The 285991-nt window shown below is 33.5% G+C and overlaps 29 protein-coding genes, 4 long non-coding RNA genes and 2 other non-coding genes across 42 annotated transcripts in view; 20 read left to right on the top strand and 15 right to left on the bottom strand.

Annotated features, from left to right (window-relative positions):
* LOC145635661 (CRM-domain containing factor CFM2, chloroplastic-like) overlaps positions 1–2175 on the bottom strand; it is a 10861-nt gene extending 8686 nt beyond the window's left edge. For both annotated transcript variants that reach the window (XM_081686983.1, XM_081686984.1), the window contains exons 1-2: positions 1438–2175; positions 63–582 (exon numbers count right to left, since the gene is read on the bottom strand). In XM_081686983.1, coding sequence (XP_081543109.1) covers positions 63–582; positions 1438–2136 — 1219 coding nt within the window. In that variant the 5' untranslated portion in view covers positions 2137–2175. The remainder of the gene's footprint in view (positions 1–62; positions 583–1437) is intronic.
* A 5969-nt stretch (positions 2176–8144) lies between these two features.
* LOC145634372 (histone H2B-like) lies at positions 8145–8766 on the top strand. The gene has a single exon (XM_081685790.1). It carries the CDS (start codon positions 8222–8224, stop codon positions 8645–8647), a length of 426 nt encoding a protein of 141 aa, XP_081541916.1. The 5' UTR covers positions 8145–8221; the 3' UTR covers positions 8648–8766.
* Positions 8767–12128: 3362 nt separating this feature from the next.
* Positions 12129–18683, top strand: LOC145635659 (26S proteasome regulatory subunit 10B homolog A). Its single transcript, XM_081686980.1, has 10 exons — positions 12129–12428; positions 14569–14688; positions 15159–15295; positions 16862–17023; positions 17153–17239; positions 17332–17418; positions 17509–17646; positions 17763–17954; positions 18044–18142; positions 18398–18683. Exons 1-10 carry the CDS (start codon positions 12332–12334, stop codon positions 18470–18472), a joined length of 1194 nt encoding a protein of 397 aa, XP_081543106.1. The 5' UTR covers positions 12129–12331; the 3' UTR covers positions 18473–18683.
* Positions 18684–20315: 1632 nt separating this feature from the next.
* Positions 20316–21925, bottom strand: LOC145635660 (uncharacterized). Its single transcript, XM_081686981.1, has 3 exons — positions 21313–21925; positions 20845–21017; positions 20316–20745 (listed from the first exon to the last, which is right to left on the bottom strand). The coding sequence occupies exons 1-3, from the start codon at positions 21835–21837 to the stop codon at positions 20598–20600; spliced, it is 846 nt and encodes a 281-aa protein (XP_081543107.1). The 5' UTR covers positions 21838–21925; the 3' UTR covers positions 20316–20597.
* Positions 21926–33296: 11371 nt separating this feature from the next.
* On the bottom strand, positions 33297–34327 carry LOC145634371 (uncharacterized). Its single transcript, XR_014113407.1, has 2 exons — positions 33973–34327; positions 33297–33494 (listed from the first exon to the last, which is right to left on the bottom strand). It is a non-coding gene; the product is annotated as an uncharacterized LOC145634371 (long non-coding RNA).
* Positions 34328–38039: 3712 nt separating this feature from the next.
* LOC145635658 (protein transport protein SEC24 C-like) lies at positions 38040–58294 on the bottom strand. The gene is made up of 25 exons (XM_081686979.1): positions 58162–58294; positions 56145–57092; positions 55520–55732; positions 54751–54825; positions 54556–54654; positions 53862–53973; positions 52197–52324; positions 50164–50283; positions 49126–49206; positions 48514–48591; positions 48323–48415; positions 47943–47997; positions 45619–45695; positions 44246–44317; positions 44042–44125; positions 42439–42558; positions 42198–42266; positions 40869–40946; positions 40615–40753; positions 40135–40305; positions 39798–39943; positions 39468–39647; positions 39082–39170; positions 38946–38977; positions 38040–38377 (listed from the first exon to the last, which is right to left on the bottom strand). The coding sequence occupies exons 2-25, from the start codon at positions 57018–57020 to the stop codon at positions 38271–38273; spliced, it is 3294 nt and encodes a 1097-aa protein (XP_081543105.1). The 5' UTR covers positions 57021–57092; positions 58162–58294; the 3' UTR covers positions 38040–38270.
* A 3755-nt stretch (positions 58295–62049) lies between these two features.
* Positions 62050–72897, top strand: LOC145634369 (CBL-interacting serine/threonine-protein kinase 24-like). 2 transcript variants are annotated; one of them, XM_081685788.1, is made up of 15 exons: positions 62050–62602; positions 63830–63892; positions 63981–64052; positions 64246–64353; positions 64526–64600; positions 64680–64733; positions 66022–66147; positions 67765–67854; positions 68893–69015; positions 69516–69635; positions 69971–70087; positions 71678–71734; positions 71870–71944; positions 72226–72280; positions 72420–72897. In XM_081685788.1, exons 1-15 carry the CDS (start codon positions 62441–62443, stop codon positions 72485–72487), a joined length of 1365 nt encoding a protein of 454 aa, XP_081541914.1. In that variant the 5' UTR covers positions 62050–62440; the 3' UTR covers positions 72488–72897. The 2 variants fall into 2 exon arrangements, with proteins under 2 accessions (XP_081541914.1, XP_081541915.1); XM_081685789.1 differs by lacking the exon at positions 67765–67854.
* A 5525-nt stretch (positions 72898–78422) lies between these two features.
* Positions 78423–81754, bottom strand: LOC145635656 (EIN3-binding F-box protein 1-like). The gene is made up of 2 exons (XM_081686978.1): positions 81319–81754; positions 78423–80747 (listed from the first exon to the last, which is right to left on the bottom strand). The coding sequence occupies exons 1-2, from the start codon at positions 81341–81343 to the stop codon at positions 78889–78891; spliced, it is 1884 nt and encodes a 627-aa protein (XP_081543104.1). The 5' UTR covers positions 81344–81754; the 3' UTR covers positions 78423–78888.
* Positions 81755–94799: 13045 nt separating this feature from the next.
* Positions 94800–98546, bottom strand: LOC145635655 (uncharacterized). Of its 2 annotated transcripts, none has more exons than XM_081686976.1 (5): positions 98175–98546; positions 96033–96289; positions 95754–95841; positions 95201–95267; positions 94800–95114 (listed from the first exon to the last, which is right to left on the bottom strand). In XM_081686976.1, exons 1-5 carry the CDS (start codon positions 98228–98230, stop codon positions 95061–95063), a joined length of 522 nt encoding a protein of 173 aa, XP_081543102.1. In that variant the 5' UTR covers positions 98231–98546; the 3' UTR covers positions 94800–95060. The 2 variants fall into 2 exon arrangements, with proteins under 2 accessions (XP_081543102.1, XP_081543103.1); XM_081686977.1 differs by having other exon boundaries at positions 95201–95246.
* Positions 98547–100041: 1495 nt separating this feature from the next.
* On the bottom strand, positions 100042–103810 carry LOC145634368 (uncharacterized). Its single transcript, XR_014113406.1, has 3 exons — positions 103655–103810; positions 100876–101032; positions 100042–100430 (listed from the first exon to the last, which is right to left on the bottom strand). It is a non-coding gene; the product is annotated as an uncharacterized LOC145634368 (long non-coding RNA).
* A 1518-nt stretch (positions 103811–105328) lies between these two features.
* Positions 105329–106327, top strand: LOC145636551 (uncharacterized). The gene has a single exon (XM_081688130.1). It carries the CDS (start codon positions 105329–105331, stop codon positions 106325–106327), a length of 999 nt encoding a protein of 332 aa, XP_081544256.1.
* Positions 106328–115519: 9192 nt separating this feature from the next.
* On the bottom strand, positions 115520–116474 carry LOC145634367 (uncharacterized). The gene is made up of 2 exons (XR_014113405.1): positions 115977–116474; positions 115520–115846 (listed from the first exon to the last, which is right to left on the bottom strand). It is a non-coding gene; the product is annotated as an uncharacterized LOC145634367 (long non-coding RNA).
* A 4683-nt stretch (positions 116475–121157) lies between these two features.
* On the bottom strand, positions 121158–125547 carry LOC145635654 (phospholipase D alpha 1-like). Its single transcript, XM_081686975.1, has 4 exons — positions 125233–125547; positions 125035–125142; positions 122055–123945; positions 121158–121826 (listed from the first exon to the last, which is right to left on the bottom strand). The coding sequence occupies exons 2-4, from the start codon at positions 125125–125127 to the stop codon at positions 121393–121395; spliced, it is 2418 nt and encodes an 805-aa protein (XP_081543101.1). The 5' UTR covers positions 125128–125142; positions 125233–125547; the 3' UTR covers positions 121158–121392.
* A 1991-nt stretch (positions 125548–127538) lies between these two features.
* Positions 127539–132621, bottom strand: LOC145634366 (uncharacterized). 3 transcript variants are annotated; one of them, XM_081685785.1, is made up of 9 exons: positions 132170–132621; positions 131721–131813; positions 130816–130923; positions 130569–130703; positions 130395–130484; positions 130130–130258; positions 128879–129061; positions 128615–128731; positions 127541–128215 (listed from the first exon to the last, which is right to left on the bottom strand). In XM_081685785.1, the coding sequence occupies exons 1-9, from the start codon at positions 132443–132445 to the stop codon at positions 128033–128035; spliced, it is 1314 nt and encodes a 437-aa protein (XP_081541911.1). In that variant the 5' UTR covers positions 132446–132621; the 3' UTR covers positions 127541–128032. The 3 variants fall into 3 exon arrangements, with proteins under 3 accessions (XP_081541913.1, XP_081541911.1, XP_081541912.1); XM_081685786.1 differs by having other exon boundaries at positions 127543–128215; positions 130816–130920; XM_081685787.1 differs by lacking the exon at positions 130130–130258 and having other exon boundaries at positions 127539–128215.
* Positions 132622–135436: 2815 nt separating this feature from the next.
* On the top strand, positions 135437–136878 carry LOC145634365 (ethylene-responsive transcription factor WIN1-like). Its single transcript, XM_081685784.1, has 2 exons — positions 135437–135604; positions 136196–136878. Exons 1-2 carry the CDS (start codon positions 135525–135527, stop codon positions 136785–136787), a joined length of 672 nt encoding a protein of 223 aa, XP_081541910.1. The 5' UTR covers positions 135437–135524; the 3' UTR covers positions 136788–136878.
* Positions 136879–145884: 9006 nt separating this feature from the next.
* On the top strand, positions 145885–150383 carry LOC145635653 (SPX domain-containing protein 1-like). The gene is made up of 3 exons (XM_081686974.1): positions 145885–146434; positions 147062–147191; positions 149698–150383. Exons 1-3 carry the CDS (start codon positions 146117–146119, stop codon positions 150141–150143), a joined length of 894 nt encoding a protein of 297 aa, XP_081543100.1. The 5' UTR covers positions 145885–146116; the 3' UTR covers positions 150144–150383.
* A 2154-nt stretch (positions 150384–152537) lies between these two features.
* Positions 152538–154873, top strand: LOC145635652 (peroxidase 25-like). The gene is made up of 4 exons (XM_081686973.1): positions 152538–152856; positions 153121–153300; positions 153451–153613; positions 154337–154873. Exons 1-4 carry the CDS (start codon positions 152650–152652, stop codon positions 154756–154758), a joined length of 972 nt encoding a protein of 323 aa, XP_081543099.1. The 5' UTR covers positions 152538–152649; the 3' UTR covers positions 154759–154873.
* Positions 154874–156830: 1957 nt separating this feature from the next.
* LOC145635650 (carbonic anhydrase, chloroplastic) lies at positions 156831–160719 on the top strand. Its single transcript, XM_081686970.1, has 9 exons — positions 156831–157161; positions 157698–157750; positions 158366–158512; positions 158612–158660; positions 158750–158866; positions 159139–159278; positions 159468–159573; positions 160029–160187; positions 160505–160719. The coding sequence occupies exons 1-9, from the start codon at positions 156967–156969 to the stop codon at positions 160544–160546; spliced, it is 1008 nt and encodes a 335-aa protein (XP_081543096.1). The 5' UTR covers positions 156831–156966; the 3' UTR covers positions 160547–160719.
* Positions 160720–163013: 2294 nt separating this feature from the next.
* Positions 163014–167509, top strand: LOC145635651 (heme oxygenase 1, chloroplastic-like). The gene is made up of 4 exons (XM_081686972.1): positions 163014–163996; positions 165786–166009; positions 166846–166953; positions 167240–167509. Exons 1-4 carry the CDS (start codon positions 163579–163581, stop codon positions 167330–167332), a joined length of 843 nt encoding a protein of 280 aa, XP_081543098.1. The 5' UTR covers positions 163014–163578; the 3' UTR covers positions 167333–167509.
* Positions 167510–169070: 1561 nt separating this feature from the next.
* Positions 169071–172406, top strand: LOC145635649 (embryo-specific protein ATS3A-like). The gene is made up of 4 exons (XM_081686969.1): positions 169071–169339; positions 169501–169611; positions 170043–170283; positions 172043–172406. The coding sequence occupies exons 1-4, from the start codon at positions 169214–169216 to the stop codon at positions 172135–172137; spliced, it is 573 nt and encodes a 190-aa protein (XP_081543095.1). The 5' UTR covers positions 169071–169213; the 3' UTR covers positions 172138–172406.
* Positions 172407–172926: 520 nt separating this feature from the next.
* Positions 172927–172999, top strand: TRNAR-CCU (transfer RNA arginine (anticodon CCU)). The gene has a single exon. It is a non-coding gene; the product is annotated as a tRNA-Arg (tRNA).
* An 89-nt stretch (positions 173000–173088) lies between these two features.
* On the top strand, positions 173089–173161 carry TRNAR-CCU (transfer RNA arginine (anticodon CCU)). Its single transcript has one exon. It is a non-coding gene; the product is annotated as a tRNA-Arg (tRNA).
* A 252-nt stretch (positions 173162–173413) lies between these two features.
* LOC145635648 (protein BUNDLE SHEATH DEFECTIVE 2, chloroplastic-like) lies at positions 173414–175836 on the bottom strand. Its single transcript, XM_081686968.1, has 5 exons — positions 175648–175836; positions 175462–175550; positions 174528–174606; positions 173809–173905; positions 173414–173704 (listed from the first exon to the last, which is right to left on the bottom strand). Exons 1-5 carry the CDS (start codon positions 175706–175708, stop codon positions 173617–173619), a joined length of 414 nt encoding a protein of 137 aa, XP_081543094.1. The 5' UTR covers positions 175709–175836; the 3' UTR covers positions 173414–173616.
* A 2165-nt stretch (positions 175837–178001) lies between these two features.
* LOC145634364 (uncharacterized) lies at positions 178002–180807 on the top strand. Of its 2 annotated transcripts, XM_081685783.1 has the most exons (9): positions 178002–178136; positions 178453–178586; positions 178862–178943; positions 179179–179261; positions 179449–179487; positions 179583–179653; positions 179723–179837; positions 180082–180173; positions 180497–180807. In XM_081685783.1, the coding sequence occupies exons 1-8, from the start codon at positions 178088–178090 to the stop codon at positions 180154–180156; spliced, it is 648 nt and encodes a 215-aa protein (XP_081541909.1). In that variant the 5' UTR covers positions 178002–178087; the 3' UTR covers positions 180157–180173; positions 180497–180807. The 2 variants fall into 2 exon arrangements, with proteins under 2 accessions (XP_081541909.1, XP_081541908.1); XM_081685782.1 differs by lacking the exon at positions 180497–180807 and having other exon boundaries at positions 180082–180458.
* Positions 180808–183572: 2765 nt separating this feature from the next.
* LOC145634363 (uncharacterized) lies at positions 183573–186216 on the bottom strand. Its single transcript, XM_081685781.1, has 2 exons — positions 185464–186216; positions 183573–184443 (listed from the first exon to the last, which is right to left on the bottom strand). The coding sequence occupies exons 1-2, from the start codon at positions 186073–186075 to the stop codon at positions 184081–184083; spliced, it is 975 nt and encodes a 324-aa protein (XP_081541907.1). The 5' UTR covers positions 186076–186216; the 3' UTR covers positions 183573–184080.
* Positions 186217–202250: 16034 nt separating this feature from the next.
* On the top strand, positions 202251–209929 carry LOC145636550 (uncharacterized). The gene is made up of 13 exons (XM_081688129.1): positions 202251–202317; positions 202405–203286; positions 203401–206624; positions 206707–206731; positions 207213–207283; positions 207371–207538; positions 208301–208453; positions 208839–209100; positions 209186–209285; positions 209386–209513; positions 209588–209666; positions 209744–209855; positions 209909–209929. Exons 1-13 carry the CDS (start codon positions 202251–202253, stop codon positions 209927–209929), a joined length of 5292 nt encoding a protein of 1763 aa, XP_081544255.1.
* A 53-nt stretch (positions 209930–209982) lies between these two features.
* On the top strand, positions 209983–210766 carry LOC145634362 (uncharacterized). The gene is made up of 3 exons (XR_014113404.1): positions 209983–210115; positions 210187–210307; positions 210415–210766. It is a non-coding gene; the product is annotated as an uncharacterized LOC145634362 (long non-coding RNA).
* A 4622-nt stretch (positions 210767–215388) lies between these two features.
* LOC145634361 (uncharacterized) lies at positions 215389–217515 on the bottom strand. The gene is made up of 5 exons (XM_081685780.1): positions 217280–217515; positions 216416–216487; positions 216156–216330; positions 215791–216013; positions 215389–215714 (listed from the first exon to the last, which is right to left on the bottom strand). The coding sequence occupies exons 1-5, from the start codon at positions 217408–217410 to the stop codon at positions 215605–215607; spliced, it is 711 nt and encodes a 236-aa protein (XP_081541906.1). The 5' UTR covers positions 217411–217515; the 3' UTR covers positions 215389–215604.
* An 878-nt stretch (positions 217516–218393) lies between these two features.
* Positions 218394–245373, bottom strand: LOC145635646 (nuclear pore complex protein NUP205-like). The gene is made up of 45 exons (XM_081686967.1): positions 245213–245373; positions 245023–245118; positions 244248–244322; positions 244023–244127; positions 243789–243899; positions 243353–243512; positions 240074–240159; positions 239772–239894; positions 239456–239683; positions 239297–239386; positions 238504–238665; positions 237216–237332; positions 236914–237120; positions 236549–236650; positions 236317–236460; positions 233048–233178; positions 232816–232935; positions 231600–231723; positions 230917–231114; positions 230113–230231; positions 229764–229914; positions 229562–229674; positions 229390–229471; positions 229067–229153; positions 228893–228970; positions 228276–228479; positions 227115–227207; positions 226911–227021; positions 226631–226777; positions 226259–226314; positions 226108–226180; positions 225786–225976; positions 225570–225696; positions 225394–225471; positions 223402–223566; positions 222512–222682; positions 222282–222419; positions 221450–221593; positions 220596–220718; positions 220373–220468; positions 220089–220226; positions 219889–219989; positions 219324–219443; positions 219110–219242; positions 218394–218725 (listed from the first exon to the last, which is right to left on the bottom strand). Exons 1-45 carry the CDS (start codon positions 245351–245353, stop codon positions 218642–218644), a joined length of 5643 nt encoding a protein of 1880 aa, XP_081543093.1. The 5' UTR covers positions 245354–245373; the 3' UTR covers positions 218394–218641.
* Positions 245374–247649: 2276 nt separating this feature from the next.
* LOC145635645 (2-alkenal reductase (NADP(+)-dependent)-like) lies at positions 247650–252316 on the top strand. The gene is made up of 5 exons (XM_081686966.1): positions 247650–247965; positions 248892–249069; positions 251169–251335; positions 251451–251533; positions 251788–252316. Exons 1-5 carry the CDS (start codon positions 247723–247725, stop codon positions 252182–252184), a joined length of 1068 nt encoding a protein of 355 aa, XP_081543092.1. The 5' UTR covers positions 247650–247722; the 3' UTR covers positions 252185–252316.
* A 4740-nt stretch (positions 252317–257056) lies between these two features.
* On the top strand, positions 257057–259481 carry LOC145634360 (2-alkenal reductase (NADP(+)-dependent)-like). The gene is made up of 5 exons (XM_081685779.1): positions 257057–257431; positions 257988–258165; positions 258366–258532; positions 258638–258720; positions 258946–259481. Exons 1-5 carry the CDS (start codon positions 257189–257191, stop codon positions 259340–259342), a joined length of 1068 nt encoding a protein of 355 aa, XP_081541905.1. The 5' UTR covers positions 257057–257188; the 3' UTR covers positions 259343–259481.
* A 414-nt stretch (positions 259482–259895) lies between these two features.
* Positions 259896–262721, top strand: LOC145634359 (2-alkenal reductase (NADP(+)-dependent)-like). The gene is made up of 5 exons (XM_081685778.1): positions 259896–260246; positions 260723–260903; positions 261190–261356; positions 261591–261673; positions 262081–262721. Exons 1-5 carry the CDS (start codon positions 259992–259994, stop codon positions 262466–262468), a joined length of 1074 nt encoding a protein of 357 aa, XP_081541904.1. The 5' UTR covers positions 259896–259991; the 3' UTR covers positions 262469–262721.
* Positions 262722–263837: 1116 nt separating this feature from the next.
* LOC145634358 (beta-glucuronosyltransferase GlcAT14B-like) lies at positions 263838–267519 on the top strand. The gene is made up of 4 exons (XM_081685777.1): positions 263838–264731; positions 265936–266011; positions 266094–266209; positions 266349–267519. The coding sequence occupies exons 1-4, from the start codon at positions 264176–264178 to the stop codon at positions 266876–266878; spliced, it is 1278 nt and encodes a 425-aa protein (XP_081541903.1). The 5' UTR covers positions 263838–264175; the 3' UTR covers positions 266879–267519.
* A 2742-nt stretch (positions 267520–270261) lies between these two features.
* Positions 270262–271992, top strand: LOC145635644 (putative sugar phosphate/phosphate translocator At2g25520). Its single transcript, XM_081686965.1, has one exon. The coding sequence runs from the start codon at positions 270499–270501 to the stop codon at positions 271552–271554; it is 1056 nt and encodes a 351-aa protein (XP_081543091.1). The 5' UTR covers positions 270262–270498; the 3' UTR covers positions 271555–271992.
* Positions 271993–279582: 7590 nt separating this feature from the next.
* LOC145635643 (protein NRT1/ PTR FAMILY 6.2-like) lies at positions 279583–284322 on the bottom strand. 2 transcript variants are annotated; one of them, XM_081686964.1, is made up of 6 exons: positions 284167–284322; positions 283914–284016; positions 283274–283491; positions 282625–283166; positions 281651–282003; positions 279583–280318 (listed from the first exon to the last, which is right to left on the bottom strand). In XM_081686964.1, exons 1-6 carry the CDS (start codon positions 284167–284169, stop codon positions 279783–279785), a joined length of 1755 nt encoding a protein of 584 aa, XP_081543090.1. In that variant the 5' UTR covers positions 284170–284322; the 3' UTR covers positions 279583–279782. The 2 variants fall into 2 exon arrangements, with proteins under 2 accessions (XP_081543090.1, XP_081543089.1); XM_081686963.1 differs by lacking the exon at positions 284167–284322 and having other exon boundaries at positions 283914–284025.
* Positions 284323–285991: the final 1669 nt, after the last annotated feature.

Raw genomic sequence — 285991 nt, 5'->3', positions numbered from 1 at the left:
AAGCATACAAATTCAGAAAGCAGGACAAGGGAAAGTCAAGGGGAGGAAATTATTAATCTCACCTAAAGCAAAATGGCAAGGAAGTGGTCGTCCCAGTCTCTTGAGTATCGTCATCTCATCATTAGTTAATTGAGGCTTCACTCCATATGGAAGAAGGCGAAAGGGTCTCTTGTACCCAGGAACAACAGCTGGAAGAAGGTCTGCATCAATAGGCAACGGCTCATAACCCCACCAATCTGTAAATCGAGGACCCAATCCATCTAACAAACGATCAGCCTCCTCCACAAGTTGGCTTTCACCAGGCAAAAGGAATCGCACCCTGCCTGGACTGCCAACACCTGGTACCAAGGAAGACTCGCCCAGATTTCTTGTTGAACTTTGTCCAGTAAATCTCTCATCAAGCATCTCAGATGACGTCTCTTCTTCTCCGGCTTCCATCCCATCATCTACTTTAACTGCATTTTCAGAACTGTTATAGCCAGATACTTCATCCAGTGAGAAGTATGGATACTTGTAATTGACACCTCTATACAAAACAATTTTGCTTCCAGTCCTCCAAACAACTATGCCTCCAGTTTTTTTCTAGGGACATCAAATTAAGATAAAACAATCAGCAAACTTAATATGCAGGGATAAAAAATGAGGGGAGCGGATAAAGGGGAGGAGGGCAATTGATTAAAAACAACAAAAAAAAAACATACACCAAATTTAGGTTTCATGGGATTTACTGTACACAGCAACCTTTTTAACCCATATTCACATTATTTGATCTTACCACAAGTCCACAACTAAATATCACCCATATGTGCCGCCTTGGAGCATTCGTGTTTATCTAAATTAATCATCATCTAAGATTTGGTAGCTCAACAATGTCAAATCAGTAACCTATTGACAAGCGTCTTGATGTCCCCAAAATAGCAGCAATACCTCATAATCAAAAGGAACCCAGACTCCTTGTTCATAATTTCATTGCTCAGTTTTGCTACAAATAGCTACACCATCTTAGACAAACTAAAACCATACTTTGGATGCTACCCTCGTACTACTAAAAGCTTTCTATCTATTATTTCATTGATAGCCAATGAGAAAACAGCAGAAGAAATCCAGTAATAACGAAGTCACAGAATAGAACTTACATAGTTTCCTCAAATCAACCCCCTTTTTGTTAAATTTGCACTCATCTTAAACCAGCTTAAAACCATGTATATACTGTCCTCAACCTATAAATTTCGAAAACCGTGCTATTAATCTCACAAGCTACAATTTCATAATACTAACATTACTATGACTATCATAAGATTCATAACAACAATCCACCAAACAACCACCAAAATCACATTAAAATAAATCATAGTAATCCACATTATGCTAATATTGCAATTAAAATGCACAAAATTTAATCACATTAATCAATTAGTAACTTGATCATATCATTACCTCTAACAAATCATGGGTCCTCTTCATATTAAGCCTACATATATCCTCACAAACAATTTTAACCACCTCACTACTTCTCCACCTCTCATGAATTCCATTCAAAACCCCTTCTGTAATCCCTGCTTTCCCCAACTTCATCTTCTGCTTCATCCGAATCCCAATCGTCGTCAACCTCCGAATCTCCGACCGCGACAATGTCAGCTCCGCCAAGCTCGGCTCTTTCTCCTCCTCCCTCTTTTCTCTCTCCTCCTTTCTCTCCTTCGTAACCACCCTTTTCAACCCATTTATCTTAACAATGGCGCCCCCCGAACCCGGGTCCGGAACCGGGTTCTGGGGCGATGACCAACTAGAATCAAGAGTATGCCCAACTCGAAAATTAGGGATTTGGCGGGAATTAGGGATGAAAATTTTCCCAATTTCAGCATCATTCTGATCTTCTGGCAAATGGGTATCTCTTTTTCTTTCTTCCTCGAATCCTAGGGTTCGTAATTTCTCTGCAATTCGTTGAATTGCTGATTTTGGGAGGGGTTTTTCGTTGTTGCCGGCACTTGGTCGGAGCTGAGAAATTAGGGTTCTTCGAGGGTATTTGATGAATGGGTGTTTATTGGGGAAGCGAAGAGAGAGAAGGTGTTGGTGATGGTGGTGAAATGAGGTTTCAGAGGAGAGAGAAAAATGGTGGAAAGATAAGAGAAGTGACATTTTTGTTTGGAGGGAAGCTATTCTTCCTTAGGAAAGCGGGAAAGGATAACGGTGATTTTAAAGATCATCATTGAAGGCCCAATTTGCAAAGAGTGAGCATGGGTCAGGTAATACGAACTTTGGGTACCTGGATTTTCAAATCGGGTAGTTATTATGGTATCCCGTATCATTCAACACTGATTAACCATATTAGTGTATCATCTCAACTAAATCAATACGAGTAATGAGGTAATCATGTAATTGTAAAACAACTACAGTAGTCCTTTAGTCTAGCTCGTGCAACGCACAAGCTTGTGTTTTTTGGTCATATGTTATTTATACTATGTATTCAACAAATAAAGAGTTTGAAAAGGAGAGGAAGGGATGATTTGAGCTTAGATTATTTTTGTAAAAGAAATTAGGTTAGAGTTAAAATGAAATAAATAAAATTGAATACATGTAATGAATTACTACTTCTGATCTTTTTTTTTAAGTGTCATGTTAGAACTTACCACACATGTCGATGTAAAATTTTGACCGATAATATCTTTAATAATAGGAAAAATATAGTTTAATAATCTCAACTTTGCCCAATTTACTTTATATAATCCCAACTTTCGATTATTCTGCAATGATCCCAACTTTCATATGTGTTTTCTTTCTTCAATTAGTGACCATCACGTGGGAAAATTGTGAGAAAATTTGGGAAAGAAAAGGGTCATTAAGTGTCACGTGATGGTCACATGACTAAGTCAACGCCGGAGAATTTTGGTCAAACTCCTTCATAATTTGGCGTAAGGTAGTAAATTACAACATTTTTAAAAAATTAGGTAGTCAATTACAACATTTTTTTTAATCAGTAGTTTCTCGCAAATTTTGGACTATAATAGGTAGTTTTTCACAAAATTTCCTAAATCTAATTATATTTCTTTATTTTTATTTTTTTACAGTTGTTAATACTCCTATTACTCCTACTCAACTTTTAGGGTCTGTTATGTTTACCTAATTTTCATTTTATTTATAGGGGTGAAAGTAATTCGGATTAAAACCGAACCGAACCAAAAACCAAACTAAATTAGTAATTCAGTTTGATTTTTTTTTTTTCTAATTTGGATTGGATTGGTTTGGAAAAATTAAAATATATGGATTACGGATTGGATTCGGTTTAGGGTTTAAAAAAATCGAAATCCGAATTACAAACCGAATTTTGACTCGTTAATTTAAGCCCAATTTTCTTTCTAAAGTATCCAATTAACTGTAACACCCCAATAATTCTCTCTTTAAACTTGTGAGGACCCTGAACAACATTCAAGAGAATTACTGGCGTGCTACCGCCACGTGTTCAAACGTTAAGGCTTTATCAGAAAATAACAGCGGAAAAACTAAATCAGTTATAAATAAGTTTCAAAACCAACGAATGAAACCAAATTAAGTCATACAACTTGGAACCATTAAGGCCCTTATTCAAAACCCAATAAAAGTAGTAAGTGATTCATTCCAGTGTTCGAATAAATTCAAACCCAAAAGAATTAGTGTCAAATAAAATCGAATTAAAATAAATTCAAACTTGCAAAAGAAATAAAATGCAAACAATCAACTCTCTACTCAAGATCCCACAACCCTGATGAATGCTGCATGTGTAAGAACCTGTGGTAATTCTGCTCCCCAATATTACAAGTGTAAAAATTGGATCGTCACAGGGTCATTGAAAGGCGAAGGCCATGACCAAAGAAAGACACACAAAGCACACAATCAGCAAAGCTAAGTACATACAAGCTGCAAAATAAATTAAGAAATCCATAACATGCTACTAATAATCAATCATCATGCATCATTAAATTATAGACTCAACACACGACTCAACTATTTATATTACTAAGACTCCATTAATTAATAATAGGTAAATCATTATTTTTATTCATTGGATTACGCAATAGACAAGGTTGTCCAACCCATGCTCCATTTGGAACATCAATAAAAGAAAAACCCCATGCCTCCTTTCGGAAACATCAATATACATCCAACGACCACGGGTGCGACTCCGTGTTCGTAGTTAGTATGAGATCTCACCTAACTCCTAGTTTTGAAAAATATTTGAAATAAGAGACTCGTAGATCAGACGACCTCGAGAAAAGTACACGGCTAATACCCCATGTACCCCAACCTCTGATTGTCATTACTCCAGAAGTGCACCAATCCAGAGTTTTATTGCTCATCCATCTTGCACTTTACGTGATTTACAGGTTTAGACTTGGTGATGACTCATATGCATAACAATACAATCAATCCAATATCAATTCAATCAAGTAAAACAACTTTTCAATTTCAATTCTTGATTTATTAGTGGCAAGCAACATTTATTATTTATTCCTTTACTACCTCGGTGTATAAACACCTTGAGTGCATAAGGCACCCCAAAACCTTAACCTCGTCTTAGAATACTTAAATTCTTCCTTTACTCATCCTGCTTGCATAATCATGAATGAGTAATAAATTAATCATTACACCAATAATATACCTTTGCCTCTAAGCGCACCTTGCATAACTAGAGCACAAATAATACTTGCAATATAAAATAGTGCACGTTATACGAAATTCACAATGTATAACCAAACAATTTAACTCAGTCATCCCTATACATGATACTAAGTTCTCGATCCGTCGTCCTTAAACATGCACCTAAAAGAAAGGTTTCGTAACTTGTACGTACCTTGAGCAAACGAATTGGTATGCCACTTTACTAACTAGAAATCACCTTCAATAAACTCCTCTCCTAAGCCAAATAATAACATCTCAATCAATACCCAATCAATCAAATTTACAGCAATACTAACTTACTTTAAAACCTTCAAAATCCAAATCAAACAACACTTTAAAACCTTCCCTTTAGTTAAAATTAAAGGCTTATATATAGTTCTTTAAATTTTCTTCATAAAAACCTTAAAATACACTCTTATACATGAAATTACAGCAAGTTCAAAGTCTAATAAAAATCTGAAAATTATATAAAAACCCCTAAAAATCTCCCTTTTTAATGGGTGATTAAACCCTCTTTATAAAACATTAAAAGTAGTACTTAGAAACTATTTCCAACACTTAAAACTTCAATAAAAACATATATTTATGTTTAATTAACTTTAAACACAATTAATTTTATTAATCAAACTCAAGGATAATATTTTAAGTAAAAAAAAACTTCGTTAAAATCAAAAACTGTCCGAAAATCATATTTAGAGGCTGAATTTGGCCACGAGAGGGTGGTACTCACTACCAAAGGTAGTGATTTTTTCTTAAAACGTTGTTTCCACATGGAAAACACTATTTTTTCATCAAAATCGGATGAGTTCAGAATCTGATCGGGATTAAAACGGGATTAATATTAACGAACGAAAATCTAAAAACTAAAACACGAATTTACATGTTCAAAATAATCTGGAATTAAGTTAAACTAATAATTAGTTATAATCACCAAAATTTCAAAACATCATTACTATAAAAGCCCTAAATCAATTGTTCATAAAAACCCTAAAATCATGATTTTCAATAATTAAAAACCCTAGGTTATAAAATTTACAAAATCTGAAAATTATGATACTTATAAAATCTGAAATTATAAAGTTTAGTCATCAAAATACAACTTGATACTAATTAAATTACTTTCAAACAATAAAATCAAAATCCATAAATCAATAATTATAATTATACAAATTAATAAAACAAAGGAGAGAGAAAATAAGACTAACCTTTTGGTGTGGGAAATTTTTGGGGATTAATGGGGTATTTATAGGAGAGAATGTTGTAGGGTAAGTAAGAAGATTGAGCCTCATAAAACTATTGGGCCAATTAGGTAAATGAAATGGACTAGGCTTTGTTTGTATGATCATGAATTGTAGAACATAGGTTCATAAAATAGTTTGTGCTAAAATAATTTTTGACCAATATTAATAATTTGAAACTTTTGTAATTAAATTCCGGAAAAGTACAAATAAATATTATAAATAAAATAAAATTTCATTTATAAAATATTTAAAAATACGGGGGATTACATTAACCACTTTCCCCTTTCATATATAAACAAAAAAGAAAAACCCTAATTCTCAATTTTCCTTTCTCAATATCTTAGTCTCTCACAAAGAATGTAGTTAACAAGAAAATGTTGAGTGATTGTAGGAATTTTTTGGGTGAAGTTCGGGTTTCGGGTTTAAATGTTGCAACAGAAGAGAACAAATTTCGGTTTGGATTGGACTCTAATTTGAAAAACCGAATTAATTTGGTTTGGTTTGGATTGGATTGAATCTTAAATCGGTTTAGATTTGAATTGAGAATTTTGAAACCAAATTAATCCGATTTGAATTCGATTTTGGCTATAATCCAAACCGCAAACCAAACTTTTACCCCTACTTATTTCAGGTTTAATAAGTTCAGACAAGTTCAGTTCAGAAAAAATAAGTTTAGATCATTTCAGTTTAATAAAATAAGTTATGATAAGGGTAACCCAAGTTCAAATTACAACAAAAATAAGTTAACTTAAGTTCATATAAGTTCAGTTAAGTTAAATTCAAATAATTTTATTTCAAAAAAAGAAAAATTAAAATAATTCCAATTAAGTGAAAATCAGATGAATAGATTACACCGTTATTCTATGTATAAAATTTATTAAAACACCAAGGAAATACCGAAATATCCTGAAAATTCGATAAGAATGATTTTTTTTTTTTTTTTGAAACGAATAATTATAATTTGTTTAAAAAAGTACTCCGTAGATACAGTCATACAACTATACAAGTACTACAAAATTATTATTTTTTTCTCGTCAAAAAAAAAAAAAAAACAAAAATTATCCTTTTTTCAAAAAAATAAAAAAATAAATTATTTATAGAAATCTTTTTAGGGTACTAAAAGCAAGCAACTGAGGCCATAAAACTTTTGTTTTATAAGAAAGATAATAAAACCTAAAAAATAGGTTGAACGCTAGTTTTTTTTTTTTTTTTTTTTTTTTTTTTTTTTTCAACGCTATCTTTTATTAACAGCTACTTAAAAGCTACCTCCACCTCTAACGGGCGTGTTCGGAAAAATATAGCTGTGAAGGTAGCTGTAGCTGTGGAGGTAACTGTTAGCTGTGTAGGTAGCTGTTAGCTGTGAAGATAAATAATTTAGATATGAGTGTTCGGTAAAGTAGTGGTTGACTAGTTGTTACATATAAAAATCAATATTTTATTTTTAAAACTATAGATTAAATTTTCAACAACTATTTGAAAAGCTACCTCTAATTTCAAAAACTAATATTTCTAACTTTTCACAAAAGCTACCTCCACCACTAAAAGCTACCCTAACCACTACTTTGCCAAACACTCACATTTTTTGTTGAGTAGTGGTTTGACCAAGTCAAACCACTAAAAGCTATCTAAAAGCTACTCAAAAGCTAACGCCGAACACGCCCAACATCTACTTAAATTACTACTTCACCAAACAATAATAATTTTTATAGGTAGTGTTTGGAATAAGTTCAAAAGCTAACAGCTACCTTAAAAGCTACCGCCGAACAGACCCTTAGATGTGTCTGATGCACGGTTTTTTTTATTTTTTTATAATAAATATCAAACATTTTATATGTTGATTTTATTTAGCTTATTTCTTGAATTATATAAAATAGATTTTTTTTTTTAAGCAAAGATAATACGAGTAGATTTATTTATTGTAAAGTTCAAAATGTTTTTATTAGCCTGTTCAATTAAAAATGTGGCGCCTCATCCTTCCCGCTAACTCTCAATCAAATAAAAATTTAAGAGCCCAAATCTGTCTTACATCCATGTCATCAATCCTAAGAAAAGCTAAACAACCAATCAAACATCGCCACGTCCTTAAAACTCCTTCTAATTTCATCCGTCAGATCAAAATTCATAACAAACAAAAATCAACGCATTTAAAAAAGCCACATCAGCAATCCGTGTCTTCCCACCTCCTCCAATAAAATCAAACCATTCTTCCCTATAAATAGAAATCACAATTCCAACCATTTCTTCATCACTCCACAAATATATCTCTTTCTCTCTCTAAAAATTAATCAAATCCAAAAAACTTCAAAGCTTTCTCTCTCATCTCATCAATGGCGCCCAAAGCTGAGAAGAAGCCCGCCGAGAAGGCCGCCGCCGCCGAGAAAGCTCCGGCAGAGAAGAAGCCAAAAGCCGGGAAGAAGCTTCCAAAGGAGGCCGGAGCAGCCGCCGGAGACAAGAAGAAGAAGCGACACAAGAAGAGCGTCGAAACCTACAAGATCTACATCTTCAAGGTTCTGAAGCAAGTTCATCCTGATATCGGAATCTCGAGCAAGGCGATGAGCATCATGAACAGCTTCATCAATGATATCTTCGAGAAGCTTGCTCAGGAATCTGCTAGACTTGCAAGGTACAATAAGAAGCCGACGATTACTTCTCGCGAGATTCAGACTGCTGTGAGACTTGTTCTTCCTGGTGAATTGGCTAAGCATGCTGTTTCTGAGGGTACTAAGGCTGTTACCAAGTTTACTAGCTCTTAATTTTAGGTTTTAATTGTTGTTTTTTAGAAATTAGGGTTTGGTTATTGAAATTTGGAATTGAATTATGGTGGTTATTATGTAACTAAATCTTACAAATTAATGGAAATGCTTTTGTGAAATATCTGTGTTATTTGATTTTTTTTCGTTTTTGGTGTTTCAATTTCTAATAATTTGTATTGAATTGTTTGATATTGTTTTGATTTATTCTGCAATTTCTTTTGTGAATCACTTTAGTGATTGTTTTTATCTGAATTTAACATTGATGTGTTATTTCAGTGTTGATAACCATTATTTAAATTTTTTTGTGCTTTGAATGTTTTTGGACCTGTTGAATTATCACTAACCAATTTCTATTAAGACATTATGATTATTGTGGATTTCAAGTATGTCTGAGATCAGTATTATCAAGTCTTTGTATTTGATCCCAATTGCTTCTTTTTCCAAGGATGTATTCTTTCCAATGTAAAACTATTTTTGAAGGTTTAATGCGGCAGATTTGGATGTCATTGTATGTTTTGATAGCCCTGTTTCTGTTCCTAATGGTGTAGTCTGTGGCATGATACTCCTCTGTTGTTCTTTGCTTTAGAATGTATTCTGAAGTTAAGAATGTACTCTCCATGATTCATTGATTTGTATGTTGATAATCCACTTATCGGGTTAATTGCTTGCTTATTTTGTTCTAAGAACTCGGTTTATTGTATGCTGAAAATCTAGATTTTAGGCTTGTTCATCTTAAATACATCTACTATCTTTTGTTTGATAGAAAATTTACATGTGAAGCACTGAAACTATCATTTGCAACTGAGATAAAAGTTGAATCGATTGTATCATGTACGTACAGTGAAGATAAGATGTAGTTCAATTAACAGCTGATATGGGGGCATCCTAATCCTTTCTGCTGATAGTTGAGCAATGATGCATATTTCAAAATCATTGTTCTTTTTTTGTTTGTTTATTTTGGGTATAAATTCATCTGCTTTTCATGAGCAATGCTTACTGATCTTACTAGAAATAGCACAAGAAAAAGAAGTTATTGAAGCGGCATGTACAATTTATGAACTTGTTTGGATTTAAGGTTATGGGATCCAAGAATCCAAGCGTACACGTTCCATCGGGGAGCCTTTTAAGTCTTGGAGCCAAGGGCTTCATGTTCACCTTAGGCGTAGGCCCTTACTCCCCTCAAGGCAATAGCGACTAGCGTGCCAACAAAAAAAAAAAAAAAAAATCCGTTTTAAGTGGCAATTACAATACTAACATGATGTTATGCCTCTTACGGAGTACTAATCTTAGAAGTGCTTAAGGCTATTGTGACTAGCAAGCAAAAAAATCATTGAATTGAGATTTTTTTTTTTTTTTAAAAAAAAAAAAAAACATGTTGAGTGCATAATCCAATAATAGTTTTTATAGAAAAAACTTGTATTCAAGAAACTTGCAAAGATATCTGCTTAGGAAATGTGATTATGTGAAAGTAGACCCGATCAAAGTTGGCCTAGCTCAAGGACTAGCTTGTGGAGCTAGAGAGTCTTCTATGTTTTGAAGAAAAGGATTGTGGAGCTAGCTGCTCTCATTGCTCTTTCTCGTGGGTTAGACGGACAGCGAATCCAGTGACTCATCTGGCTCATCATATGGTGCTTTTGAGTAGGGTTTTAATGATTTTCGCGTTTGGCTTTATCTGATGCAATTCAGGCTTATGTAAACTTTGATAACGCTAATTAATTTTATGCTTGCTTTTCCCTTCAAAAAAAAAAAAAAAAAAAAAAAAACTTGAAAAATGATGGGTTTTGGCAAAATTTTGGGCCCGCAACCCACAACTCAATTTGGATTCTGGCTAACGCAAAATTACAATTTAGTTAAACATTAGGCCCAAATTGATTTTCGTTCGAACAGAAAGCCTAAAATGGCCCCTTTGTTTTTTGGTGGCCCTTTTGTTTTTTGGTTAAAAGCGCGGCCCAACCTATGATCTCATCTATGTGAGAAGCTTACTTTGTTTTTCACTCTTTAATTTTGAGGATAGTGTTTTGTCTAGGATATCAAAATTTTATCTTGTTTAAATATGAGGAAAATATATATAAAAAAAAAACTCATATTTAAAAAAAAAAAAAAAAAAAAAAAGCTAATAAATGTGTTTGAGAAGTTGAATAAAAAATAGGAACATTAATGCTCCATATCATATCTTTTTTTTTTTGAACGGGAAGAATAATATCATTAAATAAAAGCCATACGGCATCCACAATAATAAGGATCTGTAAACCACAGATTTAGAGAAAATATCATAACTTTTACAATCAAAATCATAACTAATTTGCATATTTGGCATAGCTCATACTCCACCGCTTCAAGCTTGACACGAGCAATGATTTTCGATGTCTTTGCATCTTTCCAAGCTGAGATCTCTGCAATCTGCGTTGATGTTTTGATCGACCGGTTGATGACAAATCCCATACCCATAGGAATCCAAATCACCTTCCCAATTATTATAACAACCCTAAAAATAAAATTCTCATCCATAGATGAGAATCAAAATCCCATAAAATTGGGAAAAACTCTCACAGATGGAGAGAACAAAACAAAACAAATAAACCAAAACGTAAAACAAAAAAAAAAAAAAAAACTAAATTGAATTAAAGAAAAAGGTTCGAAAATAGTCTAATTTCCGAAGAAATTAGACTATTTCCGGCCTAAACGACAAAGAAAATTAAAACCCTAGAAGAGAGAGGAGAGAGAAAAAGGGGTGGCCAATTGTGTTCAAATCACCTAATTATTTCCCCCATATTATATCTAATCATATAACTAATATATAAAACTAAACTTTTAGCCAGGCGATGAGACAACGACACTTGGCGTTCCAACTTTTCGCCAAGTGTCGCGCCAGGTAGGATAGAGTTATGTAGAATTCAATTTGTAGGATAAAAAATTTAATTTAGAATTCTATTTTCAATCAAATTTAGATAGAATTTTAGGATGAAATTGTTAATTTAGAGTTTTATTTTCGATAAAGTACCAATATTTCATATGTAAAAATTAAATTATAATTTTATTAAAAAAAATTATAACTCTCATAAATTATCATATAAATTTATTTTTTGTATCATAGTATTTTTTTTGGGGCGAAGGAATTAGCTCAAATGCACCACATCCATTATTTATAATATATTCTAATCAATTAAAACAATATACTTTACAATCTAATATAATTTTATTACTATGCGTAGACCTGTCAATCGGGTCGGGTCACAAGGGACATATGCCAATTTCTTATTAAAAATTTTCTCGCCTAAACTATTTTTGACATCATATATTTTTTTTTCCTAATTCCTATATTCTAAAACTAAATAAATACGGTACTTCTTTTAAAATTAATTAATGAGATTATGATTTTTTTTTTAATATAAATTTGCCAACTATTTATACAAATAATGGCTACTTAATCGTTTAATCGTGCAACGCATAGAACTAAATTAGTTGAGAAATGTTTCAAAGGGTTATCCAAAGCCCCAAAAATTCGTGTTTGTTAGTTGTGAATCTTTTGATCGAGTAACTTTCTCAATTTAGAGCTCTCATTATAAAAACCACTTGTTACTCTTTCACTTTGGAGGTTCTCAATTTCTTTCTCTGCAAGTCTTAAAAAATATTCATCTCCTTCACTCTCTCTCTCATCGGAAATCTCCTGCAGAACTCTCTCTAATGTCGACCGAAGAAGAGGTTAAACGTAAGGCCGCCATTGCCGAGTACAATAAGAAGCTCCTTCAACATCGGGAGCTTGAATCTCGCAGCAGGAAAGGTTTTACATTCTAAATCCCTAATTTTGCTCAATTAATTTCTACTTTTATCAATTTTAGGGTTTTGAATTTGTTCCTAGTTTTTCGTTCTTTTTCTGTGTTTGTTTTGCATTTACGACAGCGAAATTGTATGAATTTATATCTAATTTGGCATCGAAGCAGTAAAATTGGATGAATTTGTTGTCGTATTTGTTAGATTATGCGGTGAGAATGCATTATCTAGTTAAATCGAAGTGGAATTTGACTGATTTGAGTTTAATTTTCGATCTTAGGTTTGAATTTGTGGAATGTTATATAGTTATGTGATTCCTGGCAATTTTTTCCTTTTATAATCAAGATTCTAGTGTAAGTGACAGAGATTGTTCGTTTTAGGAGAAATTTAAGTGAATTTCTGTATTTTATTAGTTAATGTAAGGCTTACTTCTGGCTGAATAAGAAAATTTAGCTAATGCTAGGGCTTGAATCTTTAATAGTACCTCCGATTCATATTATTTGCAACGATTTGACGTAAAGTAAAGAGGAAAAATGTCTAATTATTGCAAATACTATGAAATGGAGGTAGTATATATAATATGAATTTGTGCTGCGAATCTGCAATAAGAACCTGCCTAGCAAGAAGGCTGTTTTTCTAAGTTTAAGTCTAAGCTAAGCTGTTTGCATGAATGCCTGGTCAGCACTTTAACTAGCCTCTAGAGAATAATCTTGGTTCTACTTGAAGCACTTTATCTCCATCTATAATTCCATACGAGTGAAGTTGTTTATGACGTGTTATGTATACTGAAAAGTTTCAGAGTTTTCAGCACTAGGGGATGCACTTAAGGGCCGTAAAAGGTTTTATGGAACCATATAAGTCCACTAGTTAGTCATATAAAGGGTTAGGATGTCCTTGAGTCAATGATGGGAGATGTGTTTGAAAAACCGATTAAATTGATGGCTAAGAGGTGAAATAGATGGTTTCAACCACCCAAGTGGCCTCCTTTGGTGTCATGGGGTCTATGGAAAACTCCTTGACCTCTAACCTTTTTGAGTCTAAAGAGCCCAAAATTCTCCAAGAATAAAGGTTATAATACACGCTTTTTGTACAATTTTGAGAAATTTTTCCGGAAGTCAGGTGAAGGTCTCCCGGGGTCATAAATGTTGGTTTGGAAGAATTGGAACAATTCACAACCTGTTAGTTGGGTTTAAACTCTCGAGAATGAGTTTTGTTCTAATGGCGTGGTTATTTAATTGGTTTCATTGGAAGTCAAGAATTGATTTCAATCTTCAACAATGACTCGTGAAGGTATTGAGAATTCTTATGTGGCTTTATTACACCTTGTTCTTGGTTGATGTCAATTCACATTTGTGTTGTTACACCACTTTCTTCATTGGCCTCTTCTTTGAAGCTGTAGTGAATCCTTGGGATGCCATAGACCATGGTCACTTAACCTTGTTAAGTTTGTTGGCATTTCAAAATTGCTTCATAAATTGTATGAAACTAGTCTTTTGACCAAGTTACATAAATTCATGAATGGGGGGCTGCAGTAAGCTTTAAGTGAACAACCAATTTGTTCTAGTTGCTTTCACCTTTTTTTTTTTGGTTCTTGTTTTGGTGGGACTGTGGGATTTTGTTCAGTGTAAACTGCATGCCTTTGGCATTCTAAAAAACAAAAAATACAAATGCTTTATTTGTAGTGCCAATAGTGCTGGTTTTATAAAATTGCCCTTTAGGTTTTATGCTGGAAACTTATAATTTTAACCCTTGCTTTTTAAAATAAGTAAATAACTGAAGCTACTGAACAAGTGTAATGTGAAAAAAACAAAAGTTTCGTCTTTTTTTTTTTTTTTTTTTTTTTTTTTTTTTTACAGTTGTTTATAAAATGTAAAATGCCCAGAGAACTTTTTCAAAACTTCAATTAGTGGCTTTGAGTCTTAGTTTTCACTACGAAAAATTCCAGCTTACAGTGAGCCTGTAAGGAGGTTTCAAAGAGGTCAGAGGAGGTTGAGTTGTGTGTACCTTTTCATATAGAAAGGTTGCTTGGGATTTTTATTCATGTTAATATTTTGCTGTATCTTACTGCAGATCAATTGTGCTGTCATTTTGTTTTGTTATGTTCCTGGGTTTTTGGCTGTTGCTAACACATTGGAAATCTATATTCTCAGTGAAGGAGGAGCTGCGAAGTGCAAAAAAGGAGTACACGAAAACGGAGGATGATCTAAAGTCGCTTCAGAGTGTTGGACAGATCATTGGAGAAGTCCTTAGACCTCTTGACAATGAAAGATGTAATTAATCTCTTTATCTCTTCTTGTCTGTTTTACCACCAATTCTGGTTGTGTTTAATGGTTTATAGTTTTATTGTTTATTGCCTTATGGCACCTAGGGTGTGTTGTTTTTCTGCCTATTTCTTGATAAGTTAAGTAAGAATTTCTTCCATTATTAGCAGGATTAGAGTTGTGTTAATTCCACTGAGTTGTCCATGTGTTTTGTATGCTTAGTAGAAGGCTTTTTGATTTTATATATTTCATTTAGTTATTTTTTTTTTCAAGGATTGTTAGTGAAGAAAATGCTTTTGTTCTGTTCAGTCTTCTTTTTGCACCATATTTTTCTATTTACCCAACTGTTGTAACTTGTAAGTGTACATATAATGTCAAATTGTCAACCACCTTTTTGCCAGATCACTTTTTCTTTCATCACCTAGTACCGAACATATTCAATCTTATAGGTAACTGAGCAATGTGTTTATGTGTGCCAGTAATTGTGAAAGCTAGCAGTGGACCAAGGTATGTGGTTGGTTGTCGTAGCAAAGTGGACAAGGAAAAGCTAACTTCTGGAACACGAGTGGTACTTGACATGACTACCCTCACCATTATGCGTGCTCTTCCGCGTGAAGTAAGTTTCACTTCTCTTATGCTGTCTCTTTTATTCTACTTGCATCTGAATCCGAGTCAGTGTTGTTTTCTTAATTATGTTTAAGCTTATGCATTAGAGACAAATTTTAATGTCTTTGCCAGCTAAGTTAGGCAGGGATTTGCATTTATCTGTATTGGAATTGGTTTATTATATCTTTTATGGTAGGTCAAACCATAAATCAAGAATAGTGATTAGTGAAAGATTTTAGCTTATCAGAAGTTAAATGATTCCTTCAGGAAGGTTTTTTCCCATTCGATAAACTGAGTGTCGTGAACCTGTGATTAAAATGGCAGTGTTGCAGACATCTTGAGTAAGTGACTAGTCTTAGCATATTCAACGAGTTTCTGCAAAGGTCTCTAAAATTACTGGTCTTGCCTCTTGATGTGAGCACTCAGCAGCATCCTCTGCAGATGTACATGTATGGTTGATTGGTTGGGGATTAGGTAGGAAGTGTGTGCAAGATGTCTCTGACTCCTTGCAACTTTAGGGGGTGCATGTGCTATACTTAATGGATTCACCTTTTTATTTCATTTGGATTATGTACATTAGTAGTTATTGTGTAAGCACAAACCCAAAATGTCAAAGACAGGAACCTATATGAATGTACTCACATGCCCATTTGGGATTTTATGTTTCTGGCTTTATATCAGTGAGAATTATTGGTGTATCAGTTGGAGCTACTGAAGGAAAATATTTGAGATCTTCTATGGGGATTCTCAACTAGCATCACTAATAATTATGCTAAATCATCCATTCCTTCAGGATGCTTTTCTGAAGCTTGCGTATTACAGAAAGATTTATTCTTTTGGATGCTTCTTTATGTCTTTCAGTCTTTGTCTGCGTTAGGGCACTTTTCTTATTAAGCTATGTATTTCATGGAGTTGAACACATAAGTAGCTTAGTTCAATATACTAGTATATTTTACTCAGACTTAACCAGAGAACACTAAATCTTACCCAAATTATATGACACAGAGTAGCTTTATCATCTGTGCCCTCTCCCAAATATGGCTTTGTTTCAAATAGTACATGTATAGACTTAAATGTGGCTATCCCAACAGTTTAATCGGATCCAAAGAAGGTGCTTTAGTTTGCAAAGCATTATTCAATTGTGTAATGCTTGTACTTGTAAAGTGAGAATGCAGTATTGTAGCTTTAAAAGATGGTAGACTCAGTGTTTGAAAAAGCGCGCCTAAGGCGCACCTAGGCGCAAGGTGATAGGGGGTAAGAGCTTTTTTGGGTCTGGGCGAGGCGTTTTCAATTAGGCGCACCAAAAGCGCACGAGGCGCACTTGAGGCGCACCTGAAGCAATTTTCTGCCAGTTTTTTTAACTGTTTATACAGTGCGCCTCACTTCAAAGAGGCCCGGGCGCACCTAGGCGCTGCAAAACCCTTATCGCCTTAGTGCGCCTTGAGCTTTTTTATACATTGGGTAGACTGCAGTATTCTTACCCTAGTCCATGGAACATAGGCTGTGAAATACCATAGTTCTGCTTGCCATGTCACTTTGTGGAATTGTATTATGTTCTCATATCTTTCATTTACAGGTTGATCCAGTTGTATATAATATGCTTCATGAAGATCCTGGGAATATAAGCTATTCTGCTGTAGGAGGGTTGTCTGATCAAATCCGGGAACTGAGGGAATCTATTGAGCTCCCATTAATGAATCCCGAGCTTTTCATTCGGGTGGGAATTAAACCTCCAAAGGTACGGACATTTGTGTGGGACTCTACTTTGTTAATTTTTGTCCTTTTTATGCGTTTTTCATGTTTTGGTTCCGTTTGTTGCTATGTGCTGGGTTGAAACAAATTTTTTTGTTTACACTTTCCTGTACAGGGTGTTCTTCTCTATGGACCTCCAGGAACTGGCAAGACATTGTTAGCTCGAGCTATAGCTAGTAATATAGATGCAAATTTCCTAAAGGTATCAAAGAATATGCCATTCATCCTCAAAACCTTAATTCATTTGTAAGATGCTAACGTGTTAATAACTGTTATTTCTTCTTTATTTTACAGGTGGTATCGAGTGCTATCATAGATAAGTACATTGGTGAAAGTGCAAGACTGATCCGTGAAATGTTTAATTATGCTAGAGAACACCAGGTGGGATAAACCGATAAACAGCATTTAATGTATTAATCACTATTTAGGATACTGGTTAAATGGTTTCTTATAGTTTGTTTCTGTCCTCAGCCCTGCATCATCTTCATGGACGAGATTGATGCCATAGGAGGTCGTCGATTCAGTGAGGGCACAAGTGCTGACCGTGAAATTCAGAGAACCCTCATGGAATTGCTAAATCAACTAGATGGATTTGATCAACTGGGCAAGGTATTCTGACTGAAACAAAATTGTGGAGTAATCTTGTTATGTTGGTACATTGTAGTTTATCGATTTATTTGGGAGTTAGGGACCTCTTTGACCACATTTGTAAATTGTAACTGCAGGTGAAAATGATCATGGCAACAAACAGGCCAGACGTGCTTGACCCAGCACTTCTCCGTCCTGGGCGTCTGGATAGGAAGATAGAGATTCCATTGCCAAATGAACAGTCGAGAATGGAAATTCTCAAAATTCATGCTGCTGGCATTGCCAAACATGGTGAGATCGACTATGAAGCAGTCGTCAAGCTAGCAGAGGTGATCTTCTAATTCGTAGAGATTTGCATATCTTTCTTTGATACCACACCTGAATCTAAGTGTTAAATATGCTCGTTTTTTTTTTTCAGGGATTTAATGGGGCTGATCTACGGAACGTTTGTACTGAAGCTGGCATGTCAGCTATACGCGCTGAGAGAGATTATGTGATTCATGAAGACTTCATGAAGGTAAAGTTTTCACTTATGGAGCATTAAATATCAGAGCTCACCTTTGAGTATATACACCCAAGTACAGAAGAGAGGAGTGATAAGCAAGCACAATAAATTTGAACTCACTTTCGTTATGCACTCTCCACTAAGCTGTCAATCTCGTGATGTGGCTAAAATGATGAAATCAGTAAAATAATTTCGTTGCAATATGACCTTTAACGTGGAATTGTGAAGGTATTTTGATATTGAATTACTTATATGTTTGTTCTGCAGGCCGTGAGAAAGCTAAATGAAGCAAAAAAACTAGAGTCCAGTGCTACCTATTCTGCAGATTTTGGAAAGGATTAGTGAAATTTCTTATATTTCTTTGTTGTATCATGGATTATTCAAGTTGCAACTACGGATTTTTTTTCAATGAACAATCGTTAGCTATACAACAAATCAACAATCGCTTGATTTGCTTCAACTCAAGTTCCTTTGTTATTTTTGTTAGGTTCGGATTTCTTTTAAATATTTTCAAGTCTTCAATTATTAATGCTTATAAAATTATAATCCTTTCTGTCTTAGATTCGATCATCGTCCCTGGCAAACATTCAAATCACTAGAGCCACTAAAAAGCCTGTTTGTATTGTAAAAGCTTCTATTCCTACAATATTTTCTAATGTTACATATTAACTATGTAATGATATGTCCCATACTCATATAGTCTATACAGTCAAAAACACCAATCTTTTATTCCTACAAATTTCAGATTCACTCCCTTTTAAAAACTTCTGCTTACTTGCAGTGGCTGTTTGTGAAAGTCGAAGGTGCTTTTTGTTATGTCTAATTGTCTATGATGTACAATGTAATATTTGAGGCAGGATAGACGGGAATTTCTATATATTGTAATACTCCTATAAATTTGTAATATGGTCCTCAAACAGCCTAATGCTGCTGTAATATGCCAACAGTTACAATTTTCCGGTATTATTTGACATAATACTTGGTAGGATTCTTGGTACTCAGATGCAATGCCTACTATATTTCGTTATTTTACTTGATAGAATAGGATTCTTGGTCCTTTGATGCAATGCTCAAAACCGAAGACTGCTTATGAAGTCTTTTCCTTTGTGTGCCCAGTTGGACAGTTTCCAAATGATAATTGATTCAATGAGCAAGGCTCGCATATATTTACTAGACTAGCATGTATCTGCTGTTAAATTTGGCAGAACTTAGTTTTTCCTCTGCAGTCAAATTCGTTGCAAGCTTGCAATGGCTCTTTTGCAGACCTCTTTGATCTTGAAAATGTTGAATCACTTCAGTCAGTTTAAACTTGCTTTTTTTAAATCTCTAGAAGAAGGCAGCTTGGCTTTCATTGAGAATTTCTCCAACATAGCTTAGCTTAGAGTATCTGATAAAATCAAGTGATTAACCAGGGCTGTGAGTGAGGTAAATTGGATAGTGTGCTCGGCAATGTTCAAGCTGGAGCCTCAAGTAGAATCGAACGAGCCTTTGTCTGAATCTCATAGTGCCAACATAATAGATAGATCTTGCTAGTCAGCCAACTAATTAGTGTTCAAATATGTGGTAAACAGGTGCTCCTAAGCTGGTGTGGTCTCTGTATAATCCCCTGTTTAAGTGATGCCACTCTCTGTGCTTCACCCTCAAGAAAATGCTGCCTCTTATCAGTAACTGTTCCTGGTGCTCTGTACTCACTTAAGAATATCATATGCATCCGAGTCATCGTAAAAATTCTACCAAATTGCTTTGTTAGTTGTGTTCCTTATTGGGTATAATTTAGTTAAGACTGATATACTCATCCCTGAAGGTCTGTTTCCTGCTACTGACGGCGAAAAAAATCTCCCACAGCCAGCAACATAATGTCCGTGATGGTAGAAGTCTAGGTAGTGGTGGCGTTCATGATTGATCAAATTTGGTTCAGTTTTGTCCACTCCTGAGGGCCAAAATATCATTTCCTAGCAGCTCAGGTAAGTAAGGTCCGTGATGGTCGAAGTCTAGGTAGTGGTGCCGTGGTGGCAATCCCCCGAAGATTCATCCGCTACTAGAGTTCCCGAGCAACATAGAGACGGTCCATAATGGTGTATTGATATAGCATTAGGGTCATTGTGGCGATTCCCGAAGATTCATCCGCTACTACTGAAGAGTGTTCTAATTAAGACAGAACAGAAGTGAAACAACAATTACAATGTACACAAATCATAGAGAGCGTTTTTATTACTGATCATACATACCATCATATGATATAGAATATCACAAGAAATTACATAAAATTTAGTTAGTACCAAGAAAGGAGCAGCCAAAAACTATGGGTTATAAATCTGATGATAGACTATAAATGGTAGTAATTATTTTTATGTTAGCAAAAAAGGGTTATAGAACAAAAGACTTAAAACTAGAGTTACATTAGGTCATTAATATTGTACTATGATTATACATGAGAAAGTTGAGGAAGGAAAGTTCAAATCTTTCTTTAAGAAGCAGCAGCTAAAGGTGGTGGTAGAGGAGGAACTCCTTGGAAATGCGTCAATGGTATCGATGTGCTCGATTCGTTTGATTCCTCCTCGTCTTCCTCTTCCTCCGCATCCCAAAGGAAGTGCGCATACGATGCAAGAACATAACTGCAAGACGAAACAAATTCAATGACATAATATTAGGTTCAAATAAACAAATAATAGTCACGTTGATAGTGTAATTTAAACGCGCAAAGGATTACTCACCAGTCATCAGGGGCTGCTTTGACAGCTTGATCAAAGTAACTCTCGGCCCTTGAAGAGTCTTTGTGAGTTTGCCAAATTAAATCAGCATAAAGTGATAGAACACTCCCATCGCTTGGATTTGCTAGTATTGCTCTTCCACAATATTCTTCTGCTTTTGCATAATCACCTTTTACCTGTTTCCAATCACAATTTCACAAATTAGCAAACACCACCACTAACAAACTTATCACTTTTAACTTTAAAGGTTGATTTCGGGTTTTGTTACATTACTAAGTCGATAAAAATCTTGTATGACACGATCTCACAATAACATAACGACTCTCACACTAGATCTACATACTAGTAATACCATTTTTCATTTTTACTTAAGACAACACTTAATAAGCCGATTTAGATATATGAGACGGTTTTATAATAATTTATCGACTCTAAAACTAGATCTCTTTTAACAATATAAAAATAAATTACCTCTTTTAGAAATCTAGCATAATTTCCCAAAATTAGTGAGTTTCCAGGATTAGCCTGAATCATAGTCTGATAATACAAATCAGTATTCTCTCCACTACCATGATTCGAATCCCAATTTCCAAACCCGAACCCGAACCCGAACCCAAACCCATTTCCACGGTCGGATCCTCCACCATTTCCCAACCCACTTCCATCACAATCTCTCTCCTCCACGTCATCATCTTCTTCTTCTTCAACCACTCTCTCTCTTAAACCCAACCCACTATTCATCAACAACCTCGAACCAGAACCCGGACCAGACTCCGACCCAATACCCGACCCAAACGGGTTAGGCTTGGGTGAAACGGCAGTGAGATGACGTAGATCGGACTCGGAAGAAGCTCGGATCATTCTAGAAGAACAAGACGACGTCGTAACGGAGAGGCAAGATTTGGGTTCGGGTGAAGAAGAAGTGGATGACCCGGATGAAGTATGGGTCGGGCCCCATGAATTTAGAAGTGGTGTTGATGAACTTCGTAGTAGCATTTTTATTTTATTTTTTTGGAGAGAAAAATGGAAAGTTGATTTTATTTTTGGAAGTGTGAATTTTTTTTTTAGTTTGGCAATGATAATAAGAAGAGAGAGAAGGAATGATTAAATAGGGAAAACAGGGAAAATCGTGTGCGTTGATTTTATAGGAACGCGGTAGGAAATAATGGACGGAATGAACGGTGGTGAGAGTGATGAGTTCTGACTCGTATTCCTTCCGTCTCAATTTACTTGTCCATTCGCTTTAGAAAAAATTAATGTTATGAAACACCTCTTTAATTTTCATGTGGTGAATTTTTCTCTTCTTTCTTTCTATTTAAAGTAAGGTAAATCTTACGGATAGGGGAGTAATGGAGTATGTAGTAATTTATAATGGATGAAGAAGTTTTTTTAGTTCCGCTTTTTAATCTTTAATTTTCTCATTCCTTATAAATCTCTTACCAAGTGGGAGGAATACTTATTAAGTAACGATGTACGAAGTTTTTATTTTATAGGTATATTTGAGGTCTAAAGATAAATGATTTTATGATTAACGAGTTCTTGTTTTCAATACTTACCAATGTTTTTATATCTGGTAATTCTTTAAATTAAGCATAGATAAAATATCTACAATTTGTGTATTTATATATTTCTTGAGACATTGGACTTGGTAACAAATTAACAAAAAGTCAAACATATTAATTAATTATAAATAAATGGAGTAACATTAAGATTTAAGAAGCCTTTCTCACAAGGAGAATACCTAATGTAAATGTTTTCGTGTGGGGTTTAAACCCTAAAAAAACTCGGTATATTGGAATCCCTATAGGTCGTACAGTAAAAGCACGTGTGTGGTATGGAATGAAGTAAGAAGGTAGATCACCATTTTTGCCTTTTTCTTAGGTAGGGTTGTCTCTATTTGTTGATGAATTAGAATGAAGTATGGCCTAGTATAACAATCCATATTCATAATTCAGTGTAGTACAGCAATTTGTTATTGTTATGTTATGACTAGAAGACCAACACCGCAGAAATTATACACGGCCATAGTTGACGCATTACAACTTTACAAGTGACGTCATTATTCTTTCATTTTGCTATTTTCTCATTTTTATCTTTTTCTCCATATTTTAATTGTACAATTGATTCCTTTTTTTTTTTTTCTTTTTTTTTTGGGGTCTTAGACTCTTAGATGGTCAAAGACCTTATGGCCTCGTAGAGGTAGGGGTAGGGCCACTAACACAAATACACAATACAACAAAGACGTAATTTTAGCTGTCAAATTTACTACTAGTCGTAATTTACGCTCTTAAATTCTTAATTAAAATTTGTACAAATGAAAGTTTTGAGGTTATCAAATCAGTTAGGGGCTATATGGTTGAACTTAATTCATAGTTTTTTTGTTTGGTTAGGCTATTTAAATATGAAATCTCATATTTGGAGGATTCCAGCTCCACCTATTTTCTTCAAATCTCATACTCACCCCCTAAGAATTCATAATCTATTCCATACCTCCTAAGTATGAGAATCCATATTGATCCATTCCAGCTTAGTGAACCAAACAACCCTTAAAATTATGTTGTCGATTTTCTACATCCCAATTATGAAATAAAGCTATTCAATATCAAATAAGTTTAGTTGAGACTTGAGAGGATGTTAGATGTCAATCATATCATTGATAATGTTCCTTTTACCGTTTTGTCCTTAAAATCATTTTTTTTTTCGCGATCCTATAAAACAATTTTTTTAATACTCCAATTACTCTACTTATCTTTTATTTTATTTAAGTCAATTAAATTGTCTAAAAATATGTGACGGTCAAAGTGTTAACACTTGATAAAACACGAAAGGAATAATTATCAATATACCTATACTAAAGGCGAAACCAGAAATGACACTTGTCATAACCTGGTTAAAAAGTTTCCCTCCAAAAGGGTTTTTTTTTTTTTTTTTTTTTTTTTTTTTTGTCAAAGCTTCTTAGAGAAGTATTTAATTTAATACTTACTTTACAATAATATTTCTTTTCTATTTGGCAAGTATATTCATTTTTACACATTCAACAAAGATTTATATATTTATTTATTTTATGACGGGAACAAATTCATGGAATACAATAATCAATAATGTAATATTATTTATAACTTTGTAATGTAATCCATAGTTATTTTTATTAGTCGTGCATGCATTTCTTCCTCTGTTTTCTTTAAAGATTCAAAAAAAATTGTAATTACAAAACTTTCATCCTATTTTGCAATTTAATATTATTTTTTACAGTAAAATAATTGTATTAAACTAATGATAAATATTAAAATTACCGTGCATGGCATGGGATCTAACCTAGTATATTATATTAGTAAAAAATACAGAGTATAAAATTGATATTTTGATATATACGTTCATTTATAGAAATACTTTCCTTCGCCTTTCTAAGTGAATCACTTTGACCAACACATATGTTAATGCACAACTATTTTATGAGCCATTAGTAAAAAGAATACTATGAAAATATGTATTGTGAGTTTGTGACTAAGGCTCCGTTCTCTTCACCTTATTTTTGCTGAACCGAAATTATCAGTACTGAAACAAATTTATATTTGTTGAACTTAAATTTTTTTTACTGAACTTAAATTAATTTTACTGAACTGAAATTAATTTTGCTAAACTGATTTTTTTTTTATTACTGATTTTCTATCATAATTCTTATTTAAGAAAACTTAATTTTTACTGAACTGAAATTATTTTTACTCAATATATTTTTTTAAGGTGAAGTGAACATTGTCTAATTCAAAAATATTTTATATAATAAAAAAAAACATTTATATATTATTAATAACACTTTATCAAAATTAGTACAAATATATAAAAAGTGTAAAAGTCAAAATAATTCTCGAGCAGTATCTATTTTTCTATTCTCCCCGATCCTCAATTAGATTCCTACTTCTCTCTGTTATGCGGGGAGTACTAACTAAAAAAAAATCACCCAATAGTGTAGTCCATATCAAATTCCTTACAATTATTGGCACATTTAAGTGTTGCAAGTGTCAAAGATAAAATGCCAAAAGTTATGGAATGGTCTATATTTTCTAGGTCATGGCCCCTCCATTATTTATGAACTTTTTTTTTCACGTGAATTGAAAATCTTGACCGTACGATAAGCTTTATTGTTGCTCTTTAACGTGCAAGATTTTAGCATGCTAAGTGAAAAAATCCTATCAAACGGCCCATATCTAATTATATCATGTCATTTGTATCTTTCCCAATTTAAATTCACCAAACTAAAAATAAATTATGAAAGCTGCTTTCAATCTTCCTTCATAACTTCATAGCAACTTCTCTAATTGGCTTTGGTCCCTCACCAACTATCCTTTCTCATGATTCCCCATACCCATTTTTCTTACAAGTATATATATATTTTTAAACATATTTTTTATTTTACATTTATCAATTCATAATTTCAACGATTTATACATTTAATTATTAATAGTTATAAACAAGTAAAATTAAATTCTTTTTTGAAGCTGAATCTAATAAAATTTCACGTGATTATACTTTATACTAATAATTATAAATCACAAAAAATTAATCATAATGGAGTTTATCATTTGTGCTATCTAAACTCTAGAGTTGCAATGGAAACTTCACAACTTTAAATGGATGAAATTCTATAAGATATGTACGTTTAGAATTTTTGATGAAATGTTGCTTGACCTAGTTTAATACGGAGTACATAGAACTCATCACAATTACTACTTTAAATCGAGGTATTGCTGAATTATTTTAAACGACTATGTTCACTCTATATTACTCTTCATGAAAATAATTTTGGTAAACCTACAAATTGAGATTTTTATTCCATAACATTCAATTTTTGTCGTTATATATCTCAATAAATTATGCACACTCCCGATTAAATATTTAAACTCAATTGACTTTCAAAACAAAAACGAAGGGAGTATAACAACATTTCTCTACCGTAAATAGATGGGAAAATTAATATTTGACATTTAGTAAGATTTTAATTGACGGTTGAATATTGATTATCATGATTATAAAAAGACAAATCAATTCATCAATCACTTTCACTTTACATAAACATTGCTGGCGACTTGTATTTAGGTGCGAGAAAAAGATGGGCGATTTTCTCAAAATGTCAAAGTACTAAAATACCCTTAAAATTTATCATAAATTACGAATCTTACCAATGATTCTATTTCAGTGGCTCTCTGTAACCGTTGATTTTTCAGTAAAGATTTTTTAATTTAATGAAAAATTTTAGTTTGTGGGCCCACATAGCATATAGTACAGCTGGAAATCACATTATGGGGGCCCACAGTGATATCAGTTGCACGGTGATCATCAGCCCAAAATCAAATGATTGGCTTCTATTTAATATAATATTCAGTTTTATTCAGTCCGTATTATACGAAATAACAAAAGTACTGTATTAATGTGTATTCATCACTTTTGTACGGACAATATACGCAGAATTTTTTATAGTAGAAGTATAATTTAATTACTTCGTATTAGTAAACCATACTATATTTGGATGCTTGTGACTTTGTAAGTCTTCTGAGTTCTGACCATGTCTGTAATGTACTACAGTGAGCTGTAACGATATTATTTTAGATTTTCCACCATTTTTTTTTGTCTCAAATCTAGAGAAGTTTTACAAAGTGGTTCGTCTAGGGGTTTGTTTTCTTCGGCTTAATTTCAGTTCAACTCCAATCACTTCGCTTCAGTTTCTAATTTCCTTCTCTCGTAAACAATTCAACAATGCGGGTTCATCCTCTTATAATGATGGATAAACAATACACATGGATTTAAAGTCTATTATATTCATCTTATTTTCACTTATACTATCAGGTTTGATAAGTTCTGTTCAAGAATTTAATAACTTCTAACAAGGGTTGCTCAAAACTTAATTACAACTAATAAAATAAGTTTTAATTAAGTTTAGAAAAGTTCAGTTCAATTCAGATAAATAAAAATTAGGTAAATAGAACAATCGCTAATTAGTTAAGCAATGAAAATGTAACAAGTTTTGTGATAAGTTATAGCTTGTGACCTTTACTTACATAGCAAATATGTAGATCATATAGCATAAACGTACTTGTATTGATTCATTATTATAGATGATGTGATGAGAAAAATTATCTTCAAAGACTCCAAATTTTTTTTCTTTTTTTGAGTAGTATTTGTATTATAATTACTTGCTTCTTTTAAGTCTTGAAACTCTTCAAAAATTCTGTATTAATATCCATTAACATCAAAATACAATAAACTTTTTAGTATACAAAGATTACGTACATTTAAGATCATAGTTTAGTCAAATAAGACAATCAAATCATATAAGATAAGCTTAGATTAAATAAGAGCAGATCAGATAATAAAAAATTGAGGTGAAATAACAAGCCCTAAGTAGCAATCGATGATCGTAGCACACTTGTCAGTTGTCACCCACTCAAAATTGCCAAGTGTATTTTCCCATAGTAAGTATAGTACTCGGAGTATACTTCAATGCAGCTATGCAAGTGTTGCAATGCAATATATCAATTCGGTAAATCAAATCATCACGTGATTGACGTCGTAGTCACATGCTTTGCATTCAACAGTGACAATACCAAAAATGGAATATTATAACAATTTAAATAACTAATTATTCATTTGGCCCTTAAAACTTGAAAGTGTATGGACCGTATGCCACTAACCATAAGGAGCCAAGGCTTAATGACCAGATTTTAGAATTGATTCCTTCAAATTTAAAAGAAAAAAAAGGATGTAATGATTTTTTTTTTGTGTCGAATTTGAAGGGGAAAAATATGGTTACTAATAAGTGATTACAGAGTATTTTAAATGAAACTTAAGAAATTATAATGAAACTTAAGAAATTATAAGTACTTCATTATAATTCAATTTATATTTTACTCTTAATTTTCTCTTCCTTTTTGATGATGTGTCAAATTTCTAATGGTGTTGTATGTAGGGAAAACATACAATGGTTATATGTGTATCAACTCTCTTATTATTCACTCTATAACTATGTTCTCAATTGCGGGAAAAATTGTTCAACAATTTTGTTTTATTTTTTTTTATTATTATATTTTTTTTATCGTTCTTTTAATTTGTTTCTACTTCTAACATATAATGAATGTCTCATGAACTTGTAGTTTGGACTAGGGGTGTTCATAAATCGGTCCGGACCGAAAATGGACCGGACCACCCCAGACCGAACCGGACCGAATTAATCGGTCCGGTCTTCGGGTCTTGAAATTCATTTTTCCGGTCTTTGGTCCGCTCCATTCCAAAACCCTATAAAAACCGGTTTTGGACCGGATCGATTTTTTTTATTAAAAATATGTGTGAAACCTTAAATAATGATTAAAATTATCCTTAATAAGCTTAGTAAACTTTAACTTTATAAGCTTTTTTGCACTAAACATACAAAAAAACAGACGTAAAAATGACGTTACAATATAGTTTTTCCTAGGGCTGAACAAAACTACCCGAAAATCCGAAAACCCGAAAAATCGATCCGTAACCGTTCCGAAAATTACGGTACCCGATCCGATAACCATAACGGTTCGGGTACCCGTTTCGATAATTTGTTATCGGGTATGGTTATGGGTATTATTTTAAAATTAACGGTTCCCCAATCCGATCCGATAAGCATTTTTTTTGCTTTAATTCCCTACTTAAATCTATTAATATAAATCTAAACTTTTACTTTGCATCATAATTACTATATAATATCAATGATTAGTAATATTATTAATAATTTGGTCAAGATCATATGGTATTGTTGTTAATTAGTTGTAAATTATATCATAATAACTACATAATTAAGTTTAATTATCATTATTGGATATCTTATTGGGTACCCGATAACCGACCCGAAAATTCGGGTACCCGAAGTCCGGGTACCCGAACTTATCGGTTCCGGTTATAGGTATCACTTTTAGTGATTTTGGTTATTGGGTACCCATACGGGTACCCGTCCCATGCTCACCCCTAGTTTTTCCAATACTTTTTTTTGTGTTTTTTTTTTAACTTTATTAAAATTTTAGTATTCTTTTTTAAAAAAATCCTTAAATCGGTCCAAAGCGGTCCGGTCCAGGTTTTGGACCGATTCTTTCGGTCCGGTCTGGGTTCGGTCCTAACTTAATCGGCCCGGTTTTCGGTTCTTAAAATTTTAATTTTCGGTCTTCAGTCCAATCTGGGTCGGTCCGGTCTTGGACCGATGAACAGCCCTAGTTTGGACTATATGAATTTAAGTGCTTTAATTCATCAAAACGTGGGGAATATGGTTATGAGATAAATAACAAGGCTTGTGATAAAAATTCTACTTCCCTTTATCGCCTTGTTAATTTATTGGGGATGTGATGCAATTCAAGAGTTTCGTATATTTTCCTTTTAAAAACTTTAAGATGCCTAACAAAAATTTGGAGGGAGAGTTTTGTTTAGCAAACGTCTTCTAAAGTGTTAAATATATACATCGTACTTCTTAAGCATGTACAGAGTAACATATTTTTCTTAAAAAGTTGAACCATTGCATTATATTTACCTAAAGCTATTTGTCACACTGTTCAAGTTTTAATATTATGAATTTATGACTACTTTTTAAAGTCACTAAATAAATTATGAGTATTAGTTTCGTAGAAAATTACTCACATAAAATAATTTTAACATTTAGGGTTGTTCCATTCACAAAAATGTCAAAATGTATATTTTTGGGCCCTGGTGTAACACTAAAGTTTTAAACTGAAGAATATTATTTGCAAAGTAGCCCAAAACAACTTGTATACTGCATCCCCAAATAATATTCCTTGGCAATAATTCATTACATTGGTAAGTCTAAAATTCCAAAATTTTAGGATAATATCCACGCTTTTTGAGAAAATTTTGAGGTTTCGAAACCCGGTGTCGAAAAGCTTTTTTTATTTTAGGGGATACATCTCGGGGTCATATAATACTATTTTAAACCATAAATGATCATTATATGTTGTCATAAATGTTCGTGGGAGGCTTGAGTTAATGAAATCGGTGCAAGTTGTAAACTGGTAAATTCACCATTTAAAGGCAAATTGGATGGTTCCACCTACCAAATTGGACTCCCGGAGGATATTAGGAAGCATGGTAAACATTTCGGCAATTTTTATTTACAGTCGAAAAAAAAGTAAAAAAATTCCAAAATTTAAGGCTAATATCCACGTTTTTTGAGAAATTTTGGAGGTTTCGAGGCCAGTGTCGAAAATCCTTGAGATTTTAGTGGGTACATCTCGGGGTCATATAATGTCGTTTGGAACCATATATGATCATTATATGTTGTCATAAATGTTCGTGGTAGGCTCGAGTTACTGAAATCGATACACGTTGTAAACCGGTAAATTGGCCGTTTAAAGGCAAATTGGATGGTTTCACCCATCCAATTGGACTCTCGTAGGGTGTTAGGAACCATGGTAAACATTTCGGCAATTTTTAATTAAGGGCGAAAAAAAGTCAAAATTTCCAAAACTGAAGGCTAATATCTATGTTTTTTGAGAAATTTTGGAGGTTTCGGGACCCGGTGTCGAAGAGACTTGAGATTTTAGGGAGGAATGTCGTTAGGAACCATTTATGATCATTATTTCTCGTCATAAATGTTCGTGGTATGCTTGAGTTAATGAAATCAGTGCAAGTTGTAAATCGGTAAATTGGTCGTTTAAAAGCAAATTGGATGGTTCCACCTACCCAATTGGACTCCAGGAGGGTAATATGAACCATGGTAAACATTTCGCCAATTATTATTTCCGGGCGAAAAAAGTCAAAAAATTCAAAAATTGAAGGCGAATATCCACGCTTTTGGAGAAATTTGCAGTATTCGGGGCCCGGTGTTGAAAAGTCTTGAAATTCTATGGAATACATCTCGGGGTCATATAATGTCGTTTGGAACCATATATAATCATTATTTGTTGTCAAGTAATACCTTCTGGGCGTCCAATTGGGTGGGTGGAACTATCCAATTTGCCTTTAAACGGGCAATTTACCGGTTTACAAATCGCACTGTTTTCATTAACTCAAGCCTACCACGAACATTTATGGCAACATATAATGATCATATATGGTTCCAAACGGCACTATATGACCCCGAGATGTATTACCTAAAATTTCAATACCTTTTGACACCAGGCCTCGAAACCTCCAAAATTTCGCAAAATGCGTAGATATTAGATTTCAATTTTGGACTTTTTTGACTTTTATTCGTCCGGAAATAAAAATTTCCGTAATATTTACAATGGTCCCTAATACTCTTCAGGAGTACACCTGGCTGGATGGAACCATCTAATTTGCCTTTAAACAACCGATTTACCAGTTTACAACTTGCACTGATTTCATTAACTCAAGCCTACCACGTACATTTATGACAACAAATAGTGATCATATATGGTTCCAAACGACATTATATGACCCCCAAAATGTATTCTTAAGACTTTTCGACATCGGACACCGAAATCTCCAAAATTTCTCAAAAAACGTGGATATTAGACTTCAATTTTGGAAAATTTTAAATTATTTTGCACGGAAATAAAAATTGCTGAAATGTTTACCATGGTCACTAATACGCTCCGAGAGTCCAATTGGATGGGTGAAACCATCCAATTTACCTTTAAACGACCAATTTACCGGTTTACAACTTGCACTAATTTCATTAATTCAAGCCTACCACAAACATTTATGACAACATATAATGATCATATATGGTAGCAAATGGCATTATATCACCTCGAGATGCATTCCCTAGAATTTCAATACTTTTCGACACCGGGACCCGAAACCTCCAAAATTTCGCGAAATGCGTAGATATTATACTACAATTTTGGAATTTTTTGACTTTTATTCACCCGGAAAAAAAAATTTCCGTAATGTTTACAATGGTCCCTAATACCTTCCAGGAGTACACCTGGCTGGGTGGAACCATCCAATTTGCCTTTAAACAGCCGATTTACCGGTTTACTACTTGCACCGATTTCATTAACTCAAGCCTACCACGTACATTTTTGACAACAAACAATGATCATGTATGGTTCCAAACGACATTATATGACCCTGAAATGTATTCCCTAAAATTTCAAGACTTTTCGACACCGGACACCGAAACCACGAATATTTCTCAAAAAGCGTGGATATTGGAATTCAATTTTGGATTTTTTTAACTTTTTTTTTGCCCGGAAATAAAAATTACTGAAATGTTTACCAAGGTCACTAATACGCTTTGGGAGTCCAATTGGATGGGTGGAACCATTCAATTTGCCTTTAAACGGCCAATTTACCGATTCACAACTTGCACCGATTTCATTGACTCAAGCCTACCACGAACATTTATGACAACATCTAATGATCATATATGGTTCCAATCGGCATTATATGACCCCGAGATGTATTCCTTAAAATCTCAAGGTTTTTCGACACCTTACCCAACCTCAAAAAATTCTCAAAATGCGTGGATATAAGCCTTTAATTTTGGAATTTTTTGACTTTTTTTCGCTCGGAAATAAAAATTGCCGACATTTTTACCATGGTCCCTAATACCCTTCGGGAGTCCAATTGGGTGGGTGTATCCATCCAATTTGCCTTTAAGTGGCCAATTTACCGGTTTACAACTTACACCGATTTCATTAAATCAAGCGTACCACGAACATTTATGACAACACATAATGATCATTAATGGTTCCAAACGGCATTATATGACCCCAAGATGTATCCCCTAATTTTTAGGCTTTTCGACACCGGGCCTCGAAACCTCCAAAATTGCTCAAAAAGTGTGGATATTAGCCTTCAATTTTGGAATTTTTTAACTTTTTTTCGCTCGAAAATAAAAATTGCAGAAATGTTTACCATGGTCTCTAATACCCTCCGGGAGTCCAATTGGGTGGGTGGAACCATCCAATTTGCCTTTAAACGGCCAATTCACCGGTTTACAACTTGCACTGATTTCATTAAATCAAACCTACCACTAACATCTATGACATCATGTTATGATCATATATGGTTCCAAACGGCATTATATGAACCCCAGATGTATTACCTAAATTCTCAAGTCTTTGCAACATCGGGACTCGAAACCTCTAAAATTTCTCAAAAAGCATGGACATTAGCCCTCAACCACTAGTAGAATAAAGCAATTGGCCACCGGTTCAAAACCCCCCTATGCCACCGGTTTTGAACCGGTGGGCATTTGGGGGGTGGCAATAGTCTAATGCAAAGCCACCGGTTCAAAACCGGTGGCAAAAACAAGTATTGCCACCGGTTAACCGGTGGCAATTATGCTTCCCGCTTTTTTTTTTATTATTATGATATTAGTATATTACATATAAATGCCACCGGTTAACCGGTGGCAATAACATACTTTTTTTTTTTTTTTCGGCTATTTGCTACAATAATAATAATAATTAAAAAAAAACACTCGGTAAAATATAAGGCAAATAACATCACAATCAATATAAGAGCGCAATGAAATATACTCACATTTATATTCAAATAATAGATTGTTATTGTACAATAAAAAAAAAAAATTACAATGAAGTATTAAGTACAAAAAAAAAATTACAATGAATTATACAGTACAAAAAAAAAAATTACAACATTAAAAAATAACAATATTCCAAAATGAAAGTCTTGAATCCAGCATCAATTAACACCTGCATCAATTAAAACCCAGAAATTAATAAAACTCAAAAAAAAAAAAAAATGTGAAAAAAACCCAAAAACTCATGCATGTATACGGTCACCCGTAAAGGATGAAACAGAAAGAGAAAAGGCTTCAAAAAAAAAAAAAAACAGAAAGAGAAAAGGATGAAAACCCAAAATTTTCGCTCAGTGAAACCCAGTAAATTCGAAAATCAAATAACCCAAAAATTTCGAAAATTAAATAAACCCAATAATTTCGATTATCAATTAAAAACAGAAAATTTTCGAAATAAAAAACCCAAAATTAAAACAGAAAAATTTTGAAATCAAAAACCCAAAACCCAAAAAACAAAAAAATCAATTTCGAATTCCACCAAAAATAACAAAAACCCACCCACCATAACCACAACCACCACCAAACACCACAACCCATGAACTCCACCAAAAATAACAAAAAACAAAATAAAAGTAAGAAAAAAGAGAAATTACCTCGAATTTCAGCAAAAACCCCCGAAATTATCTTGAATTTGTGTTATAAAGGTCTAATTCGACCATGAAAACTCTAGATCTAGAGTTTTCATGGTCGAATTAGACCAGAAAACCCATATTTTCATCACGAGGAGAGAGTAAGTGCGACAATAAGCTTGATGGTTAATGGCGGTGGTTGTTGATGCGGCGGTGGTTGTTGTTGCGGCGGTGGACGAGCCGGACGAAGGAGAGAGGAAGATACCGCGAGAGAGGGAGAAGATTAGGGTTAAGGAGAGAGAAAGAGAAGAGAGATCAGGAGAGAGGAGGAGGTCGACGAGAGAGATTCAGGGTAGAGAGAGAGAGAACATAGAGGGGGAGTAAGAACGAAGGAGATAGAGAGAAGGAGGAGAGCAGGAGGAGAGGTGATAGAGGAGAGAGAAGATTAGGGTTAGGTATATAAAGGAAGGGGAAAAAGAATGGTGGTTTTTTTTATTTTTATTATTTGATTATTGCCACCGGTTCAAAACCGGTGGCCTTTATCATTTATGCCACCGGTTTGGTTTGAACCGGTGGCAATGTACATATGCCTAATCCCGCCCATTTTTTAAGCCACCGGTTTTCAAAAACCGGTGGCCATTGAGCGGTGCCTTTTTCAATTTTTCTACTAGTGAACTTTGGAAATTTTTGACTTTTTTTCGCCAGAAAATAAAAATTGCCGAAATGTTTTCCATGATCCCTAATAACCTCCGGTAGTCCAATTGGGTTGGTGGAACCATCCAATTCGCCTTTAAACGACCAATTTACCAATTTACAACTTGCACCGATTTCATTAACTCAAGCCTACCACAAACATTTATGACAACAAATAGTGATCATATATGGCTCCAAACGATATTATATGACCCCGAGATGTATTCCTTAGAATCTCAAAGCTTTTCGATACCGGGCCCTAAAACCTCCAAAATTTCTCAAAAAGCGTGGATATTAGCCTTTAATTTTGGAATTTTAAGAATTTTTTTCGTCTGGAAATAATAATTGCCGAAATGTATACCATGGTCCCTAATACCCTTCGGAAATCCAATTGGGTGGGTGGAACCATCCAATTTGCCTTTAAACAGCCTATTTATCGGTTTATAACTTGCACCTATTTCATTGACTCAAGCTTACCACGAACATTTATGACAACAAATAATGATAATATATGGTACCAAACGGCATTAAATGACCCCGAGATGTATCCCCGAGAATTTCAAGACTTTTCGACACCGGGCCATAAATCCTCTAAAATTTCTCAAAAGGCGTGGATATTAGCCTTCAATTTTGAAAATTTTGACTTTTTTTTTTCGCCCGAAATAAAAATTGCCAAAATGTTTACCATGGTCCCTAATACCGTCCGGGAGTCCCATTGGGTGGGTGGAACCATCTAATTTGCCTTTAAACGACCAATTTACCGGTTTACAACTTGCAACGATTTCATTAACTCAAGCCTACCGCGAACATTTATGACAACAAATAATGATCATATATGGTTCCAAACAGCATTATATGACCCCGAGATGTATCTCCTAAAATTTCAAGACTTTTTGACACCGGGCCCCGAAACCTCCAAAATTTCTCAAAAAGTGTGAATATTAGTCTTCAAATTTGGAATTTTTTGACTTTTTTTCTCCAGGAAATAAAAATTGTTGAAATGTTTACCATGGTCCCTAATACCCTCCGGGAGTCTTATTGGGCTGGTGGAACCATCCTATTTGCCTTTAAACGACCAATTTAATTACCGGTTTACAACTTGCACGAATTTCATTAACTCAAACCTACTACGAACATTTATGACAACATATAATGATCATATATGGTTCCAAACGGCATTATATGACCCTGAGATGTATCCCCCTAAAATGTTAATACTTTTCTACACTGGGCCCCGAAACCTCCAAAATTTCTCAAAAAGCGTGGATATTAGACTTTAATTTTGAATTTTTTTGATTTTTTTTTGCCCGGAAATAAAAATTGACGAAATTTTTACCATCGTCCCTAATACCCTCCGAGAGTCCAATTGGCTTAGTGGAACCATCCAATTTGCCTTTAAACGACCAATTTACCAGTTTACAACTTGCACTGATTTCATTAATTTAAGCATACTACGAACATTTATGACAACAAATAATGATCATCTATAGTTTCAAACGGCATTATATGACCCCGAGATGTATCCCATAGAATTTCGAGACTTTTTGATACCGAATCCCTAAACCTCCAAATTTTCTCAAAAAGCGTGGATATAGCCTTCAATTTTGGAATTTTTTGATTTTTTTTTTTCGCCCGGAAATAAAAATTGTTGAAATGTTTACCATGGTCCCTACTACCCTCCGAGAGTCTAATCGGGTGTGTGGAACCATTCAATTTACTTTTAAACGACCAATTTACCGGTTTACAACTTGCACCGATTTACTGGTTTACAACTGCCAATTTAAGTAACTTGCACATAACCCGACCCGAAATTAACCCGACTTAATATTGACCTGACCCAAATTCAACCCGACTTGTTATTGACCCAACCCAAATTTTACCATACCTATTACTTACCCAACCCAAAAATTCAACCCAATCAGTTACTAACCCGACTCAAAATTAACACGACTTATTATTGACCCGACCTGAATTCAACCCAAATTGTTCCTGACCGGATTTCAAATCACCTTAAATGCAATTTAGACCAAATTATTATTGTTGATCAAAGCATTTTGTCTTGGGAGACCAAGTCAGTCTAGGCCAGCAAAAGAAAGGAGCATCATCCTCAAATTTAAAAGTTAAGTATAGTAGATATTTGTTGTATGGTCAAAGGAGATAATTATCTTCCTAAATTATTGACTATAGTTTCTTAGTATATTGCCATATATATTATAGTCAAAGAAAATAATTAGCTTGATAAAAATGATAATTATCTATTTATACTTAGTTGAACCTGAATATGACTTGACTTGGAAATGACCCGACCTGATTGTAACCTGCAAATTAATAAATTATTGACTTGAATATAACCCGACTTGAATTCGAGAATGACCCGACTTGGAAATGACCCAACCTGATTATAACCCGCAAATTATTGACTTGAACCGAACCCGAGAAATACCCTAACCCATTTTAACCCGTGAAAACCTAAATTAAACCCGATCTATTGTTAACCCGACTTGAATGTAACCCGACCCAAATCTGATAAGATGTATAACCTGACGTGACCTGACTCAAGCATGACCCAACCCAAACCCGACCTGCATAGGTTATGGAATTTATCTGAATTGACCAACCCGAGTTGACCTGACCCACTCTTACCCGACCTGTTTACCCGAATTGACAGCTCTAAACAAAACCTAAAATTTTAAACTTTGATGGATATCAAAGTACAAAAAAAAAAAAAAAAAAAAAAAAAAAACGGGTACGAAAAATCTACATGGTCCATTTTTAAGGTACCAAAATTTAAATTTTCCTAAAATTACCTGTAGCATTATTAAAAAAATATATACTACCTCTGTTTTTTTTTAGTTGATACGTTTTGGCTTTAACAATATTCACACACTGCTCTTTGACCGTATTTTGTGTTTTATACTTAATGAAAAATATAGTCATGTGGGATTTTGTTAGATTTGTCAAAATACATATTTTCAAATTATCAACTTTTCATAATTTTTTGCTTATTGGTAATTAAAGCTATGAATGGTTGAAGTTGTGCATTGGCAAATGTGATTAAAAAAACGTGTCAAGTAAAAAGAAACGGAGGAAATACCATCAAGCTAGCCAAAAAAAGTTCCATTTTTTAAAACACCGTTGATAATATCATAATGGAAAATCTACTTCTAAAGCACACAAATAATAATAAATAAAATGTAGCAAAATTAAAAATTAGAACTTGAATTAATATAAAACCAGATAATTTTGCTCAACTACATTATATAAATTATAATATATGTAGTATTACAGCATAATAATAATTCTAGATACCAAGTATAAAATTTATATCATGAAAAATGAAGTGTAGGGATAAAATGAGAACATAAAAAGGCTTTGAATGTTACAATTCTCACTAAATCTGAAAAACAAATCGATCTAATAATATAGCTATAATACGTTAATAAAAGGATCACTTATAAATTCTGATCTCAAAAAATTCTTTCAATTCAAAATCCTCATAAAGAGGAAGAAAGAAAAGGTATAGCCGTATAGGCCGCTTGATTTAAAGCCATAATTTACTCTCTATAATCAATTATATCCACAGTGACTAGCTACATCTCTATGTTCGAGAAATGAAGAATGTGTTGAACTTAAGCCATTTTACCTTGGATCTGCCGATGAATATGCACCAGAAACTCCACATAAGAGAGACCAGTTGGAGTTTTATCTTCTACCATATACGAGAAGAATAACATTCCTGGACGATAAAGAAAGCAGACTCATCAAACTCTAAAAATTGACCTCTGAAGTTCTCAGTTAGTCAGTTTATGAATTTCTTTTAGGGGCCATTTGTACAAGAAGGATGCAAAAACCATGGTAAGAAAAATCATAAATTCATAAAGCAAGGCATTGTTCTCTTTATCAGGCTTTCACAGAAACACGGCTAGGATAGCCTGTGCAGCAACTGTGATATTTGACCTGTTCTAGGCTCCACAAATTAAGTTTACTTACACTCCCCAACAGCATACAGACAAGGGCATATTGATACTTAACTCTGCTTACCCTCACTTTCTCCTCAAATACATTAATCCAAACAAGTTGTAAAGCTTTCAAAGTTATATAATGAACAACACTAAATTGATCAATCGATTGACTCTCCAAACTACAACAGGAGAATCCAAGGTAGTGCTAATTCTTCATGTAGGATAAAATAGAATTTCTTCTGATGCAATCAGTAATAGGAAATTTCAAAAAAAAAAAAAAAAATCATAAAAAAAGTTTCAAAATGAAATTATAAGCTTCAATAGGGAATTCAAGGAGTTTACCTAAAGCATCCCCTTTCTTGCACAACTTGAAGCTGCACAAACAAAAGGATCAAAAATAAATCTTCAAAACATACACATCTATCTTAAAGATTACATATAATATTCAAAATGATTACAAAATTTCAAACAGACATACCGGAGGTAGGAACACCTCTGCCGTCTTATCTCATTGATAACCTCATTGAATTTCTTAGACAGTGGATTGTCATATTGCTGCAATACAAACTGATAGATAGGAAGAGCATAAGTTCAAAGAGATACACTGGTAATAGGCATTACAAACTTTTTATTTAAAGATAAATATAATAGATCATCAAAATTCATAAAAAGGTTCAATCATTAGAGAAAAATTAGATTGTTACTATAGCTAAATAAGTAACCAAGCACTAAGAAATTTTAAGGATGCCACAATCTCTTTTCCATTTACTCTTATGCTCGCATCAGTGGCAGAGTTCCAAGCAGACAATAAATGGAAAAGATACAGCTGATCAATTATCATGTAAAAGTATACAGTAAAATTACCTGAGTTGGAACTTCATCAACTGAGGTTGTACCAAACAGAGATTGTATAATACTGGGATCCACAGAGGTCCCGACATAGACTAAGGCATCCTCCCCATTCTCAAGAAGATAAATTCCTTCATCACTCACATGTTCACTAGAAAGCGGGATGACTGGAGGAATTGCGGATCCATCCATCTCCTACAGACAAATTTATATGAGAATGAGTTTGATCACATAAAAATGTCACTGAGAATGAGTTTTATTGCATAAAAAAGGTCACTCTGAATGAGTTTGATTGCATCAAAAATGTCATCAAAACAAAAATCTATCAGAAGACATCATTCATACCTTGGTTTCAAGGTCATAAACAGAAAACATCCTAGGATACACCAGTGGAACTGCCAATGGAGTAGTCAAAGAAGAGACGTACGTTGTCCAGAAGGAGCGATCATCTGTTCGCCCATCAGTCCGCAGTCCAATGCTTTTTATTAATGCTGCAAAATAAAATATTTAGATACAACATCATACACACTGATTTCACTCCTACACATTATTTACATTTACAAGTTGATGGTGTAGGCACCAAAAAAGTGGAGGGGAGTTTTTTTTTTTTTTTTTTTTTTTTTGGTAAATGTGGAGGGGAGTTTATAATTTCTGGCAGCCAGCTCAAATCAGTAATTTTTACCAAGGGTGTACAGAGGCAATAGCTTGAGGGCCTCAGGAAGAATGAGCTGTCCAGCTGATGATACAGATAAATTTGCGCAAAATTTTCGGTAGGAATGCAGAATGTTGACACAGTGGTTTGTCACCTGTTCCCTGACTTGCAAGAGTGGAGTGGTCGGAACACCAATGGCAGCTTAAAGGAACATCCAAAATAAAAGGTAAAATTAGCATTCTTGACAAAAAATCAAGTCAAAATTATGAGCACTGAGCAGAAAATTAGTCAATAAAAACTGAGTTCTATAATGAACCATGATGTGTATAGTATTCGTATTATCAGGAAATCAATGAGATTCCAGCAGATTTTAAGTTAGAGAGATATAAATATCAATTCCAAATAATAGTGCAAGGACAACCATGATTAAGATTTAAGAAGTCCTAGGTAGTACTAGTACAAAGTTCAACCATTATTAAGAATTTCATTATGTTTACAATAGTAAGATACCTTGCTTCATAAAACAAGCAAATTGAGTATCCAAGTCAGCTGAGCGGAACAAGTTACTCAGAACACTTGTGCATGTAAGAGAAAGGGTGCTAACACGAATTCTCCGTTGTCCATAAACAGTAGTGTATAGCAGCGCACACTGCATTGTCAAGGAGATAAATGTTAGGCATTGGTATACACATCAGGTGATTAGACTAATGAAAAAAAAAATCATATTGGGAATTAATCAACGATATTCTCTGTCGCCATCTGACCTGGAAAGAGCATTCAGCACCATCTTGTAGTTTATCATCATGTTTTAGAGAGACCATGAGAGCCTTGTCACAATCAATCTGCATCAAGAAAGATGTTCCGGTGAATAACTGTAGGAAAGGGGGGGGGGGGGGGGGGACTGTAGAGATAATAGCCAAAGCTAATTCACAGAAAATGTCACCATCTTTCTTCTTTTATCCCACAATATCTATGATTTTTTTTCACTCTCTCTTACTTAATAGTTTATACACCTTAATTCTTAAACTCACCCATCTATTTCCTTCTCTCTGAATTTATCCTTTTTTTTCTTCTAAAACCCACCAACTCACCTAGAAACAACCATCTACTGTGAGTAGAACAAAAAAACGGAAGGAGTATGTAACACAAAATACACAACATTCCCCTTGATAATGTAACACTGCCAGAATTTGGTGAACGGATCTTTATTCAACCTATCATCAATTAGGAAGTATAAAAGACCCAGTTGTACAAATTTGGAACAAAAAGGAATATAATCATGAAAACTCAATATTTTATTGTCACAAAGGACAAGTGTAACCTACAGCATTATGCAACATAAGAAAATGTTGTTCTTGTTAAGAAAGTAGCCAACAGCATATTGTATTGATTGATACACTCAATATAGCAATATGACGGTTAGCATATTGTATTGATAGATACGCTCAATCTATAGAAGTGTTAGGTAAGTCATAATGATTAGCAGTTTAGATTTGTACTAATAAGATAAATAAGCACATGAGTTCATTTTGCTTCAACTACTAGTGTCAAAAGAAAATTAATTGATATTTTACGAGGGTAATTTAGCATTTAAACCAAAATACTCTTCAAGGAACTCCTATTAGTAAATTGAGTATAGTGGGCTAAACCTATATACTACCTTCCAATCTACCATACAACAGCAGTAGACTGACTAGTCAAAACAGTTAATTAAGGACCAATTGACTCTTTATCCAACCACTCAAAACATCCTCAACTTCTTGAAATACCTATTTGTTCAATATATGCCTAGAGTGAGAACATAGCTATATAGGTCAGCAGAATTAAGTACAAAGATTTCCCACTATGTTCTCCCCCTAACCAGATTAGAGCAACAATATCGTTAACTGTGCCACCATGTCTAGCAGTTCTAATATAAGGAGTCATGGTCACAGAATTAATCTCCCACATATTAAATCTTCATCAACCATGATATTACTAATACTTCTTTCCTAAAGAAAGCCACATCGTGCCTCATATCTATATTCAATATAAGAAACTATTCACATTATCTCTACCTCTAAAAAAAAAATATTCAAGAAGAGTATACATACCGCAGGGAGATCAACATCGGTCGGTATACGTTTGCAAAAGTTTCCTGAGTATTCTTGGACTTGAAGACCCTACAAGAATTTTAATAACAGAGAAAGAAACAATCAACGAATGCTAAAGCTTGTAAGTTGTAAGTTTGTACCATAGACATTGACCTCAAGGCAGATATGAAAAAAGATTCAGAGAACAGCCCAAGGAGAAAGAAGAGTAAAACAAGCACTAAATGCAGACAAGTGAACATACCTGGCTGCACCTTACACGCATAACTGCTTCAAAACCTTGCGGTCTAGTCACATTCCATCGAAGATCATTGTAAAGCTTGGCAGTATCAGAGACAGCCGAGAAGGGATGATAGTAATAAACCTGAAAATGGAGTATTGTAGGGAGAAAATTATCATATATATATACTAAAAAAATCCATCAGTGAGAAAGTGAAAAATCAGTCAAAACACCACTAAAAAAATACAATAGTTAGCTGTGCGCAGGTGATACTTAGGAAAAAATCACAAATAAGTATGTGCTAAATAAAAATTCTAAACTACAAATTTCACAATTGTGCGCATGGACGATCATTGAAATGCGAACAAACCAAGTAAATTTATCTTGAATCTAGTTAAAGTTAAGACGTGCCATTTTACAATATAGAAGTTTGGAAAATTCATGGGAGGCGAGAAACTAGGGAAAGAGAGACTCGAGAGACTATAATTGCAACCTAAGCACAACAGGTGCCTAATGCAATTCCCCTTGGCTTAGAGAGAATGGTTATACTTCTATTTCTATAAGAATCAAGGGAATTAATGGGATAACAAGAGAGGGAAGTGAATAAAGTTGATTCTTGTATATAGCAAGGTATAGTGGTGGAAAATTGTAAGAAAAAAAATAATAAAACAAGGGGTGGGCAAACTTTTTGAAAGTAATGATGTGGGCCATATATCCCAAAATAGAAAAAGGGTAAGTATAATCAATACTATGAAACGGCCAATCTAGGAAATTGTAACCATTATTTTGAAACTGATAGAGCAGTTTGGTATAGACAAATAGGCAATGATCTATTTAAGGATTCAACTTAACAGTTGGAAATAATTATTTTTTATTACTAAATTAATACATTCAACAATTGAACCTGGTTTAAAAACATGAAGATTTGCACAGATAATGAGAGTGCATAAGCAAATAAAAGAACAAAGTAATATTTAGGTCATCTGACTCATCTCCAATCATACTGAAAAAATGTAAGGAAAAACATAGTGGATCATCTACAACGTATGCCTATTCTCCATAGAGGGAAGCCGTAGAATCCGTTCACACATAGAATAACCCAAAGTGACAAAGTTTTCCTGATATAGTCAAGTGCTATATGGCCGAGTCACCAGAGAATAAACATGACAAGGCACTGACACTGCTTTATCCTCTCAAAATCAGCACATCAAGCTGCAGATACTCCAAAAGAAAAAGGGCAAACATGCCTTCACATTAAAAACATAGTTAAATCCAATGTATAAATTGGAACCTAAAATACAGGAAGAGATGATCCCTGTTTCCACTATGTGAGAGCACATACAAACTAAAATCTTAAGAATGGTCAAGACATGAAAAAGGTAACATAAACAAACTACAATCACAACACCTAACGCAAATATCAAATTACTTTTACCAAAAACACATACAACCATCAGATTCTTGGTATCTGAAGTAAAAAGGTAGAAATGAACAGCATCACTAAGAAGTTGGAAACAGTATAAAGCAGAGTACTTGGAAGAACATCCATTAATCCAGATATGATTTTAAAAACAAATGAAAGGTGAACAAGAAAAAGAAAAGAAAAAAAAAGTCAATCAATAGCTACCTGTCCTCCAGTAGTCTTTGGGATGACTGATGTGGAAGCAATGTCTACATAGGACTGGGTGGTGATAAAAAAATCCACACAAACCTGACCAATTAATTTAAGAATCAAACAGTGAGTAAACGGAAGTTACATAAGAGCTCTAGCAATCGTAAAAATAATCTCATGCAATTTATAAGTCTAAAAAATGAGAAGACTTAAAAATACCTGGAACTCGGCAAATTCAATAGCCATTTCTTTCAATGTCTTATCAGCAGGCTGGAGCAATCTATGGGCTTCCTGGAATGAAAGAACCAGGAAATTTTTTGCTCAGATCTCCCACAATACGTCACATACATACTAGATCCAAAAAAGAAATGAATCCAATGGAACAAAGGTTGAAAAGACAAAAGTGCATATGTTGGGCCATAAAATATCGAAGGAGACGTCACTAACTCATGCATTAGCTCAGCAGACAAATCATGCTACAATAAAATTCAATGACTGCATCCATTAGTAAGCATACCCAGTAAATGACCAAGAAAAACCAACAATTTCGTGAATTGTCAACACTAAGATTCGGAGATAGCAACCAACTAGAGGTACAGGAGCCTACAGCTACACTACTCTAGACTCATTGAACAAGAACCAAACCCTAGCCCTAGCATCAAAGGACAATATTTTAAACTCTTCCTATTCTTAATCTGCTACATCCAAAATTCCTATTATAATTGTTATGCATCTTAAAGCAGTGGAGTTGATATTACTGAACATATGAGCCTCTAATTATGCTATACAGTTTGTTAGTTAGCTAAGATGTTCCATACAATACTACAGCTAAAACTGCCGAGCATGAATTCCAGTGTTGATGCAGATCTGGGGAGAAATCAAGAGAGTAGAGAGCCTGTTCCTAGATGAAACACTGAGTCCTATACTACACTAGTTGACTTTAACATATAGTCTAGCTTATCATCTCACCCAACATCCTATTCCCACCGTATGATAGACTGCCTGATGTAGGTGTGTCAATAGAAAAGCCCAAGCTAATCTATGAAAATCACTTTTTTTTTTTTTTTTTTTTGACAAGTAATAAAGGAAGATATCGGAGAGACGCCAAAGGTGTCCCCCACTATCTCCCACTAAGCCATATGCAAAAGGAGGTCTAAGGACAAAAGGTACATTCCCCTTGGGTTGTTGAGAGTTGTGACTTAAATAGAAAGGCTTTAACTTCCGTGTATAATTGGAAAGTTTCAAAGCAGGATTTAAGAAAGTGAGTTTCCCGGACCATAAGAACCATTACAAGGATCCCACCTCCTCCTTATAATCCCCACTATACAGAGCAGCTTCTTCATTATCAAATTATTAAATTACTATTATATTCATCACAAGTTAGATGAATCCATTTTGTGAGGACACTGATGCTACAGAGTATATATTTAACTCAAATAAAACAGTAATACTTAAAGGTGAGAAGAATCTTTTTTTTTTATTTTTTTTTTTGGGGGGGGGGGGGGGGGGAGGCGGGGGGCATTGGCAAAATAGAATTCAGTTTTAACTTTTAACATCAAAGTTGCTATCAAAACATCCCACTAAGAAATTACCTTCTCACCCGCAGATGTATTAGTCCGGCCTTCTGCCTCCCTAGCAGAAAGTGCACCAATGCCAACTGATGGCAACACTGCACAACCACTCTAGAAACATTACATGCTAATAAAAATAAAGTTACAACGAAAATTTGTAACAAGGTTACGCATATAAAAGAAATCCTATTGATAGCATATATAACCATCAATATAGACAAATAAGGCCATGCTTAGTTCACCTTATCTCAAAAAAAAAAAAGTTCAGATTAAAATTTAAGTATCAGAAAAATTAAGTTCTGAACATGCTTTATTGATTTATGTGCAATTTTGTATCGTTAAATATCTTTAATTTCGTAATAAAAAAAATTATGAAAATTACATATTAATAAATATACACATTATTACAAATCTAACAAACCACACTTGATATGTTTTTCTTTATAGATTAGCTTACATATAACGTCAAAGTTTGGTCAAATAAGATCAGATTAGAAAAAATAAGTTCAGATCAGATAAGCAAAAATAAGGTGAACTAAACAGACATTATAATCTTATTCCTGATATATATATTGTAAATTATGGGATATAGTGTAGCTAGGATTGTTAAAAAAAAGTTGGGAAATTCTACATTATAACCCGCTACTTTTTGAAATTCTACGCTGTGCCCCTACTTTTTGAAACTTCTACAATGTAACCCCAAGGTATAGTAAGTAACTTTGTTGTACCCTTGATGCTAAATCACCGTTAATATAGTTCCGTTAGACATAAAAATTTTATTTAATTAAATAAATAAATAAATGAAATATATAAAAAAAAATCAAAACACCAAAACCACCCCATGGTCAGCCCGCTGCCACCGCCGACCCACCACCCTTCCCCCGGAGCGTCGGCCGCCTAGATTTCTTCCCCTCCCCCGACGTTCGCGTTGCCCCGACCACCTCCCCTTTCCCCTTTGAATCACCCACCACGAAGTTCAACAAAATCTCTCAAATTCCAACCCCCAAATCCCAAACCCTAACCATAACTTTCAATTTCTGGCAGTAGGAGGCTAGAGCGGAGAGAGAGAAAAGGAACAACAGCGGAGGCTACGGCTGCGGTGAAGGGAGATGGCGGATCGTTGATTTCCGGCGATTGGAGGTTATTTAAGGTGTTTTTTCGAGGGGGAGGGGGAGGGGGAGGGGTTACGAGTGGTTTTACGGGGAAAGGGGAGGGTCATCGGGGCTGTGCAGTCACCGAGGGAGGGAAAGGGGGTCTGAGAGGCGTCCGACGTTCGAGGGGACGGGGGTAGGGCTGGCCGTGGGTTGCAGTGGCTGGTTGTGGGTGGTTGAATTGGTGATTTTGGTTTTCTTTTTTCTTTTTAATTTTTTTTAATTTTTTTGGGATAACGGAACTTTATTAACGGACACTTAACGACAAGGGTACAACAAAGTTACCAATGAGACCTTAGGGTTACAGTGTAGAAGTTTCAAAAATCAGGGGCACAGCGTAGAATTTCAAAAAGTAGCGGGTTATAATGTAGAATTTCCCAAAAAAGTTTAAGTGAGCAGGGCCACATTCAAATCTATTGTTCAAGAAGTCATGATTGCATTGATGCCCAGTAATTGTCAGAAGATCAATTTCAGACGGTTCTGGCCAGCCCTAGAATAGAGAATTTAGAGTAGTCTCAAACTAGTCGAAGGATAAACAGAGAATGAAGCATAACCACTAACCATTAGAAGATAACTAGAGTCTAGCCACAATAGCATTTATCAACTTTCAAAATATGCCTAGGGACAAAACAACTACATTATGCTTGCCTAATTATCAGATTAGATTAGAAAAAATAAATAAGATCAGATTAGAAAAAATAAATCACCTCAGATAAGAAAAAATAAGTTCAAATCAGATCAGATTTAATAAATTTAGATCAGATGAGATAAGCAAAAAAAAGTTTAGATCAGATTAGATAAGCAAAAATAAGGCGAACTAAACAGGGCCTAATTATGGGATATAATATAGGATTGTTAAAAAAAAAAAAAAAAGTTATGTGAGCAGGGCTACATTCAAGTCTATTGCTCCTGAAGTCATGATTGCATTGATGCCAGTAATTGTAAGGTGATCAATTTCAGACAGTCCTGGCCAGCCCTAGAATAGAGTTTTTAGAGTAGTCTCAAACTAGTAGAAGGATAAACAGAGAATGAAGCATAGCCACTAATCATTAGAAGATAACTAGTACTTTAGAGTCTAGCCACAATAGCATTTATCAACATTCAAAATATGCCTAGGGACAAAACAACTACATAATGCTTGCATGGACAAAAGCAAAACTTAATCTAAATGCATGGATGTGACTGGAGACTTGCCTGACTGAAAGACCAAAAGTTTTCCTCCTGTGCTCTTCATTGCCAAAAATGCAGCCTGAAACAAAAAAAGAGATGCAACTAAGTGAGCTAACAATTTGTTTATCTCAGATAAGAGCTACTTGTAACTTATAGTTGATCATATTGGAGGCTAACATAGATGCAATTTATAAAACAAAGCTCCAGCCTTGATTGAAAAAGCATGTGCCAAGAACCTTAAATGATTTGATAATGCTAATAGAACCAAGGAAAAAAAAAGAGAATAGGAGGGGGGGGGGGGGGGGGGGGGGGGGGGGGGGGATTCATATATAAGCATTGAATCCTCCCATGAATAAGAAAAATTTCCAATTCCAATTCCAACACACCAATCATACACGTCCTACCTTAATCGCTGCACCAAGAGCTGAATCTGCAGTCATGTTACTTTGAAACATAGTTGGGATGCTTTCCAGCAATAACTCTATGTGCTGACGGCACTGATATCAACAAGGCAACGTGAGGTTTAGGTTCAAAAAGTTACATATACACAAAGAAAAGTTACACTAAATTTCACTGAATTATACAAAAAGCCTACCTCTGAAAGCCGGACTATCACATCAGATTCAAGAGGAGTATAAACATCTTGTACATCAGGAACTATGAGCATCAATGGCTGCACAAGTTTTTAAAAGAGGCAGTGTCCAAAATATATAAGTTGCAGACTAAAAAATTTGCATTTCAAGTAAGATCACAAACTTTGAATACATAAATCTCTTCTCTTCTCTAATCGAAACTTTACAAGATGAGCAAACAATGCAAATAGAAATTTCAAGGCTGATTCAGCAACTGTACAATCTACGTCTTCCCTACAATTAGAAAATCACTTTATGCCTCCCCAGTATTGCCCCTGACCCTGGCTTCAAGCACCAAGGGAAAAAAAAAAAAGAATAACAAGGCAGGAAGAAATGGGGGAAGAGAGGAGGGGAAGAGAGAGATAAGGATGGCCTAATCAAGAAGCTAAAGTTTTCAGTGATCAACAAGATAAAAGCCCTGAAAAGAAAGTTCCTTAATAAAAAATTTACCAGAGCCAAAAGCAACTAAGCACTTAGCAGAAAATCTAAGTCAGACAAAAATTAGCAAATACTTCAAATTGGAAGACACCTTTATTATCACACAACATTAGAAGATATAGCAGTGGTAAGCAAACCTGTTGTGATGCACGCTTCAGATTGTAAAAATGTATTGTTGAATCAAATGTTGCAATACCCACCATAGTCCTTGGACCTTCCTGTAACAATAATCAATGCATACAGTCACCACAAACTGAAGTCACAATGCACTTGTGTTAGTGGGGCTATGCACAAGCATTGAACAAATAAATAAACCTGAAGAGAATCAAATACAACACATAAATTCCATAATCAATTTAAAACGTCTAAAAACTCTAAAAGTTCTTGCCATGTGATCCTTTACAAACGCTTTGTAAAGGATAATGAAGCTAAACCAGAGCACAAAGAAACATTTAGAAATAGGAAAATATATTGTAGCCTTTTAGGAAAAGGGACATCAATATTCAAGGAGGAGAGAAACAAATCCTCAACCTAGAGTCCTACACTACTAGAAACAGAATGATATAAAAAGCAATGGCAATTAGATCAAGTTTGAGATTATTTTACAGAAACAGTCTTGTAATTATATTATCAAAGTCTGGAGATATTTAGTATCCATTTCATTCTGAAGACTGAAAGTATGCAACAGAAGCATCATATGAGAGCATCTTGAAGGTTCTAGAGGTGAAGAATGACAATGTCCACAAATTTCTGATCCAAAGGCAGAGAACCTCTTACGCTAGCTGCTCCTTCAACAGCGAAAGGTTTCTCACAGTGGACAAGCGACAGGGTATGATAGACCTTACAAAATGCTAACACACAAAAGTTATAGCTTGCACCACTAGCTTATTATCATCATAACAGAAGTAAGATATTCTGTTTCAGCAAGGAGCAACTTCAAATCATGAAAAATAAAACTAAAGGGCTGCTAAATCATCAAACATGCCTTAAATATTTTGTAACCCCCCTTTGTAATCTGTGTTACAAGACTTACAACCAAATTCTGCTGTATTATGGCACAAACCGAAGAAACAGCTACTAATGAGGTCTAATAAAATGCAAATCCTCATAGGGGATTTCCAGAAAGATGAAAGCCATTAAATGTTCAGATAGGCGTAATTCAAGAATGAACTTACAGGGAGGTCAGCTATAACTTGATTGATAGCACTACAAGTTGCTGCAGTTGCACCAGTCTGTAATGCATTCATTGACACATCAATGAGAAAGAAAAAGACTGCAGGCATTGGCTCACGCACCTGAACAAACAAGGATACATCAAAAATATTTGTCAGTTGGAACTCTTGGAAGTTGAATGAACAGGCAAGTAAACAAAACATATATAGACAAAGTAGAAGGTAACTCAAGACATTGGGATTCCAATATAGCATGACCAACTTAATGGAGTCATCCTTTCTGCAGCAGCAATAATCAATCAACCTCCAATTTTTCCACAATAAATTCCTACTCTAATACTCATAGGATATACTTCTCAAAACACTTGAATTTTAAAATCATCTTTGAAGTACACTATTTTTTTTTTTTTTTAATAAGATCCAACACCAATAAGCCCAATATATGCCAATCACCCAAGTATGCTACTTGATAAATCTATGATTGGAATCTCAAACAGTAACCTGTATCAATCACCCATTATAGAACAAAATCCTGACAAATTCCAATGTAGTAAGTAATAGACAAATGCTTTAGAGCTGGAAAAAGTGGTTTTTACCCCTCTCCACAGAACCAAAGGCAACCAGGGACCTACACCATCTATTTCTGACCCCCATTAGTAATACACTAGAACAAGTAGTCTTTGTAGCCAGCTGTTACTGACTACAGCCTAATGTCTTATTCTCAGCAGGTGAGATTAAAGAATAGGAGTTTTAAGTTAATTACTTCTATGGTGCTTACTTGCTCTTTGCACTTCAATAAGATTTTTATATAGTAGGAAAGATAATCTTATAAACAAGAATAAATAAACAATAAGAAAAAAGAGGGCCAGAACTCTAGGAGTTTAGTAAAGAAGTAACCAAAGTACTGAGCAGTAGCGTGTGCCATTCGCAAAAAGAGTATTTCTTAATAGTCCCCAGAAGAAAAGATTCAAAAAGATGCCAATAGGACACTCCTATGGCCCAAAAAGATCTATCTTAGACCTTAAAAGGCTAAATATTCTCATTGCACCATTCATCGTAATCTTACAGGACCCAGCGAATTGCCAAATGCGATTCTATGAACAATCAAATCACAGTTCCCTTCCTAAGGATGTAACATTTTTTATATGCAGTGATCCCAATGATAATCATTGTTCAAAGTTCAGAAAGAGTCCAAAGCATACCTTTCACCTCAAGAAAACTTGCATTAGAGAAAGGCTGGTACCAGCCTACCAAGAAATGCAAAAATATATGTTTCCTCATCTAACCACCAGTATAACACATAACACATACATCTGACAAGATTATATTTTTTAAGAAAATCTGAACTATATTATATTATCACGAGTGTTGTAAATACTCAAAACTGCAATACCAACAGGCATTTATTCTCTTACAATAGTATAACTTTCAGCAAGAAACTGTAAAAATGTATGAGAAGATGTTCTTGTATAAAATGAAACTACAAAATAAGACTCCTCTACATTCCAGCATAATCATCCGTCAGGATTATGGAGGAACACACCCAAAGTCATACTAGATATGCATGACCAAATGAGAGCAACTTAGCAACTCTATTCCCCTACCAAAAAAAGCTTGCCTCATTCATCAAACTAACATCTATTGAACAGTAAGAACCCCAACGGGTCTCATTTCATGCTTTTATAAATTTGTCCATTAAACTTCCTTTAACTTCTACAACAATCATCTACTGTAAGAAACCACATAAACTACATCCTCATAGAGTTCATAGAGTATGAATGAGGCAAAATTCCATGAAAAGTAGCTAAGAAAAGAAGAGGGTGAGCTCCATATCGATCATGGACACAAAACCCTAAGTTTAGCCTTAAAAACTTTCAAAAGATGGATCTACACTCCCAAGGTGTTGGGCAAATGTTAGAAAACTTTCAGCATATCCTAGCATAAGAATCACCAAATGATAACCCATTACAAAAAATGAGAACGGCTGAGGGAACTATTAATATATTATCAGATAATATGGTAAATTGGTAGCTAACCATATACTCTTTAGTAGCAATAAACTCAACAGTCCCTTTACACAGCTCAGGCCTATCATCAGCATCTCTACGCCTCCCATCAGGCCCCAAATTGCAATGGTAATCACGAGGAGTTTCATCAGTAACACCTGAACAATGAACCAAAAAAGTCAAACATTTTTAAACAGTTATAAAGTTCTTCATGCCAAATTCAACCTCCAACCTTTTCAATTTACTCATTTTGACTTTTCACACTTGCCAACACAAAACTTTGCAAATATGTAACTATGAATTAGTGAAAATCTATGTTACATTGACACGGGTACGGGTATCCGATATTGGTACGGATCCGAGTGTCCGATACGTCATTTTCAAAAATTTAGGACGCGGGGACACCGGCTTAACTTTGGACTCAGGTAAGGATACGGCAATGAATTTTTTAAGAGAAAAATAATAATGATAGTACAACAAAATTAAACATATTCATTAAAATTGATTACATAAACTAATAAATACACCGTATCTTTTAACTAAGTTCAAAATGTTGGGGAAGCTTGTATAGGAAGCCAAACCAAAATAACAATTACGGAGTAAAACAAAAACATATGAGTACACAAAGCTTATATATTGTTTAAAAAAAAGCCTTTCACCATCTTTGTTATGTTGTACAGTAGAAAAAAGTTTACCTTGGAAAACCACAAAGTTTTTTTTTAAAAAAAATGTACAGTACTCTTGGGAAACCACAAAACTTATTAAATAAAGATAAAAGAATAAAAAACAAATCCTTCATCTTCCTCCAACAGCTTCAACCAGTGCTTTCAAGGTCTCCTTGCCATGAAAAACCTTTTCACGACAACCTTGCCGTACCCGAGAGCAAAGCGACGTGTCCGGAACGGATTTCATACCCGGATCCGTGTTGGGTCGTACCGGGTATGATGGCAAAAATGCTGTGTCCGAGTAACACAGGTGAAAATTATAAAAATTTGATGTTTGGAAACCAAACATTGAGACAATTCTAACAGGATTCCACATGACTTTTTTCTTATGAATGAATCACAAACATTGGTCAAATTGAAATTGAAATGTAAGTGAATAGTTAATCAAAATGGGTATCCGAGGAAGATTAAACAGGACTCATGCAAAAAATAAATAAACTGAATAAACCATCCATAAATCATTTTTTTTTAATAATATTATCCCTATCCAACCACATTAAAATTATGCACTCAACTACTGAAGATCCAACCTTTAAGAGGCAAAATATCCACAAGTCACATTCATAAATTTAGTATTTCTTAAAAGTGAGATTTTAAAAGAAAGCTCTTAGAGATAGATAAAATATAATTTGACTTTCCAGAAATGAGATCTGCCTAGAAGATCAAACATGAGAGACAATTAGTATACCAGCTTCCTATCATACTAAAAAACCTGATTTAAAAAGATAATTATAAGTTAGAAACAGAACAGAAATGATATAAAAATGTTCAATTATTCAGCAATAAATATGTACTTCAAGCCTAATTCATTAACACCACATACTACTATCCTAGAATACAAATGCTGAGAAAGCAAGATGCTGCAATAGCCAAGGTTTATTTATTATTATTATTATTAATTAAACCTTAGAGCCGCTTTTCTTTCCATGAAATAATTTAAAATAAAAGAACATGATCATCTTTGACTCACCACATAAATTACATATAAATTTCCTTCCTTGATCAATAAATTTAACAAAGGGATTTATGTAGGCTTTGCAGCGAGAACACCGGACAGGACCACCTTCTCCAAAATCAACCACCTGCAACTCCAGTAAATATATATATGAAGAAGATAAACAAAAGTTCGCAGCTCTAGAACTTCTGTAGGAACAAAATTGCATGTGATTGTGTGCAAGAGAGAATATGATGCAGTGATAGTAAGAAAAGTTGGAAAAGAGATTAGGGATTAGGGACATATCCAATCACATATTTTGACTATAGGCACAGCTAATGCTTCCTAACTACTCTTGTATCATAACCAACACGCCACCAAAATATCATTCATTTCAATTTCACTGCCTTTACTGTTTCTTTCACCTTCATAATCACAGAAATTTATTATTATACAGAAGAAAAGCATCCGAACCACCACATTTTTTCAATCAATTTACCAGGATCAACCATGATAAAGAGAAAAGAAACAAAATCCTTGCTATGTCAGAGCAATACTCAGGTACATGTTAGGAAAAAAAAATCCCTCATTATTAGAGCTCCTCCAAGGAAATTGAGGGCAATTTGATAGAAAGTGGTACAATCAGTTTATATGAAAATCGGTTCTCTTCAGGAAAGTCAACCCAGGTAATCAAATGAAATTACTGAACAAGTAAATCATCCCACATTACCTGAATAGGCTCCTCAGATGGATGAGGAAGTGCGAATGGCTGGACCAACAAAGCTAGTTGCATCCCAGATGTTACAAGAAGGTCAGCAGTACAAGGGATCTGTGGATACAAGAGAAAGTAACTATATCAAATTCCAGAACACTTTGCTTAATAAGAAGGGCTATCACTATCCCTCTCCAGATAAAGACTAATCACCTGATTGATTGTACACCTCATGTAACGAGGACTGCAATTTCCAGTATCCTTGACAATGTACTCACTGGTAGCAGGCTTCAACAAAACAATTCGACAGAAATGAGCAGAAAAAAAAAAAAAAAAAAAAAAAAAAAAAAAAAAAAAAAAAAAAAAAATCAACCATGTACTTTTAAGGATTTAATTTTCATCTTATATAAAACGAACACTAATAGGAAAATTTCACGTTATAAAAATATATATGGCCTAACCAGATATTTCTATGAATTTAATCAACAGCAGAGTACAATGGCAACACCCTGATTGCAACTGCAGGGCTAAGGTAGATGTTCAAATCAAATGGAAAAATGTCTATGTAAAACAAAGTTGGATCTGAGAAGGGTTAGCATAAGAAAAAAAAAACATACAGTGTTGCCTAGAATGGAAATTATCAAACGCCTAAATCCTTGACTAATTCCTGAAAATTGCTTGAGCATTGAGTTGCTTTTAAAAGCTGGGCTCGTCTCACACATAACCTCAGAACAGTTAAAAGAACTCCCAGCTCAAGCTAGAAGGCTTGTCAGAGGCATTGGTTTGGATAATGGACTTTTAAAGCGCAAAAAAAAAGGTCTTTAATATACGATTGTATTAAATAAATAAATAAATAATTAAGGCTGCTAAGAGAGTAAATGGAAGAAACGGCCAAAAGCACAATAATGTACATTGATTAATCCATATAAAGCACCATCGTTTCAAAAAGGGCAGTTCTAGAGAGTAACAGCATAAAGTATACCGGAGGAAGGTTAGCCTGATTGCCAACACGAGTTTCGTGCACGACCATTGATGAATTCGGAAGGGGACGTGGAATTTGATTGGGATCAATCTTTGATGGCCCAGTCTGACTCATACCAGGCATATTGGCCATAGTTTGAGATGGTCCTGATGGTGGCATGCCATACATCCTTGGTGGCTGCACAGAACCTGACATTGATGGAGGTGGAGTCACCTGAAAATTTATGAAGCCACAGATATAACAGAACAGAAAAGGCTACTAGTAAACTGGTATAAAGGCATGGAATAGACTCAAAGAGAAACATCTATAATTAACACATGCCAAAGTAGAATACAAATTAACAACAACAAAAAGAAAATCCACCACTTCCTTATTCAGCAAAGTACAGCTATATCTTTTCACGTGGCCTATATCATGTCCTTATGATATCAAATTGTTTGGGGTAGTAAATAATTTTGACAAAGGCGTATGTGTGAAGTAAAAGAAAGGTATTCTGTTAGCCATATCAATATTCATATCTAATATTAAAATCATGTGAGCAGATGAACAGCAATCAATATAATCTCAAGTGGAGAAATCCCCAAACAAAAAGAATTTTGTAAGCAAATACAACATTAACTCTTACCTGCCGTAATTGAGGAGGCTGCATACCATATGGAGACCCCAAAGGAGGTGGTGCACCCTGTACCTGAGGTGGACCTGAGAAAGGAGAAGATGACTGAGATAAAGGAGATGCATGATCAGTAGACGAACCAGCAGGCCCAGTTCCGGGAAAAGAGCGCATAGGTGGGGCCCTAACTGAGGAAGCAGACATTGGAGGAGGACCAACTGGTGGCTGCTGTGGACCTCCGGGAGAAGAAAAGCGAGGTCCACCGGACAAATTCCCAGTCTGGAACATAGGAGGTCCATTACTAATAGCACCTGGAGGAGCAGTTGGCGGAGCAACTTGACCGGTAGTCATTGGAGGAGATCCAAAGCCGCTAGGACGAGACATCAAAGGTGGAGCCACTGGTTGAGATCTGGCAGGAATTGCAGTAGGTGCCCCAGGTGGAGGGACAGCTGGACCACCTACAGAGAAGGGCCCCTGAGAAGGAGGTCTAGAAGCAAAGGCCTGAGGTTGAACACCTGGTGGAGGAATAGAGGGTCTACCAGGTATCATACTTGGTGACGCCATAGGACCCGCAGGAGCTGCTGCAGCTCTCGGGACTACACCAGGTGGTGGAGGGCCAGGCCTGGAAACAGGTGAGGGTCCTAGAAAGGAAGTGGGAGGACCAGCAGCAGATGGAGGAAAACGAGGAGCCTGCCCAAAAGGTGGAGGCCTGACAGAACCAGCTGAAGACGGTGGTGGAGCATTTGGTGTCTGATTGATATGCAAGTTTTGAAAATTTTGAGATAAGGATGAATCAGGAGTCCGGTTCATATTTGGGACATAATTTGGGGGTGGGGGCTGTGATTGTGAGGTGTTCGGTCTAGTTGCCCCTGGAGGTACAGGAGCAGACATTTTATTAAAATCAACAAAGCTCAAATCTTAAGCTCAATTACAATCGCCACCTTCTAGGACTCTGGTATCCACCTATTAATTTGCAGAAAACCAGAAAAAACTTTTATCAAAATCAGAACATGTCAATGAAAATGAAATGTAAGATAGTAAAATGATTATTTTGAGTGTACTAAGAAAACACAAGTACATAAAACTCCATGTTCACACACTTTCTAACATTGATACATTTGCATCCAACTGCCAAAGGATAAACAAAATTTAAGGTCCCATACAGAAATAAAGCAACCTGAAATTCAGTAAATAAACCAAGTTTCTGGCTGAATAATATGGCTAACTAACTAACTTAGCAAATCATCAAAAAGTGAGGAAAAAGCTACAAACTTTGCTCCCAAAATCCCGATTAGAATGTCATACGATGTGTACGAGGGTGCTTTATTCTCCCCCATTCCAAATAATTGCCAATGAACAAGCAGCACTTATTTTATTCTCTATATAGTAACTTCTACCACTACAGTTCCATTGAAATTAACTAACCAAAACCGCAAATGTTTTGTAACAGCGAAAGCATATACCGAGTATATTGAGTATATCGAATGTAAAATTCCCTTTCAATCATAGTCGAACACCATAGTGAAAATTGGATAGCATAGTGGAATATTAACGCAATTGAGACTACGAACCGCAATCTTAATATAAAAAATTATAGAAACATTCATAATTAAACTTAATGCAATGTCACATAGCAATCCAAATTTTCTCATAAAACAAATTACGACTAGAAATTCACGCAATGATGCTAAACTCGATTGAAATTCGTAGAATGCTCAAATCATCAAGGTGTAAGTGTATAATCATAATTTAAAAATTCAAACTTAGCTCTAATTATCTCAAATTAATTGGATCAAACATCAAATATGACAACATTAAAATCAAATCGAAGCTAAATAACACGAAAATTCAACCATATGACAAAAATTAAAAAAATTGAATTCTAGCAAAAAAAAAAAAAAAAAAAAAAAAAAAAAAAAAAAAAAAAAGGTGATGAAATCAGAAATTAAGGAAATCGGAGAAAATTAAGAGAATTCGTAAATTAAAGAACGGAAATTGATAATTGGAGAAGATAAAATTTCATGAAGTTAACCTGAGAAACGCCGGAGATTTTTCCGATTGAAATCGCCGGCGATTAATGTCGCCGGAAAGAGGAGAGAGAGAATAGAGAGAGAAAGTAGAATTAGTTTTGTTTGTGATGGATTGACCGGTGTGCGACGTAAATGGCACCTAAATTACATTTCCGAGTACGGAGTATATTTCTAAAAGGCAAAAGCTAACAAATGTCTAAGAGCGTTGGATAAGTTAGTTAAAAGTAGAAAGATTAAATTCAAATGAACATTAATTACAGTAATCGACGCATTATTTTGTCATGATTTCCCAAATTAATACTCCCATTTTAAGCAATATTTTAAATGTTTATGTTATGCCCCGGAGGCATTCGTTAAGAAGATCCTTTTTAAAAATAAATTAAAAAATTATTATACAGAGTAAAACATTCTGGACATGATGGTGATAGCAATAGGCCCTGTTGAGATTAGGGGCCTATGGCACAAGTTTTTCGTTTTTTTAGTTCTTGAAACCACGTCACAAGTGTGTCTTTAGTACTCGTATTAAATCTTGCTACCGAGGGGTCGGTTTTGACCGAAATTGGAAGCTTGTTTAGGACATACGAAGTATAGACTTTATTTTCAACGGTTGGATTGTTAGTAGATGCTCTCATTTAGGAGTTGTGATGACTTTTTGGAGTAGTGCTTTTTGTGAGGATGATTGGGCATATTATGAGAAGACTTGTGTCACATAACTTGAATTAATTATGAGAGATCAATTCTAAGCTAAAGTCTTGTTCTTTAAAGCTGCTCTGCTCTGCTTTGTCCTGCTCTGCTGTGCACTGCTCTATTCTGCTAAAATATAATCTGCTATGATCTTCTCTACCCTGTTCTGCTGTGCTAAAATCTGCTCTACTCTGCTTTGCAATGTGTGGAAGCTCTGCCCTACTCTGCCGAGAAACTCAAAATAACAGGGCCTAAGTCTTTTATTGATTATGTTTAGTACGTGGTTTGATTTCTAGTAACTCTATTGACAAATATATGACTTGTAATTTTTTTTTTTTTTTTTTTTTGACAAATGAGTGTTAGATAATAAATTTTGATTTTTTCAATAATGTTTTTTATTTTGTTAAAATGATTATTAAAATAAAGGCTTATGTATAATTCATGTTATATAAGTGTGATATTACATGAAATTATTATCTCTTTTCTTGGTTCTTTATTAAAATATCTCCTTGTTGTTACTGTCAGGATCCGACTACCCAACTCTGAGATCCAAAGCTCGAGCCAGATGAGAACCTACACAAATAATAGAGATTAGCTAATCCTGGGGTAGATCCGGGGATAACCACTCTGATGATAAAGTCAGAAAGTGTTTATGAAGGTAAGAAGATAAGAAGAGAGAGAAAGTAAGAGAGAGAGAAAAATAAATGTTGCCTTGATTATGAGATGAAAAATGATTATTTATAGCCCTTCCAAATGATAGGTGGCTGCATGACATGCAATCTATCTTGCTTCAAGTGTCAAATTGTCGTTGCCACGTGCCGATCGATGATAAGCCGATATGTCTTTTTGCATAAATGCCGATATGTCCAGTAGTTGCTGAGGATCCAGACCCGGTTAAGATATCGGCCTTTCACATGTAATCAACCCGTTTTCCATATCTCCCCATACATGTGTGACTCTTCATTGTGCAAAGCAATAAAGCATTATAACCGATGAATGTCCCAACTATTAGATAGCTAATCTATATCTATATCTATACTTAGTATTTAAAAATTATAACCAAGAAACTAAGAAAGACACATGTCCCTAGGGGTGAGCAAAAATTCAGGGTACCCTGATATGGAACCGGAACCTGTTTGGAACCGCAGGTTCTAAACCCGGAACCTGTTGATCAGGTTCAGGTTCCGGTTCCGGGTAATAAAATTAGGAACCTGTTGCAACAGGTTCCGGTTCTGGGTAATAAAATTAGGAACCTGTTGCAACAGGTTCCGGTTCCGGGTAATAAAATTTTGGATTTAGAACTTGTAGGGTACCCTGTTAGTACAAGTTCCCTATAGGGTACATGAAACCGGAACTTATATGGTATTAAAAATTCTAGACAATTAGTGTTGGTTTGTTATATTTGAAGTACTATACTAAAGTTGTAAGCTTTTATTGTGATCATCTATTTTAAAAAAAAATAAATTTGTCACAATTTATCAAGTAACTATTAAATTTACTTTGACAGACAGGGTACCCTGTTTAGGAACCGGAACCTGCAGGTTCCGGTTCCGGGTCCTGATATTTTTACAGGGTACCCTGCTATGCTCACCCCTACATGTCCCCATTCATTCTATTACACTTCTTTTTTATCACACCATTTTTTAAAATTCTTTCATTAAACTTATAATTCATCTTTTATACGCACTTCATCTCTTCATCTTCATCTTTTCCCCTTAATTCAACGTTTTCCTATTCTCTCTTTAATTTTAGCCCTTCCACCTTCTATTTAAGCCTCTTTTTTGATTAAAGTTCCAAAATTTTAATTTCTTTAATTATGTTTCTGATTACATATTATACCCTATAGTGTCTTTATGATATTTCCTCACTTCTCTATCAATACAATTTTATATGAATAACTCGTGCATCGCACGGGCCAGAAAGCTAGTTAGTATATCATTTTTTTTTTTTTTTTTTTTTTTTTTTTTTTTTTTTGAGGCAAGTTAGTATATCATAAATACGCCCATGACACTTTGTGAAATTAGAAATACATGCTCCCAACTCTAGTACTCTACCTAACCAATGAAATGATACTATTTCCTATCTTAGGTGGTAGTATTAATTTATGACAAAATGCCGTCATTTTCTTAATTAATTTAAAGTAAGTTATAGTAATACAACGTAATTGCAAGGAATGCACAGTACCGTTGAGTCGTTGACGAAGGGTCATTGTTAAGCAAAAGACGGTGAGATTTGTCATTTGTGTTCCTATCTTCAATTGATAATGATAATATAGAGTTGCCTATTAATTTAATGAAATAAATAATGCAAACTAAGCTACCATGTTTAATGGATGATACAAAATGCGTAGCAGAAAAGATTACCTTTCATTTTGATGCACACGAATTACAAATATGTAGACTATTACAGATTTCTAATTGTTACGTGCAATGTACTTAACAAAACAATCATACATATTAAAAAAAACCGATGACAAAGTTATAAGGAATAACACAAAAGAATTATGAAAAGTTTGACCCATTTTCTTATCTATTTATACAACTGAGTATATATTAATAAAAAAGAAGTCTACGTGACTACGTGTCATTAATTTCTCCTAATTGTTTCTCATTTCATGTCATCAACTTATATTAAAAAGATTATATTATAACCACCAATTCCAACGTTATATGGTTTACCATCGATATAATTATATTCTCTTTAAAAACAAATTAGTACGAAGTATTGTTGTAAATTATAAGAAGATTGAGTCTGAAATTATATTTTGTAGTACGCTACTCCATAATGTTTAACTCCTTGTAAATTCGTAATGACCAAGTATAAGATTGAGTTAGCTAAGCAAACCTTTAACAAAATAATTCAAGTTTTTTAAATGCAAAGTATAAGTTACAAATACACTTATGACTTATCTACAACTCCAAACCTCTAAAATCCGAGGTACAAGTGCGTCAATATTTTGTTGGTATACTCGTAACTTTCTATAGCTTATATACCTTGAAATACACAAAGATACTCACATAATACTTGTACATTTTGTCACCTTCCAACCTTGAAGTTGGGGGTTCAATTCCCACTAAAACCACTTTGAGATTCTCTCACTCTCAAATGTCTGAATCGCAAATATCGGAAAAAAAAAAAAAAAAAAAAAACTCTTACATTTTGTATACCCAAATGCGTAAGAGAGGTTGTCAACGTGTCAAAGTACGGCTACTGTTTTCATCTAAAAACCCGGAAGAATTAAAATGGAGGATGCTTTGCTGTTAACCCAGTTGTCTCCTCTGATAGACCGTCAGCTATTTGGTCGGAGTTCATCACTCCATTCACAAAAACTCCGATCTCTCAATCTCTCACCATTTATTTTCTCTCTCTTCAATCTTCACTCCCTTCATTTTCCGGCGAATTTCCAATAGAAATTCTCCCCTGTTCATCAACAAATTGCTAATTTGTTGAGTAATTTATTCAAAATAATCCTATAATTCACCTAATTTCTTTTTCAATTGTGAAAAATTAGGGTTCCGATCACCTGGAACTTCGCAAATTTGGGTCGAATTGTTCGTAATTTTTGATGGTGATGAGGTGAGATAGAGGAGAGAGAAAATGGCGACGACGAGGAGAGTAGGGAAGTATGAATTGGGAAAGACGGTTGGAGAAGGGAACTTTGCTAAGGTTAAGTTTGCGATCAATTCAGAAACTGGAGAAAGTGTTGCTGTCAAAATTTTGGCTAAAACTACCATTCTTAAGCATAGGATGGTTGATCAGGTTTTAATCTTCCTCCTTTTTTTGTTCAATTTTAGCTATTAAATTGTTATTACTACGAAGAATTAGTGATTTCCTAGATTTTGGTATTGCTACTTTATCTTTGCTATTGTTAATTCGTTACTTTATCTTTGGTATTGTTTTAAGTAGACATGATAAAACTGACTCGTATCGAAACTGGCCTGGCACGACCCGATAATAATATTAATGAATGTTGACCGTGTTGTGTCATGTGACTCTAGACTTGAATATGACCCAAACCGGCCTAGACGATTCATCCATTGATTAGGACCCGGGGCGATATTGATGTGACCCAAGGACCTTTCAAGTTCAATCCACAAGGGAAGTTGGGAATTTGATGGCCTAGATGAAATGGAGTGTGACAGTGTGTTTATAGTGAATTTCTTTTACGGGCCGGTTTGGTAGATGGTAATAAAGACAGGAAATGTAGTGAGTATATGGGAGAGTAATTTTCCAATGTTTATGGCAATGCAGTTCCATGTGCAAGTTTATGTATTTCTCCATAACTTTCCATTCCTACTTAATGCCACATCTTCAAGTGGTGATGAATGTGAGAGATGATTTAGATAGGATAATATATATCGAGAGTAAAGTTTCATTACCATGGATATTAACGCAGATTCCTCTGACATGCAAATGTATTATCTCGTAATGTCATTTATTACCGCTTACCAAATGGTTAATTAGTGTCTAATGCTCTTGGCTCTTGAGGCTATATGTTAGTTGGGAAAATTGACCTATGCTACCTGAATCATACTCTTTTTTCAGCTTGTAAATTATTTGAAGGTTTATACAATGCTGGCAAAGAATGTGAATAAAATTGTCGGGGTCACCTAAAAACTTTTAAAGAGTGTCTAGAATACTTTGGGGAGCAACATGAGAGAAGATTTCGCAATATGAAGTAAGCTCTTGTTTGTTAGCCATGTGAGTGGGAGGAGCATCATTGATTTTACTTCAAAGTTTCATTGGTTGGCCGAATCCTTTAAGTTGTTCTGGTTATGGCTTGTGGACATCAAGTATATGATGTCTCCTTTTTCGTTTGTTTTTAATTTTTCCCATCAGTTAAACAGCTATCTAGTTGCTGAGTGGAGTTGCACATCTCCTGTCTTAGAACTTGTGTTGAAATTATTTGGGCTTTGTACTTCAGGATCAGCCACGTAGTTGGTGTCTCAATCTGCTGGATTTCAAATATCTTTTATTATTTTGCAGATTAGACGTGAGATATCCATAATGAAGATTGTTCGACATCCTTTCATTGTCAGATTACATGAGGTATGTGCTCATTTAGCTAAAATTTTATATGGTTAGGACTTTTAAGGGATTCTTTGTTCATGCTCTACTGTTCTTTCCACATTTGAAGGTTTTAGCTAGCAAGACAAAAATATACATAATCTTGGAGTTTGTGCCTGGTGGGGAGCTATTTGATAAAATTGTAAGACTCTGCCATTGCTAAAACTTAGAAAGATTAACCCATTTAAATTCTGTGGATGACTTTTTGGTGAAGAATTCTAGAGAAATTCCCACCTAATTATGTTGTTCACCTCACAGTAGCTTCATCATTGTGTATCAATTCTGACTAATTAGTTTGCTGTTATTATTTGTTGCCCTTTGTATTAAGCTTATAGGTTCACAAAGGCAAGTTGTCTGAAATGGAATCTAGGAAATACTTTCAACAGCTTGTCGATGCAATCTCTCATTGTCATAAGAAGGGTGTTTACCACCGAGATTTGAAGGTATATGCATGTTATTGCTTTACATTGATTAATATATATCTTCAAAGAACTTTTTCTGCTGTTTTCCCTAGATCTATGGTGATATCTTTTATTGTTCATATTCTTACAAGTATTTCTACAACTGCATATTTTGATCCTTTTTTTTTTTCAATCCAAACCCTGCAATATCTAGCCAGAAAACCTTCTCCTTGATGCACGTGAAAATTTAAAGGTTTCTGATTTTGGGCTCAGTGCCTTACCACAAAATGTAAGCATCATCAAGTTATCTGCCTTGAATAATTTTTATCTGCCTTGAAGCTTTTACTAATAATTGTGTTACACATCAGGGAGTTAATCTTCTTCATACCACATGTGGCACTCCTAATTATGTTGCACCTGAGGTAATGCATCTGTTACCATTGTAATTATTGTGTCCTTCTCCTGCACATACAATTTTCTCTTTTGGCACCATGTTTAATACTTGTACGTTACTGAAATTCAGTTTTAATGATCAACGATGACTAAAAGAGTTATCCCAACATAAGGGGAGTCAGTTGTTCCATTCTGTTTGTATTATCCTTGTCCTAAACTAAATATATAATAGTAGTAGGATATCTCTTCTTGGCCCAAGCATCTTGCACATTTGTGATTCATTTCAAACTGAATACTTTTGGGCTATAGGTAAATCAAAATGGTGTCCCACTATCCTAGTGATGAGTTGCATTGGTTCCCTCTCGGTGTTGAGAACGAGCAGCTAGATTTGGCAGAATTTTGTAATGATGTGTGATGATACCTTCCTCTATTTTGATTCTATTCAGAGAAACTCAATAAGTTGACTGGTCATACCTTCCTCTTTTGAATGATGAATGACCTTCCTCCTTGAATCTTCTTGGCACAAACAAGGATCCATTCAGCATTTTTCAAACTTAATATGAAGTGCAGTCATATTAGAACTCCCCAGTCCCCACCCCAGTTGTAAACATTAACAACCAAGTAATGACTTGACTGCTTAAAATCACTTCAGAATGCAGTGGACATTCTGCACAGGAAGTTCATCAAGGCTTACTTGCTTGACAATTTCCAATCAATCATATAATTTTTGAACAAAAATCAAGCAGTAATGGTGATCGTTGTCTCCTGGAGATATTACAATTGATTTGTTTGCATTTGCAATTTTGCATTAACTCGTACAATTTTAGGAGGGCTAAAAATATGCCTAAATGTCAATTGAGGAAATTAATTTGGTAATGGAATGGAATTATTAAATATATTTGTTAAATATGTTTAACCATTGAGTACTTTTACACTGATATTGAGGTATTGAATCTAGAATTTACCGTAACAGCCTAAATATACTGAATATTTGTGTTATTTCTGGCATACATATTTTACCTTAACAGCCTAAATATACTACTTATTTGTGTTATTTGTGTTGTAGTTACTAAGATGACAGTTATGTATAGAGGATTGTTTAGCCATGACTAAATATAAAGTAATTGCATGAATCCTGATGCTACTACTACTACTATCGCTTCCTTTTTGTTTATCTCTTTGAACCATTAAAATGAAGCTTTTGAAATATTCTCCTGTAAAAGGCTAGCTTTCCAGTTTATGCTTGCAAGACAATATCATAAACAATTTGATGATTTATTTGTCTGTTATCGTGGTCATTTTCTGCATAAATCATAGGTTCTGAACGGCCAAGGATATGATGGTGCTGCTGCAGATATTTGGTCTTGTGGAGTTGTCCTTTATGTCCTTCTAGCTGGGTATCTCCCTTTCGAAGAAACGGACCTTCCCTCCTTGTACAAAAAGGTGATCAGTTTGTATTGGTTTGCTAATCTAGAACTTCACTTTAAACATTATGGAGTTGATGCTTTTAACAGTGTTATTTCTTATCCCTGGAATATTTTGTCTGTCACGGTAACTGTGCTTGTATTAAGGTTTTTATATATTTATTTTATTATTTATTTGTATTTTTTACTAAAGTAATCGTATATGAGGTCTTATGTTGCTCTGGTTGACTCAGTATCTTTATCCAACCTTCAGAATTATGGTATGGTTGACTTAGTCTTTTTAGAAGCTGCTTTTTGCTTGAGTTTATGCTTCCAGAAGTCGAAGTTTTCTAACTGTTTTGCTGATCCCAATTCCTTTTGTGATGGTATTGAAAATTTCATGAACCTGAAGACTATAGTGAAGCATTCCCCTGTTTTTGTCTTCTATCCCGGTTGACTTTCACTATTAATGTTTAACTGAAGGTTTCTGCTATTGTTCTAGATCAGAATAACGCGGGTTATATAAAAGACTGCTGTTATAATTGTTGACAACATAGATGGATATGATGTGTTTTGGGACAAAAGGAGGCAAAAGGTTGAATTTTGGCTGGAACGATGGTCCGACGGGGGGGTTTGAAGGGGTCTGTACGGGGGTTTGTTGACTGGAGATACTGCATGGTTTGTGGCATGCTCCTCGGATATGTGGAGCTCTACAGCTTGTCCAGGGGCTTTATGGCTTTATACAGTTAGACTCCCTGCTTCATTTCTGGACTTTCCCCTGTCATACAGGGGTCTGGGTATTAGTGCAAGCATATTAAGAATTCTGCTCCTTGTTCTTCATAAAAATAGCTGTTAAGGGGTTTGGGTAATGATCAATCTTAAAAATAGCTGTTAAGAATCAAGTGCAAGCGATAATCTTTGTAGACATTTGATTGATCATTTGTAATGTTGTTCATTGATTAGAAGGAAATAACTTGATCTTTTTCATAGGTATTTCATTCTTAGAGGAATTTTCCTAGTTGAATTCTTGTGTCTTTCTCTGATTTAATTTTCTTGACCTTTTGATTGCCTTCACTGATACCAATATACCGTCAATTTGTAACAGCTGCAATAGTCAAGAACAATCTGTGCCGGTTAGTGCATCATAAATATTTTTCCTATTAGGCTGTTGTAGGGTTTCAAGTGCCTGAAACTTCCCTTGTTCCTTCAATTTGATGTCAGTTACGATTCTTACAACATAAAATTAGCCTTTTCCGAAGATTTATGCTCTTTTCACCAGGCAAGCTTTATCGGTTTGGCTTTGAATATAGAAAAATGGGATTTGATTAGTTTAAGTGAAGCAGCAGATTGAATTAGCTGGACTGACGTGGAGGAGAATGAGATCCTTGACCACTTGGACTTCCATATAGGTGACTAGATGCTCATTCTAGTCTGCATACACTGCCTCTATAATTGACTCTGAACATTGAGAGGTCCTATTGTATATCTGTATGACTTCTGTTATGCATATCTTTCTCTTATGACATTGATTAGCACATTTATAATTCAAATCTATTGGACTATGCTGTTACTATGAACGATTATTGTTTGGATTGACAGTTTTTTCCTTTAATAAATTAGTCATATATATCTTATTATTTCCCTGGTGTACTTGCAGATAAATTCTGCCACATTTACGTGCCCATTCTGGTTCTCACCAGGTGCAAAATCATTGATTGAAAAAATGCTTGACCCTAATCCTAACACTGTAAGTGTATATCACCATCTAGTGATCAAAATTAGATTTCTCTTTTATCTTGTTACACTGCCTGGACCACTATTGTGTTCATAATCAATTTATAGAATAAAAATTGAAACGTCTTTTAAATTTTAATTGTTCTCAGCATACAAGTGCCCCATCCCCCATGCTTAATTGCTTACCATGTCATCCATTGCCGAGCCCAGCTAATTTAAGGAGAAAATGGTAGTTGAAAGAAAATTGTTTATTACGGAGTATTTAAAATTTTATTGTACATATATTTTCACTTTTAGAAGAGAGATTATTATTAATTTTTTTATTTTTTATTTTTTTTTTATTGAAAGCTTTAATTCCTACATCTAACATATTAATATTTCATTTAGACTACAAATCAAATTTATTATGTTGTATTTGTTGATGTACGAAGTATAAGATATAATAATATATAATACTTTTCAAGTCCTTAATTTTCTACGAGTAAATAACAATATTTTTTCCAATAAATTTCAATTATTTAACTATGATAAGGTTAAATTATGATATAAAAAATAAATGGGTTTTTCTAAGCTATACTCCTAAGGTATTCGAGTTTCTAAGGTATACCCATGCTTTTTCAAGTTTCTAAGCTGTGCCCTTCAACTCCTTATCAATACTAAAATGTACCCTTATTAGTTGTTTAAAAGTTATTTGAGAGTATGATTTCGTGGCACCAGTTTTCATTATTAGGGTTGCGGTGGCTAAGATTTCTTTCTCCTACCATTTCCTTATCTTTTTATCATCTTTCTATTAAATTTATAGTTAACTTTAGGTGACATGGAAGTCCCAAGGAGGGTACCATTCAGTAATGGTAGTGAGTTGAGGGGCACAACTTAGAAATTTGAAAATCTTGGGTGCACCTTAGAAACTCGAATACCTTAGGGGTATAGCTTAGAAAAACCCAAAATAAATAGTATGAGTGAGCTGATGTCTGATTTTGAAGCTCGAAATAAGTTGGGCCAATAAACTTGCCTTGCTACTTCATCTTATTCTGTTTCTTTGATGATACAGCGTATTTCAATAGAAGAAATTAGAAATGACCCATGGTTTCCGATGAATTACATTCCTGCTCGACAAGGTGTGGAAGAAGAAGTTAACTTGGATGATATTCGTGCTGCTTTTGATGACATTGAGGTCATAGTCTTGCCCCTGATCTCCTTGTTTCCATTTAATTTCCTAAGACTTCAGTATTTTGGATGAAACACTTCTCTTTTCACGTTTTCTAGTGCATATCTTCAACCATTAATATCTTTAATTATCGATAGGTAAAAAACATTAAAACTATGTATTTCAAAAACATACTTTTAGAATCTAACAGGATCTTACATGACGATTTTTCCTTAAGTATAAATCACCAAAAACAGAGAAAGTAGAGTATGTGAATGGTATAAGATCAAAGTGCACAGAGGAAGTATAACAGTGCATATGTCTGTTGTCTTCCTCGACAAAATGCTTTATTTATCCCTTTGATGAAGCGTATGCCTCATGTCTGCCCCGTATGCTTAAGCTGTTATAAACTGATCAATGCTTGTTACCGCTTTTCTGCTGTAGTTATGATGTTGCAGTTTATTTTTTCTTTGTGGTTAGCTTGATTCTGTAACTTACAATAAGTTTTCTTGGGCATTATTCTGCAGGACCATTTTGTAACTGAGCAAACTAGGCACCTGGAGAGAGGCCCCATGATAATGAATGCATTTGAGATGATTACCTTGTCTCAAGGTCTGAATCTGTCAGCCTTATTCGACAGACGCCAGGTATAGCATCTAAAACTTAACTATATATTGAGTGTTATTTAAAGATGCAGTTGGTAGCAATGATGCACATTTGTTTTTATTTTAGTTTTTTCTATTTTATAGCTGGCTTTTAGTACATTGTGCTACTATACACTGCTAGAGTTAATTCCATGTCATGGTAATAGGTAACTGCTTAGTGCCCGCTTAAAAGTTGGTCCTTAGTTTGCTTACTTCTTGGACATTTTACTCTTGTTTTTTTTAAGGATTATGTGAAGAGGCAAACTCGCTTTGTTTCGAAAGAAAGTTGGTCCTTAGTTTGCTTACTTCTTGGACATTTTACTCTTGTTTTTTTTAAGGATTATGTGAAGAGGCAAACTCGCTTTGTTTCGAAAGAATCTCCAAAGGCCATCATTTCGACAATTGAAACTGTTGCTGAATCAATGGGTCTCAAGGTCCATACACGTAACTACAAGGTGTGCATCTTAATTTCCTGCGTTTATTTTGATGTGTTCTCCATTTAAATTGGGATCATGCTTTGCAGCTTGTATGCTCAGTTTTTTGTTCTTTTGCTTTACCGTGTATACCATTGTTCTTGAATACGGTATTGAAGTCATTTGTTGAGATTTAATAAGCCTAATGATAGTGTCATTGGTGACTATATTCTAGATCGATAGGGAATAGCCTAGAACTTTACTATTGAAACATGTTTATTCTTTTGAAAATTTGGTCATCATTTCTGATATATATAGTAGCTGGAAAGCTTATTATAATTTTTTTTTTAATTTTAAAAATGGAATATTTATAAAGCCTTTTTTCAGACAATTGTCAATTAATCCACAACTTTTAGTTTCTTAGTCTTCATTTCATTTCTTTTTTGTAAAGTTTGGTAAGGGTCAGGCCTCTCAGCTCTTTTCCATCAGATTAACTAGTTTGACAACAGAATTTCTGATTCTGGGGATACTTATTCCTCATATGCTCTCGCCCCTTGTGAGGATGTGGCTTGTTGTGGTTAGGATACGAGGCAACGTTTTACTAAGGATACTCAACTTCTGTTGTTGGAGTCTCTGAGGCATTTCTGCTGATGATTAGGTGAATAATGCTCAAAGGAGTGGTAACCTTGATGAGGATCTAAGTTGTGTAAGTTCTTTCTAAGGGATTATATGTTTCTAAATATTGAGACGAGGACCTATTGTTGGATGTATTAAGGATGAGTGGAAGCAGGGGGAAGGGGAACTGGAGTTTCCCCTTAAGATAAATCGTCTGAGAAAATAAGGATGTGTCCATTTCATGACAGATTCAAGGACCTTCAAAAGGCACCCTTGGACTGAGAATCCTGCACATTATAATAAAGGGGCTGCAGGGAGATGTATTCTTGCATGTTCCCGTGGCTGAGTAGCATTCTCAACAGGTTGCTTTGGCATTTTTCAGCAATAAGGAGGCTGATTGCCATCTTCAGAACCTTTGATGCACGATTCTTCAATTAATCTGTTATACAAGGAAAGATACAAAATCAATATCCAAAGATTTTCCTAGAAAAGGTTGTGGAATAGTTTAAAATTGAACTCTACTTATGTGGAGTGTCTTATAAAAGGTTTCCACGTTGAAGTTTGATCTTTTAGCTTTTTTTAGGTTCTCATATTTTGAGCACTTCATGTCCTTTAATTTATTTTCCTTTTCATCTTTCTAGTATAGACTTTCTTGTCGTTAATGTAAGCTTGGTAACAGTTTGATATATATGCCACTTGCAAACATTCTATGCTGAATTGGAGTGTTGCTTCAGCTGTCTGGTAAGGATTGGAGTGCTTCTCCTTTTAAGCAAATTAATCAACTCGATCTAAGTCCCATGGGAAATTTCCTTCAGCAAATTGGGCACGTGTGTCTTGTGCTATTTATATTCTACCTTATTTATATTGAATTTCTAAGGTCAATTAGCTTAATGGTTCTCTGTCTTTGTTTCTTTTTGTGATCTAGGCATCTAGCCATCTAGGTGTGGTTTAGACTACTGTTAGATTATAACTTGAACTATTTGAGCCCTAACCTTTTCCTTTTGTTGGTTTCTGTAGACAAGACTTGAAGGAATATCGGCTAATAAGGCAGGACAGTTTTCTGTAGTGATAGAGGTAGTTCAATTTTATTTTATTTTTTACAAAAAATAAAAAAAAATTACAATAAAAATAAAAATTTGTGTTGAACACTTGAGCTATGCCCCTTGAAATCCTAATAGTATTTTAAATCTCTCTTTGTCCTTATTTCAGGTCTATGAAGTTGCTCCCTCACTTTTCATGGTTGATGTTCGGAGAGCCGCTGGTGACACTCTTGAATACCACAAGGTTAGCTCCTAACCTCTTTTCTAATTTACAATAGCTGTGGGTAAGACTGCAATGCTGCATACATTGGCAACAAAGTATATGGTGCTTTTTTTGACTTCATAGTTATGTAGCTAATGTTTATTTTTCTTACCTTTTCCAAAAAAAGAAAATAAAAAAATAATGGTTATGAATGAAGGAAATATGGCTGGATTTTAATGGGCGTGCGAGTTTTTTTGAATAATCTCATTTACTACATGACCTTGCAAATTTCTAAGATGTCCTTTTATGTTCTTGGTCTGCAGTTCTACAAGTTCTTTTGTGCTAAACTGGATCACATCATATGGAAACCAAATGATGGTATGACACATTCCAGTCTACTTAAAACCATATCTTTCTGATTTGGTACTAGTGTACTACCATAGGATGGAGGATATTATATGAGCAGGCAATGATTAAAAGAGTTTACCTTATCTAATTTATGTATATTACATTACAGGAATAATAAAAGATGGTTCCCAAAGCGTTGAAAATAAGTTTCATCGAAGAAGTTACTCGAAGCCTTAAAGGAAGTTGTCGTCAACGAGCCAAATGAAATCTGTCAAAGATCGTGAGTTTGTGCAACGTATCTATGTTTATAGCTTCTGTATGTCTAGACCAACCTTGTAAAAATTGTTCAATCTCTCATTTGTATCATTATCCTGTTCTGGATTGCGCTGGGTTATGTACTGATGCATTTTTACTGAGTATCTACATCTACAGCGCATTTCTGGATCTTGGAGGCAACTTTCTTAAGAACTGTATTTAGTTGTCTTCAATTGTTTCTAAATAAAACTAGAACGCGAATCCATTCATATATGTAGCAAAAACATCAAAATATGTGTCACGAGGCATTCAGGTTGATGTAATGCTATTGTTCTATAGAATTATCCACGGCTGAAAATCTGAGCAGACAATTGTTTTTAAGTTTTTATAAATTACTTCGGATTATCCTTATAATTGTTGTTACTCTTGTTAGTATCTGTTTGTAACATCGTTGGTAATTTGATCGCCGAAGTATTTTAGCCTTTTAGGATGTAGCCTGATGGTTTATATGCATGTAACACACAATATAGCGCGGAATATATTAGTTTATGACCATCATCAAGGTTTGAGAGCATTACTTTGTGCACAACGTAGATTAGCTAATCAAGTGGTACTCTTGTATAGTTGTACTCCCTCTGTCTCTAAAACAAAACTTCTTGTTTTGACTCTTTTTGAGATAAGCAAGAATTATTAAAGACGAAAGAGTACTAGCTCATCTTGAGTAGACTTAACATTGATACAGACAAGTCTACTTCAATTATAACATGAATGCATGACAAATTCAGTTATAACATGAATGTCATTCCAAGGCTTTTGACTCATTAAGTTTCCTTTGTTTTTTTCGCCAATTCCAGAAGCAAAACAAAGGACATACATACCAAAATCAATGCATTAATGACTTGAGACCCAAAAAATGGACATCATAATTTGATATACATGTAGTACACTTAAATAATTATGGTATCATCATTCATCAATAAATCAACCTCCTATTGCCAACCTATATGCAAAATCTCTATAGATTAATTCCTAAAGTCGATACATATATAATCTCTGTTCGGATACAGTTGTCACGTTACTAGTTTAAATTACAACATCAACGAATAAACATATCGACTGATCATGGCTGAAAAAGCTTATTCTTACACCTACATTTCCAAGACACAAGATAATAGTTTTCATCTTGTTGGGACGATACTCGGCGTGGAGGAATTACAAGAACAGCCATGCAAGGCCTGCAATTCATGCACCTGTTTGTACACCTTGGTGGTCGAGATCCCAGCACCGATTTTTTGCTCACTGATATTCCTATATTTTAATCCAAAATAAAAATGTAAGTAATTAATAAAATTATTTTACGTCTTCTAATGAACCATGTGATTATGTAAAAGTGTTTATATTATAAAGTTGTGAGTAAAAATTATCATACAAGTAGATACAACAATATATAATATAATCCAATATAAAGTAGCAATGATGTTTGTGAATAACAACTTTTGATCATATTAAACCAAAACTTATCAAAATAATTTATTTTAAAAAAAAAAAAAAAAATTGGTAGAAATAATTGTGTTTTAGCTATAAAAGAACTTAAGAAGTACAAAATTAGAAATCAATAAAGATGTTTATAATGAATAATTTAAAATGTTCAAGTTAAGTAATCCTTGGTTAAAAAACACATACTAAAGTTTATTATTAAGAATTTCCTCAACAAAAAAAATTGTTAATAAAAATTACTAAAGCATTAATAAAAAAAAAAAAAAAGAAAGAAAGATAATTCATAATTGAACCTTACAACTCAATGACAATAATATTGTAATTATGAGTCAAAAAAAAGTGAAACAACAAAAAATGTCAACTAAAAAAGAACGAAGGAAGTAATACGGAGCATATAATTGCATGAGATCGGATTTGAATCCTTACCTGAAATGGAAGGAAGAGAAGAGAAAGAAATGACGCATGCCAAAATGAGAGCGGCCATTTGTAGCCTGAATGATTTATAGTTTGTAGTAACCATTTATATCAATCTATATACTCAATTTTTTGAAGGTAAAATTGAGAGCTTCACTTGTATAAAACTGAAGGTTAATATAATAAAGTGTTGTTCTTTTATTCTTTTTTGCTTCATGTAAATAATACTGAAAAGTAGATAACATATAATATAATACTTCAGTATGTATGTTTTCTGGTTTTTAGAGGTGCACACTATAACTATACTGTACTCAAATGTTTCTTTTTCACGGCACTATGTTTCACTCGTTTTCTTTCACTTTCATCTTATTTTATCACTTTTGTACGTTTACTTTCTTTAACTTATCTTTTTTACCTTTAATTTGATGTTTCTTTATGATATGTTAGCTGAAGTCAAATCAGATCATTTTGAGACGAAGTTTTTGTTGGTGTTGTTGATTACGCGAGTGCATTCTTACTAATGCTTATGGTGAGCATGCCGACCATGTGGCTCTATCTATATGACTTAGTAAGAAATGGTATGATTGTGACACAATACTAAGCTAGGTGTATGTGCATGCAACCACATGCCGTGTGGGGTTTTAGAGACCGTATGTAGCACGAGTATTATTAGGGTTACTATAGTTTGTTAGTACGGCTTGAATCATTTGAATGTTTGATACAAGTTTTTACTACCTACGTCTAATATAGTCAATAAATATCTCACTTTTCATTACCTATAATATTCGAAAATTATGCTTTTTTCATCCCACATTAGATTATGTACGCATAATATTTAGAAGTAGATCAAGCATACAAAAGAATTTGCTTTAATCTTTTGCTATTGGCTCATACTAATACTTCCTATATAAGATTGATGTAATCATCTACTCTTTAACAATAGTAGTTTTGTACCCTCAATTTTTATGATAGAAAATGACCTGAAAACTTGAAAAAGGTTCATTTTTTTAAACAACTTAAACAAAGTGAAATTTGGTCAACATGAAAGATTGGAAGTTAATGAGCCCAATGTTTTTGTTAGTTAGTGGGCCCAATCCTTTGTGTAGTTTTTATTGAAGAGATTTGTTAACACCATGAGAGGAGTCTGTTGGTAGTCTCTGATGAAAGAATCCAAGTGTCTTTGAAAGATAAATAGTCATCACTTGCAATATTTTATAGCAAGGGTTATTCTTTGAATCTATGTATGCTTTAATCCATTAGAAAAGAACTCAAATATTATTGAATAAATTAAATAATTTGGAACTCTAATAATCGAAGTCTAAGTTTTACGGTAAACAAATTCATAACCTGTAAGTGTAAAAATTTAATAAAATTTTGATATACCCTTTTACCACGAAAGTTTAAATCCTTAAATCTTTTACCACAACATATATTTTCGGCTTTTTAAATAATTAAATACAATCAAATTTCTTGTAAACATTTTTTCCTTCCCAATCCAAATCAACTTAGTAAAATTGAACTAAAACAAGCAAAATCAAGTTTAAAAATTAAAACACACTTTTGAATGTTGTTAGATATTTCAATCCATAAATCAATTTTGTTTTTGGATTGTATATGTTGAATGAATGACAGATTATCTTTAGCTAAAGATGAAGTGAACAGTTAAAAGTTTTTTTACAAGAATTTATGTTTGAAAACTAATTCATGTTGTGCTTCAACATACACCTATCTCATGACTTGACCTTCTTCTGCACAAACTTTAGCAATAATTGAAGGTACTAATGCCTTTGTCTCCCACTCCCCACCTTTCAATATTTGGTTGGACATCTCTGATTTTTCACATGAAATTTTACAATTTTAATTCTCCTATACTATTTACTACACAGTAGATTTATACTTATTGCTACAAAAGTGTGAGACATTTCTCATAAATAATTTCATATACTATCCAAAAACAAACACAAAATATTCACATTTTGACTAATCCTTGTAGAGTCCAAGTTCCTGTATTCCAATTATTTGATGTACACATAATTGTGAGTTTGTGATTCATATTGTACGTCGGTATGTATATATGATTTTGTGAATGAGAGACGATAGGTTAATCGTTGAAATTTGTGAATAATTATGTCACATCTCGCTTATCCTAGTGTTATGTTTATGTACATTTAGTTTGATAACATACTAAAGGACCAACTCAATCAAAAGTTTAAGTTAATGGTTGAAGCTCGAGAATATATTTTATAGTCTATCAAATTGTTCTTTTTATTTTTATTTTTATTATCAATTAAGAGTATGTACGTACTAACGAGAAAGAAAAAAAATGACAATTGATATGTATGATAACTCACAAGTTCAAATTCCTTTCTCATTAGTAACTTGTATTACCCTAGTACATCATCAATCGAAAAAAGAAAAATCTATCAAGATTATGTAGTGTTAGATCAAACTAAAGTCTACTCAAAAGGCAAGGTCATTTTAAGCTTTACAAAGATCTTTACACAAACAATAGTTAGGTTTTACCAAATTATTATTCCTACACTTGTGACTTGTTTCCTTACACTTTGAAACATGGTAGAACATTTGCTCGTTCCATACTTCCACGCCCATGCATCTCCATCATGGAGGGAGTATTTGAATGTTATCATACTGCTATCATTGTTAACAAGTACATCTAATTGTTAGGTACTAATTGTCACGTTGCGCCGACTTTTAAGTATCTAATTAACACTAAACGACATTTTATAATAATTGGAACATTTTCCTTATTACTTACTCCATATTTTTCATTTTGAACATAGATTAGGTTAATGATAACGCGTATATAAGATAACTACTCCGTACTCCATACATAATTATCTATATATATCATGGACCAAAGGCATCTAACAACAGTAAATCACTATAGCACCCAAAAAAATAACAGTGTAAGATGAGTATAACATTACAAATTGTACAAAAGGAGGGGATATTATGTCACATCTCCATGTCTAAGGAATCATAAAATGTGTGATGAATGGTTAAAGTTTAATACAGTACAAAGTTATAAAAACAAATAAAGAAGACTTAGACAGTGTGATAATGTGATATGACAACTGAAAATACACCAAAGAAAATTTACATCTATCAAAAGAATTTTTTCTTTGTCCACAATAATTGTATAGTATAGTATTTTTTTTTTTTTCAACAAGTATAGTATAGTATGTTCAAATCGCAGAAAAACATACAGTATTTTGTTTATTTGACTAACTATTAACCTTGATGAATGTTCAAACATAAAGCTTGTTAATTAAGGTCATAGAATCTGATTCGTGTAAATTAGATCTCTTATGTACTAAGAAAGCCGAAATTGTAGGTATTTAGAATTTAGAACGTTGTAAAATTCGTTAAAAGAGTGGATCGAACAACATTATGTAAAACTATGTAGAATGTCATGCATTGCTAATTTGCTATATTTGATGTCTTGGTAATGATATTATTAGTACATAGTACATCACTTCCAATATTTTAGGTTAATATAATTAGGGGTAGAATATTATTCGAGTTAGGAGATGATAAGAAGCCCAAATACTTTGCCTTGGGCTGGAACAAAAAGGTAAGGGCCCAAATATTATTTGGGTTAGGAGATGAGGTGCTATGCGGAGCCCAAACACTTTGCATTAGATTTTTTTTTTTTTTTAAAAAAAAAAAAGAGGCATAAAGGCAGATGATGATAATCGATTTCGGTATTCCCTAAAACTAAGAGGGAAGCTCTAACTATTCCTCACTTTGCATTAGGAATTAGGATGTATAAATGTGTAAGCCACAGGCTTGAGGCTTGTACATAAGGATTCATATAGGGAGCAAGAGGCAAAAATGAAGCAGAAAGCTCCAATTTTTATTTTTTTTTTCTTTTTATTATTTTTTGATTTTTTTTGTGTATTTTTCAAGTTTTTTTTTGTAATGAAAATAAAGTTTTAAACTAAAATAGTTGCCAACTACAGATCAAACTAAATAGGAAGAGCCATACAAAACTAAGACCTTGTACCGAAAAAACAACCTTGAATAGGTTGTCAATGGCAAAATGAGCTTTCAAACTCGTTGCCATCACCAAAGTCTATGACCAAGACTCTTCCTATTATCACCAACAGCAACTACTAACTAGGGGAAGCCAAAGACTCCCAAACATATGAACGGCGACTCTAGCAGAAAGATATTCCTGTCCGCGGCTGCTTGAAAACTCGACTTTACCCATGACTAAGAAGCTTAACATCATCAGGCAGGTATACACTCAAAAGGGTATCAATGGTGCGTAAAAAGGAGGGTCTCCCATCTGCAGGAGACAAAATCTAAACGGGCTGCTTCATCCCGCAAAAATGACCAGGGTAATGCAATTTTTGCCAAAAGATACCCCTGGAAAACAATCGAACCTGAACTGATGTAACTGTCAAGCAACTTATCACGAGCAGAAAAACTAAAGATGGCGGTGATATTCAGCAAAGAATATCACATTTCCACAGATTACCCATGAGCATATCAACACCACTGCTGCTAAGTGAATTGCAGTGTTGGAGGTTCAAACCAACCAGGCTTTTTCCTAACTGGATAAGGTACGGTAAGCTCTTGTTTGATATCCTAGAACAGCCTGATATGGAAAGAATTTGTAGGTTTAGTTGCTCTGAGCATGATAAAGCAGCAATGCCTGAATCTGTTACTGCAGAGTTTGAGACATCGAGATCATTAAGCAATGGGCAGCTATCAGAAATGACCACTAAGCTCATATCAGAAATCTTCCTGCACCCATCAAGATTGAGCTCTTTGATGGTCTCACCATGGAGCCTAGCAACAGCAAGAACAGATTCATCGGACAGGTTTATGCAGCCACTGAGGTTCAACTTAGCTAGCCCCGCCACAGAGCTCTCAAGAAGCGAGATAATACCCTCATCTGACATCCCATAGAGGCCACTCAAGTCTACCTGCCTTAGGCTTGGGCACATCTTACCCAAAATACTCAAGCCAGCACTACCAAAGGCAGGGCAGTTTTTGATGGAAAGACATCGAAGGGATATGCAAGGGTATAGGAGGAGGGAACCTTGGAAGGACACATCCTTAAGACCCATGCACTTGACAAGGGAAAGTGATCTGAACTTAAAGCTGCAACTGGAGAGGGCGGCAACCAAACCAGGTAGAGTAATCCTATTGCAACCTTCCAAATGCATGCTCTCTAGAGCTTCGGCTGATTTCGAGAACGCCAATATACCATTGTCTGACATGAAGCAGCCATTGCGGAGGTAAATCTGTTTGAGGGCGGAGCAGCCCTTGCCAATGGCTTCGATACTGAAATCTGTCACTCCAAAACACGAAGAAATTGACAAGGACACCAAAGCCTTCAAACCTTGGGCATTACCCATCACAGAAAATCCTTTTTCAGTCACATTCTTGAGGTTGCTCAAAGTAAGGCTGGTGATGGACTTCCCATAGTGGCCAATGACAACAAGAGAGAAATCAGAGATGTTTAGGTTCTGAAGCTTCACTTTGGACACAATTGATGTGTTTGATGAAAACAAACTTGCAAGACCTTGATCCCCAACTAAAGGGCAGTCCTTGATGGAGATTGATTCCAGTTTGGGGCAGCCCTGAGCAATTGCTTGCATGCTGTCATTGCCTATTCTAGGACATGATTCAATTGACAAGGTTGTCAAATTCGGGCAATTTTCAGCAATAGCAATTAAACCCTTGTTGGTAATAGAAGGGCACTGGCTGAAGTCAAGCTTTTCCAACATATGGCATTCCTTCGCGACCTCAGAAAGGCCTTCATCACCAATAGAGGAAACATTCCACAGGGACAAAGATTTTAAAGATGGACACCCACGAGCTATAGCTAAGAGACCGGCATTTGTGACACCGTGAGTAGAGTTGCTTCCCCGAATAGAAAGCTTCCCAAGTCCACCTCGAGCAGCAGTTCCAACTGCAATAGCAGCAAGTCGAGTATCTGTAGCTTTCTTCCCTTCCACAGACCTCGTAAGACAGCCATCCACCTCTTTGTCCTCAGACACCATAGCAGTGTCATTGTTGCATATTTCAGCCCTGCGGATTCTGCTCAAAAGAGTAAGCCATTGCTTGGAGACACAAGCAGAGATGCTTCTCTCTTTGCCAGCCATTCGCCTGAAGATCTCAAAGAGGCATTCGTCGGGAAGAACATTGATGGATGATCTCGTCGCTTGCTCAGATTCTTGACCCCAGAGTACAAACGGGGCACTGATGCGTGCACGTTTGCAAGCAGAACCAAACACATCCACATTGACCATTGAGTTAGCACAGAATGCACTCTCATTGCGTAGTTCATCTTTCCCTGAAAAATGGACATGAATAGCATACATAAGCAACAGCAAATCACAAAAACATAGACATTATGCTGAAAATTGTTATCCTTCTCATTTCATATGAATTTCATCCTACCTTAAAAAGCTACAAAATTCCAATTAATCATGAAGCAAGAAAAGTTTTCCAGGTTTACTTAATCTATGGTTAAGTAATATTTCATCCAAATTTCAAAAACCCCAATTGAAATTAAATCATCAGTTATGATCATGATCTAAGCTAATTAAAAACTTTAATCCTATACCACATTTCATTTTCCGCAATTATAAATACCATTTAATTTAAATAGGCATTTGGGCATTATGCAATCTACCTTGATCAATTATTCAAAATTCATACAATAATTTCATATTTAGAAAATAAAGACTTATTGTACTACATTTAGACATGTTATAATCATATTTTCTCAAAATTCACTAAGTTTGATCACATTCAGACAAATTAAACAAAAACCCAATTGAAATTCCAAAATAAGAAATTAACTAGTCTAATAAAAAAAATAAAAACAACTAATTAATCAAGAACAAGATGAGAGAACATACCACTGTAGTTAACAAGAGTCGGCATGACTGAAATTGAAGTTGAAAATCTACAAAAGAATCAAAATTGAAGAGAAACCCAGAAATTATAAACAAAACCCAGAAGAGCTGAACAGGATTAACAGCAAATCCAAAGCACATTACAAAGATTAACAAATTGATCAATCAAGGTGAAAAGAAGAACCCTATAGAGAGAAGTTTATAGGGAAAAAAATGGTTGATGAAAAAAATATGTGAATATGAAATGAAATCATGAAATTGAAACAAGATTTATATGGGTTGGTAAGAGAGAAAAAAAATATGAAATGATCAGATACATTATGAAAGAACCCCCCTAAATGTTTTGCTATAAAATGATAATAGTATGGTCTAATACAATGTATCTAAATGATCCTACAAAAATAAAAAAAAATATTACCGATTCTAACGTTATTCTCCCGCCCCCACCTGACCCCACTTCTCTCTTTCATTCCACTTTTGCCTTCTAAGAAACTTGAAGCCGCTTCCTACTAACCTATGGTTGGAGGTGGTAATCAGGTCGTTTGATTTGATTTACTTTTTACGGGAGGTTATTGGATTGTTTGATATTGATGTACATTTTAGTTAGATTGTTTAAAGTCGATTTATTAAGTGAGTGTTGAATTTATTTAGTTCGGTTATTATGAATTTAGGTGTTATTGTTGTGTTAAGTAGTTTAGTCTCGTTTGTTGTACGAATTAAATAGTTATTTATTTGTCTAAAATAATTGCCATTTTGTTACTCAAGAAAAGTATAATCATAATCTTATTTATAAATTAATTTTCAAAAAGTACAGAGTATTTTTTAATTTAGTCCCGAAATTTAGGATGAGAAAATATAGGGGAAAAATGATGTCAAAAATAATTTAAGCGTGAAAATTTCAATAAAAAATTGACATGTGTCCCTTAATGACAGCATGTTTTGTTTTATTAATACTCCGTAGTTAATTGAATAAATAGGGTCGTTTGGTTTGGTTTATATTTTGAGTCGGAATAATTTAAGTTGTATTATAATTGAATGTAGGATTAATTTAGGCATGGACCATTTGAATGAGTTAGCTTTGAAATATGTTGTTGACTAAAAGGGATTTTTTTTTTTTTTTTTTTTACACTGAGGATTATTATGGAATATATACATAATTATTAGTCATATTTATGTTTAATATCTTTTTCTTTTATTAGTTGAGTGGACAGGTGTCAAGTGATAATGTGGCATGATTTTATGAAGGGGGTTATGCACTAATGCCTTATGCTCGTGTGTTGTGAGTATGTTTTATTAAGTGCATTATTAATGTAATAATGAAGTTATTATTGATATGTTGAATCCAATTTGAATGGACTTATTCACCAAATTCAATCCGGTTAATTTTTTAATTTAATCCAAAATTCGAAATTAAAGAAAATCTGTCATTTTTTGAGCTTTTATTATTGGCCAGTGATTCAAAAAAAGTATAAAAATTATCTAATCAACAAAATTAGCCTTAAAATGATAGTGTTTATATATATATAATGTACGAATTACATACTAGTCATGTTTAATTTCAATATCTTTTCTTTAATTATGTGGGTGGACATGTGTTGTGTGAGAATGTGGCATGATTTTATGAAGTGGTTATACTCGTGTGTTGTGCATGCATTTTATCAAGTGCAACATTACTGTAATAATGAAACTATTATTGATATGTTGATTTTTAATTTAATCAAAATTCCAAATTAAAGTAAACTGTCATTTTTTTGAGCTTTTATTTTTGACTCGTGATTTAAAATAAAAAAAGTGTAAAAATCATTTAATCAACAAAATTAGCCTTAAAATTACCACGAATATTGTATGTCTTGAAAACATAATTTTAAAAGTTAATAGTTGGCTAACAATTAAAATAACAAGGGCATGGTGGCTAACAATTAAAATAACAAGGGTATGTTATATATAAAAAAAATAATAATAATAAAAAAAAAAAAAAAAAAAAAAAAAAAAAAAAAATTAAAAACTTGCTTTATTCACTTTTTTAGCCATCTCAATCCGATTTGAAAAATCTTTTTTTTTTATTTAAAAATAAAGAAAAATTCAACCCAAGTGAATTTAATTTGAAAGAAAATTAACCTGATTAGATTTTATTCAATTTGAATTGAAATTAGATTTTTTTTTTTTTTTTTTTTTCAAATAAGAGACACCTTTAATCACAATTATTTATAAGAGAAATAGATGGATAAATAATTTTAGTCGCCCGAATCAACCGATTTTAATTTGGTTAGGTGTTGGACCTATGCACCAAGGAGTCAATCTCCCCATCTAATTAAAAGAATGGAGAGGAAACTTCTTTACCAATTGATGGGTGTCCTAATCCTTTTGAGGGCCAAGAAACAAAACACAAAAACTTAACAAATTTTACTTTAAAAAAAAAATAAAAATAAAAAATTAGTCAAAATTTGATTTTAAAATATCCATAAATTATCATTTTATATATCAAACATTGCCACCATCCAATAACCATTAAGCCACCTAATAACAAACAGAGATTACATGGATTATAGCTAGAATGGTTTAAGCAAATTTACATCAATTATGTAATAAGGTAAAGACTTGGGCTTAGGAATAAACTTACAAGCTCAAACAATCAACGATTGATGTAAGAATATATGAAAACCCTGCATGTTAAGAAAATAATATTTTATTAATAAAAGAAGGGGAAAACATGAGGAAAAGCAAGATAAAAAAAAATAAAAAAAAAATAAAAAAAAAAAGGAATTAGAGGATTATAATGAACCATTTAACATGAAAAAATGTGCTAAATCATAAACAATGCAACATGAGTAGCTTAAATTAGGACTAATTTTGTAAATCAGAAATTTGATCCTTGAAATCAAATAATAAGAAGAATACTTACAAAATTAATCTCTAGGAATGAAGTAGTATTTTTCAACCAGAAAGATTACTCCACTTATGTTTTATCAAGGGACCTACACTCTATATATATAGGACTTAATTCAAGATTTATTTTGAAAAAATATAATTCTAATACATGCACCTAAATAATTTTAATTTCCTTATAAAAATGAAAAAAGTGACTTAATAATAAAGAGAAGGCATGTTCACATAGCATGGTTCTCTAATACAATGAATTATATATATTACACATGTTGAAATAATGTATCAATCACAATTTTTGTGATATGCTTCTGATTTTATTAGTTAATATGTTGATTTTATTTATACAACATAGATTAAAATGATTTATGCACATTAAGGATTGATTACTTACCTTTTTATTATATGCACACGTCATAGGACTTGTCTGGCAGTTTATAAAAATGACGAGTATCCGAGTCATAAATGTTATTAACGTTATAACTTGAACCACAATAATTTCATTTATATACTTAAAGTAGAGTTTCAATTATTTTTCATCATCAATTAATTCATACAGCGCAATGAATATGTATTATACAATTAAAAATATTTTAATTATATATATATAATCACTATTATTACTACAATAATTATACTTTTAAGTAATTAATATGCATCCATTTAGCTTAGTAATTAATAGTTATTGTTAATTTTTGTAATTTTGATAAAAAAATATTATTAACACAATATTGTTTATCATTTTTTATAATATCAATGTATAATACTAGCCTAATCAATTATCAATATATTTTGTATTAAAAATAAATGTTAATAAAATTATAAAAGTATTAAATTGTTTGTGGATAAATTTAATATATGGTTGTACTTAATTATATAACATATGATCGAGCATATATATATATATATATATATATATATATATATGATCTAGCATTTTCAAATAACAAATACATGCATTTTCTGAAAATTAGTTGTGATTTTTTAAAAGGGATTCATTACTTATTATGTCATATACAAACATGACCCTTTGAAATTAAAGCTAAAATATCATGAATTTTCTAGATTCAATCAAGTTCAATGGATTCATCGATCTACTACATACTTAATATTAATATGTATGGGTCTGTTCACATTTACTGAACTGAGTTGAACTGAACTGAGTTGAACTGAACTGATTGGAGCTGAACTGAATTGAATTGAGCTAAAATAAATATTTTATGAGAGAGGGAAATTGGGAGCTGAACTGAACTGAATTGAACTGAACTGAACTGATTAGAGCTGAACTGAACTGAAATTAAGTAAATGTGAACTGACTAATAATCTAAACTCATGTAGGAAGGAGTCGTAATCCTTCCCAAACTTTGTGTTACATGATACTTCTTCTATTCTCCTAAAACATACCTACTTTATCTTCTTACCCTATTAAATTGAAAATAAAACAAAGATCGGAACAACGAAAGATTCAAAATAAAAAATCAAACCAAGTTTCAATAAAAATAAAATAAAAAACCTAAATCAATATCTAACAAAATCAACAAATTAAAACATATGTATTTAATTTTGTGTATAATAAATTTAAGAAACAACAATCGACCATACTAGATTAGCCCATTTTAATTGACCATTACACTAAGGATGTGTTTTATTCACCTAATTTTTACTTATCTTAAATGAACTTATTTAAACTCATCTAAACGTATTAAGTCATATTAAAATTTGTTTTAGTTTTAATTTGAACTTTAGTTACTGTTGAGCCCATGAACAACCCACATGTGAGCATTCTTCTTGTCCCACACTAAACACTAAAAGGGGGAGTGTAGTGGTAATGAAATCTCACATTGAAAGAATTCAAGAGTTACCACCACAATATAAGGCTAAGGGGCTACTCCCCTTATTGCCATATAGTTTTGAGGTGGAACCTCCTTGGTCTTGTAAAAGTGGTGGACTTGCACACTCTCCCATGACGGGTGCGGCCCAGACCCGTATTTAACATGGTATCAGAGCCAGACCCACGATCTCACGGTTGGGGCCTTAATGGCTAAGGTATACTGGGCCAAAACACTATGGACACTCACATGTGAGGGAGAGTGTTGAGCCCATGAACAACCCACATGTGAGCATTCTTCTTGTCCCACACTAAACACTAAAAGGGGGAGTGTAGTGGTAATGAAATCCCACATTGAAAAAATTCAAGAGTTACCACCACAATATAAGGCTAAGGGGCTACTCCCCTCATTGCCATATGCTTTTGAGGTGGAACCTCCTTGGTCTTGTAAAAGTGGTGGACTTACACACTCTCCCGTAACGGGTGCGGCCCAGACCCGTATTTAACAGTTACCCTAATCGAAACTTTTTTTTCCTGAATTAAATTTACCTAAACTTAAGGTGAACAAAAAAAGGGGTCTTCGAGACTAAAACATGACCTAGCAAGTGAGCATGTACTGATCCATCCGCTAAGTGAACCGGTCCTAGTCATCAACCTAGCCAGATCAACCGCCACTTCTACATACAAATATACAATTCTACCAATTAAGCTAAGGTGAACAAAAAAAGGGGTCTTCGAGACTAAAACATGACCTAGCAAGTGAGCATGTACTGATCCATCCGCTAAGTGAACCGGTCCTAGTCATCAACCTAGCCAGATCAACCGCCACTTCTACATACAAATATACAATTCTACCAATTAAGCTATGCATTATTATTAGAATATATATTAACATTCCGATAATATACCTCAAGCTTCATATATGGAATTAGTTAAACTCACAATTGACGTGAATGTGCAAATGTTGGAAGTTGAGTGTATCAAGCAATTGGTTAAATTATTTGGATGTCTCGGTTCCATGTAGCAAATTTTATATAAATATTTTCATTGAGAACGACATTGTGACAGGAGGAAAGAGTTGTTGGTCAACCAAATAACATAAATAAATCAATAAATATTAATTAATAAAAATATAAAAGTACATACGTAATAAACTTGCCCTTTTTTGGGGAGAAAGCTTACCAATTTCACTACTACACTAGTGACAACAAATAATAAAATAAAATAATTAGACGGTCCAAATATAATAATAGTATATGCAATGAACTTTGGTTAGAGTGTTTTAAGTCCAATGTACAACAAAGCCAAAAAGTGGTAAAGTGTGTTTATTAGACTTTGAGAAGAAGGATTAGAATTGAATCAATGTACGTGTACACATTATTTTTGTATATTTCTTTATATAAAAAGATTTGGGGACTACTTATCATATCAACATTATTATTATTGTCTATTTTGGTGATGATCTTATAGAATAATTATAGAATGAACCCACTGAATTTAAGTGTGCATGTATATGATGCATGCCGTGACTCTTTCTTTCTTTCTTTGATTATTAATTAATTTACAGTACATAGTTTTGGGTTTGTCTTTAATGAAGGTTGTTTGTTTCATGCATAAATTGGGGGAAGGGGAGAGAGTTCCGGAGAGAAGGAACCATTGTATGTTGATACGACATACAATACCATTAGAAATTTAACCCATCATTAAAAGAGGGAAAAAAATTAAAGTCAAATAAAAATTGAATTTAATAGAATTTGGGTCTATTATTCTAGCCAATAAAAAAATGACAAATTAAAGTTGTATGTAGGAATCACATACAACAATTGTATGTGTAGCCTTTACCGGAGAAAAGAGGAGTTTCTTTGCATTGCTTTCACTGCTTTTGAGCCAACGTGTCCGACTAGACGATCCTATGTCGATTAAGGTATAAGTGTTTTCGTATCGTGAGTTGTTATACAACGTTACACGAGTGAACAATACGGATATAATTATTGATAATAACGACCCACACACAAAAAAAATGGTTAATTAACATTGACTACTAAAAATTATAGACTTTCACAATTTTATATGGTATCAAGATAGGATCGGACAAGCGTAACCAGAAGGTCACGAGTTCATAGCTCATAGTACCGATCCTGTTCTTTTGAGCTTCTGGCAGGTAGAGCTGGACAAAGCAGAGCATATTTCAGTAGAGTAGAGCAGAGTAGATTTTAGTAAAGCAGAGCAGGACTAGGCTTCCACACACTACAGAGCAGAGCATAATAGATTTTATCAGAGCAGAGCAGCTCTAAAGAACTGGGCATCAACTGGGCTTTTTTGTTGACTTGGTTTTTTAACGCAATTTATATGCAAGTCAAATACAAGAGCAATCGTAATCCTACGCACTAATTAGTCATACTCTTGGTGTTAGTGTATCTAATTTCAAGAGCCTTTGACTCTTGTAGCATTGTCAAACCTTCAAAGAAGCTCTTAATTGACTCGTTATTTTATTTAATTTAATTTATGAAAAAAAAAACCCAGCTGTGGGGAAGATTGCATGCATATGCTTTTCAACTTGCGGTGCTCATTTTCATTGAAAAGATAAAAGTAATCTTATATTGTATGTTAAGGAAATGCAATGAATTTGGCTGTGTAAAATATATAATAACATGTACGAAGTATATACTACCTCCGTCACACATTATTTATAACGATTAGACATTTTTCCTCTCTACTTTATGTCAAATCGTTGTAAATAATTTGTAACGGATGTAGTATGAAGAATCATACGTTTATAGAATGTTATAATTCTTGAAAACACTACGTACTAAAGTATTAATTGTACTCCCTTAATTAAATTTTGGGTCTATTCACAATTATTGAACTGAACTGAACTCAACTGAACTGAATGGAGCTGAAATGAATATTGTATGAGAGAAAGAAATTAAGAATTAAACTGACGTGGACTGAAATTTAAGCTGAAATGAACGGCCCCTTTGTCCGTCGTCCCTAATTGTTTGTTCCCTTATATTTTACTTTACCACGAGTTTACATTTTTCCGTTGAGCGAAATTTATGATAGTGTTAAATCAATGAGACTTAAATTAAGTTATTTTGTGATACTCTGTCGTAAAGTTATAATCCATACTCCGTAATATGAGACTGAGGAAGTAATAAGTTAATACAGTAGCTAACGACATCATATGTATGTATATAATGGTCAGCAGAAAAGTAGTATAAGGGACGATATAAGGTACACTTAGGAATTTTAGAATCAATGTACTGACATTTGTACCTTTATAGACTTTGATGGCTTTAATTAAAGTTTAAACCTACTTGATATTAACAACTTTTAAGAAGATCAAATGGTATTTGGTAGGGTTAATGACATAATAATTTACTAGTATTAATTTGGGAAGTTTGTTTTTTTAATTAACATAGTGGACTAGTGGCCAATTTTAAAGGATAATTAACTAGCTGTTGCACCTCAATCATCTCCTTAATTGGAGTTTTGCTATTCATATGGGGAACGTAGTTGATCTTATGATCGAACTAAGAATGTCAGAGCTATCCAGTGGATCGTCTGTATGCATATTAATCATATAAAATATAAGATATACGCATATTTATTTAATTACATATACTTGCATTGCATTCGATTTTTAAATTATGTTCATTCAACTATTTAACATAGTTAGAGGTGATCATGGATCGGTTTAGTTAACCGCTTTAATCTTGGGAGTTGGAGGCCAGCCCCTGGTTCAAACAAAATGTTATGCTCGATCTTGCATAACCTAGCTAGCTAACTGATTTTCCACTAGATAAGTTTGGATATATATGTATAGAGAAAGATTTGAGTTAAGTAATATGATGTGTTGAATTTTGATAATGTGTAATGGAGGACCAAGAACTTTTTTTTATGCTAAAGAGAGGCCAAGCCTCGGAAATAGACAAAAATAAAGAACTATGGAGGGACTGATAAACGTGACATGGCCACACCAACAACATGATCATGTAAAATACGACCAATGCAAGAGTTAGGGGGGATTTGAATCAACTCTATTAAGTTGTTTAGAATTACTCATTGATTTGCAAGCCAACTTCGATCCCATCAAAGACGTGCATCTTTTACCCTAATTATTTCTCGTGGTATTAGAGCCTTACACATACCTAGCACGGCACAACATTTTTTTTACTTGTACGGAAGTACAGTGGTCTTCGTAACCCTAGCAATTAATTTGCATGGCAATTCCAACTCCCAATTCGTGGTGTTAATTAGCGTTTTGTTGAATTGAAAGTCGTGGTAAAGATTAACATATCAATCTATTGTCATTATAACTTTATAAAAGAAGTTTAGGCTATTATAATAATGGCAATCTAGCTTGTAAAAATTTAAAGATGCATGATTTTTCATAAAATAACGAGGCGACTAGATAGCTAATTTTTTGGTGCAAGTAGAGAAAGGCAAGTTGCCCCTAAAGATATAAATCGCACACAAACAAAAAACCGAACACACAAAAAGGATAGAACCTACTCCGTAAAAGAAAACAAGTCATTTTATTTAAATTTAAACTAAAACATCATGCTCAAATTTATCTCATTTGCAAAACATGACAAGTTGACTCGAACTTTTAGGTACATAGTACAAGCTTAAAATCAATGTTATTCATTAGATAGCGATAGATTGTACTCGCGCTAACAATAACAACTTGACTATACACCCTAATGAATATTCCAGAGCTATACACCATTTCATAGCCTCATAATCCTATACGTAAACAATCAACCTATCTAGGAGGTACAATGTGCCCATATACATGCATCTCTTTTAATTTTTTTTATCCCAAATTAATTAATTGCAAATATTTCATCATTAAAATTGCCAAAATTAAAGCAACCAAAAATTAGTTGTAATTCCAGGGTCCAGAAATTAGTTACGCAAGTTGATAATCTAATAGCATGGGGAATTAATTGGATTCATTGAAGCTAAAGCTTGATGACAAAATCATTGAAAAAATAAGTTGATAAATTTTGAGTCGTATTAGTAGTAGCCAAGTAGGTCCAGCTACACTTAAATATATAATTATATATCAATTAACTTTATAATATGATTTGACAACTACGTTACAAATCTTACAATATGTAAAAGAAATTGCACAACTAATTCCACACGTACCCAGATAATATCCTTGTTTTTTTTTTATTTAAATACTCACAACTTGTTATAAGAGTAGAACTTTAATGATTCGTTTCATATAATTCACTTGTCAGAAAATATCAAGCTTGAGTAAAAAAAATCGTGGTGAAGAGAACGAAAAATATCAAGCTTTGATTTAAATTTGTCAGAAAACAACTTCTTTTGTTTTATCACTTTTATGCAACTACCATATATTTCAAATGATTGTTTAAATAAAAAAAATAAAAAAAAAAAGGTATATCATTCCCTAAAAAACACCAAAAAAAAAAAAAAAAAAAAAAAAAAAAAAAAAAAAAGAAAAAAGAAAAGAAAAGAAAAGGCGAGTATATCAATCAACATTCCGTCTTGTGTGATCCTGTAAAAGAACAATACTAATCGGTAACCCCTTTAATACTGACCGAACAAACCTTGGTAACACTAACGAAGTATCCCCTGTAATATTGACCATGCAAGTAACCCCTATAACATTAAAAAAGTAACCTTGTGACTAGCCACATATAAGAAATTGTGATCAATTTAAAAATTATCCCTCATTGTAACTGACTAGCGCGCTGTGTGAATAAACCACAAATTCATAAAATAGATTTGTTTCATTGTCTATTGTAAACTTATCATAACTTTATAAGTAGGTAATACTCCTACTTGGAGCATTAAAGAGCCTCTAACTATATTGCATTTGAATTAGAAAGAATGACATGCATGTGGTACAAGTAAATACGCACTTGAACCTTGTTGTATTTTTCAACCCTCTTAGGGAGACTATCACATCAAATGACATTATCATGTATAAATACATTAAATTGCATAAGTATATAGCATAACCGTGTACACTATTCATTGGACTAATCTCACTTTGTAACTAATTAGTTGATATCAACATCAAACCAAACCAAAAACAAATAAATATGAATGGCTGATTAGCAAAACATTCAATGTACTTTGCCTTGATTAAACAATGTAATTAGCCTATAATAAAACAAGATTAGCTTCATAGCCGTATTGGTTGTTGACGCGTGGTCGTTTGTCGGCCTCTCTTAACTATAATAATGATGATTAGCCACTCATTTGATGTAATACTTGCTAATAATGTATGGATTAGGCTTTAAGCTGTTATTTGAGCTTAATTAATTAATTATTAAGTTAAGTATATTGGTGACGACCACAACTTGGATTTGAAAACTTGTGCAATAAATTGTATTGAGAGATGGAGGGATGAGAAAAGCATGCATCTACTATTTGTTTGGTTGGTGGAAATAAATAAAGAGGGTAGATATTGCATGCTTATTTTAAATATATGAGTAATTTTATGAGGATAATTTTTATGTCAGTGTCGATGATAATGCTAATTTTTTCTTAATCAATTCAACCATCACGATAACTCTTGATAATATGTTAGAAGATCGACTAACTGATCAGAAGTTTAAGCTGATAATTGAAATAATCGATTTTTATATTCTAATCAGTATTGTTATGCAACTACTTTGAAAGTGATATTGAGTGTAAGAAATTTATGAAGAAATTGGAAAAATGGTTGTAAGGAGTTTCTTTATGGCCCATATAGATTATTGACAAGTAACTTATCTTGTAAAATTTCATACACTCATCCATTCTATTTACTCAAACGACTTGATATGATATTCTCCTCAATTTTTGATTTGTTTTAGTTTATTAAAATGGATGAATAATATTTTTTTTAAAAATAAGTTGGAGTAATTTATATATAAAAAAATAATCCAAAATAAAGCAAAATTGAGATCGTTTTTTAATTTTTTTTTAATAATATATATTATTAAATAGCTATTAACCATACATTTCCCCCAAATTAATATTGCTTGTGTCTTTCTATGTCATCACCTATAACTCTATAAGGACTATAATGTAATGTGAAATCGTGTATCGGTGTATACAACTATATATTATCTTGCATGATAATTGAGAATGCATACTTATCCCAAGAGTTCATGATGACACCTATTTCAAAATGAAACAACTCCTTTTTTAAAAAAAAGTTTTGGACTTGATTCTATGTGTTGAATACTTGTAATCTAATATCCTCTTTTAGAAAAATTCATAATGTTATCATCTACATCAGCAAAAAGCACAAAATTCTGCATGATGATAGGGTCATTTATTTAGACAACAATGGCCAATGTACATTGAACAAGAAATGAATGTCTGGCATGAATATGGCATGCAAAAATAAAATAAAATATTATATAAAATTAAATAACTAATAAATTAATTAAAATAATAATTAATAAAAAATAAAAATAAAAACTATGATTTTGTGGGGCCCTTTTGTAGGGCATGGACTAAAGAGGAAGAATGGCATGTGATTTGGAAGGATAGAAAGAGAGGAAAACAATTTTAGCCAGGATCACAGAATCTGTGTTATTGACTGACATCTTCATTAAAAAAAATCGTTTAAAACAATATTTTGCATAAATAATTACAAGAAAAAGGAAGATAAAAACTTAAAAATGAAGCCAAATTCATGGAATTTCTTGGGATAAAACAGTAGTTTGAATGGATCACCTACTATTCTAGCTACCTTGATTTATTATGGTTTTATATTAGAATCTCGTAAATGAGGAAAATCATCATTAGATAATATTTATACTTGCAGTGCACAATACGGATCTTTGTTTGTTGAGATCGTTTACAGGACAGGTGTTTAGGATGTAGGTACGTTGCACGGCTACATTTTCCATAAACTAGGGAGGAGTCTATTATGTACGAGTAAAGATACTACCTCCGTTAATTATTATGTGCAACAAAAGAATTTTATACCTCACAAATAATACCTCCTTTGTTACACATAATAATTAACGGAGGTAGTATATCATACAGTGTTGACAAATGTTGAATATTTAAGAACAAACCTTTTATGTTATAAATCAAATTTTGTGTAATTAGGCATAAATATTGGAAATACAGTCGTAAATGTAATTAAAGTTTATCCATAATCTATATAATTATGTGCTTTCAAAAAAAAAAAAAAAAAAAAAAAAAAAAAAAAAAAACAATCTATATAATTACGTATGTATCAATTGTATTATAAAAATTTGTCTACACTAGGTCATATTTTAACTAATTAGGTGTCTCAACAATAATTGGTCACTTTTTAGGTTAAGTGAGTTGAACTTTGAGTATTTTCTTTTATACTTGTATATTCCTTTAATAAAGCCTTTTATAAATAATGGAAGATGGTTGTGATAATTTAACTCAATTCCTATAAAAATGGCTTCCCATTTAATACTATACTACGTATAATTGAGCAATTAGAAGCATATGAGAGCTAACGAAAAAGGGACTAAGCTAAATCAAGAACTAGTTCACCGGTAAATTGTGAAAGGGGGAATAATTTGCGTAATTCCATTTAAAGATGACCGGATCCAAACTAAATTGAATAACTCATCGCCCAAATATAACCCAAAAGGCCAAAATAAATAACATCGGACCAAATCCTATCTAAATGACTCATTGACACATCTACTCAATATTGGTAACGGAGGAGAAATCATTATTTAACAAGATTTTTGGTGTTCTTAGACAAAATATATCATGTAGATGTATGTTCTGAGTAACATCAAAGTATGTTTAATTAATCTTTGTTTGTATTTAAGAGCATAATTGAGAAATACCAGTCCATAATACAACGCAATTTAGCAACAAAACTGGAAATGAACGTTGTGAACTACAGTAGGAAAAACAAAGCATACATGTGTATATAAATTAGCTATGTTAATCAAAATCTATACATTGGTTATAAGGCTTCTTTGCTTACAAATTCTCCTAAGAATCCGCATTTCAAAGTATCGAGAAACTGAAATTTGTTATCTACACTTCATATCTTTCAGTCATACAATCCTTCCTGCTCCCATACATCAACTAGAAAATCTACCATTTCCTGCCACTCCAAAAACAGTATACTGTAAGCACCAAGCTGACAGTCATAGCATGGAAAAAGGCCAATCTTTGTAAGAGTAAGCTTACCGATAAAGGGATGGGCCGCCTGAATCGCTCCCTGGAGCTAAGCAAGCTGTCATACGTAGCATTTAGACTGTGAAACACGTGTTTCTATGATGGTAAGAAAATATATTCCATATTGCTAACGACTTATAAAGTTGCAGCTGAACACTTTGTAGGATCATATGTATGTATTAAGAATGATCAGTTATTCGTTACTCTCTAAGAAACTCAACACCCAACCCTCAACGAGTTACTTAGTGTAAGCTTTGTTCTTTTTCACCAAAGTTTCAGGTTGAGTAAGATCAAATGTGTATCAATAAGTTCAAATAAGGATTTTCAGATGACAATAAACGAAGGCTCACTATGATGTATGCAAAGACAGACTGCTTCTGGTTAGTATACACATTTACTTCTTAACCCTGAGCCCCTATATTTTATTAATTTCATTGCAGTGTATATGTAATGATATTAAAGGAAATATAGCAGCATTTGAAGGGAGTTGGGGTGGGGAGGAACATAATCCAGTAGATTTGTAACATAAGTTACTGATATCATGTGTTTTAGAAAAAATAATAACCTGATTGCCGGTCCTATGGTTTGATGATCTTCATTTGATTTTGTAGCTCCAATCCACTGAAGACGGATTTGAGTCCAGAGAAGAAGACCTGCAGAAAAGAAATCATCAAGAAATCAAAATATTTTTCCCGGAGAAATTCATGATAGTTGTGATTTATAGCCCTTGAAATGATTGTCCTATGACATTACAGCCCACCTAGAGGTGAATGTGGATCACAAGCAAAAAAACTGTGATTTACGGAAGGAGGAGCTTCCAGTAGAGGAAAAAAAAAAAACTTGCCAGGATTTACGAAATCAGTGTGGCAGTGCATGCTTGCTGATCCGATATCAGAAAGAAAACTGACATTTGATGTACTAAGTGAAGACATGCTTCGTTGTGATAGACCCATCGGGTTTTCCAAATCACCTGTGCTGGTACCCCAAAAGTCATCCGAAAGATTTTGTTTCTCCACCACCTGTCCCTGGCATTGTAGTCCTTTTGTCGGATAATCATCTACTGGAGTGTGTGTTGGTTTTGCACAGCCTCCCAAACAGCTACTGCGCTGTCCAAAACAGGTTCATGAATATGTACAAGCACATACTGGATTCAATTTTCACCAAACATATCATACTGGATTCATTTAAGAAACTCAGGAATTACCAAAAAACAAAAGACAAAGCAATCAACATGAACAACAATGTGAGAGTCAAACGGAACCTCAATGGTAGAGCTCCCCCCTTCCAACCAAGGAGTTGGGGATTTGGTTCTTACCTCCCCTTGAGTTGGGAGCTATTGTATACAGAGGTTTGATTCTCCTTAGAACTCTTAACAAAAGAAAAATAGACACAGGTGCTAATCTAGATCTCTGGCATCATAGCAGCCAAAATCTCATGTCTATCCTAGAAAAAGATCCCACCAAACCAAAACTACCAAAGCATCACAAATTCACAATATATGGAAATTCCCAAGGGACTCACGACGTCATACTAAGTTGCTTATCGAAGGTAACACCAGTAGTTATGAACTTAAGACAGTAGTTATGAACAAGTTGCACTTATGATTAGAGTACTTGATTCTAAAGGCGATTTGTCTTCAGTTGATACTGAAACAACTGAACACACAGGAAGCAGATAAAGAGATGACAACTTTTAATAGAAAGAAGATTGTAATCCTGATAGATTTATTTTGATTTGTAGCCCTACGGATGTGATAAATTAATTGATAACATGCCATTCAAACACAGTACAAATTATAGGTTACACTCTAATGCAAAATAATATATATAAGGATTCAAAAAGATTAAGAACCATCAGATTGGAACATTGACCTTAACAGATCATTTAAATAATTAGAACAGCACCACAATTGTTATAGAATACAGAACATGACTACAATGACTAAGCAGATAGCCCCATATGTAAACTGCAGCTGAATTAGAGTACTTCTGACTTGGTGAAAGGCAGGAATGTTCAACTAGCACATACAGGAAGTAATTAGTAAGTGATACAGGCATGCATACAGCCACAACTCCACAAGTGAACACGTTTGATGTTTATATAATAATCAGTGAGTTTGCATAGATGTTTTGGCCTCTTAGGGCTCTAAAGCGCGAATGGAAACCACCATTAAGTTTAAAAAATGAACCTAGGAAGCTTTTCATCAAACATGAAACTAACTGTTAATCCCCTAGGCCAAAACAACCATGACCTATTCCTAATAATCAGTAGTGTTCTTTCTAGTGTTCGTTTTATATAGCTCAAATACACCTATCAACAACAGTCTAGAAAGCTGGAAATCAATTGTTTCGAGATCGGCAATATACGCAAATCGCACATGATCACTGAGTGACACTCTCAGTACTAAATCATAAGCAATTAGCTAGCTGCAGCCTGCAGGGCCAATCTTTTAGCTTAAAGAATCTTTCAAATTGAGAGAGTCACAAGGAAGTATATGGTAAATCACACTTAGTTTGGTTCAAATTGCAAATGAAAGTAGGCACTTGGCAGATTGAATATCAGAAATCTGCTTCCTTTCATACACAACATGCAGCTTAAATTAGCCACCAGTGTTTTCTTAGTCAATAAACTATCTCCATCACCATTAAAAGACATTAACAACTATTAACATTTGCAATTGAGCATTACCAATTCAGCTAAAATATCAACTAATCCAAATTCACAGTCCCAACAGTAAACCTACCCAAAAAAAAAAAAAAAAAAATGAAAACACAAAAAAAAAAAAAAAATTCATATACATGTAAAAAAACAAAAATTATTTAAGCAGACCCATATCCTAAAGTTATCCAAGAGGGGAATAACAGTATAAAATCATGAAATACAGTGCATAAATTAATTACAATTATTAAATAAAATGAATTATTAAAAAAAAAAAAAAAGTTGTGAACTTTGAAATCAGAAAGAAAAATAGAAGAAGGTAGCATACCCTATGCAAGCAAGGAAGCTGTTGATCCAAGAAGTAAACGAGTCATAAACAGTCATTGAAACAAACCCAGAAACCAATCTGTGTAATTGAATGAATAAAGGGTTTAAGAAACCCAGGAAAAAAGAAAAAAAAAATTAATGGAGCTTGTTTTAGTATAGATAATTATATTTTTGGGGGAATTTTTGAAATAATTGAAATTCAGAAAGACAAAATATTTGATGATGACAGAGATTATTGAATCAATTGTAGAAGAGCTGGATGAGATTAATTGGATTATACTATTCTCTGAGTTTTGTTTTGATTGGCCCTTGGCCTTTTGGGTTATTGAGTAGTTCAATTGGGTTGTCGTTTTCTGTCCTATCTTCTTCAAGTCTTCAACAAGCATCATACTGTAAGTAATCCATTTTATTAATTAATTGAAATTATAATAGAGTGTAAATGAACCGAACCGATCAATAAACTACTCGGGTCCGAGCTTAGTTAAAGCTCGTTCATGTTTGTTTATTTAATAAATGAGCCGAGCTTGAACAAATTTTGAAGCTCGTTTAATAAATAAGCTTGAATACGAACATATATATTCTCGTTAAGATAAGTTCATGAAAAACTCATCTATTTATTTTCACGAACTACTCGTTTAATTATGTTCACGGATATTGATTTATTCACATTTGTTAAATTATATATTAAGTTTATAATTAAGATTTAATTATTGTGTTACTTTTGATATTTTCAAATGTCAAAAGTACAAATTTCGTTTATTATCAAGCTCATTCATGAAACACTTGTTTATCAACTCGTTTTATTATAAACGAGTTGTTCATGAACTGTTTGTGGACATATAATGTACTAAAAGAACCGAGTTTGAGCAGATTTTTGAGCTCGCTTGAAAGCTCGGGATCGTTGTCGGACTCACCTGAGTTAAAAAGTCAGAATATGAACAAGGTAGTACTCGGCTCGGCTCAGCTCAACTCATTTACACCCCTAAGTGTGTGTGTTGGTATAGAGAGTTGCAAAGACGGTAATGTATTTGAGATTTTATTTTTGGGTTTTCAGTGTTGGTATTCACCTCCAAAATTACTAAGTTTAGTTGACATTAATCTAGTTAATTTTAGGCCAATGATCTTAATCGATCCTTATCAAGATAGAAAAGGTTGAAAAGAGGACGACCGTAAGTGTGAAATTAAATAGTCTTAGATGTTAATCCAACCTTTATTATTGTACTATAAGACAAAGGGATAAAGATGAAGTAGAAATTTCAATCTTTGACTTTAATTGTGGAAAGAGTCAATGTCTTATAGAGCAAGTTGGGTGTTCAAAGTCTTTGTGTGTTAAACACAAATGAGAAGAAAAAGAAAAGTAAAAGAAAAGGTAAAGAACACTACTTTATCACCTTAACAGAAATAAAAGAAGAAACTCTATCCTCAAGGCTATAGGCTTGTATGTTTCACCTTTATGTTAAAAAATGAACTAATATAATAATAACATTAGATAAATAAATCATAAAAAGTTAATGAGAAAAATATGAATAAATTATCAACCCAATAATAATTACATTAATGACATTTAGGTTTATATATTTGTAGTTAAAAAAATTACGATCAAAATTATACAAGTATATAATAGTTCAATAATTTTGCAACACCTTTCATATACACATGGGTGCACAAAGATAGGTGCATCCAAGAGTGGGCTTACTCATTTGATTTTATTGTGCTCATTTTCATATTTTAAAATGAATTGAAAATATCCTTGGATACACCTTATACCCGAGTATATATAATTATTTTTTTTAAGTAATGATGCGGGACAACATAAAGAAGTTGACAAAATATTGAGAATTGAGGTAGTATTTACTTAACAGCAAGAATATAATAAGCAGAAAATACAAATTTCTCATCAGAATGCTCCAATTTTTGGGAGAAAATGAGTAGTTTAGAGCAAGAGAAGTCAAAGCATAGGACATACAGAGAATAAGCAAATACTAAAAGGTGAAATGCTATGGCTGATACGTACAAAATTGTCATTAGCTAAAAAAAGTTTATGCAATTGTAATAGAAAATTCAGTGTATATAATTCCTTGGGTACTTTTCAAAATTGCTAATTACTTAGTTGCCTTTCTTGAACAGAAGTGAAGCAATAGCATCCCTCCAACCAAACAGTGCAGCAGGCTGATGTACTTTAGGCAAAGCAGACGCCAGACCGATGCGCAAGCTTGGGCTGTTTGAAATCAATGGCTTTGAACTTATATCCGCAGGCCTGAATGTTCAATATGACAAGTTATTAGAGCACCGTTGATGCTTTCAATATGAGAAAGGCAGCTACTTAAACTTACATAAATACTGTCTCGACTTCATGCCAATTGATATTCTCTCTAAAAACAACTTCATTATCATTTGCTACACATTTTTCACTTTTCAGTAATTGCAAGTATTATTCATCAAGTAATACACGTGCTCATTACGTATAAGCTGCAGTATATACACCAAATATGAAACTATGATAAGTATAACTACATGGAGGGGCCAACCTTCCAGCTGACTCAATATTGTTTACTAAGAAGAAATGCCAAGGCAAGTGGTTAGTTACCCAAAGTTACAAAGTCCAAAATACTGATCAGGATTCTCAATTCTCTATGCAAACTTCAGCAGCTGAAAAAAAATATAGACTGAAACAGAGAAAGGAGATGCAGTGGATTACATACGTGTTTATAAGCGGCCCTTCATGTGCAAAAGTTGAGAAGCCTTGTCGCTGCTTGTGCTTGGGTTTGGCACTGCAAAGTACATACACACGACCACGACGTTTGACCACCTTGCAAAACTCACACATCTTCCTTACTGATGACCGCACCTTCATGGTTACTGCATTTGTAATTTTTGTTAGGGAAATTCTTCAAATTAATGGAAGAGATTAGTATTAAGTGTTACCTCCCCCACCCCCCCTCTCTTCTCCCCCTATTGGGGAAAGGGGGAGACGTCTTAATGACACACTGATCTACAAAAGATTTTGTGCTATCCCCCTCCCCAATTTTATCAACAAACGAAAGAGCCCCGGGAGATCTTGGAGGAGGGTTTCCAAAGGCGGACCACAACACGTATTTCAAGATCCATTAAGAAACATCTAATATGGACCTTACACATGGAGGCAGCCTGACAGGTGTTCACATGCCAAATTAGGAATATATTGCACAGTGAACAAAGGTGTTTCATCAGTATAATGAGTTTAGCACAAATCAATCCGCTCTACAAGTCTATTGTCCACAATAATTCCACTATACTTAGTATTATGTAATTGACACGGCACTATATTATGTAATACAATGTAATTGACACGGCACTATGCTTTACAAGCAAATGATGCAATCGGTGAAGGTACTAGAACATCATCTAATCAAGAAAATCTGAATTGAAATTGAAGATTGCAGTGTTACTATGACAAATTTTCTCCAGGCTTCAAAAATCAAAATTTACCGAAGGGCTATAAGTAAGTGTTGAATAAATCCTTTCCCAGTACTTAACTCAATATTTCGCATCCCTGAACCCCGTGATCACCCCCATATCAAGGCCTGAGTGGCTGAGTTAACATATTTGAATATATAACGACTTCATCTCAATCCTTTCTTCCTTTTGTCTCTCAGCCTTGGTCTAATAATTATAGGCATCTCCCTTCTATAAGGGATAGGATCCAGTGCCACTTAACTCCAAACAACTGTTTCCAAAGCCAGAGGACTGCTAGTTCTAAGGTCTCTGCAAAATTTCTAAATTTTACAAAAAAAAAATAAAAAATAAATAAATAAAAAAAAATAAATAAAAATAAAAACCCATTGAGGCTAGACAACTACTCCTAAGACAGACTGACGAACAATGTTTAGGTTAATGCAAGTCAGGTTCTTCAGACTGGAAAATGAGGTAGCACTAACAAAAAAAAAAGACAATTATAGCCATTATAAATTTCAGAGTATAGGGACGCGATGCGATGTAAGGTGTTACAGAGAGTGTTATTATCAGATTGATTAAGAGACTTGACAACAGTGTACATTGTATGCCTTATCAATGTGAGCAGAAACACAGCTGCAGTGCTGCCAGCCAGGTTGCCATACCCAGGGCAAGAAATCTTCTAGTCCTTTCCTCTTAGTTGGCTTTTTCATGTACAGAAATTTTTTTGCTGCCTTTTGTGTTGACATAGAGACGCTCAAGTGATTGACAAATAACTGGGGCTTGGTTACAAAATTTAACCTTAAATCTCAGATGCATGAAGCCCTTCCATTTCACAAATCACAGCCTAGAGATGTTAGGTGCAAATATAACGGATTTTTTAAGCGTTTGAGTTTATCTATGGTCTTTATTGATCACCATGGTATTAACCAAAGTTATCACAATAACACTGTAAACAAGCGTCCCACAACTAAAACATGTCTGTGAGATCTTTACAGAAAATCGCAAATGCAATGTCTCTTCTGCCACTTCAACTAATTCAACACTCCTACTCCTCAAAAAGGATAGATGAAAGCAGAGCTTAAGTGAGCATCATAATCCCAAATTTCCAATATAGACTATGTACATGGTTGTTTCTATATCCCTAACTCCTACTAACCAAAACATTTGCAAATATTTTGATATTTTTCATACCAACCTAATCTAAAACCTCCAAAAAGTAAAGTGTCATGGGACACTAAATGTTCAAGTATTTGGACTTCCCACTCGCACTCCTCCATTAATCAATAGATAGAGCATACTCCATATGCAGGCATTTAGCGATTGACAATCAGTTGCCTCTAACAAAGCACACTAAGACCTTTCAAGTGGAGCTTTACCAGAATTACAACATACTTGAGCAGCTATAACACTCAAGCTTATGAGGTTATACTAATATCAATCCACCCAAATAACCTACAAATCCTCTAATAGCACAACTATTGCACCTATCAAGATCAGTGACAAGCAAGCGCCTCTGTTGAAAGAGGCTTCGAAATCGTAAGTGCATCGTTCATTGAGAAACTTTGCAGCTTAATTCACTTAATTTCTAGTATCCAAACTCAGTCCATTCCATTCCATTCATTTAAATGGGCATATAAAGCATCAAAATTTTAAAATGCACCTTTGAAAAGAATCTCATACAGAAAACAGCAATTGCCAAAATTAAATAATTACTAATAAATTCATCCCAGAACCCTAAAATTGAATTCTAATCAAAGAATTTACAACAGAAAATTTAACATTTCCCAGATTTTACATTTTCATAACATTCCAATCAATCTTTGAATAACCCTTATACCCAGATTATTATCCAAGTAAATTTCCCAAAAGGGTTCAACAAAATAGCATTATAATCGAATTCAACAATTTTATTTTTTACAACCATCAAATTTATTTCACTAATTTGCACAAGTTATTCAGAACCCATTATCTAATTTAAATATAACAATTTAAGAATTCAAGTAATAATATATTGGTAATAAAGCAGATCATGAAAGATGACATTACCTGGTTGATTACAAAGATCAAAGCTCACCTCCTAGAACTTAGCTTCTAATTTCCACGAGCACAGAAAATAGTAGGGTTTTTGCAATTTTTCCAGAATTAGTTAAAATGGAGTTTTTAGACTTTCTAAACAAAAAAAATATGGGCTTCATAACTGTTTATCCTTTCATCTATTCATTTGGGCCATTTGATACATCTAATATTATTTGGGTCATCTTTATTTGTTGCATTTTGTAAAATTTTATGTACTCGTAGACTCGTAGTGTATTGGAAATGTAGATCTGATAGATGATAATGTATCCATAACACGGATTGCTCTATACGTAGTATTATTTTGTCAAAAAAAAAATGTGATAAAGTGTAAGATTTTAATTCTATAACCTAATGAGGTACTTTGGATTGAGAAAGGAAAATGTAAAGACTAAGGGCCTGTTCTGATTTACAAAACTGATCTGAACTGATTGAAGCTCAACTGAATATTTTATGAGAGAAGGAAAATAGGAACTGAACTGAACTGATTGGAGCTGAACTGCACTGAATTGAACTGAAATAAGCTGAAGAGAACATGCCCTAATATCAGACGGATGAGTAATATTCATTTTAAGTGTAAAAGATCGACATGATTCCGATGTGGGTACCTTAATTGATATATATGTAAACGTGAAATAAAAATGTTACAATTACAATTGCTCTTGATGTACGTAGGTTAGCGGGTGCAGAGATTGGCTATTTACCCTTCCTAAAAGGTGGGAAAGTCTCTCTTCGGCCCAATAAATATGTTGGCAATGTTAATTATTCTAAAACCGATAGAAATATTGAGTATTGACCCTTTTACTCTTTTAGGCGTACAACGGTACAACAAGTTCAGGGATTCAAAACGGGTCCTTTACTACCTTTTTTATATACAAATTGATTGGAAAATTGTCAATTTTTCTATATGTTCAGTTCAATTCCCTCCAAGTAATTGACAAACTACTCCCTCCGTCCCTAAATTACATTCCTCCTTTCTATTTTTGGTATTCCAAAATTACATTTCTCCTTTCTATTTTTGGTAAGTTTTTTTTAGTAAATCAACTCTCTTTTTCTGTTTTATATTTAATGCTTTCTCACTCATCCTTACCTAATCTCACTCATAATCCTTGTGCCAAATTACAATGAATATGATTGGTTAAAAAATTTCAATTAGGAGCATGTGATTGATCCTTTTTTTTTTTTTTTTTTTGCAAAGGATTGATGACATGTCATGACTCATGAGTAATAACTAATCTATCTTTGTACTTCCCATTGCATTATCTAATTATTGTTATTTGTCTTATTCTTTCCCCCTTAATTCCCGTGTAAATTTCCAAAGAGAAATGTAATTTAGGGACGGAGGGAGTACCAAGTACCAAAATTGCAATTCTAAAACCAATAATTATGTTAGTGGTCCGGAAAAAATATTTTGGCCGATAGAAATCTATCTATCACGGAGTACATATTACTAAAGGCGAAATTAATATGGATAATTGGCAACATTTTATTAAAAATTTTCCCTCCAATAATACTTGCTAAAAAAATTTATCTTTCACAATAATCCTTGCTTTAAAAATTATAACTTCTGGGGGGAAACGAAGACGATGATGAAATCCTCTAGGGGGAAACGAAGACTGGGGAATATACAGTGAAATCAGGGTACAAATGGCTGGCAAGGCAGGGAATAGGAGAAGACGAGGAAATCATTCGATTCTGGAAAGAGTATTGGAAGCTGAAAGTACCTCCCAGATGGCTAATGCTCGGATGGAAATCTTAAATGACGCTTGTAGTAGTAGAGTAAGGCTCGCGAAGAGGGGTGTAAAGGTGGAGACTTCCTGTGTAGAGTGTGTACTGTGTAGGAAAAGTCAGGAAACGTCTGATCATCTTTTCAGGGACTGCGAAGTCACCAAAAGAGTGTGGCGTTGTGGGATTCTTGGGTTGAGGATCAAGGATGAACTGTTACCAGTTGGGAAATGGGTCAAAAAATTTCTGGCTTATGCTATGAAACAGAACGAGGAAAACCCCCTGCTCGCTGGGGGCATCCTAGCTACTTTGTGGTGTGTGTGGAAGCACAGAAATGACATAATATTTAGAAACGCTTCCAACTCGCCTATTGGGATAATGATCTCGATCAAAGAAGCGATGGGTGTAATAGCGAGGGAAATGGAAAGGGCCGACTCAAGCAAAGAAGGGCAAGCCCCAGTAGATAGCGGGACAGATAGTCTGCCCTTTTGGCATCAAGGTACGCATGAATCAGAAGAGGTAATAATGGTAACAGTGGATGGAGCATGGAAAAAGAGGAAGGGGAAGCTAGATGAGGCGGCAGTAGGATGGGTGCTCTCGAGAGAGGAGGCTGTACTCCAAGAGGGTAATAAAAGAGTGATTGGTAATTCTGCACTGCATTGCGAGCTACTAGCCATTAGGGAGGGAATTTTAAGTGCACAACAAGTGTCTGATCAACTGGAGGCCAGAACGGATAGCAAGCTTAGCGTAGAATATTTGAAGAACCCGCAGAAGGCTCCAAAAGAATTGCAAATCCTGATCGCTGATATCCTTTCCTTATGTTCTAGCCTTAAGTATTTTTGTGTTTCTTATGTCCCTAGGAATGTTACCGCTAGAGCCCATATCCTAGCAACGCAAGCTAGGAGAATGGGGCGAGGGTGACACGGTGTTAGTTTATGTAGCTTGTTACTTTGTTTCCCAGCTGCCAAAAAAAATAAAATAAAAAAATAAAAAAAATTATAACTTCTAAAAAAGGATTGCATTTGCTTTACATAAAAAATAAATCAAACTTTTAAAAATATTTAATGGTTCAAGATAATTTATATGTGGCTTTGTTGAAAAAGTTATATCTGGATATTTATTAAATTGTTAAATATAACTTTATACGTAGCCTAAAAAAATGATGTTTTTAATAATTATTATTGAACAACCGTGCATCTATTGCATGGGGTTTAACCTAGTATTATTCTAAAACTGATAGAAATATTTATTGGTTTGCCTCTCTACCATTTCGATTATCTATTCTATTACATATTACTAAAGGCGAAACTAATTATATGGACACTTGGCAACATTTTATTAAAAATTTTCCCTCCAATAATACTTGCTAAAAAAAATTATCTTCCACAATAATCCTTGCTTTAAAAATTATAACTTCTAAAAAAGGATTGCATTTGCTTTACATAAAAAAAAAAAAAAAAAAAAAAAAAAAAAAAAAAAAAAAAAAAACCATACTTTTAAAAATATTTAATGGTTCAAGATAATTTATATGTGGCTTTGTTGAAAAAGTTATATCTGGATATTTATTAAATTGTTCAATATAACTTTATACGTAGCCTAAAAAAATGATGTTTTTAATAATTATTGAACAACTGTGCATCTATTGCACGAGGTTTAACCTAGTATTATTCAAAAACCGATAGAAATATTTATTGGTTTGCCTTTCTACCATTTCGATTATTAATACAGTAAGTAAGTTTTTTGTTAGAAGGTCCGGAAAAAAATATTTTGGCCGAATCACTTAGATTTTGTTTTTACTTTAACCACCTCTATTTTTAACCTAATTAAGTTTTTGAATCTAAGACACTGTATTTTTTATCCGTCTATGTAAAATCTTACGAGTCTGGGCCGCATCCGCAAATCAAGAGATAAAGTCCACTTCACAAGACCAAAGAAGGTTTCATCCCAAAAATATATGGCAATAGGCGGAGGTTTAGCCCTCTTGGCTCTATAAAGTATTTAACTCTCTCAACTTTTATCAATATGAAACAATTACATGTGTTGTTTGATCGGATATACTTCAACAACAACGTTAAACACTGCGTCGTGGGTAGGCCATGACATAAATGATGCAACCACTATGCAGGACTGCAGGAGTCATAAGATTTCAACAATGCTAGTTAAGGAGTGGTTTGTGGTAGGGTATCCCATAAGAAATTGCCCCGACAATAAACCTCCACAAGTAGAGGAATTGGGTCATTAACTTGCCTTAGACATGCTTGAACTATATAATATGTAAATGGACCCTCATATACTTCATATCTTACCTGTAACATTACTAAATTAAGAATTATTTTTTGTTATTCTTAGAATTCTACATATTAAATTAATAACTATTCAGAAGAAAAATAAACATGAAATTTATAATAAGGGGAAAAAAATTGTGAGTTATGATTTTGTTATAAAATGTGACAAAGGTGTAAAGATATAACCACTTTAAGGTTGGGTTTTGTGGTCAAGTAGTCTCATCACATGGGTTATGTCAGGCTAGGGGGGTGGGGGGGGCAAGTGGATCAATTACATCTTACAAGACAATATTTCATCATCTTAAATCTTGTTCCTCTTTAATTATTATGGGAATGTTTAGTAAAACACACTCTAAATACTCCCTCCGTTTTTAAATACTTACTCCATTTCTCCATGCGCGGAGTTTTAGGAGAAATTGGAGAAAATAATAAAATATTGAGGTAGTGGGGTGGGTAAAAGAATAAAAAATTGTATAAGTTAAAAGTAGTGGAGAGAATTAGATGAGAGATAATATATGTTGGGTCCACTAGGTGAGTGAAATTAATTTAATATTGTAAAAACTTTCCAAATAAAGAAATGGAGCAAGTATTTAAAAACGGCCGGAAAAGGAAAGTGGAGCAAGTATTTAAAAACGTCCGGAAAAGGAAAGTGGAGCAAGTATTTAAAAACGGAGGGAGTAATAATTTACGTCGTATAATTTAGCAAGTATAGATAAGTTTGTTAAGCAAAGTACTTTTGAATAAAACAATTCAATTTTTTTTTTTTTTTTTTTTTTTTTTTTACTTTGACATAAGCTTAAATAGATTACATATAACTATTAAAAGACGAAGGGAAATTCTCAATGGTGCTCTTAAGGTTTCTATTTTTCTCAATGGTAAACACTAAAAATACAAATTATCAATAATAATCTTTAATTAGTAAAACTATTCAGTGGTAACAATAGTTAAATATTTTAAGAAAATATTAACCATGGTTAATGTTTTAAAAGAAAAAAAATCCTAAAATACCCTTTTTGAAAAAAATGATTACACCCACTTCTTCCCCGCCACCCCCTGTTCGCCCAGCCCCAACCCCTTATCCGGCCGGCGCCAGTCACGACCACCCAAATCCCCTCCCCGGCGCCGGGCTGAACTCCCTCCCCTTTGCTGTTGCAAACTTGCAACCTCTAAACCACCCAATCCCTCTTCTTTACCACCGCCATTTTCAAAACCCGACCTCCTTCCACCTCCTCAACCCCACCTGCATTTCACCGAAAATCCCAGAATTACTAAGCCAAAACCCCCATTTTTGAGCCAATCCCATTTTCGAGCAAAAATTGATGGAAACCCCCATAAAGTACCTTGAATCGAGCAAATAACGACTAAAAATTCAAATCAAAGCTGAAAATTTCGCCCCCAAAAACCCTAGAAATTTCAACCAAAAATCGAGGTGGGAAATCAAGCGAATCGAGGATGGGGGGAGGTGGGTTGCCATGTCGGGATTTTCGTCAGTGGTTGATGGAATTTTCTCGTAGATTTTAGTCGCAGGTTTTGTCCCAGGTTTGTTGGTGGTTGATGGAGTTTGTTGGGGATTTGTTGGTGGTGTATTTTGATTTGGGTGGATTGGAAATCGAGGGAAGTGGGAATAAGGGGAAGGAGATGTTGCTGGGCTGGAAATCGAGGGAGGAGAGGGAATCGGCTGCTGCTGGGTCGCGCCGGCACCAGGAGAAGGGAGGGAGGGGGATCACTGCCCGCGGCCGCCGCTGGCAGGGGAGGGTTGCTGGCAGTGGATTGTGGTTGGGGCGGCAAGGGTTTTTTTAAATTTTTTTATTTAATTAATAGGGTTAAATTAGTCATTTTGCCTTTAGCTAACTAGGGTTAGGCTAATAATCATGAATTAATGTCATTAATGTTACCACTAAATTAGTTTTACTAATTGAAGATTACCATTGATAATTTGTTTTTTTAGTGTTTACCATTGAGAAAAAAAGAAACCTTAAGAGTACCATTGAGAATTTCCCAAAGACGAAAGACTATTGCTGGCTATAATAGATAGGTCATGAGCTTTCTGTACCATGTCCCGTTGAACCTTATAGACACAAGACCAATCAATGGAGAGTCCGTGTATATAGTTAATGATGGCAAGAACCTTGCGCAGCCCAATAGAGACCTTGTAGACAGGCATTCATTTCCGCATGCAGAGCCGATTGAGCCAAACCGCTACTAGCTCCCCCCAGTAGTAGCCCTTGATCCCCTTGAACACCATTCTCCATGCACCAGCCCGTCCCAGATCTATGAGTCTGCTTATGCCAAGAACCATCGACCAAAATTACTATAGGCAACACACTCATCCCACTATCACGAAGGACAACTCACATAAACCTTGGCACGCAGGTAGTCTGCAACCATTTTTGATGGGTGTAAAGATCTCATCAGGCTATCCTCAAGTTTCTTGAAGAACATACACTGCTGGTGTAAACCCTCAAAAATTATCGCCGGCACCGAGCCTAATTTAGTAATGAACTAACGGTCTATTGTGCATGTCAGATTGTCAACTAATTTGGTTTAATCTATTTCTGGAGGTTGTTAAAACTTATAATTGAATTTCGTCTACATTTATTATTATTTTTTTATAGGGGGTGTTTGGTTCATCAAATTGGAATGGATTGGTATAGAATCTCAAACTAGAGATGTATATATTCTAAAACTCTTACTAATCCAAAATTGTTTGATTTATTGTGGAAATGAATTATATACTTCATTAGTATGGAATGTGAATCTTAAGGAGGATGGTGGCCGAGTATGGGATTCTACCATTCTAGGGGCCTTGTAGAGTTAAAACCCCTAGGATATGAGACCCCGTTACTAGCTAAGTACTTCAACAACAACAACAACAAGATGGAATGGATTCTAACTCCATTCCTACCTATTTCAAACGATTTAACCTAATGACCCCATAGTTCTTTTGACACCAAAATAATACAGTAATAGATCATACAAATACAAAAAGCATTATTCATATCTAATAATGTTCATTTTAAAAATTCATTTTCATGAGTTGGAAAGGAATGTTTTTATAATACTAAATATATTAGGAACTTTTGATCATAATTAACACCTACATAATGAATAGTGAAAAAGCTAAGTCAAGTCGATGAATCATGTAGTAGGTTCATCTATGTTGAAAATGTAAATAATAATATTGGGTGGTTATTAACATAGTTTACAACCAATAATTATATTTGTTAATGTATATATCATGTCTTTTTGAGTTTGAATCATAGAACATTGTAATAATATACAATATCAAACACGCAAATGCAAGAAGAAAAATGGGAGTTAAAGTTACAAACAAGTGATAGAATCCCATAATTAATGAAGTTTGAAATTGAAAGAATAAAAGACAAAAATATAGTTGAATTTATTTATTTATTTTGTATGTGAGACAATTATATGAAAGCAATTTTTAATAATTATATATACTACCATTACGTATTATGTACACATAATAGAGTGTGACCTCTTAAGTTCGTCTTCTTCTACGTGTTGCATGTTCCTCTTGAGTGATTGTGTCCAACTCCAATTTGCCACGTGTCCTGCTTTTGTACAAAATCAAAGTGGAAGGCATGACAAATTTTCAATTAAAATAAAATAAAATAAGAAAGCACGTAATAGGTTAATTGACTTGTTTTGTACTATAATTTGTTTCCAAAATGAACGTGTATAAATTTAATTAGTGGATTTGATCCAATGCACACTTTCTTAGAAACTACGGGTTAGTTGTTTTTATGCGACACATTTAGAATCATTTGGTAAGCTACTCTTTATTATGGCTTTATTTCTATGAGAAGCTTCATTTCATATTACGCAGTATGTTATTCATTTCATCTACTCCATCTAATTTAGATTTTACGTCAAATAGGTATTTTTAATGAAATTAAGTAAAGTTGATTTAATGAGAAATGAAATTGGGCCTCATCGATTCAATTTAAGGTGTCGACTTAAGTTATGTTCGAGGTGTACGTATTTAAGGGTATTTTTTCACTCATTGAATATTCTTTTTGCTCCTTTTAAAATCTTAAATTAAGCGGAAAAAAAAGGGTTATAGTGCACCACCTATCTCTATATTTGATCTTTGTTTTAGAATTAAAAAAGTATAAGAGATAATATAGTACGTGGACTTCAATTAGGCCATAAGCTTAATTTTTTGATCTGGTTAAGTTGCTCTTTGATATAGTACCAAGAATCAACATGACATGAGGTAGATTGTGGGTTTTGAAGGGATGATGGAATATACTACGTAATTAAAAACAAATCTCGTGTTTTAAGTGATAACCATTTTTTTTTAATGAATTATACTACAGTAAAAAGCTAGACTATAATAATAAAAGATTAAGCAATTAAAATAATCACGAGGGTATCAAGAAAATCAAAAAAGTTAGAAATTACACGGACCTACTTGTGCAAACACATGGATACACATGGGGTCTAATGTACTCGCATAGGGTAATTGTCACCCTTGACATATTTCTTCACATGTAAGTATTTAATCGACCACAATGCAAGTATGCTTCGTATATAATGAAGTCGATCTATAACTAATTAGTACTCTATTGAAAACTATACAATAATAAACATATGAAACTTAATGAATAATGGACTTTTAAGGTGACGCATGTATGATTAAACTATTATTGATTGTAGTTGTCAAAATAACATCTTAGAGGATTGCAATCTAAATTGACTATAATTCATACTACAGTACTTTAATCTAGCTGTATTCAATTCTAGTTGCTTTTGATGCAAATTTTGTTAGAATTAAATCATGTTGGTCATTCTTGAATATAAATCCGCTTTTTAAAGATTACCCTACATACATTCAATTGATTTAACCTAGAATTTGTTATATACACACGAGTATACCGTACAAAAACTCATTTATTGATTGAATGAGCAAATGACCTTAGGTGTATGGTACACCCGGGTGTACATAATTAACTCTCGATTTAACCTGGGATAAGTTGTGCACATAAATTGGCTAACATGTGCATATGAATGAGGAGCATATAAGCGAGAGATCAAGTAGAAAAACTTATCAAATCAAAAGTGATATGAAACAAACTCAATATTGGGACAATCCAAAATAATATAGAGCTGCTATTATTGCGTCTATACAGGGTAATTTTTAATGAACAGAAGAAACATATGTTATAAAATTAGATCTTTGAATCTCTATAGATGTAAGTGCAAAAGCTCAATGATGTTATTTATTAGAGTAAGAATTTCACCCGAACAATGGGAGTTGTGCTGCATGCCTACATCTCCTGCATGTAATAATAAAATTAGTGTGATCTCTTCGTACCATTTATGCAAAAGTTGTGCTGGCCAGGCACATAGTAATCTCTATGATCTTTTAAAAACTCGTGGAATTAAATTAATTCTACATCAATAATCATTTACCAAGTTACATTATGCTTAGTGTAAAGGTGCAATGTAAATTAAATAATTGAAAAGAATGAAATATATAATATTAAAGTACAAAATAGAAAAAAGCAATCAATAATCTCATTGGTCATCACCTAAAAAAGAAGAAGAAAAAAGGGACAAAATCAAAGAAAAGTTCCTCAAACGCACTACACTCTCAAATAAAGTAGGGGATAAGGGTGGTATATATAGATTTTTCCCGACATCTATGATAATTGCCTTAAGATGCAAATAAACTAGATTGGATTTTTTTTTTTTTTTTTTTAATTAAAAAAAACCTCAATTATGCTCTATATTATTTATAAAATAATTTAGACTTTATAGTAATGTTAGATATTAAATCATGTAAGAAATAAGAGATCAAGTACAAGGAAATTATTGTATCTCAAGTCCAGAAATTGTCATATCCAATCCAAAATCTCATTCAGGTTGGTTATAATTATTTATTGGTTGAATTGTTGAGTATTACTTCTTTCGCTCCAAAAAAAATTGCAACACGGATGGAATTATGCATCTGAAATCACATTTTATATGTAATATATCTATAATTGTATATAAGTAAAAATTAAATTGTAAAAAGTTAATATTGTGAAAGTATTTTGTGAGACTAATCTAACGTACAAGATCTCACATAACTATGATTTACTTATTAATGTATTAATCATATTATGTGGTGAATGAACAAGAGTAATGAATAGTGCAAAAGTCTAATTGTTGAAATATTATTAGGACGGAGAAAGTGTGTAAAAAAAGCTATTGTACTTATAAATCAAAATTTTGAAAATTGAAAAAACATGTACGAAATAGTATATAATTTTAGACTAAATTGGATTAAAATCATTAAATTTATACAAGTATTATGTTATAATCAATATAACATTACATACCCTACTATGGAGCATTGTTTATGTTGGCCAACAATAATCGGTCAATCACCATGTGTTTTAGCATTCTCACCAAATAATAATTCAAAAGAATTAGGATAATGAGACATGCCACCAAAGTGTAGGGTTAAAAGAAGTATCTTATATTATTAAATTATCTAAAATGGCCCCAAAAATTACTCCTCTCCAATTTCAATTGTCATAGGAGTAGCATTTTTAATGAAACTTCCCATGTTATATCACGCTAAATAATACTTTTATGATGTTAAATCTAATTATACTGTATGATAATCCAAATCAGCTAAGACTTTTTTATAGGCCAACTCACCTAGCTATTTATTTTTTTATTTTTATTTTTTTTAAAATAAAAGGATTATTAGATGGTTTCAAATTTGAAAGTTAAAATATTGCTTAATGCTTATAGCTCTAATTGTATGAATAATACTCCATATCCCTTCTTTTTATAGAATGAAAATGAATACTCCTATATCCTTAGCTTGTAGGTTGAACGGTACGGAGTACTTCGCACAATTTTCAATTTCATAGGTTCTTTTTCAATTGTAATTTTAAGAGTTTCACATTATTCACACAAACTATGTTATATTATTTAGGGAGTTTTTGAAATGTGTAAATATCCTATTTGAAATAAATTTGACCAATAATTTTATCTAACCTTGGAAACAAATGAAATAAATTTGACCAATAATTTTATCTAACCTTGGAAATAAATGAAATAAATTTGACCAATAATTTTATTTGACCTTGGAAATAAATAGTCACATTAAACAATTCGCCTCTACAGTAAATGAGAAGAAATAATTGTCACGTTACGAGTATATAGCTCACATCTAGTTAATCAGTTGAAATTAGGAAATAATAGTCATGTTGATAATTTTTTTTTTGACAAAATGTTGATACTTTTACGTACACGTTATTCACTTATTCATGGTTTGAATGTGGAGTAAACAGTGTCTAGATTCAAGTTGTGGTAAACTTATTGAAATTACACTCCATCATTATTATAGAGGTTCAGTTAACAAAATACCAGGGAAAATACTATAAAAAGAATGGAAAATAAAATTGAAGAGTGGAGTACAATTTAGACTAGTCAAAACTAACCTACTAAAAATGTCAACTTTTACAATGAAAGGAAAGAAATCATGCAATTTTACCTCATCATCATCATTATTTGATCAATATTATTATTTGCATCAAAAAATAAATAAAAAAACTCATATATACAAAATACATGTATTATACAAACTTCATAAAAGATTCACCCTTTTTAAAATTCTCAATGAACAATTACAAAGAGTAATTAAATAATTACAAATTTGGGAATCAACTCTAACATGTTCATTAGAATTCCAAATCAAAAACTCAAAAACTTGATTAGCAAGTTAATCAAACTCTCCCTCTTTTTCTCACTGTAAAAATCCTAAAAGTGGGTAAAACTTCATACATTTTTTTTTTCCACGATGCACCCACCAAACAAGAAAATAAAAATTTGTACAAATATTTCACAACTAATATTAATTAATTAATTAGACAAAAGTCTAATTAAATTACAATTAATTAATATGAATATGTAACTCGATGAATCACACGATCTCTAATAATTCCTTGGTAAAGAGCAGCTCGATTAGCAGGCATTAATCTCTTATTTTTATCATTATTTTCAACTTTATTAATCTTTCTTAAAATATTATTACTATGTTGCCTTCTAAATTCCTCATTATCTCTTCTTGGATCCACAACATCTTCTGCAAATCTCACCCTTTTTTTCTTCTTTTCGCCCTTTCTTTCACCTGTTTACATAAATTACCACATTCATTTTCCTAAATTCAAACAAATTTAATCTTTAAAAATAAAAAATAAATAAAAACAGGGGAAAACAGAGGAAAAAAACAGAGTATTAAAAAAATTATTAAAAATTACCTGAAGAAAGACAAGGACGAAGAATTGGAATGGAGTTGACTTGAAATTGAGAAGAAGGAGATTTTTGAAGGCGAAAAGCTAAGAGAATAACAGTACCAGCAGCCATGGCAGTAGCCAAGAAAACACCTTGAGAACAGAGGATGGAAGACATTGATGATAAAAATGGAGTCTTTTTAGAGAGAGAAAATGTGGGGAAGAGAGAGAAAGTGAAAAAAAATAAAAAGAGGGTGGAAGAACTCTCAACTAATTCCAAAAGACAGAGTCCTGGAAAATAAGGGTAATAAATTTATATAATAAGGTTGTGTATAATATGAACAAGAAAGAAGAAAGGAGGAAATTTTTTTTTTTTTTTTGTTGGATTAAAATAAAAAGGGGGTCATAAAAGAGAAATTATTGAATTGCATTTTTGGGGGTGGGTGGTAAGTGGTACGAGTAGCTACTAGTCTTTGCTTTGTTATTCTTTCGAGACCTAGTCTAATCTAATGTGGATTATGTAATTAAAAAAAAAAATGATTAGAAATTTAATAAAATTGAGAATATATTTTTAATAATGTTGTCATGTGGATAGGTGTTGGTCAATCTTTTTAAAAGTATATATGTTGGTACTTTTAAATATTTTCATGCTGTTAATTTTTTTATTAGATGAGTGATTACTGATTAAGAGTTATTAAACTACGTCATATTTTAGGTAATACTCGGTTATAATTCTATGCTTATAAAATATAATATGAACTTTTTAAATGCGTCAAAGAGATCTAAAAAGCTTGATTTGTTACCAATTTTGATGATCTACGTATGCGTCACACACTCACACTAATAATATAAAATAGATGTGTTGATTCGAGCCATTGTTCGAGTTCGGTTTAAATGTAATTGAAGTGGATCTTTTTGAGTTTGAGTCATACGAAATTATTATAACCATGCAAGATTAAAGTATGCGTATATTAAGATGAATACGAGAAAATTCTCTTCAAGGTGTGTTATTGGGAGGAACTGACCTCATACATTCAGCTAGGAAGTCAATTTTGTTGGTCAACTTACCCAACTTCAATTCCTATAGTTTGAATGTTACGAGAAGATAAAATTCATATAGTTTGAGTCATACAAAAAAAATTTCTAATCACAAAAAAAATTGAAAATATAATCAACCTCAATTTCCTTTCTTGTTTTGAGTGCTTTCCTCTACTTTCTTTGCAATAAGCTAAATCAACATAATTAATTGATTAGTTGTGTATTGAATTTACAAGGTGTAATAGTATCTGGCAGTTGCGTAATACATAGAATATGCAATGTACTGTGAATTCTAGTTTGACGATGAAAAATATGCATGACTTATTTTTAGTCATATTTTAACAATTTCTACCTAATTAGTGATAGAAAATTAGATATGCATAAATGGATATATCTTTGATGCTAACTACTCGTAGTGAGGAATTCCATCATTAGGCATGCATGCAAATTTAATATTGCAGGTTTTGTTTATTTATTTTAGTAAGAGTACTATTTTTATTTGTATACAATTGCAAGTATTAATATAAATATTTTATACAAAAATACTTCTTTGTTTCAATCATAACACAAAAACATAACTACACAAGACATGTATCATATGATTTATTTCATAACAAAAAAAAAAAAAAAAAAAAAAAAAGAGTATCATATGATTATAATTGATCGAGATGTATGTTAGGGAAACTGAAAAATGATACTTTAAGGAATAGAGGACGCATGTTATGTCCCTTTCTACTAATCTACGGAGTAATACAGTACATTTATACAGTGTAATTTAGGTTCGTATGCACTTTGAGAACACAAACCCCTTATGTCATAAAAGCCGTTGAAATATATTTGCAGTATAAAAAGTAAACAAAAAAAAGTTGAAAGTAACATTAATTTGTACTAGTAAGAATATTCGAAACAATTGCAACTAAATTTTTCTCTTAATGGAAAGAGAAAAAAAAATATTAAAAACTTTAATACAGAGTACGTACTTTGTAAATACTAGTAAGAGAATAGCTAGCTACACTATCTAGCTAGGTGATAAATTGAATGTGAAAGCCACATGACAATTGACAAAGTAATACGAAGTAGATGATGACAATTGAATGTTGATTGGTGAGAAGTGGTAGATTGGTGGTTCGTGAAAGGGGCATATTATTTGTTGAGTTTGGATACGAAAAGTGCAAGTATTTTCTCAACTTTTGGCTGTGCAAGGCAAGAAACGCTCAACTACATACGACGTTTTAGGTGACAATGGTCGATAGACCTATTTTTCGAAACGTTAGGAATCTTATAGGATAACTTAGAGTTATGATCTCTACCGAAAGTAAAAAAAAATCACGTTGATAATGAAATTTGAAAAGATGTATGATAATACTCTAATATTCCTCAAGGTTTATGATTAAAATATTTCAATATTAATGGTGGAGCGTAAATCTCAAATATAATGCCCAATAATATAACTTTTAAGCCAAAGTTAATTGTTTCCAATTGGCCTTTGCCGCATTGTTTAGGCAAACTTAACTAGTCAAACAAATGGGCATTATTGGCCCTATTGTACAATCTCACACTCCCCTTTATCCAATGTATACTATATGTTTCTTTTTATTAAAATCAATTTATTAGGAACAGCTGAATAGGGTATAAAAAGACAGTTATAATTAAATTCAAAATTAAGGGCATGTTTTCATTGACTGAACTGAACTGAACTGAACTGAACTGAACTGAGCTGAGCTGAACTGAACTGAATTAAACTGAACTGAGCTGAACTGAACTGAACTGAAATGAACTGAACTGAAATGAACTGAAATGAAATGAATATTTTATAAGAGAATGAAATTAGGAGCTGAACTGAACTGAACTGAACTAAAAAAGAATATACCCTAAATCAAGTCGAATCAACTAAAAAAAATTATATCAAAAAATTGTAAAGTATTATGCTTGTATTTGAGAAACGATGTATCAGCGTAACCTCTTTCATATCGCTGTTTAATATAATCTTTACGAGTGATTTGATTATTGTTATAGTCCTTGTAGATAGGGGCGGCAAAAGTTAAAAAAAATGATCTTCAATAACAATAATTGATGGTGTAATGGACCATGAATGTCGTTAGTATGTCACTACTCACTAGTCACTACCCGTAAAACAAGTGGTATTGATGAAATATATTTGCCGTTATATTCCGTTATTTGCCTGGTTATCATAGTATCTTAACCATAATTATTGCCGTTAAAATTTCAGAATAGTTGTCGTTATGCACTAGACGACATAATAGTATAATAGGGTACTATTGTAATAGACCTAATAGTACGTCTTTTTCTCTTCAAAATTATATGCTTGTAAATAAAATAAAGTATTCACCTCTAATAATAATTAAATTATTAGTATGAATCATGTATTCATGCTGATATCATATGATTAATATAAAATGATGTTCTAATTGCAATGTCATTACCCACTTTAAGCAAAATTTTAATTTTTAATCACATATAAACTCTAGAAAACTTTTACGCACAAGTTGGGTACTAGTACTACAATCTACAAACTTTAGGAAGAAAGAGATTGGTGGAGTAGATCAAGTTTCCTCCTAATAATTTTCACCTTAGCATTAGGAAAGTCCAAAGTAATACATGCAAGTACTTCGTTTTAAATTTCATTTTGGTGTATTTTAGAGGAGAGTCTTGATGGTATATTCTAGATTCAATCTCAAATCTTGCATATGTATCACGTCACTATCATATCTTAAAACACCAGTAAAATAATTTAACTGACATTCTCAGAATATTTACTACGTAAATTTTAGTATTGATCAATATATAGTGGCACGACCTAATTTTGGCTCAATTAAGCAAAAAATCTCCACGAGAGAAGTAGTTACGTATGTAGTAGCTAATGGAATTGTAAAATTGCTACTTGTAAGCTGTATCTCAAGTAGCTTGTGCTTCAACGTTCCAATCATAGTGTATTGCATGCACATATATACATGCATTATGTTAATAGACCAACTCAATCAAAATTTAAATAACTTATGTTTGTTATGGATGAGACTAAGAGAACCTTTAGGCTTGAAATGTGGATGCATCATGGATCCTCCGAACACCATGCTCGAAATATTTCACTTGAAAGTGGGGGTGGATAAGAATTGAACTTATGACCTTTGTGTCACGTTAGCTTCGATAGAAAAGTTAAAGAGTTAGTCTTTGGGTTCGAATCCCCTTAGACGTACACTTAAAAGTGTAATTGTAATTAAGTTTCATTCTTGCGCAACTAATTGAAGACGACTTTTGAAGCAAAACGTAAGTAAACAAATATAATTGGGGGAAGCAAGATACACATTGTATCAAGATCCTTCCAATTCATACTCTTTTTTTATATTCCTCCTTTCGTCCATCTCTTTTAAAGTATGGGGTAGAAGTCAAATTAGTTTTGAAATTGAAAATTAATTTATAATTTCTGAAAAAGAGCAGATGTTTAAACTTTTGGAAAAGTATAACTTCTATAAGTGGGTGTTTATTTGACTTTCAAGTATGTTTTTATTTGTGCTTTGAGAATGGGAAGGCTATTATTGGTTTGTGTTGATGTTAGTACAGTATTTGAATTTGAAAGTCAATTTACAAAATCACAAGTGCTAGAAATTCAGTTCTCATTAGTCATTTTACTATTTTAGACATCTAAGGAAGACCCATTCAAAGCCCATCTTCTTGTTGGTCCCATTTTTCTATGATGTATGGGTAATTCACTTGATTGGTCCCATTATAATCTTGTATTTTATCGGAGAATTTGTTGAACATTTTTGTAAAAAAATAAATACTTGTATTGATATTGGTTTACTATTATACGTGCAATTTTTTTTTTTCTTTCAATTTTATGGCCTTTTATCTTATTTGTAGATTTAGACTCATTTTGTATCAAATTGTAATGATAATTTCATCAAAGAATTTGAGCATTTATTTTTTTATTATTTATTTATTTATTTTCTTTTGCATCAAATCAAACCTAATACTTTTATTATTTTGAGTTTATATTTTGATACACCAAAAGAGAATATTAATCCAAAGAAAAGAGTAAAATTCAAAGATTCTCAACATTATCCCACCACCTAAAAATCTCAAATGTAAATTACCTCTATGGTCTATACCACAAACAAAGTATTTATTTAAAACAATATAAAGGAGATACAGAAGCAAATGTAATTTTACACAACACAACACTATTCTCATCTGAATAAATTTAGGAGTTCTCCTCGTGAGAAGAGATCCTTACTGTTTCACTTTTTCTTACCTTATTACAAAAATAAAAATTCTCACCAAATATCCACAAATAAACCCTTGTCTAAACTTTACATTGCAACAATAGTATACTGTAAGAAACAAGTAAAACATACTTGGTATTATCATAACTTCATAAGCCTCTTGGTTAAGTGGTGAGGATTGGAGGAAGCTCACCTTTAGCCCCAAGAACTTTAGCTTTTGTATCAGGGAAACACTGCCATCCAGGAAGCTCAACAACCTCTCCTTCTTCGGTTACTGAGATAGGATACCTAAGCAAATGTCCAGGAAGATCATGTTCTAAGGTCTCGGAAGTGTATAGATCCCAATACTTATCCGCGGTCTGGTTCACCTTCCTTACACATTCTACACTCTCTGGCTCGAGGAACACATCATCGAGCTTGCCTAAATGCTCGTACCATAATGACATCCGGAAGCCATGAACTTGACCTCTTGCAGGCTGATTTCTGTGGGCAATATGGTATGGTTGGTAGGCTCCCATGGCTATCTCTGAGTCCCTGGCTCCATTCATTGACCTCTCGTTTATGTTGGCAGAACCAACGATTATGTACTCGTCATCAACTAAAACATGAACACATTCATCATCAGTAGTTATCATATACATCATAGTTACTTGTACATTAAAGCTAAAGTCTCTTGACATTCATCATTATAGCATTATATAAAGAGATTATAATCATGTAATTATCTTCAATGTGGTATAATTTAAGTCTAAGAATTATAGGAGCTTGGTAAGTGTAATACTTAGATGTTTGAGACAGCTATATAAATACTGGAGTAAGGAGTTACCTATCATCATCTTAGCATGAACATAGATCATGAACCTTCTAGCAGCCTGTGCTCGGCTATAATCAGTATCAGGTTCCGGACTCTCTGAAGGCTCGTATTCCCCAGGCTTCTTCACCTCACGATTACCTAGACAAAAGAATGACAGGTATTCCCTGGGGTTAGCTTGGACCCCGTGAGCTCGAAGAGCATGAATCACATCAGTATACATCATTTCCATAGTTCTCCTCTGCCAGTCAAGTATAGCCTGAACAGAACCGCTCTCAGGAAAACCTTCAGGCCACATAGGCAAAACGACGTAAACAGTAAATCTCTCCCCCTTTTCAATCTTACTAACAATCTTTAAGGACAGTTCTTTAGGGATGAGATTCAGGGCTTCAATAGCAGCAGGCGTTATGTCTGTAGCTTTCCAACCAAATGAACTACCTAGGAAGTACTGATTTTCGATGTATATAAACCTCTTTGCCCTTCTTATAGCATTGATATAAGCATCCTGAATGCTTCGATCAATGATGTTGTCTTTTCCACTTATAAGCCCTACTTTTGCAGCATCTTCGGGATTATCAGGGAAGCCAAATGCAGCCCCGCCATCTATGGAACGAAAGACTTGAACATTCCAAGTTTCCGGATCATTAGGGTATGTTACAGGAGATGGAGGAATGAATGTTGAGCTCATTCCTCGGAGGTCAAGTAGAAGATCCTTAGTACCTTGCTTCCTCCATCTTTGCTCAAAATTATAGAGGACATCCCAAGCAGCAGGCCCCTCTAGCTTGCAATGAATGTCATGCCATGGCTCTCGAGGTCCACCTTTATTGATCGAGGCACCATTGAAGTTGGCCTGATGGAAATCATCATGGTGTGCAGTGGCAAGAGTCCTAAAGAGGGAGTGAAATTGAGTGTCATAGCGCCCATCACAAAGATCTATACCTCCAACAAAGCTCATGATTCTTCTCTTATCAGGATTTCCAGTAGGTAATGCAGTATCAACTGCAACAATCTTTTGGTGGTGGGTGAACATGGTGCCAATCTCTATGTTCTGAATGAAACTCCTCCCATTATCAGGGTTTCGAGGGCATAATACACAGTGCACTTCAGTACCTGAGAAAAAGTTTGCTGTCTCTTGATCATGGGTGGCCATCAGACCGTCTTCATTCAACCCTTTTACTGAAGTCCTATCATCCCAAACGAGCATCAAAACTCTCACCCCTTCCATAGCTTTCTTCTTAAGGAGATCGCCTAAGGTCATATCTCCACCAGGTTTTGGCCTCCTAGTATCCCTTATTAAGGTGATCGAAGTGTAAACTGACCACCCTGCTATGTAAATCAAATGCCTGGCATTAGTAATAGCATCAAAGATGTCTTCCCAACAACGATGTGGCTCATAGTAGTTCCCACCCGCGAGAGGGATCCTAGGGACAAAATTGTCAGGAACATGGGCATCCTGATACAGGGTAACCTTGCATTGGTTCCTTTGAGTAAAATAAGTGTAGGGTACCCCAGGGAATTTGGGTGTTTTAATCCCTTTATCCCAATTCAAATCTCTAGTGACATCAAAGAATTGAACCTTAACATGGACTTTAGCCCCTTTGTGTATGGGTTTGCGATTCTTGTCAAGGATATCAAGCCATACGTCAACCTCATCTCCACCTAAGATGTCGGTAACAGGGAGATAAGCTCTTCCAAGAAGGGTTGCTCCTATGGCTTCGTCTTCCTTCAGAGTAAAGACAACATCAGAAGCCATATGCCCACAGTAGATGTGGAATTGTTCGTACCATCGGGGGTTTGGATCATTTTCTATAAGCCTTGTTCGGCCAACTCTTGCTCCTTCTATATCGACTGAGGCATAAAGTCTCCCTGAACCTTTTCCTATCACATTTTCAAGGCCTTCTACCACCTGCAACAATCAATTCACACACAACATGGTTCAGGTTTCATAGAATCTCACCCAAAAAAAATGAAATAGAACAGAAAAGAACCTGTCACATATAAGATACAAAGACTATACATGAAAAAAGTTCTGTTTTAAGAGCTAAGATGTGACTTCTGAGCCATTTTAGAAATTGAAACAGTTTCCAGATTAACTAATCTTGATTGAGTCTATGGGTGAGACGCGCAATAAGTCAACTCAAGTCACGCTTACAGTATATGACATATTAAGTCTCAACAAATAAATATGGAGCATCTCTATCTCATTAGTCACCCCTCAACAATATAAAAGTCGAACCAAGACTAGCTGATCACAGCAAAAGAGCTGTTATGAGACTGATCTCATCATACAACTGTATAATTCTAGCAGCGAAATGCCATTGCCATTTGCTAGAAATTTGTTTGATCACCTCATATGAATGATTCAAACTACAATATTATAAGGGTAGATTATCAAGGATGAGTCAATCAATAGTAAAATTAGTTTCTGCCTAATAGAAATTTAAAGTACATGTGCTTCATTATATATATGCAACAAGTTCTGATCAATCAGATGATCCAGAATTCACAAATAAAGTTATGAAATTATTGTTCTGATCATATTTCTGAATCCCTCTTCATTTTAAAGAATCCACATTTCTGTAACAAATGAACTCTTCTAATTCTCTTTTCCACAATTCAGATCAGATGAACCCTATTCGAATTTCGTACACTTAACAGAATATCAATCATAATCACATGAATGATCCTCAGAAAATAACATAAACTGTACATTAAACTTTATATGTTTACATCATCAAAATATGCATTTATAATATGAATTTTTTTGTATGTCACCGACAAATCTTTTAGATCAAGCAAAGAAAAGACAGCAACAGTCCAAATATCAGCCACAAAATAATAACAGAACTGCTAAAAATCAGCTGAGTTTAATCTGATAAAAAATTCTAACTTCCAAAACTACTTTTATAATTGATCATTTCATAGCTTAATTAAACACGATTAGCACTAATATCAAAAATTATGAAATATATGATTATTCAAGGTATGAACATACCTTGTGGAGAAATCTACCACCACCACCACCAAACAATCGAGTCGCCTCGTAAATGGTAACATGAAGATTACCATGTAATAGTATCTTCGCCATAATATCTCAACCAACCTAAACCATAATTAATCGTATGAAATAAGAAAGCAATAATAACAACATTATGTACAAATTTATATTATACTATAAGATTTTAATTTTTACCTGAAACAAACCAATAGTAATCTCTGAACTTCTGGAAAATGAACAGAATTACAAGAAAGATTTCTGAACTTGAGAATGTTAAGGAAAAAGACTGAATATATTAACCAAAATAATACTATATATATTAAGAGATTAATAAAAGATGAAAGTTGATTATATAATTTATAAAGTATGCATTTTTTTTTTATAAATGAAGAAAAAGTATGGCAGGATAATTGAGGATTAAGGAGTATAGAAGAAGATTAAATAATATCAACTTGGATTATTTATGTGTTTTTGTTTTTGGTTTTTTCAAAATTGGGATTGAATTAATTGATTGAATTATATTATTGGCATATTGAAATATGTAATGATTTGATTGGTTAATTGACTGTATATTTTATGGTATATGCTTGTGGATGAAAACTGGCCAATCAACGTTAAACGCGTGGCCGCGTGGGAACACTTTGGACCCACCATTCGTGAAAAAGATATTTAACCTCATTGTTTAAGTTTTTTTTTTTCTTTGATGTAATGATAATCTGCTCTTTAATGACATTATTTGGGAAATTATAGTTACACTACTTTGAATAAAGTTCATGTTGTTATTCTAGATGAGTTTGAAAAAGGAAAAAGTATAAAGATTACAAGATTAGTTCTAGAAGAAAAGCATATTAGTATAACTAGTTTTTTATTCATCGTATGAAAGAAATGAAGATTGTGTAACAAAAGAGAGAAATGTAGGTCATTTTTGACCTTTAGTTCGTCTTGTGTGTTGCTGGACACACCGTATGATCACTTATTAAAAAAAAAAAAAAAAAACTAAATAACTCCTATAACACTCACTAGGTAACCCTTATAATACTCATCGAGTAAACCCTAAAACATTGACTAAGTAACTCTATAACATTAGCAAAGTATCCCCTTTAACATTGATCAAACAACCCCTATTTTACTAACAAAGTAATCGCCACGATGTGGCCAACCACATATAAGAATTTGTGTTTGACCTTAATATCTACTCTCTTGTCTTATTTGTCGTGAATTTATTGTTTTAAACTTATTATCTCTTATGCTCCTATTTTGTCTAAACTAATCAATTCTTATCTTATACTCGGAATAAATATTATTGAGTTTATCTTGATAGACTTAATGAGCCTTATATAAAATGTTAGGTGAGTACGAGTACATCGGAGTCAAATGAAAACATTGAAATATACGGAGTACTCTAATTTTACAACACACAGATTAATGGATTATGAATAGAGATGATTATATTGATTAGTGTACTATTTACTACGAGTAGTATTAATTGGTACATTAATAGGATGATACTGATGTAATTATTTATCTATTGAAAGTACTCGTAGTAATTACGCCCAACAAAGTGACATAACTAAAATGGATGGGACCCACCAATCCACACTTTAGGAATTAAACAAAGCAAACGTGCTCAAAGTGAAAGAGTATGTTCACTCAATCTGGATTTTCAACCATACAATTAAGACCAAACAGATTTTTTGGAAGACAAAAGGAGTTTCTTGGAGAAAACCAGGGAGGTTTAGGAATCTTATGGCTCTTAATTTTTGTGTCAATTAAGTTACTTGTAACACCTTCATTCTATACAAAATACCAAGTAACATATGAATCATTTGGAGCATATTCTATACTTTCTCCGTTCTTTTTTACTTGACCGGTTTCTTTTATTACGCTTGTCAATGCACAACTTTAATCATCAATAAGTCAATAACTTTAATTCTCCATAAGTAAAATTATAGAAGTTATATATTGTGATAGTATTTATATGGACGATTTTAGCAAAATCTCACGTGAACATGTTTTTCCTTATATAAGGGTCAAAGGTGGAATGGTGAATAATGTAAAAGTCAAAGCGGATCAAATAAAAAAGAACAGAGAAGGTATTACTCAAATAAAGTACTCCATATCAATTTAAAAATGTATGATAAAATTATGTGTTCATTAGTTTAATCAATTACTTTATATGTTGATTTGACTAGAACTAATACTCCGTATCATTTTTCTGATCATATATTTGATCGTCATGAAAGGCGACGAATCAATCAATCAATGAGTGAGCATTGCATCAAGTAACCACTAAGAAAAAATAAAATAAATCCCATCACTTAAGATTCTAACACGTACACATTTGGATACAAAAATAATATTTTTTTTTTTCTTTTTCTTCTTTGGAGATATGTCACTAGGGCAGTTGCAAACTTGCAATACATTGCATTTGGATGTATTACCTTACACCTATGCAGAGAATTAGGAAGAATTGGTTGAGAAAACTTCATTATTGGACTCACTGACTAATGCATTATAAAGAAAGACAAGTTGCAAAGGCCACTAGGACGGTCTAGATGGGTTGAGCCAGGTCACAAGGCAGGTGAGGATGGTGGTTTGAGATTGGGGACCGAACCACGATGCAGCTAGGCTGGCAGGTTATGGATCGATGTGTCTCGTGTGAGCATTAAACAGGCCACTATAATGGTCCACCTATTTCTTTTTGAACGAACTTAGGAAGATTGGGTTAACAGGTGGCGGGCCGGAAGAAATGAGCTCAAGCTACCTCAGGCCAATTACCTCTAATCAGTCTAAGAAAGTAATAAGTGGGCTCAAGCTAACTTAGAATTAAAATGACTAATATCTCTAGGTCTGCCCCTATTACATATATTTACATACAAATTGTATGTATGAGAAAATGAAAGTTTATCATGCATGAGAAATCACTGCTATCTTTAGGAAATGAAAATAGGATTTCAAGCAGCAGCTGAAGCTGTTTATCATGTGTACAAGGTAATTAATCTACAGAAACACGGTGTGTAGAGGTATCAGGAATGATATCTCGCGCTTCCTGAAGAAGTTGTTCGATGTCAACTTTGGGATAGTGTTGTAGAAGATACAAGTTGGTTGCAAAATCGCCTTTTAGCAATATATTCTTCACGTGTATTAGCATTGCACAACATATGCGCAAAAGCATGTCCTGGGTGAAAAGGAAGCAGCATTTTAGTGAGTAGGGTTGCGAGTGACTTGGGAGAGTAAGTATAAAGTACAAACCCATATCAACCCCCACCTCCCCTTTCGATGAATTGGTCTCTCAAATATACCACCAAAACATTTCACCAAATTTAGGTTTATCACACTTCAGTGGCAGCGCTAACACCTAGTGTAGATATAAAGATTTTAATGAACAATCTTCCCCTACTTTTTTGTCAGAGTACGGAAACTAAGGCATCAAGGCGAACAATCAAAATATTTTAGGTAATTTTGATGTTTAAAGGAAGAGCAAATATCTCCAACCAAGGGATACCGGGATGAAAATTAAGATTTGGCATGTATACCACAGTCCTTGAAAATGTACTTAGAAAGAGAGGCTACACACCTGAACACCGGAAGGATGACTTAAAAGTGAGTCCCATATTCTCAAAATGGTATTAAATTGAAATTCCTGAGTCAATAGCAATGTGATCCATCTGAATGCATAAAATTGTGGATTAACCTGCACGATCAAAAGCTAGAATTCACTCTAAAATGTCATATTGGTTACTCTACACAAATATGCACCCAAAATAGGAAAAAATAGCTCAGTATTTCCTCACAGAAAACAAATTCTTACGTCTGTATTACTTGTTATCTATCATACTACCTTGGTCGTAAATTCAAGATGCTGCCAGAGCTCTTCATCATTGACTTTTAGCATCTCTTGGAGTCTTGATAGGGTCGAGTGGATTCCCACAGAGCTATTATTGTCCAGCTGTTGGCAAAAGTGATCCACGGAATCACTCAATAGTCGAACAAAGCAACCAAAACTATCAGCTTCTGCATTGGCCTGCAAAACATGAAATTAACTCAAAAAATGGTTAGCTTCACTGGAAAATCAGAGAAGGCAATGAAGAGGTAAAAGGAAAAAACACATATTCATTCATATAAAGAACTCAAAATGTCCCAAACGGATGTATATCTGTCCTAAAACCTATATACTTATAAAGTCTTTTTTACCTCTTATGGCAAAGAGTGTTTTAGCCCTATCGTATCCAATCTTAACAGAGGAGTAGAGACTTTAGCCAAACCCCTTCTAATGGATACCAGTCTAGTGTCTCACTTTTATGACATTTCAAGTTTCAAATAGTAGTCGACTTACGTCAACTTAGAAAGGTTGAAATGCATATCACTAACAAGGCGGAGATTGTAAGGATGGGGCTACAAAATAATTGTCCCACTCATATAAAAAAAATAGCAGCAAAACCTAGACAATAACAGATCCTAGTCGACTAATCCCAGTACTATGGGGCTACAAAATGATTCACACTTATATCAAGAATTAAACAATAACAGACCCTGGGCAACTAATCCCAGTACCAAAAACCACACACACACACACACACACATATATATATATATATGTTCCCATCTGAACTGTCCACATTTTACTGTCAAGCCCAAAAAGCTAGCTAACACTCATCGGCCAATACTATCCTAATATCTATTTATGGCACACAAATGTTGCATCCCTGATCCCAATGTTTAATTATGGACACTTTCATGGGTACTCCTTTAAACTTGATATGTCAGACCCTGGAAGCAGCTCAGTAGTAGAGGAGAATTCTCTCTACGGCTCTACTTCATTGGGAAATTTGCAGGATGAGTCTCTTAACAATAACTTGAGGAGTTTGTCCAAGGTGGTAGACCAAAAAGTTGGTGTCATACAAGTACTTAATGACTTATGACACTGGTAACCTTAACTAGGCCTTGAAATCTAGAATAGTCATCGAGAGAAGCTAATTACAAGCTCAATGCTTAAAAAGGAAAGCTAATGAAAAGGGCAGAAGGGTCTCCACTTTGCATCAAAAATGTTAACAGTACATGTTTATGTAAAGAAAAGTAAACACGTTCTTACAGCATTTTCCTCGACAGGATCAGTACAAAACACATAGTATATTGGTGCCAAAATCTCATTCATCCCTTGGACATAGAGAGTTGTAGGATTGAGCTTAGCGAATAAAAGAAGTATATTCCTCATTGGCTCCTAGTTAATATAAACAAATTAGCATAAAAGAAGTATTATTGGCACAAATACAACCAAACTTATGTGGTAGTTGCAGTCATGGTTCATGACGTGGTTTTCTAAAACTAAAAGAAAATGAGGAGGGTGTGGCTCATACCTTCTTTTTCTGGCTTGGTGATGTAAAAAACTTCAAATCTGGGTGTGTACGTTGCAGATCACGGTCAATTTGCTCTGCAATCTCTGTGAACTAAAAGCATACAAGTTGTTGAAATCATAAAGTAATACGGCCAAGAATAAGTATAACAGTCTCTAATTTAAGAAGGAAATATACCTCAAAATATTTTTGCCAGGCACTAGTTTCACCAAGGCTTAGTGGATGGTCTTCATCAGATACATCATGCCGTCTAAGTGGCCCATCACCATGCTCACCTGAACTTGAAGTTTCTTCTCTACTTGAAACTTGTAACTGTCTACATAAAACAAAATTGTTAGGTTATTACAACAATGCCACAAAATTAAGCTTCTTGATATAAACTTGCAATATTTAATTTTCAAAAAAGTTAAAATTCTGATCTTACAGGACTGAGCAAATATTCTTCTTTGAGCTTTGAATATTTTACACGATTCTCACTCAACACTTTCTGCCACGAATCTCTGGAGGGAGGTAGATAACCCAAGAGAAGCTGCTAGCAACAGATAACAGTATGAGAGCTATTGAAACTTACATCACAAGAACCACTAACACAAAAAACAGCTCATTACAAAATATTTACAATATGAGAGCTCAGTTTAGGCCAAGGTAAAGAAGTTTTAACAAGAAACTACACATTTTGTCAGTAATAACTTATTCAACCTTATTAAAGACCCAACCAATCAACACCAAATAACACTATTCAGAAATATTCTAGTTGGCTTGTTGCAGATGTCAAAGCATTTAAATGAACACACTTTAAGATAGTTTAAACTATCAAGTACAGTACCAAAACTAAATTTCATTACAACAGCAGTCCACAATGTATGATGCCCTTGACATAGGCCTAACTGCCTAAGGAGTAAAAATGTTACATGTATACAGCCAAACCCCTTGATCTCCCTATCATGAAGTCATAAGTAACAGGAGAAGGTAAATTCGAGTTCTGTCTCGTGATTGACAAGTATGTATCAATGTCTTCAGAACAATTATTAGCAAAATCACATCCCCTGATTTTCTCTTACTAAATGCATTCTCATCTTCCACGACACTATTTGATAGAGAGGTAAGTGAGTTCAAACTTCAAACTACCAATGCTTATTGCTTAAACAAGAACCACCAAAATATGGAACTGCTCAAGCAGCAAACAACATACTTAGAAGTTATGCCCACCATTAAAATAAGAACTTATTTACTTTAAGCTCAATTAGATTAGCCTATCGTGCGAGCACTCAGTAGTCAGCAATAAGTCAATAACAAACAAAAAACAATCAGCATTTCTAAATCACTAACCTTCCAAGTAGTTGCACGAAGGGTTCCACCATCTGGTATCCCAGTACTAGCAATTCTTTGCAATTTTTCCAAATTAATCTCCTTTTGAATCAACTATCCATCAAACACAACGAAAACCTCAATCAATCAACCAAATCAATTAAGAAAAACAAAATACTTCAAGCAAAAACCAAAACCAACCCATTTGAGATTCCAATTACAAATTTAAGTAAGCCTTCAACATCACTCAAATGTTACAAAACCAATCAAGATCATAAATTCACAATCAACCCTTGTGCTCATTAAGAAAGGAAAAAAATTTGATAAAAATTACACATAGAAAAACAACTAAATCAACCCTTCATAACAATTTAAACAACAAATTAAAGCAAATTCCTTCAATATTATTAAAAATTCAACACAAACCAACAAAAAAAATAATCATAAAACCCTAATTGTCATTTCTTTACCTCATACTCAAGATCAGACCTTTTTTCATCATCCTCCACAAAATTCCTCGAATTAGGACAAAACCCATCTTTAGGGACCCGGGTTGGAACCCTAACCACTTCCCATTCCTCCTCAATTGGTTCGATTGAACCTACATTGGACCATCCGACCCCAAGAGGGTGCAATATTTCGAGCTCCTCACCCAAATCTAACCCGGGTTCGGACCCCGAGGTTCCAGGATGGTCTGATGACACATTACGAGGTGACTCGGAGTGGTTAAGCTTTTTTCTAAGCATGGGTTTGGTGGCTCGGTGCACGACTCAGTGGTGGGACTGAGTTGGTGAGCGAGTCCACGAAAATGGAGTTTGTGGGTATGAAAGAGGAGAGAGAAAAATGGGTTCTTGGGCGTTTTTGTAATCCATGACTCGGTTTCTTGACTCAGTGGTTCTCTGAAGAATGGTAGGTTTTTCTGTTATAGGTTTCGTTGAATGGTAGGAGGGGTCAAGAGGTAAACAGAAATGTGTCCTAAAGAGGAAATTAATCTTCCAATAATAAGGGTAATTTAGTCAGTTTAAATCTCAAATATTTTAAATTTTTTTTGGGTGGTAGAGACGGAAAAGAGTTATAAGAGTAATGATGCAAACGGAATTTGATCTAAAGTTTTACACTACATAAATTATTTCTTACTTTAACCAATAAAGCTAGTAGATCATCCACTCCTCGAGTTGTTTTATGGATAATTAGATTTAAAAGTATACGGTAAATGCTTCACGTTATCATTAATTCATTATGTAATCCTAGTATTCTTAATTTCTTATACATAGTGTGTGAACTTGATAATTATTAGCTTATTTATCTTTGTAATTAATTTATTATTATTTCAAACATCCCTCTATTCTTTTTTTTTTTTTTTTACACAAAAATCCCTCTATTCTAAAGAGCCTTTTATATATAAATAAATACAAAGTACTGTGCTTCGTATTATCAATTCGAGTATGATTCTAGATGCATGGAAGAATCAAAAGTAATAACCATTGAAATTAGGGTTGAGGTTCGGATAGGGTCCTTCTTACCGTAGTAGTAAGAAAAAAGGAAAAAAGAAAAAAAATTGTCATTCTTGAAGTGATTTTGTGACTACATGTTTTAATTAATTGTACTCGGTGACATATGTTTTTAAGCTATTGCTAGAGAATGCCTTAAAGAACAATTATTACTTACTTTTTACATAAAGATTTACTTACTTTTTACGTAATTTTACAAAAAAAAAAATCATGTACCAATTCATGAAGATCGAATTGAATAATGTACACATGAATATTGATCATCTTGAAAAAATCATGTACCAATTCATGAAGATCGAATTGAATAATGTACACATGAATATTGATCATCTTGGACATTTTCAGTTATTGCTGATTCTTACTCCACCATCTGTATAAGATGTGGATATAAATCAGAAGAGATATATGTTATATCCAATTTGATTGCGAAATTCATTTCATATTTTGGCATTCACGTGAGATTTACATAAAATATTATTAATGGACACGACACGTACATATATAAGAATTTTTTTCAACCATCTTTTTGCGGTGAGACAAGAATATATGGCTTAAATTGAAAAACGATTGATATATACTGACATATGAACAAGTATGATCCAATCACTATATATTCTAACATAATAACTATCTTTTTCATTAACATTAAATTTGTTTCATGGAATTGTACACTGACATTAATGCTCTAGATATAGGACCATTATTTGCCCTAACAACGCTAATAAGTACCAAGATGGGACATTTGCTCAAATTCATCCATAAAGTTTGCACCTATAATATGTCTGGTTTGTAATGTAACAAATTGGCTTAAAAAATTCTATAATTTCTCTAAGGTATAAGTATTGCCAACGACAACAAATTAATTGGCACTGTATATATTTCATAATTATTGAGAGTATATATAAAAATACTTCGATGAAGTAATATGAGTGTATATATTATTTCTAATTCATGATTGTTACTCTCTTAATCCTAAATATTTGCAATGTATTCGTAGTAGTTGTTTGACAGTATGCTTTTTAATATCAGTGATTATACAAATTTTTGTATGTGGCTGGCCATATGGTGCGACAAGGGTTACTTGTAGAGTGTTACTGGTTTTGTCAGGGGTTACTTGTATTCTAGGGTTACTTGTATGGGTGTTACTGGTTTTGGTCGGGGTTACTTATAGGGTGTTACTGGTTTTGTCAGGGGTTACTTGTAGGTGTTACTTGTATTCTGGGGTTACTTGTATGGGTGTTACTGGTTTTAGTCGGGGTTACTTATACGGTGTTACTGGTTTTGTCAGGTAATACTTGTATTATGGGGTTACTTGTATGGGTGTTACTGGTTTTGGTCGGGGTTACTTGTAGGGTGTTACTGGTTTTGTCATGTGTTACTTGTATGGCTGTTATTGGTTTTAATCAGGGGATACTTATACGGTGTTACTGGTTTGGTATGGGATTTTGGTCTGGAGTTACTCATAATACAAGTAACACATACAAGTAACCTCACGATACAAGTAACCTCATAATACAAGTAACACCCTACAAGTAACCTCAAAATACAAGTAACCCTAAAATACAAGTAACCGTGCCGCACCATGTGGCTTGCCGCACTGAAAAACCTCTGCAGTGATTAAGATATAAAGTAGTGTAAATGGAAGTAAAAAGGACAAGAGCTGGTACTACACAAATTGAAGGTAAAAGGTTTTAAAGTGATTCTATTAAGCAATAAGCATAATGTACACGGTATAATACTAAACACTCGGCTAATCGTACACAATATCATCTAAATAAAATGTTTTTCAAGCCTTACTGGCAAATTAAAGTTAATTACTAACATTATTGAGTTTGTTGCAAATCTTATAATCGTCTTAATATACTAACACTGATCACAAAAACACGTGCTGCAATTATTTAAAGATTGAAATATGTGTACGTACACGTATTATTTTGTCGTATATGTATGTATGTAGCTAGCTACATAAGATTTCATTTAAGGATGTTTAATTTATTTGAGTATCTCCCTTACTAATTACAACTGTGCTACCACTACAACAATTGTTCATCATAATGAATTTTGAGCTGGAAATGAACTTCGTACTATACAACTTAATATGTTTAGGCCCTCTCCAAGTCACAATGGGACAGTCCATAGTGACTCCTTGCACACTTTGTACGCCTCATATTTTATATATATATAGCACGAAAATTAAAACATGTCTATAACATACATTATCTTTACATTTCTTTCTCACTCTCTCTTCTTTATGTATTTCTCTATGAATTTTCTCCATCAAAGTATAGAAAAGAAGTAACAATCGAAAGCAATAATGGTACATTCCAAGAAATTTCGAGGCGTTAGGCAACGACAATGGGGATCTTGGGTGTCTGAGATTCGTCATCCTTTACTGTAAGCCTAATTTTCGTTTTAAGTATATATACTCGTAAAATATTAGGATATCCTGATATCCACCTCACGAAATTATATCATAATTTATTTACAACATACAGAGTATAAGCTAAAAAAACTAGCCTTTGTATATATTTAATGTAAAGTTGCTCATTCATCATGATGGAATTATCGCATGTACATACATTCTAAATTTGTGCAATATTGCTAAAATGCTAGTTAATGGACCTCTCTAATATTAATTCCTTTGTTATGGACATGTTTCCTTTAATTAGGCAGGTTATATTTTTTTAGGGTGACATAAGTATACAAATAAAGTTAGGATTGTCTTCTCGTAAGATTGCATCTTAAATTATTAGAGGAAGAAAATAAGTGATATTGTTGACGGTCTTTAGGTAGGTAGGTAGGTATACATGTCTATTGTTATGGTTGAATCTTTTCAATGTAAATTAATATGCAATTAATACAATTTGTTAATCAGTGGATATGTAGTTTAATTCATCTTTATTGAATTTTGTTACATTATTACAAGCTAGTTGTCAAATAAATTTTTTTTTTCTTGCATGTGTCTTAATATATATTATGATCAAGTAAGAAGAGGGTGTGGCTAGGCACATTTGACACAGCAGAAGCAGCAGCAAAAGCTTATGATCAAGCAGCAATTTTAATGTGTGGAAGAAATGCCAAGACCAATTTTCCACTTTCTCAAAATATTAATGAATTAGAAGAGCTTAATTACAATAATAATAAGCTCAATTACAAGGGTAGTAACCCTAACTCCCTAAAATCATCTTCCTCTAACACACATGAGAAATTATCCCAAGCACTTCATGCCAAGCTTTGCAAGTCCAACAAGGTTCCATCCTCGTCTCTAACCTGCCTAAGGCTCAATACTGAGAACTCCCACATTGGTGTATGGCAAAAGCGAGCTGGTCCAAGCCCTAATTCAAAATGGGTCAAAACGGTCTCATTTGAGGATAATAAAAATATCAAGGTTGGTGATATTGATCATGAAGAGTGTAACAAAGAACAAGAGGGTCAAGAAGAAAGAGTAACTTCTCCTAGTATTGGTACATTTGGTATAGTTCATGATCATGATCATGTTCATGTGTTGGATGAAGAGGAAAAGGTTGCATTGCAAATGATAGAGGAACTTCTTAGTAGAAATTATTGCTCTAACTAAGCTAGTCTTTATGTAATTAGGTTTGGATCTTTTGGTTGTTATTTAGCTTGTTACAATTCAAGATATATGTCATAGTAATATATGATGCTAAGATAGTATATTATGTAAGAAAGTTCTTACTAAGTGTGAACATCTTCTACATGACTATAAATTGAAGGACTAGGGATGCAATATTACTAAAAAATTGAAATACAACAAATAAATAAATAGAGGGTACAATTATTGTACTTACTTGCATAGATAAGGCAAGTTTAAGATCGATTGGTCTTTATCAAAATGGTATGTACTAGGAATTGAAGTAACATACACAATAATAAATATTTATCGAGTACAATATTACATGATTTTGCAGAGTATTGGTTGATAAATATATATATATATTTTTTTTTTCTTATTTTTATGAACGAATATTTTACTGATCCCTTAACTTCACAACATTTACGTAAAAAGTTGTATTCATTCGTTAAAAGGAATATGAATACGAGTATATGATTAGCATGCCTTTAATTTGGGTGTGTTGTTTGGATATCATGAGATTTGAAGAATTTATGCTAATTGTTTATATGAATTACTACCTCCGTTACAGGTTATGTGCAACCATTTAACATAAAGCAGAGAGGAAAAATGTCTAATCGTTGCACATAACCTGTAACAGAGGTAGTATATCACATTGTTAATAATGCAAAATCATCAAGGTTATTGACTCATATATGAATTTATCTTATAGCATCACCCCAAGATTGCTATAAAAGTATCTTTGACAATTTTATTGTACAATCAGCAGTTGCGCAATACACTATGTGCATATTCTTGGATTATGATATTTGTGAATATTATATTCTCATATTTTTGGACCGTGTATTGAAATGTTTATTCTGTTAAGGAGTTGATTAAGAAAGTTCTAAGATCCGTCAAAGTGGTTAAACTTTAGGGAAAGTAATTGGTACAAACTAGTTCATCACAACCCCTACAAATGGTTACTACCTAGCTAGCTAATTCCTACACAAGAAATGTATTTATACTGCATAGTACTAAGTCTACAAACATGCATAAAATGTGAGAATATAGGTTTTAACCATGAGTAAACCTTATACATAAACTAAATATTCTCGAACATTTAACCGTACCTTGCATGTTTTTACCTCAAAAACTTTTACTTTTTAGTCTCATGCACATTTTATTCAATATCCTTTTTCATTAATCAACGTTATGATACATATATAAAACACATACATAGGATAAAATATAAACTTATGACCACCAAAATCATCGTCCAGAGAGCGTGGGATAGCTCAAGTGGTTAGTGTTTCCTTTAAAACTATTGTTCCATCAATCCATCATGAAAGTGAACCATATTGCATATTTATAACAATCCTTGATTAATCAAAACATTGTTTTAAACAATTACATGACCGTCCAAACATGAAATATAACATCATGCACCGCAAAACACCTATGTCATTTAATTTGCTTGATTATAAAATATCTTTTTTTTTTTTTTTTTTTTTTTTTTGCAATTTTATTTCAAGTATAAATACTTTCGAAATAAGGATACCCCTTCAACCATACTAAGAGCCGGTTATGATTACACTTTTTGTGTGCTATTAAAGGTTAAACATGTATGATTTGCTAATCATAAGCTATTGTAATGACAATTTGGATTCATATTGTAATGAAAAGTTTTAAATTCTTATGTATGTCGTTACTCCATTTTAATTTTATCATGTCCAATTTAATTAAGCTTATACATATATTTCATTAAATGAAAAATCTATTATTGTGTCTTCATCTTATGTGAATAATTAAATTATATGTGCTCATGTTAAGTAATGTATAATTTTAGTAATTTTGCTATTAACGGATTTTGATAGGATGACATGCATTTGGATCTTCTAATTCCTATTTCAATGAGATTATAATTGGATTGTACTCTTAAGCATGTCATCATTTTTTCTCCCTTTTGATAAAATTAAAAAAAAAAAAAAATTGAAAGAGTACTTGACTAATTTTATTTTAACATTTGTTCATTATTTCAAATCCTTCCTAACTCATGGCACCAGTATAAAAAAACTTATACTACATATATTCATAAAGTTGACCGTAAATTCTATAATGGTAGAATAACGTAAAAGTTTGATCAAGATTCAATTTAATGATTAATTCAATCACTACTTAAAAATGGAGTACGTACAAACCATACGGTTTTAAATTACTCCCTCTGTTTTTAAATACTTGCTCCACTTTCTTTTTCCGGCCGTTTTTAAATACTTGCTCTATTTCCTTATTTGGAAAGTTTTTACAATATTTAATTCATTTATACTATCTAGTGGACCCAACAAATATCATATTTTATTCATTTCATATTCTCTCACCTTCAATTTCTCCACTACTTATACTTTTTACAATTTTTTATTCTTCCACCAACCCCACTACCTACATATTTTATTACTTTCTCCAATTTCTCCTAAAACTCCGCGCATGGAGAAATGGAGCAAATATCTAAAAACGGAGGTTGTAAGAGCTAAAATAGCTAAACATTTTCTAAATCGACACATAATTTTGTCATATATTCTTAGATGACTAGATCAATATTATGCTTACTTCGTATTTTGAGGTATAAAACTTCATTAAACCAGGCTCACGTCAAAATAATGCTTGCTTGGCTCACCAGGCCCAATATATACACTACTAAATAAATATATCATAGCCCAAGTGTAGGCCAATGTTTATTGTTTTTGCTTCTGAAGTATAGGTTATAGCTAGTGTTAAGTGTTGACAATTTTTATTTTTTCTTAAGTAATTGTGTTGACAAATCTAATATCTTAGAGATTTTAGAGAGTCACGTATGATTTAATTTTCTAGCGCGCCTTGAAGAAGCTGACACGTGTACAATTTGAAAAAAGTAACGATGTCAGCGGTTATTCCTTTAATAATATTTACAGATAATTAATGAAAAAATAATAACTTATATGGACCAAACTTAATTTTGAAATTTAAAATGGAATTGTAATTAATTATTTGAAATGGAAGAAGTATAAAGTATTCCACTATTCTGATTTACATTATGTTCTCATTTATCTACTAAGTACGAAGTATATGATTTTATAAACAGTGTTAGGCTAAAGTTGATGGTTTTACTCCGTATTATATTTGAGTAATTTGACTTATAATTTTGTAATGTCTTGTTGTAACACTAGAAATATTGATTTTCTATCAAAGTACTCCAATATTTTATAAAAAAAATCACCAGTATTTTCCCAAGCTCTGGGCTTGTGGACTGTGGGGCCTGGCCCATATGGGGTTGGAAATATTGGATATTTGGATATGCTTCCGTATATGCTCAAAAAGAAATAATGTGTTCTCTTTTTAATTTAATCTTTTTTTTTTAATTACTTTATTTTATCCTTTGGTCTTATCTTGTTCTTTAATTGGAGTTTTGATGTTGAAACTATTTAGTTTATTTTATCTTTATTGGGGAGGGGGTAGATCAAGGTGTAATAATGTTTAATAGTGTGACATGGCAACCTACATCTTACACACACAAAAAAGGGATAATTTGGATTTGGATATAATTACTTCAATTTATATAATATACTATTGAAATACATATTCACTAGATGAAGCTCGTGTGATGCACGGTTTGTTAGTATTTTTCTTAAAAAATATTTTTCATATTTATGTGATTTTTGTTATTATATTAGCTTTAAAATATTCGATAAAATTCCTAATCTCAAAGATAATACTTTGTATTTAATTAATCTAAACTTTAGTATCTCATTCGTCAAATTTGCTTACATGACATTTGAATTATTTAATTGTAAAAGAAATTAATAATATCTTATTTAATTGGCTACAACTTAAATTTATATTCCTACATGGCGCACTAGGAAAATTAAATCCTACGTGGCTCTCTAAAAACTCCCCTCAAAATATATATATATATATATTAGATTGTATAGAAGATAAAACTTGATACTCGCATGTAGAATATGTCATAACATTCAAATAATTAACTTTCCAAGAAAATAATTAAAATAAGTTGAACGTTGTGTGAAAAAACAAAAATTCAACTCTTATATTAGGACAAAAATTTAGAGTTTGAGTCACAACTCCAACTTTTATAACTAACTATGATAGACTGATAGGTGATGATGTTACTAATTTATAACAAATAAAACCTACTAATCATGTAGTGGGATAATTACGAATGGATCGTGCATAGAAGATGAGTTAAATATTATGGTACGTTAAATTAAAATTAGTTTAGTTTATTAATACTTAATTGAGTAGTCGAGTAGAGTACTTGCTAATAAATAAAATCTATGGGGAAAAAAAAAAAAAAAAAAAATCCTTACCCCTTCAAAGATATATAATAGTGCCCAAGAAGTCAAAAGGAAAGATGCGTCCTTTATAACATAAGTAATTTGGTTGGATCGATATATTAATGGTGTACAGTTCATGACATACAATAATTATATCTATTTCGTGGAATCATTGACATTGCTTCATAACAATGTATTCCACTCTTTTTCCTTAGAGAATTTATGTTTTTATAAAAGTAATCAAAACAATCTAGATCCAAATTTTGTTGATAAAATTATATTAGGCACATTCCAAATCAATACCAATTACGGAGTAACATCTAACATACAGTACGGAGTATTGATTTTAAGCACAATTCAAAAAAATAAGTTAAATTAACTTCAAAAACAATAAACATAATCCTGAATTTTAATAACACTATCTATTTTTAAAAAATTTCCATAAGAACCACATAAAGCTAGTTTACTATTGGGCCAATAACTTTTTTTCATGTTAATGTTATATCTGGTGTGAATTATATATTATATTTAAGTAATATTATACTGAGAGTATTTCATCCCCATCTGTCTCAAATAAATTTTATGACACAATCTTGAATTACAAGTTGGAAAATATTATGTAATTCAAAGTAATAATGCCTCCATATATGCTACAATAATTTTGCTAGTGGAACACAATACCTGCACTGTATTGTTCTAACAAAACAATTTAAGTATCATAAATCAATATCTTAAGCATATAAAATTATGGTGTGATTTATTCCAACTTAAACAATCCATCTTATATATAGTCATGTAATCTAATGATGGTGAAACATTGATTTCATCAACTAGTAGAAGAATTCGTTTCATTATACTGAAAAACATTGAAACATTCTTGTGAAAAAAGCTAAATATTAAAGTATATTCCTCGTCGAATAAATAAATATAAATTCAATTCAGAACGTAGATCTGCATGACACATAGAATCCTCGTACGGAACACATACATACTTAAAAATAATATAACCCTCCACTTTCAATTATTGATGTCACATACCAGATCTTGGGGAAAAAATATCCTTAAAATATTATAAAATTATGATAATAGCAGTCTTATACTCATGATTAAGCTGAACTTGAGCCGAACACTCTCCCATAAAAGTCAACATCCGTTGCCAGAACATATCAAATCGAATTTTGAACAAATCTATCATTCAACCACTCTCAAAATCTTCTCTTCCTTAATCATAGAGACAATTAAAGTTCAAGCTTAGATCTAGAAAATTAAAAAGGGCCAAAAAGCCAAATTTTGAACAAAAAAAATGTGGGTTAAGAGCTCAATAATAAAAGATTCCTTAGTTGATCCAAGAATATACCAAGCAAAAATCCGGACCTTCTTGGGTAAAGTAAAAATGTCCCTTAATAATATGCTCATTGAGTAAAGTATAAACTTTCGTGCCTAAATAATATGCTCTTCAAACTTTCAACATTTGAATTTTTCTTTTTCTTTTTCTTTTTCTTTTTATTCATTTAATTTAATCATTATTTTTCTTCGTTGATGTCACTTCCTTTGAATAAATGCCGATTTTCTTTTTTATTTTATTAATTTTATATAATTCTTTTTATTAGTTGGTGGGGACAAAGTCAGCATATTCTTATGCCCTTAGAATTATACCATACTTATTTAATGAGCAAATGACGGTGTAATTGGCTCGACTCGGCTCGGCTCGAGCCGGTTTGTCCAAGCTAAGCTGCGTTTCTTGACTTTTTTGATTTTATTCTATAGTTCAAGTAACCTAAACATATTTTCCTCTCAATAAATGACAAAAAAATAATAATTTCAATGTTATTGTTTGTACAACTTTTTAAAGTATTGCTTGGATTTGACAATACCTTTACAAGTTAGTTCTTTGTATTCAATGTTGAGTTCTGAAAGCTGAGCTTATATCAGATATAAGCTGGAGTTCTGTACAAATGAGTTGCTCAAAAGATTTATGCATATTTTTTTCTTGGTTATGAATTTTATTCACGTTATTATTATTCTTAGTGTTATTGTATGAGGCTTATTTTCAGTCTAGCTTCGGCTTCAAGCGAAGCCGTTACACGAATAATGGATTTTTATTTTTATTTTGGCAAATATTTGAATAATTAAAATTTAATTTGTTGAATACTAGGTATTATTTTTCGAGTATTTTGATGATAAAAAAAAAAAAATTATAATTCGTATATGTTTTACGAGGGCTTGTAATGTTTTTTTTTTTTTTGTTGCAAAAGTGGGCCAAGCCCTACAAACAAACCGAAATAAAACTAGATAATAAGCCTAGGGGTGGTAACACCAACGACATCCTCCCAAAGAAGGTTCCTTATTTCGATTGGAGGAGCATCGAAATAAGCAATCCTTCCTTCAAGAACGACCCCAATGTTGGCTAACCTTTCCGCAACCTTATTACCTTCCCTAATGTTTTACGAGGGCTTGTAATGTATGATAGTGATATTGATTCAAAATTAGTACTCGTATTAAATACTATGTTTACAAAAAAATTGAGTGAGTTAGATTACGTTCAATATTTATGTTTATCTGTACGTACGAATGAGTAATATGAGTATTCGATTGGAAATTACATGTTATGATATTAAAAGTCATATTTTGACTCAAGTCGGCTTCAACATTGCTGACTTTAATCGAAACAACACTTTTTCTTTTTGAAATTAATACCCACTTAAAATGATACCTCTATTTTATGAGCTACGGAGTAATTTTTACAGATTTTAATTAGTGTCTATCTAGAACATATTATAAAATGCCCTTTCTTAGACATAATTTATAATTTCTCGACTATATTTTAGTTGCAACAATTTTTCACTTACTATTACACATTATCTTTATCTTTAATGATTTGTATTTGAGTAAAAGTATAGTAATGTAGGATTTTGTTAGATTAGCCTTAATGTATACTCCCTCCTAAAACTCCGCGCATGGAGAAATGGAGCAAGTATTTAAAAACGGATGGAGTACCTATAAATTTGTTATAATTTAAATTAATACTTAAAGGTGTGTTTTATTCAAACTTGGGTACTCAACTCTTATCAAAATTTATTTTTCTTGGATTAAAATTATTAGACGTTAGTAAGTAAAAATAAGGCGGGTTTTTAAAAAAAAAGTAAAAATAAGGTGAACGTAACAAACCCTTATGGTTATTAATGACTGAAGCTATGCATTAACAAGAATTGAAATAAAACTATCGTTGTTAAACATAAGTGAAGGAAGTATATGTTAATATTTTGAAGTATTGTACATGTGTGTTTGAATTTAAAGCACGAATCGTGTGTATATAAATCTAGTATATATGGTGTAAAGTATTGCTCAGGCCACCTTAAAATTGAAGTATAGTTTTAAATCAATGTTTCAAAAGGTAAACTTTCATTTACACGCAAATTGAAAATGTGGTGGATAATTGAAATTCATGCTGTTCTTTATTCAAATTCTCCTTTTGTCATTAGAGTTTCATTGTAGTTATTCATTTTTGTATTTTCAATTTGACCTATAATTAAACATTTAAACCTCATCCAAAGCGTGGACCATCGAGTTCTTCTTTTTGAAAATATGTACGTGATTATAGTAAAATTAAAAATGGCTCAAAACAGCAGTATACGTAGGTTTTGGACTAAGTTCATTGTTAAACTCTTATTATCAATAGCTCTAAATGAAATAAATGATTATATCAAGAAATTAATTGTATATATTGCACTGTGAATAAATATAATATGGAGTAGGCGACATTATACGTTCCTCTTTTTATAAATAACGTCATTTAAATCCATCTAAGATCCTTTTATTTTCGTATATAATACATTAATAATTTTTTATATAAATATGACTTTGAATATGCTTTATCGTGTAATTTAACATGTACCCATATAATATATATTTAATCTAAAGGTATCTATAATATATTGTCATCGTACGAAAAGTACAAGTCTTTTGAAGTCATACCTATGTAACTTTTTCAACGGTAGATAGAATATTCTATCAATATGCTAACAACATATTATAACATGGAACATACATATAGCTAGAATAATTATATTAAATTATAGTCCTATTTACTAGTGAAACTATCCATAAACTAAGGACACAAAGAAAGTGCCCATCCATCCATGAGATGTTTGCTTTTTCAAAAGAAGTCCACAAAAGAACACTAAGATTAATATATTTTAATAGTCCTAGCTTAAAAAAAAAATATACGTTACGAGAACAATTGCATGTATACAGCGCGAATATACGTTACGTCCTCTTATTAAATTAATATCAAACGTTACACATTTCAAAGGATATTCTCATCACTATACTGAAACGTCCAGACATACTGCTTACACTGAAGCAACTACAGATCACAAATCCATATTCTCGCATTACTTTTCAATTATAATACACCTTTGCTAAGATTTGAAGACAAGCACCCCCAAATTAAGCAAATCATAACATTTTTTAAAATCATGAAGAGAAGAAGATACCATAAACACCAAAAGCATATTCCACATGGAAACTTCTTGTAACACACAAAAATTATATCACACCACTATTCCAACTAACTAAACTAACCCCTCTTCAAGCCAAACTACACCTTACCTTAAGCCACCTCACAAAAGCCACTCTTCTTATCTCTTTATTATAATTAATTTAATGCCAACCAATTTATATTTTAATTTAAATTGAAAATAGAAAGGAATAAAACCAAGAAATATACTTATAACATAAAAGCATGAAATAAAAAAATAAAGGATATTCGCACGTAACAATTTCGAATATTCTACTCTTTCTTCCCTCCTTTCTTTTCTCTTCATACCGTTTATATGACTCTTACCTCCTCCATTTTTTCTCTCTCCTCTATTACCTTCATCTTCACTTTCCATTTTCTCTCTCCTCCAATAAACCCTAATTTTTCAAATTCGTGATTTTCCGACGTTTTTCGGCGACGATTTTGTGATTTTCCGATTGATTTTTGATTGATTGATTCTTGATCAGATGAAGTTTGGGAAGAGTTTGAGCAATCAGATCGAAGAAACGTTGCCAGAATGGCGAGATAAGTTTTTGTCGTATAAAGATTTGAAGAAACGGTTGAAGTTGATCGTTCCGAAGAATAATGGTGGTAACAATGGCGGCGGAGGTGGCGGCGGCGGTGATGAAAGCTGTAATGACCGTCCGATGAAGAAGCAGAGGATCGACGGTGAGGAAAGTATGACGAAGGAAGAGGTTGATTTCCTCAGATTGTTGGAAGATGAACTTGAGAAATTCAATACTTTTTTCGTAGAGAAAGAGGAAGAATATATCATCAGATTAAAGGTATAAATCAATAATTTTGATTATATTTTCAATTTTTTTGAAGTTTTTGGTTATGTTTTGATGAATTGAGTGAAATTCAGATGAATTTTAGGTTTTGAGTTGTTTATTTTGTGATTAGGTGCTCTGTTGAGCTGTAAAAATGGAGGAAAACGAAGCGTTTAGATGGAAATTTGGCTTTAAACTACGTCGTTTTACTGTTTGATTCTGGATAAACCTACTATAATCTGACTCTTTGCTTAATATGAAGATCTAATTGTGTTAAATTTAGTTGAGTAGTTAATTTTTTTCATGCAATATGTATGTCGTTTCAAGTGCTAGTAAATGTCGTTTTGCAATTTTAGTGACTCTTAGTTGATGCCAAATAGTAGGTCCCACTGCTAGTGGACGGTTATGCCAGTTATGCTATCAATATCCATACTTTAATGGCTTCAAAACTTGCCATCTGTTTACTATTGGTGTTCTGTTGCTAATCTTGGTTAGTTTGATTAATTATGACTGAAATTGCTTAATTAGGATTTAGTCATAATTAGTGTGATTAATAAGCTAGAAGCCTAGAAGTTTGTTAAATAATGTTGAAGTTGATACTTGGATGTTGATTGGTTTTTGTTTGTGTTGGTTTGAGTGTAGGAATTGCAAGACAGAGTTGCAAAGGCAAAGGTTTTTAATTATGAAGAGATGCTCAAAGTTAGGAAAGAGATTGTTGATTTTCATGGGGAGATGGTTTTGTTGGAAAATTACAGTGCCCTCAATTATACAGGTAGTTACCATGTCTGACTTTTACGCTAATGATTTTGTAATTCTTACTTAATCTTTAATGTTGCAATTAATTTGAAATGGATTGAGTACGAGATTGCACGGAAGTAGTGTAATACTAGTTAAGAAAGGTGCATGATAGTTAATAGATGCTTTATTTTGGGATAATATTCCACTCTAGAAGCTATTAATCAACATAATTGGTAAGGTTGCTTAATTGTAGATGTGAAATGATAGTTGATGACCTTGAGGTTGTCGCTTTCTAAGTTGGATATTCCATTAGCATATGGAATATAGTCCTTTGAATATGTTCTCTATGGGTTGACTCAAAGGAGACCTTTCTTGGGTCTCACAATAGGATTTCCCTTGCATTTTACTAGGTAAATATTTGTACTAAGTAGTCACTAAATAGAGATCAATGATGATTGAAGGAAAATAATATTGTTTTTAGATTGTGAATATTTCGTTATGGGTAAAATTGTGTGACACTATCACTTGTCAATGAGTCAACAATAGAATAGAAAAACTGATTATGTTTTCTGGTGTGCTGCTGTCTGTTGACTATGTTTATCTGGTTGACGAGTCTTCCAATATAAAAATATAAATAGAAAAACCTAAGCAAGTGTTATTATTGAATCATGAATATTATAATCGTTTTAATTAACTGACCTTTATAATATAGTGCAATCATAATTTACATTTATATCTTATTCGTGTTTTAAAATTAATATAAAAACACGTGTGTACTGAGGAGTAGACAAGGATCGTTTTAATATTTTGTGATTCGAATTTCAATTTTATTTGAAACTGTCTATTCACTTGTGTTGTGTTTAAAATTGATGCTGGTCAGACCAGGCACTCAGGATATGGTGGTCCCTGCTGTATGTATGTATATTATAAAATTTCTAGTTACTATTCTTGTAGACTAGGTTAATAGTGTATCTTTTAAGCAAAAAATGATGGGAATAGCGAGAGAGTGAAGATGGAATGGAGTGTAGCCTCTACTTATAACATTAGGTTTGATGATCATGCATTCATGCCTATACAACATACAAGTATTTGAAAAAAAATAAAAGCTATATCACAATTCACTGGTGATACTGTGTTTAAAATTGATGCTAGTCAGACCAGGCACTTAAATAGGATATTGTGGTCCCTGTTTTAGTGTTGTGTGTATGATTTATTATTTAAATTCCTAGTTACAATTCTTGTAGACTAGGTTAATAGTATATCTTTAAAGCAAAAATGATGGGAAAGTGAGAGGGTGAAGATGGAATGGAGTGTAGCATTTACTTATAACAATAGGTTTGATGATCATGCCTATACAAGATATTTGAAAAATTAGAAGTAATATATCACTTTTCACAAATGATGTGAATAAGATAAATCTACAATGTTCAATAACAGCCCACATATGCCTTGTAGTCCCAAATATGTTGGGAAAGACATTATTTAAGGATATACAAGACTTGTGGTTGCTAATTTGCTAGTATTGTTGGACTAGATCATGATCAGATTTCTCAGCTGCATCACAACCTGTCTTGATGTGCAATTCAAATGATAGAATAAAAGAAGGGAATCTTAAGGAAAAAATAAAATAATGTACAAAAAATTGAAAATTACTTTTTTCTTTTTTCTTTACAAAATCTTCAAGAAAATAAAGGTTCCTAATACTATTCTTTTTTCCCTTTTAAAAGCATGTAGCGTATTGTTTAGAAAAATTAGATTTCTACTGATTTGAGCTTGGACCATTTTATTTTTGATATCGAGAATCGAGATACATACATTGAAGCTTGTGCCTTGCCTTTGTGTATGAGTTGGACTGGTGGATGTTTCATACTTTCATAGCCGGGGTTAGTGTAAAGTCATGAATCTGCACTTCTGCTTCCCTAACAGAAATATTGGAGATCAAGAGAGTTTCAAGGTTAATAGTCCAAAGACTAGAAATTCTAGAACAAATGCCTTTTCTAATGACCTTATTTGAAGTTATTGGCCTTATGAGGTCACTGTTTTCTATATATTTCCAAGTACCTTGAACTATTCTTTGGACAGGACAATTTACCTAGTTTGCTGCTGAATACTTCCGAGTTCCGACACATGAATTACAATCTTGTTTGCTCACCGGGACATTTTTCTGTGACATGAGCTGATGAAATTTCTTTTTGACATGAGCAATGTTTCATGTCCATATTGCAAATCACGGTGTGTTCCATACTTTCATAGCTAACATAAATACGTAAATGGTCTGTCTTCTTGCTTGTTTCTGTGTGACTGTAGATTGCCTTGACTCTAGATGCTCCAATACAAGGAAGATGATCAAATTGTTCCCTTAAAATCTAATTTCTTACAAAGTCCTGTTGTGACTTTATGTGTGGGTGGCCTCTGCCTTCTGGCTTTATAGTTTGTCAATAACAGGATATGAACTTGCTTCTAGCTTCTTAAGCTGTACAAACTCCCTTTTATTTTCTTATTTAGCATTTTCTCAATCAAATCTGGACTTTCAATTGCAGGTTTGGTGAAAATTCTCAAGAAGTATGACAAAAGAACTGGCGCACTCATTCGCTTACCATTTATTCAGAGGGTCTTGCAGCAGCCTTTCTTCACAACGGACTTAATTTACAAGCTCGTAAAGGAATGTGAAAGAATGCTCGACCTTCTCTTTCCAACTGATGACGAGCCAACCACAGCCTATTCAGCCGATGGTGATGAGAGGTGCGACCCTACAACCAGTTCCACCAGCGAGAGTAATGGTCTGCTCAAATGTCCAAAGGAACTTGCAGAGATCGAGTACATGGAGAGCCTCTATATGAAGAGCACTATCTCGGCACTGAGAGCCTTAAAAGAAATCAGAAGCAAAAGCTCGACTGTGAGCATGTTCTCACTGCCTCCCCTGCAACTCGCTGGTGCAGAGGAGACATGGAAGAAGATACCTATTCTTGAACAAGTAGCCAAGTAGGCAGCACTTGCTTCTAGAGGGGACTAGGGAAGAGACGCTACTCTCGTCTCCTTCATGTATTTTTTTACTGTATTTTTTGTCCCTCGATCTCTTATGTCTGTCTTCATAGAATACTAACACAAAATGTAATACTACAACTTACTTCAACTACCACTAGCAGGTATACTAAGAGCATGAATTGTGCACTGTATGATAAGGTTTGTCTATCAAGTATACTAAGAGCATGAATTATGCGCTGTATGATAAAGATTATGTTACGCACAATGTACAAGTTTCAGAACAAATTACTTGTTGATAACTTGTCCATCCAGCTATAACTGTATTGTTTTAAGTCTAAACTCAAGCTTCTTACGCTAAACATGTCAACATCTAACAAGTCAAAACTCGAAACACCTGTGAGACGTGTTTGAAAGATACAGTAAGCTGTCGTAGGAGATAGGAAACACCACATAGCATAGCCGTGGTAAAATTTATTATAATTATATTTCGAAATGTTTTACGATACTTAGGTAATAGATAATCAAAATGATCATTTACGAATGTATAAGTTGTAAATTATGAGAATGACAACACAAGTTCATATTATATGATATAATCGCTGTCTATTATCTTATAAACATTGTGATTTGTGAGTCATTTTGATCAAGGGGAAAACACATCCACTAGCAAAACAATTTAATGAAATACTATTAGAAAGTAATTGATAAAGAGAAAAAAGACAATTGTATGGATAGAAATTAGAAAAGGGGAGAGAAAAGGAAAGACAAAAGGGAACTTACTAATTATATAAACATTTAATGAAAATTAATAGATGTGATTAAAGAGGGTTAGAGGTTAAAGAAGATTATTAAGAGCTTGGGTAGTGAATGAAGGGTAAAAAAAATTACTTCTTTTATAGAATATACTTTTAAGAAGGAAAAGAAATGAAACTATTCACACTTAACCGTTAAAGTTGAGTTATATATAAAGATGGAGAAGCCACTAAGGTGCATAGGGTGTCAGTTGACACCCAGTTAGAAGAGAATAATAAATTATAATAAATTCTTTTTCTTTCTCTTAAACATATACTTGTATACTGTTTTCAAAATCCTAACTACTACTATGTTATTAGTTATTAGTATTCATAAGTTATTGATAGTCATAATCTCTGGGTCGAAACCTTAAAATTATAGTTGCTCACTCACACATTTATTGCAAACATGAACTCGCAAATAAGAAGGAAAGGCGATAAAACTAAGAGGTGTTAGAGGTCATGTGAACATAAATATGGTACATAATAAAGGCACAAAAAGAACAAAGGGAAGATCAAAAGGATGAAATGATGTGATATTTTCGTAAACGCGTTACATACAAAGAGTTTAAAAAGAATCAAAGAAAAGAAAGAAGATGGCTTGCCTAATTGTCTATAGTATATTACGTCTCCCACTCGGCCACTCACTAATCACTATATATTTATATTCTCCCTTTTCAATTACGCATTACATGCACAATATCAGTCACATTAGGCCAGCTAAAAGCTTGCATTGCACCCATAAATCCATTTGCTGTTTTTAAGCAAACTTAAAATTAAAAAATATAAATAAAAAAAGTCAATAAAAGACATAATCCACCACTACTATATGAATGGCCCTACGCGTCTTCTATTCCTAAAAGTTTAGAGCATGATTAATTCCATAATGTTGTACTTCTAATATACAACTGATAAAACATAAATAATTAAAGGTATAAGTGACGGAGACAGGATTTTAAAAACGTCTTACACCTTTAAGATATATAATTGTAAGAAATAAGTATATATTTTGATAGAATGTCGGCCGACACTTTATTAAATATAGTATCACTGTATTGGTGTATGATTTCGGTTAGAGTATATAAACCGATCATGAGCTTTAATCACCAGTTTAAGTTTTTGGTTGAATTAACTGGTTCTTTAACATGCATATAGTATCTAAAGCCAGCATAACATAAAAAGGTCATTGTTTCAAATCTCATTCACCCCTATTTCAAGTGAAAGTTTTTACGTTGGGTATGAGGGACTATATGTGGTGCCCTTTGAAGAAATTAAATGTAATGATTAAGTCTTTTAAGTGTTTCGGTGATGATTATCTAGAGGTATTCTTATAAAATATAAATATAAATTAGAGACACTCTTAAATTACGAGTTTAACCCATGTAGTAGCTAAAAATGTAATATTTGTTCATTTAAAAGTGATCATTCTCATTCCATAATCAGTGCGTACGACTAGACACTTTTATTGTCAAAATTTTAAACCATGATTAAAAAAATTATTGATGAATTATATGAAAGCAGTCACATCAATAACAAACCATATCATATCCATGCACCATATTTATAAGTAAACACCAGCTATAGTGCATAATTTGTAGTGGAAGCTGAGTAGTTAGTGAAACACACCACGTTTTACAAATTTTGGTACCCAACTTGCTTGAATTGAGACTATAAATCTCTTAGTTTTTTTGTTCATTTGTTAACATATCAACAAAAATGGAAGGTTTTAGAGTTTTATGCTTGTTATTAGTCCTAAGTAAGTTGGTTATTTCTGCTAAATCTCAGTTAAGTACTAACTATTATGCTTCAAGTTGTCCACAAGTAGAAGGTGTAGTAAGATCAACTGTGCAATCTCACTTCAATTCTGATTCTACTATTGCTCCTGGCTTGCTACGAATGCATTTTCACGATTGTTTTGTTCAGGTTTGTAGTGTATTTGTTTTGCTCGTCTTGTTTTAGTAGTCTCGTTAGTGGGTAATTAGGATCAGTGGCGAAACTAGAAATTTTTATCTGAAGTGAAACATGAGTTGACTAGTTGAAGGGAATTAAATAGTAGTCAACTCTTGTTTTACTCCTAACTAAGGTTTAAGGATAGCTTGTTGAATTTATACTACAATAGTTTATGTGATGCATTTTTGTTTGATTTATTTGTTTATGTAACAAGGTTTGTATGTTAAAATTATGTAGGGATGTGATGCTTCAGTGTTAATTTCGGGGCCTTCATCAGAAAGAACTGCCTTTACAAATATCGGATTGAATGGCTTTGATGTGATTGATGATGCAAAATCACAACTCGAGTCATTGTGCCCAGGAGTTGTTTCTTGTGCTGATATCTTAGCTTTAGCTGCTCGTGATTCTGTTGCTTTGGTAATTAATAATCTTGTTTAACTATTACAAATATGAACATGCATGATCATACATATGTATCATGTGGATATGTCTCATGTTATATATCTTTACACGTTAATTTCTACCTTACTAAAATTAATTTTGTTTGACATGAATTTTAATGGTCAGACTGGAGGTCCAAATTGGGGAGTTCCACTAGGGAGATTGGATGGCAAGAGATCTTCAGCATCCGATGCTTTAAACTTGCCATCTCCTTTGGAATCTATTGCTGTCCATAGACAAAAATTTGCTGATAAAGGTCTCAATGATCATGATCTTGTTACACTTGTTGGTATGCCCTCGCCTTTGACTCTTTTTCTAGTATAACGGATGCATCACATATTGGTTTAACCCTTTCACAACCCTTTACAAATAGGGAGTTGAAGTAGATTTTCACATTAGATCTACAATGATTTTACCTAATACTTAGGGCCTGTTCATATTTACTTAATTTCAGTTCAGTTCAGTTCAGTTCAACTCCAATTAGTTTAGTTCAGTTCAGTTCAGCTCCAATCAGTTCAGTTCAGTTCAGCTCCTAATTTCCTACTCTCATAAAATATTTATTTCAGCTCAGTTCAGTTCAGCTCCAATCAGTTCAATTCAGTCCAGTTCAGTAAATGTGAACAAACCCTTAGACGTGACAATTTAATTTATTTATTTACAGTATTTATAATATAACATACGAAGTACTATTTTAAATTAGTATTGACCCTAATTTATGGAAGGTACATATAGGCCAGGTTAGGCCCTTCTAATACAAATTACTAGTATACAATTGTCTAACCCCTCGTATGTGGTTGTGGAAATAATAACACCTTAAATTATCATCTGGATGACCTTTGTTCAACATCATACATAATAAAACTATAACTATACATAATAAAACTATAATTATTTAATTTGAAAGAGCTCACTTTCCTTGTAACATTTGCATTTAAAAAAAAAACAAAAAAAAAAAACAAACCTTGTTACATAAATAGTTTAACTTATGATCTCAATTTTGTGTCCCCTCTAGGTGCACATACCATAGGACAAACCGATTGCAGATTCTTTCAATATAGGCTCTACAATTTCACACCAACAGGCAACTCTGATCCTTCAATCAACTCACCAAATCTAGCCCAACTACAAGCCTTGTGCCCCAAAAATGGCAATGGTTTAACCAAGGTGGCATTGGACAAAGATAGTTGGACTAGATTTGATGTTAATTTCTTCAAGAACATTAGGGATGGTAATGCTGTGCTCGAATCGGACCAACGATTATGGGGTGATGATGCAACTCGTGCAATTGTGCAAAATTATGCAGGAAATATTAGAGGATTGTTTGGTGTTAGGTTCAATTTTGATTTCCCTAAAGCTATGATTAAGATGAGTACCATTGATGTTAAAACTGGTTCTAGTGGTGAGGTTAGAAAGGTGTGTTCAAAGTTTAACTGAATGTAAGTATAGTTATTCTCAATAAATCAATTGTGTCTTTTATCAAATGATAAATTGTAATGTTACACAAGTAAGTTGTGCCGATTTATTGTAATGTCACGATGGGTTTATTTTACTTAAACATCGGTTTCTTTTGGTTCATTAACTTATCCTATTTGCACTTACTTAAATATTTTTTTCACAATCTCTCTTTTCATTTCAAAGTCGGATTTAGAATGCTGTTAAATTGAACTTCTATAAGCTTACGTAAAATAGTAAATTGCTATAAGTATTACTCCCTCCGTTTTTAAATACTTGCTCCACTTTCCTTTTCCGGCCGTTTTTAAATACTTGCTCCATTTCCTTATTTGGAAAGCTTTTACAATATTTAATCAATTTCTCTCACCTAGTGATCCCAATATATATTCTCTCTCCTCCAATTTTCTCCACTACTTTTGTTTTTTATAATTTTTTATTTTTCCACCAACCTCACTACCTCCATATTTTATTATTTTCTCTAAATTCTCCTAAAACTCCGCGCATAGAGATATGGAGCAAGTATTTAAAAACGGATGGAGTATAAAACGGAGGAAGTATAACATTGCATACAATATGGTAGACTTTGTTGCAACGTAGTGGGGTGCTTTGCTGATTTGCCGCCCCATAAGGCCATGATGGCAGATGGACTTGGTCCATGATATAAGTTTCAAGATATCAAAGTTGAGCTCAAGCCCAAGTAAAAGACCAATTAACCCAAAAAGTTATGAACATCCAATTCTTAGTAATTACTTTATTTATTCTAGAATCAAAATAATAAGTATATAAAATTATGAATATTATAAAAGTCAAACTGTCGCAATTAATCTAAAACTAATATATAAGTGGATAAATGTTCAAAGGCAAAAGCTAATGAACGCCCCCGGGGCGTTAGATAAGCTAGCTAAAACTCTAAAAGTAGAAAGATTAAATTACAATGAACATTAATTACATCGATCATGGCGATCAACGCATGATTTTGTCTTGCTTTCCCAAATTAATAGCATTTTAGGCAATATTTTAAATGCTTATCCACACCCCCAGGGTGTTCGTTAGCAAGATCCATGTTCAAATTAGTGTGAATATGTAGTATTATAATATTCCCCCTTTGTCCCTTTTTATTTGTCTTGATATACATAGTTACTTTTTTCTAACAAATAAGGAAAAATTGTGTGTATAGTAAGATAGAATGATGAGAGAAAGGGTGTCAGAGTAAGTGGAGTAGCAAGTTTAAAAATTAACCAGATGAAGAAGCAATTTCAAAGAAACACCCTTAAAACAAATACAGGAAAAATAAAATGAATAGAAAGTGTAATTACTTCATCCGTTTCTTTTTATTTGCATCAAAGGATATTTAATACATTTAACGGGGTAACAAATCATTTCAGTTTGATCACAATCTATTATAAAGAAAAATAGATGTGAATCATATGATGTCCTATGTTTCAAGTATACGTGTCATTTGTTGGCCTCAACTCAATCTACATTCTCATGCCACTAGATTTGGGGGCGAAAGGACATCGTCCACAGACCATACGTACACCTTAGCTTCTTCATGTATTATCCATCATCTTCATCCATGACCATAATCACAAAAAACAAAAAGACAAAAACAAAACACATTTTTTTTTTTATTTGAAATTTACCAAAATTTTAAATTTCAAAAATCCATAGAAAACACACAACCTTCCATAACTCTAAACTTCAAGCATTACAACTCCATGCATATATACACCAATTATCTAATTATCCAATTTATGAGGTTGATGAATTCATAAATATTAAAACTATATAACATGCCAATTTATTTATTTATTTATTTTGTAAATTCAAATATAACAAACAGAATAATTAAGGTCCAACATTATCAAGATGAGTATGTATGTATACCAATAACAATTGAAGGCATAACCTCTAAAAATTATAAGAAGCTCTCATTTAGCTAGATGTCTTTTTCATTATCTACCCTAGGACCCATTTTAGTGGTGATTGTTCAAAATTGATAAATTTTAGATAAAACCCCTTAAATTGAAGGGTAGAAATGTAGGTTCTCTTACATTTATATATCAATATATAATCTTGCACCCCTTACAAAAATTATTGTACAACTAACATTTATAACATTACATTGTATTAAAGTTTTATTATCTTAAATAGAGAGCTCTTCTATTCTCTCTTAACTAACACACGTAAATGTCGACCGCTGCTTCTTCTATTAACGGATGGTGCCTCACCTCCCCTGCTCGTTCTCAATTGAAGAACACACCCACTTTAAGGCCTACTTTCTTTGCTAACAATAGGCTCAACCCTTCTTCTTCTGTCCCCCCTGCCCTTATTCGCAACCAACCCGTTTTTGCTGCCCCCGCCCCTATCATCACCCCTACTTTGGTACGTACATTATGTTTTATCATATGTTTTTTCCTTTCAGTATAGTAGTTCTCGTGTTAGACAGTCATATATGGATAATAAATAAGATAAATCATGTGACATTTTATCAATTATATAGTTGATCGACATTCATCACTAACACGTATTTTCTACAAGTAATACACTTAGAGATGTTACATTAATTGGGAATGAAATATGTACAACTAAAACCTCTAGAATGTACTACTAGTAGTAAAACTAAAATACTTAGCTAATTAAAGTGATATGAGTAAAAGTACTACATTTTAGAAAATTTTAGCATAGTTTGTTTCCATAACATACTTCATTGTTGTACATTCATTTTCTTTACTCCTTTAGGACAAACAATATGTTTGCAAAGCTAACAGAAAAAGTAGGCCATTTTCTTCGTCATATGAGATAAATCACTATTAATAATAGAGTCTAACAACAATTACATTTTACATAATCATATATTTTCATGATCATCTATCCCAAATCCTACAAAACAATAACGTTTCGAAAATTTGTTTGAGCAGAAGGAAGATATGGCATACGAAGAAGCCATTGCCGCCCTTAAGAAGCTCCTAATGTATGTAAATCTTCTTATTTTTGCACTAATTTAAATTAATCATGATTATTTATTGATTTATATGTTAATATATTGATGTATTAATCTAATAAAGTTGGAATTTTTGAAGGAGCATGCCATTTTCTTCAACGAACTAACTTGTAATAAAGTTGCGGTGTTTAGGTTGTGCATGGGTAGGGACGAAATTAATAAATTTTGAAAAGGGGTGGTCTAAATTCAAGCAAATAAAGAAAAAAGAAACAAGGTCTACCACATATTGTACATTAGATTTGCACCAAAAACATAAGTTGTATATTATATTGAATTGACATAGAAATTTCTATTCAAATTTAATTGGATAAGATATCCAAAACCTCCCACTTTATTGGACATACATGAGGGAACAAAAAAGGATATGTAAAATCTACGTCGTTATAGATTAAAGTATGATAAAGGGTTAAATCGATCCATGGAAAATGTAGTAAAAAGGAGCTATAACATATGTCGATTTGTAATCCATATGGTTAAAAATTTTATAGTATAGTGTATGTCGGTTTATGAATGGTTAACAATTACATTTTACATAATCATATACGTCACATTTTACATAAACAAGGACGTGTTAATTGGCTGTAGTGAGAACGGCGAGCTTGAAAATGAAGCCGCATCAAAAGTGGCGCAGATAACAGCTGAGTTAAAAACCGTTGATGGCAAACCATCATCGGATTACCCGGTCGAGAGAATTAAGGAAGGGTTTATCAAATTCAAGAAGGAGAAATACGAGTAAGTTATTTATGGTTTATTCTTATGTCTAAAATTTAAGTAAAAGACATATTCGTTAAAATTAATTAATTGAGTAAATTTTGCACCTATTTATTGTAGGACAAATCCAGCACTCTATGGTGAACTAGCTAAGGGCCAAAGCCCCAAGGTAATTTTCACTTTCAAGTAATTATTCTTATAACCGAACTAATCAGCTAGACAAATCATCTAATTTTTTATTGCGAAAATGGTGTGTAGTTTATGGTGTTCGCGTGCTCAGACTCCCGTGTGTGTCCCTCGCACGTTCTTGATTTCCAGCCTGGTGAGGCTTTCATGGTTCGCAACATCGCCAACATGGTCCCAGCATTTGACAAGGTATATATTGCTCAAATTTTTAGACTTTTTTTATGATAAAATTTTTATGGTTAATTTTATTTATGACATAATGATAGCAAAAAATACATATTAAAAAACTTGGATCTTTTCTACAAATATATTTAAGTTACCTATGATTTATATAATAAAAAATTAATGATTGAACTAAATTATATACTCTATTACGTCTCCTCATATGGTTGAAGATCAGGTTAAATTTCGTATACTCTATCAAAGATATTTTGCTGATGTATTTAATTTATTTTGTGTAGAGCAAATATGCTGGAGTTGGCGCGGCCATTGAATACGCAGTTTTGCACCTTAAGGTTGAGAACATTGTTGTAATTGGACACAGTGCTTGTGGTGGAATCAAGGGGCTTATGTCTTTCCCTGATGAAGGACCAACCTCAACGTAAGTTGATTATACTACTAATTAATTTTGTCAATTGATAGAGTGATGGTTGAAGCCCAAGAATATGTTTTATACTTTGTCATCAATTTTATCTATTTTTGAAGTTTACATAAATAATTGATTAAAGTAATTAATGAGCATGTACATATAAATATTGGACTAATGATGTTTATCACTTTGATTGGCTAGTGACTTCATTGAGGATTGGGTCAAAATCTGCTTGCCTGCCAAGCACAAGGTGTTAGCCGAGAACGCTTCCGCACCTTTCGCTGAACAATGCTACCATTGTGAAAAGGTTAAGCCTCCTTCACTATACTTCCTCTGTTCTCGAATATTTATACATGTCAAACACTCACGAACCACCATCACACACATGTTGTTCTAAATGAACTCGTACCCTAGCTGAAGTAAATACAACATGTACACATTTTTATACGTGTCAAACACTTGTGAACCACCATCACACACATGTTGTTCTAAATGAACTCGTACCCTAGTTGAAGTAAACATAACATGTACACATTTTCGTCATTTTGAATACAAAGTATGTTACACGTTCATTTTTAGTCCAATCAGTTCAATCATAAGTAACATAATGATATATTGTACATTAATATTATGTTTGTGAGATAGCTAATTACTATCCTTAGCTCACCTTAATTATTACGAGTCTTAAATAAACTAATCATACGCGCTTCATATGTACGTGTATTGATGCTTACTTGACTTATTATACATAACCATTTTCAGGAAGCTGTGAATGTATCACTAGGAAACTTGTTGACATACCCCTTTGTAAGAGATGGTTTGGTGAAGAAGACTCTAGCTTTGAAGGGTGGTTACTATGACTTTATCAAAGGATCGTTCGAGCTATGGGGGCTCGAATACGGCCTCTCTCCTTCCCAATCTGTATGAACAACCAACCATTTGACTGCATGCTAATGCACCCATCCTTTTACCTTCATCTGATCTTTTCTTCATGATCTTTCTATTTTCTTTGTATCATGTTGTATGTACTACTCACCTTGTTCGAGCAAATAATATGTTTGTGAATGTTAATGAATATATATATGGAGATAATTAAACGGCTTCTTTGGTTCAATCTCAACATAAATGTTTATAATGTCATCAATTGTTGTTTGAATTGAAGTAATTAAGTGATTAGCTAGATAACTTCATTCACTTCATTGCATTTGCTCTTTTTTTTTTTCCTTAATTATTGATAGGTTAAAGATGTTGCCACGATACTTCATTGGAAGCTCTATTAGCTTACATAGAGAGATGGATTTGCAGCCAAGACGGGGAATGGTTATCTTATCTAGCTACTTTGTTCACATGTCATTCTGATTCTCGTTTTGAGTGGCTCTAAACAACTCGGGATATTCACTCAACCATGTATATGTTACTCCCTTCGTTCATAAAAGATGATGAAGTTTCAAAATTTTGGCCTGTCCTAAAAATTGTCTTTTTTCTTCTTTGACCTTCTAAAGTCATTACCCATCGACTATATACCAACAAAAACTAAGTAAATTATATCATGTTAATCTTTAACCTATCCATCTTTATTATGCAACATATATAATAGTGAAATAGTCACATATATGAATCAGTCTCAGCCTTAAAACTTTACACATCGACTATATACTCAACTAGTATATTATTATAGCAAAAGAGGTCGATGTTCTTTCCATGGACCCATGACATCTCGAAAGATAAATTGGGTGGTTGAACCATTCAATGTGCTTTTAAGCCGTTACACACCTCTCTTAAATAACGAAACTTAAGTCCATCCCACCACATGACCATACACGTATTTCTATCTGACGAGTTATTGGTCAGATATGGTTGGTTCTAAACAACATTATATGACCTCTGAATACATCCTTTACCATTTCGATAATTCTAAACAAACCTCGGGAGAAAGGCCTCTTGGAGTAGTAGCCCAGAGGTCGCCTTGCATCCTTGAGGTGCAAGTTTCGATTCTCATTTGGCACAAATTTCATCCCCTTACCCTATCCGGACATTGCTAGCACTTCCTGTGAATCTGTGATATGAGGCTTTGGATGGTTTAAGTCTTGAGTAAGCAACAAGTTGATGCGGATCGTGGAGGTTCACATAAAGATGAGGTCCATGTGTATAGATTCTTGGACCATTCCAAGATATGCTCAAATTGCTACGCAAGCCCAAGTTCAGGACCACCTCACCTCGTAATATGAACGAGCCCATATAAAAAACGGGCCATATATTAGTATTGTTTTACACAACTATTGTTACTTTCAAAGTTTATGACCCAACTATGTCCATTGCTCTATGCCATTTGGTATTAAAATAATACCAAGTAGAAAATATCTAAAATTTGGACCATAATATGAAGTACAAACAATGTTAAGTGTTTAATATTGAAGAGTTTATTATTACTCTATTAGTCTCTTTTATAAACTTAAAAAAATGTTACAGAAATGCTGATTGAATTGAATAATAAAGAGGAAGAAGAAGAGGAAGGGAAGAAGTATGTGAAGTCAGAATAGGAAACATGGCATGTTGGCAATAACTAGAACAAGAATTTATCTATATTCAGGTCAGCGATTGGGTTCAACTTCAACTCCAGTATTAATCATGTTGCTCAAATGCTAAATTACCCACTAACCTCCTCAATAACAATTTACCCTCACTAACCTTCCAATAATTATATAAATAAAATCATTAATAAAGAAATTTAGCACATTAAAATAACCACTATATGAGGGATATAGACGCCAATTAAAGTCCCTATAAAGATTCGCAATTGAGACCAAGAAGAAAATAGATGAAAAAGAATGAGAGAAAATGTAGAAAAGTTTAGGAAAACTTTTCAAAAACAGTAAAAATAAACCTAGCAATATAGGCCAGAAAAAACCCTTCTAAACGAAATATTATAAAAGGAAACAGAAAAATTCTTCTAGGAGGAAACCATAAAGGAAACCAAAAAATATTATCCCGAACAAGAAAACCTAAAAAAAACTAAAAAAAACTCTCGTAACGAGAAAGAAAAAAACACAAATCCTCCAAAAAAGCAAGTATACGTTAATTTATGGCAAGACTAGTTAAAGTTTTCTTAAATGCATTTAAAGTTACCATTTATACTAAAAAATTACTACAGTACTATTTTTTTTTTTCTTACAATAAATTTATAATGTATTCGTATTAGATTAATTATATTAGTCCTTATAGTATATAATCATAAATCTATAAGAAATTATGTATTAAAGTAAAATTCAAACCAACAACAAATTAAAATATTTTAAAGAGTTAATGTTACCATAAAAGTTAAAGTTACTTACAACTGTTTTACAATTAATGTATACTCGCCTCATGCAAGACTTATTTAAAATTACCCACAATTGTCATACAATAAAATTAACGTATATCCGCTTCACGCAAGATTTAGGGTCTGTTTTCATTGACTGAACTGAATTTATTAGAGCAGAGCTGAACTGAACTAAACTGAACTGAACTGAACTGAATATTTTATGAGAGAAGAAAATTAAGAAGTAAACTAAATTGAACTAAACTAACTTATTAGAAATGAACTAAACTAACTTATTAGAAATAAACTAAACTAATTTATTAGAATTGAACCGAACTAAAGTGAAAATAATCTGATTAAAACAGGATCTTATGGAAAGAAAAAACACCGGATCCAAGCCACTAGATTTTGGGTCGAAGAGACACCGTGTTCATTTTCCCAACTTTTCGCTGTATTCACCCATCATCTTCATCCATTAGCACAGAAAAAGAAAAACAAATAAAAATCCCATTTAAATTAAAAGCAGGAACACAGAACTGAACAACACCATACTATACCTTCCAAACTTTTTTTTACACCTCCATATTCACACCAATTATTCATCTCTTCTTCCCACTAATTAAAGCTTCCATCTTTATACTCAAAATCAAAACTTTCCATCTTTAACCCAACTCTTCTTTCCACTAATAATTGTTTTAATATTTGAGACTAATTCTTTTAGTCTCCTAAATTATTCTCCTTTAATCCTAAATCCCTTTTACAATTTGCTTTATAATAGACTCAATCCTTCTTTTTAGGGTTTATTATAATTCTTTAATCTAGAAACCCTATTCCAATTTATTAAGAAAATCAGAAAAAAATAATCTTTTCAATAAAAATACTTAGCCCCTTTTGTAGTTCCTTGCAAGCAACCTCATTTTTAGTTTTTTTTTTTTTTTAAATTTCTTTAATCTTTCCTAGTCAACTTTCATTTTCATAATCCATATCATATTTTCTTATAAATTCTGAGTTTCAATGGCTTCCTTAGCATCAATTCCTCAAACCCAATTATTTTCCAAAAACCCCAATTTTAATCTCAAGAAAATCAACCCAATTCATAAATTTTCATCAATTTCCTTCATCAGAAGAACCCCAAATCATAACTTTGGATCATTAGATAAAATTACCAAAATGCCCCTGAGAGCTGTTGCTGTAACTGCAGCTGATGCTGAGGTGAAGAAGAGTTTTGTGGATGAAATGAGAACTGTGGCAATGAAGTTGCATACTAAAGAGCAGGCTCCTAGAGAAGGGGAGAAGGTGGCAAAGGGTCCTGAAGAAAGGTCTCCTGCTAAGTGGGACCCAACTATTGAAGGGTATTTGAAGTTTCTTGTTGATAGTAAATTGGTTTATGATACCTTGGAGAGGATTGTTGATGAAGCTCCTGTTTCTTATTGTAAGATTTTCTCTCTTTGTTTACAATACAAATTGTTGATTATTATTGAATTTTCATGATGACTTGATTTGCTTTTGTGGTGAGAAATACACGTGTTGATCGGTGTAATTAATGCTTAATTATTCATAATCTTTCTGTTTTTAGTTTCATTAATCATTTTCTTTTATTTGTTGATTGTGGAATTTGATTGACAAGTTTATAAATAGGGGCCCAAAAGCATGAAGAGATAGAGGCCTTAGTTTAAAGAATTTGTTACTCTATTTAATGATGAGATACTTTTTAATTTTGGTTAAAGTATGATAAGCCTATTGTGTACTTATATGAGGACTTGAGGAGGTGTGCTTACTTGATGAATGAGTATTCTTTGAAGTAATCATGCTTAACCAAAGTGCTTATATTCAATGATTTCAATCTGTTGCAACTCTTTTTAGGTGTAGCTGGTTAAGGCCCTTGTATCGGTACCTGTTCTGTATCTTTCATGTTATCTAGTCTTAGAGTAATATGCTAAGAATGCTATGTAGGGTTAAAATTATTGAATATACCTGCTGTTGTGTGTAAGATCACTTATAGAACAGATCACTAATTTGAGATCAGTACCCAATTCATACTTTTAGTGTTACCGGTTCTCTGAGTCTTGTAGGATTACATTTATTGAATATTCCTGATGTTGTGTGGAAATACTTGTAGAGTAGATCAGGTGTTTGAGATAAGACTATGGAGTTTGGTCTAGGTCGAATTGCCTTTTAGTGAATTGTGTTTTGTGATTTTGAGACTGGTCACTTGTTAGCTGTTAGATTGAGGCTAATTTTCTGGATGATCTAAACTTTATATTATAGGTTGCTAAATGCTAAGTAGGTTTTTCCAGTTAATATATTTTACCTCTGGCATGTATCTTCATCTCTTTCTAAATTTTAGGTTGATCGTCTCAACTCCTTCAAATTATAGTTTCATTCATATTGTAGTCATATCGATGTAATTATCTTGTTCGTTAGTTGCCATTTGATCTTATTTGGCATCAGAAATTTAAGAGCTGCAATATTCAGTTTTTCGTCACTATAAGTCTCCGTTTGAAGTGAAGTCATGTTGAGCAGTCATGTAACTTGTTTATGATGATCCACATCCATTGTTTTTATTATCTCATTGGGTTCTAAGGCTTTAGAGTATGGACCTTGATGTCCATCCTGACAATTCTGTGAAGGTATCACCCTACCAGCACTATATTGGCATAATTGCGGGGTTGCATAAAAAGGAAATTAATCTCCTTTGGCCGTCATTTGAGATATATTTTACAGTTGGTCTCTAGAAATTTATCTTTAGCACATTAGAATAGCTATTTTGATTGCTGTGCCTGGGGCACGAATCTAAATATCAGCTTTTCACTTGTCAAGACTGGCCTTAAGATACTTTGAGATTGTTAATTTTCATTATTGCAAAGATCCTCTCTTCTCATGGACCATATCATCATCAGAGAATTGGCTTTTACTCCGTAAAAGTCAGCTATAAGTTATGTGCTACTGTTGCCAACAATTAGGGAAAAAGACGTGCTTTTCGATTGGTTTTGCTCTGAATGCACGCTCAGATGCATTCTGTTTTCCTCTAGTTCGACAATAGAGATTGTATAATTCTTTGGAATTTCTTACATGATGCTCTAGTCTTCTGGACAAGCCTGCCGCATTTCATGTCTTTGGAGGCTGGTGATAATTAGAATTGCAGTCTAGTTGTAACTTTGTCACTGGTCTCTGGCTGCTGAACTTGCCTGTTATTTTTGACCCGAAACTTCTAATTTCAGATGCTGAGTTTAAGAATACAGGATTGGAACGATCACAGTGTTTGGCTAAAGATCTGGAGTGGTTCAAAGAGCAAGGCCATTCTATTCCTGAGCCTTCCGAGCCTGGTGTTACATATGCTAATTATCTCGAAGAATTAGCTAAGAAGGATCCTCAGGCATTCATTTGCCATTTCTATAATGTATATTTTGCCCACTCTGCTGGGGGCCGCATGATCGGAAGGAAGGTATGCTATTACTTGTTTAGTAAGTCCTAGCTTTGCATTACATATCTATCATGTAGTTGTATATAACTTTCAAATACTGATTCTTGAATCTATTAAGAACTTAAGATTATGTGCTGCTAGATATTGTTTTGGGGCCTGATAGCTCCTCTGCATGTGTCAGTTTTCCTGTTTTCGTCTACATGATTCCTATGCTTGATCTGAGGTGCCATGAAGACTCTCTAAGCAGTCTGATATCTTTGTGCCTAATGTTTAAACTTTAAAGATTATATTACACTTGTGGTTTGGAATCCTCTTTCATTGCTTATACCCTGATCTACAAAAACGATACCTCCTCCATCATTGACCAGGCGTCATAGTTTCTATTCTTAATTTTCTGAAATCCTTGCCCATGGTTATTCTGTACTAGAAAACTTTACTCATGCACCAATTTATATTTACTAACCAACTGTGACTTATCATATGACTAGTAACGTTACTTATGCAACTCTCTTCGGATATTTGTTGTTTTTCTACTTTTCATGTGATACATCTCTCATACTTTTATGCTGTTGTGTGTTTAATCTGTGAAATGTAGAAGTTGTCTGAATGCTGTTGCACCCATAGGTTGTAATAGTGAGACTAATAAGTAAATATTGATGATGTTGCTATCCTTAGAAGATGGCTAGTTGAACACTAAGCAACACTGAGATCACACAGTTGATGTTATTCATTTTGCTACCTAATTTAATGGTGTTAGTCGTCATCAAAAATTCTGGACAAGATACATAAGACGCGGTAGACTTGTCTACTTTTGAGGGTCGCAGTTCCATTTATTTGATCATCCCTTTCTGTAATAGGTTTCGGAGAAGATACTGAACAAAAAGGATTTGGAATTCTACAAGTGGGATGGTGACCTTTCTCAGTTGCTCCAGAATGTGAGGGTGAAGCTAAATAAAGTTGCTGAAGTATGTCTCATTTTCTTACCCTCTATACTTGGAAAACTTTGTTTTCAATTATTTCAGTAACTTTTCCTTTTTTTTTAAAAAAATATCACGTACAACGATTTGGGCAACTTTTGGGATAATCCTATCTTGCTAAGTTAGTTGAGTATTAATCTAGTTAACCCCACCTGCTGGGATGTTTAGTGTATTACTCATAAATTAAGCCGTCTTGGAGAAAAAGAGTTGATATGAAACTTCAACAACCTGAATATAGAAAGCTCTATTAAATTCGTGTTGATTTGTTTTGCAGAGCTGGACAAGAGAAGAAAAGAATCACTGTTTAGAAGAAACTGAGAAGTCATTCATGTACTCAGGGCAAATCTTGCGTCTCATATTCACATGAAACGTGAAGCTACCACATCGCTGGGTTTTCTCGTAGGTCCTTCAATGGTGCACACACATCATCACTTGTTTATATCACTCAACATATGTTTTCTTTGTTGAATTTGTTTTTCCAATATTCTGTATGAAAACTCAGGTTCACAAATGTGCATATATCAAAATTCAAGTTTCAGAAAGCTGTTTTAATATGTTTAGTTGCTTTGGTCTGGTTGAGGTTTTTGCCTATACTCTCGAGTCTCGGCATTAAGTTCTACTTTGAAAGCTTCTAAAGCTAAGCTAACCATTGGTGTAAGTGTAACAACGGCTTCGCATGCAAGCATGCTCAAATATCAGCCCCAAATATAATCCGTTTGTCCAAGCTATTAACTTGTGTTTTAGCTGTAGTATTGCAGTTTTATTGAAACTTTGGATGTATAAACAAATAAGATGCAATTCATTAATCTCTATACCATTCTGACAATGTATTATTATAATTCATAACTCATTAATAGATACAGTAATTAGAAGTAATATTGTAATAATAATACTACCTTTATTACAGATTATGTGCAACGATTAGACATTTTTTCTCTCTGTTTTATGTCAAATTGTTGCACGTAACCTGTAACGGATGTAGTAATATGAAATCACAAACAAATATTAGTATTTTACAAAATTATACAAAATTACTGAAGTTTAAAAACTCTACACCTACCATAGCACTCGGAAAAAATAGTATTGTAGTTGGTGATAAATCTTTGGGATTGATGAAAACAACAATGTTCCTCGTGTAGAAGAGGGAATAAAAATGTTATTTTAAGTAACGTCACGTGAAATCTCTGGAGTGCCACGCGCAACACGAGTTTTTATGATGTGTTAACAAGTGACTACCCTGTAGGCTGTAGCCCAGTAGAGTAAACGAACCAGCTCGAACAAAAGTTTTACCCGAGTACCAGTTATTGTGGTTAGGATTTCAATGAGTCGTTGTGAATAACTCGTAATAAAATTCAAGTTCTCCAAATTTTAAAATTATACTTGTAATAAGTTATGATCATTATTTTATTTTAATATATGAATCATATTATGATGTATATATAATTTCGATATTGATTAAATCTCATAATATCTCTTAATATGTTAAGATGGTACTCCATCCGTCCCTAAATTACATTCCTGTTTTCCTCTATTATGTGAGGAATAAATGCTAGAAACAGGAATATAATTTAGGGACGGAGAGAGTACTCCATATTACAAAAATAATACTCTGGAAAATTCACGTGATTACTTCGAATTATAATGAATAAAAGGGTAATGTTATATGTAGCCCTAAGGGCTATATATAAGTATTAAATACATTCTTGGAAATGATATAAAATTAAGAATTAACAAAACACGCGTAAATCAGTGTAATTAGTGTTCATATTTTTATGATTTCTTAAGTTTTTATGATTTTCAAATGAAAATTTAATGCTTATATGTAGTCTTATGTATAACATTTTCCTGAATAAAATTGTCTATTATATCAATGATTACAACCAACTCCCTATGACTTATGAAAAGTTTGATCATTAGACATTTAGTCATTTTAAAAGATCTTACAAAGAATACAAGTATATGCCATTTTTTTTTTTTTTTGAATTTTTTGTAGTTATATAATTATTCACCCCTTGAAAACTTGATTAATAAAAAAAAAAAAAAAAAAAAATGGTACTTGACTCAGGATTTATGTGGGATTTATTACAAAAACGTGTAGCTGAAGCTGGCTGCTAACATCTGTTATGTTTCTGTATAAATAAGAACTGTCTTCCTGCTTTTAATTCACATTAAAATCCCAGTTTTCTCCCACAAATTTCCTGAAAATTTTGCAAAAAAAAAGTATATTCCTTTTTTTTTCTTTGAAAAAATGGTCAGACTTCACATTTTCTTGGCCATTTTTTCCATCATCTTCATCCACGCTTCATCATCATCACCAATTCCTTCTACTGAATCAACACTCCCTCTTTTTTCTATCAGGATTAAGCCTAATCAGGTGATTAATTACCATCTTTAATTATATTTATCTTTTCATTTTAAGTTTTTTTTTTTTTTTTATTAAAGTATGATCTAATCACTTTTACAAGATTCTAGCTTTTTTGGGTGCATTAATTTTGTGATTAATTATTTGATTGTTCTTTATTATCTAAATTTTAGACTACTGCTTCAACATGCACATTTAGAGTTCGAATTACAACAAGCTGCAGTTCTGTATCATACACTAGAGATCAAATTAGTCTTTCTTTTGGTGATGCTTATGGAAATCAGGTATTTTACTCCAATTTTTTGATGTTACATTTGTTCAATTTTTATGATAAATTGTTGATTTTTATTTGTTTTCTGGATTAAATACCCACCTAATTATGCAAAATTGCAAAGTCAAATTAGGGATGATGGGGTTTTGCCCTTTTAGTTGTTGACTTAATTAGTGATTGGTATTTGGTAATAAATCAGATTGATGTCCTGCAATTGGAAAGAGGAGAAAATCAGATTTTGTTTAGTGGGTATTTTGCAGATTTTATTATGATTGATCAATGATGAATGAATAAGGAATACCTTAAATATGAGAAAATTTGGAGCAGATAAGTAGAATAAGATGAAAACTGAGGAAATCAGATAAACCCATGAAAGAACATTGAAATGTGGTTAGAGGGTATGTTATATGTATTACTGATTGGTACATTCTGGTAAACTAATAGGTGTATGTGCCGAGGATTGATAATCCATCGGCTCGTGCTTTCGAGGCGTGCTCCACGGATACATATGATGTAAGCGGACCATGTACATATGATGTATGCTATGTGTACCTATACCGGAGGGGACGTGATGGCTGGAAGGTACAGAATGTGCAAATTTCCAGCCCTTATATAAGGACTGTGACTTTCAAATACAACACATGGATACCAAACGATGTTTGGTTCGGGTTCAACTATTGCAATGGTGCGTCTGCCTCTTCGTTAATGTAGATCCAGAGATGATGAGTAATTGAGCTGTCATGATATACAATAATACGAAAATCTTGCTTAATTATCTTTCTAGTACTATTATGTTTTTTGACAGTAGTGTATTTGAGATTATTATTCTGCACCTTTGATCAGTGAACATAATGCTGCTCTTAAGATTTTATATATTGTGATATGCTCAGATTGAGATTTCATCTTGGATTTGTTTTGTGTTTTATTTGTTTGTTTACATATTGATCAGTGACTTTTCTGTATTATGCCTAGCTAGCATAATTTGAGGTACTGATGCCACGGACTTCTTATCTCTATGTCGACTCTACCACACAAAGCTTATACTTGTGGTAAAATTAGACTTTGTTAGATGACTTGTAGTTTTCTTGTATATACTCGTGCTAAATGGTGTTGGTTCATGCTAAATTTATTTGGATTACTTTTCCTGTGATATGTGATGGCCAACTTAGCTTCTTTTTTAAGCTTCTTATCTGATCTTTGTTACAGTAATTGATAGCTTCTGTATTCTGCTTTGCTTTAGACCATATCTTTTAGTATTGCCAATAAACATCTATTGTTATCTGTGCTGTTATACGGATTCATTATGGTCTTATTCTTGTGAACTGTGAGGTATTTAATTGGACTAAAGATTATGTGTAGGGATTGCATGAGAAATTATTCTTCTCCCTAGTGTTTTGGTGTTATCATCTCTTTTCTTCTGGAGTGCGAAAAAAAAAAGTAAATCTTGTCTCATCAACTTGCACTGCTAAGGTTTCAAAAATTCTGTTTCTAGTTAGTCAAGAGGTAGGTTGTAAAGATTGGTCTCTGAAGTTCAACGTGTGGTTACTTAGCACTATTTGTTGTTAGAATGAACTATGGTGCCCCACAAAGAAAGCCTTTGAATTGGCATGGCTGGCCTCTGCGGAAAGACCCAAACTTCAAATTCCTCGAGAAGCTATGGTTTTGTTTGCATATAGAGAAAATTGAGCATTAAGGAAGAGGAGAGTAGAGAGGCGACAAAGACAGTGGCCCATGTTTCTGATCCCTCGTATCATGTTATCACTTGAGATTTAGGTTTCACCTGTCTTTAACTGGCCAAAATATCCAAATAGGAGCAAGGAGAGCATCTTACCATTTCCTTCCCTACTATCTTGTCCCTACTACCTCATTGAAATGGAAGGGTTTAAGGAAGAGAGCATTCTTATCATTTTATTTCTCAATTATTTTTATGCTCTCACCTTCCTTTCCAAGGAAATTTCGGGTCAAATTATTGAATAGCAAGAGAAAAGAGAATCCTCTTTCCCCTTTTCTCTCTTAGCTTGTTAGATAGATAAGTAAATTTCTGTATAAAGTAAGAGGAACATTGGTTATGATCCCACCCCCATGAGACAGCCAACAGATTTCAGTTACTGGATTCAGGAATGCCTCATAATGAAGCACATTAGCTACCACATTTCAGTCATTTTCCATGAATATATATGTTCTGATTTGATAACATCAGAGTATAGGTCTTCAGAAGAGAGTACAGCCAAACCTCTTGGCTGAGTGCTTAAACATTTGATGCTTCGAAAATCAAGGCACTCGGATAACATGAGCCAGGCCAATGAGGTTTGGTTATGCTCGTTTTTTATGTCCTTCATGAATCCAGTAATCCCACATTCAGCTTAGCTTACAGTCACCATAATTTGAGCTATAGTTTTACATGATCTGACCCACTAATCCACTATTATTCTTGGTAACTGCAGGATCATCCTCTCGAGGGTATAATAAACCTCAGTTAAGCACCCTTATCATGATCATAGCCCTGCTGTTTTTCGTGCTCGAATGGTGCTTGTTTTGAAACTTTAGAATTGAGTATTAGAGCAGAAGGGCGTTCTTTTATTGCCTTACGCTGCTAGTAATTAAACCACAAAATAGGATAATGTGGTTTGTGCTTTGTATTTATTTTTTCCTTTCACCCTACTAGGTTACAAGTGGTTCTACCCTAGATTTTGACACCTTGTTCTTTCTATATATGTCTACTTTGCTGCTATAAAATTTTGTAAATAATTCTAAGATCTGTCTTGGAGAAGGGTATTTTTGGAGCTTATGTATTTTGTACTTGTTGGACATGTATAATCGGTACTCTATGTGTTAATATCTACAAGTGTAGCAAAATTAGCTTGGCTAATCCTCACTGAACCAAACAATATGTGGACTAAATTTACTAGACTCAAACATCTAGCAATTTCGAACCTTTTCGGATACCAATTGAAACACGAGGATGCTACTATTTGACGACAAATCATAGCTCAAAATGAAAACTTGATCCGCTATCTTAAACTACACATTGACAATGTTGATGTAAATTTGAAGGTGACAAATATCACCACTGACTATAAAGAATGAGATACTGGTAAGTTATGTAGCAGTACTATATCATGTACGTACAATGTACTCCTTCACTAAATAACACGGTGACTCGCGAACTTCCTCAAAACTCATGAAAAATGGTCTTTCAATGATTGTACAATTCCAAAGGTTAGCTAACAACTTAACATTGAGGATTACCTTCATTGGATTAAATGATATCCATAGATTTCCATTTTTTGGGTTCCTATTTTTCAGTTGGTCTATACTAATATCAATAGCGTCTGTAGCTCAGTGGATAGAGCGTCTGTTTCCTAAGCAGAAGGTCGTAGGTTCGACCCCTACCTGACGCGATATAAAATTTTGTTTTTTTTTTTTTTTCCTTTTCTTTTATTTTTATTTAAAATTTTTTTGCTTTCATTTGATTGTTTAATCAACATCAGCGTCTGTAGCTCAGTGGATAGAGCGTCTGTTTCCTAAGCAGAAGGTCGTAGGTTCGACCCCTACCTGACGCGTAAAAGTTTTATTATTTTTTTGCCCCCTTATTTCAACAAAAAAAAAAAAAAAAAAAAAAAAAACCAAAACAAAACCAAGTAACGTTTATGATCAATGATCAAATGAACTTTAATCTTCTTGCATTATTAACAAGCTAAACATTTGTACTTTGCATTAAAGCGCGATACTAGCTTAGTGAAAAAACAACTTTAATCTTCTTGCATTATTAACAAGCTAAACATTTGTACTTTGCATTAAAGCGCGATACTAGCTTAGTGAAAAAACATTAATCAATAACACGATAACAATTTGCAAAACTGTTGTACATTGCTACAACATACAGAGTTACAACGAAATACTAGCTTAGTAAAGAAAAACATCAAGCAACTATCAAATGATATACGATGAAAATACTACTATCTAGGGATCTGTAGTGATTCTATACCCCTGCTTCAAATGTGTAGGCTTAATCCTTTCAAAGACCTCCTTCATCGAAGGTACTCATGAATCCACCGATGAAGCCAGCTCCATTGCAGTCTCCACACAGAATCTCCTTTTTACCTCTGAAAACGAGGAAAGATTTGCTCAAGTTTTTGGGTAAAATGTATTGGTAAGTACTTCAATGCATAAACATGTCTACATATTGTAATATGGGTTGATAGCATACCTGCAAAGCCAGCATAATGCACCGGCCTTAAACTGTCCATTAAAATGATCTTGGGAGTTCACACCAGCTCCTTCACACTGTGAACATACCTTGGCACCTAGCAGTTTAAAGAAAATAATTGATGTTAGAAGGTTATTAGTCCCATCATTTCATCGTATTTTCAAAGGACATGCATTGAATAGAAGCAGGGAACAAAAACGCTGTAGTTTTGATATCTGTCCAAAAATATTAAAACATCACAATGAGCAATGGTTTATCAGCCTTTTTCCCCCCAAATGAACTTATACTTTATATCCTCTATCAGTTCAGGACTAGAGCAACACAGATTTCCGGATTTGACTGCCTATAATGTCTCCGTTCCTAAGGGATCATTAACATTCCCTTGTAGCAAACAGGTCATAGCCAATTTTTAGAACAGAACCTAAAACAATGGGTGGATAATACAAGTCTTGTGTTCCTGTAAAAGACTTCCTAGTGTAGATGCTACTATTGCCAGGAAGGGAGTCTAAGCCTTGTTTCTATCTTTTCTCCGGCCAAAAAACAAAAAGAATAAATTTCGAGATGGGTTGGTGCAAGGAATTCAGAGATTTTAGCTCCTAATCTATACCAAATGATAATCACAATTCACAAAGGAGTGGATGCTACACACAGCCGAAATTTGAAGATATGATCACAAACGAGCAAAATAAGTCCGGTTAGTAAAAATATGTTCAACATACCATTTCCATCACATGCAGCACACACTATGCTATTCACCTTGGTACCTGCACTGCCTCTGTAAGACTTTTGATCTGCTGCCTGTTCAACCCAGAAAATATTGGTTAACACTGTGAAAAACTAAGCATATAATTACAGAAGGAGTATTTATGAGGCGAAAAAGAAACTAAGATCTACCAATCTTTACAAGCTCAACATACATACGATTCTCAAGAGTCAAGACTGCCTAGCTTTTCTAGGAGTAAAGACATTCATTTGGATGAATGAAAGAACAGAACATAAGGCAAAAGTGAAATATTAGTAGATTAATTTCATAAAGTGACTTTCATTATAAATGGCTTCATCTTAGAGTATTGTGCAATAATTAACACATTTTAACAAGATTTTTGGATATGATTAGATAAAGGCTGCTTCAAATTCCCAAATTAAGGAAAAAGATAATCTTTAAACAAAATTGAAGTTTTCTTGTTCATTGGATTTGCGGTTGGCATTCTCTTCATCCAAATTAGAGCTAATTTCATAACCAATTCCACAATTAGCAAAACTTACATATATAATGAAGGTCTTAATCAAACAACTAATATACTATAAACACATTAGTTTTAACTTAATACACAACAAATGTCAAAGAATAATCTTAGGCAATTCCACAATACACAAATACCTAGTATATTGCATACAAGTTATGTCACCCAAATCACATACAATTCAATCCTACGTGAAATTAACATGTTGGATACAATACACCCGTTATATCTAATTAATCACACATAAGTCACTCCGTTGCAACACTAACTTTTAAGTGACACGAGTAATAGAGCATGTTGTATATAATACACCCGTTATATACACGATTTTGCCATATGCCTAGTACTCAAATTGACCCATGACTGAAAATGAAGTGAACATCCAAAATTATTGAAGAGGGTATCTCACCTTAACCTCAAGAGACTGAAATCTCTCAGTACCCAAATGGGGTTGTCCTTTAACAAACGTTACAATACAAGAATTGCCAATCAAAACCCCTGCAACAACAGTGACAAAAGGAAATGTTAATAAAAAGTACTCAACTTTATGACCAAATTCAGCAATTTTAATAAATTTGATAGATGAATTATGAACCTGGTTTAGTTGGTGTGCTGCTAACAGCAGTTAAGGGAGTGAAACATAGAGATTGCGCCATTGAATTGTAGAGAGAGAAAGAAAAAGAGGAAGAGGAAGAGGAAGAGGAAGAGGAAGAGAAAGAGAGTGTGTTGAGTGTAGAGTAGTTTGGTGGTTGCAAGGGAAAATAAAGGAGCTAAGATAAGGTAAGGTGGTATCTGAATTTCAAGATCACCTCAAATATCTAGATATTCACCTTTTTTTTTTTTTTTTTTTTGCCTACTTGCCTTTCTCAAATTTCCTTTTCAAGGGAATAATAGATGCTTAGATACTTGTAGTATTTTCTAAAAAAAAAAAGTTAGATATTATTATGTAGTAAGACTTAAAGTTATGGATAATAAATGATGGTATAGGTTAATGTAACTCCATATTCAAACTTGTATTTTTTAGATTAACTGAGAAATTATAATTTCAAACTTGAGTGGTGATGAAAATCCTTCATCAATGGTAAGAGACTAGTGATCGAATGTAGTCTTGGGTGCCCAGTGTCCCCCAAGCCTTTCAATAGATGTACAATTGTACAAAGTTTCGAGAATAAGGTTGGTGAAAAAATGTGGTTGTTTCTAAATTTTTGTTACATTGGTAGTCAAAAGTTGTAAGAGATGATTCCAATTATCAATTTGTCACCTCGGGATTCTATAATAAGTTTCTGAAAAAAGTACCTCGATATGTCTAACCTTATTATCTTGTCAACTCTAAAAACATTTGGATTACGAAATCAGACCATTTTTAAGGATTTTGAAACCTTGTGTAGAAATCTCAAATGATGGCAGAGAGACGTCACAGTGTTATATAATGTAGGCGCATACGTAATCGATTAAAGTGATAGTTTAAAGGCAAATTGGACAATTCCAACCACCCAAATAATCTATCAAGGCCTCTTGGGGATTATGGGAAGCACCCCAACCTCTTTCCTTATTAGGCCTGAAATAGTATAAAATTATCTAGAATTAAAGGTTATAATCCATGCATGCTTTTGGATCGATTTTGGAATTTTAAAAAAAATAAAATAAAGTGAATGTATGGAGGGTCTCTCAAGGGCATACATTTTTGTGTTTGAACCACAATAGGCCTATTAATAGGTCTATAAAGTCTCATAAATGAGATTGGTTCGAATACGTGGCTGTTTCGAAATTATGTTCTCATGATAGTCGAAAGTTGCAAGAGGGGGTGGTTGCACTCACTAATTTAGTATCATGAGGTTCTATAATAAGGTGTTGGGATTAGGGAAGCACCTTGATGCTTAGCCTCATTGGGTTCGAAAATGTTCTCTCAAGGCAAAATTAAAATGCTATTATTCATAAAATTGGACTGTTAATCAAAAACTCAAGTGATACATATTACATGGTAACATTGGTAAGGTAGTAAGGGAGGCATCTAGGTCACATAATGATTTTTGGAACCGATTATGACCACAATCAATCACATAAAAGCCCGTGGTGGGCTTGAGTTAACGAAAGAAAGTGTGTATATAAATAACTAAATTGATATTTTTTTTAAGGTGTGGATGGTTCTAATCACATAAGTGGTCCTCCAGCCCTTCGAGATCTTATGGACCCGTGGAAAACACCACGACCTCTTTTATTCCTTGCTCAAACTCAAATAAGTAAAAAGTTGTAATCTAAAATTCACGCTTTCATACCAATTTCAAGAATATTTTTGCCGAAGATGAAGTAAACGTGATGGGTATCTTCTAAGGTCATGCAAATTTGTTTAAAATCATAGTAGACCTTTCAATAGATATGTAAAGTCTCAAGAATGAGTCTGGTGAAAATACGTGATTATTTACAATTATGTTACATTAGTAGTCAAGACTATAAGAATAAGGCGTGGTTCAATTCCAGTTATAAACTTGACACATCGAGGTTCTATAGTAATTTACAAGAACGAGAAGCACCTCAATGTCTAAGGTCTAACCTCATCAAGAGGTAATTTCAATCACCAACTTAGCATCCAAGGTTTTGTAATTGTCTAATCTCAGCTCGTTAAGTCTGAAACTGTTCTCCGAGGGTAATATTAGAAGATTATAATTCACAAAATCGAACACGGTGTATTTTGAAAATAGACAATTGGTCAAGAAATGGACAGCTCAACTTTAAGACAAATTACCAAAAAATTCAATTTATTTTACAAACAAAGAGCCTTACCTCAGGTAATGAGGTAAGTTACCTGGGTGTTTATGGAGTTTTACCATAGTAGTGTTCATCAAACATCAGTAATCTGCAAGATTTAATCTTAGCTTTGTTGATATTATGAAGTAACACTGAGGGCAAATTTGTAAATTCCTATCTTTCAAGCTAACTGTTTTTTATCAGGAAAACAGCAACCTTCCATTATATTTTGGGCACAAAAATCAAAGAGTGTAAACCTCAGTTTCATCACAAGCCAAAGAAGAGAGAAAATGGCCAGTGCTCTCTTCTTGGCCACTCCACTTTTCCAACCTTCTCAGAGTATGTCATTTTCCCTTCTTTTCTGTTTATAATACAGAATTTCTTCATTGTTATTATTTAAAAATTTTAATTTATGTTCTATAGTTGTATTATGTTGTTCATTTAGTTGACCCCATCTTTAAAAATGTCATCTTTGTTTAACTCTGTACATGTTTTTATGTAATCAAAATTTGGAATTATGGGTAAAAAAAAAACATTATTTTTTGCTTAATTTCATGTCCCAATTGACAATTTGGAATGACAACAAAACTGGAAATCTTATGACAGCATTTTGACAGTTTAAAATGGGGGTTTGATTATGTGTTGTTTTATGCAGATAAAGAAGTAAGTGGAAGAGCTATATGTAAGTTCAATAGCTCAATTTTTGGGGAATTGGTTAGGCAACCAAGTCTTGTTCACAAAGGAATTAATCAGAGCTACACAAATAAGAGTATCTCCATTAATTCATTGGTACAGAATATATTGTCTTTTCATGTTGATGTATTATTGTGATGCATTTTTTATTCAATTCGACCTGTATAAGTTTAGTGGGCGACTCCTCCTATTGCCAATTGGTTTTACGATGGAAGTTGAGGGGTGCTTCATTTAGGCCATACTAATAGCATCATTAGCCTTATAGGAATGAAATATGAGAGTTGCTTCAGGATAGCTTGATTGGTATATAGAAGAATTTGTGCTTATACAAAAATCAGCCAAGTAATGAAAGTGAGGTGATATTTTTGCAGTTTGGAAGGAAAGTGAAAGCTAAGACCAAGAGGGAAACTGTGGTACCGGAACCAGATTATCGGATACCTATAGCTCTACTTGGTGGGTTATTCTGCATTTTCCTTGCATTTCATTGATGTATTGCTTTGTCTGTGCTCCTATGTACTAATAAGTACTTGTACATTTGATACTGTTGTAGTAGCATTATAACTTTTCCCTTAGTACATTTTGAAGCATATCATATCTTGAGCGTTAGAATTTCATGTTATACATGTATTTTCTGCCTGCCATCATTTGTTTTTGAGTTTCTTTGCTTTTGATTCTTCTGTGGTAACAGGTGCAACAGGTGCTTTAGTTTATACTGACAATCTAGTAGCAGCAGTACCAGTTGGTCTTCTTGGTTTACTTCTCCTTGTTCAGGTATCATAAGGATTATCACATTTCATAGGTGAATATGAAGGCACTGTTGATCATCGATTTTCTTCCTAATGTGTCAGTTTAATTCGGAAGCCTAGTATATCGAATCTTTTTCTTCTTCTGAAAGATTGTGTTGCAATGTTTAACATTGATTTAAGCAGTTAACTGTGTTCAATTCCTCAAATTCCAGGCTACAAGGGTTAGATTTGTCTTTGATGATGAAGCTCTGGTTAGTCTGCACTTAGCTCCTCAAAATATTGTGGTTATCTCCTTCCTTTTTTACAGTGCACTAAACATCAATATTCTACTTTTTCCTGATTGTAGGAGGTGAAAGTGGGTTCTGAGCTTCAAGAGTCTGGAGAAAATGTGTTTGTGGGCGGAAAGAATCGTTGGAAGTAAGTACATCTACACTAACAATCAATGAAATCAACAGCTGACAAGTTAACCACTGAGACATGTTGCAGGTACTCCTCATTCGTAAATTGGGAGTTCTGGTGGCCTAATTTCCCTATCTTGGTGTACTTCAAAGAAACACAAACCAAGCCTGAAGGGCAAATTCACTTCTTCCCTATAATATTTGTAAGTAACAATCTCCAATTTCACTTGGTTTTTCACTATTGACTGATTAGAAAAAAAGTGTGCTGAAGTAAGAAAAGTGACAGGAAGATCTTGTTTTCTGCATATGTTATCTTTCATTTTTATCCCAAGAATCCCTTTCATCCAAGTCATAATAAATGAGAAATTTTCCTTTGTGCAGATCAAATTTAGATGTAAATGTTGATATGTAATTTTTTTTTTTTTTTTCCTTCCTTCTGATGAACAGAACGGAAAACAACTCTATGATGTCATGGTAGAGCGAGCAGGTCCCTCAAAAACCAGTGGCCCAAAATCAACATGAATAATTGAGTTCAGTTTGTGAGTTAACGTTATGAGTAATTAAGTAGAATGGCATAACCACAGAAATTGAGTACTGATATATGACAAGAAATTTATTCATGTACACTGTTACACAATTTTCTGAATGTCACTTGAGAGCATCTCAAAGCTTTGCAAATAATAACTCTGTATCTATTGTTCCTAAACGTCCTACAAGGAAGAACTGATGTATAGACCCCTTTTAAATACGAATATACGATGTTTCAGTTGCAAAGATTTAAAGTTATTTTTCTCGTAAATGTAATCTATAATTCTCTCAGTTTATTTGCTGATAAGCATTTTGGATGGTCTTACCTTTGCAGAAGTGCTGCTGCTGCTTACTGATTGTCATACAGAGAAGCTTCTTCACACAAAAAAAAAGACTATGCCTGATAAGAATGAAAGGATATTTAGTGTTTGGGGGAAAATGGGGGAAGTTAATGATGAAACAGACTTTACTCTATATTAAGTTTAATGAAAATCTTCTTTGGGTATCCTGAGCTGTGAAAAAGTTCCTAGCTTCTCGTGTTCCAGAATTTGGAGTTTCGGCACCATCAACTCTGGGTTTATATCGTTTTCTTCTACCCATTCAGAAACCCTTCAAACCAGTTAATGTTAGTAGTTAGCACCTCTCTCTAGAATGTGTCATTTATCTTTCTTTGGATTACCTTCAAACATATTCCATTACTTACTGCCTAAACTCGAGAATAATCTAATTACATGATTCTATTATTCTTCCAAACTCGATTAATTTTAAGAATAATTGAAACTTTATGCTCATGATGCTTAATGTAAAAGGAATCTTTCGGTAAAAAACTTCAGAAACAAAACTATCATAACCCATAAATTAAAATGGATCTAAACTCAAGAACCTGGTTCTGATCATATATGATGTATAAGTTGGCATTACACAAAATGTAAAACACACTACAGGATATGGATCAAATAATTATCATTAGTACATTAATAAGGTTATTGCTAGCAAATGTAATTTTTTTATTTTAAATTTTTTTATTATAAATGAAGCAAATGATAGAACTAGATTATTGGCAGTCAAGAATACCAAGTTATATATATACATAATGTGAAATTCGTGTGATCGGAGATACATAAAAAAAAATATTTCAAACACATATTTCATAAAAATCCTTTTCGATGCTTCTTTCATGATACAACATATTTTATTTTAATCGGACAACAAATATAATTTCATAAAAGAGATATGTTTAATTTCAATCCGTTTTGGGAATACATGGAAACTGTTTATCCATATTCATACTAACGAAAGAAATACGAATTTTGTAGGAATATAGTGAATATATTTAATATGCTTGTAAACATATTGTAATGTGGTACATTGATTAATGTTACATGCTACATGCACTGCATGCAACATTTTTTTTTTGTTGAAAACATTTCTATTTCTTAATTATTAATTTGTGAAATTTATTTTACTTTATTTGGTTATATACTCTTGTTTATTTTGTTACTAATACTATCAATACACTTATATTTTCTTTAAATAAAAATAATCATTCTTAGAAGAAAATCATAAAGAACTTCTAAATCATCTCAAAAATTAGTTATTAAGTGTTTGAAATTTAACTCAATTTTTTAAAAAATTTGTATGGTTTTTAATAAGTAAAGTGTTTTTTAATGAAAAGATCAAGATATTTGGGGGAAAAAAAAAAAAATAAACCATCAATTTCAGTTATTTATAGCAAGTTTTCGTGGTATATGTAACCCTTTAATATTCTTCAAAAAAAAAAATTGTAACCCTTTAATAAAGGTACCACAAAATCGTACTTGTATTTAGAGATGTTAATTCGGGTATTCGAGTCGGGTTTGGGTCGGGCAAATTAAGTCTCAGGTTAAATCAGGATCAGGTTATGTCGGGTCAATCTAACTTTAGATCAGGTTCAGGTCGAGTCAATTTCAATTCAAGTTACAACGGTTCGTTCACCTTTTCGGATATAGATCGGGTTCAATTCAATTTAAAATCAGATCGGGTTCAATTTCAGGTTCGGGTTGTGTTGAGTCGGGTTTGGATGGGTTAACAAGATGGTACATTCGAGTTCGGGTTAGTGTTGAGTTGGGTTCTGATTCAAGTTCAATTCTAATAAATATAGATGTGGCCAAGTTTAACTATATAATTACGCTTTCCATAATTTAATCAAGCATCATCAGGATTTTATTAAACCTATATACGAGTAATAGAGAACAAAAGTTATATAAGCTGAACAAAAGGTATATAAAATTATACCAGTATATAAGCTGAATAAAAGGTATATAAAATTTTATTAAACCTTCCATGACTCGGGTTCATGTTTTAATTGGGTCGGGTACTAGTTAAGGTTCGGATTGTTTTCGGGTTGGATTAAATCGGTTGACAGTTACTATCAGGTCAGGGCAGGTTCGGGTTAAGGTCATAAAGTTGGATCAAATGGGTTTTCGGTTAAGATCAAGTCAGGTTATATAAGTCACTAGTTTCACACTTTCAACCCATTGTTTGAGTATAGGCTGGGTTCAGATCTTTGTCCGTTAAGGTCGGGTTCTCGAGTCAGGTCAGTTTTTGACAGCTCTAGCTATAATCCACACTTTTTGAGGAAATTTTGAGGTTTTGGGGCCCGGTGGCAAAAGGTGTTGAGACCGTACCTAGGGGATATATCTCGAGGTCATATAATGCCGTTTGAAACCATATATGATCATTATATGTTGTCATAAACGTACGTGGTAGGCTTGAGTTTACGAAATCAATACAGTTGTGAACAGGTAAAATGACCGTTTAAGGGCATATTGGATGGTTCCACTGACCCAATTGGACATCCGGAGGGTATTAGGAATCATGGTAAACATCTCGGCAATTTTTATTTTCGGGTGAAAAAAGGTCAAAAAAAATTACTAAATTGAAGGCTACAATCCAAGCTTATTGAGGAAATTTTGGGGGTTTGGGCCCTGTAGCGAAAAGCAACAAAAAGCTACTAAAATGTAGTGTTATGAGATACATTTCGGGGACATATAATGCCGTTTGAAGCCATATATGATCATTATATGTTGTCATAAACATCCGTGGTAGGCTCGAGATTACGAAATCGGTGCAAGTTGCAAATGGGTAAAATGACCATTTCATGACATATTGGATGGTTCCACCGACCCAATTGGACTCCCAGAGGGTATTAGGGACAATAGTAAACATCTTGGTGATTTTTATTTCCGGACGAAATAGGTAAAAAAATTACAAAATTAAAGGCTATAATCCATGTTTGTTTAGAAAATTTTGAGGTTTAGGGGCCTGTGGCGAAAAGCCTTGAGACCCTAAGGGATACATCAAGGGGTCATATTATGCCGTTTGAAACCATATATGATCATTATATGTTGTCATAAACGTTCGTGGTAGGATTGATTTTATAAAATCTGTGCAAGTTGCGAACGGGTAAATTGACCGTTTAAGGGCATATTGGTTGGTTCCACCGAGCCAATTGGACTCTGTGAGGGTATTGGGTACCATGGCAAACATCTCAGCAATTTTTATTTCCCGGCAAAAAAGGTCAAAAAATTACATTGAAGGTTATAATCCACGCTTTTTTAGCTACCTAGGTCCGCTTTCAAGTTTCAACCTCTAGCTCTTCTTAGATCATGTAGTTGATCGTGTAAAATGCAGACAACAAATTCCCACAACTATAATAATCCCGCCTTGGCTGACCCTCAACAGAGAAACCGCCACAATATCAGTCAGCTAATAAGTTATCTGGTCATCAACATAAAGTTCCTCTGCTGTCTCACAGTTCTCACTTCATGTGTTTGTTCTGAGTCTACTGTAGTGATTCTGTTAGTGTTACAAGTTTCTCACTAGAGTAGACTGGACTCCAATACTTCTGCCCTTCTGGCAAGAAATTTCAGTAATACCTCATTTCTTCTTGGTACAGTGAGCATCAGTACCATGCATTGTGCATTGATCATAACCAACAGTCTCAAGAAAGACCCGGATTTCTTTGGCCGTTGTGTTGCTTGCTTGCAACAAGCGTTCATCTTCCTCATATATCAGATAAGGGGCTTCAGCTCCTTTTCTTGAGAGCAGCTTTTTGGCACCCTTCAAGACATGATATTCCCAACCCTGTACATCAATTTTTAGCAGCAGCACAGGCTCAGAGTCTGGGATAACTTCATCAAGAGGAATGGTCTTTACTTCAACCGCTATCTCTTCATTTGATTTGAATGCCAACTTTGCACCAGCAGCAGAAACAGCACTATTATCTAACCGGCCAACTAACTGTCAATCACAAGGAATATCAATATAAGGATCAAGAATACATAATTGTATACAGTGATTAGGAAACACTGGAAAATTGCTATAAATACTTGTGGCTTCATTATCTTTCATAACCCAGAGGGTCAAGCAACATAATGTATAACAGTGAAACTGAACAAGCTCTTGGATTTTGACTTATACTAGTACGTTTGGTTGGTGCAGCAAAAAACTCAGGCCATTGAGGGCAATATATTGATTCGCAGCACACTAGAAAGTTTTTGAGAGAGGATTTACATATCAATAAATGAAGCTGTTCCAAACAAATGAAGACCTGATGTTTCAATCCCTGTCAGTTTAAAGGCATGTACTCTAGTCTTTTGACATATCTGGCAACTCCTTCCTAATAATCAGATATCTAACTCAGCAACCATCTTATGTCCTACCCGAGTTGAAAATTTTCGAGTATTCTCAGAGGAATCAATTCTACATTGCACAACAAAATTACACTCTAACAGTCTATAACACAAATTAGAATCCAAATATGTGCACCTTCATGTTTTATCAATCACTCACAGGATATAGCAAATTGCTCTTGCTAGAATGTAACATTCTACAAGGCAAGAACATACTCTACAGTAGTTCCATGTACATCAAAAAATCCGAGCATCATCGAAATTTTGATTCATCAATCACCTATTTCATGTCATACAAAAATGAAGCGCCACCAAATTTAGATAAAGCTAAGTCACAGACTGTAATGTCAATTTCAATCACCATACACAAAAATCATACACTACATTAATTTTCAAAATGTGATGATCATTGAAGTTTGAAATCACCAAAGTCAATCCAATGCACCACAATGTCCAATTTCTAATGAATTCTAACATCATATTGAAAACCCCGCAACTATATACCATCAATTTGAACAAACAGACACCAAATTCTTCAAATTTAACATGTATAAAATCCCAAATTCATAAAACCCACAAATTAAATCATGAAACCTTTAAAAAAAAAATTGAATAAATAAAAAATTACCTTATGGAAAGTAATGCTACCGAAATGATCAGATGCAGCAGCTTCAAAAACAGTAACAAAATCCCCAACTCGATTAAAATAAATCCCATCACAAATCCTCTGTAAATTCTCAAAAACAGGCTCAAACGCCAAAACCCGAAAACCCATCACAGCAGCAGCAAAACTAGCCATACCCACATTAGCACCAACATCAACAAAGATCCCATTTTTACCCTCAGCCTGAAATTTACCCAAAACCTCTTGAACAGTAGCAGAAATATCAGGCTTTTTAAAGGGTTTATTCTTAAGAATTCTCTGGATATTTTTATGGGGTTTTTCAGGCAAATTTCCAAGATCAGAGAGTGAGTAAAGAAAAGGGTATTTAACACCTTCAACGATGTTTGCAATTACAGGGTGAGATTGCGGAGATTTGAAGCAATTATAAGGTGGGATTTTCGAGGTGAACGAAGAAAGAGAAAGTTTGACATCTGGGGTTGGATTGGTAGTGAGATTTGAGGGTTTAGAAGCGAGGAAGAAGAGGAGAAGAAGGAGGAACGAGAGAGAAAGGAGAAGGAGGAATGAATTTGGCGATAGAAGTTTTAGAGATCTTTCTCTTTTCCAGGCGTTTGCCATGGATAAAATAGAGAAGAATGAATTTATGAGGATTTCTGGGAAATTTTTCTGGGTTGATTTGAGGAATGAATTTATGAGGATTTCTGGGAATTTTTTTTTGGATTGATTTGAGGAATAAACACGAAAAGGAGTATGACTGTGTATTTGATGAGCAGAATTAAGTGAGGAGGGAGAGTGATGTAACTCTGATGATGACCGATTGAAATTGCTAGTTCATTGTATCCAAATTGATAGAGTATAAAACATATTCGCGTCAGGTATGGGTGGACCTGTGTTGCATCCACATTTCAAGCCCAAAGAGCCTTTCATGTGAGGGGGAGTGATTACAAATTTTTACCTACACTCTACGGCAGGGAACACTGCCTGCACCCCCCCTCCGCGAGTGCCCCGCCCCCGCCCCTTTTCATTTATGAATTTTCTGTAAATTTTTTGTAATATGTTCATTTCTGTAATGGTAAATGGTCATTTATAAATCATTAAATGTTCATTTTTATAATAAGGAGTTTTTGTTCAAATTAATATATTTTATGAATTGAATTTTAAGAATTTTTTATCAATAAAAATGAGAGCAAATTTATTTATATGGATTGTTGCGTTTAAATCATTTTTATTATTAGAAGTATTACATCATCCAATGTACATTTTTGTTTATTCGAGTTTCAACATATGTTCATTTTTGTATCATGAAATGTTCATTTCAAGAGCCATGTGTAAGTTTTATAGTAAGATGTGTGCAAATACATGCATCTTATAATTGTATTTATATAAATAAAGAGTTGTTAAAAATAATTTCCAATATAAAATAAATTCAATTTAATTGCAATAATAATGCATTTCCATACAGCTATAATATTATATGTAATTGTTTCATAAACACGGAAGTGAACATTATTGTTTGGGCGGTCGAAAGACTATCACGAAGTCGGTTTGAACATTTAGGTTTTTTGTTTATGAACATATTGCTTTTCTAATATGAGCATTGAATTTTGTATCATTGATCATTAACGACTTGTTTACATTTCATAAGGAAGAGCAATCAATATTAGAAATAGCATTTACATACTAGATGTTTTGTATCATCTAGCTACCAATATTAGAATGAAATTTATAAAATAGAAATAAACATTTATTTAGCTTCCAAAATGTCAAAATCTGTCTATTAAAATGAACATCGCCTCTTATATTTAATGTGTGGTATTAATATTCAAAGAACATTTTACAACATAAAAAATGAACAAGTATTAAACTTGAATGAATATCTTTTAATGTGCAATTGAACATTTAATAAAATTTAAATAAACATCTATTAAAATAATTATCTGCATATATATGTGAATGAACATTTATCCATATGTAAATGAACATATATTATTGTAAATATAAACATAATATCAATATAAAAATGAACTTCAATTACCATTTCTATACATTGTCATTTAATACATTTCGTATAAATAACAGGTATATAAAATCATCTTTATTGTGTGTTGTTTTTAATACATGTCCTTTCTCAATATATACATCGATGTCTTCTACTTTCTTATATAATTATCCTGTGTAATAAGAGATCTAATTTTTAAACCATTAATAAACATTTACACATACAAATATGAACCCATTATTAGAAAATGATCATATACAGTGCAATATAAAAATGAACAATTATTATATTATAAATGAACATTTTTCAATATGAACATGAACAAGTGTTAAAAGTCAAACGAGCATTAAAAATAGTTTTCATTATGAACTAAATTAACTATACCTATAGAAAATATGTGAAGAAATCGACCAAAAATAGACATCATTAAGAGATTATTAGAATTCATTATGTAGATCGTTTATTAATATGTGAATGACCGGTTACTAATGTATAAATGAACATTTATGTAAATGAAACCGAACATTTATAAAAAAAAAAAAAAAAAAAATTTCACTACGAACTAAATTTACATTTATATAATTTTACGAAATAGATCAAATTATCCGTAAAATAAGGACAATTAAACTCTGTTTTCGATTTTATGTCCAACAATGTTGTAATCAAACAACACACCATTAATTAATTCAACACAGAAGAGTGTATATATATATATATATATATATATATATATATATATTATACCAAACATTATTTTAATATAATTATATTAAATCACTTTTATGATAAAAAAGTATAAGAATTCAAGAGCTACTATCAAAATTTTAAAATGTTTACTGAAAATAATTGAATAATATGGCAAAAAGTTAGGGTTTGCACTTTTTTTTCTTCCAAAAATAACTTACAATTTGATTTTATATCATTGCAATTGTGTGACTTCATCTCTTATATCAAAGACCGCACTTGATTTTTATAGAAAATTTCGAGTTTTTAAGTAAATATTTTTGCAAATTTTGATAAGAGAGAATGGAGAGTGAAGATTAAAAGTGTATACTAATTTTAGGCGAGAGAAAACAATGCTTCTATCTTTTATTTTTTTTGGGGTGTAGAAAGTAAACTATAGCTGTGTTGTTTGGGGAAAGTGGATAGTGGGGGTGTAGGTAGTGCTATCTACACTAGAGTGTAGGAATATATAATTAGGGGAGTGATAGAGTATATAACATATTCCTGGGCCTCAACCATCAGCTTAAACTTTTGGTTGAGTTGGTCCACTAACATGGTATCGGAGCCAGCGTGACACAAAGGTCACGGGTTCGAAACTCATCCACCCCCACTTTCAAGTGGAATATTAAGCGCTGGGTATGAGGAGGGCCCATGCTGCATCCACACTTCTAGCCCAAACGGGCTCTCGTGTGAGGGGGAGTGATAGAGTATAAAACATATTCTTGGGTCTCAACCATCAGTTTAAGCTTTACACCTAACTCTAGATTTACCCGACACATAAAAAATACTTCGGTTTTTATACTTTATACTTCGTATGTGTGTATAGATTTTATTTTCCGTTATCAATTACTCGTAGTAACTAATTATCTTTATAGGAAATGATTTTAGCGCACACCAAAAATTAATTTTTAACACCTCTACAACTCTATATGGAAAGCAACAAAGCACATTGAAAACTTTGCTATAACATTAGGTGTGTCGAAATCAATGTTTGGCAAGCCTAATTCAGTTTCCCATCTCTAATTACTTTTCCTACTCTTTACTCTCTAGTAGGAGGGTGAGTATGATTTTTTTTTTTTTTTTTTTTTCGAATTCTTGGTTTGACTATGAAAGGAAATACATGGATATGGTTAAGGGCCTGTTCATATTTACTTATTTTCAGTTCAGTTCAGTTCAGCTCCAATCAGTTCAGTTTAGTTCAGTTCAGCTCCAATCAGTTCAGTTCAGTTCAGTTCAGCTCTTAATTTTCCTCTCTCATAAAATATTCATTTCAGCTTAGTTCAGTTCAGTTCAGTTCAGCTCCAATCAGTTCAGTTCTGTTCAGCTCCAATCAGTTCAGTTCAGTTCAGTTCAGTTCAGCTCTTAATTTTCCTCTCTCATAAAATATTCATTTCAGCTTAGTTCAGTTCAGTTCAGCTCCAATCAGTTCAGTTCAGCTCAGTTCAGTAAATATGAACAGACCCTAAATTAAAACCAAATATACTTTAAATGCTTATTTCAAAGGGACATTTAACCTTTTTTAAAAAATAAATGTTTTAGCTTAGTGCTAGTTATTGAGCATTTTAATTAGACAAATAGGACTTGAATGAAACTTTTTCATCCAATCTCATGTTTTAATTCCAAAAATGTTATTTTATAAAAAAAAACAGAGTATCACACTACAATAGAATTTACAAAAACTTTTGTATGCCCCCGATTTACAATAATTTTATTGTACATCGAACAATTTGCAAAAAGTGACCCTTTTTTCTTACAAAAGTGACCCCTTTTTTCACAAAAGTGATTTTTTTCACAAAAATGACCCTTTTTCGCAAGAGTGGTCCTTTTTTTTTCACAAAAGTGACCCTTTTTATCACAAAAAGTGACCCCTTTTTTTTGACAAAAATGACCCATATTTTACAAAAACTCACTACTGTCCGCCTACCTTCAAAAAAAAAAATTAGGTCACAAAATTAAGAAAATATACCTTCAATTTGTTCGTTTAAACTAGTAGAAGGAGGAGCAATTGTCTCCTTCTTTGAAAGCTTAACATTCGACATTATATTCGAAAACTAAAATCAAAATAGAATTGACATGAACATACCTTAAAATAACCAAAAGTACAAAAAAATAAAATAAAATGAACATACATACCTCAAAATTGGATGTAAAAGAAGAATTAACAAAAGAAACTACAAAATTAAGTTGAAAACCAAGATTAGAAAGAAAAACGAGAGTGAAATTGAAGAACAAAGGAGATAGAAACTAGAAAGAGGGGTAAAGAAGATGATAGAGAAAAAGAAGAGCATAGGAAAGAGAAGAAACAAAATAAAAGAAAATAAAGCAGGAGAGTGAAAACATGAGAGTAGTAACAAATTTTAAATTCCACACGTGTAAATTGGGTCATAACCACCGCCATTCAATAACTTATTGTAAACCCGTTTTTTTTAAAACTTTTGTATAGAATTTATATGTTCTTGTCCAAAAAAAAAAAAAAAAAAAAAAAAAGCATAAGTTAGATTTTTCAAGAAGATTTTGTATGAGACTAAACCAAAACGAATTGAGTATTTCAATGAAGAACTCATCTAATATGTCATCAATAACATAATACTTAAACAGACATCATAAATGGCACGTGTCACTTCCTGGTGCTGTTTTTTCCCACCAAAACTCCCTCTCCTTTTTTTAGCAGAACAAATCTTCTATTTTTGTAATATTTGTATAATACAATTATAATAATATATTATTCCTAATCTTATATATTATCTTTATAATAATTGTATTCCTTTTTAGAGCATGTTCTCATTGACTGAGCTCAGCTGAACTGAATTGAGCTGAACTGAACTGAACTGAGTTGAGCTGAACAGAACTGAACTGAACTGAATTGAAATGAATATTTTATAAGAGAAGGAAATTAGGAGCTGAGCTAAACTGAATTGAACTGAACTGAACTGAACTGAACTGAGCTAAACTGAATTGAACTGAGCTGAACTGAACTGAACTTAACTGAACTAAACTAAACTGAACTGAACTGAATTTCAACGTAAGAGAACAGGCCCTTAGGCCTGTTCTCTTCACCTTAAAAAAATAATATTAAGTAAAAATAATTTCAGTTTAGTAAAAATAAGTTCAGTTGAGTAAAATTCAGTTTTCTTAAAGAACAATTATAATAGAAAATCAGTAAAAATAATTTCAATTCAGTAAAAATAATTTCAGTTCAGTAAAATTAAGTCCAGTTCAGTAAAAATAAGTTCAGTACAGTAAAAATAATTTCAGTTCAGCAAAATTAAGGTGAATCAAACAGGACCTTAGTTTGTGTTCTATTTATTTAAAATAGTTACAAACAGATTTTGAGACCTTTTAATTAATGGAGATTAAATTATAATTTAGAAGCTTGATATATGGTGGAGATCAAGTATAAACTAACCAAGCCAAAAAATTACAATATTAACATTTAAATTACCATTATATTTTTTTTTATGCAAAAATTATCATTATATAGTTGTAAAATCTTATGAAATAATAATAATTGAGTTAGTTATCTGTTAAATGTTCCTGTAATATTTATTTTTGTAACTTATAACTTTTTTCCTTTAAAAAATCAATTAACTATTACTAAAGCAGGTGTTGCTTACATCGATCGATTTGGACATAGTCACTATCCTTAAAAAATTTCTCGCCAATAAAATATATGATTTCAGCTTTAATTTTTTTTTTTTTTTTTTTTTTATAGTTATTCTACTTAGCTTATTTATTGGAAGTACTATAGTTTTTTATTTTATTTTTTTATTTTATTTTTTTAACTAAATTAATTTATTAATAAAAAGTCATACAACATCTACATTGTATAGTTTTATTGGGAATAACATACTTCATTAATGTAACATAATGTATACTATTTATAAATACTTTTAACACGGCTAAAAAAAATAATTTTTTTTTCTCAATTGTAGTTTTAATATTTATTGCCTCATAATTGCATTTGTTAATAATTCCACATGAGTTGCTTCATTTTCATATTATATCACAAATTAATTGATGAAAAAAAGACTACTACTACCATCTAGTAAAAGACTAAAGTTAAGACATAAATAAGTATGAATTCTCTACATACATAGACTTTATAGAGTATACAATAACTAACATGCTTATGAATTTGCAATCTAAAAATGACCAAGCTGAGTATTGTATTCTTTTCCAAAGTTGTGATTTATGGAAATTGGCTTTCTTAATATAAGTATGTAATTCCAATCCGAATGTGGTATTCCTAGAGATCTCGTCTACGTGGTTCAATTCGTCTCTAGTCTGATCAATGGAAATCAACATAATTCATCAATCAATCAATAACTTTTATTATATACTAAAAGACACACCAGCAATGACACGTGTCATCTCCTGGTGTGTCCTTAATTATTTTATTTTTTTTATAAAAAAATAAAATTGTATTTCGGAAATAAATATAATACTATGTACATAAATAAAAGATAACAATTTTATACATAAATAAATATATCAAATGTATACATAATAACATAAATAAAAGATTTAATGTATTATTTCATAATCTAATATATATATATATATATATATATATATATATATATATATATATATATATATATATATATATATATATATATATATATATATATAAGGGGAGTTTTTTCTCGAGTTTTTAGAGAGCCACATAGGATTTAATTTTTTCAGCGTGCCTTGTAGGATAATAAGGGTGTGTTCTATTCACCTGATTTTTACTTATCTGAACTTATTACACCTTATTAACACTTATTTTCACTTATATGACCTTATTAAACCTTATTAACACTTATAAGACTTTATTAGACATTATTTGTCATTCTTGAAACATATTGTGTAACATATTGGTAATATGAGTATATATATATAACAATATATTAAAATAAAAGCAATAAAATATGAAAATATTAGCATTTTGATAATTTCAAATATTAAAAAAAATAAACACCGAAACAAGCAAAAGTGTATGTTGCAATAACACCAATAAAATTTTAATCTTCTAATGCTTCATCATCATCATTCTCATCATCTCCTTCTTCTGTATCATCCTCTACGACACCTCCAACCGACTTCCATATATCTTTTGTTATTTTATCCCGAATACGGTTCATAGCTTTATTCCTTTGGATATCATACAAATTATAATCTGCTCTAGTCTCCATTTCTTCAACCTCTTGAAATATTGGTATCCCTAATTCGTATAGACAGATAAAATTGTGAAGCGTAAATGTTGCAACAATGATAGACAATTGAAATGCTTCATCCATCGGTGGCATCATCTTTAAGATTTTCCATTTTTTCTTTAATACGCCGAAACATCTTTCAACTGTTGAACGTAAAGAGGAATGTTGATAATTATAATGCTCTAAGTTTCCAATAGGTGGACCCCTATTTTACAAAAATGAAAGTGAAAAGCAATCTTGATTAGTAATAACTCTATATAAATATAATAAGTGGAAATAAGGTGAGGAGAACGTTAATTTAGAACTTATTAACCATGAACTTATTAACCCTTATCTGAACTTAACTGAACTTATTAAACCTGAAATAAGTGAAAATAAGGTGAGACCCTAAATTTTAGTGGTAGCCAATTAAATACGAGATTAATAATTTCTTTTAGAATTAAATAATTTAACTGACACGTAAGCAAAATTGGTGAATGAGATTATCCAGTTTAAATTAATTAAATATAAAATAGTATATTTTAATATCATGAATTTTATCTTAACATTTAACAATTTTTAGCACATAAATATATATGTAAAAATATTATTTTAAAAAATTCAAACAAACCGTAGGGCTTCATCTAGTATTATTACAATGAGGATTTTATTGTTTTGAATTTTTTTATTTGATTTTTTATTTGACAAAATTATGTTATATAACTAAATGTGATGTTAATATAAGAATTGTTATAAAAAATTACCGTGCGTGACACGAGAACCTAACCTAGTTATTGCTTATATTATACACTTATACCCGATATCAAAAATATGAGCGTCCATTTCTGTTGTTACTCAATATAATCATCACTATAACCGTAAGTTTAAAATATTACAATAGTACTCATTTTTCCTCTCTAAAATGGATTTGCACCATTTTTCTCTCTCTAAACTCCATTAGAGTCCCAGAATCGTCTTTTTTTTTTTAAAAAAAAAAAAAAAAAAAAACACCATTCTTACTTCTGCAAATCCTACTGAGTATTCTCTCTCTCAAAAAACCACCAGGCCATTCTTACTTCTGCAAATCCTCACTTGACCACTTCAGTGCTCTCGTCGAAACTCGATTTTGGGACCATTTTCTTTATTTCATCGTCTACACCTTTATTGAGGTAAATTTCTCCCTCTAGACACGGTAGAATCAATTTCTGTTGCTTCCATATTTCTGCTATTTTTGTTGAGTCTTTTCCTATAAAAATTAGGTTGAAATTATAGATAGTTACGTGTTGTTTCTGTAAGTTTTGGCTCTATATTGATTGATGCATGATTTGATTCCATTATTAGACCACTTCTTATTTTTTTTTTGGTTTTCTGGATTTATAAGTTTGAGGGAGCTAGTACTAAAACTGGGTTATTAATATGAATGATGAATGTGTTCTGGGTTTAATTGCTGTGTGTTGTGTTTGTTTGTGATTTTTAAGATTGAAGGGTAACAGAATTGCAGGTTCCCTTAATCTGGGAAAAATTTGTGGGTACCTTCTAGTTTTAGGATTACTTGCTGGTGTTTGACTCTTTTCTGGGTAAAAATATTGCATCTCAAAAGTTTATATATACTGGAGTTTGAGTTGGAATTTTTGGAAAATTTTGATATTTTTCTAAAACCCATCGAACCAATTCAATTCTTATTAGCATTTTCATACTGCTTCAATCAGAAATTGAAGTTGTTCCTATTTTAGTCTTATTCTATCAAGGAAATGCCAAAGTATTCGTATTACACCAAGCTTCTTCTGGCTTGATCATAAAGTTCTCTATCTCGAGTCTAGTGTAAGAGTGAAATCAGAGCTCAGGATAGCTCAATCATCATTAGTTAAGCTGCTGTAATAGTGTAATTGAAGACTCAAGTCTGTTAGATGACTGATAACTTCCACAATTGTTTTGGCCAATGCAACCTTATGACTTGATTTTCTAGCTCCTTGCCTTTTCAATTTGAAAGTCTCAAAGTAGATTCTTGTATATTGGTTTGCTTATTCACATATTGTGGTCGTCTAGATTTATAAAAAATGAAAACGATGCATAATTTGATTTCCCCTACTACCTTTTTCCAAAAATACGCCGAGATCTTAGATCTTATTCTTCAATTCTACAGGTCGAGAATATGACTGGGAAGGAAGATAAATTTTATTATAGCTGGAGATACAAGAAAGTGAATGACTGTAAAATTCTGACAGAGGTTCGAAATCAGTATTTGGTTGGAGCCGGTGGCGGTTAGCATTTTTATTTAATTATGTTTTATTTTTTATCTAATTTGTATACCATTACTTGAATATTGAGTAATGATTTTTTTTATTTCTTTATTCACAGATAGTTGTGCACTTCACGCCGCCAGCGCCGCTCTCGAGATGATTACTCGACGAAAATGGGCTGAACAGGGAATTTTTGAGAAGAAGAAAAACATTTATATTGACATATGGGATTTAGCAGAGAAAAAATCATTCCCTTGTTCCCTGAAATCCGTTTTCAGTTATTTACAACAAAATGGAGCAAAGCCCACCAAGGTATGAATTTATGTTTTATTTTTCTACGATCATCACTCTCCCTCCTCACTTAATTCTGCTTATCAAATACACACCTTTTCGTGTTTATTCATCAATTCAATCCTCATAAATTTATGCTTATCATTGTTGAAGGTGTTAAATACCCTTTTCTTTACTTACTTTCTGATCTTGGAAATTTGCCTGAAAAACCCCATAAAAATATTCAGAGAATTCTTAAGACTAAACCCTTTAAAATGCTTGATATTTCTGCTACTGTTCAAGAGGTTTTAGGTAAATTTCAGGCTGAGGGTAAAAATAGGATTTTTGTTGATGTTGGTGCTAGTAATTTTCCAGAACTTTTGAAATTTATTGAAAAGTATGCATGTATTTTTTTGTAGGTGTTTTCTTTGAAAGATTTTGAAGTGTTGACCCCTCAGGGCAAAATGGGAGATATATCTAAAATGTTGCAATATTTATTCAACAAGGGAAGATTTTGCTGCTGGCCAAGAGATCTACCTGTGTGAAGGAAATATTTGTCGTCAGAAATTAAATAAAAAGCCTCGTACTCATGCTGTAACTGTCGTTGGTTTTGGAATTGATTATAACTACAATCCATTCTGGGAATTTATCGAGACTGTTTATCCATTTGTGTGTACATTGAAGAAAGATGGATTTGGTCGGATAATAGCCAGTGGCTTCCACTCTGCTTATCTAATCTTAGATTAGATAATGTGTATTTACGCACTCTTTTTTTTTTTTTTTTTTTTTTTTTTTTTTTTTTTTTTTTTGAGGAAAGATAATGTGTATTTACGCACTTAGTTTGATGTCTATTGAATTTTGTTAATGATTAGGGATTTTTTTATTGGTCGTTGCCTTTTATTCTCCACAATTTGGTTTAGGTAATCAGCTTCTAGAGCTGCATTCATCTTTGCATTGTCATGTTAATTAATGGGTTGTAATTATTGGACTTTTACTTAATAATATTGGATTTAAATTAAAGAATACTTTTACCAGCTAAGAAATTGGCCTATATTTATTATTCACTTGGGTTAGATTGGAGCACTATGTTGCTGTTTTGCTTCAGTTATTTGTTGTGCTTGGATTTGTGTTTAGTGTGATTTCAACACAAAATTTGGCTGGACTAATTATCCAGCTTGCTTAGATTTGAGCACCATCTAAGATGTTTACCTGATTTGCTGATTTGGGTTTGATATGTGGTTTTGTAGGTTAATTACACATAATAAAATGTGATTTCAGTTTTCTTACAGTAGCTTGCTCGATTGTTGGGTTTTCTAAATTGGGATCTTCTTTTCTAAATGTTTTTGGTTGCATTGTGCAAGCTCCCTAGGTTACTATATGTCATTGTGTTGAAGATCCAGGAAACATATGCTTGTGTGTGAATTTTTGATTTTTTTTATAAATTTGATGTTGTGTGTAAAAATTGTGAATGTTGTTATTCAGAATGTTGGTTTTGAATTATTAACTCACTGAAAAGATACGAGTTCGAGATGATCCTCAGTATTCTGCATTTTTGCTGTCTTTGGGAAATGGAGAACTATCAATGAAATAACAAAGGCCACATTCCCAGAATTGAGTGCAAGAATGTTTGGAAGTTATATCTTTACCAAACGAGCTATTCTTACACCAATGAATGATGATGTTGATCTTATAAATTCAGCAATGTACGACTATCTATTGTGTTAAGTTAAGAACTTTCACTACGTAAGATGAACACACATATTAGCTCTTTTTTTTGGTGTTTAGAGAGCCACAAGGGCAGGGGTGAGAATCAATCCCAGGACCTCCTGAAATTGGGAGGGAAGCTCTAACCACTTGAGCTATCCCTCACTCTCCCACATATTAGCTCTTTAAATGTTCATTAATTATTGCCTCATTTCAAATTGGGGGGCGCCTGCGTTGTGGGAGCTCCCACAAACTTGGAAAAAAAAATTGGAATCCCTACCTTATAAAAAGTGGGAAGTTGTTCTTATGAACAGTGGTTGGACCTTTATACCCTCAAATTAGTTTATTTACATTATTACCCCCACAATAGTGTACGTACACCTTCTGCCTTCAGCTCTCTCTCTCCTCTCCATGTGTCTTTCTCTCCTCTCCATGTGTCTGCGAATAAGTCAAGTATTAACTGCTCAATTCCATCTCTGTCCGAATTGCCGAAGAGAAGTGAACTCAGAATTGCAAAATTCATCACTTCAATGGAGAAGAGAAAGTTCTTAATTTTACAAGAAAAATTCTAAATTCACAATTCTCCATTGAAGTGCTGAATTTTTAAATTCTGAATTTACAGTTCCAATTGAGAAAAAATGATACACGAGATGACATCAAAGGAGCATTTCGTCGTCCATCGGCTGGTGACGACCACGGTGAGGAAGGGGGTACGACAGCAGATCTGCCTGTCGAGGGGGCGGCGGCGGAAGATGAAGGCCGGACTTTATGGGAGGTGGGTCACCGGTGCCTCTTTCTCTCTCCTCTCTATACAGTGCAAAAATACAAGGTTTGTGCAAAGTATTATTTCTGAATTAATAATAAGAGAGAGATGGAGGTTGAGACTGAGCTTGAAGAAGGAGAAGCTTGCTCTTACCAAGAGGATGATGATGATACAACCATTGACCCTGATGTTGCCCTTTCCTACTTAGTAAGCTTCTTAGTTTAATTGTTATTGGGTTTTGTTTTTGATTTTATTGATTAATTTTGTGCAAATTTTGTAATTCAATTATGTGATGTTCTTATAATTTAAGCTGTTTTTAGATCAGGAGTCTTTAGTAGCATTGAAATTTTGCTTAATAGAATCTATTTGTTTATAATTGTATAATTCTTTAGGCATTGTTATTGTATTAGTCAGCTATGTGATCCTTAGATATTCGAGGTCGAGGTAGGAGCATTTTTTATGGGGTTTTGTTGGTGGGTGAATGGTGTTGAATTTGGTATGTCACGTGGTTAATGAATTAACCACTGTGGTTTAGAGAATTGAGATGCTAAGGAATAGTGAATAGTGTGGTTACGGATGCAGATACTGAATAGTGTGGCTTATCATCAATTGTTAAAAACATTGTCAAGTATCATCAAATGATAGTATCATCAATTGTTAAATACAACATACAATTTTCTGTTTTCAGTTTGATAGCCAATTGTGGTTACGGATGCAGATACTAAATAGTGTGGCTTCATTGTACCTGTTCATCTAGAGCTCAAACTGTCTAGTGATGACAATCTGTTCAAAGTTGATCTCATATGAGGGTAACTGCCATTAGAAAAATATGTATAAACTGGCATGATTTAAATATGTTTAGTTCGATTAACATACCTTCTGCCTTCAGATCTATCCATCTAGAGCTTACTTGGTCACTTTTGAAGTTGCCATTTTAACCTGTATTTACCTCAGGAATGCAATCTATATCATTTAATGAAGGAACGACAAAGACCTTTTTCGGAAGAAGAGATAAGAAACCTCTTGACTCAGGTTCTTCAAGGGCTGGCACACATGCATAGGAATGGATACTTTCATCGGGATCTAAAACCTGGTATGATGTTTAGATATGCCTTGAGATTTCAGCACATCAGAAGTTTCATTTAGTGACTGTCTAATATGTTGTGTGTTCTAAATGTGCCTTTTTTCACATTGACGGCTGACCTTTGAATTTTCTTGTGATCTTTTGCCTATTAAAGAGAATCTTTTGGTAACGAATGATGTGATCAAAATTGCTGATTTTGGACTCGCCAGGGAGCTTTCATCAATGCCTCCTTATACTGATTATGTTTCAACACGCTGGTGAGTGTATAAAATTCTTTCCCTCTGTTAGTCTTTTCAATCCATATACAATATAGTTATGTACTATACTAAAGAGCTCCTGCAGTTATCATCAATTGTTTTATAAGCATCTGCATCTTCAATAGTGTGTAAAGCACTAAAGCTATCAAGTGCATCATCTCATATAGATTTTTGTATTGTCTTCCAGGTACCGGGCCCCTGAAGTTCTGTTAAAGTCTTCAACTTACACTCCTGCAATTGGTTTGTTCTCTTAATTTTTTTTTTATTTATTTTTTTCATCGAGTGCCGGTCCTTTTTTTTTTTATCAAACAATGTCTTTCACTACCTTGATTATGTCTTTTGTTAAGTGCTGTATTGTTTCCTTTATTTATTTGTTTATTTATTTGTTTATTTATTTAGTATAATATCCCTGCTGGTAGTATGTGAATTCTAGCATTCTTCTTCTACTCACTTGTTTATACTATATGTTTATGTTCCTTTGTCCTATATATAGGAGGTTGTTTATTAGTCCATTTCTCTGTTTTCTTGCAAGCTGCTAATGTTTATGTATTGTCGCAGATATGTGGGCAATTGGTGCAGTTATGGCTGAACTTTTTACCTTGTGTCCTATTTTCCCTGGAGAAAGGTAATGTTGGATTTAGTCCTGTTCTGTGGTGAAGTAATTATTTTATACAGAATAATTTGTAGACTTTCTTCATTTGGTTGATATGTCCTTTGGGGTATGTGTTTTTGCTGATTTATTTTTACCATTGGAAAAACTTAAATTGTGTTCTGGTTTATGTTCTTTACCTTATCTTAGTAATGGTTGCTCCTGCCCCTTGCTTCTTAGTGTTTGAGAGTTTGGAAAGTATAAACTTGCATAGACATCTTTTCCAAAGAAATCACAAATTATAAGTGTATGACCTATACTATTTTCATGTTGCCTATCTCAGAATTTTTGGCTATTGTTTTATGGTTAGCAGGACTCAATAGTATTATCAGTGGTGGGTGATGGCACTATGACACAATATTGCTAAACTGGATTGCTTAAATTGGAAACTTAAGGTTGAGCATTCTGAGGTCTTGTGCCTGGTCTGTTTGGTCGAAATGCTGACATCTCTTGATTTCTATGGAACATATACTCACTCTTTGATGACTTTTCTTTCTCATAGGTCAAAATTCAGGAGACTGGATTTCCATGGGTTTTATGTAATAGCTTTGGTTGATGGCGAGGAGCTTGTTTGTGTTGCTACTATCAGGTAACCCATTTGGATTGCTAAGTGTCTTTATTTTCTAAATATTTAATTAAATGACTATCATTCATTTTGAATTTGGTACCTTGTTTTGCTTTCAGAATTCATGGTCTGAAAGTGGCGTTGGTACCTTTATCAAGCATCGTCGAAAGGGTATGTGCCAGCTTCTTGTGGAAGAGTTAGAGAAGGTAGTTTCTATCAACAATATTGCTTTTCTTATTGCTACGGAGTAATTACATAATGTGTTAAGGGGTTAAATCATTACAGAGTACTTATCTGAGACACTTGGCTTTGGCTTGGGGTTTCTTTTAATTTGATTATTTGGTGCTTTTGTTATTTATTGTGTCAATCAGTTAATTTTCTTTTACTTGTGATTTTATGTTGTGTTCAATGGCAAGTACCTTTCTCTTGTTTTGCAGATGCTTGTTGAAATGGGTGTTGAAAGATTGGTCTTGCCAGCTATAGCTCAGCTCAGTGATACTTGGGTTTCATCATTTGGTTTTGCAGAGATGCCAGCACTTTTAAGGAGAGAATTGTTGGGGTGGTGCAAAGTATTATTTCTGAATTGTGGCCAACAATTGTTTTAGTATTGATTTATACTCACAATTTTAGGTACTCTAAGAATTGCACTTAGCCATGACAGAACCATCATCATGAGGCAAAACAATAATCCCAGCAGCGCCTTAAATCTTATAATCAGTCAAGTTAGTTGGGATTGTGTGCCTTTTCTTATGCTTGAATTTCCACTCAATATAAACGTGTTTCGTCACTGCAGAATTTGTGTTTTGTTTAGTATCTTAGACTTCTGGACAAGAGAGTTACAGTATGTACTATTATTTTCTATCAAAGAAGATAAATTATATCTACAATTTCTCAATTACTATTAATTTTAACTTCTATCTCTAATTGGTAACTCAGTTAAATGGATGAATTTGAAAGGTCTACTCAATTAATAAGTAATTAAATGAGAAATAGAATAAGTCCATGACAACATTATTTACTGCCTACTGAAGAACCAAAAGGTTGTTGATGCAGGATTATGGTACAAAATAACTACGGTGAAAGGTGGAAGAAAGCAAGTAGGGATTCAAGGGAATAATCAAAGGTTAAAAGAAAGCAAGAAAGCAGTTGTACAAATCAGAGCTATTTAAAAGCAGCAGGTTCTCGAATTTACTTGTCCAACAACTGAAATTTTCACTTCTGTATGTGATGGGTAAGCACAATGTTTCTTTTACCCCATGAATTTCATTTTTTTTAAAAACCGAGAAACTTCACATTATTTAATTAAGGCTGTTTCATATTGTAGCAGATTTCCCACAATATCCTACAACATCAAACACAAGAATGAGTGCTCGACAACGAACGATTTTAGGGATTCCAAAACCTAAACGGCAAAAGCAATCAAAGACAGGTGAATATCTCTAAATAATAAGCTATGCATTTCTCTGAGTTTGTAAAGAGTTGTCTCAACTAAATGTCTATTTTAAACTGCTTATAGCCGGTGCTGCAATAAATATCGGCCAATCGCTGCCTACTAAGCCCATGGAGTTGCCTGCCCCTCATTTTTGCGATAAGTGTCGTGCAAAAAAAATAGCCTTTGAGTCATTGCATTTTTGTTGCTGTGATGGTGAAGTTGAAATTGCTTCAAATGCTTTACCCCCTGAATTAGATAAACTTTATACTTCTAATGACGATGATTCGGATCATTTTCAGACATATTCTCGCCTTTACAATAACCTCTTTGCTTTTAGCTCAATTGGTGGATCAATGGATGGGGATATTCATAAAGGAATATATGCTTTGAAGGTTCATGGCCAAATTTATCATAATATTCCTGACCTCTTGCCTGATAATGAACCACCACAATATTTACAGCTTTACTTCTACGATGCTATGTTTGAGGCAGAAAATAGACATCGCCTTTTTCCAAACTTACGTCCGAGTATAATTTCCTTGATCATGGCTATTATGCTTTTGAATCCATATGCCAGGTTTTTCAAGTCTCTTCGGGAGACTCAAGTCACTGAAGAGACTGAAATCAGGCTCAATAAACACCCCGTTCTTGATCAACGTGTTTACAATGCTCCGACATCCGAAGAAGTAGCTGTGATATGGAGTGAAGGTACTTCATCTAGCCAAAGCAACAGCCCACATATCATTGTTCATGGGAAATCAAACAAGAGCCATAGGATATATCATTATTATGGCTGTTACGATCCTCTACAATACCCGCTTCTATTTCCTCGAGGTGACTGTGGGTGGCATCACGGTTTACTAAAAATGTCTCACGGAGGACGGTCCCAGGTGGAAAACCTTTCAAATATTGTCATTTCAGACAATGTTCAAGAGGCAGCTGATTTGGTAACTGAAGAAGGTTCTGGTAAGACAACTAATTGTGACTACTTACACCAAAAACATGTTAATTCATTTATGTCATTCTCGTATTAATCATGTAAATGTAACTACTTTTATTAAAAAAAAAATGGAATTGCAGCTGCTGCTCGAGGGAAGAAGGGCAAGCTTATTTCTTGCAGGGAGTACTATGCATACAAGTTTCAAATGCGTGCTGGAAATTTCATCCTACGGGTTGGGCGGCTGTTCTTGCAATATATTGTAGACATGTATGTGAAGATAGAGAATACTCGGCTGGATTTCTTTAGACAAAATCAGGCACAAATTAGAGCTGAGCTATATCAGGGTTTAGTAGATACACTTGAAGGCGGTGAAGCAAATGCATCGAATGTAGGTCAGTGTGTTATCCTCCCTCCTTCCTTTTTAGGGGGGCCTCGTGATATGCAACGACGTTATCTCAATGCTATCGCTCTTGTACAGCGTTTTGGGAAACCAGACTTATTCATAACAATGACCTGCAACCCAAATTGGCCAGAAATCAAAGCAGAGCTGGCACACGGGGAAAAAGCACAAAACCGACCCGATCTTGTAGCTCGTGTTTTCAGAGCAAAGCTTATAGCCCTGAAAAAAAAAATAAAAGAAGAACAAGTGTTTGGAGAGGTGGCTGCGTTCATTTATGTAGTTGAGTTCCAAAAACGTGGCTTGCCACATGTTCATATGCTCATTATTTTAAAGCCGGAATTTAAGATAAAGCATCCGGACTCATTTGACAAGTACGTGTCTGCTGAAATTCCTTCCCATGAAAACCCACACTTACGAAAAGTCGTCTTAAACCATATGATACATGGCCCATGTGGGAAGGATAACCCTCAATGCCCATGCATGAAGCATAGAGGAATGGAAGGGAAGTGCAAATACGACTACCCTAAGTCTTTTTCTGATATTACAACAAGCCATGAAAGTGGGTATCCTGAATACAGACGTCGGGACACAGGGGAGTCTATTGTGATTCGAAGGAAAAGGTTGGACAACCGTTGGGTCGTTCCATATAACCCTTATCTATCTGCCTTATTCGACTGTCACTTGAATGTGGAGGTATGTTCAACAATTCAAGCAGTTAAGTACCTTTACAAATACGTTTATAAAGGACATGATCGGGTATCATATAACATACAAGCTTCATCAGGCCCTGTAAATGAGATTGAGCAATTCCAAGCAGGCCGTTGGGTATCCCCTTGTGAAGCCGCATGGAGAATCTTTGGGTTTGACCTGTTTGAGATGAGCCCACCAGTAGTAACATTGCAAATTCACCTGCCTAATCAGCACAGTGTGAGGTTCTCTCCCAATGAACAACTAGCCTCTGTTGTTTCAGATAGGCGCCGAGCCCGTACTTCATTAACCGAGTTCTTCAGAATGAACAACACTGTCCCAAACATACCAAAATACACATATGCAGAATTTTGTGAGCATTATGTGTGGAATCATGGTACAAAAACATGGTCTAAGCGGGCTAATGTGCGAACTGCAATAGGTCGTCTGACTTTTGTGGCTCCATCCGAAGGGGAAAGATATTTTCTCAGGCTGCTACTAATCAATGTAAGGGGACCAAAATCATTTGAAGATTTACGAACAGTCAACGGCCACCTTTGTGCAACATTTCAGGAAGCAGCCTTGAAACTTGGCCTCCTGGCAGAAGATGACGCCGTTGATAAATGTATGGCAGAGGCTGTTACTACACATATGCCAACAGCTTTGCGTAAATTATTTGCTACAATATTGATTTTCGGAATGCCAAGAGATCCCCTAGCCCTTTGGCAGAAGTACTACATTCATTTGTCTGAAGATATCAGACACCAAAATCCAGGAATGGAAGACAAAGTGAAGGCCCTTACTGTGCAAGGGGTTGAGCGTTTCTTAGAAGAAATGGGGAAAACTTTGGAAGAATTTGGCCTAGGGGTGTTGATAAGCAATGCAGACTCCGGACTACGACAAACAAAGGATATTGCTGATGCACTCAATGCCACAATACCAATTGAATACATTGAAGCCATTGACAAGCTCAACCTTGCCCAACGCGATGCCTTTGATTGCATCATTAAACATGTGCAGCTTAACAAACCTGGTTCATTTTTCGTTGATGGTCCGGGAGGCACTGGCAAGACATACCTTTACTGTGCATTGTATGCTGCTGTTAGAAAAATGGGCAAAATAGTTCTTCCAACAGCTACGTCCGGAATTGCTGCCTCAAACATAGTGACTGGGAGGACAGCCCATTCACGTTTTAAAATACCCCTTGATCATACAGCTTCCATGTCTTGCAATGTATCTAAACAAAGCAGCTTAGCTGGTCTTTTACGAGAATGCTCCTTGATTATTTGGGATGAAGCATCAATGGCAATCAAGGAAAACGTAGAGTCATTAGACTTGCTGCTTAGGGATTTATGTGATAGCAGTACAGCTTTTGGTGGCAAGGTTGTTGTCTTCGGTGGGGACTTTCGGCAAGTATTGCCTGTGGTACCCAAAAAATCACAAAAAGAAGCCGTACAAGCGAGCTTAGTCTCTTCTTATCTATGGCATGGTTTCAAACGAATACGCCTTAGTCAAAACATGCGAGCAAGGACAGATCCTGCATTCTCTGATTTCTTGCTTGCTTTAGGGGACGGCCGTATGCAAACAGAAGAGATAGCTGACATTCATCTACCAACACAGCTGGTTGTGCCATTTGAGGATGAAAACTACTCTCTGGACCAGCTTCTCACGCAAATATTCCCGGAACTGACCACAGGTAGTTTCAGTTCCAGCATCTTCGCTGAACGTGCAATCTTGACTCCCCTCAACGATGATGTTGATGAGATAAATACTCTGCTAATTGCAAAACACCCAGGTCATGCTGTAACCTACAAGAGTTTTGATGTGTTAATTGATGAAAATTGCAAAATTTACACAACCGAATTCCTAAACACTTTATGCCCCGGAGGAATGAGTCCACATGAGTTGGTTTTAAAGGAAAATTGCCCCGTTATTCTGCTGAGGAACCTTGCTCCAGCCTCTGGCTTATGCAATGGGACACGACTCATATGCAAAAGATTCTACCCCAACATGATTGAGTGTGTAATTGCAACTGGCCATCATGCTGGTGAATATGTATTTCTGCCACGCATTGACTTGCGGCCCTCTGCCTCAACTAATTACCCGTTCCAGTTCCAGCGAAAACAATTCCCAATCAAGCTTTGTTTTGCTATGACAATCAACAAAGCACAAGGACAAACACTCACTCAAGTAGGGATATACCTTAGACGACCTTGCTTCTCTCATGGACAACTATATGTTGCCCTTTCTCGGGCCAGGAATTCTAAACATGTAAGGGTACTGACCAAGCCTACAAATGAAGATCAGAATGTATACAGTGCAAAAAATGTTATTTCCTTTGAGATCTTACTACGATCAGGTGTTACACAGCAATCTCCTTCAAGGTCAGTATAATTACAACCTCTTGATTTATTTTTAATAATGTATGCCGCTCACCTAATGTGTAGCTGCTAAAGTCAAAACCACTCTTTTATGACAAGAACAGCTGAAACAGGAACTTCGGTCTGCTTATCTTCACGATGTCACATAACCAAAATTTGAGCCAATTTAAAAATCCAAATGAAGGAGAATATTTCAATAAATTTAGTACATCTTTAAATTTAGCAAACTGTTGTTGTTTCTTGAAACAATCTATTACTTCTTTAAAAATGTCATGAAATATGCTGAGAATCTTTTATGTTGCGCTACCCCAATTATAATTCCACCTCAATTTATCTCTCTCTCTCTCTCTCTCTCTTTCTGCAACTGCAAGTGATCCAGGTCTCTTTCTCCTCTTATTTCTCTCTCTTTATGCTGTGCCAGTCTATAGCGGTGACAGTAGCTTTTTCAAGTTCTAAGTCATTTTTGTGGATTTGTTTTGTATAGGTGTTGATGTTAAGTCGAAGGTGCCAAGCAAGGTGGAACTCGAATTTGCCAATGTCATCCATCTATCTCAGGTACTTGAATTGGTACCTAGAATTTCTTGACTTGATTAAATGCTGGTGTTTATAGTAGGCTTACTATGATTTTTTTTGTTCTGTCAGGCTACTTTAAGTGACGTAAAGAAGGATAACGAGCTTGTAGTACTTCGTGTCAAGGTAGAAGGGAAGGATCATGTGCTTGGAATTCTAAGCCAGTCCACACCTCAACTGTCCTTCGACTTGGTGTTTGACTCTGAGTTTGAGATCTTGCACAACTTCAAGAATGGAAGTGTTCACTTTTTGGGGTACCACACTGAGATGCCAATGAGATATCCTTTTTATTTGTTTTGTTTTATAACTTTTTTTTAGCTTTAATTTATTTCAATGATCTTAAATTAATCATTGCAATTGAAAGTGATTGATGCTCTAAAATTTTCAATTATGGTTAGATGCACAGAAATAGTTTCTGTGGGTTGTGCAAATAATGTTAGTAGTTCATACCTGACCTGTTGAATGTGTTGTTCAGGTTTTTTGTTTAGTTACCAATTGCTTATAAGAATTTATTTCTATTTTGACTTCACTTCCATATGATTATTTGGTTGGCATTCCACATAATATTGATTAGGCTGTTAAATTGAGAGGTTATAGTACATTTATTGCGCATGATCTTCTGTTAACAAACAGTCACAGGAAGCTTCAAATACTACTTAGAAATAATTAGCAATAATTACTCCTAATTACAAATAACTACAGCATAATTCTTTTCAAATTCTTTGCATTTAGATCTTATTATCAATACAATTAAACTCTAATTAAAACCAAGCACAGGAAATGCAAAAGTTTGAAACTGAAATATTGGTCTTAAACAACAATATATATCTATATATATGTGGATTATTCTCTGTCATTTCCACCAACGCCATCCAAAGTATCCTTCACTTTTAAAAAAGGTTAGTATTTTTCTGTAAACAAGTATTATATCACATTGGTCATATCCACATCGTTTCTTAACTTACCCTTTCTGTTTTGCATTGTACATATATATTGCTGAAGAGTTTAACCATGAAGCCAGAACAAACTTCACTCGGGAAACTAACTCCGAGCACCAAAGCTTACAAAGTCAGAGCCAAAGTGATAGAAAAATCTCAGCCACAACAATCACCAAACAAGAAGCGCTACCAACGCCTTGTATTTGAGGATACCGAGGTATGTTCACTTTCTTACTAGGCACTTAAAACAGTAATATAAAATTTACAACCACTTGTAATTCTACTATCGGCCATAAAACCAAAAACATCACAAAAATACAGATCTCATTCACATATTTAATCAACAACCAAATTACCAAAAAAAAAAAAAAAAGGAAAGAAACAGCTTCAACACCTAAAAATCACTAACATATTCAACAGGACATTTATTAAATTAGTTTATACAAAATGTCATGATTGACGAGCAAACAAAACTATGAGTTCAACACTATAATTTACATTGCCATGCAGTAAAGACACTTAAAGAAGCAGGGTCACTTTAGATATGATCAGGTCGATTGGATTTTTAAGGCACATATATTCACTTGAACTGTGCTATGCAGGGTAACCATCTTGGAGGTACTCTTTTTGGTGATGAAATAGACACTTTCAAGGACGTCCTGCAACTAGGGAAAGAATATGAGATCGCAAATGCTCCACTGAAACCAATAGATCCAAAGTACCAAAAAAGAGAAGATGAGTGCCAGATGACATTCGGCGGACAAACGATCATCGAACCACTAGACCCAACTGCAGGTCCAGTTCTGCCAAATTATGTCTCCATCAACTCAATTCCAAAAACAAGCTTCAAAAATGAACGCTTTGGTAAGTACAGTGCTAACCAAAATCAATTATATTTGTAGCAGCACTTTATGTAGCAGTCACTAACCGTATGTAACATGTCACACAGATTTGCTTGGTGTTGTCCTTTACATAGAAGAGGTCAGGAAAGTACCAACATCAGGAGGAAATATGATGGATGTACGTGAAATCATAGTCACTGACCAAAGGTACGTAAACAATGACAATAATACCCTATTATAACAATGTAACCCACCATTTATACAAAGCTACAAAAGTATCCATGACTCTATATGCCATGATAAACAGCACTGAACAGCCGCTGACCATCTCAATGTGGGGAGGCCTTGCTGTTATTGACACTGAGAAGCTTGCAGGTTGGGTGCTAAGCCCAATAGTTGCAGCCTTCACTCACTTACGGCCAACCACATATAAAGGTAGCCTATCATTTCTTCTCAGATTGTTAAAATACCTTAACACCCAGCCTAATTCAAAACCTTAAAACATGTAGGGTTCTCCCTTGCAAGCTCAATGTCAACTACTATCATCTCAGATCCTACGGGGGAGGAAGCACATGCTCTTCGAACATGGTAAGCAATGAAAAACACGAAATACTTACAATATCTAATGCTAATCAATTGTACTAAATTTGTTCAAAACATCCTAGGATGAAAGAAAAACAAGAAATGCTTCTTGACCAGGCAACAAAAATACTACACATCAGAACACCATCAAGAACTACAGCAGCGAAAACTATCAATGAAATTGAGCAAAAAAATGTAAGCACAACAACCCACACCCCGCTACATAACAAATACCTACCTATTAACAGAGGACTGTTGCATTTTCATAAATCGCAGGCTGCAAACACAATGCAAGAAGAACGCCATTGGATACAAGCCACTATCCCTGATGCTCAGTTGGAAAATCTGCTTGCTTACCTAGGATGTAACAACTGTGGAAAGCGCTGCCAAGAAGCAAAGGACGCAACTTTCAAATGCCTAAACTGCTAAAAAAAAAACAGTACTGCCGCAGTCAGGTAAGAATCACTTCAAATCAACAAATGCAACAACTATAATAACCAAAATACTAATGTCCCTTTCCACGCAGAGTAAATTTCACAATCGATGTGAGTGACGCCACTGGGACACTAAGACTCACTGCTTTTGCTGAAGACTGTGAAAAGCTCATTGGTCTCCCTACTTCAGAGATATATGAGAAGAAAATGGCGGTAAGAACGGAAAAAAAAGGGTGAAAGGCCATATAATTCACATAAAAACTCAACAAAAACAATCCTTCAAATCCCGCTTTCTGATTTTTTTGTGCATTATTGGGCAGGGAAATTGGCCAGAATTTGAAGATATAGCTAACAACCTAAAGGTCAGGACCATCAAATTCCAAATAGCACCAACAACTTCTCTAACTAGAATCGGGGTGCTCAAATGGGCTATCAAAGACGTTGAGATTTGACGACATATGAAAGTGCTGCAACAAAAAAAAGAAGTAGTCGTTTGTCCTAAAACGACACCTTATACTTAGCTACATATTTGCAATAATTTAGTACTACCATATAAGAACACTTTCTGCATATCAATATATCTATCTAAGTACTCCGTACTACTAGGATTAATATTAAATTATGTGCCATGTAAGAACTTTTTTATTAAAATCAAATAATAAATGGCAAGTTTAAAGATCATTGAACAACTCCAATTGATAGTCACAGCACCAAATCATTGCAATTACAAATTACACTTACTGTACATTACAACCTAATAGCACCACTCCAATATGATAGCCACGTAAATCACAATTCCCTTTACAAAACAACTATTATAAACTCATAAACAAAACACAATCTAAACAAAAAAGGCAAACCGCTCCGCGCGCATCGCGCGCGTTGGCTCCCCTAGTAAAATGTAAAAGTCTGATTTGTTGTGTGCTTAATCCAATAAGATAGTAATGATATGAAGGCCCAATAAAATACAACAAGCTAAAATAGCTTATAGCTGCCTTTTTATTTACCTAGGAAAGCCATCCAATGTAGAGTAATTAAATAAAGATTGACAATCCACAGCCCCACCTTTCTTTTACTGTTGTGTACTAGTAAAATTTATGTACTTTTTTCCTAATTACATGTCAAATCATCAATTGCTACAAAAGTTAAAGCCTTAAGGGATTGAGTGATGCTATACATACAATGGTGTTGTATGTGGGCTCCCACATACAACCATTGTATGAATGCCACATCAAAGGGGAGGATTGAAACTTTACTCTTTTTCCTATCCTCTCAAGCTGTCCACCGACTTCTCCAGTTTCATAAAAAGATGTGCCAACAAGGATATGCAATGACAGAAATAAATTTGAAAACAAATCGTTAAAAAGGTGAAAAATAAGAGCATAGTTAATTCAAATAAACCAAAGAATACCAAAGTGAAGTCATAACTCACCTTGTAGATAACATAGAAGGCGTGTAGTAGGACTTTTAAAACTTTAGGAGGGGAATTAGCATAACTTCATCAAAATTTAAGTTCATTACTTTTAAGTTAAGAATTTAAACCAACAGAGAGAAGAGAAGGCAGGACAAATTACAATATCTTCAATTCTTTAAGGTCATCTACATGATTTCACTTTTAGGTTCAAATAAAATATACCAATTATTCAAATAGAACAAAACATAACTTAATAGACACAAATAAATTCACATATTAAGGAACTACCACAAAGAGTCTTGGCTTGGGTCCCAAGTATCTGAGTGAGAAGATGGAAGAAGGCATGCAGGTAAACCACAAACTGTTACCCACCTTGTCCTCAACCTCGTCTCACGCTTGGGTTGCCTCCACATTCGGAATACAGCTGCTTGACCATCCTACTTCAAATCTCTCCAGGGCTCGAAGTAAAAAAATACATGTCCCAGATTGCTGGCATGAAAATAGTATTATAGAAAACTTTATAAAAAAAAAAAAACCATAAAAAAAAACCATAATAAAACTTTTTTTTTAAAAAAGGCAAGCAAACTCTGATTAAAACCAAGAAAAATAAAACTAAGGTGAGAACAAGTATTATAGAAATATAGAATAAAGAACCTTAACAAAATCATACTACTTCTATCAAATTTCCCATTTGATATTCCTAATAAGGCCCTGTGCCTAGTATAAGGCCAGGGTAATGCAGGTGAAAAGGGAAAAATTGTAAAGAATAATACCACCTTTCGTTCATCTGCTCAAAATAATCCCACATTTTCGAATTCCAGAAATAATCCCATCTTTTCGAATTCCAGAAATAATCCCACTTTGTAACCCTATCTTCTCAAAATAAACCTTTTTACCTTCAACCTGTAAAACAGGTTAGATTTTTATTTTTTATATATATTTTTTATTTTCCTCTAATCTCTCTTCTCACCTTACCCCTTCCATAGCTGCATCCATGTCAACCACCATAACCACCTCCACACAACCACTTGACCTCCTCCTAAAATCCTAATTCCAACCTATTCCCATCCCCACGCCATTTCACCACCACCTGACATCCACCCAAACAACTTCACTGCACGCAGCCACCATCCCTAACCTCGCAACAACCAACCAGCGGCGTCGCACCACCAATCAGCCAAACAGCTCGCCACCAACTCCCACCAGCTTGCATATAGCCCACATACCCTATGCCTCTCCGCTCTATAACAACCATTACCTCAGACGCCAACAATCACGAAAGCCGGCAGCGCACCGGCGGCGTCGCGCCACCAATCTGCCAAATTGCCTCAAATTTGAACAAAAATAGCGTCGGGAATTGCAACTCAACCCACAAATCAGCCTAAATTGGGGGTGGAGGTGGTTTTCGTGGGTTGGGTGGGGAGGAGGCTGTTTCGCTATCGATTCAGACGCCGGCCGACTTTCATTTCTTCTAATTCAAGAGGGGATTTTGGGTTGTGATGGTAATAAATTGGGGGTGGAGTTGGTTTTCGTGGGTTGGGTTCAGGGTTAGGTTGAGGTTTCGGATTGTGATGGTGGGGTAAGGGGCGACAGAAGGGTTGTGATGGAGGTGATGGTGGTGATAAAGGGGTGGCTGCAGCAGGGGTTGTGATGGAGGTGATAAAGGGGTGGCGACAGAAGGTTGTGATGGTGGTGATGGCCGTGGGCCAGGGAGAATTTTTTGTAATTGTTTTGTTTTTTTAATTATTTAAAATTAGGATCATAAACCGGTTACTAATTTCATAAACCGGTAAAAGGTTCATTTTGAGAAGATGGAGTTATAAGGTGGGATTATTTTTGGAATTCGAAAAGGTAGGATTATTTTGAGCAGATGAACGAAAGGTGGGATTATTCTTTTCAATTTTTCCGGTGAAAAATTAAAGAAGTAATGGTTATGAAGTTACAACATATGCCTAAAATGAGATTAAATATTTAGGCAAGGATTTTTTACCCCCATTTGAGGATAATACTACAATTTATTATAGACATTGTTATCTAGTTGTTTGATCTCTGCAATACAAAATCCGGGTAAGTCTTGTATGTAACTAGTCACACGGTGTGGCCACATTGGTTTATAAGAGTAATCTTCATTTATATGTATAAGTAACTTCATTTTTTCATAAGAGTGTAACCCCATGTTATCTATAAAAGTAACTCAAATTCATTATACAAGTGAAATCAAGTAATGTAGAAATAAATAACCCTATGTGTTCATTCGAGTAACCCCTATTCTATTGTTTTAAAAAAATGAAAGAATAATTCCACTTATTTAAATATAAGAGAGTAACCCCTTTTTTCTTATTTAAGTAACCTACATACGATAATGTAACCCCATTTGCTCATCACCGTAACCCCCTATTACTTAATTAATTTTCTTATATGTGATTATGTGAAGTGGTCATACCATGTGGCTAGACACATAAGATTTTTGTTTATTTATTTATTTATTTATTGACAGCAAAAAGGGTATTGGCATTAATTACATTCGTAAAAGAATTAAGTTATAAAAGAAAAGCATTAGATAAATCATAAATGTATTCAATTAGGGATAAAAGTTATGTATACATTGTATAAGTATTGAATTAGGGATCCATTGAGAATAAGGTCATATGTGACAACTCATACTTATTGAGATGATCTAAATTTAGGGTCTATTCTGAACTGATTTGAGGCTTTGGAGCTGAACTAAACTGAACTGACCTAGGCTGAAATGAATTGTTTATCATAGAAAGAAAATTAGGAACTGAACTGAACTGATTGGAGCTGAACTGAACTAAACTAAATTTAAGCTAAAGAGAAAAGACCCTTAGAACATGTGATTAATTTAACATCTAAGTGAGTAATAATGGCAAGGTTATAGTTTTTAAATACTCGTACTAGGTAGTATAGTCGAATAAATGCACAAAATTTGGTCCATGACTCCATAGCGAGGTCTAAGAGGCTACAATTGGCATTACATGAAGACTAAGTGGTGCCTTTTTTTTTTAGGAAAAAAAAAAACAAAACCTACACACTTGGCTTATGCGGACTGCAAAGTACTTGATATACAATATATATACGGATTCACGGAGTATTAGTTGATGTCATAGATAGATTATTTGTGACGAAGTATAATCCAAAATGGAGTTATTGGCAATAGTTAACTAGTGCAGTGTTTAGAGCTTTAAGCCAGGCCAGTCATTCAAGGTACAGAGAAGGCTTTAGGCCACAGAAGAAATTTTATCTTCCCAATAATCCTACTCCGAATCAAATTAATGCATGATAGAACCTTAGCATACCCAGCCCATCATGAGCATGATTCAGGCCATTTATTAGTTTGTACATTCCACGCCTTTCATTTGAAAATTCTGATCGCAATCAATCACAAATTCACAATGATCTCGGATAATCTTGTCAAGAATAAAAATTAGGAATGCAATCGGGTTTTTTTTTTTTTTTTTTTTTAATAAGTTGCAACATAATAGCAACACTACAATGGTTGGCTAATTTATTGAATAGCTTGACATTCCACATCATCTTCTTAAGCTACAACAATTCAAACTATTTGTTGCTCCAATGGTTAAGCTAGTTGAAAATTAATTTATTTTTAAATAAATAATATTTTTTATCTAATAAATATTTGCTAAGCTAATTAGCTCTACAAAGCTAATTTGCTTGCCAAAGCTAATCAACAATATGTGAAACAATGGTTTAGCTACTAGCTTAAGATTTTTAATATTTGCAAGCTAGTCCCTTTTCCCAACCATTGGAGTTGGTTTAACTTTAATACTTTTATTAATTTTGAATGGATTTAACTTTAATACTCCGTACTTAAAAATGGCAGTCTAATCCCATCATTCCATAGAAATGAAAAAGAAACAAGTAAAATAAAAATAGGTCTATGAAGGAAAATCCATTAACAGTAGTAAACAGGCATAAAGCATAACTGTAAAAGCCAGCAGTATAAGAAAAAAAAAAAGAGTGCAAGATAAAACATTAACAAGGTGGGAGAGTTTGATTTATCAATCATTAGACTCGCTATCATAGCCGTGATCACTATCATATATTGATCATTAGATTAAACCCAATCATAGTCATCATCGCTACTATCACCTTGACTGCGGTTGCATTGCGTGCAGCATACATTTTCTGGATGCAAAATCCCTATAGAATCAGAAGGCATAGCAACTGCAAGGGACAATGGAAAACAGTGAGACAATTTGAAAATATCCCACGGGTGTAAAATATACATTATCCCTCTTACCTTGTGAAGAGCCATTGAGCCGAGGTGTCAAGATACAACATCTGAGGACTTTGTTTGTATATTTACCCTTTAATGCCACAGTCTCAGCAAAGAAGAGCTCCGGAAGAGAATTAGAATTCTTGCGCTTAGCAAAGAAGTTAACATGATGAACATACAGATACCTTGGGTCCGGGATTAAAATGAAAGAGCTCATTAGAGGGGCAACACACTCATATTCAGCACCCTAAAATTAAGTCAAAAAAAAAATAACAACAATTTAAAGTGTATGAATTACTCGTAGTATAAATGATACATTTCGTATTAGGGAATGACTAGGAAAAAAGGAGTCAAAGTTAAGAAAATATAAACTAGGAAAAAACTTGTACCTCATTCTTCTGATTGTAGCATCTCAATGCCAAACAACAACAACTTAGAGTTTGCTCATAATAATCCCTTTGACTCTTAGTCAATTCAGGTGATTGAACAAGTAAAGGTACAGTTTGATCAAAACGAAAGCATCCATCCTCATCAAAGAAGTGTGACCATTCTTCTGGAATAGTTCTGATAGCAACGGCAAATGACATAAGATTATAATTAACAAAAACATCAAATAAACAAGTATACATTACATAGTTAAATACAATACCTGGGTGAATCTGTGTCTCTAAAAGAGTCAGGGGCATAGCTGAGATTAATAAGATTTGGCAAAGTTTTGCGTCTGCAATCATCACAGTTTAACACTCAAACTTCGTAGCTAGAGCAATAATTTAGGAGTTACTTTTCCAACATTAAACCATTATCCTTGGACTACTCATACTAGCAATAATTTAGGAGTCACTTTTCCAGCATTAAACCAATATTCAAACTTCGTACTAATTGAATATTCGTATCCATCAACAACAGATACAAATATTCAATTAGTACTTAATCAGACGTAATTCTATCTACAATTACGTCTGATTAGCAAAAACATAATAATAAGAACATCAACAATGCATACGATTATTCCATTAGTATACTCGTGCTAATCGGCTAGTCTAGCAAAATTAAAGGTAGCATGTTTAATCGATGGATATACAGAGTAATTTGTTAAATATTGTTAAGATTATACAGCAAAACTTAATATTGCAATTGAAGAATAAGAATTATAATATTTCACTTATTAAAAGGATATAAAACCCTAACCAATTTGAGTTTTATAAAAACTGCAATCAAAGGGAGTAAATTTGTAACACACACACACAAAAAAAAAAAAAAAAAAAAAAAAAAAAATCCAACTTTGACCTAAACAAACTGCATTCAACGAGCAAACAAACCAAATTACGGGAATAATTTTGTAACCATGGAACAATGAAAAAAGCCCCAATTATGTCCTAAAAATTGCAATCAACCAACCAGCAAGCATAAACAAAAATAAATAAGTAAAGAATTGAAGGATAATCATACAATAAAATTGTAGAAGGTTATAATTTGCATAATTAATTGAAAAAAAGAGAGAGAAAATACTAACAAATTTGAAATTGGAAAATCAAGGTTCGCGATTTCATCGTTGTCAGTGATGTGTTTGAAGAATCGCTTGGCAGCATCGACATCGAACGTCTTCTCAAAGTCCGCAATCTCATCTTCACTCAACCTAACCATCTTTCTTTCTCTCTAAGTTTTTGGGTTTGTTTGTTAATTTGTGGTGATTGTTTGAGGGAAGGTACTGCTACTGCGCATCAAATAAGTAAATTGTTGCGCGGTTTTTTTAGGGTGGCGTGGGCTGCACGCTTGTGAGTTGTGATTTACGTAAATCTCGATTTTCGAAATTATGACTGATTAGGTTAGATCCCGTGCCATGCACGGTAATTTTAATATTTATCATTAGTTTAATACAATTATTTTACTGTAAAAAATAATATTAAATTGTAAAATACGATGAAACTTCTGTAATTACAATTTTTTTTTGAATCTTTAAAGAAAAGAGAGGAAGAAATGCATGCACGACTAATAAAAATAACTATGGATTACATTACAAAGTTATAGATAATATTACATTATTGATTATTGTATTACATGAATTTGTTCCCGTCATAAAATAAATAAATATATAAATCTTTGTTGAATGTGTAAAAATGAATATACTTGCCAAATAGAAAAGAAATATTATTGTAAAGTAAGTATTAAATTAAATACTTCTCTAAGAAGCTTTGACAAAAAAAAAAAAAAAAAAAAAAAAAAAAAAAAAATCTTTTGGAGGGAAACCTTTTAACCAGGTTATGACAAGTGTCATTTCTGGTTTCGCCTTTAGTATACGTATATTGATTGATGATTGATTAAGGGCATGTTCGGGAAAATATGGAGGTGAAGATAGCTATTAGCTGTGAGGTAAAAACTAAAAAGATTGATTTAAATATCAACTAGATGAAGCCCGTGCGATGCACGGTTTGTTTAATTTTATTTATTTTTATTTTTATTTTTATTTTTATCTATGAGCTAAAATTTGTTATATATTTAGATAAAATTCCTAACATTAAAAGATAAAATTTAATATTAAATTATTTTAAACTTAAAAATCTCTTTCGCCAATTTTGCTTACGTGGCATTTGAATTATTTAATTCTAAAAGAAATTAATAATCTCTTATTTAATTGGCTATTATTAAGATTTATAATCCTACATGGCACGCTAAGAAAATTAGATCCTACGTGGCTCTCTAAAATTAGATTTGTATATGCACAATAATTTAGCATGATTTAAATTTGAAATATACCTAGAAAGACGTTCATTACTGTAGCCTGTAGGTCACAAGGGATACATATACTACATACAACAATAGATTAAAAATTATATCAACACCAAAATTCCTAACAAAATTCCGAGCTTGATAACAATCATGACGCCAGTTTTCGGATGGTCAATTCCTTAAGTGAGGTTACTAATCTGCCAAACACCTTGAGACTCTGTCCAATCTTATCCTGCACCAAGAGAAGAAAAACCAATTCATGCGAGGTGAATTTTTAGTAGTCCCTTATGTTTCCTATTTCCCTAATTTACGTGTCAATAGGCACACCATTATTTGAACATAGTTTGACAGCACCATAATTCAACTATAAATTACTTATATACAAAACAGTTTGCCAGTTTCCCAATTAGATTTCCAGCAAAACAAAGCTCAAACTCAAAGCTCATACTTTGCAAAATGCTCAATACAGACTCATCTATACCTTAACAGAGTGAGATGCTAATAATAATCTTTTATGCTGCAAGACTATCACAACTGCTTAACACTGATAATTCACATGCAAGACTATCACTTGGATGATCAGGCAACGGTACTATAAAGATAACAGCAAGTTTACCTCGTTTAGCAATTCCAATCTTTCTAGGATGGGAAGTAACTTTCCACATAAGGACGATAGATCCTGTTTAGACTCCACATCTGATGTACATGTAATCAGCTTTGTAGTGTCATTCGTTCCAGCCATCAAAGAACTGTCATAAATAAAGCCAGAACACATCACTTAGTCAAGAAAGTACAGTACAATAAAAGAAGGGATATGAGAGGAATCATACGTGTCCTGGAAATGAGCAAGGATCACATTCAGCACATTCTCTGCCAGTAGAAGCAATAGAGTGACCAGCTGATCTCGGTCACCAACTATTTGACACATCTCCACCATTGCAATATAACGTCTGCAGAAACAGAAAGTAAGGTGAGAAAGCTCAACTCAAATTAACTGTGTGATAAAACTCTAGAATGGTATGGGAAGAATAGAATAAAGCAGTACACTTTTTCCACTCCGAAGATTAAAATTCTATACTCCTTCGATTATAAAAAGTCTGACTCAGTTCTCGTTTTTTTTAAGAAAGTTCAACTCAAATCAACTTAGTTCTACTCTTGGAAATCCCATATTACCATGATTACACCCTTCCACCAACTTTTTATCCACATTCTTTTTACTCCATTCTCAATTTAGTTTATCCACCTTTTCTTACACCCAATTACAATTTTCAACTTTCTTAATAACTAGACTACAAGAATCTATAGTAAGTTGAACTTTTAGAAATGGAGGGAGTGTACTAAGATAACATATAATTTCATCTTGCAGGTCCCAAGTTCAACCATTTCAATAGCTACCTTGTGTTTGTATTGTCTGATCTTGAAACACGAGTCTTCTCTGTATAGGTATTGATTATGCCATCCACTTCTTGTCTAGATAGCTCATTTATATCTTGAATCTGAAAATCAGCACAAGTCAAACAGAACAGCTAAATTAAATTTCAAAGGGGAGATTAGAAAAATTAAGAATCAAAGCAAGGCAAAGTATATGTTTCTACCTTGTTAAGCAACAGAGACTTCTCATCCGCAGCCCTTTCTAGGGCACTGGTTACAGTGTTGAGAAAATGGCCAAGCAGTGCTAATGTTGGTTGCTGCTTTCCACCAAATTTGTGGTATGCTGATTGATCATCTGAAACCTTTTTTTTTTTTTTTTTTTTTTTTGTTGGGGGGGGGGGGGGGGGTGATGGGGAAGATTTAGAGAAGTTAGAGATAATTAACAGACTACTGCACAACGATTATTACATTTTTAGCATATGATAATGAAAGCAAGATCTATGTCTACCTGCAACCTAAGGGATTTCTTCGTCACTTGGAAATAAAGGTATGAACTGAGTCTGAAGCCTATATGATATTTCTTTAGTTCCGACCTCCTTTGGTTCTGAAAGAAAATTATAAATAAACAACAAATATAACATCAGAAATGACTCGACTGCATGAAAATTTACGAAAATAGCAAAAACTACTCCATGGCAAAGCTTCAGATCAAAGTCAGAAAGAACATATACCAAAGGAGACAGCCCAGGAGAGACAGAAGAAAATGATTCAGAGTCCTGAGAGAACATATCACACATCATCCTAAAAAGGCCTTGAACAAATCCAAACTCATCATTCTCCTCATAAGGCCAGACCTGTTTAATTTATAGAAAAATTATTTGCGAGGTTTCATCATATGTCAAAGAAAAATCAAGAAACATCAAATTTCAATATAAATAAATACAGAAATCCCACGACTTTCGCAAGGAACAAGACAAAGGACATACAAAAACGTGGGGAATGGGTGGGAAGAGGGGGGGGGGGGGGGGGGAAGGAACGTGGGGAATGGGTGGAAGAGAGGGGGGGGGGGGGGATCCTGTGCTGCAAGTATTTTGAGCATTGCAAATATGACATAGTGGTTCATCTTATTGACAAATCACTTTCAAAACTAGATATTATTGTCAAGGGCAATACCCTCCTGACTCCATTCTCCACATAAAAAAAAGCACCCAAGCTGTTAAGTCGATTTTGCATTCAATAACATAAAGTAAAAACACTCAAAGAACAAAAGCATAATAAATGAGACAATGGGCATGACAGTAGCGAAGATACAATTGTTTTGACATGAGGAAGCGTCAATCAAAACAAAAGCATCAATTAAGAATTGGTTATTTTGCAACACTAATAAAAAAGTGCAACCTTTCGTTTGTTACATAAGTATATAGTAGTCAAGCCAAAGACCATAAAAAAATAAAAAGTTGTCAAATGTTACAGGAATATTATACACACCACAAGTAAAATCTTGAAGTATGAACGCAACTTTGTTCTGATTCGTAGTGCTAAGACATTTTAGAGAAGCAACGATAGTCAAAAGAGAGAATTGTACCTTACTTAAAATGCCAACAGAAAGATTAATAAGCTCCATCATCAAGTCATCAACTTCAAAAATGTTTTCTTGCAAAGCCCGGTCAAACAGAGAAGGATGGGCTTTTACAAACTCGATGGCCTCACGAACAACTTTATTTTTCACCTATCAGAAGAGGGGGAAAAAAAGAGACAAGATAAATCTTCTGCGTTGGCATATTTTCTGAAATTTCACCGCTTATCAATTACCTACACGGCTACTCACACCAGTTTAGAAAATACTCATCAAAAACCAAGGGAAGCAGGCACAATTTTGCAAAGATGTGAAAAACCACTTGAAAAATACATTAACGAAGGCAGAAAATAAATGACCCAGCTTTACTAAAGGAAACACATGATAAGGACTAGCTGTGGCCTGGTGTTGGCCGACAGATTGGCAATATATTAGCTCCAGTATAAATTCCGAATGAGGTCTGATTATATTCAACAACCAATAAGGCAATAAGTACTATTTCTACATTAGACCAAATGAGATCATTGGCACTTCAAGCAGATCTATACAATGCGTAAAACAACCGCAAATTAGGTTAATAACTACTCCCATCAACGCAAAATAAGCGTCGGCCTGTAGCACACATTAAGCAACGTCTGTAAGAGATTAAATTTTCAACTTTTACACTATCATCAACCAACTTTATAGTCTAGACTCTAGATCAGAAAAATATAAGTGCTACAGCTTAGTCTGGATAATACTTAGTTGGATTTTTAATTGTATAGCAATCAGTAGACCAGCATGACTATCGACCAAATGCCTCAAAAAAGAAGTTCTAGGAAACATGACCATATTGACAAACCTCGAAGAATTCAGATGTGTCAACCAATGAAGTCAGAGATAACACCAATCTCAATACTGGAGCAACAATCACTTGCTGCTTGTCAGCGTTTGCAGGCAGTTCTCTTCCGAACCTAGTTTCCGCCCGCCTTAAGCTTCCCTAACACACAAATATTCCAGCCTTCCAGGTATAAAAAAAAAAAAAATTCAAAAAAAATAAAATAATCAAACAGTAATCAGAAATGAAGATACCTTCAGGGGCATATATAGTGCTTTGCAAGATGCCAAATTCTCCAAGGTACCCATGGAGGACAAAACCTGAGCTCCAGCCTTTCCATATTTATGACTGATTCTTAACACCAAAGCAAGTTCAGCCTCAAGTGTACAGGCTCTCTGCAAAGTCTCCATAGTGCGCCGGACATCCTACAATAAAAGTGCAACAAAAAGAATTATATGTGCATGTCCGTAAAAAAAAGTCACATACAAGAAACAGCTCTCTGTCAGATGTATAGACATGGCTGATATCAACCAGGAACACACTTAATATATTCATAAAACCAAAATCATAAAAGGTAATTATATGAAATATACAACTAGCAAGTTACAGAGCTCATACTCTTAACTACCTAAGTAAATTTACAAATAAGAATAAGGAAAAGAACAAATTTGTCCAAAGAGGGACCCAGATTAAGCCAAGTATCCACCAAACGTAATGTATGAATCTGCTTAGAACCTAAGGTCACTCCATACTATTTTCATTATCATAGGTAAGAAGCTTAATGGCAACCATTTTGAAAATACACCGGATCATAGATATGAAGTCCATGGCACAGATAAAAAATTTCATATACAAATAAACATAAAACTTCCAATCTTATCTTGTTATTATACAAGTTCTCCGGAAAAATCTATAAGCTTTTTCCTCAAAATTAATACCATTAGCTGGATATGGCAGAACATAGACCTATATAAGTTATACTTTATAAGTAGTTTGGAGTGATATACATCTTTAACAATTATCTTAATTGCTGCTTTTAATATTTCTAACAAATAATATTTCTTATTTTCGCTTTTCAAGTTCAGAGTGAGTTCATGGTCCATGCCATATAGTAGCCAAAACAGCAAAAAATAGAATTACAAACCTGATGAGAAAAGTTGCTGATGCTCATCAAGCAAGACCTCAGGAAACCTCTACTCTGAAGTTGGTTCAGGAAAAACTTCTCATGATCGATACATATTAGTGCATCAAGAACAAAATGTGATATAGTCTTCCCAGATTCACTGCCTTGGGTTGCATCTTTTATCACCTGCAGAGGAGGTTAACAGATATAGATCCATAATCAGCTAGTGATCCAATGCACTCAATCAAAACTCAGCAGTACACCAAATACACAAATTCGCTAAACAAGTTCCTTTATATTTGGTACCAATACCATATAATAAACGTTGCACCATCTACCCAAAAATATCTACTTTTACTCTCCATCGTATAAAAACAATATTAAAAAAAAAAAAAAAAAACTCATTACTTTAATTTGTTTCTAATTCACATCTCTCCTAAAACACGTCTTTATTCCCATAAGGATGGGGTTGGATACTTGAGCCATAAATATACTTCCTCCGGCTTTTTATACTTGCAACAATGAAAGTTTTACTATTACCCTTATTCAAACTCGTGGCCCACTTGATTATACTCTTAACACTCTCTCAACCCCATTTTAAGCGTACTAAATCATGTAAGACCCACTTTTCTTAAATACCATTTGTGTGTTGCAAGTATTAAAAAATGAAGTAAATACATATTGTGGTCATCTACAAAGATTTTCTTCCTCCATACCCTTCTTTCCAAGGTTACATGCTCCTGCACGCCCACTGCCTATTTTTCTAGTGCCACTATTGACTTTTGCCATCCAAGTCATCTATGGCCACCCATATATTCTTTTGAAATCACTATTATCCCAACCCTTTACCTTCCTTACCATTATAAATATAGAGTAGACATCTTACAAGCCCAAACCAACGCAATACTCCTATTACCCTCAATACCAACAGCTTCAACTTTGCTCTGAATATTTACACTCCTAGCTTTATCCCTCATATCAATCTCAAGATACTTAGATATGCTACACTCCATCTTTTTACTAAGTCGCCACCACACAATGCCAGTCTGAATTTATTTATAATCTTAAAGCCACACTAAGATTGCACAATAAGCCATTCACTGCTCTCAATTTGAACCACACAGACATTGTATCCCACCTCAATTATATAATTACCCACAGCCTACAATTACTTTTTCTGTATTCCCTTTATTAAACTACCGCTTTTAAAACCCTACGTCAAAAGTACTCTCCAGTTGATACACTATTGTTCTACCTTGATACTTATTAATGATTAAGGCATTCTCCAGAGATAAGCTTATTAGGAAAACCTGGCCAACTTGATGCCTTCTTTAGTAATAACCTCAAGACACACCAAGAGAATCCATCAATCTTCTATAGCCAAGTTTTAATCAATTGACATGTGGTCCCTTTTTCATTACTATCCGAGAAAATGAAAGATGAAGAACCTTGACATCTTCATAAACAAATACATCACTCTTCACATGACAGTTCAGATTAAACCGGTGGTAAAGAAAGTGAAAAGTGAAAAGTGACAATGACAGATGTGCAGTGGGCTGATTCAATGCAAGACAATGTGAGTACAAAGCAGCGTGACTTTAATAAATAAAAAACTTTGTCGCATAACCCATTTTTTTCAATTGCACTTCTTACAATAAAAACTCCTTGTCTGGTTCACTTTAAAACCACTATTTTGAGAAAAGTTACATCAATCTCTTTAGAACTAAGGGAGTAAATTTAAGCCCATATCTTCAAGGGTAAATAAAAAACGTACTACACACACACACACACACACACACACATAAAGTACACGATTAAATACACCATACTGAATCAATAACATCCTGTGAAGTTCATCCCAATTTCTTGTACCTTGTTTTAATTTAACAAGTCAAACAGTCCATTTATATACTTGTATATATTCAGCATTATTTTATTTATAAGAGCAAGAATAAAAAGATTAGCCACAAGACTGTATGACTATGATTGGCTATGATATAATGAAGAACCCACCAAATCTAGAATAGCTTGAGCCTCTTTCCGCAATATAGAGAAATTTGACCGTGCCAGTTCTTCTTGCTCTTTGTCAATCTGAAAAAACACGACATTCAGGACAATACCCATATAAAACATATTCGATCATCATTTGCTATCTCAAATACATGACTCAGATAATAATCACGTCTCACCTTTTCAAGGTCCATATCTTCACTGTCCTGATTGGTACCAAGTAGTAATTGCAGCATCCTCTTAGGTACATCTGGATCAAGCACATGTTGACAGTACTGGAAATAGCTCAAAAGCAATGCATACTGCCTGAATTTCATGTTTAAAAAAGAATAATCACAATCACAGCAAGCATAGCAACCACAAAAACAGCATCACCCACCAGAAAAATTACATACCTTCTTCTCAAGGCTTCTGATGAGTCATGTCTCAGAAGTGCCAGAGTAAGTTTAAATAATATAGAGAGACAAGCCCCATTTGATAATTGTTTAAACATTATAGCATCAAGGCAAGTTACAGCATCTGAATTTAAACCAGCAGGATATAAATATCTATCATCTCGCAGCTTGGCCATACATGTAAGAGCAACCTAAGAATCAGTGTAGTGGAAAAATTATCATCAATATGATCTAAATTTCCTTAAGAAATACATGGATTTACATATGAACTTAAGGGATTTAGGCATTTAGCATTATTTATTATACTCCAAACTAAGGATACCTGAGTTAACAATAGTGCCATCTTTAGAGAACAGTCGGGTGAAGCAGAAGCACTGATAGAGGCATCAAGCAATCTGCCAATACCAATAGCTCAATAAGAAATACAATATACCCATTAGGAAAATGTACACAAATCAAGCAGGCTTCCTTACTGAAACAAGACTTCAGTTCTATTTTCAAGGGATGACAATCTTCTTGAAGCAGAAATCTACAAGACAAAAATATCATTAAAACCAATATTCAAGGAGATAAAACAGCAGTTGTCAGCATATTAAGGAAAATATACTCCCTCCATTCCTTAAGAAGTTCATTTAAGAGTATACACATAAAATAGAGAGTTTTGTCATAGCATTGTCATTGAAAACTGCCAAGTAGAATGGAGTATTAATACTTTCATACACGCTATATAGAATTGGACATCTATGTGACAAAGGAATATCAGTTGAATTGACAGATTCCTAATAAAATATCATATAAACAACATAGGAGAAGAGGGGGGGGGGGGGGGGGGGAGGGGGAATGACCTCAACATTCTGGGACCAGCCGGTTAGCATATGAAGTTGGGCAGCCTGTTCCTCCAGATTTCTGTTGTACTTCCAAGCCCATCTAAGCAATTGTTGAACCATCTCTCGCAAGTCATTAAGCTCTAGTTCATTGCCAAAGGAACTCATCTGGCATACCAAAAAAAAAATTGCATATCTGAAAAGGGCATAAAAAGAACAAACGAGAGGCTGAAACAGGTCTCAAATGATTATTTAACACATGCACAAAAACCCATGTGTGTGCCCTCACGCTGTCACACACCTGCCAAAGTTTGTCTCGGAATGATGTAAGATTGATTAGACGATCACCTCGCTCTGAGTAATAGTACACACCATCCTTCTCAGAGACAGAACTTCGAAGAATTTCTTCGGCCTACAGGATAATAGTTACAAGTAATACACCTCAATATTATAATAACTGAGCAGATGTTGTGATGAAAAAGCTACTATCAGTTACAACACTTACTAGCATGCTACATTTTGTATTAGATACGACTTGTGAATAGTCCATAGTGGCCTCAGGAGCTCTAAATTGAATGATATCAAGCAGCTCTAATGCCTGACAATGTATAGGATACAATTAGATGTACACAACATAAAGTAATAGAAAAGCAATCTTAATTTTAGATAAGGGAATTTTTCACTGACGGGATTGAAAGAATGGTGCAATATTAAGAGAACAAAGAGTCCCCTAAAAAAATGGTTATGCAAAAACCACGCTAGCCAATCAAACTGGTATCACTAAAGCTTAGACAAGGAATCACGTGGCATACCCACTGGAAGCATAACAATGACGCAAAAAACACCACTCTTCCACAGACCCCCCAACTAGAAGATCTGCTCCTAAATAACAGGATCAGTTTCTGTCCACTCTCAACTCTCAAGGAACATACACACAAATAACCTGCCACAGAGATTTACAATATGCTTCCCATCCTCCCATAACCAAACTAAAAAACCTAGAGACTAGAGAGGCTTCAAAAGAGACCTTAAAGGTTTGCGCACACACACACACCTAACTGATCAACGTTATAGAAAATAACCTATTCCAAACAAAGAATGCCAGCTTAAAGCAAAAACTAATGGCTCCCACATCGCTTACAACGAAGGCAAAGAGCACATAATTAACATATTGGTTCCCCACTTTCTGCAAATCATTTAATAGTTTCAAGCGTATCCACATATGAAGTTGTAATTGGAAAGAGAAAAGGGAGTAGCAAGAGGCTTGTACAGTAGCTAGACTAGTAACAGCATCCCATCCTTCTGAAGAGTGAAGACCAGATCAGATCACTTGATGCCAAAGGGGATTCTAGTATTAAAAGATTCTGCCATAGCATTCAACCACCTAAAACATTCTTATACAATAAACACCAAACTTCTGGGCTACAGCTCATACTCGGCCAGTTTGGTGATCTTCATGTCTTCCCCCTTTGAATTAATCTTTTTAAATTTCAAAAAATAAAGGTTTTCTAAACTTAAGAAACTAAGTAGAGCTCTTAACTCTCGTATTATTTTTTTAGTATCATACTTTACCTACATAATGAATTAACAGAGCAGACAACAAAAACAGATGAGCATAATACAGACCAATTGTAATACACCAAGCACACAAATGGCACAAGCCCACCTTGCTTTTACTGATTGTTCCAGTCCCAGTATTATCTCTGTTTTGCAAAGCAAAGGAAGAAGCAATATCATGATCACCCTCCAGTTCGTTCATTTCTTGCCCAAACATATAGACAAGGATCTTTCGGCATGTTTCTCTATGGCTAGAATCAGTCATATCGCCAGAATGCAGCTCGACAGTCAGAAGCTTCAACAGCCAAGCTCTCTGCAAAAAGGTGACAAAGACTTACAAACAATACGCATAACTTCATCGGAAAATAATAATAACAATTTTTTATTTTTTATTTAAAAAAAAAAAAAAGAATACCACTTCCATCAGGAAATTTAAAACTCATTGTTCTATAGTTAGACGTCTAAAAATAACAAAGAAATTATCTTTCTTTTTTTCAAGGTAAGAATAACACAAATTTCTATTAAAGAAGTAACATATAACACACAAAATGGCCAACATATGTTGGAAAGTACTTTGACACTGAGACTTATCCTTCCTTGTTCAAAGATTCTACTTCCCTTCCCATACAGATAAAGCAGTAGTTCCTAAATAAAATAGAAGCACACGAGGAAACTAGGTAAACTTCAAAAGGAAAACATCAATCATATGGTTTACAGGGTTAAAACCTGATGGAGTGAGCTCGTTCGTAAAGCCTGGGCACTGTTCCGTTTAGGCAGCGGAGCAATGCCAATTGTCTCCAAATGCTGCATATGTTAAAAAGATGCTTACCAATACCAAAATGTAATATTTTGCTGAGCAGCCTTGAATAAAGAAAACGGAAAGAAACTTTGAATGGATACCTTGACAAAGAAATGATATCTCTTATTACTCAATAGATCCATCATTGGACCTGATGTAAGTTCATCAACACATAACTCATAAAGAAGCTGCAGAAAATCATTTATTTAAGTTAAAAATAAATCAAACAAGGAAAAAAAAATAGGTCAGGGATTTAAGCAATGCATTTAAGAACTCATTATCATGGTAAAATATACCACTTTCAAAAGGTAGCAAGTATTTTTTGAGAAAGCATCAGGGTAATTTCATGAATTAGTCCTATAATGCTGCTAATGTCTCAAGACTAGTGTTTGGTACTTTGTAGCTATCTAAATTAAAAGCTAACCTGAAATTCAAACTCATGAAGCAATGCATTTACATCCGGCTTCAAAAGTTTATCCAACATATCAAGAATAACCTTTAAGCAACTGTGTATCAAAAATCAGTACAGAGATGAGAAAACTAATAAGAACCGAACAATCAATACAATGGATTCACATAAACCTAAAGTACCATACCTGTAATTAAATCTTGGCTGTAAGACCGTACGCTCAATCGGGGTATCTAGATCAAATTTAAGTAGCAAATGAGCCACATTTGGCGCTGGCCTGCTGATATTGTCAATTAGAAGCTGTAAAAAAAAATGAGATGATGTCAATAGAAAGCCACATAACAAATTTTTACAATAATATTAACAATTCACTAACAATACTCTAGCACCTGGAGTATAAGCACACCCAGATCATCACTGCTATTATCCACAATCTGGCTTTCTTGTGCACGTATCTCCAGGCACGAAGCATAATCCTCTACCAAGGAGCTTGCGGCATTAGATTTCAGCAATAACTGGACAAGCCCAACCATACGAGAGCTGGCAAAGATAAGGACAGTAGACATGACTTAGTTTCCATTTTAAGTACATTGAATATATAATAAAATAATCCACTAGCAGCATTCACTAATGTTTAAGAATGTTTATCAGTTATAGCTGTAAACAGGCTCAAAAACAGTATTCAAAACTTTTACAGATTAAAGAATATCGAGGCAGAATGATACATAAAATGGATACCTCAAAGAGCTCATGATTTTGATTGAGCATTGTTGAATAAGTGGCTGTAGATCATATCTCACATACTCTAACAAAGCTACAATTTGATTATGATCTTGTGAAAGAATCACATCCAAAGGCTGTCAACAGAGAGACAAGGTGCTTTAGATCAGTAAAGACAGGAATATTTTAGGCAATTTCTACATGCAACAAGCCCAAACAATGCACACTTCTCACAGAAATACAAATATTTTAAAGCCAGAACACTTATTGGAAAGTAATCAGCTTTCTACCAAATATACATTTCCTAACATCACAGACATAATAAAATGAGGCACGAGGGAAAAGAGACGTGCAAAAAACGATACTGAACCCTGGATAACTGGAAAAGTAGCCCACTTAGACAGCCCATTTATTTTGTTAATAAAATAAGAAAAAAAATACTTCGCATTAAAATAAAGGTTACTAGTAGATTATTTTCCCTACAAAAGAATACAATAACTATCATGACCAAGCCCATTATTTGCAATTTTTTGGGCGCGCACACACACACACAAACACACACAGAGGCAAGGTTACCATCATTGTTAGGGTTTAGGGCGAAGAGAGATTTACAAGGACCAGCCTCACCTGTAACTAGTAACGGGGGCTTAACAGAGAGTTTGCTATGGAAAACGATGATACAAAAGGTGAAATATCTTACTGTCTAAAATAATTATGGAAGGAAAGAAAGCAAGAAATTAAATAACAAACAAAAAAAAATAGAATAAGACAACAAATTATGTGGTAGCACAGTTCCTTGAGTAGACAAATCATATTAATCACCTGATAAAGAGGGCGCCAATAATCGGCAAGCTGTATGTCCTTGCCTAAAATAAGAATTATAATCTCCAGAGACAAATTAACTGCTTTCTCCAAAAGGTCCCCATATATTTGGCTAGTGCGTTCAGTGATGATAGCATTAACCCCAGGTGAGAGAATACCCATGATGTTTCTAAATACTGTCTTGCCACTCATGAAGTCCTACAAAAATAACACAGAGAAGATATATAAGTCAGAGATACCATTAAAATGTACGCACTAAACATCATCACTTTCAACTGACAAGGTAGCAAGTAACTTATGATTCACTGGGTATTTCACAGTACAAGAAATCACCAATAGGGTTTTTCATCCATATCTAGAACAGTAATAACAAACTATGCCAACTAACAAGTCAAAATAGCCTTAGATATTAATCAATCAGGAGTTTCAACATGTCACATAATCTTAACAAATATTATCACTTGACAAAAAATATTGAACATGTCAAGTATTTATTTGGAAATTGGGGTTCCTGGCCTTAATTTAGTATAGAGCTGCAAAACTTCCATCGTTTCAACATTATATTCAACTTTAAAATAACTTTTCAAATTAAAGTAAATCAAAACAATACTGGCCGTCCACCATAGAAACAAACCTTAACATCGAAATAATGAAAAAACATGAAATCAAAACAGTTTGCACACCTTCAGTAGCTCAACCACAGGAAGATGCAGTTGGTGTTGAGCAGGCTGCTGGACTGTAGAGAGCTGAGATCGGTCCGCAACACTCTCGATATCCTCAATTGTTATCTCATATGTAGTTAGTATCCTGCAGAAAGAAACCATTACTTAATACTGTGTATATATAACCCATCAAAAATCTAAAGAAATTTGATACTTCCTCTGTTCCTCAAACAATGCACCACTGGGGAAGTGAATAAAATTTTAGGCAGTGGGAAAAGAAAGGAAGAGAAAAAAGAAAAATAAACTTGCCCAAGTGATTGCAAGCATAAACTAAAGCAATAAGCATTAAGATGTAAGGTCATATTGGGTATTTGTGAGTAAAAAGAGATATTTCCTTGGTTTTAAAAAGCGCGCCTCACTCCCAGGCTCTGGGAAATGGGCTTTACCTAGGTGAGGCTCAGTCACCTACGGAAGGCGCACGCCTCGTGCGCCTCAAAGTGCCTTTAGTAAGGTGCGCCTTTGAGCCTCACGGAAAATAACTAAGATTTAAGTTATAAATTGAAGAATGATGGACATTTATTCAAATTCAGACTACCTTAGCTTTAAATATATCATTATTTAATTTATTATGAACCTTTTCAATTTTTATTAAGTACTATCAAAGTAAAAAATAATTTGAAATAAATATACAAATACATGCGCCTTGCATACAAAAGGCGCGCGCCTTGCACCTTGCGCCTAGGCTGCAAAGACCATTTGCGCCTTGGTGCGCCGTGCGCTTTTTAAAACTAAGGATATTTCATATTTGTTATCCTAAAATTAGTTGTCAAACTTCCTTCAGACAAATGGTGCAATATTATGGGAGTGGATGAAGTAATAACAAAAATTATTTAAAAAATCGAATACATAGCTACAAAGTGTTCTCACAGAAAAATATCACCTTTGTTACACAATAGATACAAACACTTTGACTTTTTTACCTAGTCAACACTTTGACTTTTTGCTCTACTCATTAATAAACTATGTCTACACTTTCATGTATATATAAAACTTTTAAAAATTAATTATTAACTGACGTGTATACAAAATTTAATGGTCAAAGAATTGTGCTGGAAAGTAAAAAGGTCAAAAGAGTGCATATATTATGAAACCGAGGCAGTACGAATGAAGTAAACATGCATAAATAAAGGTCTTATAAGTGAGGATTTAAAAGGAATATTTAGTATACGAAACTCACATTCGAAAATGATGAAGACAAGCAACTACCAACTGCCACTTTTCAGATAGATCGGCATAGGCCCTTTGTGGAAAAGGCCCAAAGACCTGATCATAAATGAATCTGAATATACCAACGAACCTGCAGACAGTAACAATCAACCAATGCGTAAATCTAAAAAGATATATTGACTTGACCATTCCAGGTTAAGAGCAGCACACTATTTGCCAAACAAGGGTAGAAACGCAATTACCTACGACCTCCATCACTAAAATCTTTTTCTTCAGCAATCAGAGCATTCAATAGATTAATAAATGAAATTGTGGAGGGGTAATATTCTCTCCTTGCCTCTATTTCATTTAACTCAAACTGCATATCATACACCTGCAAATGACAATTACATTTTTAATCAATTCTATAATAATAGAAGCTGTCAGTCTTACCAAAAATCCAGTCAAAAGAAATAGAAAAATTGATCAAAACACTTCACACAAGAAATTGAAATGGGAAGGAATCATATCCATTCAATTTTTAATCAAGAGCCACTACGGAATACATGCAATTCACTTTTGTGCATATTTTTTAGGCCTGATATACAGACTGGTTTTGGGAAGGAAAACTGAAATAAGGGGTATTAAGTGACATTTGTGACCTGAAAAAATATCGCAAATGACCTTGACTCTTTATGATATTATTTTATTTCCAATTGGACCTATTATGTGTCATCTAGCCCACCTTTGTAATTTTCATGCAGTAAAATTCTTACTCTCTTAAAGAAAACATGTGAAGGGAATGATGTCCAACATGTGGTAGTCAAATAACATGAAAGAAAAACACAGCGGGGGTTGTACATAGAAAAGTCTGTTTCTTTAGATTGTTTCATCCATTTAGTTAGTCTTTCATAATATTAATCACCGTGGATAGACGTGTATTTGAAGACTTGAAGGGATACTGCATTTTTTCCTTCAGTAAGTTTGATGCTTTAATAGGCAAGCAGATTATAAGGGAACACCAGAGGGGTGGTCAACCCTAAACAGAAAGGAGGGTTAAAATAAATATATATTCTCACACCCCAAATTATAGACATCTCCATATCACATGTTTCAGCAAGGTAATAGCAAAGTGACCAACAGAGAGCACATTAACATTGGCAACATTCACAATGCTACACTCAAGAGCCCTAACACTTCTGTACACAGCTAGAGGTAGTTGTAATAATGTTGCTGGCTCCTAGCGACACCAAAATCTTATAAATTTCCCTTGATCAACTACAGACAAATAGCCAGTTGTTCTCACATTCGTCTCACCTAGAAGTCGGCTACGGAGATCTCCTCAGTCCTCACCACTTCTGACAGTAAAAAATGTCCAGCGGTGAAGAAGATGCTCTGGTTGTTGGCTACTCGAATGGTTTAATTGTCACTCCGGGGGGATGATGGTCACTGTATGTTACTTTTCCTAGGGGTTATGGGATAATTCCAAATTTTTCCTTTGATTTCTTACTTTAGAAAAAATCTTGAGTAGTTTAGTACATTTCTTTGTCAGACTCCAAGAACACAAAAAATTTGAATGTCTGAACTGCCGGATTTTTAACTTGTGGTTTTCACTAGCCGAAAAACCCAAATCGCACCAAACCTCTATTTCCACGTAATTTTAATAGCTAAGATCTGAAGCAGGTAAAAGTGTTTGTATCAGTTTCATTTGGATAATCTTAATGCTGATCAGAACCTAGACGCACACAAAAAAGGGCTTTGTCTAAGAACTAGGTTACACTGATACGGATACGGGGACAAAAACGGGTACGGATACGGATACGGATACGGGATACGGCAAAATCAAAATTTCAAAAAACGGGTATGGCTCAGATACGGCAAAAAAATCAACAAAATATTAAATTCATAAAAAAGTTTTTCATATAACAGCATAATATTTTCATAGAACAACATAATAAATTGTAATTATAGTAAAGAAATTAAAAATCACTTACTCAGTTACTCTAATAAAGTAGGAAATGAAGATTTTAATCAGTGAGAAAATTAAAAGTATTTTCTATGGAATAGTAAACCATAAAGGGAAGTAGGTGAGAATTAAAAAAATAAAAATAAAAAATATAAGCTATCACGTGATTTCTATAGTACTAGTCCAAAGGAAAAGAGAGAAATTGTGAATCAACTGGTCAAAAGTTAAAAAAAAAAAAAATAATAAAAAAATACTGTAAAAAAATAAATAAATCACCAAGTATTTGCCAACTATCACACACTACCATCTTCACCCTCCCCTACCCCACTCACCCACTCTTATCATTCTACCCCTTTCTCTGTCTTTTGATGATACAATTGCAGCAAGCTACAACAATGGTGTTTGACTCGCGAATTCAAGCAATTTCATGGCTGTTTCAGATGTATCAGCCAATATGGCCTGAGAATGCGGACGATACGGCCGAAATTATATTCTATGGTTGGAGGAACAAAATCAAAGTTTGAAAGTTTTAGGGTTGTTGAGAATTAGGAAAAAATTTCAGGAAATCAACAATCAGGTAAGTATTCTATTGATTTGGGGTTTTTTTAAAAAAAAATTGGGCTGGGCTTCATAGGAAACGTCAGAAATTGGCCTTTTCCGTACCCGATACGTTTCCGATCAAGATTCTAAACGTCCCCAAATTGCCTTGGCGTACCACTTTTGAAGGGGACGGTTTGGGGACGTATCCTAGGCGTACCCGTACCGTACCCGTCCCCGATACGTTTCGGGTACGGGAGACGGCACTCCAGCAGCGTACCCGTGCATCATTGTCTAAGAATGAGTATCTTTTTTGTTAAAAAACTGGATCATAAGAGCAGGCTAGCAGCTGAAAGGAAAACAAGCAGCAAGGTGTCTTCTTTACGAAAAAAAAAAAAAAAAAAACCTAAAATTATAGGCGACCCCAATATCTTTAACCTACACAACCAAGTAGCTATTGAACGCCCCGTACACTTTAGCCCATAAAACCGCTATAAAGGTGACTTTATGCCGCAACAGATCAGAAGACAAAGAAATCTAGATTGCTCATGTGTTTTGCTATTGGATTGAAAAGGAATCACTCGTCCTTGCATAATTGCATTGTGATACGACAACTTACATTAGTTATATATGAGGCTGTGACGAGCTTTTTCGCATTATTGGCTTTAACTTGGCTACCCCATCAAAAATATCAGTCCTTTTTCATATCCAATATACGAAATCTGCAAAATGTATAGGGAACGAAAAAAAATTCCCAATTTTTGTTTGTTCATGCATTCAAGAAGATTTGGTCTTAACAGAATTTTCAGGCATCATAGCCCCCACGGCCCCACCCCCCGCCACAAAGAGAAAATGTGCCCAGAGTAAGCAATAATGTATGCAACACTGGCAAATTTTCTAACTAGTAAATGTTCAAAAAATTTCAAGCAACACTAGATCGAGGCCAGTTACTATAGAATGAATTATGCATAATGCATTGATGACTTGGCAATAACTAAACCACTAAAAAAAAAAAAAAAAAAAACTAACCTGGGTAGACATTGGCTGTGCAGTATTTACAACTTGGGGTCCAACTACAACTGGCAGATCATACTGCTCAAGATAGCCCCAAATAGTGTCTTTCATCAATGGAGAAACTCGGATAAATACAGCTATAGCATCCCTCAAGGCACCCTGGAAAGACAAGAAGTGTCAACTATAAATTGCAGAAGTATCAAATTTTGCTCCATAATTCAATCAATAAATGGTGAAGTAAACCCACCTTGAGAAAAGGAGGCACATTTTCATAACTAAGGAGCTTAAATAATGGCTCGATATCAGTAAACCAGTTTTTCCTGTCAATGGGATTTCCATTTTCCACAACCTGCAGTTACCATAAATCAAGTCATTAGAGTAAGAGTATAATATTTCTTGGTCCAGAGTTAATAGAGACTGCGTAAAAACACTTCTCCAATAAGAAAAGAACATTTAATTCAAAAAGAAATGAACTATCTTGCAAAAAAGGTAATCAAGAAGTACAACCCAATTTCTTTTATGCTTCCACTACAGAGATTAACATGGAATGATAATTAAAAAAGTTCAACTTTGTAACCATGAGAAGAATTGTTTGGATAAATGACAACAAACCTTTCGAAGAACAGTCAAATATGCAACAAGTGCTTTAGCATCCCCTTCTGGAAATTCTGGCAGCAAGGAACCAGTGCTCTGAAGAGTCTGCTTAAACTTATCCGCATAAATTGACAAGCAATCAAACAAAGTGCTCCAAGAAACAGAACGGAAAGTTTTCCCCTGAAGCAGCTCAAAAACTTTTGACGAACCCTCTTGACTGCAAGCCTGCAAAAAGGGGTAAGAAAACCAAGACTTGAAAATAAAACAAAAATAAAGAAAGAAAGGATTGTGCGACAGAAAATAGCAATCATTTCACGTACCAAGGCGCCAAGCATTTTTAAAAAAGCAACCAGCGTATGAAAATTACTGTGATCTTCCCCAGCGAAGTTAACAAAGGTCCACAGAACATCATTTCCGGACAGCAATTCCGGTTCTTTCTGAAAAATATCAAACAATTGCAGGAATACTAAGCAAGCACCATCCAATGAAATAAGTTTCCGATAATTAAATAATGGTGCAAAAAAAAATAATAATAATAATAATAATGTGTGATGTTTTAAACCATCTTCAGAATGAGACAAACAGAACATCATTAGCCTGCCATAAACCAAACTACTAAGTACTAAGACAACTAACTACCACAAAAAATAAAATGCATGATAATTTTAGTGTTGTTACTCTAGCCTTTCAACAGCTAGGCAGATAACAAAGCCAACCCATTAACTCAACATAGTGCAAAGCTTACGAATCAACATTGATACAAGATTGGTTTTGGCCAAATCTAATACTACAGCAACAGCAAAATCAAAGACTTAATCCTCCAGGGGATCAGCCACATGAACCAATAATTTCTTTCCTATAGTAGGAAGCCAAGATCATTTCTCTCCAGGCCCATTTATCACAGTGATCAATGCTCCAGTAAGCCCACTTCCTTCATATCATTCCTAAATCCATTGAAGTCATCTTTGGCCTCCCTAATTTCCTTCAAATGCATCTTCTAGTCTTCATCTTACATGCCCAAACCAACATAATCGATTCTCCCCTTATCTCATACTAAATACCCATAACTCCAACTTTTCACTAAATATCCTCATTTGGTATAAATAATATCATTCTTCAAAGGTGCTCCCACAAATCAATCTATACTCAAGCATTTTTTTACTCCCATCTTTCTAATATGATCCTTTGTAAACGATGAATCATATATTAACTTTGCTCCAACAGTCTCACCATAGAATTTTCCCTTAAACCTTACAGGTATACTACTCTCACCCAATAACCCTCTGTTGCTGCACTCAATTTAAGCCACCCGGACTTCATACTCTAAATCACATTTTACCCAGATTTAATCCTCTCAGCAATGAAAGGACTTAGGCCAAGCTGGTCTGAACAAACCACATTAGACAACATCAACAAAAATAAATAAAATAAATAAATAAAATTAAAATTAAAGATTAGAAAAAGAAAAGGAAACCATCTGCAGTGCATCAGTAATGTCTCATGCATTCACAGCCAGAGGTGATGGATTATGTATCTCACAATATTACCACACTAGCAATCAGACATAATCTGCCTTTACTTGGCCACCAAAAAAGTGAAGGGGCATACCTGATAAATCTCACTGATAAACTCCAACAAGGAAATAAATGGTTGACGATCAACTTCAGCAGCATGATCAGCATTTATGTTGTCCAAGTGAGAAAAGCCATGAGGTCCTCCCATGCGATAAGGGCTTAGTGTAGTCATAACCTTCTCTTTGACCTCTTTTACCTATAAAAATCAGAGATAGAAATTATGTTACTTTGACTCTTCATTAGGTCATGCAAACCAATGAAGAACACAAAAACAATTTAATGAGGCTAGGGAATCCTTACACTATATTTGGATAACAATAGTGAAGGGAAAGGGAGGGGAAGGAAAAAGAGGGGAAGGAAAAAGAGGGAAGGGAAAGGGAGGTGAGGGGTAAGAGAGGTGGACTTCCAATTCCCTTCCAAATCTTTCCAAAGGAACTTGGTTTTTAATGAGGGAGGGAAATGGATCCTTCCAATTCCCTCCCCTTCCCTCCTTGTATTAGACATCCAAATAAAGGATGATGCATCTCTACTTTTCTTTTCTCTTCCTTTCCCTCCATTTCTCTCTATCCAAACATAGTGTAACTCATTCACTTCAATTTTCAACCACATACTAACACACACACACAAAAAAACAAAAAAAAAAAAAAAAAAAAAAAAAAAAAAAAAAAAAGAGGGACTAGAATAAATTAAATAAATTATTTAAAAACAAAAGAATGTGAAGAGGAGAGAAAATCTTGTAATGTATGCTCACAAATGGGTTTAAGAACAAAATTCTCAGTACAGGCAAACATATCAGCCTCAAATGTTAAATAATGAGTTGGACAGACCTTGTCTCTAGCAAGTGGTTCAGACAAGAAGATAGTCATAAGCTTATGAAGATAAGCATTGTACATATAAGTCATATCTTCATCATCATTCTGCAGACAGAAAAACACAATTACGCCCTCAAAAATTATCCCAAAACTTTCAGTCATCTTAAGAATTACCTGATAAGCAGCAGTTCGGAGAACTTTCTCCATGAAAAACTGGAACACGTTGTTTGAGAAAATGACTTCCAAGCAAGAGCTAATATTCTGCAAGTCTTTGGACGAAGCACTGGAGATTGTATCCCTTGTTGTGACTCCCTCTTGTACTAACATCAGATGCACTGACCATGCCAGTCTTACGCAGTCAACAAATCCGCTTATATTTGGGTCGTTAACAGGAGCCATCACCTAAATATATTTCAAATCATTAAACAGAAGATTATAACACTTTATATTACTTAAACCAAAAGGCACCTATCTAACCAGTGGTTCTTACAATATCTTGAAACTCTTGTCTGAAGGAAACATCACGAGAAAGGACAGACACTTTCTCTGGAACAGTGCTTAGAGCATCAGAAGTGAATGCAATTACAAGAGAAAAAAGGATGCCATATGTGATCTGCACGGGAAAATCAAGAACCAAATTAAATGCAGCACAATAGAGCAAGGAGGGACAGCAACAGAATTATTAGAAAATAGACAAAATAAATTAATTAGATTCCAGAAACACAGAAATAAAAAATTAAAAAAAAAATTAAATTAAATTAAATTAAAAGAAAAGAGACTACAAATACATACCTGATATTTTGAGGTGTCAGTGCAGCCGTTGAGTTCAGCAGCACTGTCTTTCAGACCTGAGAATATATCCTTTATATCTTTGGGGCCTAAACAAGAAAAAAAAAACACAGTTTAGGAATGCAGTATCTAACAGCCTATCAAATGAAAAACATTTCCAAAATTGATAACAATTTTATAAAAATAAAGGAATGATCCCAAGTTATAGCAATATTCTCAAACAATGCTCACATAGTCGAGTTTCAAAATTATCAAGATATTGGCCAAGAAAAAATATCTATCCCCAAAGGATCATATTCAGACAGGGAGTTAATAGCACTTAAGCCAAACTTTTAAAGAGGATTATAGATTTGTAGTCATAACACCACCCACTTTCTTCTCTCTCACACTTTCTTCTCTCTCACACTTTCTACCTTATCCCTGAAAACCCCTCCCTACATCCTCCCTTTATTCCTCGTCACCCCCACTCACTCCCATCACCAAACATCTTCCATTACCATCCTCGACATAGTTCTACACCTAATCCTCCTCAACAAGAGTCACAGCCACCATTTTGGACCATCACCATCATCTTTTACGGCAACCAGCAGTATCTTATAAATACTTGTTCCCAGCATGGAAAAAAAGATAGGCTAGATTTGAGACTTCGGTGATTTAAATTGGCCTCAGGTTATCAATCAAAAACCAAAAAGACCAGAGCCGGCTCCATAGAGTCAATTTTTTCTACCACCATGGATATAAAGCCAATGGTTGTAAAAGAGTTTTTGTGGTTGGAAACCAAGGGATATATTTGTTGCAGTTCACTCCGGATGAGAACAGGATAGGGCGGAAACTCAGATTTTCCATTGATCTGGCAACTAAACCCTTGTTTTTGATCAATGTATGAAACAACTAGAATGTATAGCACACCTACTTAAATTTTTAAAAAAAAAAAAAAAAAAAAAAAAAAAAAGCGATCCTTCAGCACCTTTTTGCACTTCTTCAAAGTATAGCAATATAGCATACTTACTAAAAATAAAAAATGAGGAAAAAAAAGCTGAATGCCTCGGGTGCCTCACTGAAATTGCCTCGCCTAGACCAAAAAAAATGTGCATATCCCCAGCACCTACCATTTATACATTATTTTAAATATTATATTTAGTAGAGAGATGTGGGTTGGGAACTGCAATATAGCCTTCTATAGTAAGGAAAAATACTACTGATAGATGAAAATTGTTTGTTTACATTGAAAGCCAGTATGGTAACAATAATGCAGCAAAGAAGAAACGGTATCCAAAAAAATTACAAGGAAAAGTTGCATCCAAAATTTTCAGAAAAAAAGGTTTTTTTCATGATGTGATAAAAGGCTAAAGAGCTTTGTGCTCGATGTAGCTGGCTCAATTGATCTCTGTGTTTGGACTTTTACTCTAGCTTGCAGCAAACCTGTTTTCTTAAAATGAAGATGTTGGGTGGTTTTCCCTAATGCACTTATCTATCTTAAAAACTTTCACAACAATTAGATTTTTGAAAGCTACCATTATTTTGGTGGTGGAATGGAATTAATGACATACAAAGGAAGTGATGGTGACAAGGACCAATGGTGAAAAAGATGAAAGAAAACAAAGGCTTGGGAAGGGGGGTGGGGGTTGGGTACCATAATTTTTGCTAAGCTGCCATTACATGAATTTGTCAACCCTGCATTAGTAAAGTTATTTGTCAACTTTTCCCACTAGAGAATTAATTTGAGAATCTGATAATTAATTTGAGAATCTTCAAGAAATGAGGGTCGTTTTACTTCACTCGAAATAGTTTAAACATATGAGAATCTAGGACACTTTACAAAAAATAATCCAAATAGTTTAAACATATGCACTCAAAAAACACATATTAAACCACACCAAAATGAGCAAGCTAATAACTTCATCATACACTCATTTTTCAATCCCTAGACACTGAAAATTCTTGAAAAAAAAAATGAGAAAGTTGGGTGCAATTTGATAAATGTTATTAAAGATAGGGAAAGGGATTTTAAGACTTCCCTTTCTCTAATATATTCATTCCCCTTTTACACTTTGCTCTCATTCACTCACTTCACCACCACCATTGGCGGAACTAGTGTATGACCTGGTAGGGCACGTGACTTACCACTTTATTAAAAATTCAGCTTTTTTTTATTTTTGCTTTGTGAAAAAAATGTAAAATTACACTGTAATTTCTATTTTAATTAATTTAATTTTTAAGATTGTTCTGAGCCAATTGTATATGCTCTTTTGGTTGCTATGATTGATTGAAATTGGTGGGGTTTTTTTTTTGGTTACGGTAAGAATTTCTTACTACGTGTGTAGAATTGTTGGTTTGTGTGACAAATTCGGCTTATACGAAGGATAGCTATTTTGATATATTAACTATATCTATGCTATCTAATAATTCTAATTAAACTTCTGCAACAAATTTCGGAATAGGAGGGATGAGCTATTTTAATATAGTTAAAGCATTAATATTAGTTGTTGAATAATACACGATTGATGGTGATATACCATTACAAAAATCCTGCCCACCATCCTCTCTCTCTCTCTCTCAAGTTGGATACACAATATTGAGATATCAAAATTTATGGGGATTAAAAATAACGAAACCTTTGTCACAAGCAATTCCTATCCCCATCCTTAAATACCATTACCGCCCACCAAAAAATCAAAAATTGACACGGACACCAAAGTCTAGTGGAGATGGACCCACCTTATCTGTCAAAGTTGCTCACTAGCATGTTGGAGATGGAGTGTGATTCATGCACTAATCATAAATAAAATCTTGTAAAATTCAGTCAAAATCCAACCATGTATCACCTGACTTCTCCACTGATATCAAATTCCCAGCACCATCTTCCTCCATGAACCCAATAACCACCACCCCCCCCCCCCCCCCTTCTCCTCTTTAGACCAATAATACCATCAGTTTACTGTTTACCCACAAGACCAAGGCTAGAAAGGGGGGAAAAGCACATATATTCAAAAGATCTACAGGCATTAAAATTTGAACAGGTCATTATTGGGTCCTTATTATATGATAAAATGGCTGAAAATGAGGGGGATCTGCATATTCTATGACAGGCTGATAGCAGAACCTGGCCTGTGTTAGAGTCCATGATTATGTCAACTTTACCATAATGCACCAAATCAGCAAAACAAACTAGAAAATAAGAGACTGAATGCATTTGTGCTACCGCACATATCAGATGGTCGAAGAATTCCTAAAGTTCAATAATCATAAGTTCAAGTAATCAACAACTCTCAAGACACTTACTTGTGCGCACAACCAAAGCAGACAGCACAAGGCAGTGAGAGAGGATAAGTCTTTCCCGGCAAACAACTGCTCGTCGCTCCACAATAGCACCACGAGCATCAATGATATAAAGCTCTGCATTAGGACCCCCTAAACCAGCTGGTTCTTCCCAATTGAGTTCCTAGATACCAATAATACAACAGGAAGTTACTAGAGGATCTTAAAAAGAAGGAATCTTGCATAAATACAGATATGCAACCATACTACTCATTCCTACTGTTACATAAGGTCATTTACATAGGGTATATGTTATCAGAATGTGCCTCCTACTCAACAACACATCCACTCATACATTTTCATAATCTTAGTTTCAAGAACCGAGTACTGAGATGATATCAAACTTTATAAATGGGAGCTGAATAGTGGTACAGTAAAGAGTGAATAACCCATGGCCAACCTTTATTAAAGTTATCAATCGTTGTCTGAGCCCAGCATTTAAAAGATCCTCTAAATATTTCTGAATGTCAGCCACCAGATCCCCTTCAAGATCCTGGTCAAGCACAACAGCCTGCGGAAACAAAAAGTAAAATGATGATCAGTAAATGGAAAAACGAAAAAATTATAAAAGAAATTAAAAAAAAAATTCCATCATAGGCAAACGACATTATGAAGATGATAGGAAATGTTATACCCTTAATAGAGTGTACAACGCTGTGATTAGATCTCTTCTTTCTGTATACCAGAGTCCAGTCGCTAGACGTAAAATTTCCAAAGGTTCTCGTCCTAACAAGCCCCACTGAGAGAAAGAAGAGTGCATATTAATACCAATAAGTGCACCTGATGTCAATTTGCTAGTGTAAGACATAATTATGCACCAAGAGACAAAAAATAATAAGAGAAGGGGGCACATCTGTACCTCTTGGTTTGCAGAAACAAGCAACCGCACACAATCAATTTCATTGAGGTGAAGATCATCACTCAGTTTCAGAGCCTAACCATCCATCAAAATACAATAGCATTTAAGAATAGGGAAGAAACAAAATGCGATAAAGTTACAGGATACAGATTAAAGAAATTCGATATCAACCACTTAAATAAAAGATGAATCCTTCCATTACATCGAAAAGCCTCCTTTCGAACAGAATTTCTCAAATAGTTGGTGTTAAAGCAGTTAAAATCCCCTGACAATGTCCAAAAAAAACTACTCATCTGTCCAGATTCTGAATTCAAATTGTCCGAACTCCTCATAAATACGGTTTTCCAAGGAGATTTTTGATACTTGTTAACCTACTCATAGACTCTCCTCATTACTCAAGCTCAGTAAGAGGCATCTTAGAATACCTAATCATAAACCATCACTAATCAAATAAAGGTGACGACTTGATCCCGAACATATCAGAGTAGTTTAATACGATTATTATTTCTGCACCAAAGGAGTAGGCACATGTAAAGTCTTACATCAAGTAGGTGTTCGTGTAAGAGTAATTGACAAGGCTCGATTAAAAACTGTAATTATCTTGAACTTGCTCACTTTCACATTGCTCCAATAGAAAAATTCAACTAATAATTTTCTAATAGAACAGCTCATTATTCTACTGCATAAAATTACTAACACCAAACCCTCACATTTTAACACCAAAAAGCAAGTAATTCAGCAAACAAAAAATGTAGCAAAGCAGCGAAAAGCTTACAAGATGAACATCCTGATCGTCCAACGATATCGGCGGGGACGTCGGCAACCGTACTTCCTTCGATTGCACCTCAGTTCGATCCGCCGGTCGAGGAGGCTAACAAATTAAACCACAAAAACAATCAAATTCAACAAAAAAAAAAAAAATTGAGCAAAACAAAATCAAATTGAAAAGGCAATAGAAACATTACAGGATAAGAGAGGAGGTTTTGGAGAGAGGAGAGAGAACTGCGAACGGCATGCATAAGCTCAATACGATCGGAAGGAGAAGGAGGAGAAGAGCTTAGAAGTGCGGATTCGATTGTGGAAAGGAGTTGCTTAGGAGACACCATTGTTGAAGCTTGGAGAAACCCTAGAAATGGTGGTTTGAGGAAGAAAGGGATTTAGGGCGGGAAAATTGGGGAGAGTTTTAGGATGAGAGAGAAAATGGAGGAAGAAGGCGAAAGGTGTGTGTTTTTGAGAGAGTGAGGAAGTTGAGTTTAGAGGTTTGTAAAACCCCGTTAAAGCCCTTCCTTCGTTCTGGAATTTGGTCTGAGGAATGAACTAGTAGAGTAATAGCAGAGTTGAAGTTTTTTTTTTTTTTTTTTTTTTTTTTTTTGGGTGAAAATTCAAATTTTGGGCACAATTTTGGCCCCAAAAAGTGTGTTTTGGGACAACATTTTTGGCCCAAATAATGGGCCCAACCCATCATGAAGGTTTTATTACTTCTATTTTTTTAACCTTTCATTTGGAACTAGTGGGTAGTCCCGGCGTTGTACCGAGTTGCTACTTTAATTTTTACTTGAGATTATATGTATTTGATATTTATAATGTTTTTCTTAAAAAAATTCGACCTTATGATAATCAATTATATACATTTATTTTCTTGTTTATAACATAGCTGATAATTGGGTTAGATGGTTAAATAATTGTCCCTCTGATAAGAAGCCATTCAATGTGTACATTACGAAGATTCTCTTAACTATACATCCAATGTGTACATTATGAAGTACTTTGTAGTCTGTATAACATAGTCATGTTGAGATTTTTTTATGCATTTAAAAAAATACAGAGTAGTTTATTGATATTCACTTACTATTTTTATTTTATTTTTATTAATGTGCAACTATAGATATTTAACTTGTAGATATTAATGGATTGTCAAACGTATACATTCTGTTGAAACCCATTGTAGCCCACTTATGAGTGTCCCACATTGGAGAAAGAGGAGAGATGATTTCATTTTATAAGGTAGCGGAGTACCTCATACTATTGCCAATTGGTTTTAGTATGGAAGCTCCAAAGCCTTGTTTGTAGACCAAACTCTCCCCCTCCTTGTTCGGGTTGCCCATGCCCATTTCATATTGTTTCGAAATTTAACACATTCAAAATGGCATGAACATTTAGTACGGAAGGGACTATATTTTATTTTCTCCTTTTTTTTTTTATTACTTGTAACATTTTGACTTATGCACTATTTATATGGTTAGTATGATTAGATAAGGAAAAATACAATCACTTGGAATCTTGGTAAATTCATCTTGATTTATACTTTTACAATATCAAAATTTCTAATTTTTTTACAAACTAATGCATTGACAAACGTGAAATCAGAAGCGCTGCAAGTAAAAACAATAGCAGAAAAATGTTGATATATCATAGATAAATCGCTTTAAAAATTATGAGTTTTTAAAATACATAGTATTTAATGTTACTGAATTAATAATAATATTGTATGAGTATTACTCGTAAAAAGATCTCACAACATTCTACTAAACACTTTGAGAGTGAGGGAAAATGGTAAGAGATCTTCGTCCTCCTATAAAGTGTCTCAAAAGGGGATTAATATATACTCAACCTCAAAGCTAAGGGGTCGTTTGGTTCGCACAGGGGAATCGTAATGGAATGAAGAAAGGGAATGAAAAAACATATTTGGGTAAACTCAAAAACAAAAATGGGTAGAAGGAATGATAGAAAGTGACAAACAAACAACAACAAAGGGAATTGGGTCTGTCCATTCCCTTTCCCTTTGATAATTACCCCCAACCAAACGGCCCCTAAGTATTTGAAGATGCAATTCTCACTATCAGCCCAGCCTTAGTTTGGTAGATTGGCATGATACTCCCTTTGTTTTTGAATGCATCAATTTGAGCAACACATTTGTCGAGACGTAATTTTGACCATTAATATCCTTAATTGTTTACTAGTAAAAATTATAACAAAATTATATTATGAAACTAGACATTATGACTCATCTAATGATATATTAAATAATAACATTTACGAAGTATTTATTTTATAAAGGTGAAAAAATTAAGTCAATCATGACATGTAAATAGTGCAAAAGTCAAAGTGATATATTTCAAAAAAAAAAAAAAATACAGAGGAAGTACAATTTTATTTTGTTTTATTTTTTCTTACAATAGTAAGATAAAAGAAAACATTAAAGATTGGCATGATACATACTTGTATGATACGGAGTAATATACAGTAGTTGGATTGGAAAATTGGAAGTCCGTACCACTTTTGATAATAGGCTTAATAGCCACACATCACTAGATATATTGGAACGAAAATATAATGCTTTAAGGGCCACAACTTGTGGTTGTGGTTGTAGACTTATACTCCGTAGTAATAAGAAATACGTAGTATAAAGCAATTTTTAGTCTCAAACAAACAATAAAAATATATGCAACAATAGAGAAAATTAGCTCAAACAAAAATGGAAGAAATTATAGGCAATAAGTTTGTGACAATAAAGCACACCATAGAAGGAGCACCAAAGGAGGATGATTTTGAGGTTTTGACTACAAATATTAGCCTATCATCAATTAAGCCAGGCTCTAATCTTGTCATTGTTAAATGTCTTCAACTTTCAATGGATCCTTACCAACTTAACCGCATGAAGAGTTTTAGTCCTTCTCAAAATTCAGTAGTTGCGGCTTTCAAATTGGTGCCTGGCAAGGTAATGTTGTTTTGGCTTCTTGATTGCTCGAAAGTGTATAACAAATACATACGAACTGCGAAGAATATACTTTTACACCCCGTTTGATAGTATAAATGACTTTTTTTTTTTTCATTTTTTTTATTTTGGTGTTTAGAGAGCCACGAGGGCGGGGATGAGAATCGATCCCGAGATCTCCTGGAATCGGGGGAGGAAAGCTCTAACTATTTGAGCTATCTTTCACTCTCATAAGCAATATAAATGATGATAGTGATAATAAGTTCTTACATCAATTTATATGAGAAATGATAGTAGTATAAATGATTGCAAAGTATATACTAGTAGGTTATAATACTATGGTCTTATGAGATAGAAGGTTAACGTAGTTGACTAGTTCTCTAACTTCCAAGCGTGAGGTCAAAGGTCAAATCTCACCAAGTGCATTTTAGGAGGGATTTTCCTTACATCCCCCTTCTAAAATGGGTCTTCTCCTTACCCAAAATAAATAATTAAAATATATTTAGTTATATACTATGGTCTTATAAGTTATGTTGGCTTTACTATACCTTTTTTTTTTGAGTTAATTTTATGGTTGATATCTGGATTGATTGGCTTGACTAACATATCTAGTTATAGTAATTTAAGGTTAATCTACTCTGGTAGATAAAAACAAATTTAAGTTTAAGACATCTTTAGGCCTAATGCCTTAGAAATTTGCAAAATTTTGCATTTAATTTACAAGTATAATAGAAAAAGAAAAGATTTAAATAAATACTTATAACAATCTATTTGACTTCTTATTACGTACTCTACATTATAGTTAGTGAATTGCGGGTCATAAGTTTTGACCTTTCAAGGGAAATTTACTTTATGTTTTATACGCGCGTAATATTAATTTTTGAAGGAATAGATGTGTTATATTTGTAGTGTTTATTTGAAAATGGCAGCCAATTAATGGAAACGGAGTTGGAAAAGTTGTGGCTTCAGGGCATCCAAAATTTCGAAAGGATGACTTAGTTACTGGATTATTGATTTGGGCACAATATGCTGTGGTGGAGAATGTCAATTTGTTGAGGAAATTAGATCCTATGGAATTTCCCTTATCATACCACCTTGGAATTCTTGGTATATATATTTACTTGCAATTCAATTCTTTTCTTTTTATATGTTTGCTTAAATCCTTTTGTATTCAATGGTCATACAACTTACTACTTACCATTAAGCATAAACACATGCATGAAGATAGTCCGGGTATTAGTTTTAAACTTCAATTGAAATAATTTTTTTTTTATAGACATAGTGTCATGGTCAAAACAGGGAAAAACGATTAGAAAGGGATGAAACCTAGCTAGTTGGATTAATAACATATACTTCCTCCGTTTTTTAATAGTTGCAACACACACTTTTTCACGGTTTTTAAGAAATATGGGGTTCACATGCAGGCCCGTAAATAAGGGTGTGCAAGAAGTGCTACTAAACAGGGCCTCCAATTTATTGGGGCCCCAAAATTGAGAAAACCCAATGTTTTTATTAAAGGAAAAAAAAAAATCCCTTTTCCGGGTAATTTCTCTGTCTTCCGGCCATTAAATGAGTAAATGGTAACCATCTTTAAACAATTTAATCGTTATTGGAACTCCCCAATTTCAATAAATTCTTCTACCTTTTCAATAAGCATTTAACTCTTCTCTCTTCCTTCGAAAAATAATTCTTCTGGTGACATTCAATTTTTTTTTTTTTTCCAATTTTGCTTATCATATTCAATTGATAAATGGTTTCATTTGAACTTCTACTTTCCTACTCACTGATTCTAATGTCAGATCCAGATATGGTAATTTGATAACATTATAATTATATTTTGTCACTGGGGGTTTTGATTAGTGTTGATTGGGTCACCATTATCATGAGCTCTATGAATTTTCGAAATATTAGTGGTAGGTTTTGTGATATTTTGATTTGAATTAAATTGAAATTATTTTCTCCATGGTAATCTGCAACTTTTTTTTTGACACATTGTACTCCGTAACTTAATGGCAATAACTATTCGTATAAACTATGTAACTAGAGGGCCTATTTTGAAATACGCACAGGGCCCCCAAAAAGTATAAGATGACCCTGTTCACATGCATGATATAATACATTTTAAAACGAGGAGAGTGGTTGAAAGGAGTGTAATTTAGTGAGCTATGTGCTTTAAATAAGGGAAATAATACATCTTTTTCCTAAAATAACTTTCAATTTATAGCGTGTTGCAAGTATTGTGACATTTCAATTTTAGGGAAGTGTTGCAAGTATTAAAAAAACGGAGGAAGTATACCTTTTCCATTCCGTTTATTTTTAAAAACCGCAACACTTTAATTAGTGTACTATTCATGTGTTCTATTTTAAGTATTTAACCGACTTTATTAATACATACATAGTAGTTCAAAAAATATATAGTCAAGTAGAATCTTGTACTTTTATATTCGCCTTATTTAATTATATATACTTTCAATATTAATAATATATATTAAATAATAATTGAAGATATATTAGGAATAAAAATATTGCATTAATAAACATGAAATGATGTGAGAGGAGTTGCAAGTAAAACGAGTAATAAAAAAATTCTATAAAGATGGATACAAAAGAATGTCCTAATATATCGTCAACTCACTTGATGATAGAGTATAAAATATAATCCTGGGTCTCAACTATGAGCTTAAACTTTAGGTTAAATTAGTCCTTTAACATGGTATCAGAGTCACTGTGACACAAATGCCACAGGTTCGAATCTCATCCACCCCCACCCCACTTTCAAGTGGAATATTAAGCACTGGGTATGAGGAGGGTTCATGCTGCATCCACACTTCTAGCCCAAACGGGCTCTTGTGTAAGGGGGAGTGATAGAGTATAAAATATAATATTGGCCTCAACTATCACCTTAAGCTTTTGGTTGATCCTTTAACACTTGAAAACATGTATGTGCTCTAATTGACCATTATATCTCTCTCTATATATTATTTTTTTAAAAAAGGATACCAGGTGGAGATGGTGAAAATTTTACCTTTTGACTTTGAGGTTACAAGTTAAATTTCCACCAATTACATATTGGTTAGAAGTAGGGGATCGGATTCCCTCAAGATCATTTATAGATATAGAAGCTAAGAATTTTAGTCATTTGTAGATGCTTTAGAAAATAGTAATTTGCATATATTTTTATGTACTATGTATATATGTGTTTGTAGGAGTTAGTGGACTCACAGCATATGCCGGTTTTTTCAAAGTGGGCAAACCAAAGAAGGGAGAGAGGATATTTGTATCAACTGCTTCAGGTTCTGTTGGAAATTTAGTAGGCCAATATGCTAAGTTATTTGGTTGCTATGTTGTTGGTTGTGCAGGTTCAACCCAAAAGGTTAACAAGAGTTTTTTTTTTCCTAATTTTCTTGTTCAGGAATTGATGTTTATTATCTTGGTTTCAATCTTTATTAATACTTCGTAGCATCTAATACCATCACTATAATCTGTAGGTTGCTATGTTAAAGGAAAAGCTTGGCTTTGATGATGCATTCAATTATAAAGAAGAAAGTGATTTAAAGTTAGCTCTTCAAAGGTCATATCTATTTCATAGCTATAATAAAATGCTTCTTTTCACCTAGCGAAACATATATGAATAATTTTATTATTTTAAATGAGCGCATGTTAGCATGCATACATATTTAACAATATTTTAGGGATATCTTGTAGTCGTGTCATATATGTAATATTATATTTAACTGATTATGTCGATAATTTAAATTTTTTGAGGGTTTGAGACATAAAAATGTGGAAGCAAATACAATTTATCGGGTTTTTAACCAAATGCAGACACTTTCCGAAAGGAATTGACATCTATTTTGACAATGTGAGTGGTGAGATGTTAGAAGCTACAATTGAAAACATGAACCCCTTTGGTAGAGTGGTTGTATGCGGTGTAATGTCTCAATACACCGATCCTACTAAGAGAAGAGCCGGTCCTAACATGATCGACGTAGTTTATAAGCGAATCACCATCCAAGGATATCTAAGTACCGATTACGACTTTCAAGAGGATGGACATTGTTTTGCCGAGTTTGTATCAGCAACATCAAGCTACCTCAAAGCAGGTCAAATGCAAGTGCTTGAAGATATCCATGTTGGCTTAGAGAGCATCCCTTTTGCTTTTGTAGGTCTCTTTTGTGGTCGTAATATTGGCAAGACTATTGTTAAAATTGCGGATGATTAATGAACTTATTATTCGAGTTTCAAGTATTCCCAATCAACAAAACAATTGTTAATAAACAAACGAACTTGATTCTAAGTGTTTGCCTTTATCTGGTTTAAGTTGGTAATGAGAATAAAATAATGTTTTGTACTCTTTTATAGTGTTGAAATAAGGTTTTCTAATATGGTCTTATTTCATCTTTTTTTTTTTTTTTTTTTTTTTTTTTTTTTTTTTTTTTTGGCTTGGCCTGTTCGAACAATTGTTTAATTTGATTAAACTTTGATCTTATTGTACGTAAATGTATATGAAAAAACATTATCAAGTGTATCTTATTAGATTTATCTCAATGAGTATTTTATTTTCATACATCTAATTTTCATAATTATTACAAAAAGACAAAATTAAATATAGATATGTAAAAGAAAATTAGATGATTTAGCATTTAGGCCCTGTTCTCTTCACCTTATTTTTGCTGAACTTAAATTATTCCTAATAAACCGAAATTATTTTTGCTGAAGTTAAATTATTTTTACTGAACTAATCTTGAAATTAATTTTACTGAAAAGCTTACATGATGAACATACTGATCGTCCAACTAACGATATCGGCGGGGACATCGACAATCGTACTTCCTTCGATTGCACCTCAGTTCGATCCGCCGGTCGGGGAGGCTAATAAATTAAACCACAAAAACTATCAAATTCAATAAATGAAACATTAAAATTGATCAAAAATACAAAAACAAAGTAAAAATCAAAAGGCAATAGAAACATTATAAGATACGAGAGGAGGTTTTGGAGAGAGGAGAGAAAACTGCAAATGACATGCATAAGCTCAATACGATCTGAAGGAGAAGGAGGAGAAGAGCTTAGAAGTGTGGATTCGATTGTGGAAAGAAGTTGCTTAGGAGACACCATTGTTGAAGCTTGAGAAACCCTAGAAATGGTGATTTGAGGAAGAAAGGGATTTAGGGCGGGAAAATTGGGGAGATTTTTAAACTAGTAGAAAAATACAATTGGGAAATCCCAAATGGGAAGCCTTTATTGAATTCCGCTTCCAAAAATCCACTTAAAATAAAAAGAAAAAAACTGAAACATACAAATGGGAAGCGTTTTTGGGTGAACCGCTCCCAAATATTGTAATTGGAAGCGAGTTGAACATTGAACCACTTCCCATTTGCTAAAAAACCCTAAAAATTAAAACCCCATCTCATTTCTCACGCTCTCTCTCCTCCATCCCCTCATTTCTCACGTCGTTCTCTCTCCTCTTATTTCTCAGTTTTCCCCCTCCATTCTCACGCCTCACTTCTAGGGCTGTACAGAGTGCGGTTTAGACCGCACCAAACCGCAATTTTGCGGTTTGGTGCGGTTTGCGGTTTGAAAGTTGCGGTGCGGTTTTTTAAAATGACCAAACCGCGGTTTGCGGTTAGGTGCGGTTTCCAAAATTATTGAGACCAAACCGCAAAGTGCGGTTTGCGATTTTTATATTATATTTTCATTAAAATTGTATAAATGAACTAAAATATATGAGCTAATTTTTTACTATTAGTTAATTAAAGTTTAATAAAAAGAGTTTAATATTTAAATCATCAACTAATAATTATAATATAAAATAAAAGTTTTGTTTTAAAAAGAATAATTACAATTTAAATAAAATACGGTTAAACCGCAAACCGCATCTTACGGTGCGGTTTTTTTTAAAAGTGCGGTTTGAAAAAATTACAAACCGCACTTTTGCGCGCGGTTTGGTGCGGTTTATGATCCAAACCGCACCGCGAACATCCCTACTCACTTCTCTCCCCTCTCTCCCCCCCCCACGTCCTCTTTCTTCTCTCATCTCCTTCTATTTCTTCTCTCATCTCCTTTTCTTTCTCAGCTCCTTTCCTCTCTCCTCTTATCACCGACAACAACATCCACGACGCTAAGCAGCCCACACCCTCACCGACCACAACAGCCACTGACGTCGAGCACCACCGAGCAACCCACACTGAGTACCACCGAGCAGCCCACACCAATCAACCAATTTTCAGATATAAGTTTATGGTAAGAATTTCAATCTATTTTTTTTCTTCAAATTTCATCTTCCATATGAATTTCTAGGTTGTTAGATTATGTTTTGCTTTGAATCAGTTAGATTTATGGTTTTTTTTTAAAGTTTTTGAGTTGAAAATTGGTTAGGGTTTGTTTATAGTATAGTATGGTTTATTTGAACTTTTGTTTTTTGTTTTTTGTTTGTTTGTTTTTTTTTTTTTTTTTTTATAATCTAAATTAGATCTTTCTCTATTAGATAATTCTTTTTTTTTTTAATCTAATTTTTTAGGTTGTTCGTGTTTTTATTTAGGTTTTTAGATCTTTCGTTTTTTGATCTTTTATTCTAGTTTATTTTATTTTTGTCCATATTTGCTTCAGATTGCGGTGGTGGCTGAAAAGCAGGCCGGTGGTGGCATAATAGCACGGCGATGGTGGCTTCAGTAGATTTTTTTGTTTTTTTAATTAAAATGTAATTTTTTTTTGAAACAATATTAAAATGTAATATTACATCAAATTATTAATGAAAATATATATTTTTATACATTTTTAGTTGTTGTGTATTAATTTCTGAGAAAAAAGAAAATAAATAAATAAATAAATTTTTTTAAAGGCATAATGGGAAGCGGTTTGGTGCCAAAACCACTTCTCTTTCACACAAATGGGAAGCGGTTTGAACCGCTTCCCATTTAAAAGGCTAATGGGAAGCCCCCCAAGCGGATGCGGTTCAAAACCGCTTCCTTTTAGGAGGTTTGAACCGCTTCCCATTTGCCTTATTCTACTAGTGTTAGGAGGAGAGAGAAACTGGAGGAAGAAGGCAAAAGGTGTGTGTTAGGCCCTGTTCACGTCACCTTATAAAAATAATATTCAATAAAATTAGTTTTAGTTCATTAAAAATAATTTCAATTCAATAAAAATAAGTTCAGTTCAGCAAAAATAATTTCAGTTCAACAAAAATAATTTCAATTCAGTAAAATTCGGGAAATGTAAAGCAGAAACATAATAGATATTTAGTAAAAGTAATTTCAATTCAGCAAAAATAAGGTGAAGTAAACAAGGCCTTATTGGGAGTTTTTGAGAGAATGAAGTGGAGTTTAGAGGTTTGTAAAACCCGTTAAAGCCCTTCCTTTGTTCTGGAATTTGGTATGAGGAATTAACTAGCAGAGCATAATAACTTGAGTTTTTTTTTTTTTTTTTTTTTGGAAAAATGGAATCTAAAAATCCAACCTTTGCGATGTCTGACAAAAAAAAATCCAACCTTTAATTAATCTTACAAAAATCCAACCTTTACACCCCACCTTCTCCCACAGATCCATTACCTGTTGATGACCGATTTTTGTAAGTTATGTGCCACATGTCAGTCATTTATTGGTCAATTATTTTTTTAATTAAAAAAAAACAGAAAAAAAAACCAACACCAGCCACCTCCCCCAGCCCCCGCACCACCCCTACCACCTCCCCCACTCCCCGGAAACTTCCCCCCCGCCCCCAACCAGCCTCACCATCGGGGTCGTCGGATTCCGACGATCTCCCCCCACCCCTTGCCGCAACCTCCCCAACCACCAAAACCCCCTACGATCTAAACCCTAACCACTACACCAAACACCCTATTCGACCCTCCCAAACCAGCCCGACCCCTCCCTGAACCTCCCAATCGCCCGCCGACCACAAACCGACAACCCCTGACCCTCCCCGACCCGTTTCCACCCTTCCCCACCCTAAACCCGACCCAAATTATCCCCCTTCCACCCAAATCCGACAACCCCCGGTTTTGTGGGTCGAGTTTCATGGGTGGCTGGGATTCTGGGGTGGTCGGGGTTTAGCCGTTTAGGGTGGTTGGTGTTAGAAATTGGGTTCTGGGGTGGTCGGGGTTTAGCCGTATAGGGTGGTTGGTGTTAGGGTTGGGTTCTGGGGTGGTCGGGGTTTAGCCGTTTAGGGTGGTTGGTGTTAGGGTGGCAGAATTGGTGGTGGTGTCTTGGTGGTTTGTTGGAGAGAAGAGAGAGAAAGAGGAGGAGTGAGAAGGGAAATTAAAGAGAATTAAAAAAAAAAAAAAAAAAAAAAAAAACTTTTTTACCTGTTTAATAGGTTAAAGGTTAAATGGATCTGTAGGAGAAGGTGGGGTGCAAAGGTTGGATTTTTGTGAGATTAATTAAAGGTTGGATTTTTAGATTCCATTTTTTTTTTTTTTTTTTTATGTGAATATTCTAATTTTGGGCTCAATTTTGGCCCAAAAAACTGGGTTTTGAGAACAACATTTTTGACCCAAAGATAGGCCCAATCCATCATGAAGTTTTGGCACAATCTATCTTTAATACAGTACTATCATTTTTGTTTTTTATATTTGGAATCTTGACACAATTATAAGAATAGAGAATTATTTATACTACGTATTACATTCAATATGTACATTACGAAGCATAACATAGTTATGTTGAGCTTATTTGATTCATCTGAATGAGTAGTTACTGTCTTATTGATATATATGGTCAAAGTAATTTATTGTCAAACGTACACATTCAATATGGGATGAACATTTAAGATGGAAAGGACTATATTATATACTTTCTTCTTTTTATACTTAACTAGTGTGTAGCACAGGCGTTGCACCGGATTGCTACTTTAATTATTACTAGTGAATATCAAATATATACATTTATTTTCATATTCATAACATAGATGATAATTGACTTACTCCGTAAATGGTTAAATAACCATTCTTCTTATAAGAAGTTGGGTTTTCGAATCCCCTAGTAATCTAGTATGCATAGTGGCATAGTAACATGAAATAATAGCCACACATGCAACACTTGATATATCAGAACGAAAGTGCTATAAGGGCCACAATTTGAGACCCAAAAATACAATAAAAACATGTGCAACAACTAACAAGTAATAAGAGAATTTATTATTATTATTATTATTATTATTATTATTATTATTATTATTATTATTATTATTATTATTTTATAATCACAAGTAGAGAATTAGCTCAAACAAAATGGAAGAAATTTTATGCAATAAGTTTGTGACAATAAAGCACACCATAGAAGGCGCACCAAAGGAGGATGATTTTGAGGTTTTAACTACAAATATTAGCACATCATCCATTAAGCCAGGCTCTAACAATGTCCTCGTCAAATGTCTTCAACTTTCAATGGATCCTTACCAACTTAATCGCATGAAGAGTTTCAGTCCTTCTCAGAATTCAGTAGCTGCGGCTTTCAAATTGGTGCCTGGCAAGGTAATGTTGTTTCGGCTACTTGATTGCTTGAAAGCGTTTAACAAATACAGATTTACTTTTACGGCCTGTTTGATAAATGATGGTAATGATAATAAATTTGTACATCGATTTATATGAGAAATGATAGTAGAATAAATTATGGCAAGGTAATACTATGGTCTAATGGACTGTTATGTTGGCTTTACCATACCTTTTTTTTGAGCTAATTTTATTGGCTTGACTAAATTGGCTTGACTAATAAATCTAGTTACGGTAATTCAAGTTTAATCTAATTTGGTATGTATCAAAACATTAAAGATTATATTTTTTAGGCCTAAAACCTTATAAATTTGCAAAATTTTGCATTTAATCTATAAGAATAAGAAAAGATTTAAATTATTAATTACTTGCAACAATTCATTTGACTTCTTATTATATTATATAGTTAGTGCGGGCTACATTATGTTTTATACATGCAGAGTATTAATTTTTGAAAGTGTAGGACGGAATAGATGTTTAAAATTTTAGTTTTTTTTTTTTTTTTTTTTTTTTTTTTTTTTTTATTTTTAAATGGCAGCCAATTAACGGAAATGGAATCGGAAAAGTTGTGGCTTCGGGGCATCCAAAATTCCAAAAGGGTGACTTAGTTATTGGATTAGTGATTTGGGCACAATATGCCGTGGTGGAGAAAGTCAATTTGTTGAGAAAATTAGATCCTATGGAATTACCCTTGTCATACCATCTTGGAATTCTTGGTATATATATATCTACTACTCTGTAACAATTCTTTTGTAGATGTTTTTTTTCTGTTGGTATTTAGAGTCGGGGATGAAAATTGATTTCAGGTTTTCAGAAACTGGGAGGAGGGAAACTCTTACCACCCGAGCTATCCTCCACTTTCTTTGGTGGATGGGTTAGACAAAAGTAATTTGCATATGTTATTATGTGTTTGTAGGAACCAGTGGACTCACAGCATATGCCGGTTTTTTCAAAGTGGGCAAACCAAAGAAGGGAGAGAAGATATTTGTATCAACTGCTTCAGGGTCTGTTGGAAATTTAGTTGGACAATATGCTAAGTTATTTGGTTGCTATGTTGTTGGTTGCGCAGGTTCCACTAAAAAGGTTAGCTAGTTTTTATTTTCTTTTTCAAGAATTGATGCTTATTATCCTCGTTTCAATCTTTACTAATTGTATCTATTAATACCGTACCATTGTTACAATATGTAGGTTGCTATGTTAAAGGAAAAGCTTGGCTTTGATGATGCATTCAATTATAAAGAAGAGAGTGATTTGAATTTGGCTCTTCAAAGGTTATATATATAACAAAACCTTTTTTTCACCTAGCGAAAAATATATTTAAATGAGCACATGTCAGCATGCTTAACGATAATTTAGGAACATCTTGTAGTCTGGTCACATATTATTATATGGTTTTATTTAAATGATTATGTCGATACTTTAAATTTTTTTGAGGATTGACGTAATAAGGTGGAAGTAACACACAATTTATCGGGTTTTTAAACCAAATAATGCAGACACTTCCCAGAAGGAATTGACATCTATTTTGACAATGTGGGTGGTGAGATATTAGAAGCTGCTATTGCAAACATGAACCCCTTTGGTAGAGTGGTTGCATGTGGTGTTATGTCTCAATACACCGATCCTACTAAGAGAAGAGCCGGTCCTAACATGATCGACGTCGTTTATAAGCGAATCACCATCCAAGGATATGTAGCTACTGATTACAACTTTCATCAGGATGAACAAGGTTTTGCAGAGTTTGTATCAGCTACATCAAGCTACCTCAAAGCAGGTCAAATGCAAGTGCTTGAAGATATTCATGTTGGCTTAGAAAGCATCCCTTTTGCTTTTGTAGGTCTCTTTTGTGGTCGTAATATTGGCAAGACAGTTGTTAAAATTGCGGATGATTAATTAACTTATTCGAGTTTCACGTATTCCTTACATTCCCAATCAACAAAACAATTGTTAATAAATAAACGAACTTGATTTAAGTGTTTACCTTTATCTGGTTTAAGTTGGTAATGAGAATAAAATAAAGTTTTGTACTCTATACTAGTGTTAAATAAGGTGTTCATTCTAATATGGTCTTATTTCGTCTAAATTAATGTTTTTTTTTTTTTTTTTTTTGCTTGGCCTGTTCGAACCAAGTGTTCAATTTGATTAAACCAATTGTTCAATTTGATTAAACTTTAATCTTATTGTACGTAACTGTATATAAAAAAAAATATCTAGTGTTGTCTTATTAGATTCGTCTCAATGTGTATTTTCTTTTCATACATCTAATTTTCACATACCAAAAAATAAAATAAAATTGAGGTTACGAGTTCAAGCATTGTTACTAACATTCTTTCTAATCAAACAACATTGACTCGTGTGTTGATCTCCTCCTTCAAAGTTCTCCGAGGATTGAACTTTCAACCATAAATCTTAAATAATAGCCATACATCATGTTTGCACTAAGGACCACACAACGTGTGGTTAGTTGTAGACTTTAGCACTTGGTATTTTGGTAATATATATCTAAATTAAGCTAAGATTGCCAATAAAAACATGTTAATTGATGATTAGCTCAAACAAAATGGAAGAAATCTTAAGCAATCAGATTATGACAATAAAGCATAGCATAGAAGGAGTACCAAATGAAGATGATTTTGAGGTTTTAACTACAAATATTAGCACATCATTACCAGGCTCCAATAGTGTCCTTATTAAATGTCTTCAACTTTCAATGGATCCTTACCAACTTAATCGCATGAAGAGTTTTAGTACTTCTCAAAATTCAGTAGCTGTGGCTTTCAAATTGGTTCCTGGCAAGGTAATGTCTTTTTAACCGCTCGAAAGCTAGTATAGGACTTATATATTTTACATTTTTATAGTCTATTTAACTACTACCTCCGTTAACTATTATTTGCAACAAAGAAGGAGTATTTTATATCACACAAATAATACCCCTTTGTTGCAAATAATAGGTAACAGAGGTAGTATTACTAGTATAAATGACGGTAATGAGGATGAATTTGTTCAAGTGAATATCTATTTTCAGTGTAAATAATACTTGAGGTAGTATGCACATGCTATTCTCAATGAATATCTTTTTTTTTTTTTTTTTTTTAAGTATTTAAAATTTGTTTATAGATAAAAACAAATTTAAGTTTAGGCTATTCTTTCGCTCTAAACCTTTAGAAATTTACATTTTGCATACAATTCAATTATACACGGAGTATTTTGTTACTTTTATTTGAAAGTGGAATGGATGTTTTAATTAAATTTGTAATGTTTTGGTAACAACAGTTAATTGATGGATATGGAGTTGGAAAAGTTGTGGCTTCAGGGCATCCTAAATTCCAAAAGGATGACTTAGTTACTGGACTATTGAATTGGGCACAATATGTCGTGGTGGAGGATGTCAATTTGTTGCAGAAATTATTAGATCCTACGGAATTTCCCTTATCGTATCACCTTGGAATACTTGGTACGTACTTCCTTTGTTTCTTTTCATATTTTACATGCTAGCTAAATTTTATGATATCACATCTACTATATGTAATGATCAATAAAATGTTTCCAACATACTTTAAAGTTGATGTCATTAATTATAAATTTTTACTTGGTGGAGATCGATGGATGGTGAGAAAACTTAACTTTTGAATTTGAGGTAATAAGTTTAAGCTCCATCATTTACAAATGGTTGGAAGTTGGAGATTTACTCTGGTTTTGATGAAAGTAATACGTGTATAAATAATGTAATGTGTTTGTAGGAGTTAGTGGACTTACAGCATATGCTGGGCTATTTAAAGTAGGCAAACCAAAGAAGGGAGAGAGGATATTTGTATCAACTGCTTCAGGATCTATTGGAAGTTTAGTAGGACAATACGCTAAATTATTTGGTTGCTATGTTGTTGGCTGCGCAGGTTCCACTGAAAAGGTTAGTTTATGATTTATTTTTTTACATCCTGGTACATAGCTTTTGATTTATAGAACCTATTCTCTTCAACTTAATTTCAGTTCACTTTAGTTCCTAATTTCCTTCTCTCATAAACAATTCAGTAGACCTTAGTAAATCAAAACATGCCTTTAGTTTGTTCAAAATTTGATTCTTATTATTAACTTCATTCTTTTAATTACTAATTATATCTACTACCATTGTATTATTATGTAGGTTGCTATTTTAAAGGACAAACTTGGCTTTGATGGTGCATTCAATTATAAAGAAGAGAGTGATTTGAAATTGGCTCTTCAAAGGTCATACTCGTATCTAATCCTTAATTGTAACTACATCCTTTTTTCACCTAACGTAGAATAAAAAAAATGAGCATGTGCATGCTTAGCAATATTTAAGAGATATTTTTGTGGTTTGGTCGTATCATATATTATTATGTGGTGATATGGATTTGGATGATTATTATAACAATAATTTAAACATGAACATAACAAATAATGTTGAAACAAATTGTAGCCCATTTGTGAGTATCTCACATTAGAGAAAGAGGAGAGATGGTTCCACTTTATAAGGTAGAGGAGTATCTCCTACTATTGCAAATTGATTTTAGTATGGAAGCTCCAAAGCCTTGTTTGTGGACCAAACTATCTCCTCTTTGTTCAAGTTTCCTAGACCCATTTCATATTGTCTCGAAATTTAACAAGTGCAGGTACTTCCAAGAAGGAGTTGACGTCTATTTTGACAATGTGGGTGGTGAGATGCTAGAAGCTGTTGTTGCAAACATGAACCCCTTTGGTAGAGTGGTTGCGTGTGGTGTTATGTCTCAGTACACCGATCCTTCTAAGAGAAAAGCCGGTCCCGACATGATCGACATCATTTATAAGCGCATCACCATCCAAGGATACCTTGGTAACGATTACAGTGATGAACATAATTTCGCAGAATTTGTATCCACAACATCAAGCTACCTCAAAGCAGGTCAAATGCAGGTGCTTGAAGATATACATGTTGGTATAGAGAACATCCCTTCAGCTTTTGTAAGTCTCTTTTGTGGCCGTAACATTGGCAAGACTATTGTTAAAATCGCGGATGATTAACTTATTTGAGTTTTGTTTACTCCATCCTTTTCCGATTGATTCTAAGTGTTTACCCTTATTTGGGAGTTGGTAATGATCGAGAGTAGTATTAAGTTCTATACTCTTCGCTTGATATATAGAGCGTTTTGTTAATGAATGTACATGTATAAGAAAAAACATTATCAAGTGAGTGGTTGGTAGATTCGTCTCAATGTATATTATTTAGATATATATTTTTCCTGATTTTTAATAATGACTGTTTACTTCAGCCTAATTTCAGTTCAGCTCAGTTTCTAATTTTTTTCTTTCATAAACAATTCAGTTTAGTTCAGCTCACTTCAGTAAATCAGAACAAACCCTTAATATGGTGTGAATAACAAAAACAAATTGAAGAGATTAAAGCCCAACAAATCAAACTTACTACTAGCTTGTAATTCCTACTCCCTTCGTTTTTAAATACTTGCTCCATTTCTTTTTTTTTGCACTATTCACTTGTCCTACTTTGACTAATGTTTGTGATTTATACATAAGAAAAAAATAGTCTTGTAGGTACTTGTTGGAATCATCTCAATGAATAGATAATATATTTTCAATTGTTAGAATTTATACTTATTGATAATTAAAGATAATAGTGATCAAGATTAGCATTGACATGCGTGTCCAAGAGAAATAGATCAAGTATTTAAAAACGGAGGGAGTATTATCCTTACTAAGGGTCTGTTCTCTTACGTTGAAATTCAGTTCAGTTTAGTTCAGTTCAGCTCCTAATTTCCTTCTCTTATAAAATATTCAGTTCAGTTCAGTTCACCTGAGTTCAGTCAATGAGAACATGCCCTAACACTCCATTTCTCGAGTATATATCTTTCTTTTATCATTGGTAAGATTATCTTTTCATCACCCTTTTCCATACCCCTAACTCTATACGCTTTCATCCTAATTATCCCTCTCTAATCCATATCCAGTTAAACTAGCATAAGACTTATCATATCTTCATTTCTTTACCCCTAAACAAACACCTCTATCCTATGATCTAAAGATGGTTGATTTTATTCATGGTTTAATCCAATCATCCAATTACTTTATTAGCCTATGTCACAGTGGCAACGGTGCACCTACAATTTTACACGCTTCTTCTAAGAGTTCTAAAATTTCTAATTATGTATAAGTATAACAGTGTAACACATAAACCATTTAAGTTATAGTCGATAACTCTTTTTAATAACACTCGAGTACATAATTGAATTTGTACCATCCGGAGTCCCAAAACAATTATCCTCTTTGCAATTTTGATTATAGTCCCCACCACTTTACAATTGCCGAAAAATAAAGTAACTCGAGTGAGTCCTCTTCCTACTTTTTGTACAACCCTACTTATATATTCCCATACAAAGTCTTGCACAAAGTCCAATTTTTTCAAGCCTTTTCTCTCTTTCTCCGATTAAACAATGAATTGACTCTAAAATTCAGCACATCATCACCAACAGTAGTAGTAAAGAACATATTGATTTTTTTTTTTCCCCATCATTTTTATGATTTATAATCACACCTTTCAACCACCATATTTTATCGCACCACCACTCACCCACTTCACCAAATTAAATTCCTCATACTTTTCACCTGAATCAACAAATTAATACCCAACAACAACTACAAACTTCCCAAAATTTTTAATTAATTTTTTGTTACCCAAATTCCAATGTAATTTACAGAATTAGCAACAAAATCAACATGGATTTGAGCAACAAATTAACCCAAATCCAAAAAAGGAAGAAGTGGTTCTTTCTATTATTACTTCCTTTCTTAATCCTACTCTCTATTTTCACTTCATTTAACTCAAAAACCCCATTTTACAAAACCCATCAATTCCATCAAAAAAACCCTCAAACCCCAGAATTTGTTGAATCAAAGTTGAAAATTTCACCAATTTCCAAAAACCCAATTCCAAAAATTGCTTATTTGATCTCTGGTTCAAGGGGTGATGGTGAAAGTTTGAAAAGAACATTAAAAGCTCTTTACCATCCCTTAAATCAGTATGCTGTTCATCTTGATTTAGAAGCTCCACCTGATGAAAGATTGGATTTAATGGATTTTGTAGAGAGAGAAAGTGTTTTTAGAGAGATGGGAAATGTTAGAGTTGTGGCAAAGAGTAATTTGGTTACTTATAGGGGCCCCACTATGGTGAGCAATACACTTCATGCTATGGCTATTTTGTTGAAGGAAGGTGGTACTTGGGATTGGTTCATCAATTTGAGTGCTTCTGATTATCCTCTAGTAACTCAGGATGGTAAGTTGTCACTTTTAAGTAAATTAAAAACAGTTGAAATTTCTTGGGAATTTCATGTTGTTGGAATTTGTTGTTTTCTTGGTTTGTTTGTTGGTATTGAATATAGTTTTTGTCATGTTTGTAATCTATGTATTGGTAGGTTTGTCTTATTATTTTTGTCAAGAATAATTCAGGTTGTGTTTTCTTTCCTACTTGAAAATAAAAGTAATAGACTGATTAGTCTATGAAATTGGTAATTATTATGTAATTAGTTTGTGGAGTACATGAACAAATGCTAAATTTGAGGTTTAATGACAATTTTAATTGCTTGAGCTTGATTTTACATTGCATTTATATATTCTCTATAGTTGTAAAAGTTGCCATTTCAATGCTAGAATCTGGTAACTTGGCTGATTTACAATTGAAGTAAAGCTTTTATCTTTAGCTCCTTTTTTGGGTGGGCATATATTCTCTTTTAGTGTATCTATCTTTGGTGTCCTAAATTACATAAAATAATGTAAAGCTTTTAGTGATCACTTTAAGCATTTTAATACTTATGTAAGTGATATTATTCTTGATGGTTATAGTTTATTGTTAGTTTAAGATTAGTAAAGCTGTCTGTCAGGGAATGTATGGCCTCACGTGGATAGGCATAATATCTTCTCATGTTATAGAATTAGTAAAATGTTGGATTAGAATGAATAATTGATTTGTTGTGTAGCCAGAAAAACAAGGTAGAATACAAGGTGATCCATGGATAGATTTGTCTACATGAACGACAAGTTTTCGTTGAAGATAGGTGTATTGCACTCGTAGCAAGTTACTAATGTTTAGCTAGAAACTGAAAAGTTATAATATTTGGACTCTGGATTTTTTGTTCAAAATGCTCATTTTAGGAAGGATGCATTTGGTTACATGCTAGCAGGAGTGGTACCTAGACTTTTCGATTTTAGCATGATAATATATACAGAAATGTCTAGGAATAACCGTCTCCAACCTAATTGTATGAAGGCATAATCTGTCAAAGTGTGCCAATTTGTCGCATTCTTAATCAAGAAATGTAGTCGCTGTTTAGATTTGGCAATGTTTGAGTTTGACGGTGCATGCTCTACTTCACGACTTCCTGCTTGATACCTACTCATATTATTCTAAATGGATATTGTAGTCCATCTTCAGTTTCTTTACAGTTAATTTTTCCTACTTTCTTTCTAATTTTGTGCAACAGATTTGCTGCATGTATTATCAACCATACCAAGAGAACTTAATTTTATTGAGCATACTAGTGACATTGGGTGGAAAGAGTATGTGGCTCATCTTTTCTTCTAGGTGTTTTTAATCCAACAGTTCTTGAACCTGAGTGAACATTCTCTCATTTATCAACAGATACCAGAGAGCGAGACCTGTTATAATCGACCCTGGGCTATACAGCACTCAAAAATCTGATGTCTATTGGGTCCCTGAAAAAAGAGGCATTCCTACAGCATTTAAATTATACACAGGTACACTTTGGTTGGAAAACCCAAAAGTAAAGATTTATACTTCAAAGAGTTCAAACTTAAAAGTCTAGGATAATATGATGTTTAAGAGAACTAGATTGGATCTGCTCTTGTATTTTGACATATATCATTTCACTTTCAGGTTCTGCTTGGATGATGCTTTCTCGGCCTTTTGTTGAGTATTGCCTATGGGGATGGGACAACCTCCCGAGGACTGTTTTAATGTATTATGCCAACTTTCTTTCCTCACCTGAGGGGTATTTTCACACCGTCATCTGTAATGTTGAGGACTTTAAGAACACGACAGTGAACCACGACCTTCACTTCATATCATGGGATAACCCTCCTAAGCAACATCCACATTTTCTGACAGTCGATGACTATGAGAAAATGGTGGAAAGCAATGCCCCCTTTGCCAGGAAATTCGGTAGGAAAGAAGCTGTGATGAATAAGATCGACACTGAGCTTTTGGGAAGTGATGACAATGGGTTTGTGCCCGGAAAATGGTTGGTCAGAGAAAATGAAAACAGTACAGATGGTTCTCTGTCTTACGTAAATGGCACGATTGAACTTAGGCCAGGTCCTGGTGCTGATAGGCTCAAACGCCTCATTAAAAAACTATTATCGAAGGAAAATTTTTATCCAAGGCAATGCACCTCAATTCCATTATGATTTTCAGTCTCTGAATCTCCCACTTCACACGGCTTTTTCTTGGTTCAAATGAATGCTGAGCACCAACAGAAAATAAGAACTGATAGATATATATTTATACTGGCTAGTTTACTGTCCCTGCTTCATCTTTCAGGTCAGTTTACTTTTTGAGATGTGAAATTAGTTGCAACATATAGATGGATTACATGGATATTGGTTTTTGTATATTCGATCAATGGTATAGTCTTTCTCCAAATCTCTGTTTCATTCATATGATATAAAGTATGCTTCAACTCCCCAGTAGTACGTCCCATGCTCCCATTACCTATCTACTGAATACTAAGGTTTAGCCTAGCAAGGTGCACGGTTTTAGTGGTTCGCATACTCCTTTGCACGCCTAGGCCATATTCTTCAATACACTTGATTTGTGTACATTGTTTCATCACTCATTTACCAAATCAACCCTCGTCTACCAAGCCTACAGCTAGAAATAATGTTGATTTGTGAGATTGAAGGATGTATTTGCTTTATACATATGGTATGCTGTACTCAAATGCTACTAATATTTGGAATTAACTTTAGTTTCTCTGATTCTCGAAATTATTGGGAAGGATCTTTAAGCACTTGGATGAAGGAAGTAGGATTTTAGTGTTGATACATTATCTTGGTAAATGTCTTGGACTCTTGATATTTTGATGTAGATTGTTAAATTTTTTGAGATGATTTAAGAGGAAAATATGGCAAATAATGTTTTAACTTTGGCATTATAATTCGTTGGGCTTGGGCCACAGTCCACAAACACCACAAAGCACATATTAAACTAGGTTTGTGTTTTAATTGTTTTCCATGGAGCCCAAGTTTATCTCTTCAAACTAATTGAACTTGTGTTTATGAGTTTATCTTTTTCTAATTAAGATCGTATTTTATTCGAGTAATTTTTACTTATCATAATTTGTTTGAACTTATCATTTATAGAATTAATTAATCATAACTTATTTAAACTTATCAAAACTTATTATTGTTGTAAGTTAAATTGACCTTTTAGTATTTTATAATTTAAAGGCCATATATTAGCAAGACAAGTCAAGTTTCGTCAAAGTAGAAATATCATTTGTGCCTAAGAGGAAGTCCTAATATATCATAGTTAGACACAATCAAATACATAACACTGACAATTTTGTAAATAATGACATTTTGAAAGTACTGTTGCGTAATACTGAAAACATTAAGCTATCTATTTCTCCTATCAAATGAATCGTAAATCATTAGAATCGTAAATCATTAGAATTTGTGCCTAAGAGGAAGTCCTAATATATCTTGAAATAAGGGGAATCAAATTGTTTCACTTGTTTATAGCTTTATACTACTGAAATCTCTCATGAGTCAGGTTAGCGGACTAAACTCTTTGGAAGGAAGGGAGGGAAGGAAATACCTACTCTAATTAAAGTGTCTCCAATGAGGTTTTATTCGTTGTGAGATGACAAACCTTATCATTAAATGAAGTTTTGCTTGGTTTTTAATACTACTCGTACTAAATTACCCTTTACTCCCTACTATGAATAGTGTGTACAACATAATTGGTAAAATTCAATTATATATAATCGCATAATAATACCATAAAAATGAATCATCTTGAGTAATTTTAAATAACTCTCCATATACGTGACTACTATTAAAAGTGGATGAGTAACAAATCTACGAAAGTAAATATTTTTCTTTGAAAATATAAAATACTTTTAAGTGTTATTAAAAGTTCTTGCCTAGAACTAAAAAGTGAAGAGAATGAGATCCAGTCCAAAAGAATAGAAAAATAGGTGAATTATAAAGCAAATAAATATTGGTAGTTAGCTTACAATATTCTCAAAGTAGACCAAATGACTTTGAAATTTCTTCACCGACAGAGTCGGCAAGATTATTGGAATTTTATTTCATTAATTAATTTTACATGTTATTTTTGTTTTCTATAATTTCACGTCAAACTTGTATAGTTAAATCGAATAGTACGAATACATCATTATGTTCATGGCAAAATCAAGAACCAAAAAAATCTAAGGACCATAAATTAATCATTTTTCCTGATTTCCTTTTAATTCCTTTATGACAAGTGTCTTCATATGACACGTGTGCACAGCAAATCGCAAAATGGCGTTTGACCCACCATTTATTTCGTAGGACGTATGTATTGCTTTATACTTTATACTTTTGTACAGTACTACGTAGGAAAGCTGGAGTTTTTTTTTTAAAAAAATAAAAATAAAAATAATACTCTAGTATGATACGAATTTTTTTAAGATAAATAAAAGCCCTTTAATTAGCATTTATAAGCTTGAGTCATTCATGGCTTTAATAATGCCATTTTGATACTAAGTCACGCATAATTGGTACCATCCTACTATCAAAACACTTCTTCATTAATATGGAGTACTCGTACAATTTTTTTAATTTTTTGGAATAGTACTCGTAGTATGGAGTACTAAATACCACTAACAGCAAATGCAAACTTTAGGTTTCGTTTGACATCACTGTGGTTTTCTGTTTTTTGGTTTTTTGTTTTTTTTTTTTAAAAATCATATGTTATGTGTCATATAATGAATTAAAAATTAATCAAACTTATTAAAATCATGATAATTTTGAAAACTGACAACAGAATAGTGGAAACACCTTTTTATTGTTTCCTGTTTTTGGTTTTTAAAAAAAACATAAAACTAAAAACAAAAAACGATGTCAAACACGCCCTAAGTAATTTAAGTTTTGTTGGTAATTTGGTATTGAGACTTCTTTGTTACTTTGCGGTATCGACTAACTAATAGTATTACCATCTTGGCTCTTATTCATGGAGCTATGTTTATCAATTTCCTAAAAATAATTTACTTGATACTTGACTTTGTGTGTAGAGTTGCTTATATCATAATCGTTTTTTTTTCTATAGCACCAACTTCAATTTTGTACAACTTACCCTTAATTTTACCACATGAACGTCATTATTGTTGGGAACTTGGGGGAGGGACATTGACATAATCTCCATTGGTTCTCAAAGTTGCAACTTTGAGTGTCCCATAAAGAATTAAAGCTACAATCAAGAAGCTCCATTACATCCTTCCTTTGTTCAATAAAAATTTCTAACCCCTATAAAATTTATTTCTCTAATTAAACGCAGCCCATTTCTCACGTTACCCACCCTTTTTCAGTCAACCATCCCCAAAATAAATTACGGAGTAAAAAATAAATTTGTTAATTACCCACCATTATTTTTATTTTTATTTCTACAAAAAATTCCAAATCTCAATGTCAAATTATAACAAAAAAAGACAAAATACAATTAAAAAATTCAATTAAAAGAAAGCTGGGTTTAGAATTTTTACTTTTTTTATTTTTTATTTTGTATCAACTCAAAAAGGCCCAAAAAAGCCCAATAAAACTCTCTCCCCCATTGTAACGCTCTCCTCCGTTTTCTCTCTCCTCCCTCTACTTCATCCCTCAGATTTCATCCTCACATCACATTCTCTTCCCTTCAGATCCCCAAATTATAATCTGGGTGTTCCTCAAAATCATCTCTTTTTCCCAAAAATTCAGTCTTTTTCACCCAGAAAACCCAGAAAAAAACAGGGGAATTTCAATCAAACCCAGAAAAGATCCCAATCATGTCTAGTGGAAACGGATCTTTGAGTGATGGTGTGATTAAGAAGATAGTATTATCTTACACCTATGTAGCAATTTGGATCTTCTTGAGTTTCACTGTAATTGTTTACAACAAATACATCTTAGATCGAAAGATGTATAATTGGCCATTCCCAATATCTCTCACCATGATTCACATGACATTTTGTTCATCTCTTGCTTTTATTCTTGTCAAAGTGTTGAAATTAGTTGAGCCTGTTTCGATGTCTCGAGAGGTTTATCTCTCTTCTGTTGTTCCAATTGGTGCTTTATATGCATTTTCATTGTGGCTTTCTAATTCGGCTTACATCTATTTGAGTGTTTCATTCATTCAAATGTTGAAGGCTTTGATGCCTGTTGCTGTGTATTCAATTGGAGTTATGTTTAAGAAGGAGAGCTTTCGAGGCGAAACGATGGCGAATATGATGTCGATTTCATTTGGGGTTGCGATTGCTGCTTATGGTGAGGCCAAATTTGATGCTTGGGGTGTAACCCTACAATTGGGGGCAGTTGCATTTGAAGCTACTAGATTGGTAATGATTCAGATCTTGTTAACTTCAAAGGGTATTAGTTTTAATCCGATTACATCGCTTTATTATGTTGCTCCTTGTTGTTTGGTGTTTCTATCAATTCCTTGGATGATTGTTGAGTACCCAATTCTAAGGGATTCGTCGAGTTTTCATCTAGATTGGTTTATATTTGGGACGAATTCTGTTTGTGCTTTTGCTTTGAATCTTGCTGTGTTCTTGCTTGTTGGGAAGACATCTGCTTTGACTATGAATGTTGCTGGGGTTGTTAAAGATTGGTTGTTGATTGCGTTTTCGTGGTCTGTGATTAAGGATACTGTTACCCCTATCAATTTGTTTGGGTATGGGTTGGCATTTTTGGGTGTTGGGTACTACAATCACTCTAAGTTGCAGGCATTGAAGGCCAAAGACGCGCAGAAGAAGACGGTTCAGGCTGATGATGAGCAGGGTAGGTTGCTTGAGGAGAGGGATGGTGATGGACTTGGTAGGAGGAATGACAATCAATCTGATTGATTCATTCGTCGAATCCAATCCAATCCAATCCTTGGTTATGCAATGCAATGCTCGTTTTGTTTATGATGATGATAATGATTCTTATGATTTGAGGAGTTTGAGCTTCAAGGGTTTAGTGTGAGGATTCAATGAGGAGGGTTTTAGGTAGTAGTATAATCCGGATAATGCGAGTTCTTGATTGGAATCGCGTATTTAGTCTTAGTTTATGAATATTGTTATTGGTTAGTAGTCATTCTATGTGGTGTTAGCTCTTACTAGGTTTACTTATTATCTTTACATTTTTATGGAATGGTAATGTAGGAGGCTCGAGGCTCAGTTTCGAGGTTGTTCTTAGTTGCTAGAGAGCCATTGTACGAGCTTCCTTAAGCCATTTTCATCTTTTTGTTACTTTTGTTTATGTTTCAGTACTCTTATTATTGTTGGAGGGAGTTTAAATTATATCTACTATTCAGATCTATCTATTGTAATACTTAATTGGATTGCTGTTTCTTCATCTCCTCTATGTTGGTTCTTTTGCGTGCATTTCATTGACAGCTTAGCTGTAATAGGCACGCAATCGTCTCGTTTCCACTTATATTAATATCTTTGTATCGTTTATGATTTTGGCAAGATGCATGTGGAATGTGTTTGGTAAGCTTAGATTTGTCCTTTGTTTTTGAATCTTCTCTTCCATGAGAAGCTAGTGACTGTCTTAACTAAACCAGCTGTAGTCTGTACTCTGTAGTTTTACGACCATGTTGCTCGCATTTTCCGTTTTAACTTAACTATACTCGTGTTAGATCATGGACACTCGACACTTCATTTTGAGCCAAAAGCGCGGAATTTGCTCATAATGACGCTGTCTTCACATGCTTTGCTTGTTAGACCGCATGCCTTGCATTCTCAATCACACTTCTCATGACATTCATTATTTTTTGTCACATTTATTGCCTTTCTTATCTATCTCTTTCTAATTACCTTTTCTCAATCTTGTTATGATTGGTTCTTAAGAAATAATCCATTTTATTATACAAATCATTGAAAGATTGTTGAGTGTTTGACACTTTGTTAATATTTACAAGTTTTTTCTTCATTTAGTTAGTGCTACTATGCTAGAATTGTTAAGTGATTTTTGAGTGATTCTCTGCCTATAGAATGCTGAATTAGGTATGAACGAGTAGAGTTTCAGTAATATGCTTTTTGAGTGCTTAAAGAATTAGTGCTAGGATCACTATACTCTGTTTATGAGTTAAGGTGATTTAAGGTCTTATTCTTTTTTTGGTAGCAAAATTGATTAGGATTGATTGCGAACAATTCCCATTAACTGTGAAGTGTTAGAGGGTTGTTGTGCATTTGATCATCTGTTTAGAGACTATATATCCTCATTTAAAGGAACGGTTTTATGTAAGGGTGTAAATAAGCCGAGACGAGTTGACCTAAGTGTTACGGCTTGTTCATGTTCAAGGTTTCAGTCTCATTCGGATCGATTAAGCCTTAAGGTGAACTCACAGAATCTGTTTAAGATAATTTATTTAGAAATAATTGTCCAAGGTTGACTACTTGACTGATTAAGTTATTGAGCCTAGGTTATTAAAAATATTTTTCTCACCTTTTGTGGCTTTGGATTTTAATTTGTCTAAGCTCATTTAGTCCAAAATAATACAATATGTCAAGTTGGTAATAACTTATTAACAATTTATCAAACATTTTAAACTAAACATTTATACGAATTTTATATACGTCGCTTGTGATTTTAAATTTAATTAGTCGTGCTCGAACTCATATTCTTAATGATCATATCTAATTGAGCATTACCCATAATCTTCAACCTCATATTCTAAATGTGATTTTAAATTTAATTAGTCGTGCTCGAACTCGAGTTATTTACAGGAAAATTGGGCAATGTTGATACTCTTGATAGTGATAATCCAACTAATCCAAGAAGTTTAACGAAATTTGAATGTTCTGCTATATTATACTTCCTCCGTTTCTTTTTACTTGCAACACAGTCTTGTGGCACGTGTTTTGAGGTCGGGTTTATGTAATGTAAACGGATAAATTATTCATTATAATTTTTACAAATGATACTTAACCCTATTCTAATCTTCGTGTAAAAATTATATTGATAAAACCGCTCGTTTATCCTCACTAATCATCTCCTAAAACTGCGTGCCTAAAAGGTGTGTTGCAAGTAAAAGAAAACGGAGGAAGTATAAATATAAGTGAAGACTAGTACTCGTAGTAGTTAACTAAAGACCACGTTCTTAAAAGTCTTGGATAATACCCGTGATATTCTTTTAGTGTTAGGAAAAATCGCAGTCAAAATGAGTTGGTTTCTTTGGCATTTTTAAAGATGTCATATTCACACTAATGAAGAAGTGGAGTTATTGCTAACTCTTCACTCTTGATTGATTTTAATGTTTGGTGTAGTTGACTTGTTGCTTAGTTACTTCACTTTCCACTCCTTAAACTGACAAATGAGTAATGACATTAGAGTCTCTTAAAGACTATAAGTCCCTAACTATTGGATTCTAAAGTGCAAGTAATTCTTTCATTGAGTGGGTGGTAGCATAATAAAAGATTTTTATCTTGGTGATAAAATAAAATGTACAATAACGTTTATAATGAATAGGTTGCACGTCTCAACTTATTCCATTTTAACAATTCATTATATGATTTTGAGTACGTTTTTTTCGAGTTTTTTTATATGTTATATTTTCTAAATTTGTCTCAAGACTAATGCGTTGAATTGACGTTGGTTTATAAAGTAAGTTAACTGAGATAGACGATATAACAATATATGAAAGCTCAAGTTTTTTAAATACAGAACATTTTTGGGCCGATTTCTCCAATGCTGAAGATATGACGAATTTATCATGGTTGGAGATCTCATTAGGGTAAATGTAAATTCATCATTTAGATTGGATTGTTGAGATTGGAATTAAGAGTCTTCTATTATTAGTCTAAAAGTGTTATAATATGTTCTTCCATGTCATAAACTACCTAACACTGTCCAAGTGAGTAGGTTAGAGATCCACCTATCAGCCTTAACCTTCACCTAATATTAAATTCCCTTTATTATTGTTCCTTTTCCAAACCTAAAAGTCTAATTATATAGTCACTTAATTAATGGACTGTCCTTGTTGGGCCTCAGTAGAGTTTGGAGCATCATTATAGCCCAATATATTCTCCAAGCCCAAAAGTTGCAAATTGGGCTTAAAGCTAAAGCCCACTTAGACCATTAGTTAGGTAGCTACAATATTGTATACTCGGATACTCCCAATAGTTGGGAGGTGGGGCCTGACTTTATGAGCTGTCACGTGACCCTCGTTATCATTGCTAAATTTCTACAGTATTTTTTTTTTATAATTTTTTTTAAAAAATTATTATTGTTATTTTTATTTTTTTCAATTTAAGACTGCATTTTCTGTGTGACTGCATTAGTGAAGAGTATGAATATGGGGAGCTTGTTTGCGAAACTTGGTGAAAATAATGTGTAATTAAAAAAAAAAAAACTCGTGGGTTTACATACAGAGTATTTCACATAGAAAATGATATAATGATGGATGATGAGTACATAATTTTATTAGGACATATCACATATGATTAGAGTTATTTTGCATTATGTATTGAAATGATAGAAATTATTCATTCATCCAATTTGTGTCATTAAACGTAAAACCAATTTTAATTAGATTGCGCAAGAATGATGCTTTTTGTTATGACAAACTTTGCTAACATATAGAGGATATGATAAATTGAATAAACTCAATCACTTGATTCATATTGATGATGGCAAAAAAATAATATGCTAGGCATCAAATATATACTAAGCATAAAATATGGTGACTAAATATATCCTATTAATTTCCTAAAATATATCCACCAATAAACTTCATGTACTTTGTTGGTGTAACTTGTTTGAAGTTAGCTGCTTAATATAACTGGATTGTATAATTAAGTTATTATAACTAGTAGATCCAAAGATCATGACATGAATAATATCAGCCTAAGCTAAACCACATATGAAGTCACTGTTTATTTGTATGTGTCAATCTGAAAGAAAAGGTGATGTTCACATATATATCATTATTCATTAATCATTCGCAAGAAAACAACATTCCATAAAAACAAAAGATTTATAAATATTTGTAATTTACGGGGATTACTTGAATACAAAATACAATAAATTTTGGTGATATAAGAAGATATTTGGGCCTTTTAACTAAAGGCCTAATAATTAGCTTTAGGTTCAACTCTAATGTCATAGTTGATATTTCCTCTGTTCCAATATACGTCTCAACTCTAATGTCATAGTTGATATTCCCTTTGTTTCAATATACATGTCTCATAGTCATTTACAGGAGAACTTACATAATTGAAATTGTAAAATGGAAAAAGGAGTGTATGAATGATCAAATTTTCTTATTAAGAATTTAGGTGAGTAAATTGACACATCGAAATCGAAAAGCGTGTCAACTAAATTACAACGGAATTAAAAAGCTCAAATTATTGATCAATCCAATCATATCATATCATATAACTAATATATAAAGCTAAACTTTTAGCCAGGTCACGAGGTAGCGACAATTGGCGTTCTAACTTTTCGCCAAGTGTCGTGTCACGTTGGATAGATTTAAATAGACTTCACAAGATTAAAAAAAAAAAAAAAGTTAGTTTAGAAATCTATTTGGATATAACTTTAGGATAAAATTGTTGGTTTAGAATTTTATTTTCGATAAAATACCAATCTTTCAAATGTAATTCTACAAAATCTAATATATATATATATAAAGGGGAGTTTTTCCCTGAGTTTTTAGAGAGCCACGTATGATTTAATCTTCTTAACGTGCCACGTAGGATTGTAAATTTAAGTTGTAACCAATTAAATAAGAGATTATTAATTTCTTTTACAATTAAATAATTCAAATGCCACGTAAGCAAAATTAGCAAATGAGATTTTAAAGTTTAAATTAATTAAATACAAAATATTATCTTTTGATATTAGGAATTTTATCTAATATTCTAAAACTAATATAATAAATATGAAAAATATTTTTTTAAAAAAAAATACTGACAAACCGTGCATCGCATCTTTTACAATTAAATAATTCAAATGTCACGTAAACAAAATTGACGAATGAGATTTTAAAGTTTAAATTAATTAAATACAAAATATTATCTTTTGAGATTAGGAATTTTATTCTAATATTTTAAAACTAATATAATAACAATTTTAATAACATAAATATGAAAAATATTTTCTTAAAAAAAAAATTACTAACAAACCGTGCATCGCACGGGCTTCATCTAGTTATCATATAAATATATCTTTTATATCATAATATATTTTGGAGCTAAGGGAGTAGTTCAAAGTGTAAAAGTCTATAATCTAATAGAATTTTATTACTATGTAGACCTGTTAATTAGGGTCAGGTCATGAGTCATCTCAGATTGGGTCACTTCAAGTTACTAGTGAAGAAATATTCAACCCTTGCCCAAAGTTTTTGATTCGTGTCAACCCAACGGGTTTTAAACATTTATTTAATTTAATTTATTTTTGCTATTTTTTTATTTTTTAATGTAATTAAATCGAATATTTCCACCAACATTATTATTAGTCATTATATGCCAACTAGATAACAAATCGTCACAAAAGCACGTCAATTACTAACTAATTTTGTATCAATGACCATTTTTAAAATTAGACATCTTTAAATTCAATAAAAAAAACCCGGGCATCGCACGGGCACAAAACTAGTAATAAATTAAGATAAAATTTTAGAATAAGATTATTAGTTTAGAGTTATATTTTCGATAAAATACCAAATACGTAGTAATAAATTTATAATTAGGCCACAAGACAACATCATTTAGCGTTTTAATTTTTCGCCAAGTATCGTACCACGTTGGATAAATATAGATTGACATATTAGCAAAAAGAGTTAATTTAGAATTCTATTTTCAATCAAATTGAATTATAATAGTAGTATAATTTTATCTTAAAAGTCCATAGACTACCCGGGCATCGCTGGGGCACAAAACTAGTTTGATGAAAAAAGCTAATAGCTCATTGCCAAATATAGATGGAGCCCTTTATATATGCACCATCTCACCTTGAAAGCCGCCGGAATTGTTAGGCCTAAAATGACTAAATTTCCTTGAAAATCAGCCTCACAAGTCACACCCACCTTAAAATCATGGTGTACGTCCTACAATATTAATTATATGAGCAGAAATATTTCAATAATGTGCTAGTCCCTTTAATTTTCAACTTCCAAATTTTTGATGTGTCAATTTTTATTGTTTTTGTATAATTGATAGATAGTTTGTTTGGATTGGTCGAATAATATGTGATAAGATATTCTTTTGATTTTATGGAGCCAATAATGTTGGACTTTGATGAAGAATCAATTTAAATAGAGTTTTACAATGAATAAAGACCTCGTGTTTTTATTTGCTATTGTGGATATCATGGTATCCATTCATTGACCTAATAGAATCTTGTAATAATGTACTACTACTTTTTTATCTCAAGAATTCTTTAGTAATTTTATGTGTGAATTGAAGTCGTCGACAAATTAATTACCAGAGCTTATATAGTAGTATGGTTTCAAAAAAAAAAAAAAAAAAACCTTGTCTAGTAGTAAACTTTAATTTATATGAACATATGAATGCGATTCAGGATGAATTGTGCATTCTTATCTTTCTTGTATTTGCTTTAATTTTATTGTTTAGTGTCATGTTAGACGGGATGGGAATGTTGTTGCCTATAATTTAGCTCATCTAATTCCTTTCGGTGTAGAACAAGTATGGGAGAACCATTGTCCACGTGAGGTTTCTCTTTATGTTTTGATGGATAAGTTATCAATATAAGGCCCCGTTGTAAATTGGTAAGGAGAGATTAGATTGAAAACGATACAATATCTACTAAATCTATCTATTTAATCCACATCTAACATATATCATATCAAATTATATCAAATAATCATTGTGTATCATATATTTTATAGGTGTTCATGCCCTCTTTCATAAGTTGTTTCAAATCAAGGAAACATGCACTAGCTTATATGATAGAAATTAATTAAAATGACAGATGAATTGTATTTGAACTGCTAATTAGATTAAAACAATTGCTCTACTGATTAAGGAACACTTGAGCTACATTATTGTAATCCTGATTTTGAATTCCTGCTAGTGGCCTAGTGTGTACATTTTAATAGTTTACTCAGCACATTTCTTGATCATTTGCTGCAGCTGAGTTTAATGCTTGAGAAAGATGGGTCAGGCCAAAAGCCACATGTATCTGTCTGAAGAAAATAAAATGATTTGCAATTAATTGCGAATTATATGGTTTGGGATCAAGCCCACTTGGAGGCTTATCTCGGGTGGATAGAGATTTCCTTATTCTTTCCCCTCACTTTCAAAATCCGACTTGCCAAAAGTTGAATTGGCCTGGGGACATGGATGCATGAGAAGTTGGAATGTTAGGTTAATTGGATCATTCATCTTACTATTATGAATAAAGGTGGACCAAATCAATTACAAGCTAAATAATTACGTGTTCAAGGGGAGGAGGTTTTAGGGTTAGTTCCACATCTTTCGGGTTTTTGTTTTATTTGTAATTATTTCCTTTGGTTTGGCGAAAAGAACTTCTTCAAGTACTTTTAATTTATAAAAAAGACAGATTCATCTATTTAACATGTATACGTGGCTATTTGAAACTATGTGGGAATAGTTGGATTACTTTTTACTTAGTAATCCAACAGATAAAAGTCATTTATATGAGCGAGTCAATTTTTTTACCAGACTGTATCGATGTGTTCTAACCTTCAAGACCGCCTTTATCATCTACTTCACGTAACATATGATATGGTTCACCAATCATGGTCCTATAAGTACATAGTGCTAGTGTAAGGTCCATATTAACTCACCTTTACTAATCACACAAGTATTTTAGGTAAAAAAGAAAGAATGATTGAAATGGATAGATACCTTTGTTACTTTGTATTAGTGGGAGAAGAAAGCCACAAGTATGATTTAGAAAGGTAAGAACCAAGCTTAAAACACACCATTTAATTCATTAATTTTACATTAAACTATACATCAAGGATAATTAAATTTGGAGGTAAAGCATAAGCTTTCAAAAAATTTAACTCCAAAGTATCACATAAAAATACACCCAATGCAAATTTTCACCAAATTCCCTTGATATTAAACTTGCATATATTTTTTCCCACCTTGTTCTCCTAGCATCTTTCCTCAGAACCATATGGTCCATTAGCATTCGATACCCTAATCGAGTTATTCTTTTTAGATGGAGGCTTAAACCATATAGCACAAATCATAAATGCACCAAAGTTAACCAAACTTAGTAGAGTCAACAACCAATAGAAGTAATCAAGCCTTCCATAGTTGATGTCATCGGCTAGCCATCCTTCACTATCGCGAGTAGTGGTTACACCCTTAATGACCGATACTAGGAAGCTGCTAAGGAAGAACCCTAGGGAAAGAGTGGTAAGGAACAAGCCAGTGCTCATAGTTTTCATGCTTTTAGGTGCTTGAGTGATGAAGAAATCGAGTTGTCCGGTGTAGATGAAGGCTTCCCCTGCACCAACTAGGAAGAATTGTGGGATTAAGAAGTACACACTTATAGGAAGTGATTGTGCATCTCTTCCTACTGCTATTGCTACTGATAATCTCTTTCTTTCAGCCAATGCTGCGGCTGCCATTCCTAGTGTTGAGAGGACTAGCCCTATTGATATTCTTTGCAAGCTGCTGAAACCTATACATGCAAAATCATATGAATATAGTTAGTGTTCATGTTGCAATAACGTTGCTTACGTGTGATATTGTAATGTCAGTGGTCGTTTGGTTGAATATAATGAGTAATACTCCATCTTATTATTTACAGACAAACTTGATAACAAATTTCGATCTCCTACTCAGTAAGACATAAAATTCTCTAGAAAGTCGCATTTTTCTTTGTCGCCTAAACAACTTTTCAACACTTTATTAGTATTTTGGGCTAATTCTTTAATTATAGGTCTTTTATTTTCTTTAAAGATTTGGTGAGAAAGAAAATTTATTGGATCAATTATGGATGATGAATTATTTGTGTGATAATTGCATATATTAGCCAACTAATTTTTGGTACCTTGCATCTCATGATATTTATAGATAACCTAAGATAGTGAGATGCATGTGGTCTATTGGGAGAAATAGAGACATAAACATTGTATTGGGATCTACTGTAGATACATATTGTTTTTATGATAATGCAATGCTGCCTTTTTCATTATATTAAGCATTTTAATAAGCTAGTATCTTGTCTTTAGAATTTTAGTATCATATATTTTAATAATTTTCTCGCCACTTTCAATCTAATATATACTCACTAAATACTTAAATAAATCAAGTGTACTCTAAAAACACTTTTAAAGGAGTGTAACATACAACCTCATATTAAACAAACTTTATGATTGATTATTACATATATTGCTTGCCTATCAAATCTCAAAGTCGTTATATATATGCAACAACTAAATAATGAACTTATTTTTACTGATAAAATTATTTTGGTTGGCCTGGCTTGCCACGCATATAGGTTAATCTAGGGTACATGCAAAACACGGAATATGATTTCAGACTCGGGATCATGGCTAGAGACCTTAATGTGTTGTCACAAGATACCAAATCAAGATGATACCAACCCTCCAAAATAAAAAAGTACTGGTATAATTTTAAAGGGGGTTGTCCCAAAGTACTATACACTATCTTTCTTTACACCCTAGCAAGGCCACATAAAAACATTAGGTGTGGTACCCTCTTTTTGGACCACGTACCAACATAATGTATACTAAGATCATGGTAAAAACATGCAAGTAATAAATATCAAAATTCAACCCAAACACATGATACTAATTAAATTTTGAACATTTTTTGTGAGTTATAGGTTAAAAAAAAAACATATGTTCAATCAGGTGAGATTTTGTTAAATTTGTTTTAATGAATACTGGTCAACTTTGATATGAGGTTGTGACTTAGCACGCGTGAAACGTCATATGTTGCAATAATTAAATAACGAAGGAAGAAGTATATGGTGCAATGTATGTACCTGCTTTGCCTTTCCATTTTTTCCAAAATGGTACGATGACACGGTCGTACACTGCTAAACTGAGTAGAATGGCTGCTACAAAGAAGACAGTGAGTGAGCCTGCTGGGATTTGGAAGCTCCCTAGGGATCTTTCCATGGTGAAGGCTTGCTCGACCGAGAATGTGATCATTTGTGCGTATGTTGTCCAAAATATGATGGTTGTTGCCCATACGGGTAGCAACCGTGCCATCATCTTTACTTCTTCTACTTTGGTCACCGAGCATAGCTTCCATGGGTTCGGGGGCATGGGGGCCGAACCACCGGGAATGTTCTCAAAGTCCCCCTCGGCTACTATGGCTGCCTTGTCCAAGCACCTATGTATAAGCATGATGAAAACGTTATTCGTTTAATTTTTACCTTAAGGAAGACACAAAAGTTAAATTAATAAGGGTGACTTTTTTTTCATTTTACTTTGTAACTTATTTATAATAATATATATGTTGACTAAATATTATTCTAGTTAAATAAAATGTTGTGTACATGTACAAGTAGATAGGATAATCCTGAATTGAACTTCAATTATTTAAGAAGAAAGTAATTGCTATTAGTACAAAACCACTATTCAAAAAAATTCTAATGAAAAGTGTAAACCTTTTTTTTTTTTTTTGATCGATATACTCCACTATATATGAAGATCATCATAGTTAATCCTTTAATAAAGATTTAAGTGAAAAGTCTCATCACTAATACTTTTATTGTAAAACCTTCCTTTTGCTTAGTTATGATAAAGTCCGACCAGTAAGAGTGTTTTATCATTGTTAAACCCTTATCCGTATATTTTTATAAAGTCGCAAGGAAATAAAGCTCGAATTTTAGAAGTTGACCCTATATGAACATCTTTAAAGCAAAAATCATTACATCTTTTTTTGGACCTAATATAACCCACATAAAGTAAATAATATTATGAGTAAATTTTGTTTGATTTAGAAACTTACCCAAATTGCTGAGTGTGTGGAACCCTTTGACCTTCAGGAGCATCCTCATACAAGTAATTGACATCATAAGGCAATTGCAACTTAGCCTTTTTAACAGAAGCTGAAATAACTTGGAAAATATGAACAATAGGGCTTCCCATACTCTTTTTGTACCTATATCTTTTTATACCACCCAAAAATATGACTATTGCAACACCCATTGAAACAGAGCAAATTCCATATGCCCAGCTTCTCCCTACCTCATCTTGTATCCACACGAGCACGGTCACGGCCATTAGAGTCCCTAGGCTTATGAAGAAGAAAAATCTACTAAAAAACGCGGTCATTTGAGCCTTTTCCTTCTCGTCTTTCTCATCAAATTGATCACTTCCAAAACCGGATACACTCGATTTTAGACCACCCGTGCCTAGGGCGATCAAGTATAAGGCTAAGTATAGAATTCCCATTTGGAATTCTGTTGCTTTTTGGCAAGGTTCGTTTGAGTCACATGGTGGTGGCCTTAGCTCGGGTAGTTTTGTTGAGATTGCTAGCATTGCTGTCCCCTGAATCATGTATAAGACACGGGTTAGACTTTAGAAGTCGTTATAATTATGATTTTGTCTTGCATTCATAAAATTATTGTAAGGCGTGTTACTTTATTAGTACTTACCAATACTTGTACCACTGCAAAAATTGCAACAGTCTTGAATCTTCCTAGGAAGGAATCAGCCAAAAAGCCGCCGAGCAAGCAGAGGAGGAAGGAAGTTCCCATGAAATCGGTGACAACATTTGCCGAGGTTGAACTAGGTAAATGCATAGTTCCAACAAGGTATGTCACAAGGTTAACTGCTATCCCCATCGTGGAGAGCCTTTCACACATTTCGATGCCTGTTTTTATCATTGCAACATAAGTAAGAGACACTATTAGTATCAGTGTAATCAAATTGGATCCTCATAAGTTACCGTGCAACTTTCTCAAAACCCCTCAGACCGTCTAATTATTAGAGAGAATCTCGGGTCTAGTACATATATGTATAATATCTATTGATGTTTAAAATTGATCAAAATGCTCGAATAGGGTGGGCCAAGTGGTAACCAATGTTCCAATCTTTGAGGGAGTAAAATAAAAAGTTTGTTGATATGAGAATAATTTGGAAGGAATATTTTTAAGGTTACCTTATTTTTTTGTTATTTTGAATATTCTAATGAACTTTTATTTTGCATGAATAACCTACTACTACATGATGCCTAATGAAGCTCATTGCTCAAAATATGCATAAACTCTAGGCTAAAAGAAGGGTAAGACATACCTAGAATAAGAGCAGCAGGCACCCAACCACCGGTTTTCGAGCGGTCTGCAGGGGCACCCTTATAGTCAAGGGCATCAGCAACAGCCCAACTCATCTTTCCATCCTGAGCCATGATGAACAAACAAATATGTTAACGCGATTATTAAGGAAATTAATGTACATACATACCCTATGAGATTTTTATAAAATTGATGAAATATACTTGGAACAATTGAACAAAAATACTTGTATTAAGTATGACAAAAATGCTAACCATTTTTAGAAGCCTTAGAAGAAGCAGCCAAAAAGGAGTTGAAGTTGAGGGAGGCTAATATTTGTTTGTATGAGACAATATTAGATGATTGCTTGAATATGCTTGGACTCACAATAAAGATAGCTTGTGAAGTCTCTCTTATATAGGCAAAGTTTTCTAGGTAATTTATGTTGTAATGAGAAAATAAAAGGAAAGGAAAATAAAATAATATTAATGAAGTGGCCCTCCACTAGTGGTTGACACAAATAACAGCTAGTATTTGGCAGAGAGAGATTAGGCCAATCCCAATTTTGCACCTTCTCATGGGAAAGTTCTAGGGTTACAAAAATGTATTTTATGAATTATTTTGACATCTTTTTTGGGTGTTGTAGTAACACCACCTAACAAGAATAGTCTATCACGTACCCTCTCGCATCTTCTGTGTAGGAGTGGAAGTATAACAATCTATATTGTGATTATTGATTCAGTGTAAGTAACACCACATCAACAATGTTAACTGTAACAGAAAAAAATCTCAAAAGTTAAAAAAAAAAAAAAAAAAAGTGACAAGGTTTTAGTAAAGTAGATCTTGATGTTGTTGTTTGTGGAGGAAGGTAATTTAGGTTGAAAATTAAAAGGTAAAAATGATGAAAAAAGGAATTATATGAAAAAAGAAAAAGAATCTTTAGCAAATAAATTCCAATACTAAATTAATGGTCAATTATTGATGTTGATTTAAAGGTGAATTGAAGGATATATAGTTACTGGACAAGAAGATTGTGAACCCCAGTATATACACACATCGCATCTCCTCTTCTCATTAACTAAGTGCTTTTGATACCCCACCATTCAAACTTCAAATAGCTTTAAAATTTTGGGGTTTTTAGAAGTTGTTATTTTTTGTAAAAATGCTATAGAAAAAATAAATCGGTTTTTAGAAATCATGATAAAAAAGTTAAGACTCTAATTTTAGAAATTTAGAAGAAAAAATTGGGTGGAAAAAATGTCATTCACATGTTATTAAGTTTGGAAGAAATTAGTTTCTATCAGTAAGGTTAGATTGCCATTTGTTAGAAGTGTAGAGTGTTGGATTATACATAGGTGTAAAGTAGGAATAGGAGGCTGATTGTGCTCTTCACATGAAGTGTATTTAAATGTTCAATTCTCTTTAATATGTTGTTGGTTAGTTGTCCATTATACATGTCTTTTGTTTGTAAATTCTTTTTTTTTTTTCATTAATTTTGGTGATGTGCTTTTGTAAAAAAATAAAATAAAATTTGATGATGTATTTTCTTAATTTATTACTCCCTCCGTCTCATATTATATGCCTATTTTTCTCTATAATGGGAGTAATAAATGAAAGAAATAGGCATATGATTAAGGGTTTATTAAAATAATGGAATATGCATGCACGCACCCTACAACCTAGTTTTCCATCATACTCCATGTAATTAAACGTTCTTCAATCTTCACACTTGATATTAGCACGAAAATTAACATGTTAATATAATTAATAAAAAAATTAGAAATTAGAAAGAGAGTGAGAAAACTAAGTGGCATATTTAGAATAGATAGAAGTATTTATTTACTTAAATAAATAAATAAAACCATTAGAGGATCGAATCGAATGGGGATACTTTTGCATTTCCCCTCTCGATCTCCCTCTAATTAATTAGGACAATGCATTTATTGTTATTAATATTATTATTATTATTTTAAAAATAAGGTCATCATGTCCCTTTTAATTAGTTTAATTACTTATTATATATATGAATCTAATACGAGTATGACACTTGAAACTCTTTAAGTTTATTCTATTTTACACATTATACAACTTATTTATAAG

Source organism: Chenopodium album, chromosome 6 (genome assembly GCF_948465745.1).
Source record: "Chenopodium album chromosome 6, dcCheAlbu1.1, whole genome shotgun sequence".
Classification (NCBI taxonomy): Eukaryota; Viridiplantae; Streptophyta; class Magnoliopsida; order Caryophyllales; family Amaranthaceae; genus Chenopodium; species Chenopodium album.
The sequence above is the reverse complement of the archived record's forward strand: the minus strand, read 5'-3'. Positions and strand labels throughout refer to the sequence as shown.

Excerpts from the sequence above, each read along its gene's own strand:
- LOC145634372 (XM_081685790.1), top strand. The coding sequence starts at position 8,222 with ATGGCGCCCAAAGCTGAGAAGAAGCCCGCCGAGAAGGCCGCCGCCGCC.
- LOC145635659 (XM_081686980.1), top strand. The coding sequence starts at position 12,332 with ATGTCGACCGAAGAAGAGGTTAAACGTAAGGCCGCCATTGCCGAGTAC. Across the intron at positions 17,024-17,152 it reads TGGGAATTAAACCTCCAAAG|GGTGTTCTTCTCTATGGACC; the intron begins GTACGGACATTT and ends TTTCCTGTACAG. Across the intron at positions 17,419-17,508 it reads ATTATGCTAGAGAACACCAG|CCCTGCATCATCTTCATGGA; the intron begins GTGGGATAAACC and ends TTCTGTCCTCAG.
- LOC145635660 (XM_081686981.1), bottom strand. The coding sequence starts at position 21,837 with ATGCTACTACGAAGTTCATCAACACCACTTCTAAATTCATGGGGCCCG. Across the intron at positions 21,018-21,312 it reads ATGCTAGATTTCTAAAAGAG|GTAAAAGGTGATTATGCAAA; the intron begins GTAATTTATTTT and ends GATTGGAAACAG. Across the intron at positions 20,746-20,844 it reads AAAGCAGCCCCTGATGACTG|TTATGTTCTTGCATCGTATG; the intron begins GTGAGTAATCCT and ends TTCGTCTTGCAG.
- LOC145635658 (XM_081686979.1), bottom strand. The coding sequence starts at position 57,020 with ATGTCTGCTCCTGTACCTCCAGGGGCAACTAGACCGAACACCTCACAA. Across the intron at positions 53,974-54,555 it reads CATCTGAGGAGCCTATTCAG|GTGGTTGATTTTGGAGAAGG; the intron begins GTAATGTGGGAT and ends CTGGAGTTGCAG. Across the intron at positions 40,947-42,197 it reads CCGATGTTGATCTCCCTGCG|ATTGATTGTGACAAGGCTCT; the intron begins GTATGTATACTC and ends TTCTTGATGCAG.
- LOC145634369 (XM_081685788.1), top strand. The coding sequence starts at position 62,441 with ATGGCGACGACGAGGAGAGTAGGGAAGTATGAATTGGGAAAGACGGTT. Across the intron at positions 64,354-64,525 it reads TTTACCACCGAGATTTGAAG|CCAGAAAACCTTCTCCTTGA; the intron begins GTATATGCATGT and ends TGCAATATCTAG. Across the intron at positions 67,855-68,892 it reads TTGACCCTAATCCTAACACT|CGTATTTCAATAGAAGAAAT; the intron begins GTAAGTGTATAT and ends TTGATGATACAG.
- LOC145635656 (XM_081686978.1), bottom strand. The coding sequence starts at position 81,343 with ATGCCGACTCTTGTTAACTACAGTG. Across the intron at positions 80,748-81,318 it reads GACTCTTGTTAACTACAGTG|GGAAAGATGAACTACGCAAT; the intron begins GTATGTTCTCTC and ends TCCATTTTTCAG.
- LOC145635655 (XM_081686976.1), bottom strand. The coding sequence starts at position 98,230 with ATGACTGTTTATGACTCGTTTACTTCTTGGATCAACAGCTTCCTTGCT. Across the intron at positions 95,842-96,032 it reads CACTGATTTCGTAAATCCTG|GTCTTCTTCTCTGGACTCAA; the intron begins GCAAGTTTTTTT and ends TCTTTTCTGCAG. Across the intron at positions 95,268-95,753 it reads ACCATAGGACCGGCAATCAG|TCTAAATGCTACGTATGACA; the intron begins GTTATTATTTTT and ends CGTGTTTCACAG.
- LOC145636551 (XM_081688130.1), top strand. The coding sequence starts at position 105,329 with ATGGCTGGCAAGGCAGGGAATAGGAGAAGACGAGGAAATCATTCGATT.
- LOC145635654 (XM_081686975.1), bottom strand. The coding sequence starts at position 125,127 with ATGGCGAAGATACTATTACATGGTAATCTTCATGTTACCATTTACGAG. Across the intron at positions 123,946-125,034 it reads GTGGTAGATTTCTCCACAAG|GTGGTAGAAGGCCTTGAAAA; the intron begins GTATGTTCATAC and ends TGATTGTTGCAG. Across the intron at positions 121,827-122,054 it reads TCATGCTAAGATGATGATAG|TTGATGACGAGTACATAATC; the intron begins GTAACTCCTTAC and ends TTCATGTTTTAG.
- LOC145634366 (XM_081685785.1), bottom strand. The coding sequence starts at position 132,445 with ATGCTTAGAAAAAAGCTTAACCACTCCGAGTCACCTCGTAATGTGTCA. Across the intron at positions 130,485-130,568 it reads CCTGGCAAAAATATTTTGAG|TTCACAGAGATTGCAGAGCA; the intron begins GTATATTTCCTT and ends GTATGCTTTTAG. Across the intron at positions 130,259-130,394 it reads CACCAAGCCAGAAAAAGAAG|GAGCCAATGAGGAATATACT; the intron begins GTATGAGCCACA and ends TATATTAACTAG.
- LOC145634365 (XM_081685784.1), top strand. The coding sequence starts at position 135,525 with ATGGTACATTCCAAGAAATTTCGAGGCGTTAGGCAACGACAATGGGGA. Across the intron at positions 135,605-136,195 it reads GAGATTCGTCATCCTTTACT|TAAGAAGAGGGTGTGGCTAG; the intron begins GTAAGCCTAATT and ends ATTATGATCAAG.
- LOC145635653 (XM_081686974.1), top strand. The coding sequence starts at position 146,117 with ATGAAGTTTGGGAAGAGTTTGAGCAATCAGATCGAAGAAACGTTGCCA. Across the intron at positions 146,435-147,061 it reads AATATATCATCAGATTAAAG|GAATTGCAAGACAGAGTTGC; the intron begins GTATAAATCAAT and ends GTTTGAGTGTAG. Across the intron at positions 147,192-149,697 it reads CAGTGCCCTCAATTATACAG|GTTTGGTGAAAATTCTCAAG; the intron begins GTAGTTACCATG and ends TTTCAATTGCAG.
- LOC145635652 (XM_081686973.1), top strand. The coding sequence starts at position 152,650 with ATGGAAGGTTTTAGAGTTTTATGCTTGTTATTAGTCCTAAGTAAGTTG. Across the intron at positions 152,857-153,120 it reads TTCACGATTGTTTTGTTCAG|GGATGTGATGCTTCAGTGTT; the intron begins GTTTGTAGTGTA and ends AAAATTATGTAG. Across the intron at positions 153,614-154,336 it reads TGATCTTGTTACACTTGTTG|GTGCACATACCATAGGACAA; the intron begins GTATGCCCTCGC and ends TGTCCCCTCTAG.
- LOC145635650 (XM_081686970.1), top strand. The coding sequence starts at position 156,967 with ATGTCGACCGCTGCTTCTTCTATTAACGGATGGTGCCTCACCTCCCCT. Across the intron at positions 157,751-158,365 it reads GCCCTTAAGAAGCTCCTAAT|TGAGAACGGCGAGCTTGAAA; the intron begins GTATGTAAATCT and ends AATTGGCTGTAG. Across the intron at positions 158,661-158,749 it reads CTAAGGGCCAAAGCCCCAAG|TTTATGGTGTTCGCGTGCTC; the intron begins GTAATTTTCACT and ends AATGGTGTGTAG.
- LOC145635651 (XM_081686972.1), top strand. The coding sequence starts at position 163,579 with ATGGCTTCCTTAGCATCAATTCCTCAAACCCAATTATTTTCCAAAAAC. Across the intron at positions 166,010-166,845 it reads GCCGCATGATCGGAAGGAAG|GTTTCGGAGAAGATACTGAA; the intron begins GTATGCTATTAC and ends TTTCTGTAATAG. Across the intron at positions 166,954-167,239 it reads AGCTAAATAAAGTTGCTGAA|AGCTGGACAAGAGAAGAAAA; the intron begins GTATGTCTCATT and ends TTTGTTTTGCAG.
- LOC145635649 (XM_081686969.1), top strand. The coding sequence starts at position 169,214 with ATGGTCAGACTTCACATTTTCTTGGCCATTTTTTCCATCATCTTCATC. Across the intron at positions 169,612-170,042 it reads GTGATGCTTATGGAAATCAG|GTGTATGTGCCGAGGATTGA; the intron begins GTATTTTACTCC and ends GTAAACTAATAG. Across the intron at positions 170,284-172,042 it reads CGGGTTCAACTATTGCAATG|GATCATCCTCTCGAGGGTAT; the intron begins GTGCGTCTGCCT and ends TGGTAACTGCAG.
- LOC145635648 (XM_081686968.1), bottom strand. The coding sequence starts at position 175,708 with ATGGCGCAATCTCTATGTTTCACTCCCTTAACTGCTGTTAGCAGCACA. Across the intron at positions 174,607-175,461 it reads TTCAGTCTCTTGAGGTTAAG|GCAGCAGATCAAAAGTCTTA; the intron begins GTGAGATACCCT and ends TGGGTTGAACAG. Across the intron at positions 173,705-173,808 it reads GCATTATGCTGGCTTTGCAG|AGGTAAAAAGGAGATTCTGT; the intron begins GTATGCTATCAA and ends CCTCGTTTTCAG.
- LOC145634364 (XM_081685783.1), top strand. The coding sequence starts at position 178,088 with ATGGCCAGTGCTCTCTTCTTGGCCACTCCACTTTTCCAACCTTCTCAG. Across the intron at positions 179,262-179,448 it reads GTTTACTTCTCCTTGTTCAG|GCTACAAGGGTTAGATTTGT; the intron begins GTATCATAAGGA and ends CTCAAATTCCAG. Across the intron at positions 179,488-179,582 it reads TCTTTGATGATGAAGCTCTG|GAGGTGAAAGTGGGTTCTGA; the intron begins GTTAGTCTGCAC and ends TCCTGATTGTAG.
- LOC145634363 (XM_081685781.1), bottom strand. The coding sequence starts at position 186,075 with ATGGCAAACGCCTGGAAAAGAGAAAGATCTCTAAAACTTCTATCGCCA. Across the intron at positions 184,444-185,463 it reads GTAGCATTACTTTCCATAAG|TTAGTTGGCCGGTTAGATAA; the intron begins GTAATTTTTTAT and ends TGTGATTGACAG.
- LOC145636550 (XM_081688129.1), top strand. The coding sequence starts at position 202,251 with ATGAGTGCTCGACAACGAACGATTTTAGGGATTCCAAAACCTAAACGG. Across the intron at positions 206,732-207,212 it reads ACACAGCAATCTCCTTCAAG|GTGTTGATGTTAAGTCGAAG; the intron begins GTCAGTATAATT and ends TGTTTTGTATAG. Across the intron at positions 209,514-209,587 it reads ACGGCCAACCACATATAAAG|GGTTCTCCCTTGCAAGCTCA; the intron begins GTAGCCTATCAT and ends TAAAACATGTAG.
- LOC145634361 (XM_081685780.1), bottom strand. The coding sequence starts at position 217,410 with ATGGTTAGGTTGAGTGAAGATGAGATTGCGGACTTTGAGAAGACGTTC. Across the intron at positions 216,488-217,279 it reads GATTTTCCAATTTCAAATTT|ACGCAAAACTTTGCCAAATC; the intron begins GTTAGTATTTTC and ends TGATGATTGCAG. Across the intron at positions 216,014-216,155 it reads GCTACAATCAGAAGAATGAG|GGTGCTGAATATGAGTGTGT; the intron begins GTACAAGTTTTT and ends ACTTAATTTTAG.
- LOC145635646 (XM_081686967.1), bottom strand. The coding sequence starts at position 245,353 with ATGGTGTCTCCTAAGCAACTCCTTTCCACAATCGAATCCGCACTTCTA. Across the intron at positions 239,895-240,073 it reads CTGACACCTCAAAATATCAG|ATCACATATGGCATCCTTTT; the intron begins GTATGTATTTGT and ends TTTCCCGTGCAG. Across the intron at positions 231,115-231,599 it reads CTGTGGTTGAGCTACTGAAG|GACTTCATGAGTGGCAAGAC; the intron begins GTGTGCAAACTG and ends TTATTTTTGTAG.
- LOC145635645 (XM_081686966.1), top strand. The coding sequence starts at position 247,723 with ATGGAAGAAATTATAGGCAATAAGTTTGTGACAATAAAGCACACCATA. Across the intron at positions 249,070-251,168 it reads ATACCACCTTGGAATTCTTG|GAGTTAGTGGACTCACAGCA; the intron begins GTATATATATTT and ends ATGTGTTTGTAG. Across the intron at positions 251,534-251,787 it reads TTAAAGTTAGCTCTTCAAAG|ACACTTTCCGAAAGGAATTG; the intron begins GTCATATCTATT and ends AACCAAATGCAG.
- LOC145634360 (XM_081685779.1), top strand. The coding sequence starts at position 257,189 with ATGGAAGAAATTTTATGCAATAAGTTTGTGACAATAAAGCACACCATA. Across the intron at positions 257,432-257,987 it reads TCAAATTGGTGCCTGGCAAG|CCAATTAACGGAAATGGAAT; the intron begins GTAATGTTGTTT and ends TTTAAATGGCAG. Across the intron at positions 258,721-258,945 it reads TTGAATTTGGCTCTTCAAAG|ACACTTCCCAGAAGGAATTG; the intron begins GTTATATATATA and ends CAAATAATGCAG.
- LOC145634359 (XM_081685778.1), top strand. The coding sequence starts at position 259,992 with ATGATTAGCTCAAACAAAATGGAAGAAATCTTAAGCAATCAGATTATG. Across the intron at positions 260,904-261,189 it reads GTATCACCTTGGAATACTTG|GAGTTAGTGGACTTACAGCA; the intron begins GTACGTACTTCC and ends ATGTGTTTGTAG. Across the intron at positions 261,357-261,590 it reads GCGCAGGTTCCACTGAAAAG|GTTGCTATTTTAAAGGACAA; the intron begins GTTAGTTTATGA and ends ATTATTATGTAG.
- LOC145634358 (XM_081685777.1), top strand. The coding sequence starts at position 264,176 with ATGGATTTGAGCAACAAATTAACCCAAATCCAAAAAAGGAAGAAGTGG. Across the intron at positions 266,012-266,093 it reads AGTGACATTGGGTGGAAAGA|ATACCAGAGAGCGAGACCTG; the intron begins GTATGTGGCTCA and ends ATTTATCAACAG. Across the intron at positions 266,210-266,348 it reads AGCATTTAAATTATACACAG|GTTCTGCTTGGATGATGCTT; the intron begins GTACACTTTGGT and ends TTTCACTTTCAG.
- LOC145635644 (XM_081686965.1), top strand. The coding sequence starts at position 270,499 with ATGTCTAGTGGAAACGGATCTTTGAGTGATGGTGTGATTAAGAAGATA.
- LOC145635643 (XM_081686963.1), bottom strand. The coding sequence starts at position 284,025 with ATGGCTCAGGATGGAAAGATGAGTTGGGCTGTTGCTGATGCCCTTGAC. Across the intron at positions 283,492-283,913 it reads GCCTGCTGCTCTTATTCTAG|GCATCGAAATGTGTGAAAGG; the intron begins GTATGTCTTACC and ends TGATAAAAACAG. Across the intron at positions 283,167-283,273 it reads TTGCAGTGGTACAAGTATTG|GGGACAGCAATGCTAGCAAT; the intron begins GTAAGTACTAAT and ends TACATGATTCAG.